The sequence below is a fragment of the Phodopus roborovskii genome, unplaced genomic scaffold (assembly GCF_943737965.1).
Source record: "Phodopus roborovskii unplaced genomic scaffold, PHOROB, whole genome shotgun sequence".
NCBI lineage: Eukaryota > Metazoa > Chordata > Mammalia > Rodentia > Cricetidae > Phodopus > Phodopus roborovskii.
The window spans coordinates 75,263,400-75,527,183 of record NW_026126418.1 but is presented as its reverse complement, the minus strand read 5'-3'; the positions used below and the strand labels follow the sequence as shown (position 1 = coordinate 75,527,183).

General features: G+C 43.1%; 1 protein-coding gene, 1 non-coding gene and 1 pseudogene across 7 annotated transcripts; 1 reads left to right on the top strand and 2 right to left on the bottom strand.

The window, feature by feature from the left end:
* Positions 1–32,157: 32,157 nt before the first annotated feature.
* Mapkap1 (MAPK associated protein 1) lies at positions 32,158–258,249 on the bottom strand. Of its 6 annotated transcripts, none has more exons than XM_051185255.1 (12): positions 257,896–258,248; positions 231,482–231,809; positions 229,058–229,147; positions 219,121–219,269; positions 164,537–164,709; positions 139,983–140,159; positions 128,849–128,958; positions 95,164–95,271; positions 74,838–74,978; positions 59,324–59,461; positions 37,278–37,375; positions 32,158–33,664 (listed from the first exon to the last, which is right to left on the bottom strand). In XM_051185255.1, the coding sequence occupies exons 2-12, from the start codon at positions 231,738–231,740 to the stop codon at positions 33,539–33,541; spliced, it is 1,569 nt and encodes a 522-aa protein (XP_051041212.1). In that variant the 5' UTR covers positions 231,741–231,809; positions 257,896–258,248; the 3' UTR covers positions 32,158–33,538. The 6 variants fall into 6 exon arrangements, with proteins under 6 accessions (XP_051041212.1, XP_051041213.1, XP_051041217.1 ...); XM_051185256.1 differs by having other exon boundaries at positions 258,062–258,248; XM_051185260.1 differs by lacking the exon at positions 37,278–37,375 and having other exon boundaries at positions 257,896–258,249.
* On the bottom strand, positions 68,523–68,648 carry LOC127222876 (U6atac minor spliceosomal RNA). The gene has a single exon (XR_007834569.1). It is a non-coding gene; the product is annotated as a U6atac minor spliceosomal RNA (small nuclear RNA).
* LOC127222804 (cyclin-dependent kinase 2-like) lies at positions 87,996–89,196 on the top strand (annotated as a pseudogene).
* Positions 258,250–263,784: the final 5,535 nt, after the last annotated feature.

Sequence of the window (263,784 nt, the reverse complement as noted above, 5' to 3'; positions counted from 1 at the left end):
GCTTATTTTATTATTTCTTTTGTTTATTTTGTTTTGAGACATGGTGTCCTGTAGCCTAGACTGCCCCAAACTCCATATGTACTACAAGGTGGCCTTGGTCTAGCATAGTCTTCTTTATTTTATTTCATGTGTATACATGCTTTGCCTGCATGTATATATGTTCACTACATGTGTGCCTGGTGCCCAAAGAAGCGAGAAGTCAATGAGGCTGTAGCGTGGCTGCTGGGGATGGAACCAGGGGCCTCTGTGAGGATAGCAGTGCTCTAACCACCGAGGTGTCTTTGTCATTTAACACTAGCTCCTTTCGGTTTGTCCTCCCTACTTCTTTATGTTGACGCAAAAACACAGATCCCAGTTCCAGGGGATCCAACAAGCACATGTCTGGTGCACATACATGCATGCAAGGAATAAAAGATAGTTTAGTCTGGAGCTAAACATGAATGACCATGGACCAGGAGCAGAGATTCAGGTTCCCCCAATATCACATTCCAACACAGTTTTTATAGTGACAGAACGAGAAGAGCTCAAATCAAGATGCTTTTCCAATACGTTGTCAGAAACATCACGTGAATGTGTCACTGTACGCGGGGACATTTCTGCTGCAGCTTTCAGATGCTATCTCATGACATCCTTGGCTTTTGGGTTGTAGGAAGCTATTAGTCTGTTAGTACATTCCAGGGAGGTTTACCTGACAGCCACGAGGATGTGAGTCACACACAGAGGTGGGGGACAGTGGCTAATCAGAGGTATCAAGACAGCTTAAGATAGCTGGGCTCTAGATCTGCCATTCCTAGTTCCACACTCACTCCACAGACACTGGATTCCCGTCAGTCAGTTGGAGCTGGGACTCGGGCATGACTTTTGGCATGGTTTCAGCTCGCACTCATGTATATACCTCTGGTTGAGAGCTGGGCAGGAACCTTCTTCCGCTAGCAGCAGACACAAGTAGACAGTGCTGGTGTCTGGAAACGTGCGAATTTCTGCCGCACTTTTCAGGGACTTGTGTTGGTTAGGTCTGGCATGGAAATGGGTCTGCTTTATGGTTGTCTTGGTTACCACCACCCCTTCACATTCCTCCCTTGCTTATGGACAGAACTGAGCAGCTTTTCATGTGTATATGTACAAATACTTAAATTCTCAGCATTGTTTGTTCTTGGAGATAGGCTCTCACCAAATTTACTGCTAATTTGAGACGAACCTCTGGTCTAGGCTGGTCTGAACTCCCCATGTACCTTCCTGCCTGCCTCCACATCCCAAATGCTGGGGAAGCAGGCAGGCAGATGCCCCAACACAGTTCTGGGCCTCAAACCCTGCAAGAATCCTACAAACAGCCAGAGACCTGAGTCTAGGTGTGGAGGCTGAGGCCTGCTGGGAAGGGACTGTGTCTGAAGTCAATTCAAGGAGGTCGATGAGCTGGGATTTGGGTCTTGATTTTGTGGCTAGTGTCTGGGAATGTTGCCTGGGGTGGCTCTTAAGGAGGAGGAGGATGGAGACTTCGGAGTCTGGAGCTGGGGCCTGGGCCAGGGTACTTGGGTGATAGCAAGGACCATACCTCGCCTGAGTGCAGAGCTTGGGGCTGCAACAGGGACTGATTACTGGGACTAGAGACTTGGGGTAGTGCTTGCAGTGGAACCTGCCATGGGATCCTGGGGCTAGAAGCCAGGGCTGAAGCCTGGGACAGGGATCTAGGCCATGAGTCTTTGGTTAGAGCATGTGGCTGGTACCTGTGGCTAGTGTGGAGTTGAAGTATATGCTTGGTGCCTGGGACTGGAGCTTGGAGCAGGAGTCTGGGTCAGTGCCTGAGCTGGTGTCTGAGAGCCCAATAGGTGATGTAAGCATATGAAGTGTGTGCCTGACGCCTGTGGAGGCCATAAGAGGATGCCAGGTGCCCTGGGAGTAGAGTTAAGGTAGCTGTGAGCTGCCATGTAGACCTGACTCCTCTGGGAGAGAAACCAGTGGTCTGAGCTGCTGCGTCATCTCTTTAGTCTCCATTTCACCTTAAAGAATAAGAGGGTGTGGGAGAGTGAGAGGCCGGAAGGAACCAGCGGTGACAGGAAGCTGCTCCTGGGGGACACTTGTTGCCCTTGGTCCTGAGTGCTGGCACAGAGCCCTGTCCACATCCACACTGTCTTCACCCTCATGAAAGTCCCAGCTGGCAGGAGTGATACAAAGTATTCTTCTAGAAACCTCTGTATCTTAGTGACCTTCTGTTGCTGTGAGGAAATACCACCACCAAGGCAACTCACGGAAGGAGGGGTTTATTTGGGCTCCAGGGGACCAAGAGTCTATTACTATTATGGGGAGTGGGGAAAGCCTGAACGGCAGCTGAGAGCTCACCAACTATAAGCAAGAAGCCGGGAGAGCAGAAACCGGGAGTGATGAGTCTGAACTCTGAAAGGCTAGCCCAGTGACATACTTTCTCCAGCAAGGATCATGCCCTAATCCTACCTGAGCAATGCCACCGACTGGGGACCAGCCAGTCAAATGCCTGAGAATGTGGGGAACGGGCATCGTATCAGGGATGCCCCTGCCTCAGATGGCACGGTTACCAGCAGTCATATGATGCCCACCACATCTGTGTGTAGGCATAACTTTCTGTTCCTCAAGCCAGCTCCCAAATAACCACATAGAGACTTATTATTAATTATAAATGCTTGGCCAATAGCTTAGGCTTGTTACTGACCAGCTCCTACAACTTAAACTAACCCATATACATTCTACCACGTGGCTCAGTAGCTTTCTTCAACAGGGTATGTTCATCTTCCTTCTCCCATGTTTCCTGGTGACTCTGCCCTCCTTCATCTCAGAGCCCTTTCTCTGTCTGCAAGTTCTGCCTAACCTCTTCCTGCCTAGCTATTGGCCATTTCCCTCTTAACAAAGGGAAATCAATGAGAGTAACACATCTTCACAGTGTACAAAAAGATTGTCTCACCATATCTGTGGGCTTTGCATTGGTGGAGTCTACTACCTTCATTTGAAGATACTTCAGAGAAATGTGATGTCAGTTGCAAGCCTGATAGTTTTTCTGACAGACTCTTCCCACCATCTCCTACATAACACAGGCTAGCAGCTGTTCATACCTGCAAGGAATACTGTAAGCCATCTGGAGACAGCTGTATGAACTCGGGCGCCAGGGTACACACCCCACTCTCATGTGTGAGGGACCTGAGAAGTTAGGGCAAGTCCCAGAGTCACTGAGAAAGGACTGTGTATCCTGGCTTTCCCTAGACAGGTAAGTGGCACAGGAGACCCACGATGGTAAAATAACAGCTTCAGCTTCCAGTGTGACACTAATGTTGTATTCCAGGCTCAGAACATTTCTCCTTGCAAGAATGGGAAACAAACATTTTACTTGTTGACTCCTGACCATGGGAGCACAGCCCTGCCTGATGGGCAAAGTCCCTCTCCTACAATGTTCTGAGCTCTGTGGCCAGTGACATAAGGGAGTCTTCTAAGGGACAGTTATATCCTTCTACAAAACATGCTGCTTCAGGGTGGTGGAGAGTCCTGGGGTGAACAGGGGCTTCCACAAGCCCGGTGACATGTAACTGGCTGCAACACGATTTCTCTGGGCCCGGGCAGGACTGCATGTCTCCATGGTGGCTGACAAGCTATTTGAACATGGATGGATGGGGCTTTGGCAGAGGCATTTTGGGAGAGAAAGTAAATCTGTATTAAAATACATGTTCTGGAGACTGGGATGGCTCAGTTGGTCTTCAGCAGGCACTCACACGGAAAAACAAACACAGTTGAGTCAGCATGTTTGTAGTCCCACTACAGGGGAAGTGGAAATTGGAGGATCCTGGGATTTACTTGCAGGCCCAGGTCCCAGTGAGAGACCCTGTCTCAAAAAAGCAGGGCGTATGATTCAGAAACAACACCTCTGCCTCCCACCCTTCCCAGGGATTAGTATAGTTCTTGCAGGGCCCTGGGTAGTTCCCATAAGAGGATTATAGAAAAAGAAAGCCCCCCCCCCATGCTCTTTGTCCCCTTCCCCAGACCTAGTTCCCCCAGGTCATGTCTGCCTGTCCCCACCCCCAATGGGCGTGGTCAGTGCCACAGGTGCAGACAGAGTGAATATCCCACTACATGTTCCATGACTCTGGCTTCCTTACGGTCTCTCTCACAAGCTTGCCCACATGGTGCCCTCCATGGTGTTGGATGTATTCAGAAGCTCAGCAGACGCCATCCTTGCGCTCTTGAACCTGTAGCAGCTGTCAGCTGGCCACACCCTTTTTTTATTATTATTAAGTGTCCAGCCTTGGGTGTTTTATTACAACAGTGAACTTAGACAGCATTACTCTCTTATAATTCTGAGCTGTGTCTGGGAGCCCACGGGTCCATGTAAATGGGGTCTAGGGATGCTGTTCTCACTGACCTAGGCCAAGCATTTGTTGACATTTCCTCCATTAGGAAATGGGGTCTCTGCCCCTTCTCTTGAGTCTGGTTGGTTTGTGGTTCTCTGGCCCACACACTAATGGAAGGGACTCTGACATCTGGTCTCAACATGTGTAATGGAATGCCGTGGGTTTACATCTCGGAGAGCACAAAGCCAAAATAAGTAGTCACGACATAAAAGAATAGAGAAAGATAAATGTATCATCGCTTCAAGGAGAGCAGAGGAATTTGTACCAAAGCTATGCTTTGCAGCAACAGAGGAAGGTGAGGAATTTATGAGGGCAGATGATGTATTCAATAGGAGAGACACTTTGGGGAGGGGACATTCTTGCACATGCCTAGTTTAAAGGTGCATAGAGCAGGACTCGACCACCGAGGTGCGTGCCTTGCTTACACACTAAACAATGCAGTCACCTTGTTGGCTGGTACTGCTCTGTCCCCAGACACTCAGGTCAATGGCCAAGATGGAAGGCATGTGAGAGAGGCTTCATGGACCTCCAAGAGCCACCACCCCACCCACTGAGTAGCAGGCAGGGTCAGGGGCAAGAGGAGCATCCCTGAGCTCTGTCTGCATGGACCCCAAATATGACTTGGGAAAAGTGTGGTGGCTTGTTCACTGCAGGATTCATCAAAGAGTCCCTGGACTGCAGCTATATCTCATGAGACTTCTAGAATTATCTTAACTCAGAGCCACCACCAATAATCCCTGGTGCTCTCTTTTTTACACAGGGGCTCGTTGCCAAGGGACATTGGATAGAGGATAGAAATGGTCTTCTAGTGACTTGAGAAAAGTGTGGTGGGGGCTTTCATCATGGGGGTCCAGAGCCCCCCCAAGGCCTCTGGGGCTGTGAGATGCTTAGCACAGGAACTGGGGCAGGGGTCACATGATCCCTGTGACATAGCCTCAGTTCTGGATTCCGATTTCCATGTCTAGCACTTTTCTATTTGTATGAATCAAGACTTTATTAGGTTGCCCATTTATCTGGGGTCACCATGATCGGATGTCCCCTTGTCCCTTCCCACCCCCTAAGAAGAGACTGAGGGTGTGGGTCAGTGGGGTCCAACCTCTCTAAACATGTCTATTGATTTGTGTGTGGTTTGTGGCACGGCGCTCAGAGGACGCTCTTCCCTTCCACTGTGTGGGTTCCAGGGACTGAACTCAGGTTGTTGGGCTTAATGGCCTTTACCCACTGAGTTATCTCACCAGCTATGACCCAGACTAGCCTGAAGCATGTGATCCTCCTGTCTGAGCTTCCAGGTGCTGAGATTACAGGCACACCCCCCTCCCCCACGTCTGGCCTTCTATAATCTTTTGATGTTTTCTATGCAGTACCAAGGAGTTCCCAGGATCTCAGCCTCACTCAGCAGAGAGCATCCCTGGGTCCAGGATTTGATAAACCAACCATGAGAACCCTCAGAGCAGTCTTGGCTACTTGAGCTCCCATGGGGAGCCCAGCATCCACTTAGTGCCCACATGTGTCTGTGAGTCACTCCAGATCCAATTCTCTATTCTTTCCCCTGGCTGTGACATAAAGGCTGGCTCACAAGTACCTTTGCTGCTGGTGAGACGTTTGTCAGCTTGACACAAGCTAGAATCATCTGCAAAGGCAGCGCCTCAATTGAGGAAAAAAAAAAATGTGTAACGAGTACGGTTTTTCCGCCCGCCACCACTGGTCTTGTCCCGCCGCCACGCCAGCCCCAAATAATACACAGAGACTCTGTATTAGATATAATTCTGTTGGCCCGGTTACTTGTTTCTTATTGGCTAGCTCTGTCTTAATTATTAACCTATGTATTTCCATGTGGTCTTACCGAGAGCGGAGGAATGGCGGTTCTGTTCTCTCCAGTCTCTCCATCCTGACTCCTCCTTACTACTTCCTTTTCCTCCTTGTCTCCTAGTCCCTCCTATCTTCCTTTCCTATTGGCCAACAGTGCTTTATTTATTAACCAGTATGAGAAACATATACAGAATGACATCTCCCATCAAAAATGCCCTCCTCAGATTGGCCTGCAGGCAAGTCTATCTGCCGTTGCCTTGATTAGAGATTGATGTGTAAGCTCCAGCCCACCTTGAGCGGCATAAGAATGTAGCAGTTTGAGCAAGAGCATGTCCATGAGCAGCATCCTCTGTGGCCTCTGCTTCAGCTCCTGCCTACAAGCTCCTGCCCTGGCTTCCCTCAGTGATGGACTGTGGTCAACATGTGAGCCAAATACACCCTTCCCTCCCCGTGTTGTGTAGGCTTGTCTTGTGATGATGAAGCCCCTTGTGGCCGCACTGTGTCTCTGAGCCCTGGAGCTTGCCAGGTCTGCTGTCCAACTGACGATCTAGAGGCATCAAGATGTAGGCACAGCTCTTGGGGAAGATCCCTGTTGCCATGCCAGGCTGCCACCTGGGAAAGAGGCTCTTCCAAGAAGCTGGACTGTGAGTATTATGGGATACTGAGCATGGCCAGACTGGGAGAGGTGGGGAGGCTGAGAAGATGCTGGGGCCAGCAAGGCAGCGGAGAAGCCAGAATCTGCAGTTAAACCCTGGAGATGGGCTGGTGGCATTTACAGGAGGGTGAAGGTTGCCCACATAGGAGCATTGAAGTGACTCCTGGCATTAATTCCATCATCCAGACAGGAGGTCAAAGGCACAGAGAGGTGTCAGCAGAGTTTTCCTGTCCCAGCCACTTGCTAGGAAATAACTGATACTGAGGCTTCATATTACTTTTAAATGCTCAGCCAGTAGCCTAGGCTTGTTACTCACTAGCTCAACCCATATTTTTTTTTAATCTAGCTTCACCACATGGTTCATGGCTTGTTACCCCATATTCTACACATCCTGCTTCCTCAGCATCTGGCTGGCATCTCCTCTGACTCTTCCCTTCCTCCTCCCAGCATTCCCAGTCTGGCTTCCCCACCTAACTGTATCCTGTTGAACTATTGGCCAGTCAGTTTTTTTTTTTTATTAAACCAATTATAACAACATATATTCACAGCGTACAGATGGATTATTTCACAGCAGAGAGGGCATTTGGCTGCTGCTTCAGGGGGCAGAATTCCCACCCACCTTGATTTGCTCTCCTGGGATCAAGAAACAGAAAGCTAGTGCCCTGTGGTAGAATGCAGAGGCACAAGAGAGTCTACTGTCTCCAGTGAGCTGGTGGCCCCTGCCGGGGGCCCTGCTCACCATTCACAACACAGCTCATTCCCATGTCTCTCTTTTGCCTGACCCCCAGCCAGAAGTAAATACCACACTTCAGCCTGAGGGTATCCTGAAGCAAGCCCCATGCTTCCAGGACAAAGGGCACAGTTCTCAGGAGGAGCCGTTGTGCCTGGGCCAAGTCCCTGCTCAGTCTCTTCCTGATGATGAGATTTTGGGGCCTTTCAGTGACAGCTCTCCTAGCTCTAGAGTGACAGCTCTCCTACCCTCAGAGTGACAGCTCTCCTAACTCTAGAGTGACAATTCTCCTAACTCTAGAGTGACAGCTCTCCTAACTCTAGAGTGACAGTTCTCCTAACTCTAGAGTGACAGTTCTCCTAGCTCTAGAGTGACAATTCTCCTAGCTCTAGAGTGAGGATAGTAATCATACATATTTCCCAGGTAGCTTTGCATATGAAATAAATATTTGTAAAAACTGTGGAATAATGCTGGGGAGATGTTTCAGCTGGTACCTGCCATCCAAGCATGGAGACCAGGGTTCGGAGCCCAGCATACACAGATACAGCATCAAAGTCTGTACTTCCTGTGCTGGGGGAGTGGACAGAGGTGGACCCCTGGAGCTCATTGGCCAGCCAGCCTAACCCAACCTTGTCTCAAGAAGTAAGGTGGGGTCCTGGGGAGATGACTCAATGGTTAAGAGCACTGGCTGCTCTTCCAGAGGACCTGAATTCAATTGCTAGCACCCACATGGCTACCTCGTAACCATCTGTAAACCCATTTCCTGGGGATCTGAACTCTCTTCTGGCCTCCTTGTGTGCCAGACATGTATGTGGTACATAGAAATATATGTAGGTAAAACATCCATACATAAAAAATGATCATCCTTTTAATTAGCAATGGTCAGAGTCATCTTTGCCTACATAGCTACATGCTCTCAGCCAGGTGCGGTGGTGCAGGCCTTATCCCACACTTGGAAGGCAGAGGCAGAGGCAGAGGCAGAGGCAGGTGGCTCTCTATGAGTCTGAGGCCGGCCTGGGCTACTTAGAGAGTTCAGACAGCCAGGGCTGTTTCCCATTCCTGCCACCATATCTGCCACCTGCTGCCACGCTGCCCCACCACGATGGTCTCCAACTTTCTGCAACCGTAAGCCAGAATAAACTCTTACATGTGTTGCCTTGGTCATGGTGTTTTTATAACAGTAACTGAAAAGTAACTGATGCACTTCCTTAAGTTACTTCTACTGGGCATTTTGGTCATATCCATGTAAAAGTATGAGCACGGGCCCTCCACGAGGCGACGAGGCAGGGATGCAGGCTGTGCTGGACTTTGTTTTCAGCAGATAGGTTCATGGGTCTCACTTGAATGCCAGGCTGTGCCTGGCACAGAAGTGGTGGTGACATGGCCACAGGGGTGGTGGCACAGGCACGGGGTGGGGGGCAGTGGGACTGATCGTGACCTTTGGGTTGCCAATCTCAGTGGCCACATTCTCTGGCCAGCAAACAGCTTCATGTGGGAAGCTGTCGCTGGCCCATGGTGACACCCAGTCCTGGTGCGATCACTTTGCCCGGCTCTCTTTGGCAGCATGACCTCTTAGTGTGTGCAGGAAGCTGGAGGCCCATTTGTCCAGTAAGGCCCTCCGCCAAACTGACTGCATGGCCTCCATAGCTGCAGGTGAGCCAGCCCTGAGGTCCCAAGCTCCACCTGTCCTGTCCCCAGGTGCCCGATGACTGTGGCAGACAGTCCCCTTGTCACAGTAGGCTACTGATTCCTTCCCTCTTGAACCTGGCTGACCTTTGTACCTCTGGAGGGACTGAGTCCATGACTTCTGAGGTCCTTGGAATGCAGTATGTCATCCAGTGCCTTCTCCCTTCCTCTCTCATCTTCTCTCTGCCTTTCTTCGTGCTTGTCTTTGGGCCTCAGCTTCAGTCTCAAAGAGCCCACGTCACAATATGTAGGGATTTCAGCTGACAGCTTTGGCCATGCCAGGGGACAGCCAGCGCTAACTGCTGGCTAATTGTGCATGGTCAGTCCCTAGATGCCTGCTGCCCACCTCTGACTTTCCAGCTGGGGCCCCGATGCTGTGATTCATCAGCCACACAAGCCATGAGATCTGACAAAGAATTTTTGTTTCAAGCTTTGGGGCTGTTTGTTAGACAACCATTAAATATGCAACAATCATGGGAACTCTGTGTGTGTGTGTGTGTGTGTGTGTGTGTGTGTGTGTGTATGCATGTGTGACAGGTGCATGTATGTTACATGTGAACATGGGAGGCCAGGCATATACTTGATGTCTGATGTTCTCAGGTGCCATCCAACATTTTAAAAAAGGTTTATTTAGTTTGTTTTATGTGTATGATTGTTTGCCCGTATGTATATCTCTGCACCGTGTGCTTGTCTGGTACCCGCAGAGGACAGAAGAGGACACTGGAATTCTTGTAATTGGAGTTACAGCCATTTGTGAGCTACCATGTGGGTGCTGGGAACTGAACGCACATCCTCTGCAAGAGCAGCTTGTACTCTTACCTGCTGAGCATCTCTCCAACCACCATCTGACTTCTAAACCATGATATATTACAGTATTTATTGTGTGGGTATATGAACACATGCACATGTCTGGATGTGTGGAGCTCAGAGGACAACTTTTGGAAGTTACTTCTAGCTTTTTACTGTGTGGGTCCCAAAGTTTGAATTCATGTCATCAGTCAGACTTGGTTGCAAGCACCTATATATGCTGAGCCATCTTGTTGGCCCCTACTTCTGTTTTGAGACAGGATCTATCGACGGCATCTGGAGCTCCCCATTTGGCTAAGCTGGCTGGCCAGTGAGCTCCAAGGGTCTTCCTGTCTTCCCAGCACTGAGATTACAGGTGTGTGTTAACATGCCTGGCTTTTTACATGGGTGTTGGGGATGGAGCTCAGATCCTCAAGCCTGAAAATCTGACACGACCCACTGAGTGTCTCCTAGCCCCACGGCCATGACTGCTTTATCCTGTTGCAACCCTTCTGTGTCATCTACTTCTGGTTCCCCGAAACCGCCTTCCGCATCGGCCATCTATACCTGCTTCCTGGGACCCAGCCAAGAAGACATACTATTTACAAAAGAGACACAGGAAATCATAAGGTAGAGAGGCCCTTTTGGAGAAGGCTCCCAAACCAGAAGCTCCTCCGTTTACAATTCTGTCTTCATAATAACACGCAAAGCCACAAAATGAAGCATCCGTAAGGCCTTGGTCAGGCCACAGAAGACCCAAGGTGGACCCAGGAAGCAGAATTGGGGAGAAGGTGAACTCCTCGCTTCCTCCATCCAGAGAGCAGCTGAACTGGAACAGGTAATTGTTGGTGTGAGTGCTATGTGGAGGTCAGAGAGCAATTTGCAGAGTTGTTTATTTCCTTCCACTATATCAGGTCACAGGTCTGCCTGCAAATACCTTTACCACGGAGCCCTCTTGCCTGCCCAGCAATGATATGTATTACTTTTTAATTTTTTATATTTTATTTCATGTGTATGGGTATTTTGCTGGTATGTCTGTGTGTACTATGTGAATGCTTGGTGTCTGTGGAAGTTAGAGGGTGTCAGATCCCTTGAGACTGGAACTACAGACAGTTGTGAGCTACCATTGTGGGGTGCTGTGAATTAGATCCAGGATGTCTGGAAGAGCAGCCAGGGCCCTTAGCTACTAAGCCATCTCTCCAGCCCCCAGCAACAGTATTTTTAATGTTTTAAATAAGCATTTAAACATTGTGGTATGTAAATATGGCTGTTTTGAGTGCACAGTTCAGCGGCTCTCATGTTATGACAGCCACCACATCTCCGGAACTGTAACTTCAGCTGAAATTCCTTCCCCACTAAACATTTATCCTGGGGCCTTTGACATGGCTCAGTGGGTAAAGTCACTTGTCACCAAGTTGGACCCCGGAATACACATGGTGGAGTTGATTCACTTAGTTGTCATTTGACGTCCATACAGGCCATGGCACCAGCACACGCCCAGTCCCCAACATAAATAAGTAAATGTATGTAATAAAAATTTAAATATTCATTTCTACGTCCCTTGTCTGCCAGTTCCTGGTGGTCACTTTCTACTGTCAGTCCACAATTTCACCCTAGAATCTCACACAAATGGACAAAAAGTGACAGTTTTATTCTTGTGTGTCAGGCTTGATTAATGTGGCTCTTTCCAAAATGGTTGAGGGCCACCCTGTGGTCACTGCTCCCACATGGCCCCATCCTTCTGTGTCCAGTAGATGTGGCTGGCCCAGACACTCTATCCCAGCCCAGCTCCAAGCCTCTCCCCTTCTCCAGGCCGAGCAGAATCACTGGGCGAGGTTAATCAACATTCAGTCATGTTTCCAAGTTTAAATGGCGCATTTGTTTAATTATGTGTAAGCAGCAATACATTGTGGCTATTATCTAAATCACTATTTTATTTCCTGGATGTGGTTTTTATAATGCGGGGGTTCTGCTCCAGCCTTGCATCATTAACAGAGAAGAGTTAATGAATATAAAAGTAGAAAGGCTAATTACACTTTAATTTACAATCATGGTCTCATTTTGGGACCACATGAAATCTGTTTTGAAAACAATTAAAAAAAAATCCTACTCTTGTCCTGGTAAAAGGAGGGACCCAGCCAGGAGCCGGGCTCTGCCTGCTGTGTTGTGGCTGAGTGGCCGTGGCTGGCACTGATCCTCTCCCTGGAGTCATGACTGGGTGGGACAGGAGGCTGAACCCAGCATCCCACACTCTGCCTTTGGTTCTTCTGTGTCTGTGCTGAGAGCTGGGGTGTCTCTCCCGGCTGCCCAGCGTCTGACTGTCCCTGCATGGCTCTGTGAGGGAAGCTGCTGGGGACCCCAGAACACTTCCGTCCAGGTGAGGAGTGGGCCTTTGCTGGGCCCCACGGTGGTCTGCGGTGGTCCATGAACTCTGATGGTTGCTTTTACTTTTACATACATTATTTATTTATTGGAGTGGCCTGTCGGGGATGACTAGTCTAGAAGCATGACTTAGTTCCTTGAAAATGCTTCATAGACTCACAGCATTAAGGTGAATTGGGAATGATGGTGACTATGAATGTCCAGATCCCTGTGGTCCTGCGGAGAAGAAGAAACTTGGGGTGAAATGTCCAGCTATTTGCCTCTAACTCACACTTGACTCTGGAAGAAAATTAAATAAAAATAAATATGTATACAGAGAAAGTGCATGGCGAAGAGGGCAGACAGGGAAAAGGGAGAGGAGGAGAGTGTGCACAGTGCGACTTATTTTTAGTGTGTTTTTGGGTGTGCATGAACGTGTGAGTGTGTATGTGTGTGTGTGTAGGTCAGAGGTTAGTCTTTGGATGTCACTCTTCAGAAGCCATCACCATCCATCTTTAAAAAATTATTTATTTAACTTTATGTGTATGTGTATGCCTGAGTGTGCATAAAGCACCATATGGGTGCCTGGTGACCTTGGGGACCAGAAAAGGGTGTCAGATCCCCTGGAATTGGAGTTATTAGCAGTTGTGAGCCTCCTGATGTGATGCTGGGAATCCAGGCCTGGTTCATCTGTAAGAGCAGTCAGTGCTGTTAATTGCTGAGCCATCTCCCTCCCCCACCTCTAACTCATTCTAACATTAAAACAATTACTTGCTGGGCGATGGTGGCATATGGCTTTAATCCCAGCATTCAAGAGGCAGAGGCAGGAGGATCTCTGTGAGTTCAAGACCAGCCTGGTCTACAAACCACCACACCAGCCTTTTAAACAATTGGTTCTGAGGATGTAAACTCGGGTCTGTGCTTGCTTAGCAGGCACTTTGCCCACCAAGCCCTCCCCCCACCCAGATAATACTTGATTCTAACACCCCCTCCCACTCCAGTGCTGGGGACTCACTACACAGTTCCAGGAAGGGACAGCAGAATTCATAGCACAGTTCCTTCAAATTTTCAGTGATTTAAAAAATCATACAATAAAAATTGGGAGGAAGTTGGGTGGTGGTGATGCACTCAGGAGGCAGAGGCAGAGGCAGGTGGATCTCTGCATGTTCAAGGCCAGGGCTACAGAGAGAAACCCTGTCTCAAACACACACACACACACACACACACACACACACACACACACACACACCAGGAAAACAGATGACCCATGAAAATCAAATGGAAAATTGCACCTATAGAATGATCTGGAAACTGGGAGAGACAGCCGCAGGTAGGCACATCTGAGAAGAAATGCCTAATGTTTTCTTATCATTCAAGCCTACACTATCCTCACACTTTCCATCCTTTCTGAAGTTCTGTGGAGCTATGGGCCCCACCCATGCGGAGCAGATGGTAGCATTATCAGGCACTGCCCTATCCAGGTGTTTGTGACAGAGCCAGGTGCTGAGGACCTACAGACACCAAGGTGTAGCATGTACCTCCATTAAGACCCTACAGCATTTTATTAAATGACCTTTTCATGGTAAGCCGGGCTGGAGTGAATTTCTGTCATCACAAACAGTTATTATTCCGTAATTGTTTTAATAGCACAAAGGAAGAGAACAGGAACTAACTCCATCTACCCTCTGGGCCGGGCACCAAGATTCTTGATGTTCTCTGGTAAGTTTGCTCTGAGGTTGTCTAGGACCCTCAAATGGCCACCAGGAGGCACTAGGGGACAGATAAGGACAGATGGGGAACAAACCTGTGTTTCTGTCCTTCTGACACAGGGTACATCTGGCAGCTGTGGCCCCACCTAGATGACCCTCCCAGATTCCAGCCTCCTCCAGGGGCCCCACCTGAGGAGGGAAAGTGGTTTTCTGCTAACAGGCTCGGTCTGTCCTGCCTGCTCTTCTGAAATCTCTCCGGTTCACACCTCTTCCAAGCTCAGCCAGTGTTCCCTCTGTCCACTCATAACTGGCTTGACCTAGCCACTTTGCAGTGTGTATGCATTTCAAGGTGCCATGCGATTGGGTTTGGATTTGTAAAAACTCAAATCCTAAGGCCGAGGGTGTAGCTTGGTCTAAAGCCCTAGGTTGGATCTTTGTACCATTTAAACCACTGTGGTTGTACACACTCCTAGAACTCAGGAGGTTGAGACAATAGGCCACAGAGCTCAGGGGCATCCTTGGGTGCACAGACAGTTCAAGGACAGCCTGGGCTATGTGAGATTCTTCCTCAGAAATCGTAATTAACTAACTCCACAGGCCTGGGGCTGTAGCAGAGGCCCCGGATCCATCTTCGATACTACAAAGTAAATACATAGATAATCCAATAAATACACTGAATAATAATCAAGAAGACATCATTTTCCTGGTTGATGATCGATAGCTGGAGATGAGCCTCTTGGGCTCTTCTGCATGCAGGGGCACTCAGAGGCTCTGCTGTCACAGGACTTTGTCACTTTCCTTGCTTCTGAGCCCTACTCCCCCCTCCCTCTGCAGCCAAACCCAGAGTCTCTGCAAGAGCAGGAAGTGCTCTCAACTGCTGAGCCATCGCTCCAGTTCCTACCTCGCTGCTGCCCACCCTCCCTCCCTCCTTGCTTCCCCCACCCCTCTTTCTCCTCCTCCTCTCTTTCTTTCTTTCTGTGGCTCATGTACATGAGTGTCCCCCTCCCTAGTTCTTGGTCACACAGCGGCAGCAATGGGCCTTGCACCTTCCCTTCAAGATCTGCGTTCTTGCTCATTTGCTCATGGCCTTTCCTGGCTTGAAGAAAACTTTCCTTCAGTCCCCCTCACCCCACTCCCATCTCTGAGTCTCTTTCTTAGTCTAGGCAAGCTTTGTATTTGTCACCTCTATGAGGATGACCTTGAACTCCTGACTCTCCTAGTTCTACCCCAATCACAGGCATGGCCCCCACATTGGTGGCTGGGTTTCAAGAATGTGGTTGACCCCATGTGTATAACTAAGAAAATCAAGTAGTCCTGTTCCCATGGGCATGTCCCTTCCTCCTCAGTGGTGGGAGGGAGCTGTGACTTCTGTCAGCTAGGCAGCACTGGGCAAGTGATTGATGGTCACCAGCCTTAGTTTACTTCCTGTGAAATGGGACCATTGTGTAGCTTAGGTTCTGCTAGAGGCTGAATGCTGAAGCTGCCTCAGCTGCTTGTGATAATTTTACTATCACTGGCAATGTTAGCAGCCACTGAGGAAGTGTGTCTGGTGGCTGAATGTCAGAGTTCTCAGCAGGATGCCAGCTGTCACTATCCCTGGGAGATGGGGTGTCTAGTCCTCTCTGCCTGAAGGTGGCGCTGCAGGCACTGGTCCCAGAGCCCAGAGCTTAGCATAGCCAAAGCTCAGTTCCACCTAGGCTACATCCTCTGAGGCTGCGTTTTTGTCACCTGAGGAAGCGAGGTGCAAGCCTTAGCCACGGTACAGAGTCATGTGAATCTGCGTGGGTTACAAACTCTGGACCTCAGTCGTGGCAGGGAGACAATGCCAAGGATGAGACTCCATGAGTGGGCTCAGCCTTGAGAAAGTCCCAGTCAGGAGAGGCAAAGGGAACCAGACAAGGGTGGATGCCTTAATCCGGCCATCAAAGGGGTGTTACCACTTCCCTGCTAATGGCCCCTGGGCCTGAGGGCCACCCAGGTGCAAAGCCCCTTAGGGTCCTGGGTCCTCGGGCACCTTAGCCTGGGTCTCCCTCTCCCTGCAGCCCTCTGCAATGCTGTGAGAGACACTGTAGGGGCTCAGTGTGTTGCCCTCTTCCCTAAGCCCTTTTGCAGGGGCGGGAGTGTGATCCATACTGAAGGAGTGTCCTCAGTGCTTTGGAAGTTCTGGCATTACAGTGTTTGGGTTGGTGCACAGCTGGCCCCGCCTCTCTTAGAGCTACTGCACAGCTAGGGGCACTGACCCGGTCGTAGGCATGGCAGTTTCTGACGTTAGAAGACTTTTCCCACAGAGAAGGCACAGGAGTCCCAGTCATTTTGCCTTTGGGAACTATGCTTGAAGAGGGCTCCCATTCTCCCTAGGAGGCCCTACCCTTGGAGGTGGAGCCATTGCCTACTCTCCCAGCCCAACCCAGGCCCTTTCCTCCCCTCATTTGGCTGAGAACTTGGGGTTGCACTAGGTTAAGAGCCCACCCACTCCAAGCCTTGGCTTTGTCACAGGAGAGGGGCCACATGCTATGTTGTTGCTGTTGGGACAGCAAGCCCAGGTCCTTCTGGGACCTGTGACTTGGATAGAAACACCAAAGCCCAGCAAGGCAAGGATTGTCCTGGTTCTGCCACAGAGGGGTGGCAACTGTTCCCCACTGCTTGGTGGGGTAGAGTCCAAGGGGCACAGGTGAGCTTGGCCTTTGGGACAAGGAGATGGAAACACCCAGGCCACTGCTCATGGGAGTCATCTTTATCCTGGTCTACTGGACATGTTTATCCTGTGTTAGGTAATGACTGCTCTGGCAGAAGCAGGGAAATGGTCCAGGCTGGATGCCTGCCATTGGGGTGCCCCTGCCATTGGGGTGCCCCTAGCTTCTTGCCTCATCCCATCCCTTCATCTGCCTAAGATGTATCCCTGAGCCATGGGGCCTGGAAGTAATTTGCTGACAAAGCTTGGTCCCGGCAGGTGCTTTAATTGGTTCTGTGGGAGCAGATCTGGGAATGTCTATTTAGAAGGAAATAGAAATTATGGTGGCGCTATGGTCCTTTCTCTGTGGTGGGGGCTGCAGTGTGTGGGGAGGATTGTGAGGTGTGCGGGAAGGCAGGAGGCTTCAGCCTGGTGTGGAACCAGGGCCTGTTTGGCGAGTCAAGCCTGAGATTTGGGGTGGGGTCCTGAACCTCTCAGAACTGGGCCGGAGAACACAAGGCCTAGAACCTCACCCCAGTAAGACCTGCTTACACAGCCAGGTCCAGTCCCTGCCATAGCTCCTCACTGTCCTCAGAGTGGCTTTCAAGGTGACCTCGCCACCTCGCCTTCTTTGCTCCTCCATTTTTCTGAAGAGCAGTCTTTTTGGAGGCTCCCTGTTGGCCCTACGCTTAGCTAGCCCACCCGAACAGCATCCCCTTCATTTGGTGAATTCCAAGAACTCTTTTAGCTTCGACCCCTTTCAAACTCCTACAAGTCCGGCTGAGCCCAGGTCTTAGCAGAGACTGGGTGTGTCAGTGTGCCCCTTACCATGTGGGGTGCCCCACGAGCTGATGCTCTCCTCTCATGGTGAAGTTAACGAGCCCAGAGTCTGGTGTGTTGAATTCTTGAAAGCTCTGAGCCACATGATTGGTGTGTGTGTGTGTGTGTGTGTGTGTGTGTGTGTGTGTGTGTGTGCGCGCGCGCGCGTGTGTGCTAGAGGCTATTCTCATGTCTGTCCCTTGGTCCCCACAGAAGCTCAGTGTAGTCTGGCCTTCAGTGGCTGGGAATGAGCATGGGCCATTGGCTGACTGTAGGACTCTAGCCCAGTTCAGGTGTTACTCAAACCAGAGCTGTCCAGTTCTGCCCTCCCATTGTGACCTAAGAGTGTTCACCATCCTGGGAGCTATGTTGCTTCTGGGTGCAGCAGTGGCTGGTACCAGGAAACAGAGCCCTGTCAGAACAGAGGGCCTGTGGCTGGTGTTTCTGGGGCCACAGACTGGCTTTTCCTGGTGTCATCATTTAGAAATACTGGGATGGGACAAAATGCGGGGTACAGATGCAGGCAGAGGAGGGTTTAGTAGGAGTTAGATGGAGGAAGACAGTGCCAGGGTGGTGGTACCAGGAGCCTACATGTCAGTTGCCCCAACCGACATCCCAAGTCAGGCCTCAGATTCCCCGGCAGGACCTCCTTGTCGTGGAGGGGAAGGTTCAGATAGAGTATGAACAGCTTGCCACTCAGCTTGTCCGCAGCTGATTCGAGGGGGAAGGCAGGATCTGGCCAGCTGTCTGTCCTGGCATCTCCAGACCAAGGCTGTGATCTGAAGGGAGGAAGAGACAAACTGCTAAATGAGGCGTTCTGCTCGCCCAGCAGAAAGCTTGCCCGCAAGACTGGGCCGTAGGTGGCGCCACAAGGCTGCAGTTGCGCCTCCCTCGCGGTTCAGTCACGACTAGGAGCCGGCGTGGTCATCTCCACGTCTGGGTCCTTGGACACCGTGTGTCAGTTTGGGGCACTAGGGGTAGCCCCAGGTTTGCCAGAATCAGCCACGCACAGGCATTGGACGTGGAGGAAAACCTGGAACCGCTTCGTTGGTCCCCGCAGCTGCCGCTCCAGGGCCTTGGTGTTAAAGGTGGGCCACACACTGCCGGAGTTGGGGTCCTCAGCAGAGTGGAGAGCCCGGGTACCCTGGGTTCGTGTGCGTGGCACGCGTGGGCGTGGGTGCCGGAGACGCGTATGGGACGCAAGGCCACCGCCCGGTGCTTCCTTTGTTCCGGCGCCGAGCTGCAGGCGGTGGCGTCGCTGCCCCGCCTCGGCGCCTCACTGCCCCGCCCTGTCGTCTGTAGTGGGTGAAGGTCTTAGTCCCTGCAAGCCAAGTGTCAGTGAGCTCTGCCTCGGTGGCTCACGCCTTTGACCCCCCGCAGTACACTGGAGAAAGTAGTGAGTGTATCTCCTTCCTAGCCTGGACACAGAGCCTGTTCAAGTCCCCCAGCAACAAAGCGGCATTCCAGCCTCCAGACCTGGGGAACCCAGGCTCCAGGACGGGGGGGGGGCGGGGGGGCGGGGGGGCGGGGATCGAGCTTAGAAGTGACCCAGGAGGACAGCCCAGCAGGTGTCGGGTGAGAGGGCCTCTGAGGTCATCCCAGTTCAAGAACCGAAGTCCACAGACTTCATCCACTAAAAGAGACAGTGGGACACAGGGGGGGTTGGCTAAGCCAAGCCAGACAAAAGGTGCAGTCCCTAAGAGCAGGTGCCACTCACTTAGGCGCTGGGGGGGGGGGGAGACGGGGACGGGGACAGGGATGAAAAGAGCTGGCAGAGGCTGATCTGAAGGGGCTGGAGGCTTGCAATGGCAGATCCTCAGGCCGCCAAAGCTGGACTCACTGGTGACCATGGTTTTCCTGTGTCCTTCCTCTCTTCCCTCCTGCCCCATTACTCTCCCTCTGCATTCCCTGGCCTGTCGTTGGACCTCCAGTCTCTTTCCCTTTTATCCACACCTAAACATCGCTCTTTTCCTCCCCCTCCCTCTGTGTGTGTGTGTGTGTGTGTGTGTGTGTGTGTGTGTGTGTGTTTATTTTGTTTTGTTTGAGACAGGGTTTCTTTGTGTAGCCCTGGCTAAACTCTCTCTGTAGACCAGGCCTGGAACTCACAGAAATCTGCCTGCCTCTGCCTCCTGAGTGCTGGGATTGAAGGTGTGCACCACCACCACCCAGCACACATAGGCAGCTTTTAAGTCCAGACAGATCTGCTCGGAACCAGCCAGTACTTGAGTGCTCCCAGCAGCTGCTTGCCCTACACTGGGTGAGCAAGGTCACTCTGGGACCCTGACCCCCGTCCAGGGTACAGTGGTTAGCGGCACAGACTATCAGGTTTTTTGCCTTGCGAGGAGGCTCCTATGCACCACACATTCTGAATCCTTTGTTGGTACCTAGATGTGTGAGCCATCACATGACTGTGTTCACCCATTTTCAGGGCCCATTCAGCCTTTAGTTCTGCCCCCAGGAATCCCAGTAACCAAGCAAAAACAGTGCCAAGTCCTGGGAGGACTGGACTCTGTGTGCAGCTGCTGTGTCAGCAGCGACACCCCGGGAATTCTGACACAGATAGGGGAAGATGAGGGGCTCATGGCCCTGCTCTATGGCTGAGAGGGGACCCAGGTGTAGCCCCGAGAAGGTGATGTGTGCAATTACGGGTGACCTGGCCACTCCTGTCCTGCCATAAATGACAGTGAAAGAGTAGGTCCAAGGGCAATGAGATGTAACCTTGGGCCGGGAGCAGGAACAGGACACTGGCAAAGTTGGATCAGGCCAGGACTGAAGAAGGGGTCCTTGCTAGCCAAGGTCATTCCAAGGCTCTGGCCTTTGCTGTCCAGTTGACAAAATTCCCATGAGTAGGGGAGGGGGCTGAATGGCAACTCCACTTGCTGGGAGCTGGTTTGGTCCTGCTGGCTGTATGCTGCTGACAGCATATACATTCTATTCCTGGGAGTTTTGGGGTGGGGTGGAAGAGGGGCCTGACTGTGCAAGCTCCAGTCTCTGGACCTTTTAACCCGAGCTCCTTGGAGGTTGAGCCCAAGCTGGGGTACCTGAGATAGTTTGAGGGGTGGCAGGGGTTGGGGACCCAGGTTTCCCTTTCTCTATCAACAGTCATCTATTGAGCACCCACTGTTTGCACCCGGCCCACACTGAGCAGTGCAAACTCTGTTCCTACAGGGCTGTCTCCTGGGGCTGGACACTGAGTATGTTTGTTCTATGATGACGACAATGACATTTGTATGTCGGTGGCATATATGCACATGTATACCAGAGGAGGACATCAGGTGTTCCCTTCTACTACCTTGTTGAGACAGGGTCTCCCTCTGAACTTGGGCTTAGACAAGCCATCAGCAAGCCCCAGTGACCTCCTGTCTGCAACCCCCACAGCTCTGCAGGTCAGGCGTGCGTGTGGCCATGGGCGCTGAGGGTTTAGCCTGCATTCTTGCACAGCAAGGGTACTTTTACCCACTGAGCCATCTCATCAGCTCCTAAGTCATACTCTTTGATTTCAAGGACAGGGTATGAGGCTTTTGGGTTGCAGTTAGGCAGGCTCTAGGGCCACAGCTTCAAGAGTGGAAAGGAAGCCATCAGGCAAAGGCTTTCAAGGAAGTAACAGAGCCCCAGACTAGGGAACTCTGGGTTTTCCCCCAGTCTGTGGGAGCCCTACAGCCCATGAAGTACAGCCACACCTGAGCCAGCCTAGGTAGGGAGGGTATTGGTGCTCTGGAAAGCCCAAAGGGGCCCATGGTCTCTGAGAAGAAGACAGACAGAGGCTGAAGTTGTGGAGAGGCAGCACTTGACCTCAGACATCCCGTATACACATGGCCAAGGAGGAAACAGAATATTGAGGTCATGGTCGGGGGTCAAGGCCCAGGATAGCAGTTCATCACCAGGATGGCTGCTCCCTCTGCAGTGGGCTTGAGCCATACAAGGCCTTGCATTCAGGCCCAGTGGGAACTGGCTGGCCTGGCCATGTGCTTCCAGGAGGGAATGGATGGTCTGAATGAGGGGAGGGGGCTTCTGGGCGTGGAGTGGGCGGTGGTTTTCCTGGAATCTCAGGTCAGGCCTTAATCGTTTGTTTCAGGATTAATGTGCGTTCATGCCATCTTTGCTGTTCCAGCTCACTGAGGATAAAATAAAAATGTGACTCCCTCCCACAAACAGAGGCAGACAGACCAAGCCTAATAGTGCCAGCTGGGCCTGAAGCCACCACTAGGAATAAATCTCTCAGGGAGGGCCACTTGGAGCAGCCCTCGTCACTTCTCCTTTTATTTAGCTGATAATCTTTTATTGTGTCTGGAAACTCGTGGAAGCTCTCTGTCTTCCCAGGGCTGAGGACTCACCAGATACCACCAGCTATACAGCAGGGGCATGGTCAGATTCACAGGGCAGATTCCTGGTGCCTGGGCCAGGGAAGGGACCAGCAGTGACTACCTCTGGGTACAGTGGACAGCACAGGCCTCTGTGTGTGTGTGTGTGTGGGGGGGGGTAATGGCTTTTTGTCTCATTCTTGGGGACCCAATCCAGGGGAGCCAACTGAAGCAATGAGCCATCTTCCACTCGCTCATTCTTTCGTTCACTCCCCATGTATGCCAGACTCTGAGGATAGCTGTGGCTGTCCTGGAACTCACTCTGCAGACCAGGCTGGCCTCAAACTCACAGAGATGTGCTGGGGTTGAAGGTGTGGGCCACCACTGCCTGGCAATTGACCCAGTGTCCTAAGAAGCAAAAATAACTAACTGTTCAGGTTCTGGCGCCATGTGACTACAGAAACCCCAGTCCGGGGCTGGGATGCAGGGTCCAGACCTCAGATGGGGCTTTGAAGTCTTCTCCTGTTCATGTGTGTTTCTGGGTCATGTGTCAGCTAGTCTTGTGGTTTTGTGTTTGTTTGTTTGTTTGAACAGGGTTTCTCTGTGTAACTTTGTAGACCAGGCTGGCCTGTCTTTGCCTCCCAAGTGTTGTGACTAAACGCTCCACCACCGCCCGGCCCTAGCCTCATGTTTTAATAAGTTGCCCACACACACCTTTGGGCTTATAAGTCAGATTCATCATTGTCCATAGTCTACCTCCAATGGGCTGGGTTACACTGTCCTTTGATATAATTGGCATATGCATTGCTGAGGGCTTCCTGAATGCTGGGAGACATCCTGAGCCCCAAATAAAATTAGAATCTAGGACAGTTAGCGTGCCAGACCAGTGCTCTACTATTGACCCATGTGGGCAGAGCAGTGTTCCCATACAGGTGTGGTGGCCTGATCCGGGTCTGCATTAAGGAAGCCCACGTTCTAGTGAGGAAACACAGAGTCTGTGAACTTGAAAATGAATCCTCACAGTGTGGAGCTAAGAGGGTGGAAACTTGATCTGTGGTAGCTGGAGGCAAGCCTGATGTTGACCTCCGACCTTCACACTCATGTTCATAAGCACAGCACACACACACTCACGCACACAAATATACCCCAGTCCATGACATAGAAAATAGACTGGTGGAATCTCTAAAATCTTTAAAGGACTCAAGAACTCAGTGACATAAAGTTACCAGACAATAGCTGGGCAAATGACCTATATGGCCACTTCTCTCGGCAGTGAACAAATGCCCCACTATTCCCACCAGGGAACAGTTAACAGGTGTAACATGAAAAATAAAAGACTCAGAGATTGATATTTGGGTTCAGAAAAGCAAAGCAGCCAGGCAATAGCTCTCACCTCTAGCTCAGGCTCAAAGGGCTGATCCTGTCTCTGTGAGCTCTCACTAAGCTTCAGAATGTAACCTTTCCTCTGCATGGCTGGAGAAAGAATGCCTCTACTGAATACTAAAGACCCTGCTTCTATCTTTTATACCCCTCTAGTGCTGGGATTAAAGGTGTGTGCCTGGCTTTTATGGCTTGTGGCTGACTTTGGTTTCTGAATCCTCAGGCAAGCTTTAATAAATCATAGATAATATAGTACCACAGACAGCAAGCCTCTGCTCTGGGCATCTGTCCCCACTGGCCACAGGTACAGACCTTCATTCCGACTCATGTTCCTTGAGGTCTCAGTGCTTCTTGGTGGCCTCTTGGACACAGGGTCATCACCAGGCCCCGGGCACCTGTAGAGAGTGCTGGGAGCTACCCTGATCCTAATTCACAGTTGAACCTGTTATCTGGGTTCTTGGCATTTCTGATTTCTTTTCTTTCTAGTCTAGGCCAGAGCACCATTTCTCAAAGACGCCCAGTGGCTCAGCACCCTTCATTCTGCAGCTCCCAGAACCTGGTTTGGCTTTTGTTGTAGGGCCTCAACCGATAGGGGTTTTGCTCTAGGGCCATTGGTTTAGGGTTGAGGTGGGCACAGCTGTGGATGCCCCAGGAGAAGGATCTGAGGGGATGGGGAACAGATGGCAAAGGTAGAATGCTCCACAGACCGGACAGGGATCTCACCCTAATTCCAGTAGCTCCCCCTAAACCATGTGCAACTTGCCACAGGATGGCAAGGAATGTCTGGTAGGCCCTCACATCTTGGTTCATTTTTAAAAATAATTATTTTGAATTCTTGATATGTGTATTCCTGTCTTTGCATTTGCACATTATGTGCAGGTACCCAAGGAAGCCAGAGGCATTAGATCTCCCAGGCATGTGTGAACCACTGATAGAACTAATTTTTCTTCCAGTGTCTCGCAGGTGAGGAAACTAAAGCCCAGAGTGCTGAGGAGAGGCACTGGGCAGAAATTTTAATTTGCTTCTGCTGGAGCCACCTACTGTGACAGATAGGCTCTTTGGGGGACACAAGCCAAGATCACTCTCTGCAGAAGGCTCCTTCCACAGCTGGTCCTGAGAGGAACCCAAATTGGCCCTCTGGACTTCCAGCTGGATCCCTACCGTGTGTTGGAGCTTCCTTCCAAGGAACTCAGAGAGACCCACCAAGTGTAATCAGGTTGATGGGAGTCTAAGAAACTTAAAGGCAGACACGGACTGTCCAGTGGGGACAGCTCTGGTTCTGCAGGCCAGGCTGGGTTGCAAACTTGGGTCTGCTTCCAACATGCCGTGTGCCCAGACCACCCCTGTGCCTCTCTGTGTCTAGTTCTTTTTCTGTGCACCTTGGGCAAGCATGCCTGCCCTTGGCATTGCTGAGGTCTGTGATTGCAGTAGGGTGTGGAGGCCGGAGGTGGTGAGTTTGATGCCGGCTTGGGCTCCAGGCCAATGAACTGTGAAGGGATGACTCCAGTGTCTCAGCAGTGACAACTGCACCACAAAACCAAGACAGACAACAGTAAAGAACAGCAGACAGTAGGAATCTGAGCACCTGATGTTTGTTTGCTAGTTCTGCCGCCTGCCTGAGGATACTGTGTCTCCCCATCCGCCGCAGGAACCACAGAGGTTCAAGGACACAAAAGCTCACCCGTCCTGGAGCACATGGGGTTGAGAGCTTGGGCTGCTGCCCAGGCTGAGCTCCTCTCCCCAATGGTTCCCATCTCCTGTACAAACATATTTATTGGGTTTGATGGCAAACACATTATGCTTGTCCCAGGAAGGGCACTTCCAAAGAGAAAACCTTGAAGTCCGGGAAATAATGATGGGGGAGTTAAATTAAAGTGCATAAAACCCTCCCGAGAGATAATGTCAGGGTGAGTTACAGGCCCGATAAGGGACTGGGGGTCCTCAGAGGGGGGCTCAGAAAGGTCACCCAGCAGTGTGCAGATGACCAGGAATCATAAATATAGGGGCAAGAGCCCAGCTGGGGTCACCAGGGTGAAAAAATTGGGGTCATTCCAAAAACAATTACCCTGCTTTACTTTTCACATCTTGTAAATCCTTTGCCTCTTGTAAGAGGTTTCTGGAGAGAGACACACTTTGGAAGCTTTAACCGATTTTGTGGCTGCTTCTTGGTGGTTGAGCTAAGAGCAAACAGAAAGACAAAGGGGGGAGAAGTAATTACCCAGCATCCCCAGGGGCATAGGGATAGTTGACAAGCTCCATCTAATTCTTAGGAGACTTGGGGCCCTCCTGGGGTTTGGCTTACCCCATTTGGAGCTGGGATGCAACTTAATAATTAGTTTTTGTTTTGGATGTGATTGTAGTGTGGCTCTTGCACTCCAGTTCCCCGTCCCATTTGGGGCGGACATGGCAGCTGAGAGGCAGCCCTCTTGGCCCGTGTGGTCCTGACTGGGAGTGAAGCCACCCAAGTGATGCTGCTTTCACCTTGGTGACGTGTATTAAGGCTCCTGTCCCCGCAAAGTGCCCGTGTAATGTGAGAACTGCCCAGGCTGTGGCCAGCCCTGTTCTCCTGGCTTTGGGTTCAGCTTTCTTTTTTTCCTCCATTGTGTTCCAGGTTGGGACAGCAGAGAGCCATGATTTACTCCATACATACTTCTGGCATCCGGTACTGGGTGACTACACTTCCGGAGGTTTATAACTACTTCAGGCTCCACTATGAGTGTCCCTTTCATCAGCCATTCATCAGGTTTCTCTGTCACCTTTCTTGAAGCACAGGGCTTGATGGCTTATGACAGTCTTTTAGAACCCTGCAGGAGGGAAACGGGTGGGCATAGTTACATACATCAGTGCTTGGCAATCTGTGGCCACAGCGTCTCCCTGGGGACCTTTAAAATCATGCTGTTGATCCCTAAGCCTTTGTTTGTCTCTGAATTCAGTGGACTCTCAGATTCTGTGTCTCACTGCCAGCAATGGCTCCAAGGACTTCTAGTGACTGGAGGGGGGGTGTCAGAGTCACCCGGCAGAAATACTGCATGGCTGTGGACATGTGTGGGGGTTGTGGTGGCTGGGTCAGCTCAGGAAGGCTTCCTGGAGGAGGAGGACATAGTGTTGGCTGGTAACCAACCAGAAAGGCTGATTCAAACCCTGAGTGTACTCTCCATCCCTGTACCTTGGGAAGACAGGAGGATTTTCCAGACCCAAGTTTCCCACCTCTGTGGAAGGCTAAGGCAGAGGACTGAGCATGGTCAGCTGCCCAAGGCTCCTTAACGTTCCTAAGAGACAGATGAAAACACTCCCTGACCTGAAAGAGCCCAGCTGGACGGTCTTATGGGCCTGGCAGACATGACTTCACAAATCAGATGTGACAGGACAATGTGTGCCAAAATGGTGGCCAGCTGCTTGGCTGAGAGGAGGGGCTACTCAGAAAGCAGGGCATTCCTCTGAGGACACATGGCCAGCCGTGGGCCCAGTGCAGGTGTGCAGGTGGTGCTTGGCTGGCTGGCCTGCCCAGTGTTTTGGGACAAACACATGCGTATATATACACACACACAGAGCTACAGACACACACACACACATGCACACACACACACAGAGCACATGCAAAGACATAAGGACACACGTGTTCATACAGGTATGAAGACACACATGTACTCACACCTACAAACTCATATCATAGACACACATAAATGCATACATACGACTCTTGGCTCAGGCACACACAATTACATACATATGCATGTGACTCAACCTTTCCTCATGGACAGGAGTCAAGCATCTACACATGCACACAGGTGCATGCTCACTCCTCTCCCATGACCCAGGCTTCCCTCAGGTTATCTGACTGGAGTGAGAACCAGGGGCAGATTCCCAAGTCTCCCCCCTTCTGGGCAAACTCCTTCCTCTTCAGGACTTGTCACCGTGGACCTATGTACCAGCTGCTGCTTTTGGAACTGAAAACAGTTTCAAACAATTTAGAGACTTCCAGGGAGGCTCATCCACTTCCTGTACTCTGGTGTCCGGCTCTTGTCCCAGAAGAGCTGCCAATCATAGCTGTGCATCCTCACCCCATGGATTGGCCAGGAATGGGTATGTGTCTTGCACTGGCCTGGGAGGGCACTGTCCCATGTGGAGGGCACCCTGCTCAGGGGGTGGGAATGAAGGGCGCACACACACAGTGGCACTGAGGTAAGCCACAGTAGATACATGTGGCTGACACAGCCTGACTGGGGTGTGACCAGCAGGTGACATCTGCCAGAAGCATCAGAGTTCTGTCATGGAGGTTCTTCACAGCTGCTCAGGGAAGCACATGAAAGACATGAAAGAAGCTGACAATTTTGGGGTAACAGAAAGGACCCCCTGAAAGCTGAAAGAAAGCCTTGGGCAGGAGTCTCCACATGCTGACCCCCACAGCAAGGGCTCAAAGCCCAGGGATATGGGGAGTCACCCTCTTCCGCTAGTCATCTACTTGGTGGATATCCTTGGGGTTCCTTTTCTGGGAATCTGTCCTTCCCAGGCATTTGCCCAAAGGGTCCCCAGCCCCTACTGTAGATGGGGACACGAGGAGCCAGAGGCTCAGGAGCTGCCTGTCACTGATACAGGTCATCTCACATGGAGAATGGGAGCCCCAGGGTCTTGGTTCCCAAGAGCAGGATCTGAGTGGATTACTCCTGTCTCAGGGCTCCCATGGCAGCGGGGCAGGCAGGCACCAGGAAACACTGGTAACGGAGGGGCTCCTCCTGGGTGGAGAGCACTCACACTTTCCCAGTGGCCCATTTTCCAGGCACAAGTCATGCACCAGGCTTGATCTGCAGCAGGCCTGAGACCTGGAGCCCAATCTGCCCAGCGCTTGGCAGTGACTGTGTCACACAGATGCTGGTTGGACCCCAAACTGAGTTATCTCTGCAGGTTCCATATCTGCCCAGGAGTGACAGGGACTCAAGCTGTCTTTGCCATCTCACTTCCTGTGTCCATATGGATCTTTCTGTCTTGAATTCTCTGTGTAGCTGAGACTGACCTTAAACTCTGCCTCTCCTTTCCTGAATGCTGGGATGCCACATGTGGGTACCACCAAAACAGGTTTTAGCTCTGGAACTGAACCCGGGCCTTCATGCATGGTAGGCAGGCACTCTACCCCATCCTAGCTTTATGCCCGACCTTTCATGTTTTGGTTAGTGATAAGTGGACAGATGGCCAAGCAAGCGTTTTGCAATGAGGCTTTGTTTATGACCAGCAGCCAATGCTCTGGGGCCTACTGGGCACCATCTCCTGAGCTCTAGGATTTCCAAGAAAGGGTCCATCTCTTCTGCCCTGTTTTACAGATGGAGCAACTCCATACCTGGGCCTTGTGAGTCCAGATGTCCATAGTCCCACTTACCTTTTTGCCATGGGTAGGGCCTTTCCTGGCTGCTGTTGGCCTCTAGCCAGAGCCAAAACTGTGGATAACCAGCGCTGGGTCCCTGATGGCAGACTGTGAAGGCCTGTTAGGATCTGGGGCCCCTGAGTTGTGAAGAGAACTAACTGCTGGCTTTGGCTGCCTGAGGCTTCTGCAGCTCTACACTGTGTGGCATGTGTGGTCCTTGAGGCTGATTCTGCCGCTCACATCCTTGTTCAGATGTTAGACTCCCAGGGATCTGGCTGGGCGCTTAGCTGTTTCCTGTTCCCAGGGGATGCCCTGCCAGCCGGGCATGAAGCTGCTCCTTAGTCACTTGCTGTCCAGGCAGGTTGTTATAGGGTCTGGAGTCGATGGAATCTAGACCTGGCTATGGCTCTTGTGGCCGAGGTCTCTTCTGTTCCTTAAATGAAAGTGGATGACACCTTTGTCCTTATCCCTATGCTATTGTACTCTGGACCCAGAACAAGGCAGATAGCCTGCTCTATGCAGCCCCCCAAACCTCTCCACCCCTGTGTATCCACCCCTGTGTATGAACCTCGGGCAAGGTGACAAGAGCCCCATGCAGGCAGATGGTACAACGAATGAGACTGGCAGCGTACTTGCCAAGCCATGTTGTTGGCCTCTTGTCCTTGAAGTGCCTCCCATGGGGTCCCCCACTCCCCAGGGACGCCACCAGTCACAGCTGATGTCCCCATGGAGACTGCAGTCTTCCAACACCTCCCCAGCTAGACAAAAGAGTAACACCCCACATGAGGTGAGGTGGGCATGAAGATGTGTGGCAACCTTGCTTCTGTGACTTTCTTAATTTACAGCTTTCTCCAGCTGCTTATTTTCTCCCCCAACACACATCAGTTAAGTTCCTAACACAGTGAAGGACTTACAGAATGCTAAAAATTTAATGTATGTTAAAAGGGTATTAAATTCTAAACTAAAATTTGCGTGGAAATATGGCATTAAAATACTTTTAGCTTTCAGGAAACTGTAACACAGACAGATTTTATCTGTTTAAAAAGAATTAGCTTTCCAGTATTAGCTTTCTCCCGGACCCCAGGAGTTGCCTGGGGCTGCTCAGCTGATGTGACAGGAGAGAGGAAAGCAGTGTCAGGTGCTGGGACTCTTGGAGGAAAAGTGGACCATGTCGGTCTGCACCCCTGAACTGCCCTGCACCCAGATGCCCTTCTGGTGTGCTTTCCAAGTGTGATTTCCAAGAGTGTGTGGCTGGGCCACAGGGCTGTTAATCTGCCGTAATATACATACCAGGCCTGTGCACATCACCATATTCATTTCATAGACTCTGGGAAGCTGTCATGATTGTGCAGACATGGGGTTCAAAGAGGCCGAGTCATGGGCCTGGGTTCACAGAGTATAGGGAGGTAGATGTTCATTTTCTCTGTGGGTCCTTGGCAGGATCCCTGGGGCTGAGCAAGGCCCCAAGCTTAGCCTTTTCTTCCCCTTGCAGAGTTGGCTTCTTTAGCCTGACTTCCACTCCCAAGACAAACTCCCACAGCTCCTATTTTACTGAGGCTGAGGCAGTGAACATCCATCTTGACCCTGGCCATAGAGTAGGACTGCCATGCTAGAGGCCATTGCCACTTTCACGAGGCTGGGTGGGCAGATGCTGTGGGGTGCAGGAGAGCGCGCAGCTGGTAGTTCCACGGCCCCAGTAGAGAGCCAGCTGGCAGGGGATGTTGGGCGGAAACGGCCACTCATGGCCACTGCACCTTAGGGAGGTTACTCATTGGCAGTTAAAAATCTATTGTGACTTGTCAGAAAAATGAATAAACGGGTGCATTAACTTTTCATTCCAGACCTCAGCATGTGTTTGTCTAATCAGGAGGTGAGAAGCAGACACTGCCATGGGACCTTTCCTATCGTCAGAGGAGTTTAACTGCACAATGAACAGGCTGTAGCCACTTGAAACATAATCCCATTGTGTTGAGAACTGGCCTGGGGACTCCAGGAGTAACAACATTCCCTGATGCTGTCTGCATCTAGTGGAGGAGTTCGGTGGAAACAAATACTCATGCTTTAGCCCTTGTCCCTCACTCACCGCCTTCTGGCCCTCATCAGTGGGTGAGGGTAGGTGTGTGTGGGAGAGTAGAGTCAGAGTCAGGAGGATACATGCTGGTTAGTTTTTGTCAACTTGCTGCAAACTAGAGTCGCTTGGGAAGAGAGAGCCTTCATTGAGGAACTACCCTCCTCTGACTGGACTATAGGCAAGCCTGCAAGGTGGTGTTTGATTGATGATGGATGTAGATGGGACCAGCCCACTGCAGGTGGTGCCATTCCTGGACAGGTGGTCCTGGATGCTATAAGAAAGCAGGCTGTTGCATAAACCAAACTAGACTCCTAAGATCTAACACTAGCACACAAACTGACTTAGTGGAGCCCATTCTATATGGAGAAATAGCTTGCCCAGTCTAGACACAGGGATGTGGGGAGTGAAGAGGTGTCTTGGTCCTGCCTCAATGAGATAATAGGGCAGCCTTAGTAGACTTCCCAGGGGAGGCCTTAACCTCTCTGAGGAGCAGATGGGAGGTGGGGGAGAAGCATGGGAAGCGGGGGTGTGGGTGGGGTGTGGGTTGGCAATTGGGAGGAGAGGAAGGAGTTGGAACTGGGATTGGAATGTTAAAAAAAAAAAAAAAAAAAAAAAAGCAAGCAGGCCAAACAAGCCAGTAAACAGTCCTCCTCCTTGCCCGTGCTTCAGTTCCTGCCAATGGGGCTCCTGCCTTGCTTCTCTCATGATGGACTGTGAATTGGGACTGCAAGCTGAATAAGCCCTTTCCTCAAGTTGCTTTTGGACATAGCGTTTACCATGGCAAAAGAAAGCAAAGTAGGAAAGGATCTTAAGTGGCCTCCCTTTCCCAATCTGTAAAATGTGGCAGAGTGTGGCCTGGGATGGCCAAAATTCATGAAAATAGGAATGAGAGCCTACAGCCTGTGAAATGCAGGCAGGGGTGGGCACTGGCAGAGATCAAGGCAGTGCTTGCAAGATGGCTCAACAGGTAAAGGCCCTTTTCTGCTAAGCCTGATGACCTGAGTTCGATCCCCAGGACTCGCATGGTGGAAGGAGAGAAACCACTCCTACAGTTGTCCTCTGGCCTCCACATGTGTGTGCCACCCACAAAATAAAAATAAAATGTAATAGAAATATGGGTAGTTAATGTCCCGTGTGGGATGTAGCTCTTGTATATGACATGATTTGGGGGGAATTTGGGTAGGTGGTATAAAAATGTTTCCCCTTTATTTTTATGTGTACGGTGTTTTGTCTGCAAGGATGTTTGTGCATCATATGTGTGTCTGATTCCCAGAAGAGGGCACAAGATTCCCTGGAATTGGAGTTATAGACAATTGTGAGTTACCATGTGGGGTGGCTTTTGCACAGTTTAACATGGTGGAACATATCAACTGGCAGCCTGTTACCCCAGAAGACAACACTGTGGGGTCATCACCTCAGCATTGTGGACTCAAGGCTTTAGGAATTCAAAGCAATATACAAGAGGGTACTTATGACTTTTATTTTAGTATTTTAATATTGAATACGTGACAAGATTTAATGACCAAATTAGTCATTTACATTTCAAAGATATCTAAATATAAAATTGCTAAAAATTCAAATACAGAGCAAGCTACAAATAATATATTTTTTGGGGGGAGATAGGAATGGAAGACATTAGAAAAGGGTGTTCCTGTTGTCTGAACAAACTAGAACGAGGCATTCATCCATGATGATCCTTTGCAAAGAAACACACCCGACTCTGAGATGCTTAGACACAACGATTTAAAAAATGTTCTAAACATAGGTCGATTGAGACATCGGCCCTGGTCCTGGCCCAGGACAGTATGAAAGGATGCTGCCACAGGAGGGACCACGTGAGGTCTGCAGAGGCATCTGGTGTAGCCAGAGGTGTGCTGTCAGGGTGCTGGGTACCTTGCCCTTTCTGCCCAAGGCTTGGGGTACAAGGGCATGGGCTTCCCTCTACTCCCCTTTTGCCGACATACTCTCTCTGTAGGCACCAGGAAGAGAGCAGGAGCCAGGGTTCAGTGCCAGTGAGGCAGACTCTTCCAGGTCCAGGTTGGCCATCTCGTACTTGTTATGAGGGAATGAGAGGCCACTCTGGCTGGGAACTCAGTACCACCTGGAGACACACTGTCACACTCTCCTACCAGCACCTGTCTCTCAGGTCACAGGCACTGGAATGTTGAAAAGCCTTTGAAGGGGAAAAATGATAGCCTGGCAAGCACGCACACATGGTCCTCGTTCCTAACTTCCGTAAGATGTTATTCTCAAAGCAAATGCACTCATTTAAACAAATGGCATAGTTAACTACTGGCCAAGCCCTAAACATTGCTTCTGAGAGCTCCAACCACAGTTTTTACAATCTGCCTGTTCAATACAGGAACAGATTTTAAAGAAGATAATATAATTAATCCTCCACCCCCAAAAATGGTCCATCATACCAACTATGATAAAGAGTACACCTGTTTATTAAAAGGAAAAAAAAAGAAAAAAGAAATTTACACTTTTGTTCTTTGTTTGCTTTAAGAAATTTGATCAAGTTGCAAGGAAATGTCTGGCATGGCTATATTTACACCCTTAGTGGGACTGCCAGGCAGTGAACATGGCTGGGCAGCATGTGGCTCCTCCAGGAGGCGGTCTGGCTCTTGGGCATTGCTACTTAAACCCACTGCCAGGTTTCAGTCCCACGGCAATGTCTCCAGACTCCAGAGTAGGGTACCCCCTACCTCTAGACCTTCCTCTAGAGCCCAGCAGCGCTACGCCGGTGAGCCCAGGCACTGCAGGGTGAAGGTGGACTCTGGGGCCACTTGGCCCTGCAGGCAAGCTGGGCTGCAGCAACAGATTGAAGGCCAGTATCACTGTTGTCCCGATTTCTTCTCCTTCTGGAAGCTGAAGCTTGTACGTCTGTTCAGTTTTCTTTGTTTTTGAGCAAAATAGTCAGCCCGGGCAGTGCTCGCTCGTGACTCCAGGATGTAGTTGACCTAGAGAGCAAGAAGACACGGCTGTTACTTGGCAGCACTGGCTGGTGGGAATTGACAACTGCTTTGGGCCCGTGACCTTGGGTGAGGGGCTGCTGACACTGCAGCCTAGCCGGTCAGAATGAAGCCCTCCTTGCTTTACAACAGACAAGAAGAAAGTGCAGGTTTTCAGTCCCTGAGTAGTGGGCCACTGCTCCTTAGGCTTATGCTCCTTGCCATGGGCGGCCTCCCAGAATGCTCCCTACTGCAACTCTGCTCAGCCAACTCTATAGCCCTGGGTTGTTGGTTGACCCCTCTGGCTCCAGAGCCCTGGTCATCAGATACCCCCGACCTTCCATCTGAAAGATGAAAATGTGGTAGATGAAAAGTCAGAACAAAGCTCTCCTTCAGCCTCCTGACAGCTTGGCATGGGATCCCCTCTAATGTCCGCTGCACCCCACCAGCCAGAGCCAGTGAGAAAAGAGAGGCTGAGGAGGCTGCGGAGGGTGGAGGTCACTGGGAGTCAGGTGGACTTCAGTTTGGAGCATGTGTCCTCTCAAGACCACCTGTGCGCCTTCAGACACGGTTTCCCTCAAGGCTCTGATTTCTACCGGGGCTTTCTGTGAAAACACAAATTGCTTTCCTCTCACGCTTCTCAAAGTCCTGGCTAGAAAGCTGAATCTTGGGCTGGAGAAGAGAGCTGCACAGACCAAGGCTCTAGCAATGCCCCTCCAAACTTTTCGTGTTGGTCATCAGCTGTGGGAAGCAGGGGTACAGAAGGCCTGCCTCATTCGGCCACAGCCTTGCCAAGTCAGCAGTGGAGAGCCATAACTCAGCATGCAGCCAGGGGAGGGTGACCTGGGATAGTGCAGACAAGGTGTAGGGATGGCGGGAGGCATTCTCATGCTCGGTAAATGCCACCTCTGGCTTATATCGCTTGCACTCAGCTGACCCGGTGTTTGCAGTGTATTTTTTTGGCACATTTAATTTGACAAAAGCATTTTAAAATGGTCCTTAACAAGCCAACTATTTCCTGAATTTATTATCATCAGTGCTTTGTGATAATCACACAGATAATTTTAATGCAAGATTAATGTAATAATCAAAAGATAAAAACGCCCTTTGGTCTGCCATTAGCTGGTTAATATGCTGTGGCTTAAAACGTGCCCGATTTTATGCACTATAGAGTGTTTTACTTTCGATGCACTTTATAGCTTAAGGCATAAAAATATAGGGAGTTTTCATGGTCAATAAAGCCACAGCCTCCATCACTCGATCACAGAAGAACCTGGTGTGAAGAGCCCAACAGTTCCTCAGAGATTCATCTTGAGGCAAGCAGAACGAGGGATTGAGGATTCTGTGCTGCCAGCATATTGGGGTGGGTAGAGGGCATCCCTGAGCAACACAGGCTTCCAGTGAGGCTCCGCCCATCCTCCAAGACTCTGGGCCTCTAGCGCCTCATCTATAACATATATACAACATTAATGGTGTCTACACTCTGCAGGGAAGTTGGGAGGGTTATATGAAATATGAGGCACCCTAGATGTAGCTGCTACTCAGCCTCTACTAAGGGCTTCCTTCATTGCCCTATAGAAAGCCTCTGCCTGAGATGGCTATGCCGGCACTAGCCTTTGGCTCTTAATTTTGGCCTAAACTCTCATTTTAAGTTCTTGACATGTTAATTGAGTCTGAGAAGGACCCTAAAGAGCCCCTTATTTAACATTCCTGTCAATTTTGGAGGCGGCCAGAGCCTCGGTAGCTGAGCTCTGACACGAGCTCATAGAGCCCTGGATATGACGTGAAGGGAAGGTGGGAAAGCCAGGGTTTAACTGTGTGCGAGCGCAGGGTACAAGTGAAGTTCAGCCTTTGGTAAGGACTGCGATTGCTAGCTGTGACCCAGTCTGGTTCTGGGATGAAGCCCTTCGAGGTGCACAACGGTGTGACATTTTTACAAACATCCTGAGACATATACAGACATTTCAAGGGAGGAGGCAGGCCTGGGGGGCTTTGCAGAGAGCTTTGGGGAGCATTCTGCCCTGTAAAATGATTTCTCTGCACTTGATCTTCCAGTCTCATACTGAAGTCATAAACCTGTGTTTCTGTCATCAATCTGCTGTTGTGAAAATTATTCTGATGTCAAACACAGGATTATAATTTTACTAGAACCCTTCTCAAGACTTGAGTATTTTAATGCTGGCTATAAAAATAAGCCCAGGCCCTGATGAAGTGGGGGACTGGGATATTTTTTACCCACTCTCCCAACACCTGGCACAAGCTCCTTGGATGGTCTTATGATGTCCTCCTGTCAAGTAACTCTTGGCTTGCTGGGAGTCAGCAGTCCAGAGTGGGCGCTATCTTCACTCTGGTCACTGTGTCCTGTGAACGTCCCCGTCTGCCCATGTCGCTGTCCTCACAGAGGCTCTGTCCTTTGGATTTCTTGGTTGGCCATGGGGTCTTTGAACTGGATGTGGTATTCCGGTAAAGCTAGGGCATCTTGGGGACTGGCAGCACACACTTCAGAATCGGCCACATGTACTGTCAATTGCAGATTCTGTCAGCTTACCAGAGTCACCATCCTAGCAAAGCTCCCTTTCCTTCAGGTATTTTGTCCACACAGGCAATGGGAACAGCTTTCTGTGCCCACATCGGACTTGCCAGGATTCAATGGGAGTGTTCAAGGGTAGCTCAGCTCCTGTCACTACCGCCTGACTGCTTCTCTCGTGAGAGAATGACCCAGAGGGGCCATGGGTCTCATCTGTTTACACCTGAGCAGCTCCTTGCAGGTCCCTTACAAGTAGGGACACTGAAGCCTAGAGGTGTAAGATGACTTGTTAGGGTCATCCAGCCCAAGGCAGGGGAGACATCTTTCTTCTGCTGGGCGGCTCTGTTTCTTCCTCTTGCTAGCCTGTGTAGGATTTGCCTTGGGAAAGGAGTGCTAGCTTGGAGGAGTTCTGGTCTGATTATGCCACAGAGACCAGTAGCCTGGGTGGCATTTGGTACTTCAAAAGAAGTAGGCCAACTCCAGGTCCTGCCCTAGAGCTCCTGAATCAACAAAAGCCATGAGGTGGGTATAGCTTCTCAGCAACCCAGCCTGCTGCCTGGCCCCTTTCAGACTGCTGGGAATCTGCCTGTTTACCCAGGGCAACCTCAGCAGTTTCGCCTGTACACACCCACAAAGCACGTCTGTGTCTATCAGTATAGCATTGCACTTTCTATTTTGATGTCTTCCCTGATGAGGTAGAGCTCTCTAGGGACAGAGTAGCCATCGCTGAGGCAGGTGGAACGCTAGCTTGGCACGGAAGGTACCTGGTGAGTGAGCTGAGCTTCATACAAGGCTAGCTCCAGTTGGCATGCTTTGAACAGGTTGGGAAAAGCACCTTCAGTGATTCAAAACTATTGTCTCCTCAGCTGGCTCCTGAGCCTCAAGGGACTCCTGACAGTGGTTGGGGACAATAAATGGTGCATGAAAGGTAAAAAGCACAGAGGAAGAACTAGGCCTTTGGGGGCTAGAAGGAAGCTCAAGAGTCTTGCGTTGGCTCAAGCAGGGGATGAGCCACTGCCCAAGGCCCTGGCCTGAGACTAGCCCAGTTAGAAGCCCACCCTCCCACCCCTGGGTCAAAGGCCACACTGGACTCACCTTGAGCACGATTTCACTGACTGTAGCTGCATCGGACTCGAAGTATAGGTGCTTATAGTCATGACCACTTAGATACGTGAGCTTAAATACCGCATGACCTGGAGAGAGGGGAGGGTCCTGGTGAGTCGCCATGGAGGGTAGGTGTCCTGTGTGTCCTCCCTGATCCAGATATGAGCAAGAGCATGTGGAGGTTGGATGGCAATATTCCCTAGGACACCTGGGTTTTTTCATCATAGGCTGCGTCTAGGCAGTCAATGAAGACTCACAGCCCAGGTCCCCTCTGCACAATGCCAAGGAGCGTGTCTCAGGAGGGCCTTTCTAACATAGTGCTTCTGCAGGATCAGTACCAAAGCAGAAGGCCGATTCAACCCAAGTGAATAACTAAAAGAAAAGCAACTTGCTTAAAGTGAAATGAGCTAAGAGGACAGGGCAGAAGCAGCAGCCTGCCTTTCTATGGCTCTGCTGGCCTGTGTGGACACTACTCCTAAAGGCCTCGAAGGACGGGGTGGCACTGTTCTGTGGACAACAGCAGAGCAGCACCTTACAGTGCTGCCAACCTGGGCTTAAATCCTTTCCATTCCTTTCCAAACCCTTTAGTAATGGCCTCCCTTTGGCTCATGCCACCCCATGCTCAGCCTATGCTGCCCTCTTGCCTGCTTCTCCAGATATGTATGGGCTCTTCCCCACCCCGAGACACCCTCAGCATGGCCTGCATAGGAGGGTTCTTCCTGTGCCTTCTGGATGCCTTTCTGTGCCCGGCCCCCTGTGTGTGGCTGTCAGATCCTTTTCTTGTTTTGCCTGCCTGCAGCAGTGTCTATAATCCTGTCTGAACTTGATGGCACACACGTGCCAGACAGATCCCCAATTCTAAATGGAGCCAGAGATGCCAGTAAGTGTGACCTTCAGAAGGGCAGGCTAAGAGAAGGCTCTTTGGGGTTCCCGGCCTCAGTCCTAGGGGAGACTCCCCAGTTGATCTACACACGGAAGGTCCAGGGCCCTTCCAGGAAGCTCTTCCTTCTTCAGTTGTCTTGAAGCTGTTCTCTAATAATGGCAACCAAAGGACATGCACGGTCCTGCTCATGGGACCCACTAGACCAAGAGCTCTGGGCACATGACACAGAGGCTTTCGTCCCCAAACCCCACAGCCCCAAGGTTCTTCTTCTCAGCTTTACCAGGCCACACACACCTACTAGGCCTCCTCATCCATCGTCCTTTTAATTGAAGCAGTGGCTGGTCATGTTATTAATTAATAATATGTCACCCGCATTACTGTAAGTTCCTCTCCTTCCCGGAGAAGTCTACTGGGGACCTTATTTACAGTAGCTAATTTTTCAGATCTCCAAAAATAAACTGATATATGTTGTACATTTGTGGCCAGAAAAGTTGAGCTGCTGGTATTTTATCCTGGAAACATCATTACAAGATACTAATTGAGACTATAAATCCTATATTGAAAAAAAAAAGCTAATAATTTCTAATAAAAAAAAAAGCCCTCACTTTCAGTTACTTGACAAATTAAGCTTGATTTGAAATTGTAGCTCTATAATGTTAGAATTCTTAACTGGAAACTAATCATTCCATTAACATATAAGCGACTTGTTTTTCTCAATTTTCTTTCCCTCTTTCAATGCTGAGGTCTTGGTGACATCATCTTGTGGAACAACAATGCAGAGACATTTGCTGGCCATGCTATGACCAAGCAGAGTTATCTATGAAGGACACAGGGCTATGAAGGACAAACAGAGACATTCCCTCAGGAGGCTTTACTGTGGACACCTGGCCATGACACAGACATCATGGCCTGGGGCTAAGGAGCAGAAGGTCTTAGGGAGGCCTGCAGACCTGGAGCTTCGGGGTTCACTAACCACTCTGATAAGTGATCTCATGCACCGTCTATACCACCTGCTTCCACCTGTCACTGACAAACCCTCAAGATGCAGGTGGTATGCTTGAGGACCTGAGGCATCATTAAAAACACCCGGTAGTCTCAGTAGAGCCAAATCTATATAGCACATGTGGTGTGCAGAGTATACAGCCCGAGAGTCTGGGAGAGAAGCCTTGACACCGGGGACTGCAGCACCACAGGGCTTGTCAACTGTGGGCTCACAGAGGGGCCCATCTGCACAGGAATTGGGTGTAAAAACAAGTCATTGTTAGCCAGGTCTCAACTGGCAGAGGAGCCAACCCCTGTACCCCAACACGGCCTTTTGATGTTCTTAAGAGTATGCTTCCTTTGCCTGTCCCCAGTTGTGGCTCCAGTGCCCAGCTAAGGGAGAAGGGCAGGTGGGAATGATGAAGGGCCCACTCTCCTGGGTGCTTGTCCCTGACAGTGAAAGCAGTCACCCTACTGAGGGGAACAGAGAGGGCCCTGGCACAGTGCTGTGTGCTCTTGAGCAACTCCAGACTCGAGCTAACTATCTGCATATGAGTTAGGGCTGGTGGGTAGCCACAGAAAGCAGACATGAGCCAGAGCGTTGGGTACAAGCACAGGCCAAGGACAGTAGTCATATTTTTGCCTGTGCTGGACTATAGGACAAGGGGTGACTTGCTCCCTAGAGGTTTGGCCCAGAGGTCCCTTATTCCAGTCTCCAGACTCTGCTGTCTCAGATTCTGCCAGAGGACTGGTAAGGGCAAGGGACAGGGAAATGAGCAGGGATCAAGTGTGACTGACATATGTTAGAGGGTCTTAACACAGAGCACTGCCATGGAGCCACAGAGGTGAGGGCCGTTTTTATGGAGGACAAAGGATGCTGGGGAGGAAGGTACACAGTGCTGGCAAACTGGCTCTGAAGGGAGCCAGAGCAGACCAAGTTTCTGGTGGGCAGACAAGAGGGACTGGCAAGATCTGGATGAAGCAGCTGATGGGGCCACTAATGGGTCTGAAACAGGGCAGTGGCACATATAGGTAAACAGTGTTTGGGGTTCCCTAGGGCCCCCAGTGTTCTGAAGTAGAGAGAGCAGATGCCATAGTGGCCAGGTGGCTGTACATGTGTCGCTGGGCTGGAGAGAGCAGAATGGATGCTGACTTAAGAGAAGGTAAAGGTGGGCAGGTCTGGACAGCAGAATAAACAGAATTCAAACTTGACAGTGTCATCATCTAGTTCCAAACCTGTATATCCTAAGTGTGACACATTAATTGACATGAATCTGTCAATAAAACACAAGTGGTTTTTGCTACCTGGGAAGGAATCACTGGTATCAGGGGCTGGGACTGAGAAGTCTGCACTTGCATCCTTTGTTGCCATAGCAACTCAAGGCCTACCTTGAGCAAGGGAGGAAATGGCACCAAATGAGAGTGGCAACCCATAAGGCATGAATGAGTCTTAGGGACTAGGGAGGCAGGTCACCCTTGAAAATTCAAAGAAAACCACCGGTTTTCATAGAAAGGTGTAAGTCACAGCTACACTCTGTCTCTGTAAAAAATGCCAGCTGAGGAAAAAGTTTTCACAGAAAGCTAGTGGTCAGGTTAGTTTGAGGCATTAAACTCCACTTGGAAATGAAACAGGACAGAGACCTGAGACGCCTCTGAATCAGACCCTGAGACCAAAGTTAGACGTGGGTTGCAGTCCCAGCCACCCGTGGTCTCAGCACATCATCAGAGACATGGTTCATGAGAGAGTGACTCTTCCGACTCAAAAAGCCATCTGATCTGGGGTTAACATGCACATTGTTTTGAAGGTTTTGTTTTTAATTGAGCTTTTTCTGAGCCCACTTACTTTTACAGACCATAGGAATAAAATGCAGCATAATGTGGCATCTAGGCAGTGGTCACATGCTCAGAGGAGCCACTGAGATTATACATTTGCTTCTGAATATTGAAATGAAAATCTGCATATGTAAATGTCTCTACATTCACATATTTTAAAAGTAAATCCGAGAAGATGGAATATAGCAGTAAGAGGGTAATTACAACACAGATATCAGAAGTAGAGATGCTGAGCCTTTCTGCTATAATCTGTCTTCTGTATTCTATTTTCACTAAAACAAGGCTACTATCTTGGGATGGGACAGCTACTTAGACCCTGCTGTGAAGGGAAGTGTTCCTGGAGTGGGAAGGGTCTTTGTCAACATACTTGTCAGACCAACAGGGTGATACCTGGTATCAACCTACAGCCACCCCTGTCTAAAACTCCTGGTGCCACACTTGCCAAGAACACCAAAATGAGCTGGAATCTCTTTCATTTCTTTTCAATTACAAAAATTATAAAAACACTAAAATTTATCAAAATTTAGAAGACACAAGAAAAAGCTTCACATTTTACCCCTTAACCTCAGCAATGCAGCACAGAAACACGCATGGGGCTTTTCTAGTCATCTTCATGTCTCACATGACTTACTGAACTTTGAGTTTTTGTTTTGTTTGAGATGGGGTTTCCCTATGTCCTGGACCTCACTGTGTAGACTAGGCTGGACTCAGACTCACAGAGATTCACCTGCCTCTGTCTCCTGAGTGCTGGGATCACAGATAGGTGTGTGCCACCACTGTCCAGCTATTTTTTTTTCTCTTTTCTTCTTAACACTTTGTTATAGCCCAGTCTCCATTACCTCTCTTTCAATGGCTGCATGTCACCCCAATGAGAGTTAAGAACTATGCCTCACTCTGGCTCCACTGTCATCTTGTCTACTCAGGAAAGAACAGAGCCATGAAGGCGGCTGTTGGATCCTGTCTCCTTATGGCAGGATAGACAGAAGCACTCGGCAGAGCTTCTCTAATCCTTCTTGTCTAGAAGGCATGGGAAACCTCACTGGACTTCTCAGGGGATTCTGCCACAGCACTGCCTCTATTTATTTTGGTTTTCGATTGGGTTTCATGCAGCCTAGGCTAGCCTTAAACTTGTTACGTAGTGGAAGCTAGCCATGAACTCCTTCCTGATCCTCCTGCCTCAATGTCGTGAGTGCTGAGATTAAAGTGTGTACCAAATACTTGGTTTCTGCTTTACCTTTCTGTAGCCCTGGTAGTTCTCTGGTCTCAGATTGAGCTGCCAGCTGAGCACACTACAACGAGAGGGGAGCCAGAGCATAATGATGCCTGCCCTTTGACACATGGGCTGCATCTGACCTACTTAGCTTTGGATGGATCCCGTAAGAACTCTTACTCACACTTTGATGATGGAGCAGGGGTGTCTGGCTTAGACCCTTCTCGAGGTATCTGTGGTGAATATATTATTTATAATTTAATAAAGCCACTGGAGATCAAAATGCAAAGCTAACGACAGCCGTAGAGGCAGGCAGTGGTGTTACCCACCTTTAATCCCAGGCAAACGAATCTCTGTTAGTTCAAGGCCACACTGAGCTACACAAAATTGATCCAGTCTAAAATAGAAACAGAGCTCACACAAAGGTGATCTCAGCACTTGGGATCACACGCCTTTAATCCCAGCAGTAGGGAGGTGGAGACAGGAGTGATATGGCTGGGTGGAAAGAGGAATATAGGGCAGGAGACAGGAGCTCAGAGATTGCAGTCTGATGATTTCTGGAGACAGGATTACCCATTTTTGATCTGAGGTAGAGGTAAGAGCTGGGTTGTTTTGCTTCTCTGATCTTCAGCTTGAAGCTTGAACCCCAATATTAGCCTCTGGGTTTTTATTATTTATGTGAGACGTATCAGGGGTTGAGCAGCTGTCTTCACACCACCTGCATCTCCTTTAAAGGCAGAGAGCCGAGTCACTGTAGTCTGCTGGACACATTCGGGAGGTCATTTCTAGCTGGGAAGAGGGGCAGCTATGCATATTGAAGAGCACTGGCCATGGAAGTTGTGATATTGGCAGACTCAACTTATGACCAGTCAGAAACTGCAGGTCCAGACATTGATGCCCATTTCCAGTTTCACCCATATTTAAAAAGAAATATTAACTTTTCCACTCTAACAGTAGAATTAACTGAGTACTGGCCACATTTGGAGGCATGGCTTTGATGGTCTTTATATTTCAGGTTAGGGTCCAAATACAAACAGCTGGGCAACACTCTGAGGTGTCTGAGCCCATCTGTTAAGTCCTCTTGCCTAGAGAAGTAAAAGTCAGCTCATCATGCAATATTTAATCTGGATAATAAATTATGACCTTAGGAAGAAAAGACAAAATAATACACAGATGTTCCATCCTTCCTTCAAGTGAAAGCCCTTCTGGTACAGCACGAGATGTCACTGTACACCAAACCTAGGACTCATCTCCAGTCAATGCTCACATGTCCAGCCCTCCTTGGCTTGTAGTCACATCCTCACCCAGGCCCCAACTATGTCCTCCCTGATCATGTCTTCTCCAGGGCCAACTATCTACCTGCAGCACTGTCCTTTTGACACACTTCAAGAGGCAAGGCAGGAGGACTGTGTGGAGTTCGAGGCCACCCTGGGCTACAGAGCAAGGCTATGGCTCAAATTCATCCATTCCAACAGCAGCAGCAGCAGCAGCACCAGCAGCAGGAGGAGGAGGTTTGGATCCGTGTCCCCTCCCTTGTTGCCTGTACTCTGTTCTATGGTTGCCATCCTCAGCTACAAGCATTTGAAGATGATGTGTTTAAAACTGGCTAAAAAGTGATAGATTTCATTGTGGGATTTGCATATACACTTTGCTTTTGTTGACTCTCCCATGCCCTCACTGCTCACCTGCTCCTACTAATCTTCGCTCCCCCATAATCCTCTTTCTGTCTGTATGTTGTATCAACACATTCTTATTTTTCATCTACTCCTCCTTTAAGAGGTTATCACCTCTCAAGGCTTCCTTTCTAGTTTCATGATCTACAGCCACATCCTTACACACACACACACACACACACACACACACACACACACACGTATATATATATATATATACATATACACATATAGAAAATAAACCTAGAATTTACATATGAGAGAAAACACATGGAATGTTTGTCTGTCTGAATTTGGCTTATTTTGCTTAACCTAATAATTACTATTTCCATCCCTTTTCCTATGAATGTCATAATTCCATTCTTTATAGCTATAGAGAATCACATTTCCATATGGGTTCCTCTGCAATGGGATTCCTGGCTGCTGTGTACAATGCATCAGAAAGAATGGGTGTTCACGTTCCCCTGGGGTATGATGACATAGAGTCCTCTGTGTGCACGTTCACTTGCCTGGGTTTGTAGCATCACACAGCAGTTTGGAAAATAGTTCCAATGCTGAAGCACATCCTTATGTAGTACTACACAAGTCATGTTTTAGCACTGACTGCATTAGAAAAATCTGGAAGCAACGAGAAGCCAAGTTCTCAGAGATAGATCCAAGTTTTCAAAGGCTATGCTTTGAAGATCTGAGTCAGTCTGGTTCTGATGACTAGGATATAGTGTGGCCAATTCTTCCTACCTGAACTAGCAGGTTCACTTGGCTTTTAAGAAAATGGCAGCCAAAAGCTCAAGTTTTGTGAATCACTTTGTAAGTTGTTTTCAAGCAGAAATGGTGTTTGAGTTGCTAGTTCAGCTAGCAACTCAAAACAGTTGGACTTTTTCTTTGGGGCAAGTGCTCCACTTCCAGGTGCAGGGGCTGTCTCCATGGACTTCAGGAAATGAACTAAGAGTCACGGATGGGGTATGTAGCTCATAGGTGGAGCACTTGCCTAGAGAGCACAAGGCTCTGGGTTTTAATCCATGGTAACACAAGAAGAAACAATATAAAAAATAAACAAAGTTTACTAGGTCTTTGTTCTCCTGGTATCTATACTCTTTCAGCAAATACTATAGGACACTTCAACAACCGAGCATTGCTTGATTTTTTTTTTTTTTTTTAAGCTTCTAGAGACATAGAAGCATGGAATACATTCAGTCTCTAGGAATTTCCTTCTTTGAGGGCAAGTCAGAGTTCATACAGGCTCTGTGGGAGGTTAAATGCCAACAACAAACCTCTCTGATATGGAATTTGGTAACTATTGTGCAAAATACTCCTTTCTATTTTAAGCATTAAAATCCCATATTATGTACCTTTCCTCTAGTAAGAGGAAAGGAAACTACCTAAAAGCGTGTCCGTGTGTACACACACACATGCACACCTGTCTATGCTTGATGTGTAGGCCAGAGGGTACCAGGTGTCCTCAACTGCTTTTGTTACATAGAATTTTACTATGTTAAAGTCAAAGTATTCCTTTTTAATTAGACAAAAGGGGGAAATTCTGAGGAACAATCTTTGTACACTGTAAATATGTTTGCTCTCATTGTTAATAAAAAGCTGATTGGCCAATGGCTACGAAGGATTTTTGGGGCAGAGAGAATGCTGGGAAGGAGGGTAGAGTCAGAGGAGTCTCTAGAGATACAGAGGAAGCAGGATGTTTACAAAATGAGGTAACAAGCCGTGAGCCACGTGGCAAAACTCAGGTATGAAATATGGATTAATATAAATTGTAAGAGTTAGTTAGTAACAAGCCTAAGCCTAAGCTATCAGCTAAGCATTTATACTTAGTATTAAGCCTCTCTCTGTGGTTATTTGGGAGCAGCTGCAGAAACACAGAAAAACCCACATTATGAATGGCTCCCAACTCCTGCTTGTTCATTTTCTGCCTATTCCCTTGAAACAGGGTCTCTCACTGAATCTGGAGCAAGGCTGGTTGCTAGCAAGCTCCACAGATCCTCCTGGCTCTGCCTCCTACAGTGCTGGTACAGGTGCACAGGGATTTGAACTTAAGGTTATTTTGGCTGCACAACAAATATTCTTACACACTGAGCCATTCCCCCAGCCCAGAAATGACTGTTTTCATCATGTTCATGTGTACAAGTACTGAATATCAAGATTTCCTCTACACTATACAAGGCTCTATGCTTTGGCACGCAACTGTTCCATATGTCTGTGCTTATCATCTCTCCTTAGACCCCACCCCTCCCTTGGATTTTTGAGACAGGGTCTCATGTAGTTCAGCCTAGCCTCCTATTCACTATGTGGTCAAAGGTGGCACTGAACTCCTATTCCCCTGTCTCTACCATCCCAGTACAGGCACTGGGACTTGAGCCACCACGTTGGGCTTCCCCAGCCTACACAAATGATTTTATTCTGTAATCTACTCTTGGCAGCTACCCCATCCCCACACCTTTACTATTTAACTGGTTACTTTCCTCCATTCTAACTTCCTGTACTTAAAAAGCTCCAGAGGAAAATCCAGAAAACCAAACATAATTGAAATTTGTTACAAAACAACTCTCTAGCCCAGTGGTTCTCAACCTTTCTAACGCTGGGACCCTTAATACAGTTCCTCATGTTGTCGTGACCCCCAACCATAAAGTTCTTTTTGCTACTACTTCATAACTGTAATTTTGCTACTGTTACAAATTGTGGTAGATATTTCTGGAGATTAGAAGATTGCCAAAGGGGTCGAGACCCACAAGTTGAGAACCACTGCTCTAGACTGGGCTGGGGCTAGACTTCCAGAGGAAGGCACAGACACCTCAGTGACAAAGGGAGGACATAACGTTTGCTGGCACTCCCTTCCAGAATGGTACATTTGTCTGCTAGTTTGTTATCACAAGTTGAACCTAGGGCTCTATCTATCATGAGTGCAGATGCGTCCCAGAGAGCTGCTGCAAGTCAGGTGACACACGAGAAGCTCGGAGCACTTCCTGATGGAGAAAAGGGTCCCTCTGTCTTTTTACTTCCATCTTTTGAGACAAGCTTTTCTATAAGGAGCCAGAAAGCAGACATTCCAAGCTTTGTGGCAAAATTAAAAATATAGATATACCAGAACACAAAATATGCTCCATCCTTTTTTGTACAAAATTCAACATATAATAATGGAATACGTTTGGCTGACTTTTGAGGGAATATAGCAAGAAAAGACGGAGAGATAATTTACTGAACTACCATTTAGTGTTCCCCATCATTAACTCAAACCATCACCCTAAGAACTGTGCTTATCTCAGGCTGCTGGAGTGAGGTGGTGGACAGGGCCTTGCTCTCTTCCCTCCATTGATTCATTCTATTCAGGTGCCAACCATGGTAGCAGCTTGGGGGCTTCTCTGTGGAGAGCTGGGTTCTACCTGGACTTTTCAACACTTCTCTGCTGTGGTTTGGTGGTGACAAACTCTTTCACTTTCTGACTGTCTGGAATGTCTTTATTTTACCACCATTGTCTAAGGACCACTTGGAAAATCTAGACTCTGGGTAGGTATTACTTGAGAGTGTTAGAGCTGCCCCTTGATTGTCTTCTGGCCAGCATTGCTTCTGACAGGAAGGCGGCCATCACTCCTATCATGGCTCTGCGATGTGCACAGCTGCTTTCTTCGGCTCCTGTTCAGGTTTTTCTCTTTATCACTGGGGCTCAGCAATTTGATTATGATGTGACTTGATGCTGTTTTCTTCATACTTACCTTGGTTAGCCACTGCTGGCTTCCCAGACTGGTGGGTTGAGATCTTAGACTCTGAGTAGCTTTGTGTTCCCTGAGACTGCAGCCACAGAGCTGTCAGAGAGTGTGATGGAGCAGCCAGCCTCTACTCTCACCACTGGTTTCAGTCTGAGTCATTACTATTGCTGTCTTATAGCTCACTCACTTTGGTAGGCAGACTCTGAGTAGGCCCGATGATGCCATCTCCTGATTCTCATGGCTTTATGTAACCCCTTGCTGTTTATGGGATGGCCTCATGGCTTGTTTCTAATAACCAATAATAGAGACATACTGTAGGGATGTCATTCTCAGTTAGGACATAAAAGACTAGGGCTCCTGGCTAACATTCTCTTTGATGGAGCCCACTGTCATCTAGTGAGGTTCTTTATTGCAATGGCCATGTGATACAGATCTGAAAGCATTTCCCAAGAACTGAATTCTGCCAGAGACCACTCAGTGAACTTGGAAGCAGATTCTATGACATTTTTTCCTGCCTTCTCCTTCTCCCCCTTCCCCTGTGTTTTGGACAGAATCTTACCATGTAGCCCAGGCTGGCTTCCAACTTGACTTCCTGAGTGCTGGGATTATAGGCACACAATACCACACTGGCTGACACCTTAAAGAGTCCCTAAGCTAGAGGACCAAGCCAAGCCATGCTGAATTCCTCTGCCTGCCAACCTATAAAGTTAATAAATATAAATGTTGCTTAAAGTCACTAAGATTTAATTTGTTATGTGGTAACAGATAACCCACATGTTAATTCATTTCTTCCATTAGTGAATGTTTTGATTGCAGAATTATTTCTCAGCTCTAGAATTTTCGATTGGTTCTTTTCCTTACATTTCTTCTCCTTTGAGATTATTTTTTCATTTTAAGTTTTTGAATGTCTGGAGAAATGGCTTAGCTGTTGAGAGCACTTGCTGCTCTTGTATCAGACCTGTATTCAATCCACAGCACCCACATTGTGATTCAAAGCCATCTGTAACTTCAGTTCCAGGAGATCTGATGTCTTCAAGGCCCAAACACACACATGATGCACATTAAATCTTTTTAAACAATTAAAAATATATTCACCTTATTCTTAATTATGGGTGTGTGGTGTGGGTATCTTTGTTTTGGGTATGCTGCACATGAGTGCAGGTGTCTGTGGAGGTCAGAGGCGTCATATCCCCTGGGATGGAGTTCCAAGAGGTTATTCACTTCCTGACATGGGTGCTAAGAAGTGAACTCAGATCCTTTGCAAGAGCAGTACAAGCTCTTAATTGCTGAGCATTCTCTCCAGCCTTTAACATATTTTTAATAGCTGTTTTGAAACATACCCATCTGTTAATTCACCAACACCTTCCATTTCCAGCTCATTCGTGTGTGTGTGTGTGTGTGTGTGTGTGTGTGTGTGTGTGTGTGTGTGTGTGTGTGTATTTGAGATAGGGATGTCCTGCAACTTGCTTTGTAGACCAGACTAACCTCAAATTCACAATGCTTGTCTTTTGAGACAGAACTGGCTCCAAACTTGGTAAACTTCTGCCTCAGCCTCCTGAGTGCTGGGGTTACATCACCATGCCCAGCTCTGTATGTCTGAACTTCTAAATGAATTCTGGATCCTGTGAATAAAATTCCACAGAGGGTATCCACACCATGCTGCCTTGGGAGATTGCTAGTCTTTGTGTAGGTGACTAGCTTACTTGTAAGTCAGTTTGGTCCCTTCAAGGCTCCTTTCCTTCGAACTTCCATTGAGGTGAGGCTCAAGCCCTAATGGGCTCTTCCTCACTATTATCAAAGGAAGCATCTGACTGTGGCTGGCTTACAGTTTCAGACCTTAGTTCACAATCATCATGGCAGGATGCATGGTGGTACACATACAGGCATGATGCTGAAAAAGTACCTGAGAGTTCTATATCCTGATCTGCAGGCAGCAGCAGGAGGGAGAACTGGGCGTGGCTTGAACATCTGATACACACTTCCTCCAACAGGGCAATACCTCTGAATCCTTCTCAAATAGTGCTACTCTCCTGTGGTGATATTTTATGATCTAACAAATAAAGTTTCCCTGAAGATCAGAGTGCAAAGCTAGCTAGCCACAGAGGCCAGGCAGTGGTGGTCACTTTAATCCCAGCAGCCACACTAGTTAGCCATAGAAGCCAGGCAGTGTACACCTTTAATCCCAGTACTGGGGGTGGGGGGTGGTGGTAGTGGTGGTGGTGAAAGAGGCAGACAGATCTTTGTGAGTTCAAGGCCACCATGAGGTACATGAGATTGAATCTGTCTAAAAAAGAAACAGAGCTCACACAAATGTGAGCCCAGTACTTGGAATAACATACCTTTAATCCCAACATTAAAGTGGTAGAGGCAGAAAGGCATATGGCTGGGCAGAGAGAGGAATATAAAGCAGGAGGAGACAGGAGCTCAGTGCAGTCTAAGCAGTCTGGAGATGTAGTGTAGGACAGGACCACTGTTTCAGTCTGAGCACTGGTAGAGGTGAGAACTCTCTAGTGGCTGGCTGCTTTGCTTTCCTGATCTTCAGCTTTAATTCCAATATCTAACTCTGAGTTTTTATTATTATTAGAATTGGTGCTGCACTCCCCGATGGCAATGGTATTCAAATATATGCACATAGGAGGGCCATTCTTGTGCAAACCAACACAGTAGGAAAGTGCTCTATCACTGAACTGTTCCCAAACTCAAGACTCCTTTTCAAGCTTTATTTGGGAGAGCAGAGTGGTCTCTCTAGAGCAAATGGAGTCTATTCCCAAGTCCTGGCCTTTCCAGAGTCATCACTGAATGCCCTGGACATGCCACCACATGTACTGGCAGTGACAGCCCAGACAGAAACAGCTCTGCCCCAAGGTGGCACCCTTCCACCTTTCTGCAAGTACTAGGCCCTGGAGCTCTTGGTCTCAGCCCATAGTGTGACACTCTTCCCTGGGAAGTCTCACTGCACTCACCCCTTCTTTCAGGGCTCATGGGCCTATGCTGGTATTTCCTAATGTCTGAGACAGGACTTTAAAATAGCCTGTCCAGTTTTCTAGTCATTTATGATAAAAGGGCTAATTTGCTAGCTCATCTTGGAAACTGTATATGGTAACCTCAGAAGCAACATAGCCTGCCTGCCTGCCTCTCTCCTTTCGTCCCCACCTCCCCACTCTCTTTCTATTTTGAGACAGGGCTTCTCTGTGTAGCCCTGGCTGTCCTGGAACTCACTCTGTAGACCAGGCTGGCCTTGAACTCACAGAGATATGTGTGCTTTTGCATCCGGAGTGCTGGTATTAAATCCATGTGCCACTACCACCTGACACCTTTTCTTCTTAATGCAAGTATAGTTGCTTTTTCCATTTCTATAAGGACAACTTAAAATCTAAACATCTCATATTATAGAATTAATGTATTTATGCAATTTTGTATTATGGAAATACAATATGGAAATTGGGCATGGTCCATGACTTGTAATCCCAGTACTCAGAAAGCCTAGGCAGGAAAACTGCCTGAGTTCAAGGCCAGTCTGAGCTACACAGTGAGTTCTAGGCCAGCCTGGATCCCAGAGCAAGTGAGATTAAAACACAACAAACAATATAGTGGGCTGTGGTGGCACATGCCTTTAATCCCAGTGCTCTGGAAGCAGAGGCAGAGGCAGGGGGATTTCTGTGAGTGTGAGGTCAGCACGGGTTACATGAGAAGTTGGACAAATTCCCTGGCAGGCAGGCAGATGGGGTGGTGGTGGCAGTACATGACAGGTAATAAAGATGCTGATTTTTAAGATGGCAGGCTTCTTCCTCACCCCTGACTGAGACAAAAGCCTAGTAGGCTTTTTCTCCTGCCAGCAGGGCTCAAAAGTACAAGGTTAGATATGATTAGGACATATTTGCACACAGTTGTGGGCCAATCAGCCATCCCGTCTTTCTTTAAACTGACCAACTCTAAATTAGGGGAGGAAGCTCCTCCAAAGACTTAAAACAATGTAACCCTCAAGGAGAGGCTCACTCTCAGCTTTGCAGAGTCTTGCTGTGTGCCTTGCTGGCCCTGTGTGCATGGTGTGTGTCTCCTCACTCCTAATAAAGGCCATTCATTATTGGCTGACTCTGCCTGCTGTGTCTGGGAGGTCCTTACTGCTTGCTACCTGTTGCACTGGAAATTCTTTCTGCTTTTTAATTCTTTAACAAGTAGAGAGAACAAATCTGATCAAGACATATAGAACTCTCCAGGCCAGCCAAGGCTGCACAGTGAGATCCTGTCATGTCAAAAAAAAAAAAAAAAAAAAAAAAAAAAAGGGAACAAACCACAACAAAATAAGACAAAGCACAAGAAGCACAAAAACACCACCCCCAACACCAAACCTAAAATAGGTAAAATCACCTAGGAGCTCGGCAGAAGCAGAAACGGATTCTGCCAGCCTCATCCGTTTTCACAGAACAGTCTACACTCTTCCCTGTCTCACTGTTCCTTCTTGTATTAATGATCAAGGAGGGATGAGTTTGAGAATGGTAATAAAGGTCTAGGAAATGCAAATGCATGCAAACTTTCTACTCTACCTTGATAATGGATTTGTTATGATGGGCCCATAAAACCCAAGCCAACTGTTTAATGAAAAATTAGACACAGGTCCAAGTGCCCACTCTTCTAAAACACCAGCATACCCAGCTAATGCTAGTGCATTCTTTTCTTCCTACTGCAATAGTGCACGTGAAGGCTGTAGGAGCCGAGTACCTCAGCAGCAGTCAGTCTTACACATTCACACTGCCCTGCAAACCCTCCCACTACAGCTGTTGGTGTCTTTCTCACCCATCAACTTGGTTCTTAGGACAACAGGGCTGATCCTCCACAGGCCAGGCAGTACAGAGACAAGCATGTGGCCCTCCTTAACTACACACCCAGGTTATGGTTGTTTTAAAATCCTTGTTACCACAACCTTCAAAGTTACCCATGTTTCCAAGTCCCTTTGTTAAAGACGCACAATTGCTCCTGGCTGATTCCAAAGCCAGGAGCTGTGACTACAGTGGGGCCAGGAGCTTTTGGACAATGGAGGTGGGAGCACAAGTGTACCAGTCAGGTATCAGCCCACAGCACAGGGCAGGGGATGGGAGACGCCTTGGGAAGCTGAGCTCTCAGGGGCTGGCCAATGCTCATTGGCCTCCAGAACGTGGCGATGGCTCTTTTAAGATCAGTTACAGCTTAAGATTAGAGGTTATTACAGCCATCAGAGAGTCTAAGGTCTGGAGATGGCCTCTGACCATATGAAATCCCATGTACCAGGTTTTTCCTCCACCTGTATCCTGAGCCACATTTGGTCTTCTCCTTTCATACTCCTGGAGAAATTGAGGCAGTCCCCTGGTCGCTTAAACCCACGTCCCCGGACTCCCTTGGTTTGGGAAGGAGATGATAGATAAATCTGAGCACACTCAGCAGCACTTTGTAGCCGCTTGCCTCCTTTACTGAACGTGCACCTCATCAATCACACTATTGTCTGCTTGAAAGGCGAGCCTTGTAAATGTCATATCCACTCAGGCCCAAGGAGAGGCGCATCCAAATGCAGCAAGGAGTTTTAATTGGATAGTGTAATTAAACTAAAAAACCCCAGCAGACTCCCTTTGACAGGCTAGATGAAGACCCCTCTTAATGGGGCTAGGGAGCATATCTGTTAAGAGGAGAGGCACTCTGTTTCTGACCACACTCCAGGGCAATCCAATAACTGGGGCATTTAATTCAGAGAGCCTGCTGCTCTGCCACCAGGCAGTGCTGACTGTATTTGATATGGAACTTGGGAAGTGAGTCCATGTCAGACACAAAGAAGCCTAACACTGCTGGACTCTCTAATGCATGAGGCCAGATCTGGGAGTCAGCAGAGCCTGAAGGTAGGTTGTAGGTCACAGGGCATAAACATGGCAGCATGGTCATCACCACCCACCTCACCTACATTCTGCCCTACACACCTCAGGGGCACATGGAGAATGACAAATACCTCACGTGTGTGCTTCTTTTCCAGCTGAACTAGGGTGCCTGGCATGTTGGAGAAGCATGGATATGTGTGGTCTCTGCTAGAGCTGCCCTGTCAAACAGGGAGGAAAGAGAGTGGGTGGTCAGAGGGCTTGCTGCCTGGCTGAGGTGTGCCAAGTGACTTTAGTAAAATAAATCTTGATCCTTCTGCCACCTTCCCTGCTTGCTTTTATTGGGAGAGGGGCAGAGGGCGCCACACAGTCAGACACATATGAGTCAGTGGGGACACATGAGGAGGAATGTCTTACAGGTAGCCCGTGACAATCCCTTTCAAATGGAATGCCAGTGTCTCAGAAGGTCAAGAGCTCAGTGCTGGGTCTATAGATGCCTCTGAGCTATGGCTCTGGTGGGTACAGAGGTGTAATTTCAGAGGACCTTCCAGAGCCAGCTGTCCTGCTACAAAGTCTGCGGCCCTAAATGCTCAGGTGGATTTTCTGTTTTAAGGATGGTGATGACTTTGCTCAATAACTGCTGTTGCTCCTCAGGAAGTCTGCTTTGGAGCTCTGTCTGCAAACCTCTGAACATTCCTAATACCGGTCTTTCTCTCTATTTACGTTGATAAACCCATTAAGAGCATGTAAGTGAACATATATAATCTGTGAGAACTGGATACTGAATAAACCATCAAATGCTTTCAGGTTTAAATGAAAACTACATAAAAGCATTTCAACCATCAATTTGGCTATCACCTCTAGCCAGTATGAATTCTGCTGGAAAAGCTATTTTCGTGCAGATGTGGAATTCAATGGGAAAGACTGACTCGTGTACCAACATCAATCAAAATGTCGACTTCTTTGGCAGCTCTCAACAGTGAGGCAGGTTCAAAGGTCACAGGATAAAGAAAAAGCCAAGCTCTGGTTCAGCTCTAATATCTCCTCGGTAGAAGTCGTGCAAAAGTACCCCCTTCTGCATTAGCCTGGCTTTCATTAATCTTCTTGCCATCTTCTTTAACTAGTCATGCAGAACCGTTCGATAGCAAGGCGTATAATGGGGAAGGCCCTGTGCCTATTACCGCGTTAACATTCTCTTAAGCCGAGTGCAACAATAGAATGGGAGGCAGAGGAGAGCTGGATGCAGGGTGAGGTTCAGGCAATTCAATCACAGCCTGACTTACCTATGTACTCTGACCCACAAGACACAAGGGGCCTTTGTGTCTAACTGGCTTGGCCATTAAGGCTGCTCAAGATCACAACAAAGCTAATCCTTTCCATTTAAGCTAAATCAATGTGGACAAATCATTATTCAGTAACTTTAATTTAATTAGTAAATTAAATACACTACTTTACAGATCTTGTCAAGTACTTATGAAAAGAAAGATTCATGTAAATGAGAGGTAACCAGTAAGCCCAGCTGGCTCAGCTCCTGGATATTAGCTGAATCTAGTCTCTAGTACCCAGGGTTCTACTTACTAGAGTCGTGGCCATAACTCTTAACCCCAGAGAGTTCCAATTTTGGTTCAAACAGTTTTGGACAAAAAAGCAAAGCAAAGCAAAGCAAAGCAAAGCAAAGCAAAGCAAAGCAAAGCAAAGCAAAGCAAAGCAAAACAGAACACCTCCCACCAATATAACCACAGCATCGGCAGAATCAGATCTTCTTTAAATTATACTATTGTAAGAAAAGTAATCAGGTTACCTCTATTCCGCTGTTTCCTTAAGATTGAGTATTATCGCTACTTAACTGAGATATAGAGCGATTTTCAGCTATAAAGATGACAGCTACTTTATTAAGGTTTAAATCTGATTTCCTAATGATGGGCAGCTTCCTAAAGACCCTGAACCTGCACAAGATTCTTTTGAGGAGATCAGACTCAGCGTGATGGAGTTTGGAACCTCCCATGTCATAGAAAGGTCCCTGGTTTTGTTCAGCATTAGCACGGAAGCTAGCACTTTTTAAGAAGTCAACCATCCACAGCCGACAACGTCTAGCCTGGATCTGCTAAAGACATTAAAATCACTTAAAAAAAAAAAAAAAAAAGACATTTGTTGGAACACTTCAAAATAGCACAATAACCCTAAGGAATGACAAGCCATACTGAGAAACCACTGATTTGAATAATAAAGGAAGGGCTTTTTCCTCCCCTAAATCAAGAGAGAGCTCATTCTTAATTTCTCAGGGCTCTCACACAGATATTCTGAACTCTTCTGAGTCTGTATTTATCCATGCAGGTGTTTTTAAGGCTTGTGACTATTTAGTCATTAAGTTCCAGGTCCTTAAATGCTCAAAGCGGGAGAGTGATGACTCTCTCTGAACACTGGCCTAAGAGGGAAAGCAAGGTGCAGGAGCCCACAGGGCTGCTGCTGGAGAGTCCGGCTGTTCTGTTTCCACAGTCTGCAATTCAGTTCCCTGTGCAAACGCTCAGCCCCTTTGCCAACTCAGCTATTCACACACTTTGGGGATGTGGCATCAATTAAACCTGAGCTGTGTTTCTTATGACGACCAGATGAATAATAGTGTGACAGCAGCTTTTGCCATAAACCCTGCAAAATGACCGTATTCCAAGGGTTTAAAACGCTTCTTTTCTGTTCAAAATTCTGACAAACATGTCTCAAGCAAGAACAGGGATAGCTTCATTATCTTCCCCACACTTAACGCCTTTTTGTGAAGCAGGCTGCTTAATAACACGTCTGCTCTATTTTCACAACTAAATTATTCCAGTTGGTCCCACGTTCCAGTCTCTGAGAAGACACTTGTGTTATGAGAGATAAAAACATGAAAAAGAGAATATATTGCAGAAATCAAAAACCTTATCTACTTTCAGACTCTTTCTCTTTGCCATAATTCATTCAAGAAGCCCCAAGAATAATTTTTGATGTAAACTCAGCTACAAACATACATCACTATGCTGATAAAAATCACAGGCTAAACTTATGAAATATAGTGACTTTCATTTCTTTAGTGCTGCTAAAATAACTTTTTTCTAAGGTTCAACAGACATAAAAGATAAAAAGGGTTACCATTAATCCTTTAGGGAAAAAAAGCAAGAAGGAAAGAGAGAAAAGCAACCCTACACAGATTAACCCGGAGGAGGGCTGAGTTAAGTTAGTGAAGACACTGGAAACCATAAGCACACAGTGTCAGTTTGCTTCATTCACTAATATCCTTGTTTGGGCACTTTACAAGAATTACAGGGAATAGCTTCTGATTCCTCAATCCTGGTTCATTAGTCCAGCTTGTAGCTGACCACCGTTCACCACAGACAGGATGGCTGGGTACTCAGGTTGCGACTGGGGGGTTGGGGAGAGGGGGGGACAGGAGACAAGGCAGCACACTGCGTTTGTCCAGAGGTCTATACAACTTCCTGAGGCAATGAATGGAAATGAGTGGAATGAATGAGGGAAGGTAGAAATGTCCCCAAGTTAGCAGTAGGGCCAGGGTGAAAGGTGTGTCCCAGATAGTCACAATAGTAGATGCACACAACATATTGTGTGACTGTACCTCCCAGCCTGAGTTTTAGATGGGAAATTCTGGCCTGAACAATCAGTGAATTTCAGCATCAGCAAAGGCTATGCCAAGGAGTCAGATCTTTATTTTGCAAGCCTATAATTTTAAAGTCTTTTTCTTAAAAAAAAAAAAAAAAAAAAAAAAATATATATATATATATATATATATGTATATATATATATATCTGTGTGTATCTGTGTGTCTGTGTACATGTGTGCATGGATGCCAGAGGAAAGTATCAAATCCAATATTACTCTGCCTATCACTTTAAAGCAGGCAAAGTCTCTGAACATGATCCTCACTTTTTTCTCTGTTGGGCTGGAAGCCACCAAGCCCCAGAAATCCTCTTTGGCTCTTTCTCTGACTGGAGCAGGGATTACAGGAATGCACAGAAGGAGATACTACCTCTTCTTTGTAGTTTTTAAAAGCACGATATATAAATAAATAAAGTTTCACCTGTGAATGTCCTGAAGTTGCAGTTCTCAAATACTACCCCCCCCCCCCCCCCACCCTCCCAGCCACAGTCCACTTATGCCCTTTAGGTCCCTGTGTAACCTTTGAGAGCAGAGAATATGGTTTGAAAAGCACTGCCACAGAGTACTGGCTGTTCTCTTCAGCCACAGCAAGGGCGGAGGAGACCCTGGAGAGACATCAGCAGTGAAAAGGCTGCCTACTTGCTCTGTACCCTAAAGCTAAGGGTGCGGAACATGAACACAGATGTGCAGTAATTACTTCATGACTGACTCATCTCTTGAGACCATGGAAGGTAAGCGACTATGAACCTTCCCTACCTTCCCTGCTAGCTGGGCATGTGACATCTACACCTTTTCAGTGCCTGGGTTATAGCTCTTCTAGGCACAGAAAGTGTCTGTGAACAAGAGGGAGCCCAAATCTGGTCCTCATTCCTCCCATAACTTCTCACTCCAGGTTAGGTCTGTATGAAACAAGTTATAGAATGTCTCTCTTCAAAGTGTCCTCACTACTTTTACTACTTAGGGAGGAAGATGTCAGGACAAACAGTTTTGGGGAAGCTACCAAGCTGGGGTGGAATTAGGGAGAGGCTTACTCATGGCAGAGGGGGTCTAGTAGCCTTCAGGTTCCAAAAGCAGCAAGCACTTTTCTCATGGGTTTCTTTTGGCAAGTACCCTGCAGTCAGAGCCTCACTGTGGTGACAGTGGACAGCAGTGTGAGGACAAGAATGACTTCATACCTCTCTACCCACTAAGCTTTCCTTTCCCTTTAAGCTGGAGGTTGAGCTAGCTTTTCATAGTTGGGTTTGACAATGAAATTAAACACTGATCATGAGGGTGGGGCATGTGGCATGTGCCCAGTCTGTGAGCCTTGCTGAGAGCCTTTTAGTCATGATGACTTTGGAAACATGCCACATTAGAAACATTTCCTGGCCTGTGCCTTCTCTAGTGTTCCTTCTAAGCATATAATTCCTTATAATATTTGTTCTAAAATTCACAGACACGGGAACACAGGATCTCAAATTAGATGCTCACTTAAGTTACCAGGCCAAGAGCAACTGGGGTAAGCTCTGGGTAACAGGAAATGTTGAGATGTAGCAGCCTGAGAATCTGTTTGCCAGTCTTCCCTAGGCAATCGGGAATACATATAAAGTTCTGGCTGTTTACTTTCACAGAGAGGTTCCACTCTCAACTATGTGTCCTTTTTATCCTGTACTAGTGCTGGAGTCCTAAACATGATTAAATGATTAATTTAAATACTACACTCAACTACTTAACTGCAAAAATACAATATGCCCAAACGGTATGTGCTTGGATGGTATAGTGGCCTCTTTTGTAGGATCAGGCAGAGGTTTAGTTATGAGGTAGAGGTCACGTAGCTGCCAGTATTCTGGGTGTGCTGACACTTCCAGCATGATGAGTGTTTAAGTCTAGTCTCTGGATGCAACAAGAAATCCTCCTTTCACTGGCATGGCACAGAAGAAAAGCAGGTCTAGGGCTGACTGGTCCAATTCCCCCAATGGGAGGGGCAGGAGTACAAAGTGAATCAAGGGCTTTTCTGAATGCAAATTCCCAGCAGGAACCTGCCGTGACCCCGCCCTCCACAGCAAGGGCCCAAGGGTCTCTGCTGACAGCAAGGTGGAGCAAGATGAGGGCTCACACCAGGCTCTAGGTACCGTAATATGATCCGGTTTGATTAAAAGAAATTTCTGGTAATGAATTAAACAGGCCCAAGGAAAAAAGGACATGGTGGCTATATATTCTCCCAGCACCCAGCACCCCGGGAGGAGGGGCGAGAAAAGGAGACATAAATAAAGAACTACTCACTGGGGCTCTTTTCCTCCGCAAGGTCACAGGCACAGAGCAGGTCAGAATCGATTGAGATGGGCTTCTGCTTAATCCAAAACTTAGTGCTGGCTTTCTGATTCGTAACAGGATCTATCTCTACTTTGTCTCCAGAGATACCTGTAAGGCCAAGGCGACACAAAAAGAAGCCATGAAATGAGGAAGGTGTCAGTGACTTCAGCGTAATAACCTGACCTGCTGGATAAATCATAAAGTGGTTGAGCATGAGCTCTTGAGGTCTGTGGGGAGTCTTCCAACAGGCAAGGCTCCTAAATAGCATCCGAGACTCTCAGAGTCTGGCTGCCTGAGCAAGCAAGTGGGGTAGTATGGGGTAACAAGCTACAGTTATAAGGAAAGATATTAGGGAGTATGCTTTCTCTGATAAGATAGGGACACAACACGGTTTCCCCACAGGCTGCAAACAACATTATGTCTACACTGTAATAACATAAACTACAATAGAGGACCATTTAAAGATAGTTCTGATCTTTATTAAACAAAGGCCCTAAATAACAGATTATGTTAGCAATATAGTTTCTGGTCTGGAAAAGTTCTACATTAAAAATAGAAGGGAGGAGACAGAACTTTCATCTGTGACACCCAATAATTTCCTGAATAATATTTAAGGGAAGTCACAGGAAAAGCAAAGTATCTTTACACAAAACCTTCCAAGTTCAAATGTTGAAGCCTGGCTTTCAGGTGGGGGAAGACCTAGTTCTCCTCTCTGCTGAGAAGAGCATATGCCGGACAATGGCCAGGAACAAATGAGTTGCAGGGGGTCCATCCTTCTGTGAGGTGAGGATGGACACGCTGAAGTTGCCCTCTAGGTATTTCTGAGACACCAAGTCTAGTCTAGAAACTGTCTTTTGCTGAAAAGAGAAAATTGTTCATGGAGTGAGATGTAAACCTTTACCACGTGTTCTGGAGTGAGCCCCACAGGGAGACTTAAAAATCATTAATTTTTAGGTCTTAGTTTAAGGTCAGGGTCAAAATGGAAAAAGCTAAAAAGGAAGTCAAGACAACCCCCCCCTGAAATAATCAGTTGTATATACTGTAATGGAAAGACAAGCAGGGCCTGGGAGAAAAGAGGACACAACCCCACTCAAACCCAGCTCAACTAATACCCCACCCCAACCAAAACATGAACACATAACACCACAGCCTGGCAGCAAATTGAAATGTAAAAGGAAAATAAAAACAAACACAATCTCTACGACTGCATTCATTTTTGTCCCCCTCAATCCACGGTAATATTCTGTGAGCAGATTCATTCCAAAACCAGCTAAAGGAAGAGGGCCATGTGCAGATGGTGAACACAAGGGGTGCCTGCGCAGGAATGGCTGCTAACTCTACCATCTTTGATAGAGCCCAGCAATTGCTTTTTTTTTTTTTTTATTTGTTTTACTTTATTAACCAGATGCTGGGGTTGCATTGGACATATTTCAGGAGCAACAGATTTCAATAATGTCCTGAATCCAGCTGACTCTGGGGTCTCAGGTACAGAGGGTTTCAGAAGGCTGAGAAGCCATCAGGAAACCAATCTGATTACATTTCACTTGAAATAGATTATGACTATCCCACTACACTCCTGCCTCCAATTTCGTCATTAATTGGTAAGGAGATGGATATCTCTATAGTTCCCTGAAAGAAGACAAGTACTTAAGCCATGGCAGTGGCAACAGGGTGAGCGTTCATGGAGCACACTCAGTGGCAATGGAGTGTGTGTTCATGTGAATAGGACTTCCCCTTCTTATCTGCCTCTTATTTTGACATTTATAACAGCCAAAACGACCAGAGCAAAATAAATGTGCATATCTCTGATGTGGAAATAAACCTTGCCCAACAGTCCTCTTACAGAAAAAAAAAAAAAAAAAAAAAAAAAAAAAAAATCATCACCAGACAGAGATGGTTAAAATTTTGTTCTAAGGCTGTGCAACTCCTGAAGCCACAGTCAGTCAATACTGTTAATGTACCTTGTTAATTTGATAGGATTTGTCAGGTAACTCCACTGGAAAATTATATAAAACTGTTCCAGATGAAAAGATGATGGTGACATGAATTAAAGTGATAGAACAATAGTGGAATATAAACCAGAAATGACACCCAAAGTGGCTGTTGATTTATTGCCATACTGAGTTTGGTTCTGGGCTCCCATGTATATTAGTGCTACAAATCTGGGTCCATTTAGCAGAGGGATGCTCATACATACATCACCAGCTCCTGCTCCAAGCCAAGGTCACTCCCCATTGCATCAATCTTTCCAACAGAGCCTACTTCACAAAGCAGGGCTCCTGTAACCATCTCAGATGTAACAGACTGCTTTTCCTCTTTCATCTTTCTTTTATCATGTAAAGAACACTTTTAACTTCCATTATTTTTATCTGCAAATTGTTAGCGCATAGTTCATCCATTACCTGCTGTATCTGTGCATCAGTTGCCTACGCTCTACTTGGCCACAGAACTCTTTCCCAATGCCACTCTTTCCTGGGGTTACTGCCACTGAACCTCAAGACTGAAGAAAGGGGATGGAGATGTGGAGATGAATGCTAAAGGCTCAAGATGGGCAGAGAGGTGGAATATCATTTAAACAATTGGTGTGCTCTATAAAAGCAGCATGCACAAGAGATTTTTTTTTTTTTTCCTGAATCGAATCACATTTTCCCACTGACTTGGTTCCAGTGATACTCTGTCTTCATTTTGGATTGATCTGTAATTGGCAGGGGCTCAGACACTTTAGTTTTAAGTTTTTGTGCCCTGCAGGCTTTCAGTCAGGTAGTTAATGATCTGTAAAACTCTCACTACTTAAAGGAACCTGTAGGGGAATCTTTCCTGATGGGAAAACCCTTTGTACATTAAATAACCTCACAATGGAGAAGTGTGAATCTCTATGCTTCTTAAAGCTGAGCGAGGCCCTGCAGATCTGGCTGTTCTTACTGGACAAGTGCAAGCAGGCTGGGAGGGAGGGCCTGAGGCAGTCTGTTGAGGGCCCTACCAAGTTGAGCACATCTAAGCCTGGAGGCAAATGGAGGCCTAATCTTTTTTTTTTTTTTTTTTTTTTTTTTTCCCCCTTCCCTTTCTGGCTACAGGTTGGAAGCTTGCTGGAGGGAGACTGGCTTGGAGGCTTATTCCTGGCTATGTACAAAGATGCTGGGGCTACAGGACCTAGGCTGCTGGGACTCTGATCAGAGCAACTGGACCCACTTGCCACTGCAGCCTTTGAAATGTGCAAAGGAGGCAGGGCCAGAACAGCTCTGCTTTCTGTGCAAAGCACAAACAAGGCTACTGCTGCAGCTGTGTTCTCTGTGGTTCACTATCCTTAAGGCCTTTGGCAAAGGTCTGACCCTGGCAGGCTCACTGCCTTCCAGCAGCTCCAGCTCCAGGAATCATGTGGGGAAGTGTCCTCAGGCCCAGCGGGCATGGTATTGCCACACACATCATTTATTAGGTATCCAGAGCTGACTAACTCACTGAGCACTAAAGTGTCCACTAGGTGCCTTCAAGGCTAGAGAGAGCCTATGTGTACTCCAGCAGCCTCATGGGGTGGCCTCTCTGCTCTCATTCTATTTTACAGATAAGGAAACTGAAACACAGGAAGGCTAAGGACCCCGTCCAAGATCTCACACACACAGCTCACAAGTGGCCTGGAGCCTGAAGCCAGGAGGTCTCAGCAGGAACTGTGTCAGCTTCTATATAACATGTCTTATGAGAGAAGGGGATCTTTGATGAAGTCACAGAACTTAGAAGTAAGAAAGCCATCCTTCAAATCCAGAACTGTCTGGTTCCCAGATGGCTCTCATGGCTGCTCAGACTTGAATCAAGAAGACACAGAGGAAACTCTGCCCAAGCAGCCTTGCAACTCTCCCTGCTACTTTAACCAGGGTAAAAGAAAAATGTTCAGGGTTAAACAAATGCCCATGCCCATATTTGGCAAGCCAGCATAACATCCAACATTCGCACTGTCTCCTTTTTTTTTTTTTTTTCTTCTTCTTCTTTTTTCTCCCTCCCTCTCTCTCCCTCCCTCTCTCTCTCTCCCTCTTTCTCCCCCCCCCCCCCCCCCCCCCCCCCCCCCCCCCCCCCCCTTTTTGGCTTTTCTATTCAGGGTTTCTTTGTGTAGCCCTAGCTGTCCTGGAACTCACTCTGTAGACCAGGATAGCCTCGAATTCACAGAGATCCACCTGCCTCTGACTCCTGAGTGCTGGGATTAAAGGTGTGCGCCACCACCACCCAGCTTGTGCATGCTTATCATGGGCAAAGTTTTCATGTGACATCTCTCTGACACGCAGGGGATTCCTTAACTTGTCATTTTAAACACAATTTCGAGCAACTCAAATTATAAACATATGAAGAAAGAAGGGAAGTGGACTTTCATTAAATATACATTTCTTCAAACTAAATGGTTACATTGCAGAATAACACACCCATGATGAAATATAGCACAACCCAGGAAAGTCAGGCCAGAAGAAAAGTTTGACTTAAACAATTCTCATGTCACAATACCAAATGAAATAGGGAATAAAAGATACTTATATAGGAGTTAGCAAAGACTCTCAGTAGTAGACCACTTGCCTGACATGTAGAAGGGCCTGGATTCCATCCCCAGAATGGGGTGGGATAGGGGTTTCCAGGAAAGATCTCAAAAGGCTCTATTCTAAATGCAGAGTTAATTCTGGTTAGCAGGAGATTCTGTCCTTTACTGGTGCTAAGGAAGCATGTAATTTTTAATTTTATTTTATGTGTATGGATATTTTGCTGGTGCCTGCAGAGGTCAGAAGTGGGACCTGGATCCCCTGGAACTGCAGTTACAGGCAGTTGTTGGCAGATGTGTGGATGCTGGGAATCAAATGTGGGTCCTCTGGAAAAGCAGCCAGTACTTTTAATTCTGAGCCATCCCTCTAGTCCCTAGTAGCATTTTTGTCCATCCGTCCTTCCATCCATCTGTCTGCCTGCCTGCCTGCCTACTTTGTGGTGCTGGGGACTGAACTCAGGTGTCAGGCATGCCAGCTGGGAAAGCACTTTTATTGCTGAGCTATGTCCCTCCCTGTTGTAACAAAATAATCATTGTTTTAAAAGCTTAGTTTCTTTTCACCAACCATTTCCATTTTGGAGTTTTTCTTCCCACTTTTAGTGTAGAAAAGGATGGCTATACTGATCTCTGCACTGGCAACTGTGAGGTGGCCCTAAGTGGAGGGCACTTGCGCCCAGAAGCTCTCAAGTACCCTCTGGACTGCCATGTGCAGCCTACCACCACAGTCATAAAGGTGCCAGATCTTTCCCAGTCTCAGCCACAGTAAGCAGGTGAAGAGGACCAGCACAGGGTTGGCCTGGAGTGACTGGGGTCATCCCTTCCCTCAGAAATATGGGAGGCCATTTGTCTTCTTTACCAGCTCTCTTCCCCTACCCACTTATCCGTTGCCATCCATCATGACCTTTTCATGCTCCCACACTGACAGCTTCCAGATACAGTGAGTCAAACTTCACTGGAAGCAAACTATCACGCCAACTGTCAAAGGCAGAAAACATTGCCTGATTGCTGTCCTACATCAACACCAGCATATAAATCCTTCCTTAACAAGACAGCTCAAAATAAACAAAGCACAACTCTAATGCAGCTACAATTCTCCAGGGAAACAATTTGTCCAAGGTTTAGAGTTATCACGAGGGGACCCTGGTCTGTTCCAACTAACTAAAATATTTCCATAAAAGGAAATTAGCATTGTATATTATCATCCAGAGGATGAGGCAGCAGAGGGCCCCCTTTGGGTAGCCCCTGCCCTAGGTCCTTCTGTATATGTCAGTTCATCAAGCACCTGTATCTCTGAAGGTAGCAAAAGCCTGTCTATACTTAAAGGCAGCAGTGCTAAGTGGTCAGAGCCAGGATCTCTGGATGAAGAAAGTCCTAAGTTCAAACTTCAGCATGACTTCCTCAAGCTTTGACTCTGGACAAACTGGGAAAGGATGTACAAGATGCTAACTCATATCTTTGGGGCTTGTGAGAACTGCATTAGTTACTTTTTATTGTTCTGATAAAGACCATGACTAACTAAAAGCAATTTAGGGAGGAAAGGGTTTACTTGGCTTGCAGTCCATCGTTGTAGGAAGCCAAATCAGGAACTCAAACAGGGGAGGAACCTGGAGGCAGGAACTGAAGCAGAGACCCAGGAGGGGTGCTGCTTACTAGCCTGCTCCTCCTGGCTTGCCCAGTTTGCTTTCTTATAGAATGCTGGACCAGCTGCTGAGGGATGGCATCTACCATGGTGGTCTGGACCCTCCCACACCGATTGTAATCAAGAAAATGCCCCATAGACTTGCCTACAGACCAATCTGATAGAGATATTTTCTCAATTGAGGTTCTTCTTCCCAAATGACTCTAACTAAGCAACCCAAGGCACCAAGGCTATAGGCTCCTGTTGTGTTTAATGACTAATAGTGTAGGGAGTGAGGCATGGGCTGTGATGGGGCCAGGACTAGGCAGTCAGGGAGCCAAGGAAGGATATGAACAAGTATGTGCTTGGCCCTAGGGCTGGATACCTTCAACCTGCTTTGTGTTAGTCTTCAAAGCACAAAAATGAAGCATACCTGTCCAGCTACGTGTTCCAGTATGTCTGTCACCATGGATCCTTTCAATAACCTCCATCACCAAGTTTCATGGCACAAACCTTCCTGTAACTTCTAAAACTTCCATTCTGAGTTGGAAGAGATTTCTTTGACCTGGATGGAGGGTTAGGGCACTCAAGCTAGGGAATGACCACCTACACAATATCCAGGTTATTCATTTAGAGCAAGATTTGGGGGGGGGGTACATTCCCATTGGTGTTCTCCTCCTGTAAAAAGGGGTAACAGAAATGTCAACCCCTGGGTGTTAAGGGGGATGGAACAATATGGCACATCAGATGCTCATCTTGCATTGCAGGAGGAAATTTAAGTCACTATTACAACTCTTAAAGATAAACCAAGACTCAGAGGGAGAACCAGTTTTCTTTAACTGGGTGGCACCTGCTATATCAATAATACTCTAGGGAAGGCTCCATGCCCAGGAGGAGTTGGCCAACACAAACTGGACTCAATGGGTTTGAGAGAGAGACAGAGAGCCAGAGACAGAAAACTCAAGAGAGCAAACATGAAGCTGGGTGGGAAGAGGGGTGAGGGAGGATGTGGAAGGATTTAGAGGGGGGAATGAATATGATCAAAATACATGGTGCATAATTCTTAAAGAATTAAGAAAACCATTATGTGTGTATGTAATATATATATATATATACATATCAAAATACGTATATATACAAACATTTATACACACACACACACACACATATCAATATAAAAAAAAAAAAAAGATGAACTCCAGAAAGGTCAAAAGTTAGTAAACTGTAAAACTGGGATTAAGATCATCCCAGGAAGCTGTTTGCCATTGTCTCTGAGGACACACACCAAAATAGGCACACCTAAATACCACCTCTGGGGAGAGCAGACATCACCTTGGCAACACTGTAGCATTTGCCACTCCATACTCAGTGGTTATTTCGAGTTGCTGGTTATTGGCTTGTACAGGAGTAGGATTTATGCATCAATTTTCTACAACTTTGAATCTGAGACTTCAAAACCCACTGTTGTCAAATCCTGGAGCAGTTGTGATACAGTTCCACAATCCTCTTGTCTTTAGGTTACACATAGCCAGGGAGCCCAAGCCCAGAAAAGCCCTCGGGGAGTGCCAATGAACAACTCTTGACCAGAGTGGATTTTGCTGAATATATAGCATCATGGAACAGTCAGAGAAGTCTTTGAGACTTGCCTGAATTTACACACAGGATCAGACATGTAGGCTGTTTGGGCTTAATGAGACCTCAGAGATCACCCAGTCTGCCAGTTTGGGGATTTTATTCTCCACAGGAGGACGCCAAGGCTCAGGGCTAGGGACATGACTTGTCTGATGTCACCCATTAATGACAGAGCTGTAATCATAATTCATCTCTCTGGACCAGCATCCTGCCACACACTGGTGGAATACAACACAGTATAAAAAGCAACAATATGCTAGGCACTCAAAACAGGAGAAGATCATTTGGAGCCAAGAGCTGATAGCTCCAGTGTGTGGTCAGTAACACATCTGGCGACAGGCTGAGTGGCCAAATAGACTGTTGTCCTGAGCATAAAAACTAACAGGTGGCTCCAGCCAGCACAACAACATTTAGCACAGGGCTGAGCACCAGAGAGGGGTCATTGCAGGGTACCTGAGGTTGTGTATGCTCTTCAGGGCTCAGGGGAGCCTTCGAAGTCAGCTGGGAAGGTAGGACTGACAATTTTCAGGACTGTTTTGCACACTGCTGGGGGATGGAGGGGATCTGATCCTCCTAGGGACAGGCCCCTTCCCTACTAGAATTTGAATGGTAAGGACAGGGAGCTATCAAGGGCAGTCTCAGAGTAAATTCTCAGGAATACTACTCAGGAATCCAGCTCCTTCTACTGAGATGATTCTGGTCAATCTCCCCCCCACCCCCCTACCCCCACTCAATTCCTTCTCAGACACCCAAGCAACCTGACACTGCTGTGAGTAACCCCGGTTCCTAAACAGAAATTCTCCAAAGGGAGAAGATAAGCAGCTAGCAAATCCTAACATCTGCTGTCACCAGAATCCTCCCTCAACAAGGCACTGTCTTAATAAGCTCTAGTGTACACTATTTCCCAGAGGCCATCATCATAGTTCTGTCCTGTTATCATCAGTTTTAAACTCAACACTGGATCTTGTCTGTCACAATCAAGAGGTTAATCACCGAGCAGCACAACTGTCACTGTTGAATTAAGTGACCCCAAGGATGTGAGTCAGGTAAGGTATATGTCCCCCTGTGGTCACTCTAGTGACCTCAAATAGTGAATAGTATCCCTTTACCATCAGCAAAGGGTCAGGAACGTGCAGGGTCAGTTACCTCTTGAGCACGTGAATTCTTCAGTCCACAGGGACCAGGCTAAAAACTGTAAGAAAGAAATATCTCCAGAATTACCACCACCACATGGGCTGAGGAGGAACAAAGCTCTGGCTGAAGCCATCCTCTCTCACTGGCTGGTCTTGCATTGTTAACATGTATCTTAAATGTGCCTACTGCATACTTAAAAACATTGGAGTAAAGTTTCCTTTGAGTTCTTGCTTGTGGTTTCTTTCTCTCTTTTGTAACTTAATTTCTTAATTGATAAACAGTGGTTAGATGCCATGAAGTAGGTGGCAATACCTTAACCACATGCATGTTGTTAGGCCCAAGGGCCTCTTCCATCCTTGTTTAGGGAAATGGTAACCTCCTCTCCTTTCATACAACATTTGCTTGTAGCTTCTAATTAGAAGATGAAATGACAGTTGAGTTGATTAACAGATCTTTTTGGTGATGTGGGAAGGGTCTACAATGACAGATGACAAAGGAGGCAAGTTAGCACAAGTGACATAGCTATCACATGATGTCCTGGTCTGAGACTGTTGAGAAAATCAAACTGAATTCTGTATTTTCTAAATACAGTAAATATGAGACTTTGAGGACAGCCTGGGCTACTCAGCAAGAGTCTGCCACACCCCCTGAGCTAGTAGGTATAGTGTGAGGCCAAGGACAGAGTTACAAGGTCAGGGTTATTAATTCCATGCTGCATAATGAGCTGTACTATCATGGCAGTATCTTGGTTCCCTGCCTTGTTTCTCATCTTAATTTCTGGTGCCTTTCTCCTGGTACCACAAAACATACTTACTGATAGCATACTATAAGCTTCCTAGATCACCACTGGCACTCAGCCCTTTTGCGACAGAGTTTCTCTTTGTAGACCTGGCTGTCCTGAAACTCACTTTGTAGACCAGGCTGGCTTCAAACTCACAGAGATCCACCTGCCTTTGCCTTCTAAGTGCTGGGATTAAGGCATGCACTACCATGCCTACCTAGCATCTGACCCTTTTAATTTCAGTATCTACAAGTCTACTTGCCCCTACCAGATCTGGTATACAGAACCCCACCCACAGGAGGTTAAGTTAATGGAAACAGTCTCCATTTGGTATACGTGCAGGCAAGGTCCATACTTAAGGGCTTCTGAACTTTCAGACTTGCTGGGAGGGGAAGCAGGCAATGAAACATTCTTAGAACACCTTACAAAACCAGTCACAGCTAGGATCAGGTCTGGACAGAGGAAGAGGTGCAGTAGCTGACACTGTCTAATAGGAAGTGGAGGATTAACCACCCACCCCAGAGCCAGGGAGGAGCAGAGGGAAGAGTGTTCACAGGTTGGAATGGTTGATGCATCTGTGATGCTACAGCTAGACTTCGGTGTTTGGCACTGGGCTTCTCTCCAAATCCCCAGAAACCCCACTGTATATCCTGATGACTGAATGGGAAGGAAAGCAAGTTAGAAGCTACATGCTTTCCACATGCTGTATTATCTCGTCACATCCTTCCAGCCTCAGTTTTCTCAGTTGGGAAATGGGGCTACAATGCTGATATACCAAGTAGATTAAATGAGGTAGCTGGAGCTGTCTGTATGCTGTGAACTGTTACTGAACTTGACTACTAGCATAGGGAGGGTTTGCATTCAGGATAAGTTCCCTACACCCAGTTTCCACAGGTAAAGTCTGAGTATGTCAGTTCTGAGTCCAGCTATTAACACACACAGGGTCTGGCTATCAAAAGTGCCAGGTACATACTAAACATAAGCTAAATGATTGGTGCCTCTAACTTATTGATAGTTCACTACAATTGGTCAACATTATTACAGTGCTAAGGCTAGAACTGAGGGGCTCATGCACAGACAAGTGTTCCTCCCTGAGCTGCATTCCCAGCTTACTGTTTTGACGTGTGTGTGTGACACACACACACACATTTGGGTACAGATGTGCATGTGTATGTTCACGTGGTAGCTGGAAGTCAATGCAAGATGCCTTCCTCAATCTCTTTCCCCCTTCGTTTTTGAGACAGGGTCATACTGAACCTGGAGCACACCAGTGCAGCTAGACTGACATAAAAAGTGCCAGGCATCCTCCTATTTCTGCCTCCCTAGCATTGTGATTATATACATACACCACTGTGACCTGGCTTTTACACGGGTGCTGGATATTGAACTTAGGCCCTCATGTTTTGTGTCCACACACTATACAAATAGAGCCATCCCCCATTCTCTCTTAAATTAGGTCTTTGTCATAGGTTTTATTAACAGAATCCACTAGTGTCTCACAGTCATAAATTGGTAGAAAATTGACTTACATTTTAATCTTACAGAGCAAAGCCTGAGTGTCTTTCATCCCTTAGAAGCAAATGGCAGATGGTAACTAGAGAGTGGGCTCCTTCTGTACCATCAGAACACAGGCAGCTGCAGCCTCAGGGCAGAGCCCCAGGTTTCCACCTTCTGCTGTGAGGGCCTTTGTACCATGGATTCCAAGTGGATGATGGCTCTCTGTGGGGTAAGCAAGGATGCTGGGCAAATGCTGCATTACAGGCACCCAGCACAGGGCCATAGGAAATCTCTAATCTGACTGACACAGGATGGGTGGGTGGGTGGGTGGGTGGGAAGACTCTCCATCAGTGTCAGGAGTGATCTGAAGTACCTGGCTAGTCGGGTGAAATAAAATAAATTATTTACTCATCTCAGAATGTAGCTGTTCATGTGAATACTTATAAAGAGAGTGCTGCCTGATGCCCTGAACTCTAGGAAAGAAATTCCTGAATTTCTGTATGCAAGTGTGCTGAGAGAGTTGAGAGGGTTGTCATGTACTTTGTAAGGAGGGAGAGTGTGATAGTGGATACCTGACCTACTTGGGAACAAACTTACTCATCACAAGACACAATACGCATGGCAGTTTATCCTACTGTCATAAAATTCCTTAGGAGTAACCAGAGACGTTTCCACTTTTGATGCTGAAGTTTGAGCTTAGTATCTAAGAGAAACAAACATTCTGACTCTGATGGACCTTTTTTTTTTTTTAAAGACATTCCCCAGAGCCTAGACTGCCCACCAGAGGGCACCCTGTGAGCCATTGCAAGTATCCTAGAGCTGGGATCTCCCCAGCCTCACTTCAGAGAACTACCATTCCGGGAGGGACACTGGCAACACCTGCTTTATCCTTTTCTATCCCACAGGTCTCCACTGTGGCTACAAGTGAGGCTCAGAGAGCCATCTCCAAGTCTGATCAACTCAGTTCAACACCTGCAAGGCCAGGACCAGGAGAGATGGCAAAAGGCATCACAGGCAACAGCAGCCACCACAGCTAGGCTAAGCTACTGTTTAGAATCAGCTTTTGTGGGCCAGATACTCCCATCTGACCCTAGAAGGAAAGCTTTACAACACCCATTTTATAAATGGTAACAACTATGGTGGAGAGGGAAGGTATCACAGCAGTACAAAGGGATGGAACAACTCTGCCCCAGTGCTGACTACAGAGCCCTGCTCCTGCCACCACTGACTCTGCGGCCTTTCTTTCTTGAGATCAATCTGCAGGTGAGAATCAGGTGGACACAGTTTGCCCTTTTGCCTTTGGAGAAGAATGGGAGACAGGCCTGGGCTCTGTGGTCATTTGAGGCACTGTTTCTCACACTGCAGGTGGGCCTGTGGGGCATCCTGTTTTGACCCCTGTTTTGATGGCAGTTAAGCTTTCTAGGATTTCCTAGAAAGAAGCCATTAGAAAAAGCAGACACAAAGGCTGAGGAGGAAGCTAAGCTCATCTGGTTAAGTGGCTTCTGTGCAAGCATGAGTTTGACTCTCTAGAACCCACGTGAAAAGTCCAGGTGTGGCAATGCATGGTTGTATTCCTAGTGTTAGGGAGGTTGAAACAAAAGGATTCCTGGACTGTTGGAGAGCACAGCCAAGTTAGCAAGCTCCAAGTTCAGCAAGAGATCCTGTCTCAAAAATATAAGGTAGAGGGACAGTTGAGGATGGGTTTGTCAGTTGTGGCTACTACAGCCAGCACATCGAATTCAATGATGGTACCAAGATGCCTATCCTGGGCACCTAGAAGTTCAGTGCTACCCAGACCCACTGAACATGTCTGTCTATTCTTCCAAAGGCATTGGAGGTGACTTCTTATAGTCTCCAACTCTTCCTACAGTGCCCAGTGCTGATTGACAAGTGTGTGACCCCAGCATGCATTGCTGAGAACTTTATCATGATATAGACATGGGAGGCAGACTGACCTTTCACGGCCTGCTGCCTCAAAATAATCTCAGGGCATTCTGATGATCAGCATGTGTGGAGGTCAAAAGATGATGTCAGATCCCTTGGAATTGAATTTACAGATGGCTGTGAGCTACCATATGGGTGCTGGGAACCGAACCCAGGTCCTCTAGAAAAGTGTAAGCGATCTTAACCATTGAGCCATTTTCTAGTCCAAAAAAAATTTATGTATAGTACAAGCTCAGTAATTCATAACATGTAATACTCTGCTCAGATCTGAGCTGAGGTGTTCCTGTCACACTGTTGTTATGAAGTGGTGCAGAGGACAGACGATGGGTATTCATAACCATGACATTAGGTGATCCAACATGGAAACCCTCAGATTCATTACATACTGGTTTTTGAATCATGTTTTAGTTGCATACTCAGAAACCTTTTACTATCATCAGATCTTAAATCATTCATTCAGGATGTAAACCCACATCGGCCAAGAACTGAGCTCTAGAAAAATATAGCTTTTCCAGAAACCAACAGGCCTGTCTGGAGCATTTGGGAGGAGTCTGTCTTAGTGATGAGCACAGCAACTATTATAAGGAAACATTTAACTGGGGCTGTCTTATGGTTCAGAAGTTTAGTTTGTTATCATCATGGTGGGAAGCATGGTAGCACATCAGCATACATGGTGCTGGAGAGACAGCTCGACCCGACTTGAGCATCTGAAACCTCAAAGCCAATCCAGCGACACTTCCTCCAGCAAGTTCACATCTCTTAATAATGCCACTCTCTATGGGCCTATGGGGCTACTTTCATTCAAACTACAGGCAGAAGTCAACCCCCATTTTTAGGAAGATAGGGAGAGCCTGAACTTGAGCATGCTGGGCAAATGCTCTACCTGAGTTCATGACAGTTCTAGACAGCTGCCTTCTTCCTGGGCAGTCTTTGCATTTTCTCTCTATGAGGAACATCAGAAACCAACACCCTTAGGGCATACAGAACTCAACAATTTTATGTTCTTAATTTTGTTTTTTGAGACATGGTCTGTCTGAGATCCTGGAACAGGGCAGAACTGAGGCTCAGAGAGACAGAGAGCCTTGCTTAAGGTTACATGGCAGTTACTGAGGGAGCCACAGTTTTAATCCAATTGAGGGTTAGCTGCCCATCTCTTAACTACAAAGCTGAACATTCGGTATATGGCGAGCTCCTGTTCATAAAACTAGGAAGGGACCTGGGGAGATGACTCAGTCTGTAAAGTACTTGTGATAACAGCCTTGAGTTTGGATTCCTAGAACTCAAGTAAAAAGCCAGTACTGGGGTATCAGGGACAGGAGGACCCTGGGCCTTGCTGGTTGAGCTAAGGGTTAGTCAGAGGCCCTCTCTGGAAAGATACACCTGAGGTTGACCTCTGACCTCTATAGGTGTACACATCTGCATACACACAGTTGGGCAGGAATACTAGAGGAACATTTGGAGGGTCATGACATATTAGCTAGATTTAGATTAATTCCAATATCAGAGATTTTATTATGAAAATATAAAGTTAGCAATGTTAGAATTAGATTCAATCTTTATCTCCTTATACAATAGGCAAACAGGGCCCTAGGGGGATGAGATATGGCAGGGCAGCAATGCAACTCCCTCACTGTGTGAGCTTGGTGTCCTCCTAGTTTCTTCTCCGCCCATGTGTGAACATCTTCATTAGGGGACAGAGTGTGGCCTGGTCAGACCCGGGTTCCACAGGATACTACACCAGTCTGTGTAAGTTGGGCATGAGGCTATCTCTGTCCCTCATTACTACCTCTGTCAAGTGGGGAGGCAAAAACTGCCACATTCTACGTAGCACAGAGTGCAAGGGAAGCAATCAGCAGTGACTCAGATACAGTGGATATCTAGACAAGGCAGCCATGATGATGTATTAATACCATGTTGACTATTATGGTGAATTATTTATCCCTGTTAGAAATAAGCAAAAGCAGAAATTTAGTGCTTAACCAGAACGAATCAAGCCCAGACACTTGTTGAAAGTGAGTAGTGGATTTTCTAGTGAGACCCAAAAGTAACCTCTGAGGTAGGTCACTGAGAAGCTTCCTGAACAAAGAAATGAAATTTTAAATGTATCCTTTCCCACCAGAGGGTTCTGTCTACCTTCTTTATGAGCCAGAAGGTTAAAAGGAGAACTTACTTGAGACTGTCCTCAAACTGATGGGCCTATGGGAAATTTTGTGACTCCTCTGTTCCTGGGGATATCCTCAGAGCTCCTGGGATGCTGCTGCGTACCTGTTTTTACTCCCCACGTTCATAGCTTCTTTGTCACCCAGGTCACATAAAAGCTGCATGCTGCTCCCCCCCCCCCCCTTGCATCTCTTCATGCACTCACCTAACTGCACATCAGTTGTGAACCGAAGTCTGTGGATCATGCTGACTTTGAATGACTTGTAATGGTGGCTGCTAAGCATATCCTGTACTGTAGCGATGTCAATTTGTGAGTCTTCCTCAAAAACTCCGTCTGCCCTTGAACCTGGGGAGGAAAAGAACAGTTTAACACATAAAGATACATGAGGCTTGGCAAATGGTGTCTGCTTAAAATGCTTTGGGATAAATTAAAATAATACGGGCTATTTAATTTGGAGGAGAAAAGGCTGAGCAATGACTTAATAATGCCATCCCAGTAAACAGAGGATGCTAACGTATTAATCATTCAACAGTTAATTCCACAAACACTGCCTATTCCAAGACAGGCCCTTGGTTGGGCAGCGAGGGAAAAAAGTGGAAACACCCTGCTTGTGCTCTCAGGCAGCTTGGTCTGTACAGAGCTGGTCAAAATCTGGGAATGCGGTGGTTATGGATGTTACCCATGCTCCTTGAAGAACCTTGCCCCTTCCAAATCCCCAACCTGCTTAGCAGACCCTGCCCTGCACTCCAGACATGACATGGGTGATGAACAGGAAGCTGGAGTTCTACAACTTTTTCTGAATCCCAGGCGTCTTGAATGAAAGAAACCCTTTCTACAGCCAGCAGCGGAGGCAGGGCATCTTATTAACTGGTTGAACATTTTTCCAATTTCTTATCAGTCCTTATAATGCCTCTCTTAGATCCTCCCAAACTCTACATACTGCTCCTAGGTCCAAGGTCATATCAGGCAACAGCAAACGATCATCAGTATCCAGAGTCTGGGACGTACACTTCTAAAGTTCAGTTGTTGGGTCTTGTTCATGGCCTATACTAATCTTTTAATGCTACCCCAGAACAACCAAAATCTTCCCCTTCCCAATGCTAACTCAGACTTTACCACTTCCTTGAAACCCACTTTAGTGGCTCTGACAAACATCTATAATAGCTGGTGTATACGGATCTGGAGCTGGGCAGACCTGGTTCAATTCCCACCTCTACCTCTGATTTACAGTGTGATCTTAGGTGAGTCACTACCTCTGTGAACTTGTCTTTGACATTCATAGAACATCAACATTCATGCAAAGAATCTAATACATGATTCTAACTAACAGTATCCAGAGGGGCTTGTACTCAGCCTTGTTCTAGAACTCCTTGGTGGTTGCTTTGTTCTAATGTGGAAGTTTCACAAAGGTCAGTGAAGTTTCTTATTCAACTTTATGTTTCTTCCTGAGAACAGCACAGGCAACTGGGGTGCTCACACTAAATTTCTAAATAAATAATGGACAGTCTGCTACCTGTGTCAGCCATGATGTCAAGTACTTTATTCATGTTAAGCCTCATGACAACATGGAGGGTTCTGGAATTTACTATCTTAAACCAGTGAGGAGCTAAGTCATATCTCAAGGCCACCCTACATAAAGGCAAACCACAGGCAAACTTCCAGAATTTCTTCAGATGAAGGCTGTGGGCCCAAAAGCACTAGCTTTGGGTATCTCCGCAGCCTGACAAATCCATGTTTTTCTTTGCCTACAGGCTGACTTTTCAAGTAAGTCAGTTCCTTTCCCTTTAAAACTGAAATCAGTTATTAGGCACTGTATGTTCTGTTTCCAAACACTATGGCCATTCATGTGGACAACACAGCATCTGTGATAGCCTGTCTCTTGGGAAGGATGTGATACACTTGGACACAGTCCCATCTTAGAGCATACTGCACATGTCATCCTCCCTGCTTAGAACACCCTGCTTCTTGTCCCTTTCACTCTTCTCCTATCCCTTCTCAAAAGCCTAGTCAAATGAGGCTCCAAGAAGGGAGATTCTTCTTGACTTCAAGCCCCCCCCCACCTAGTATGGCTCCTGACACTGTACCCTATCTTCTACAGGCCAGTGACTAGGAAGTCATTACTGTCTTTGCTTCTAGACAATAAGCCACAGGAGGGTAGTCACAATGATTGCTGTGCTCACCCCTGTAGCCAGTCCTTCTTGCTCCTGCTCAGAGAAGGCAGGAACCTAGTGCAAGTGCAGTGGTAGATGGTGACTTAACCAGTATCCCACTGCAGGACAGACTGAGTGACATGCCACCTATGCACGAGCTACCTACTGACTGGCTTTACTCTTTGATGCCCAGTGATCTGGGACACATCGTGGTCCTCACTATCTCCTGGGAAATGTGACATCAGAATAAAGGCTGGGAGGAAAGATCAATAGCCATTTATTTTATTCAAACTACATTTAAATAGAAACATAACTGCCAAAAAGCATTAATTTCTATCTTAGGATTTTTATATGTGAAATTTATAAAAACTTTCTTTATTCTTAAATACTAAAGTCCATCTCAGCCATCTTTGCTGAGAATAACAAGTTAGATACAGCTTAGCCCTGAGTTCCATAGCTTTTGGAACTGTAACTAATTGGTATTTACTAAACATTGCAGGTATTTGATTTGGAAAGAGTAATAGCTCATTATGCTAAAATTCCAATTACTAAAATAAAACAACAGCAAAATCCCATACTTAAGATTTTTACATTTTATGATGCTGGATTAAAACCAATTTAAAAATTACTACACGTGACATATATTTTTTTTTTCTGAGCAATTTCAATGCCAGCTGCTAATAAAGCATCTTAGTTGTAAATGATAATTCAGATGCTTTTAGATAAAGTGGTGCATAAATACAGCTGGAAATTGATTTAGTTTCTTACAGAAGCTGCTGAAGAATGACACATTCTGTTTAATACACCAGCTAATGTGTCCTAAAAGCTCAAACAAGTGCCAGTTTTCATGGCTAACTTTACTGTGGGAGATTAATGAAAACTTGATATTTTGCTGAAATGTTAATAACGGGCAGATGAGATGATAGGATTTTAGTCAAGGTCTTAAGCTATGGAATAAAAAGCAAGGCTTGTCAATTTCCTTCTATTAATTTTAGACTTTCATAGCTGGAGCTGGTTCAACACTAATGTTTCACACACTGACCTTCTCCTCTCTGCCAGGGGAAATTCACATCCCATTGAGGATTTAGGTTTCCTTATGCTTGAGTGAGTTCTGAGCCATGACCTGCTGACGGGGCTATGCCAGCTCTTAATATCAGGAAGGCACAGCATCAAGGGAGCAGGGAAGGTGCTGTCCTGCATTCCCTCCAGTTCCAGCTGCTCACTCCAAGCAGGGCAGTAGCTTCGAGCCCCACTGCCAGTCTTCAAGTGGACCCAGGAATGCCACTGAGTGTAGGGCTCATCTGTGTGTGTATGTGTCTCACCCATCCAGCAGTGCAGACTGTGAGAAGGGACCGGTAGCAAAGGGTCTTGATCCTCTGGAACTTATGACCCAGCTACAGAACACAAAGGAACAGGACAAGCAGACAAGCCCAGTGAATGGCATCTGCAATAGCACTTTACCTCCAGGCAGCTATCTGAAGTGAAGCACTGAATTAGCAGTGTTTGGGGGCCAGAAAAATGCAATGGGTTAGTATGCAAACCTTGCGTGTCTGTACCTTGGAGAAAGTGGAACCCAACCACACATGCAAGCACTTGTTATTATGCCTTTTGCATATGGAAATCATTATCGTAGTATCAACTTCGCATTATAACCCTACTTCTGCTCAAGTTCACATTTTATCTTCTCAAAGTGAAAAGCAGAGAGAACCAGAATGTCTTAAAAACAAACACACAAACCCTCCCCAAATCATTAATTTAATTGAAATATAACCCTTTGGTATTTTGTTAAATTAGCAATTAAAAAGGTCACAAGCAATTAAATAAGACAAAAGCCACACTGTGTTCATCTACATTAAAGCTGAACTGGATCTTCTCATGAGTGACAAGATGAATTGTAATGGTGCCTTCAAAGACTTCACAGTGTACTCTGTCAAAGTCGGGAGTGTTAATGTCTCTATGTGCTGTGCATTACCATAATGTATTGTGTCAAAACGCTCACATTGCAGTAACTCAAGGCTGAATGTGATAGATCACATTTTGGGGTGGGGCTTAGTAGTGACTTGAGCACAGAGCACAAATGAACTGATGAGAAGGCTCTGGCAGAGTATAACTTGCAAAGGTCTGGGGACAACAGAGAATCTTAGAGGAAGCAGTCTAATTCCCTGGAATAAAATCAGGAGGACTGTGGAATGGAGTCTGATCCTTGTCTCAGGGGAAGAAAGGTCAAACAGGCTGGGATGAGCAACACAAAGGGAAGAAGAGAGGCAATAAAGGAACCAAGTCCAAGGCAATACTAGCTTCTGCAGTGAGGAAGAAAGAGTGGGTATGTGGGACAGACCACAGGTGTAAAGTTACATGTACCTTAACACCCTAACTTCTGGCCCACTCACTATGGGTTCAGAACAAGTGGGGCAGGATCACCAGGCTCTGGAATCTGTGTGCTTCTTTGCTGTTTTCACCCTTTTCCTTCTCTTGGGCTCTGCTAAGCGCTGTTTCTACACCCTGTGTACACCCTTTTGGCCCTAGGACAAGAGAATATGGCTGGAACAGTGAATTCAAAATCAGAGATCTTCAAAGTGCAGGTCTGGGCTAATGGTGGGCACATCTACCTCCAAGGTCCCTTCAGGGCCCCATGGTCTTATACTGTTTTCATAGCGACAGTAAAACATCTTTTGCCTTTTACGTTCATTCCCTTACAAATGCACATTGCAATAAAGAGTTCTGATTCCACAATGCAATTAACCTTTAGGAAACGATCACTTGAATTTTGATATAAATGAAAATTAATACCAACAATTATCTGAAAAGGGTATGGAAGTTCTCTCCCCTGTTTCAGTAATGTATCTGTGTTAGGACAAATTTTCTTACTATATTACAACCCAAACAGTGTATTGTAACAAACTGAGTACAGAAGCAGATATGGAGACCTAGGATATTCTATTAGACAGAAAAGTGCAAAAAAAATAAAACAGGGCTGGGCTGCAGCTCAGATGGCAGAGTATTTACCCAGCGTGTTCAAGACCCTGGGCACATAGAAACCAGGACACCCCAGCACTGCACACACCAGGCATGGAAGTACACACCTATAATCCTAGTACTCTGAAGTCACACTCAGTATAAAGAGTTCAAGGTCAGCCTGGTTACAAGACATCCTGCCTTCGGACTGGGGGCTGGGGGTGGTATAGGAGTGGGGTGGGGAGGAAAGGAAGTAAATTCTCATTAAAATTTCAAAGAAAATCTAGTTATTTTTTTCACAAAATGTTTATGCTAACAGATCTATTCTTTTTAATGAGACTTAATAAACACAAATTTCTGATTATGTTTATATTTGTAGACATAGGCAATAAATAATTTTTTTTGTAGTTTTCAATACATTGTTATTAGTCAGATGGTGCACATACTTGTAATGCCAGTATTTAGGAGCTTGAAGCAGGAGGATTGAGAGTTCCAGGTCAGCCTAAGTCACATAGACACACCTTGTCACTGCCCCCACACAAACAAAACAGGAAACAAACATTGCCAAATCAAAATAACACACATTTGGTGCTGGGGATTGAACTTGAGGTCCTGAATGACCTCAAGTTCAACATCTAATTCCCAGCTTCACCCCCAGTCCCACTTTAGTAACTTTTAAGTGTAAAGGGGTTCCAACGCAAGAACCATGAGAACTGCTAACTTGGTGCCATGGACACCATGATGAATCACAGAAGTGACATCAGGCCTGTGTGAATGTGCTACACCCTGACAGCAAACCTGCTAGAAGTGTCCACACACATTCCAAGTAACAGTTTGCTCTCAGTGCTGAGAACCAAGGCTAACTACAACCCCCACTTCAAACAGTAGCTCATACATGTGATTCTATAGGCACCAACTGAAACATTTAGAGACACATGGCTTTCTTTCAAACGAGTAGGCACTAGTCATTAAGTCAGATGAACTCACTGTATGCTATTGGCATTTTTCCTATATCCACAGAGCAAGCTACACAGGACTTTCAAGTTCACCCTGTTCTTGCCCGGACTGTTTGACAGTATGCTGCCCAAACTGGACACGCAGGACCCACAGGAAGGTGACTGGTGAATCTGCCAAAACAAGATGGACATTGATACATGGTTCCTGCTGCAGGACGAGTCTGCCAGACATTCTGCAGGACACAGAGAAAAATGACTTGACAAACTGCCAATACAGGGGGACAGTTTAAAATTTCCTGCTTCACTGAGAAGTCTACGCAGACACACTGTGGCCTTTGGGCTGGAGATGGATGCTCCAACATTACAGAAGAACTTTGGGTGACTGTCCAGTCAGCGAGATGTCTCTGTCAATTCTAGAGTTTATATACTATCCTTCTGAGGTCTTTGATGGAGTTGAAGACAGATAGTTATGGTTATTGTTTTCCTTAGTTATGATAAAAGATAAGTTACATATAAAACTTTAGACTCATAAAGATAGGATAGATGACAGAATATTTTCTTTAAATTTTGTCATATGTTAATGGACTAAATATTGTTAATTATAGTTCTCATTTGATAACTGCTGTCATATATAATTTTATTACGTTAAAGTTAAAACTTTTCTTTTTATTTAGACAGAAAAGAGGAGATGATGGGGGGGGGTGTCCTTCTATTTGTTTCTCTTATTGGTTGATGAATAAAACACTGATTGGCCAGTAGAGTCAGGAAGATAGGTAGGGTTTAAATGAGTTCACCAGACCCAAGATAAAAGGTAAATAGGTGTTCGATTGGGGAACAACTCACACAGATAAGGGTAAATAACCACTTTGGCTTTCCTATTGCAGAAGATTCAGTCTCTGCCCTTCTGATGCTCTCCATAACTCAAGAGAGTGAGAGCTCACTGCTCCTCTACCTTAAAAGAGTCAGATTTGCACCTGAAACCACACTGAAAAGGGTGTATTCACTAATACAAATTCACTGACAAGGTGAGATGCCACTAGAGCTATACAAACAGCTGACTGGGAAAGGGAAAACAAACAATGGTCCCCACCATTCTATCTCAAAGTCTTGCAACCCTGTTCACTCCCCAACCACTGCTGCTTTAGCCAAATTGGTTTCTGCTCAGGCTGTACCATCTGGCCAGGGCATACTTTCTTCTTCCAAATGTCTATGCTTCAAAGTCTAGTTCAATAGAACCTTCCTTGGTTTCTCTCTTGAAACCTGCACATCTCTGGGGAAGGCTCTCACTGTGACTTTCATGTATCTGTGGTCTCCTTGTGGAGAGGCACTCCCCACAGGCAGGGAAATTTCACAGTTTGTCACTCAGTAAATGGTCAACAAAAGCTGCCAGCAGAATAGTACAACCATAGGCTTTGATCCAAGAAGTTTTGTGGTCAGCAGAACCTGAGTTCACCTGGGCCTACAGAACTCACTACGCCATCCAGACCTTTCGAAAGAGGGTGAACACTAAGGACAAGGATTCAGACTGGCATTTATTGAGTGTGTACTGTATGTTCTATACTAGATGCTGTATGTTCAGGATTATGGACATGTGGTCTTTTATTTCCCAATGTCTTTTTAGGTCAGGTGATACCCCCAAATGTGAGGGGGAGAGAGAGAGAGAGAGAGAGAAGGTGAGGCTCAATGTGTCATCTTGTTGCTAGAGTCATGTAACCACTGCATAACCTGTTTTGGGTAAAGGCATTCCTTCAATGGGCTGGAGCTATATAATGCCACAGGCCATAAATGCAGAGTAAACAGATCACAAACATGCCTGCCCTCTGGAACAAAGGAATCGGGGTCAAGACTGAAATGTCTCTCTTCCCAGTCAGACTCAATGCTGGATGCCTGAGCAAGTCATGGAGAAAATCTCTGCCTCAGAGCTCTGCATCCATCATTTTTTTTTTTTTTTTTCCAGAAGCAGTTTAAGTCCCCAAAGTCCCATAAGCCCAAAGCTTCCCCTCTATTAAACACTTCCCTTCAGCTGCTAGTCATTTTTGCTGGTCTCTAAAAACGATCAATATGTGATATACTATAGCACACACAGGCCCCTCTGCAGTATTCTCTTTAAAGCCACCAGAATCGCACAGTAGGATATTGGCTATGCTACAAACTGAGTAGGGATCCTTGCTGTCACAGTGCTTAATTGATTAAACTCTTGGAGCCAGAGTCAGTCTGCTGGAGGACTTCCCATGTAGAGATGTCAGCTCTCCTTCAATAAATAAAGGTAACCTTGCTTTATGAGGTGATCAGAAAGAAACAGCTTCAGGTCTGCAGAATTTCTGAAAGAACAGATCACAGTAGGGCCTTGCTTAGCCCTTAGCTTAACCTGTACCCATGCCCAGTTCAGGGTGGCCTTCTCAATGCCAAGTGTCTCTGACTTGGGGCTTCAGATGGGCAGCGTCTAGCTTAGAACACCCTCTTACCTACTGCTTTAACTCATCTTCCCCTTTCTTCAAAGAAGCTGTTCCCCTCAAAATGGTTACTTGAAAGCCACCTTTTGCTAAATAAAAGTACCGTCTCTTTCCCTGGGCCCACCAGGTAGCAAAAGCACATGCCAGCCTGGCATCTCTTTGCCTTTATTTTGTACAGACTTTTGATGGAAGGAACAGAAGTGAATTACTTTAATCACCTTGAGTTACAAGAAGAGCAAACCACGGAAGACAGATACCCCTTCCCATTCCCATGAGAGTAAGGCTTCAATCTAAGGGAATAACTGATGAACAATTTAACAATTTTATCAGAATACCTCACTGGAGGGGCCAGAGCTGAGCCATGATGGGCCAGGGATGGGAGGGGACACATCTTGACCAAGTCCAGATTCCTCTTGCCCTCTACTTAAATCTAAGCCTTCTCTCAGTTCTAAAAGGCAGACTTGGGGGCTGCTGAGCCCCTTTATTTGTTCCCCATCCTGTTGTGGGCATACTGGGTCAAACTCTTTCTCTGTTTTTCACCATCCCTTGCCTCTCCAGTTATACTGGACTAGTCTTTTGCTGGTTACTCTTCAACCATGTAGTTGTCACTGACCACAACTGAGATCCAATGTCAACATATAAAGGACAAGTAGACAAATACACAATCAAAGTGAACACAACTATCCTTGAGAGGTGGAGTATGACCATTTGTGGGGTGGGACACAGGGCTTATGATGGGTTTGCTTATAAGTTAGGCTGGCAAAATTGCCATCACTCCTTCCTCCAATGTGTCTTTGTTTTTGCTCAGTGCTCAGGGGAAGTAATGTTCCCTCCCAAACCCCTAGGGATCCTAAAATTAGACAGTTTACATGGCAGAATACCTAAGGACTGGAAAATCTGATCAACACTGAGGTCCAGAATCAAGAGACAGAGCACAATGCTGGAAGAAACCCAACTCCCGTCTAATCACTACAGGAATGTCACCTGATGCATTACCAAAACCATTACTGGGGACAGCAGGGCACATTCTGGGGCCAGGAGCTGAGCAGTGAAGCTCTGTGCCCTCACTTAGAGCCCAGACAGGGTTTGCAGCTTGTCAAACGTGTTTCTTTACTGCTCTAATGTACCAGTGTATCGCTTAATGAAAGTTCTTAATTGTAATTCAATTAATTACATACACAGAGTCCCCAATTACATTTTCCAATAAGACATTGGCTGTTGTACAGGTCTAAATGCACTTAACCAATTTTAATATATTAAGACCAATTTCCCTTGAATACTAATTACTACCTAATGATAAAATGAAAGGGGGGGGGAACTTTTCAGAAAGGAGAAGTGAGAAAAACTCAATTCATGTGGACAATGGGCACTTGCATTACTTAAAAAGTCCCCGTGGACAGGTTAGCTTCCTATCCGGGTCAGCACAGCTTTTAGTCCCAGAGGTCCACTCCTCCTTTGCCCAAATGGATTGTGGGAAGTGTAAGAGGTTACTAGGAGGAGTACAAAGGACAAGGCCACACAAGTTCAGAGCAGATTGTGACTGGGAGGATACTGAGGCACAGGCATTTTGTTAATGGCCAACCCTTATATGGTGCACTGTGGTTCATCATTAGATTTTAACATATAGCGTCATTTACTTGCTTCCATAGTAACATTTCACAACAGCCCCACAGGGCAGGATCACCATCATATTCATCACATGGAGAAGTGAGGCTCACAGAGAAGGACTTGCCCAAGTGACAAATACCTCACCTTTCCTCCTACACATATGGCCAATCTGCCCCTGTTAACAACAGCAAGAGGTGGACACAGGAACTCTGCAGGAACACTTCCGTTCCATTTAAATTCTGCTAGTATGCAAGGGGTCTGTTATGCAACATCAAGTAGAAAATTCCTTACAGAGAACACCTACCTCCAAGCTAGACAAGCAACTGCCGTTCAGCAATAACTCAACCTGAAATATGGACCATAAGCGTCACAAGTCACTGCTCCTTGTAAACAGAGTTTATTTCCATGATCACATTTTCCTTTGTACTTGAGGAATACTGCTGTGGTCTAATAACAGAGCTTTAAAGCCCTTCATTCAGTGAACACGATAGAGCCTGGTGGAATTAGTAATTTGTAACAGAAGAAAGCAAAGCTTCCATGAACAGAGAGAAACCACCAGGGAGTCTCCAGGCCTGGCTGAGAACAAACAGGAGGAGGAACTGGCCTGCTGTGAAGAAGCTTCACAGAGGGTTCTGGAAACACATCCAAGCCTGCATCACTCTCTTCCCTTCCATTTTCTTTAGTCTAGCTATGGAGACAAGACACAGCTTGGGGGCAGAGTGAGGACGTCAGGGCTGGGTGCAGGAGGCACAAGCCATCACAGGGAAGGAGTGGGGTCTAGCCAGACAATGAGAGGAGGTGCATTAAGATCTGGTCACTGTGCAGGGTCACAGGGGATGCACTCTAGCTTGTAGCAGACAAATCCACCAATTTTGGTTCAAGAGGAGGAAGGAGATGGACTATTTAAACCCTGGATGTGGCAGCCAGGGATGCCAGCAGGCTTTGAAGAGTTGTCTCCCACCCCCCCACCCCCCCTTTTGTGTGCATCTGTTTTGAGACAGGGTTTCTTTGTGTAGCCCCGACTGTCCTGGAACTCTCTTTGTAGACCAGACTGGCCTTGAACTCACAGAGATTCACATGCCTCTGAGTGTTGTGATTAGCTCAGTGCTTTACTGGGTCTTTAAGGGGCAACTAAATGAGGGCTCTCTGGCCCTGCAGATCATCTGTTGTGTGACCTTAGATAAAGGGAGTTTTAAGTTCAGGAAGGCACTGAAATGATGGAAGGTTGTGAGCATTCTGTGCATCTCCTCTGAAAGTTGCTGAGCTGCAGCACTGACACCTTTCCATAGCACCTTTATTAACAAAGCAAAGGAACTGGGTTCAGTTTTGCTGTACACTTGATGGAAGAAGACAGTTTTATTTTCCTGGCTCTTTGTTAGTATTCATAAAACATTAACAAATCACTTCCCCTCCAGAGCCTCAGTTTCCTCCTCTATAACAGAGACATGACCACACTTTCCTAACAGGTTGTTACCCAGTGATCTTATCTCACTCCATCTTCACAACATGCCCTAAGCAGATCCCACCTCCATAGGAAACTGGATCTTGGAGAGGTGCTACCCATGATGTGTTCAAGAGCAGAGGCTGCAAGTATGTCACCTAAGGTCTACCTGGTCCTAGTGACGATCCTTTAAGCACTATGCTGAACTATTATGATACAGTCTAGTGAGTGGTAAAGACAGACAGTGCCTGGCAGTTTCTAGGCAGTCCGTAAAGCCAGGTTACTCTTGGGCACATTTTGGCCCCAATGATGAGGAATTCCAGAGTTCCTATCTCAAAGCTATAAAAGAAGCTGCTTCTTTCTTTTAAAGCCCTGGAAGGGTGACCCACATTTGATTGTATGAAAGGTCATGCAGAGCATTTGGCAGAAGAGAAAACTGAGGCTCAGTGTGGTGTCAGGATTTAGATGGAAGCTTGAAACAGAACAGGAGTCAACTGCTACCTCCTTCTCAGAACATACTTGCTGCTTCAGTCTGGTCTGCTTCCAGCTTCAGCAGACGGTTGGCTGAAAGATACAGTAGCTTATGAGACAAGGATCCAAACTGGAAAGCTCAGGACTCTGGCTCGTCACCTTCTCATTTAGGCTGAGATCCAAGCACAAATGTGAGCTCTCAGTCCCTAGGCAGAAACTTGTCACATCAGTTCATTTGCAAGCTTTCCTCACAGAGTACAAAGACAATCAACACAACCATTCTCCAACCTGAAGTTCAGGTTGGCTTTGGATCAGAGGGTTGACTTCAGGTTTTGATGCTATCTGGGTAGCTTTGGGAAAGTCTCCTCACAATGAGAATAATGTCTGCAGGAGAAAACATGAGGAAGCACTTAGAAAACGTCCACTATAAGATCCTGCTACAGTAGGCCTCAATAAATGACTTGAAAACACCGCTGGGTGTGGCTGCTTTAAAAAATGTTACGCCCCCACCCCTCTGAAGAAAAACTGAGAGGCTGCTATCTCCATTACTGTTGTTTCAATCCAATGATGTTACTTATAAATTGAACCTCACTCTGGAACAGCAGAAAGAACCCTGCTTCTAATTTCTCTTGATCCTCAATCCCAGGTCACTCCCTTCTCTCTCTCTCTATCTTGGTCAAGGCTCTTATAGCCCCATGGTTCTAGACTACCACACCTGTACGCCAATCCTCTACCAGCCACAGAGTCTGAACTACCATTATTTCTTAGTTAAAGCCAACACTCTGATGGATAACTATGCACCAGGTACTATCCTGAACTAAGAACCTTAGATGAGAACACACTGACTCCTGCTGTGAGCACTACAGAGGTAGCTGAATGGCCCACAGTTTCAGTAAAATGCTGGTGCTCTTGAAGTAGTAAGCACTATGGACAGGAAGCCATGGGCTGGACCACACATTTTCCAATGGACTCTACTTGGCTCCCTTTGAACATGGCTCTTAAAGTGTAGTGAGGCTGGCCTGACCAAGCATAACAAAAACAGCGAGAAAAAAAATATTTTAAAAATATTGTGTTGAAGGTGGAGCCAGGGAAACGCGGGAAGGAGGGGCGGGGCCTCAGCTGGCCAGCTGGAGTGGTGCGGGAGGCGGCAACATTGTTTCAAGTTGGACAAATTGTCAAGGTCTGAGCTTTGCTTGCGTTCCATCCCGAGCTGGGGCTGCCGTGCTCACCTTGGCCCCTAGGTCCTGAGCCCCCGAGTGACAGGTCCATTTTCTTCAGGGTTCCTGGGCCCCATTCCCGGGGGGCCTGAGACGCTGCACTAGAGCTCTATGGGGAACTTCCAAAAGGTGGAGAAGATCGGAGAGGGCACGTACGGAGTAGTGTACGAAGCCAAAAACAAGATGACGAGAGAAGTGGCGCTTAAGAAAATCTAGCTCAACACTGAGACTGAAGGTGTGCCCAGTACTGCCATCCGAGAGATCTCTCTACTTAAGGAACTTAATCACCCTAATATTGTCAAGCTGTTGGATGTCATCCACACGGAAAATAAGCTTTACCTGGTTTTTGAATTTCTGCACCAGAACCTCAAGAAATTTATGGATGCCTCTGCTGTTACTGGTATTCCTCTTCCCCTCATCAACAGCTATCTGTTCCAGCTGCTCCAGGGCCTAGCATTCTGCCATTCTCACCGGGTCCTGCACCGAGACCTTAAGCCACAGAATCTCCTTATCAATGCAGAGGGGTCCATCGAGTTGGCAGACTTTGGACTAGCAAGAGCCTTTGGAGTCCCTGTTCGTACTTACACTCACGAGGTAGTGACCCTGTGGTACTGAGCACCTGAAATCCTTCTAAGCTGCAAGTACTACTCTACAGCTGTGGATATCTGGAGCCTGGGCTGCATCTTTGCTGAAATGCACCTAGTGTGTACCCAGCACTATGCTAAGTGCTGTGAGGGACACAGAAGAAATGGAAGACACAGTGGCTGCGTCACAAGGAGGGGGGATGACCGCAGTGTTTACCCCATACCTCGTGACCCTGCGTGCCCTGTTTCCTGGAGATTCTGAAATTGATCAACTCTTCCGTATCTTTCGGACTCTGGGGACTCCAGATGAGGTGGTTTGGCCAGGAGTTACCTCTAAGCCTAATTATAAGCTGAATTTCCCCAAGTGGGCTAGGCAAGACTTTAGCAAAGTTGTGCCTCCGTTGGATGAAGACGGACAGAGCCTGTTATCCCAAATGCTACATGCACTATGACCCCAACAAGTGGATTTCAGCCAAAGCAGCCCTGGCCCACCCTTTCTTCCAGGATGTGACTAAGCCAGTACCCCACCTGCGGTTGTGATACCCTTCCCAAAGCCCTCTTCACCCTTGGTCTGACTTGACTCTAGGCCTTTTGGACACAGGTCAGCCTCCTGCTCTTTTCTGGCTGTCTTAGCACTCACTTTTTCTCTTGGCCAGCCGGTTCCGGGGATTCAGAGGTGCAGGGAAAGATGAGGCAACAGGAAAAAGTTTTGGTATCAGATGCACTTAACCCAGTGCCCACTACCTTCTCTCCTCTTAGTTGTTACTGAGGATTGGTATTCAAAACAAAACAAGACAAAAGTGACCATTCCCCATCCACTCCCATGCCAAGTTTTGCTTTCCCAGTCTTAGACTGTCTCATAATTATTATGTCCCATGTTTAGGAAGACACACCCCAGACCTCCTGGTGCCACTGTTTTGTAAAGGCTAACTGATAAACTGGGACATTTCGGAACCAAGCAAGAGAGGTCTGCTTTAATGAATTAGATTAAAAAATAGATCCAAACAGTTTAAACCTTAGTTGTAGTGTGTGGCCTCACCTGACAATCAAGGAAGCCCAGAAGAATCAGGAGGGGGTGGGAATTGGTCTGTTCACCATGGTTCACAAGGCAAGGTGAAAGACACCAGAATCTTTCTTTTAGAAATTTTATTGTTTTCTGGTGCTAGAGACTAAACCCAGGACCTTACCCTCACTAAGCAAATGCACCACCCTCGAGCCAGATTTTCTAGCCTTCTTTTGGAGTTTCAGCTCTTCAGTTTGTCAGAGGTCCCTGTTGCCATATTCTTCTGAGAGTTAGTTACCCCTTATTCCATAGTGGAAGTGAGGCTTCAGATGTCACTTAGAAAGACTTGGACCTAGTCAGGTCATCAGGGGATATTTTCTATAAAAGAGTTAACAATTATATTTATATTTCAAGTTATAGTAGTTTGGATATTTTAGTGTTTTGATTTTTCTTTTTTTGAGGGGGGGCAAGGCAGTGTGGATGGATTTGTTACCATGTGCACTTTGGAATTTTGTAATGCAACTGTTGAAAGAAAATATTTCTTTTATGATCTTCTCCCTCTACCCCTTGTCTTCCAGTGTTCTGTTAATATTATTTGTAATTTAGTTTGTAATTCATTAAAAACTTATTCATTAAAAAATTCATTAAAAAATATTCTCAGTTGTATAGTGAAAAAAAAATATTGTGTTGACCGAACTTCTTAGTAGACAATAATATATGGTTTAGTTGGGATCTCTATAATCTTTTAAACAATTTTTGTGAAAATAATAATTGCTTTTCATAATCTGTATCTATTTTATACAACAGTCCATCGCATTCTGACTACTTCCCACCTTTATTATTTGTAAACACTCGGTGGGGGTTTCTTTCATTCCTAGAAGTTTTGGCTCACAGTTCCAGAGCTGGAACAAATGGCAAAGCCTTGGAGAAAGCTCTTCTGGGGCTCAAGAAGGTGGCACAGTTGAAGAAGAGACTGTGTTCCTGCTTAGCTGTGGAGTACGAGCTAGGGCCTAGGTGACAAAGCTTTGCTAATGAATCCTCACACCTTTTGTTTTCTCTGCTCAAAATCAAGAAACCTGGGCCTCACCTTAAAAACAAAAGCAATCTGAATCATATAAGCCAAGGAGTAACAGCAGTTTAGGAACACAAAATTTACATGCAGAGTATGTGAATCAGTGCAGAAACACCTACAGTGCATCACTGAGATAATAAAATAACTATGCATCAAAGTCATCATTTGTGTTTTTTGAAGGAGGGAATACAAACATGGATGTGGGCATGTATACATGGATGTGCACATAACTATTCACTTACATGTGAATGTGCACAGACCTGTCCTGGAGAGATACCTATTATTTCTAGGAGATGAAATAGAATGGAAGAAGCAAAGCTTAATTCCTACACTTTGGTTTGATGACGATGATGAAGAAGGAGGAAGAGGAGAAAGAAGGAAGGAGGAGGAAGAGGAAGAAGAAAGTACTTTTTACAAGTAAAAGTGTAAACATATCCCAAAAAGTCACCAAGATACTAAGTAAGCACACTCTCTTATTCATGACTTACTGGGAAGTCAACACTACAAAACAGAGTCTTCTATGAGGTTCCTACTGGGCAATCATGTTCAAGAGAATCTTTAAAGAATGACAGGAGAAACAAAGCAATTACCAGGTAGAAGGGGTAGCAAGGGACTGCTGTTTGCTCTTCCTTTGGCACACAGAGTTTCAGGAGTGCCACAGGAAGTGTTACACTAAGACATGTTTACCATGAGAATTCGCCTTTATGTCTTTTTGAAATTCTAGAATGTGTAAGTATGAAGCAAGAGAAAGGAAATTGAATGGCCTGGAATCTCATTTAGCAGAAACAGCCATTTTGAGCTCACGCCTCCACTGTTGCAATGCTAGCTTTGTTTTTCATGCAATGGGATGTATATGTAGGAGTCACAGTGCGTCCCTGCCATTTCGTCCCTTTGATGTCATCAACATGACTGCTTTCATCACCAAACTTGCTAAACACAATTCAGGGTTAGTATTTTATTTGTGTGTGTGCAGCTGCTCTAAGAGGCTAGAAGCTGGAGTTACAGGGTGTTGTGAGATGCCAGATGTAAACGTCAGGAACAAAATCTAGATGCTCTGTGTGAGCAGTAAGTACTCTTACCTGCTGAGCCATCTCTCCAGCCTGGAAATACAAGTTTTAATGACAGAAATAATAAACAGACAAATAAAATTCTGTACCCACATTTTTTTCTTTTACTATTACTGCTGCAAATCACCAATTCCCACATTCTAGAGTAAACCCACTTGGCAATGGAATGTGATTCTTCTAGTCAAATGTTGGATTTGGTTTGTTAGTGATTTCTTGGGATTTTTGGCTCTTTCTAAGACTCTTTCTGTCTTGTGTGGCCATTCCTAGGGTTGCACCAAGGTTACCCTCGCCTCATGTCTTCCATAAGCTCCAGGGTGATCTCTCTGGGACAGCAGGTGGGAGTGGGCTTCTTTATTCTCAAATGTCCTACCACAGTTTGCTTGGGAATTCTCTGTGGAAGGTTTTCAATCACTAATTCAACTTTTCAAAATTGGCCAGAACATTTCCATTTCTTTTTGTGGCAATTTTGATGTTGACTTTTCCAGGAATTCATTTTTTTTTTCATCTACATTTTTAAAGCTTTTAAAGTGAAGTTTTTCAAAATCATCTTGTATGGGCTGTGGAGATGGCTTAGAGGGTAAAGTGCCAGCTGTGCAAGCATGAGGACCAGAGACAGAAGAATCCCTGGGCCTTGATGGCCAAGCAGTCAAAGCAGTGAGCTCCAGGTTCAGTGAGACCCTGCTATAAAAGATAAAGGAGAGTAACTGCAGATGAAGGCTTCCCATGAATCTGTATGGGCAAGGGAACTCACACATTTATACACACATGCACACACATACACCCCTGGTACTAGATGTTTAGCAATGCGGGCTCTGCCATGTCTCCTTTTCACGCCTACCTCTGTTTCTCTGGTATTTTTCTTCCTTTACATCAATCCACTCAAAAGAGGCTCACTGATTTTATCAGTCCTTTTGGTGTTTTGAGTTTTTTAGCTCAGTAATTTCTGATCTTTGTTGCCTCCTTTCTTTTGGTCTCTTAGGCGTTCTTTCTTGCTTTTCTATTTTTCTTTTTTAACAGAATACTCAGTTCATTACTGTTCTTTTATAATATATAAATTGGAAGGCTGCAACACTTCCTTACATGCTGCTGTAGCCATATCCATAATTTATCATGCATACAGTGTTCTGCCTGCAGGTCAGAAGAGGGCACTGGATCACATTACAGATGGTTGTGAGCCACCATGTGGTTGCTGGGAATTGAGTCCAGGTCCTCTGGCAGTGTTCTTAACTACTGTGCCATTTCTCCAGCTTTTAACACATAGGATTTTCATTATTTCATCAAAATATTTTCTTGTTGTTTTGTACAACTAGGATGAACCCAAGTTCCAACACATGCCAGTCAAGCACTCTACCACTAAGCTATGCCACCTCAGCCCCCAACAAAATTTTCTAATTTCTATTACTATTTCTTTTTTCACTCACAGGCTCAGAAGCTCACTTCTCAACTTCCAAGTGCATGCAGATTTTCTCTCCCTTTTCCTGGTTTCCAGACTAGTTTTATTGTCACCAGCCAGTATATTAAGAAGCGGCACAAATCCCCAATTCAGAAACAACATTGTGAAAACCATAATGCATACAAATCTTTGTTGCATTTTAGGTCTTTTCTCAAGGTAGATTCCCCAAAGTAGAAATCTTGTGTAAAACATTCTTAGGCCTCTTATACATCCATCTATTATCATATATATTAGATTCTATTGTTGCCACCAGCAACCTAAGGATGACATCATCATCACAGATTCTCTCCACCCATGAGGATTCATTAATTTGTTTATTTAGTTGAGATATGGTCTTATGTATCTTAGCCTTAGACTCATGTAGTTAGCCTTGAACTCCTGCCCCCCCCCCCCCCCCCCCCCCCGTTGCCGTTACCCCCCCCCCCCCCCCCTTTCCCCCCCCGGGGGATTAGTTTTTTAGTTGACATATGGCATGTTTTTTCCCCTTGGCCTCTTGTTTTGCGTGACTTTGAACTCCTGACTCTCCTACCTCAGCCTCCCATGTGCTGATAACAGCTGCACACCACCATGTTCAGCTCAGGAGGAATGCTTCTGAAATAATCTGCTTTATTTGGTAAGGGGAATCAGATTTTGCATAAAAAATACTTGTGTATTAGATTCTTGAGAGAACACATATTTATGAATATTTACTACTTATCTAAAGTATCTTTAGACCATTTAGGTATCACTGATTTTTAAATTTGTATGTTCTTATATAGGATTCTTATAACCACCCACACACAGTGAGGCCATCAACCTTTATCTGAGAATTTTCTCTGAATGCCAAAAGTACATTTCCCCTTCTTGCTAAATGTGTGCACACTGTTCCAGAAGAGGCAGCCAAGGTCTCTGGTCAAGGAGTAGCAGTCTAGTAGTCTGGTATTTGTTAAGAGTCAGTGGCAGGACTACAGACCTCTTGTCTGTCTTTCTTTTTCTTCCTTCCTTCCTTCCTTCCTTCCTTCCTTCCTTCCTTCCTTCCTTCCTTCCTTCCTTCCTTCCTTCCTTCCTTTCTTTCTTTTTTCAAGACAGGGTTTCTCTGTATAGCTTTGGAGATTGTCCTGGAATTCGGTCTGTACACCAGGCTGGCCTCAAACTCACAGAGATCCACCTGCCTCTGCCTTCCAAGTGCTGGGATTAAAGGCATGCATCACTACCGCCAGGCAGGACTAAAGATCTTTTATTTACTCACTTATCCAGTTTATTTTCCCTGAGCTCCTATAGTATGTAGTCTTTGGCAGGCTGCTGAGTTATTGTGGAGCAACTAATATGGGTCAGGAATGCCCTTGCAGATCTATAATCCAGTGGGGGAAGGTAGACAGTAGCCAGTTATTAAGCAAAATGAATAACAGAAATACATGCCATGAAGAAAAGAACAGAATACTCTGGGACAGCATCCTGGGGGCCCAGATGAGAAATGACCCAGGTTTGAGTGACAGGACTATATCTGCAGATGTGACATTTAAACTGACACAAGGATGAGAATGAACTAGTAAGAAAGAAGAAAAGAACACCTCAGGCAGAACAAACAGCTGTGGGCAGGTTATCTCTTCCTGTTCGGGGAGCATCTAGCAGAGGGTTTTGTCAAACCTCACAACTCAGAAACTCTGGAGCCAGAAAGAAAAGAAATTCAGACCTCATTGTGGCACCTGGAGTCATTGTGGCGCCTTCTGCTGAGAATATTTAAGTGGTTAAAATTTTTCTAAAACATGCTATCAAGCAGTTGACACTGACAAGGCCAGTTGATGTATACACAGAAGAGCCTTTGGCTGAGAAAGTACCTCTTGTTTCTAAGATGTTTCCAGGGTTGTTCCAAAATTAGGAAGATATAGTTCAAGAGCAAAGTATTAATCACAAAGTACCAAACAGGATGCAGACTACGAAACAGCACAGAATCTATCATTCTGCTTTGGGACACACTTCTAGCCAGAGCTGTGGTCTGTCTTGGAAAACAGTCACTTTTCATCTGCTTAGGGAAGCCAGGCCAGCAAGTACTCTCAACCATGTCACTCCTAAGCATGTTTGCAACAGACAAAGCAGCACAGATTAAGGCAGCCAACGTACTGTTCTCTCGGACCAGGCAGAACTCCCAGGCGTTCTGGCTCTCCAGCGTGCTCTCCAGGTCCACTGCGATGTTAGGCTCACTCTGCTTCTCCAGGCGGTACTGAGGGCCTGGAAGATCAAAGGGGGGGGGGGGAGTCTGAAATGGTGAATGTAACACTGAGAAATGACCACACATCAGGGAAAGTGAAGGGAAAATGACAATGTCTGTTTCAAGCATGTAACTACCCAAGATGACAGAAACTGGCTTTTCTTGACCTCTTCTTTAGCTCTTCCCATACCAGGTAAGGTTTGAGTCAGAATGAAGTAGAGGTACATACAATTGCCCCTTTCTCTTTTACGGAACATATTCTCATCTTTGTTGTACCTGTTTCTGGACCTCAAACCTCAACACGTACAATGAAGACCAAGATGACATGGATAAAAAGCTGATTTAGAGCTGGCATGGTGGCACACACCTTTAATCCCAGTACTCACAAGGTAGAGGCAGCTGGATCTCTGGGAGTCTGAGGCTAGCCTGGTCTACAGAGCAAGCTACACAGACACCTAGGGCTGTGTAAGGAGACCCTGTCTCAAATAAACAAACAAAACCCCTACTGGCTTAGGAATCACTGACTCCACACAAGGCACTGCCTCCAAGGTACTTATTAATAATCATCACTGCACATTTATCAATTACAATCAGAAATAAAGTATGTGTAAAACTCGGATAGCTCAAAAATGTCAAAGAAATAAAAAACATGTAAGTTACAGAGTGAATCTCAGGGTCTGGATTTGGTAATGAAAAGGTAGCAGCTATCAGCTGTTCATGCTTTTACTGAGACATCTAGAGACATGGGTTCAGTATTCTGGTAACCAAGAATCTTACCCATCCCATTGCACCTAAGGGTTATAGCGGATATAAGAAGACAGCAGAACATTTTATACATTTATTCATTATTTTTGTCAATCTAAATAGCAATGATGTTCTCAGATAATGGGTTGAAAAGTCAGATTCAAAACTGTGTCTGTAATTTGCTCATGGTTATTGAAAAGGTGAGAAGCATAGGAAACTCTTCATTGCTCTGACAATAAAAGGTATGTTTGGCCAGACAGAAGGAGGTGAGAGAGAGATGAGGGTGGCAGCAGAGGCAATGCAGAGCTACAGGAAGAATCTAGGCCTACATCTCCAACACCCAGAAGCAATGTGTCAGAGCCACGCACCTACTTCTAGAAATTTACAGTGGGATCTAGGTACGAAGTTTAATAATAACCACCAGCCCCCTGTATCTATGTTGTGTGTATTCAACCACAGCAGACTGAAAACACTTGGGGGAAATTGTGCCTACAGTATACTGATTATTTCTCATCATTTCTCATCATTCCTCATCATCCATGCAGCAACCACCCACCCAGAGTCTGTGCACTGTGCCAGAGTCTGTGCACATGTACTCCAGAGATCAGTCTTTGGGAGAGTGTGCTATGCAAACACTATACCATTTATGGTATAGTGCTCAGGCCCCTGCAGATTCTGTTGCCCCTGGAGATCCTAGAAGCAATTCCACAACCCAAGATACTAATACCTGATAGTTTTATGATATTCAAAATTGGGAACAACTTAAGATTTGATAACAGAGAGCCTACTAAATAACATATTGTTGAATACTTCAGAGACATTAAAAGTAATTCTAAGGTACTTAATATTATAAGACATGTTTTTGTAAGCTATTTAAAAAAATCTAAGGCACAATTTTAATAGGATAATTATAGTTGTAAAATGTATATAAAAGTGCAGTGATAAGAAAGCTTTTTCTAAAATGTGAACTGTAATTACGTTGTAATAATGGGATTATGTATGCCTTTAGTTTTCCTTTGTATTTTCCAAATTTCTATATAATAAAGGCCATTTAATATTTTTTTCCTAATTTTATTTTATATGCATTAGTGGTTTTGGCATGGGTTTCAGTTTACAGACAGATGCAAGCTGGTAAAGGCTATTTTTTATAACTTAAAATGTTACACATACATAAAAAAAATTCAATTTCTCACTATCCATTTTTTTCTGAGACTATTACAATTACTACACATTGCAGAATTTGGAAGAGCATTTTCCAGGCAATAATTGTAACTGAGATATCCTAAGTCATCTGGCTGGCTTGTGTGCCTGTCCTCCTTTCCTGCCCACTGAGAACCAAGGCCTTGGGGATTTCAGGCCACTTTCCTTTGCACTTTTTTGTTTTAAATTTCCAGTCTCTGCAACTTCCAGGGAAGCTAGGGGAGCTAAGGACCTCTTGTCCTGAAACCAACTCCCTGCCACACTCTGCAATGCTTTTGTTCAGGTCTTCCTATTGAAATCAGCATGTATACTCACATTGCTTTTAGGACCTTCTCCTGTTTCTACTACCTGTCCATCATGTGCTCCTCACTGGACCCTGCATGGCAGGCTCAGCAGCCCATTTCACAGATGGGACTCATGAAGAAACCTGACCAACATCACAAGGTAAGAAGCAGGAAGAGGGGATAAGGCCAAAGATCTTTTTGGATTTATCACTCCTGAGCCTTGAGCCTTTCTTCCTCCTGCAAACTATAAATTACTGGCCTGTTACAGAGGCTATAGCTTACATCATAAATATAGATTTTTGTAGATTTGTAAATTCATCTGGTTCAGAATCACTTAATTTGTGGTTTATATTCAAAATGAAAATTATCTAAAATAATTTATTTTAATGAACTCACCAACACCCAGAGCTATGGCTATGCTGAGGTTCATGGCAATATAGGCCCCCATGAACTTCACTAACAGAGCTATGGCTGTGCTGTGGTCTGTAGTGCCATCTTGTTCCTTGAGAGAGCTGAGAAGGCAGTTAGAGAGGGATAGATTACTTGTCGGGAGTGGTGACATCGAGCTCTAAGTTCTGTGTACTCCAGTAGGTGCCAGTAGCTGCATAGGCCATGGGAAATGCCCCACATTGGGCGCCAAGTGATGATGGGTTAAAGTCCACAAATACTCAGATAAAGAATTAACAGGTATTTATTTGGGGAGCACTAACATAATGATGGTAAATAATCACTATGGTTTTTTGCTCCTGAAGATGCAGCCTCTGCCCTTCAGGATGCTCTGACCACAACCTAAGAGAGCGTGTGCCAGTGCCCCTCCTCTTCTTTATAAGGGGCCATGTCCAAACACACAGAAGCCAGACCCTAAGGTGTGGCTACCACACTACCAAGTCCACTAATGGAACAGAATGCCACTACATTGGTCCATGGAAACATAGCCCCTATGGACTTCACCAACACCCAGAACTATGGCTGTACTGTGGTCAGTGGCAATACAGGCTCCTATGAAAAGAATTCCTTATCTTTCTACCTAAGAAGACCTTTTCACCTTTCTTTCATGAAACACACACACACACACACACACACACACACACACACACACACACGTACCTACCTCCACAAGATTTTGTGTGTGTGTGTGTGTGAGAGAGAGATCACTGATACACCATGGGCCCAGTATGTCCAAGTCAGAGGACAACATGAAGGAGTCTGCTTTCTCCTGCCATCATGTGAGTCCTTTATCAGTGAGCCACACACATGTTTCTTTAAGAGGATCTCTGTGAGTTCGAGGCCAGGCTGGTCTACAGAGCTAGTTCCAGGACTGGTTCCAAAACAACAGAGAGAAACCCTATCTTGAAAAAACAAAAAACAAAAGAACAACAACAATAAAACAAACAAACAAACAAAAACCCCTTCCTATCACTTTGTGGGAAGTAAGCTCCACTGTGGGTTGTTGTCTGCTATGGGTGCACCTACTGTTCCTAGAGAGGAAAGAACAAGCTGCAAACCATTTTTGAACTTGGTGAGGGGCTGATGGGTCTTAGCTTTGGAGAAGTTAAGGGTATTTTGCTGAAGATGTGACTCAAGACTTAAGTCCTTGCCAGGAGCCTGCATAAGAGATCTTACAAAGCAAGACTTTCACACACCCTCCCAGAAAAAGGCCAGATCAATAACTTCCATGTAATGAGAGCATACTGGACCCAAGTGAGAAGCAAGGCAGCTTAGGTTGGGCTCAATTGCCTTGGTCCAGGTCCTGGCTGAGCCATTTAGTTTATGATGTTGCCAACTTATTTAACCTCCTGTCTGTTTCTTCATCTGCAATATGGGGATGATAATAGCATTAACCTCAGAGGGCTATCTGAGGAATCCAATGGGCCAAGATTTGTATGGTATCTGACATAATGACTGTGGTTAGTTCTGAATGATACATATCCCCTATAGGCTCATGACACATGGTCCCCAGTCAGTGGTTCTGTTTGGGAAAGCTATGTAACTTTTAGGAATATGGAGCCTTGCTACAGGAAATACATTCCTGGGGACAGACCTTGAGAATTTACAGCCTCATCACACACTTCCAGTTCTTTTTCTGTTTTTTTTTTTTTTTTTTTTTTTTTTTTTTTTTGTGTGTGCTACTGAGATTTGATCTCTCAGGTTCCTGGTCCTGCTGCCATGCCACTATCAACTCTGGCACTTAGGAACCATATACTTCCTTCCTTAAAACTGTTTTTTTGTCATGGTGTTCTATCACAGCAACAGAGACACAAACTAGAACACTGTGATTCTGTTTAAGGGTGTGCCGTCACCATCCCTAGCCTAAAACCGTAGAGGGGTGAAGGAAGGGTCATAACTGACCACCCACCATCACTCTGAGGTCGAATATGTATCAGGGACTGATTGAGGCCTTTCCTACAGATCATCTCATTTATTCTTAAGATACCCTGAGAAGTAAAGAGTGTGAATCCCATTTCACAGGGGTGAACTGAGACTCAGAGCTAAGAAGCAGTTCCATGTCCCTTGGGGAGTAGTAGGCCTGGGATGTATGCTGGTAAGGCCCAGGCCCACACATTATTTTTGCCATGATGATCTACCAAATTCTCAGTAAACAATAATTCAGATTAGCATAACCTTCATTCACTATAAACCAAACAACATCTCGTCACCTGTGTTTGACTTCCAGAGAGCTGTCATGGAAGAAAAGTACAGCAACCAGAAAGCCATTTAAGAAAGAAAGCTGTTGTGGTCAGCCTCTGTGAATGTGCTTTCGCCAAAGACATGACTATAAAAATAGCAAGGGCTCTTTTGCACTGAACAGCACACAGCTCTGAAGGCAGTGTCTGACCTTTGCAAAAAAGGTTTGAAAATGTCACAGCTGTGCTTGAAGTGCTACATGCCCTCTGGTGCATAGCACAGAGAACACAAAGGGAAGGTTCTGAGAAGCAGTCACTCTACAGCAACAAGAACCTGCTTGGGTATTCCTGTGATGTATTTATTGTGGCAGTTGCATGGCATGAACTTGTATAGAAACAACATACTGCTCTGGTACCTCAAGAAAGTTCCAAGATGTAACACACAGGTGGGGTTATAGATCCAAGGCAAACATCTCAGCACCTACAGCCTGATGGCTGGGGTGCATGCTCAGTGTGTTTTCCTGATCCCTCTGACTCTTGATTGAAACATGAAGGGTTTCAGCACATGGTTCCTTAAGAGCCCCAAAACAACTGGAGCTGAAACCTGATGGGAAGCAAGTGCCTACTGAAGTCTGAGGGTAGGCAAGGAGTCCTGTAGCCTATCACTATGCATCTTTTTTCTGAAGACCTTGGTACTATGGAAAGTGGGTCTTCATCAAAGTACCCGGTTACTTTTGTACTGTACAAAGCTTAGCACAAATCTGTCGTTAACTTCTACCACATTCCTTTTCCCCTTTGCCCATTAGAAAACGTGGCACCCTGCCTGTTGTGACTCAGGCACAAATTCCTGTGCCAGCTACTCTTGAGACACTTTGCCATTTAACCAGTATTTTCCTTTTCCTTTCATGTAGTTGACTGGTCAATGCATTTTTATCCTACTATAAGGTCTGTATAGAGGCAGGGTATACTGACCACTGATGCTAAGAATGGCCTAAGGAAGGGAAAGAATAAAGTTAAACCTCGTGGTTACATCTTCATGTCAACTACTTCCCATTCACCAACTTAAAGAGTGTATTATATTCAGAAAAATCTAAGAATGAGCAAGTAAGAGGCAAGGCTGGCTGAGGCAAAAAAGCCCTGGTAGTTGCACTGCAGGAGAGGAACACCGCCAGGTGTACATTCTGGTGCATTACTTAATCTATCTGTAAAATGGGTCCAATGAAACTTTGCTCAGAAGTTTGCTGTGAAGATGAAGTGAGACTTGGCAGAGTGCTTGGGCAATAAAGTTGTTATTCCTAAGGCTGAACCAGAAACACTGGACAAAGTAGTGGTAGATCCCTAGCCATGAGGCACAACAGGCTAATACATCAAGGGTGGACACACAGTGACTACAAATGCAGGCACCAGTGTAAGACGTCCATATTCTTTCTCACATGAGACCAATACCGTGGAGTGGAAAGAGTACACAGTATTTTTTAAAAACCTTGCTTTTGATATTTCAGGCAGCATTTAAGATTAGAGACTTGCTTAGTAGCCAGTACTCCTAGTTTCCTGGCCTCTCAGGTCCTACAAATATGGTGTGAAAATGAGTAAATGTCAGGACTCACAAAACAAGCCATAACAGCACAGATACCAAAGGATATGTGTTGTGATCATCCATAGCTTGGACTGAGCATCAATAATGTGCTAAGCTCAGAGATGAGATGAGTAATCAATAGCCTCCTCGGGGAGGCTGAGGAGGCAGAGAGACACTTCAGCAGGTGCACTAAAGAACAAGTATTGCTCTTACACAAGTGTTGCTCTTACCCAAGGTAGTGAGTGACATGGTGCTATGGGACTGGAAGGGGTCAACCCCGGTCACTCCTTGATGGGGGATGTCATTCTGTAAACATGTTTCTCATACTGGTTAATGAATAAAGCACTGTTGGCCAATAGGAAAGCAAGATGGGCGGAACTAGGAGACAAGGAGGATTTTAGGAAGTAGTAGGGAGGAGTCAAGATGGAGAGCCCGGGGAGAGCGCAATGACAGCTGATTCCCCCGTAAGATGAAATCATGTGGAAATACTTATGTTAACAGAAATGGGTTAATACTTAAGACAGAGCTAGCGGATAAGAAACAAGTAACTGGCCAACAGCATTATATCAAATACAGAGTCTTTGTGTGTTAATTGGGGCTGCCGCCGTGGTGGGTCCAGACTGGCGGGGAGAAAACTTACTCCTTACAATTCCTCTTCTTTGTGTGTGCGGGGGTTGGGGGGTGGTGGTGGTGGGAGGGTGGTGTGTATGACAGACACATGTGATCTGCACCTTGAAGAAGGACTAGAAGAAGGTCCAGGGAGAGCACTCCTCTGGAGTCCTGTAGAACCCATGTAGACTTTAGAAGAATCTGGGGCAGCTTGGGGACCCAGGGAGAACTGGGGCAGACCCCTGGTCAAGATCTGGAGCTTTTCTCACAGCAACAGACAATACCAGGACAGTGAGGGGTATTTGGAGAGATTCCTCTGCTGACACTATACATGGGCTAGAAAAGGCTGGTAGAGGGAGACCACCATACCAAACTTGTCTGCTCAGCTCAACCCTGAGAGACTCCCACAGCCAAAGCTGTGGCTGACAAACTGATGGTATCTACACTGGAGTGCAGACACAGATACAGCTACCCCAAAGAACTGTACTTGGTGTCCATTCCATCCTGACTCTTCCTCTGGGGGCAGCTTTCATCATTTACTTGACTTAATGTAAGCTCAGAACTACATTCAAGTGATGACCACTGCAGCTTATGCCACCTCCAAGGATTGGACTGGAAAACATGGAATTTAAGTGATAAGTAAGAACAAGCATACACAACAACAAGGTCACTCTTTAGCCCCTTCTGGGCCAATACACTTTGCTCTTGGTGGGAAAAAAAAAAAAAAAAAAAACCCAATATAATCAAATTAAACACAATTCCTATTACAAAAGAAGAGAGGCCAGAGCTGTTACAATCAGCCAATTCTCTTGTCTAGTTAAACTACAGAACCTTCAGGAAAGGTTTTGAAAGCATTACCCATCAGTTCTAATTTTTAAAACTTATCCCTTTCAGTCAAGACTAGAAAAAGGCCCATTCCAACTTTTATCTTTGCTACAAAGTGCTGTTATCTGGCCTGATGTCAGGAGCTCCAGCTCTCTTTCTGCTGACAAGCAGAGCCGAGAAAGATAAGATTGGAAACGAATCTCACTTCTCTGAGTAAATAAATAATCAATACTCATCTAAATGTAAATGAGAAGGTAGCCCCCTCTGATAACAGCACTCTTATCAGAGAGCCAATTTTCTTCAGACATTTGGCCTCAACCAAATCACCATCATTCAGCCCTAGCCTAATGGCAAAAAATCGTAACTAAATTGAACCGATCACCAGAAATCAACTAAGTTCTGCCCTGGCCACTTCAGGTTCAAATGTTTGGGAATGCAATTCTGCCCCCATTAACTTTCAATAGCAATGAAGAGCAGACTGGCCAATGGGCCAGTCTGTGTGATAAACAAACCCCAGCTGGGGGCCAGGCCAGGGTACAAGGGGAATGGGCATAGGTGTGCTGGATGGGCACACACACCCCAAATCCATGACAGGAAGACCAATCCTGCAGGTGGGCAGAACATTCTTTCCTCATCTAAGGTCTGCCTCAGACCAAGGAGACAATCTGCTAGTGATCACAATAGTTAAAGGTTATTAAAGATGGAAATAAAGAAAAGGAGAATTGAAAAGTGACTGTAGCTAAAAACGACACAAAGATTCAGATGATCAATTTCCTCCAACTAATTTGTCTTCAGCTTACATCTGGCCCAGTAGCACCACACTGACCTGCTTTTACTGAAAGAAGATGCCATCTACAAGACAAATCACTTCCAACCACTGTACTGGGGTTTCCATTTCTTTGCTGCAAGACTCAATTCACTGCTGATGAGAGTATTGGGGAAATTATGACCATTATTGATAGGACAGCAAAACCACTTTTACACAGTAGTCTTCAACTCCAAAGAAAGCCTGCACTGGACCATTAATGAAGGTGTCAGCTAGAATCAGAAATTAAAGACAAAAGCTGGCAAATGTCTGATTTTTAGAGCACATCCAGAACACAAATGTGAGCCTTTCATTCTTTGGAGTGGAACAGAGCCTAGCCAACAGCTGCCTAGCCAGGCAGCTGCTCTGTCCACAGGTGGGAGGGGAAACGTTGCTCTATGCCCCGGGAGTCCAGAAGCAAAGACTCTGGAAAGTCTTCATTTGCTACTTCTGTGTGCTGCTCTCCAGCCTCTGTGAGTAGCTACACCTTGAAGGTGGAAGTAGGCTGGCATTAAATGTGGGTTTCAAATCAGGAAGACAAGGGTGAAACCCTGGCTCCTATTTGACACTCAGGAAGCAGGTTGATCTAGAAAAGCATGCAATAACCAAAGATTATGTGTAGCACAAGCCCTACTAAAAGTAGGCATTGATAAATGTCAGCACATTGCTGGGCAAATCTGACAAATTATCACTCTACTCTTTCTGAGAACAAGTCAAATATGGCTTCCTTCCCAGGGCATAACAACTACTGTGACCAACACCAGAAACTTCTTTTCCTTAACAAAGTACTCTATACACACGGCTTTTTGAATCTTTAATGATATTACAAGGCAACACTTGTTATCCTCTGCTGCAGAGAGGGAATGTCAATCGTGAAGTGACCAGTCACCTGCCTGTGGTGAGGTCAGGCTGAGAAAGGTGTGTCTGAGCTGGGCCTGTGGTTTAACCATTCTCCTACAGTTCACATCAGTTTTGATATTTGTATTCAAACAAACAAACAAACACACACACACACAGGGTTGAGATGATTCACCAGCCCAGAAAGGGACAAAGCAACTGGGTGGGGCTGGGCATCCAGGAAGCCAAAGTGGGCAACTGTCCTAAGGCTGCTGGCCCTGCATTGCCCCCCCTCCCTTTTTAAGGAGAGCTCTTTTCCTACGTTAAATGATTTACAGAGTTACTGCCTCAATCCACAGCTCTGAAAGTGTGATCTCTTTAGGGTTTAACTATACCCATTTCTAGTCTTGTTACAACTTTTTTATTGCTATAGAAAACATTTACTGGAAATATGTTACTGCTATTACCAGGTCATAAAATAAAAAGAAAAATAGTTTATGTATTGCCATCATTTCCAATCATCAATCAGAGAGTGCCAAGGAGAGGAAAGGAAAGGGCGTGTAGCCAGGATTTCTTCCTTTGTGTAGGAGAAAATGTGGGAGCATCATAATTCTTCAGAACAAATTTCTTCTGGAACACCAGGCACAGGGCTGGGCTCGCAGAGAGCACACCTTGGCTACACTCCCTCTCAGCAGCCTCTCCTGAACTCTCCGAGCTCCTCCATGCCATCTTCCTGGGATCTCACTTCCTAAAGCACCCACAAAGCTGAGCAGGAACACTTCTGTCTACCTATGACCTCCCCCTGCTAAAAGGGTACTCCTTGAGGTGTGTGGGGTGGGGCTTTTAAAACATCAGTTCTGTACTCCCAGGGTTTTCTAAGTGTTGCATGATCTTGATCTTTGTTCACTAGAAAAGCTTCATTCAATAGGGTGGGACTTCAGATCCAAAAACCCAATGTCCATGACTATGGGCACCATGTTAAGAAATATTGGTTCAGCTATACAATGTCTTATGTTTATAGACATTTACCACAACACCATTTTAATACTGAAAACAACATATGGCTTAAATGTCACCAACAGGAAGCCAGTAAGTATCTGTGTATAGTGTACCTGTACAGTGGGATGTTATATAGCTATTATAAAAAGAAATTAAGGTGGGGCTGGAGAGATAGCTCAGGGTTAAGAGCACTGCCTGTTTTTCCAGAGGTCCTGAGTTCAATTCCCAGCAAACACATGGTGGCTCACAACCATCTGTAATGAAGTCTGGTGCCCTCTTCTGGCCTACAGGGATACATGCAGGTAGAACACTATACATAGTAAGTTTAAAAAAAATCTAAAAACAAGAAATTAAGGTAATAAGACATGGGGAGAGTCCTGTATTACATGAGCAAATTAAAAAAAAAAAATCCAGATGTAGTGGCGCATGTCTATAATCTCAGTACATGGTGAGCTGGAGGCAGGAGGATCGTGAGTTTGAGGCCAGCCTGGACTACATAATTTGTCCCGAATAAAATAAAAGATCGGGGGTGGGGGTGGTAATGGTTGTAGCCCACATTTTTAATCCCAGCATTCAGGAGGCAGGGGCAGGTGGATCTCTGTGAGTTCAAGGCTGGCCTGGTCTACATAGTGAGTTCCAGGCTGTTACACAGAGATACCATGTCTCAAAAAACCAAAAAAAAAAAAAAAAAAAAAAAAAAAAGAAGTTGGAAGTTGTAACAGGGGTGTGTGTACTTTATGGTAGAATGATGTCTAGTATGTATAAGGCCTTGGGTTTAATAAATAATGCCAAACAAACAATAGTAAGGCATACAGTATATGTAGAGTATACTACATGTCAATAAGGTCAAATCCCAACAATACATCCACTTGTATTTGTGTGTACATTTGTGGTGGAACATAAGATAACATGTATTGAGGATGTACAAGGGCATGAGCTCTACTGCCTACTGAGTTTCTTTGGGGTGCAGAATGAGATAATAGCAAAGAAGGTCGCTTTTGTTCTTCACTTTATACATTTTGATGTTTAGGTTTTGACAGTCAACATACATGGGTATTATGTCACTTAAAATTCAATTTATAAAGTGACATTTAGCAATGTCGCTTTAGAGCCTTCCAATCTGGGCCGGAGCTTCCCCTCAAATCACACAGGCTCAGGGATTGCTAGAGAAACACTGGCTGTTGGGGAGAAGGGCCTGCACAACTATTGAGAGGATGCAAAGGCTAGTCACAGGGGTCCTGCGAATCTTCTCACCACTTCATCTCTCGAAACATTCTCCTTCAGTCAAACTGTGCCTGGATGGCCTCTGGACTCCCTAGGGAAGCTCAAATAAAAGATCTCTTGTTCTGGGTGTTTGCTAGTTGGGGCGGAAAACACATGTCAGTAGCCCGTGTCCCTAGGGCAGTCTCAGCACGCAGGTGTGTTTAGGATGTGCTGCCCACTTGGTTAACCCTCCTAACCACCTCTTCCTCCAGAATGGGGGGGGGGCCTGTCTCCATCTGACTCCCAATGTTAGGGACTCTAAACAGAGCCCCAACTCTGACTGGTCTCCTGGGGTTGCAAGGAGACAGTGTGAGTCAGAATCAAGAGTTAGACAACCAGAAACTTCAAAACCTAGAAGCTGGAGGCCACTGAGCAGGAACCTCCTACCATCATCATAGGCAGAGTGGAGAAGGGCGAGGAGAGCTCACCACCTACATCTTGTCAAAGGTAGGTAAGACAGGTCTGAGAATACTTGGAAAAAAGAAATATCCTTTTCCTCTTTAGGACTCAGATACTGCTTGTCAGCCAATGGAAACCTTTAACACTGCCCCAACGCATCTAACTTTGCAACCCAGTATGTTTCTCTAAATTTGAGTTGCAGTGACATTACCAAATTTTACATACAGTTATCTGTTGCTTTGTAAAGAAATACAGATGGCTTTTATGGAAATAAACAATCATTTATTTTAAACAATCATAAAATAGTTTATAGAAACCAGTGGGGTAATGCATTCAAATAAATGCCAAAACTGGTTGATGAGGAACCAGGTGCTAAATCATAGTTGTGGGGAACAGCTAGTAAATCCAGAGTGACAGAATTTCCCATGATAGCAAAGGTTTCTGACATCCAGTCTGTACTCAAAAACCACAGCAGTACAAACCCATTTTCCTTAACATGGCACCGACAGCCAGTGAAATTAGTGAGTTTAGTCACAAGCACCTAATGACAAGAAGAAAAGAAACAAACAAAAAGGAGACCGTGTCTCTCTGCAGCCTCTCTGAAAGGTATGACAGCCAGGATTCCAACCAGTCAGTGAGAAGCGAGCACAGATCCAAGTCTTAGGAGTCACAGGAATCTGAAGGCTCCCTTCAAATCCACGGAGGCCAGAGACCGGCTAAGAGATTACATATTCTCTCAGCAGTTCATTCAGTCTCTCGCTCTGGAAAACGAGCACAATGGCAGGTATCAGAGACAGTGCTGTGCAAACAGTGCAGAGAATGGCTGTTGGCCATAGGTCTGTTAGTGTGTCTACCAGAAATCCTGGGAAGCACCACTGGCAGTGACTCATATGTATCTTTGCAGGAACAGAGAACTCCAAGTCCTTTAAGCTTCTTATTTCACAGGACAATGAGACTCCATTAACATTTGGGTTCTCACCTCTCAAATCCACCCTTTTACCCTGTGCTGGGATGGTCTGGTGGTTTGCAATGAATTTACTCAGCTGTTCTCCACAGTTGCTGTGCCCCAAACTGGTCACTGAAGGAGGAAGGTAAAGCTACATCTGGTTTCTAGGGGCTCCAGGGTGCGCAGGACACTCAGTCTTTCTCCAGTTGCTGCTGTTCTCACTGCCCAAGCTCTAATGGCTCCACCCACTTGCCAGGATTCCCTTGTAGGCCCACCATCCAGCATGTGATGATGTTGTCACCCCCTCCCCACCTCTGGTCATGCATTCTTCACCCACTCCAGAGGGTGCTCTCCAGGCATTCCATCCATTCTCATTTCCTGCCTTGTGTTCTCTAGGAATTATTGACCTGGTCCCGGCTCCTTTAGTGTTCATTTCATGGTTCCTTGTCTGTGTCCCTTCCTGCTTCTTCACCTATAGCACCTGTCTTCCACATCATCAGTCCTGTGTTGATGGGCCTCCCTTGGTTTCATCACTCAATCTGTACTTGCTTCTGTCTCTTGAGCCACAGGGATCAGATCTTCACAAGTTCCCAGACTGTCCTCTATGGATTCCCACAATAGGCAAGTTGTGGCATATTTTCTGTCACCATAGGCGCTGCTCCAAGCAGTATTTCTAAAGTCCCAGGGGACCAAAAGCAAGGCTTCATTTTTAACAACTTGACTTGGCCTTCATATGTCACTCAGCTAATGGCCCTTACCCTCAGGCCAGGTGCCCTGCTAGGTTCTCAGCATGCTCTTACTGTGCTTCTTTGAAATCCTGCCCTATCTTCTGATGGGGCATGCATGGACCTACTTGTGCAGAAATTGTACATTTATGTGAATTGGACTGTACTAGCTAGTTAAGAATGAAGGAAAAGAGAAGGAATGGTCTGACCAAGAAAACATTGTAAATAATGTGTGAAACTCCACTTGCCACACAATTCTCAACAGCCCAACAAATGACTTTTCTGCATCTTTGAAATGATGCAACTTGGTCAATGTCTGATGAATGATTATTGAGCTAATTGGACAGAAGGTGGTATCTCAGTTTTCCACATACTTTGAGCATCTTTCTGGCTAAGTTTAATTGAACCATTTGAAATTATTCATTACTAGCTTTTATCTGTACTACTGCTAAAGAATCAAAAGCTAACTATATGAATCTCATGAAAAAGTTATTACAGCCTGCAGGCCCATGAGCAACATTTCTAAACATAGTTTTTAGGAGGTGATTCTGAAGGCAAGGCTTTTGCCTACTGGCTGACTGTGTAGCCCAACCCCTGTTTTAGCATGTGGATCTCTGTGCAGCTATCCCTAGATGCTAAACATTATGTGCTTTCTTGGCTCTGGTGCCAGGTTATACTGTCTTTACCCTTTTTAAACATCAGCCATATCTGGCAGCAGGGCACCTTTCTGCCTGTTCCATCTCTTCCAAGAATAGTGAACCAAGTGGAACTTGTTTCAAGTCAGGCCATGGCCATCCTAAGTAGGTCTGAATGACTGAGACCCTATCCAGTTCTTCCCAGCCGCCACATGGGCCCTGGCTGCAGTACCTTCCTTCCTCTAAACAGGGTAACCTTTAATGCTTAGGTGCAAATTTCAGCTCCTTGGCTAAGCTGCAGATGATGTGTCTAACTCAAATGGTTAGTGCAATGAGGAAATGTGTCGTATGGACACTGGTAAAGTGCTCAGCCTGGCACAGTGTGACAAAACTTTCCTGTACCTAACGCTCAAACTATCAAACAAGTGAAAAGAGTAATTATATATCCTAGTTTAAGCTAATTGTGACACAGCTAAGAAGGTAGCTATTCTTTTTCCCTGTGTGACAAACAAAAGAAAAGGTTAGAGTGATAGAAAACTGGCAGTGAAGGGATCAGGGCTGCCAGCCATTTTCCTTTTTGGCTGCCCTGCTGGCTTTCCATTTGCCTTGCTAATAACAGTGAATCCAGCAGCTTTGACTGCAGTTCCTGTCTCATTCAGGTGACTCCTAGGCCAATCACCATCTCTTCTCACCTCATGTCAGATGTGCCCTGGGAAGTCCTGCTGAAAAGAAAATTTATGACGAAACTTTCTCCTGCCTTTAACTCTTCTGCTGATCAGGATGCTCCAGAGGAATGTCAGGCCTGGCTAACAATTGCATCCCTGTGTTCTCACCGCTGCTCTGGACAAGCTCAACTGAGAAGCTGGGCAGACAGAGGCCCATATTCTGGCTGTACCTCCTAGGGACTTAATTCAAACTGACATCCCTTACAGCTAGTCTCCCAGGTCCCAAGGTAGTCACAGGCATCAAACACAAACACCAACCCGAAACAGGACCCAAACTAATGCTATTGCACAGAACGTGAGTGGGACTCAATGGGATTGGGCTCAGTTAAAACTGAGAGGAGAGGATGGGATTACATGTCATACAGTATGGTGAGGACATGCACTGAGGAGTGCTGTTTGGACCTCATATCCTCACAGAGGTGCCATGAAAACAGTTAACTACTTTTCCCCAGGCCATGCAGGTTAAGACACCAAGGAACAGGTAGGAGGAAGGGCAAGAGTGGAATGAGGCAGTTAAGACCAAGCCAGAAGCATATCCTGCATCTGGAACCTTGTTTACTGAAGAGGATACACTGCTCAGAACAGAAAGGCCTGCCCAAGGCCACCCAGTAGGCATTGTAAGCTTTCTGCCAAAGAACAGCCTTTTCTTCTGAGCAGTCACCCTTAACTCCTATCAAAGCTGAAGAGAAGACAGCACCCCAGACTCTTAAGAGACAGAGTCACACTCATTCTGCAAAGTTTTCAACAATGGCTGCCTGCTGGGACTCAGGCTCCTTGGCAAGGGCAGCAGTGTAGCTCTTGGTACAAGAGGGTTTTCATTCTAAGATGTTCATCTTCAACAAAAGGTGCTGGCACAACTGGATGGTGGTGTGTAGAAGACTGCAGATAGACCCATGTCTATTGCCATACAAAAAAACTCAAGTCCAAATGGATCAAAGACCTCAACATAAATCCAGCCACATTGAAACTCTTAGGAAAAAGTGGGAGGTACCCTTGAACAAATTGATACAGGAGAGCACTTCCTGAACATAACTCCAGGGGCACAGACACTGAGATCAACAATTAATAAATGGGACCTCTTCAAATTTAGAAGCTTCTGTAAGGCAAAGAACACAGTGGACAAGACCAAACGGCAACCCACAGACTGAGAAAAGATTTTCACCAATCCCATATCTGACAAAGGGCTGATCTCCAAATATACAAAGAACTCAAGAAACTAGTCAACAAAACACCAAACAACCCTATTAAAAATGGGGTACAGAACTGAAGAAAGAATTCTCAATAGAGGAAATCAAAAAGGCAGAAAGACACTTAAGAAAGTGCTCAACATCCTTAGCTATCAGGGAAATGCAAATCAAAACAACTTTGAGATACCATCTTACTCCTGCCAGAATGGCTAAAATTGAAATACCAATGACAACTCATGCTGGAGAGGATGTGGAGAAAGGGGAACACTCCTCCACTGCTGGTGGGAGTGCAAACTTGTACAGCCATTTTGGAGATCAGTATGGCGGTTCCTCAGGAAAATGGGAATTAGTTTACCACAGGACCCGGCAATCCCCCTCTTAGGCATATACCCAAATGATCCACATCTATGCAACAAAGACATTTGTTCAACTATGTTCATAGCAGCACTATTTGTAATAGCAAGAACCTGGAAGCAACCTAGATGCCCCTCAATTGAAGAATGGATAATGAAGATGTGGCACATCTACACAATGGAATACTACTCTGCAGAAAAAAATAATGGTATCTTGAAATTCGCAGGCAAGTGGATGGCACTTGAAGAAACCATCCTGAAGGAGGTAGGTAACCCAGTCACAAAAAGAAGAACATGGTATGTACTCGCTCATATATGGATTTTAGACCTAGAGCAAAGGATCACCAGCCTATAAATTCACACTACCAGAGGAAAAAGGATACAAGGTATATTCTAAGAGATTCATATAAAGTCCCTCACAGAAGGGGGAAGGGACAAGTCCCCCAGAGCACAGGGGAAGTGGGGGGGCAGCGAAAGGAGAGAGAAGTAGGAGAAAGGGAGGGGGAGAGAGGAAAACACGTGCAACTAGGAAGATTGAGTCCAGGTAGGAATAGAAGACAGGAGAGAGACAGACAGAGACACACACAGAGAGAGAGAGAGAGAGAGACAGACACAGAGAGAGAGAGAGAGAGAGAACGAACATAAAAGAGGGAGCCATAATTGGTTTGAAGAGAAAACTGAACCCAAAGAAAGTTCTAGAGAGCTACAAGACTGCTGCCAACTAACAATTTGAGCATCCGTGGAAAGGCTACCATAAATGCCCTTCCCGGATAGTGAGATCAATAACTAACTTATCTATGGACCCCTCATCTAATACCTGTTGGAAACAGAAGCAAACACCCATACATAAACACTGAGTCGAACTAGAACCCAGATGCAGATGGAGAGGACAAGACCAGGCTGCAGAAACACATAGAGACAGCTGACCTGAACAAGGAGGAGCTAACGGCCACTAGACTGATAGCTGGGAATCCAGCATGGGACTGACTCAGGCCCCCCTGAATATGGGTCTCAGCCAGAAGGACTGAGCAGTCTAAGGGACCTCAGACAGTGGAGCCAGGATGTATCCCTGGTGCACAAAAGGACCTTGAGAACATATTCCCCATGGAGGGATAACTGCCTTAACCCAGAGACAGGAGAGAAGTCCTAGTCCCTACTTCACATGACCTGTCAGATCTACATGACCCCAACTGGATGGCATTGCCTTACATATGGAATTGGGGTATGGAGATAGGAGGGGAGGGTGGTGAGGGTGCATGTGAGAGGGCAGAGGGTAAAAGTGAGGGAGGCAGGGAGGGAGAGGGAACTGGGATCTACATGTAAAATAATAAATTAAATTAAAAAAAAAAGAAGTTATGAGGGAGCACTCATAGGTTTGCATTAAAAAAAAAAAAGATGTTCATGCATAGTGGGATAGCTATATTTTATCTCAACAGGACTTCTATGACCTCTTTTCTACCTCCCCACACAAGTTAAATGGTGTAATGAGTCAGACCAGTAGATCCAGTAAACTCATTTTTGTCCTAGTTTTAGAGGGAAGAAGGATGTTAAACTTTACATGTGACAGCTGTTTGGGACTCTAATACTATGGAAAAAGCAGCTGTTTTATTTTCTGTTAGAGGTATTAGGCATTCTTAGGATGGGAATGAGTATCCTGTTAATAGCTGTGTTGTAACCCAGGTCACAGATATATGCAATGTAGGCCAAGTCACAACGTGATGGCTATGCTCACATAACATTCTCTCATGGAGTCTGGAAAGGTTTATGACAGGAAGCAACTATTTAATGATGTTCTCAGAGAAAGCTGACATCTAACCAATAAAATGGATGGCAGCTTTTAGGGGAAACAAAGTTTCCAAATAGAAAAAGTCTACACAAGGGGGAAAAGGAGAAATCTTTTCAAATTTGAAAGGAAGGGGGGGGGGGAATCTATTTTTACTTTCATCAAAGATCAAGTACAATTTGGAAATAAACAATACCCAAGTCCTAGGATGAACCACAGTGAACCCCACTCTACCAAGGCCTATCTCAAAGGAAGCTAATTTAAGTGTTTAGGACATTTCTTCTGGTATCGCCTTCAGATTTTCCATTAGTGCTCTTACCAGATGATTTAAAGAGTAATCATCTGGATCAGACAGTGTCTTCAATGTCTATCACAGAAGAGGAGTGCACAGGCTGTGCCCTCTGCCTGTCTCTCACGCCTCCGGAAAGTAAGTCTGCTGTATGTTTCTTTTGTACATGCTATGCACAGTGCTTCCTTCTGATGCACCAAGTGTCTGGTTGTGGCATGCTCCTCTGGCTCCTGGTGACACCTAAGATACTATATGACTGACTGCTGGCTGACTGTCTGTCTGTCTGTCTGCCTGTCTATCATGTTACAGAAGCCTGGTGGCAACATTAAGAGATGCATACAGCCTTTTGATTAAAAAATATTCAGCTCTCTGAGAAAGCTTAGTTTCTCACAATGAAAATGCAATGAATTGCTCCTAAGTAAGATGGGGCTTTGGGCCAGCAGCCAGTGAAGAGTCTGCAGGTCATGAACTGGCTTTTTAGTTGATTTTACAAAATGCATCAGCCACCACCTCTGGGCTAGGAATGGTTCTGGCAAACCAAATGGAAAGCATTATTGTCCACAAAAAGCTTTCATTTCACATAATTAATTTAGTTAACTAAGTTCAACATCTCTTTTCCAAAGAAAAAGGAACCAATCGTACTTGTCTTTTACAAGGTAGTCACCACCATTTGGTAAGATCAGCACGGTGTCAGTCCCAGGTCCTGTGCTACAAGGCCAAGATGCTGAGTATGTGTTCTCAGCAGCTGCAAGGCTGGCCATTGCTGATCCAGGTGGAGTCACTCAGTGCCTAGGAGACTGCCCAGCTCCTGTTGCCATGCCCAGGATGGTGAACAACACAGGAGGCTCATGGAAGCAAGGAGAAAAACTAAGGGCATGTCTCATCCTGAAGACAAGTCTCCTCCAGCAGAGGAACTCAGAAAGCTGGGGATAAAAGACAGTCCCTTCTGCTGGAACACAGAAAGAAACATGGAGTTACAAGCAAACCCTGCTGTTCCCATATCTTGTTGCTTCACCCTTTACTCCCATCTTCCCATCAGAATGTGAGCTGAGGATAGGCACTGTCTTCTCCATGCACTTCCTGGCACAGCAGAAGCTACTGGAATATTTACTGAGTGCTAAGGATGCTTTTGACACCCACTGCTTGAGCAATCTGTATGACCCTTCAGCTTGTTTGTTTCACTTAAATTGTGCTTCATCTTAATTCACAATTCTCGCTACTAAACGTAGTTTGGGGAGAAACTCAGCAAACTAAGTTTTGCTATGATCTGGCATTGCTGTGGCTTAGTGGTGACAGTCTCTGGAAGAGTACCAAGGCCACTTCCCACAGCGCTCGAGCTTTAATAATATCTTACTGGCTTCCTCTGTGGAAGACTGGCTGGTTTGATGATACAGTAGCATCCATATACTTCACTGACTGCATCCTGTGATCTAGGGAGTCTTAAAGGTGGGTACTGTTATCTGCCTCCCTGCGCCAGCCTGATGCTGCTGGCCTACTTTAAGCTATCTTTGTCTTTAGACATTATCACAATAAAACAGAAAAAGAAATACTCTCACTGACTAGCTAATCCTCCTCCTCTTCTTTGGGTCTCTGAGTGTCTCAGAGAGCCCAGGCTGGCCCTCAATTCCTGATCCTCTTGCCTCTCAAGTGTTGAGTCCGAGGTTCTTCTTTTCACAATGTGCCCATAATGGTTACAGATACACAACAGAAAGCTCTTGTATCTGCAACTGACAGAGAAAGATGAGCTAACTGTATTGTTACAGTACAGCTGCTAATAGCTGCTTTCTAAACTACTTCTGGAGGAAAATGGCTCTCGTGTTAGGCCTCTGCAAACTGTGGGTTAGGACTGAGGATGTCTGGGAGAAGTCTGCTGGGGCAGGCTAACTCTGTGAATGAGTGGTTTTATACAAAGTAGCTAAACTTAATCCTGGTAGAGGAAGAATTCTTCCAGTTACCAACAGGACCAACAGAAGGCTGACATGCCTGAAGAATGGGTCTTCTACTTGTGCTGGGGAAGATCCACATACTCTGAGCCTCTCTGCATGTTCTCTCTGTGTCAGGACATGAGAAGCAGCAGCCACTCCAGAAGTGTGCAAAGGCCATTTGTAAACAAGTTCCCCTGCTGGCTTTACCTCTAGACTCTCTGGCAAAGGAAGTTGCTGACATAGTTGTATGGCAAAGGAGATTTGGGATTATTCTGCCTCCTCTATAGCAGCACCCTTTTCAGGGAAAGCCAGCTGTTCCAAGGAAAGGGGACTCTAGTAGCTTCAAGTTCAAGCATAATACAAAAGCTCCTTCTAAATACGTTTCCTATAGATTTAACATACTGGAAAACAAGTTATAGGCAAGGGTCAAGGAAGTAAAGCATCTCCCACCCTGAGAAATCCAGCTCTATGGGTGCATCTGACATGATGGTGACAGATGACAGACAGCATGTGACTTCTAGCAACTGAGTATTTTCTATGGATTAAGTATTTTACAAGCACCCAGCAAGCCCACAACCATCTTTTTAGAGAGTACAATGGAGGCTGAAAGGGACTGATGACTTCCTCATTTCATGGTCATGTGCTACTGAGGACTTAGGATGATTTAGCACCAAAGTCTAGGCTTTCCCCACAGAATCATGCTGCCATTCCAAAATATAGCAAATTGGTCTTTCTAGGGGAGAGGTGTGCACCTCTCTCCATTGAGCTGTGGGTCCCGAAACTAACCCAGCAGGAGGAAATAACAAGTAATAGTAAGCAGGACAACTTGTGGACACATGAGTGTAGGTCCCACGTTCTTCATTACCACTGTGTGACCACAGCAAGTTCTGTAGCCTCTTTGACCTTTAGTCATGTCATATATAAAGTGAAAATGACAGCCAATAAAAAGCTATTTTAGGAATTGAAATGTAGTAAGTTTAAAAAGTGCTGACATAAGTGGTAATAATTATTACTATACTGTAATGTTACATGTAAACAAAACCACAGACCAATGAAAGAAACTATGGCCTCAGATGATATTTAACAGATTATATAAACAAAAAATAAAATATCTCACACCACTGGGTATCTTCCTCTGTGGCTCTAACCTTACTGGCTTGGAAGAGTCTCTTACTAACCCAGATACTCACTGTTCTGTCTAGGGTGTCAAGCACCAAGCTCTGTGACCTGCCTGTCTCTACCTCCCAGTGCTGGGGTTATGCGTGGGCATGTGCAGCCATACCTAGCTTTTTACATGGGTGGTTGGGATTTCAATTCAGCTCTTTTTGCTTATAGGGTAAGCATTTTACCCAACAGCACCCCACCCTCCATTTTTTTCATTAATTTTATATAGCCCTGAAGAGCTGAGGCCTGTACACACACACAATCTGTGTACCTACTACTATATTCCATAACTAATACTTGGCTACATTTGCTCTAGCAAATATCTACCCCACACTCATCTTTTGAAATGCATTTTGAAGAGAGGGACACATACCAGTCAGTATATTGAGAACACCCTACAGTGAAATAGTTAACTAGAATTCCATGTTTACAATTTCCTTTAACTTTTAGGCAAAATTTGCCATTTGCTATCATATGCCTGTGCAGCCTCACTCCAGGCCTTACCTGGATTTTCTGTCCACATGCAATCTATTGCCCTACACCCAGAAAGCTTTCAATAGCCTTTCATTTTTAAGTGAGGAAATTGTGTGATTGAGAAAAATCATATAGAGCTTAAGAATATAATTTCAACTGTGTTACCCATTATCAATGCTCACAAATAGTACAAGCTTATGCATACACACACACACACACACACACACACACACACACACACACACACACACGCACAAATAACCCCCATCAGGGTTTTTACAGCCATAAAAACTAAAAGGATAAAGCCCAGGTCACAAGGTCTACTGTAAAGGTTAAATAGACATCAAAGAGGCATTTTGGTACTTCCTCTTTACTCACTTCTTTCCCCCTAATTTAAAGATGCTGCTTTGAAAAACAAAATGGTAATGAGGAAAAAAAAAATGTTAAATGAGAGATGTGGGAAAAGGCACCTCTCTGCATAGGCAGTCCTCTCCCAATTTATCCACTCTGACTTCAGCTAATTAAACATCTGTCCCAACGGCCTTCTCTGCAAATTAGTCATCCCCACTTTGTGACACTGATTGTTGGTTGCAGCCTCTCCCTACTTGCTACCATTCCCAGAAACTTCTAGGAGTTTTCTCACCAGGCACATGGCAAAGAATGATGCAGGGTCCCCATTAGCCCCCTACAGTTGCCCTTGGTGCCAGTGCTGTTTATAATGCTGCCAGCCGTGTCCTTAGACATGCCTTCCCAAAAGAAACCTGATCAGGGGTGACAACTTTGTCTACATATCTGAGCTTCAGTGTATGATGTACTTCCCAAGTGCTAGAACATATACCAGACTGAAATTAAATATTTAATAAACATTTCACTGAAAATCCGTTTTATGATAGTTTTGATGATAAAGGAAGGAAGTAATATGAGGTCACAAATGAGCTGAACTGAATTCTGGTAAATTACCAGACAGATCCTCTGAACATTCAAGCTTTGTGAATGGATCAAAGGGCCAGCAGGAAACAAGTTGCCTGGCCTGGATGTGTGCCCTCTCTGTATACCACTGTGTGTACACATGCCCTTTTCCACCTGTCTAGGTGGAGAAATAGAAGGCAGGTGGGAAATTGTATTTTGAAATATAGGATTCATTTTACAATCCCTTCCCTGAAAGAACCGATTGTCTGTCTTAAGTGGTAGCATCTCTTAGAAAGACAAATAGCTAAGAAGCACATTTGAAAATACTTAGTTACACTGAAGACTCAGGCATACAAAGTAAAATGAGATATTAACTGCTATCTATTGGTTTGGAAAAGACTGATAAAAATCAATGTTGATGGGGGGGGGGCGGGTACTTAATCTATATAACTCCAGAGTGACGGAACTATAAAATAGCTGCTTGAAAAACATCTCTCTCCTGCGCACGCGTGTGTGCACGTGTGTGTGTGTGTGTGTGTGTGTGAGAGAGAGAGAGAGAGAGAGAGAGTGAGAGAGAGAGAAAGGGAGAGCGGGAGAGAGAGAGGAAGGGAGGGAGGGAGGCCAGTTAGGTATTTTCCTTACTGCTCTCCCAACTTTTGAGGTCATCCCAACCATGTCCAACTTTCATGTGGGTGCTGGAGATCTAAAACCAGGTCCTCCTGAGTGTGTGGCAGGTAGTTTACCCATTGAGCCACCTCCTCACCAGCCCTCAGTATTTACAGTAAGGAAGCCACTGACAAGCAATCCCATATTTAAAGTGTAGTAAAATATGCAATAAACAGTCACAGAAGACCGCTCACTGAATGTTTTGTATACTGAAAAGCCAGAAATAATCTAAATAACTTAATTGTTAGGTTAAACACACTTAAGTAGGAAAACAAAACTGCATGGTCATTCTCAAACAAAATAATGCTTTATGTGTGTGAATGAAAAAGCGGACATAAGATCACAGACATGTCTGATGCCACATATATACCTTTCATGTACCATGAGCTGACTTGACAGAAAGAAGTGACTTAAAAAGCAAAAAGGGCCAGGCATTGTGTCATACGCCTTTAATCCCAGCAGGCAGAGGCAGGTAGAGCTCTTATGAGTCCCAGGCCAGGTTGGTCTACACCACGAGTTGAGGCTAGCTGGAGCTGCATAATGAGATCCTATTTCAAAGAACCAATACACAAATAATGAGTTAAACACAAAGATAAAAACCAAGGGCTAGCATGGGTAAAGGTACTTTCTGCCACCTGAGACCCACCAGAAGGTGGAAGGAGAGCTGGTTTCCAAACAGCTGTCCTCTGATCTCCTTATGTACACTGTAGCATGCACACATGTGTATACAGACACACACACACACACACACACACACACACACACACACACACACACGAAATAAATTTAAAGTTAAGACTTTTCAAAGTAACACAAACAAACCAATGAGAATATGTGGCCATGAAACAGTCTGTATGTGTATCTGTACATGAACTGAGTAAAAATCCAAAAGGAAATTCCAGTAAACGACACACTTTTTGCTGGACGTGCCTCCAAATGTACTTAACCAACATGGCTATCTTATACCTCGTCTTCTGAGTTCAGCTCCAGGGGTCCCATGTGCAGCTTCACACCACTCCACAGCTCCCACCTGTACCTCAGCTCCAGACAGGAGATGAGTTCTGACTGGTGTCCTCCTCCCCTCCCTGGGTACAGTGCTTTACCCGCCTGCACACAGAACTCTACCATGTTGTTGAGTCAGAGGCCTACTATTTGATGGGCCTTTTCTGCAGCCTGTCATGGCTGCCAAAGCAGAAGGCTGGGTGAGGGTCTGGCCCTTCACTACTTCCTCAGGAGCCTCTACACACCGGTCCCTTTCCCTCAAGTTCTGCAGTCTTAATCTTCCTGGCACGATGCACAGTGATTAAAGAGGAACCCTGGTTGGACTGTCTTTCAGTGGACCCCTCTTGCCACCCAAATAAAGATCAAGCTTAACATGCTTTACAAACAGAACCTAGCCAAGTGAGCACCTTACCCTCAGATGCCTGCTCAGCTCGTGTGAAGGAACACTAGCCTGATCACTCAATCCCATACCTCCTCAGTCCTCTAGCCACTGCCAGAAAGCACACTCAAACAATCTTTTCCAACACCGTAAGAGTCGACCAAGGTCTCCCCTCATACATCCTGATTCTGTACTTACCTTCTGCTTATCATCATTCATGGCAATATAGCTCCCAGTTTATCTGCCTGCCTCTCTAGCAGATTAGCAGGATTCTTGAGTGTTAGAAAATCCCTAGTACTTACATTTACCTGCTATATCATCAATCCTAATAAATGACCTCACTTCCTCCACCAGGGCATTTGCCACCAGGGCTAGCCTAGCCAGATCTGGCACCTACCTGGGTTCTATAGCCTCTTTCCTGTGAGGTGTCTATGTTCCTGTGAGGTATCTTTTCTGCATCTTCAAACAACAGATACCAAAGAAATCACTATAGAGCATTTCTGCTGGGGCTCCCTGCCCTACCCAGTAGTTTTTAGCACTGTAGTTCCTTATTTGCAAAGCTTCTACTAGGAGATTTACCACATTTCAGTATCTTCCTGTGATTTTCCAGTGTGGCACTGGTGCTGATGAAGCATTTGTAAATTAGAGTGAGTGGGATCTTAGAGCCACACTGTGTGTAACTACACACAGTGTGTGGCTGAGTCTTTACCCACCCTCTTCATGTCAGAGCTGAGGTGAGTGAGGCTGAGAGGGGAAGTTGGCATCTCACAAATGAGCCACGCTTCTTCCATGCTAGGCAGACACTTGAATCTTCTAAGTATCTCTAAATCCAGGCAGCAGCTTAGCATCAGCATGCACATTCAGTGTAGTAATACTTCTTGAGAGCTAAAGCTAAATTCCCAGTGGAGCCAGGGAAGTGTCTGTCCCTTGTCTTACAGCTGTGTGTGCCTCAGTACCACCACTGAGCCAGCCTGTGTCTTCTCTCTTCCTTTCATTTTGCCTTTTCATTAATCTAATCCATGCTGTGACTGCCCTGGATGAAGTGAATGAATAGATTTTGTAATGGAAAAGGAACTTCTGAAAGATTAGCGACTAGCAGGAAGAGTAAGTGCTGGTCAAATGCAGTTTTGGCGAATGATATATTTCAAGTTGCTCTGATGTGGCAGTTGCGAGAGCTCATAACACCCTTCTAAAATAATTGGGTCTCTAAAGTGGTTCCAAAAGATTTTTGCTTGACATAAATTCTCTAAATTTCCCGGCTTTCTGGATAAAATAGTTGACTGCAATGCCATCTTTAACGTGCTCTGCTCTATACTGGAGAAGATCCATCAGGAGCCTCAGAGCACTCCAGACAGAGGGAGGTTCAGGTGAGATGAAACAACAAGATAAAGAGGCAGAGAGAGGTGTTGAGGAGGAATATTTAACTAGGAGCTTTTTGCCTGGGGCACTTCTGAGTTACACATTTAAACAGCTAGCAACCCTGATTTACTCTAGTATTTCCCACTGGGTCACTGGACTGAGTGTTGGATCTTTATTTCTTATTCAGTTCCCATGTGTGAGTGGCACCGGCATTGCTTACTTTCTCATAAGGAGGAACAGTTGTCTGCAGAAATTACTGCCTTTTGCAAAAACAACCACCACCATTTAGATGTCCTACATGCCCTTTCCTGTTAGGAGCCTCCATGTTGGTCCCTGGCTTACAAGCTGCATTTCCACAGAAGGGCACCAGGTCACTGGTCTGCAGTTACATGTCAAGCAGGGCTCTGCTCAACCCTAATGCCAGAAGACACTTAGATGTGTGTTACAAGTTCATCACAGATCTTGAAATCAGGCTCAAGAGTTTAAAAACTTGAGTTCATTACACTCATGTGCCCTGCCTCTGTGATATTGGGGATGATATGCAGGGGCTCATGTATTCCTGGCAAGTATTCTACCAGTGAGCTACATCCCCAGACCTGGGTTTTCCCTTCCTAATAGGGCAGCTCAGGCCAGGTGCATGTTGCTTTAAGAAAGCCAGACATAAAACATTAGAACTGACACCAATACAGACAAACTGTGCAATTACAAAAAAGAATTCCTGGCTTTATGTTGAGATTCACCACAGGGTTCCTCTAAATGCTGTTCTTCCCTAGTGCATTTAGATCTCACAATCAACCAACATTTCTGTTTACAGAATTTTAAATTTGTTCTCCCATTAGGGTTCTAATAAACAACATGGTACAAATAAAAAGAGTATGGTCTTTGAGGTCAAAGAAGCCTGGGCTCTAATTTAGGTTCACCATTCACTTGCTGTGGAAATCTGGGTAACTACTAGTTTCTCCCAGAACCTCTACCCAGGGAGGCCTAGAAACTCCTGATGCCAGAGTGCCATGTTTCTCTTCTCTTTGTTTCGAAGGTATTTGCATGTATGTACAACACCACCTTCCTCTGTGCTAATCAGCTTTAAGTGAGGTATCCTAAGAGCACAAAGGCACACAGTGCAACAGTTCTCAGCTCCCTGTCTGTCACCAACAGATCCCGTTTCTGCAAAGACCAACTCCTTCCTGACACAAATGCCCCTCAGACACTCAGTAAGTGGCACACTCACTTACATTCAACTTTCTCTGCCTGTATGGAATGAAAGTGAGGCCTCCTGTAGCTGAAGACTTAGGCTCTGATACTGCCTTGTCCCTTGCTAAGGATGCTACCTGACCTGTGCCCATCAGAATGTCATCCACTCTGTGCTTCTTTCCCTACTAATCACGGTTCTTTCCTTTCTTTGGGCTTGCAGCCTCTGTGGTCCTTCTTCTCAAGCCCCAGTTTATTTTACAATGACTAGAAGTTTGGGTTTATTCTGAATGCAGGTGGTTGTCCTAGAAGGGTTTGGAACAGTTATGATCAGATTCAAGTTTTACAAGGTCTCTCTGGTGGCTGTGTAGACTAGACCACAGCTGGAAGGGCTAAGAGCAGTGGCAGGAAAGCCAAGGTGCTTGTGCCAGCGTTCCAGATGAAACCCACAGTAACTAGGACAGATTCAAGACAGGCTCTAGAAGCAAAGCTCTCCTGTCTTGAGTTCATGGCATGGGGAGTTGGCATGGAAAAATCCAAGACTGATGATGACAGGGGTGTGGCTCTGTGACTAGATGATGGTACTGTTGACTGTGAGCACCCATTGTATGTCTCTTCAGGATCACTTTTACTACAACTTCAGTTAAGTCAGTTAAATAGCAAAGTAAACTGGAATGTTCTTTTTACAGTGAAATATGTATCAAGTATCCACAGTGTACAAGTGAAGGTCTCTGTTCAAATGTCCATTTCTTAGGGAAGAGGGAGTTCTCTGAGCAACCTCCCTGTGTGGTGTAGTGAGTTCCTCTGCCTGTGTTCTCTTTACTCTTTACCTCTTATGTCTCCTTCCCCTCCAGAGTGTAAGGTTATCCTTGGCAAGCATCTTGTGCCACTGTCTCCTTGCACCCAGGCCATGTTTAACGAATCGAGAAGCGTGGTGAATAGATGCATATACAATACAGCTACCAGTGCACTCTGGGTCAACATTCAGGTTGTACATGAATTCTTAATGGAGAACAGAAGAACCCAATGAAGTATCATCTGTCTGTCACACAGAATTCCTTGCACCGTCTGTGGCTGCTTTTTACCTCTACCGCCACTGTCCCCTCCCTTCAGGGAATACTGCTTGAGAAGCAATAAGTGAGGCACAGTAAACTAGCAGGCAATTCTGTCTCTGTGACTCTCAACGAGGTCAAAGGAGCGCCTTGGCAAAGCTAACACTTCTCTAGGTAAAATTTTCTGAGACAAGCATTAATGCACATCAAAAGGCAATTAGTACAGTAAAACCTTAAAAAAAAAGAAAAAAGAACCTCAAACTAATAAAGTATGTGTACACTTCCAAAGGTAAGAACGGGGCATTAAGGAAAATGGTACCTTGCTAACATCAAGTGACTTTAGCTGCAAGAAATATGTGAGAAGTTCTGTATGTGAGGAGGAAAAAGAAAAGTAGATCTGAAAATATTAGCTTAGATTCTGTGTATGTGAATGTATGTGTGTGCTTGTACGCTTTAAATTATTTTTTATATGCTGAATGAGACTGGATCTTTTTATTGTGAGGACAAGACTTCTTTTGTAAAGCATTAAAAAATAATGGAGGTAATTTTCAGTGATGAAAATCAAGTTTTCCACACCCATGTATCCTAGACCATGGATGAAACAACATTTTTAAGTTAGGTGAATGTATACCAGGCTTTTTTGTTTTGTTTTGTTTTTTTTAAATGAAATTAAATTCCCAAGACATAAATTGTATAGTTTTTAAAAAAACGTCTTGTCACTGCTTTTATTTAGCAGAATATGGATGCTAATAAAAATATAAATTGTGAAATACAAAACTTAAAACAAAAAAAAAAAAAAAGGGGGGGGGGGAGTTAGCATGCCTTTCTATTCCTTTCAGCAGAGAATAGAGAAGTGGCTCCACTGCACAATGAGACTGCACTGAAGATCAGAGCTATGCGGACCTCTGTTCTGTGGGGCAAAGCCTACTTCAACATCTACCTCTTATAGATTGGGAGGCACCTGTATTACTGTGTCTGTGTGAGACAAACTGATATGCTTCCATTCCTCAGCAGCATCTGTCACACCAACAAGCTTCAGGAGATCGGTGACAACTGGTGGACAACAGTATTAAGGCAACAATAATATACAAAATACCAGGAAGTTCAAGGTCACAATCATAAGCGCAAAGGGGAAACTGACCATCTATGGTCTTCTTTCATTAAATGACAGTGTGTTTCACTATCTAATCCAGGGATCTGACAGTGATCTACCTTCTCTGTGTCAAAAATTTTGCCACCCAACTGTTAAAATCAGTAACCAGTTTTGTTTAAGTTTTCTAGAACTGGATTATCTACTTACTGTTTTTTTTAGCAGCACACGTCTGCTGCTGCAAGGAAATCCCAAATGTGAAGTAGGTCAGTACTAAAATGAGAAACTTTAAAAGAGACCCTGTGACAAGACTACTATAGTTAAGAACATGAATATTAACTGGAAATCCCCTTCAGTATTCATCAATAGTTATAACTATTTTAAAGTCCCAAAAGTTTCCATCAATAAAGCCCTACATATAATCTTGTGGGGTTGGTTCGTTTTTTGTTTGTTTGTTTTTTCTTCTCATATCTTTTTCTTCTTTAAAAAATGAAACTAAATAAGTCCCAAAGGCAAAGATGAGAGTATTAGGTACTGAGATTGTCATTAAGTCTACAACTTGATTTAATAATGAAATCATACGGTCAGTCTAGAAAGCTGAGAGGAGTTAGGTGTGTGGCGAAGGAGTAAAACATTCCTCAAGTCTTGTTCTCTGATGGGTCTCATCAGACTTCACACTGACTTTCACATGTTGTTCAATTTCTTCTAACTTGAACTAATAACAGTGGTAAAGAGACAAGTGTCTCAGGTGAAGGCTGTTGGGGGAGAGGGCTAAGCATAGGAGCCCTGTCCAGCCGTGGGGCATTCTGCATGTTCTTGACGTGCTTCCCTCTATGTTAAAGAGGCTTTCCTTCTTTTCCGTTGTCACCCTCAAAAAGAAGCTCACTCCCCAGTACAGAGTGACTGTGACATAACTGTTACCATGACATAAATGACACCCCTTCTGTGCTAACCCTAAATAAATCTTTGCCAAACTGGTGTAACCCTTCTATTTGTGAGAACAGACTCTAAGCAATTAAGAGGGATTATTTAAAAGTGCTTTTTGACTTAAGAAAATGGACAGGAATTTATGTACATGTATAAATCTCAATTGGTTTCAGTAGTATGAATAGGAATAAGTAATACAGATCACTGTGTTTTGAATAACAAATCCCAAGCTTCTGCCAAGGATATGGCCAAAACTGATGAAAATGGTAAGGGTGTGCATACAAAGGTAAGCACAAGGAAGCACAGGTGTGTGTGTGCTTGTGTGCATGTACAATAAATGTAGATGCTGGGCACAGACAGAGATAAGCAAGTATAAGACTGGACAGTGTTGGCTGGAGACAGAAGGAAGGACACTGGCTCAACTGTACCCCGTAAGTTTATTGGGGTTTCACAGTCTTTAAAAAAAAAATCACTGGTAGCACAATTTCTATTGTGAAGGCTAAAGAAAAAGTTCTACCCCCTTCCTAGACACCTCAAAGCAACACAGTCTAAGAATATAAATAATTATGTTACAAATTTTACTATTATGTAAAAAAATGTAGAGAGCAAAGACTCCTGAATTCTACAAAGAGAGTGTTCATTAAATACCCTTGAGTATCTGAAGCTATTTAAAAGCTATTAGATTGGCACCTGGAACCCCCAAAACATCTACTCTCCCCTGGGATGGAGAGGCTGTGCCTCTTTAATCATCCCCTAAATGCAAAGAGATTTGACCCCCATGCAATAGATAAAAGTCACCCAAAAAATGAACAAAAGAGGTGTTTGGAAAAAGCAGAACAACATTCATCCCAGCTAACGACTTGTTCATTATGAGTGATGATGGATAAAGACTTCTCACGCTGAGATGAAATCAAGATTTATATGCATTGTTTCCTCTCCCAACTTGTGGGAAGATCATCATCATTTAATTCTATCTCTGCGGCCAGTGATGGGCATCCAGAGAGCTGGTTATCAAACGGCGCAGTCAGCTGGCAAAAGCCGAAACGTGCAGTTGGCACATCTGGACGGAGCCGCCACAGCCGAGGGTGAACAATGACTTCTGGCAAGCATCCAAATTGCTTGCAGACGCTAGCAGGTCTCATCTACAACCACCCCTACCAGCATCTCTCTCTCTCTCTCTCTCTCTCTTTTTTATGAGAATCAGATTTTCATTGCTCCATTCAATTGCTCTCCTCTGCCATTTTTTATAGCTCTTATCGTTCCCCTGGAATATGGCCTTGAGACAGCTCATCCGTGTCCTTCACTGTGTTATCTCTTCTAACTTTTATTAAAACTTCAGCTTTCATCTGAAGATAGCTAATTAAATCTGGAACAGATTATATGCCTCCCCTTAAAAAGAGAACACAACTATTTTCTTCAAGCTGTGCAATGCTCTTTTCCTTTCCAAAAGGTGAGCTCGAAGGTGTTTAAGCCTCACTTAGAAAGCTAGGATACTTGACTTGCCATATACACACTGACTTCAGCATAGCAGTCTGTTATATATAAACCTTTCAATTATTCTTGAAAATAACTTTCTTTTTTCCACAATATTTTTATTGACTATTTGGGAATTTTACATTGTGAACCATGAGCACACTCACTTTCCAGTACTTTCAGGTCCATTCCCCAACTCATATGACCCCTTTGCCCCACTAAGAAGAAGGGGGGAACAAGTCCAATTTGTGCTACCCATATATTTATTGGTACACAGTCAAACTCCTGGTGGCTAGCCCCTTAAAAATAACTGAGTGCTTCTTCACCACCTCAGCCCCAGACCAAGACAGAAAGCCATCAGGTGTGGAAAGCTACACCTCAGCTTATTTATCACAATTTTTAAGAGTTCTTTTCAGTGTCTTTCCATCTAGGCTGTTATCATCTGTTTTTGAAGGGTAGGGTGGGTTGGGGAAACTGTTTCTTAATATTGGTAGTCTTTGAGCTCTATATCTTTTATATATCTAATAGCACAAGCCTATTTTCTACACAAGGGTCAGCCATGAGGAGTTAGAGATTAACAGCTACATGGGTCCCTCAAATGATTTATCTTTTTAAAACCATGTTTGTAAGTTTGCACTCATTTAGTAAAAATGAAGATAATGTTCTTTTATCACCCATATCCAGAATCTTAGTCATTGAAAATACTCTCAAGTAAGACTGTATAATAACATGAAGTCATAAACAGTGATTCAAGCTTAAGGTTTTGTTTTGATTCTGTGGTGCTGGAGACAGAAGCCAGGCCCACACACATGCTAGGCAAGCACTATGCCACTAAGCAGTCTCTAACTCCTTGGTTTGTATTTTAAGACAGGTTTACATTAACTAATGGTAAACACAAATAGCTCTGTCATAGTTTACCACAAATAATAATGGACAGCCCATAACTGATTTAAACATGTTCTTCTCCTGATTTAAACAGTTCCTCCTGAGGCCCAAAGGAAGCTTTAAAAAGTCATTTTTCCTCTAAACTGTAGGCTTGCTAATCAGCCTTCTAGAAAGGATATCCACAACAATGTAGTCAACAACAACAACAACAACAACAACAACAACACACACACACACACACACACTTTTAAGTATGGGTTAAGTTTCTATTTCCATGGTACAATTTACTAACCCACCTGAAATTTTCTGGGATCCTTTTCTTCGCTTCACTGCCTTTAGCAGAATCTCCTTCATGGTGACCTTCGTGTTGTCCACCTGGATAAGGGAGAATCCATGAGCAGCATTTCTACAGGAAAAGACAAGTGAGGGAGTTATCACTACAGCCTTCACCACTCCTGGTAAAGCTCCGAAGCAAAAACACAGAAAAAGAATGTTAGTAATTATTTTGGAGAAATTTGCCAGGCAGTAGTGGCACACATCTTTAATCCTAGGACTTGGGAGCCAGAGAAAGGAGGATCTCTGGGTTTAAGGCCAGCCTGGTCTACTGAGAAAGAACAGTCATGACTATACATAGAAGCTCTCTGGAAAACCAAACCAAACCAAACCAAACCAAACCAAACCAATCCCTACTTGTCAGGTGTCTGTGAAGGCATTCTAACTTAAACACCACCAACTAAAACACAATCAGAGATAGTGCAGGCTTTTCTAATTAATTGCAGACTGAATCTAACTGGTCTTCTGGGGTCAAAAGTAGTACACTTCCCAGTACTGGCTTGGGAGCCAAATCCTGCAGCAAGGACTGACAACAGACAGGACCTGACAAATGTCAGTAGATGTCACTACAGGCAGATACTATCATCACAATAAGCCCCTAGGTGTCCCAGAGAAAAAGAAAAGTCTAGTAGAACATCAGTCTGTCCATCCATATTTTGTTGTTGTTGTTTTGGTTTATAAGGAGATAGGTTTTCACTATATACAACCAGGTTGGCCCCAAAATAACAGTTCCACATGCCCCCCACCTCTTAAATGCTGGGATTAAAGGCATGCCCCACCATGTCTGGCCCATGCAGCTTTTAGTATACAATCTGTGTATACATTACTATAAATGGCGTATTTGTTCAGTCCTAGAAAAATCAAACTAAATATTAGTTTAAGCAAACATAAGTAAAAGACAAAATGCTAAAGCTACTTGCAAGCTTCTAGTCAAATAAGGTTGGAGATGGTTCATCTAGATTGAAAAAGAAAAAGAAAACAGCAAAGAAACAAAACAAGAAGGATGCTAAGTAAGCAAACAAACAAACAGTATTCTACCGCCTGTGTGAGATGTAACTTCACAAAGACTGTTAATTGCAGTGGCAAGTATCATAAATACTACCCCTTACGCTGGGACACTTGAGCAAAACAGACTAATTCTAAGCAGCTCATGTGAAAAAAAAAAAAAACAGGACCCAAGTTTCCAACTACATAATATGAGAATTGCTACAGAGTTTGGTCACATTCCCATTTCCCCAAAAGAATCTCAAAGAGGAACACGGCCAAAAAAAAAAAAACCCAAAAAACAAAAAAAACAAAAACAAAAAACAAACAAACAAACAAACAAAAACCATGGCAGAGCTTAATACTAACAAGAAATCTGAAAGAAAAGCCAAGCTCGGGAAAGTCCTCTAATGGTAGGTAGATCAGGCTGTGAAATGGCCTGAAGCCCAGGCTAGACCCATCCAGGTGACTGACTGGTTCTCTACCAGTCAGTAGAGGGACTACGGACTGATCTCAAAACCAAGAACCCAATTTGTTTCCCTAACCTAGAGAGACCTCTCCACAGAGCTTGCCTCTATACAGTGTGCTCTTTAATCTTTGACATTGCATTTGTTAAAAAGCACAAAGCTGATGCTTCTCCGGCCAGCAGAACCATCCATTTTAACATGCTTTTGAACAGCAGGCCTGAGAACTGTCAAGCTAATTTTACTCAACACTCAGTTACTGAATCATGCCTGTGCCCCAGCCATTCTTTACCTCAGAAACTGGACCCCATCCCAGAACAATCTTTAAAAGTTTATTTTACTGATCAAAGCAAAATAAGAAATAGCTGTTAAAAAAAAAAAAAAACTATTTTGGGAGAGATGCTGTAAGTGATATTTTGGCAAGAACACTGATATGTAAAGAGCCTTGTGCATTTAAAAACTTGCGGGTGTTTGCTCTGGCAGTAGGCCAGTGTGTATTTGGAACAAATGCCAATCAACCACACTCAGATCTGCCATCCCCAGCTTTCTCCTCAGAAGTCAGTATGTCCTCCATCTGTGACAATATGTTGGGTGATGGATGAGTAGCGCCAAAAGGAAACACAAGTTCTTGGTGATTTGCAAACTAGTACTGGCCCAGGCCTCACAAACTCTCATCCACCGGAGTGACCCAAACAATGGTAGAGTTTGCCTGTTCATAAACTGCTGCACTGGCTACTGTTCTGCGGCCAGAATATAGCACCATTCTAAGGCAGTACTCAACTTTTCGGCAAAGGGCAGAGTGAAAAGCTTTTCAGGCAGTTTTGTATCTGGACTTTCATAAATTCAAAATGTCCTTTTGAAAGGACTGAAACAGAGGAAAAACTCCAGTCTGTATTTTTCTGTCATTTTACCAAAACATACCTGGGTGCCAAGGTTAAAGCGAGCAGAGGAAATCCCTGGCACTTCCCATCCACAGGCCTTACTGATAAATTGTGTGGCGGAGGAATAAAGGATTACCTTCTGTATTTTTTCATTACACTTTTCTTTTGTTACAGAATACATAAATCCATTGTGGCACAATGTAATATGTATCACCATGCTACACCTGCGGACGCTTCCGCGCGGCTGCCATGTCTGTGCAGTCAGGAATGATAAGTGAACCACCCGTGAATGTTAACGATAGTGATCATTCTGAGGTAACTCGGCTCTCCATCTTCCTTTACAGCCTCCAAGCTGAAGCCAGGGTAGCAAGGTTCACAGGAGGAAAATGAAAACAACAGTGAAGAAAAGGGGTAAAGCAGCACTTGGAACGTGCACCCACGAGTGTGTGCTCTTTTACTCTGGGGCTCCATTTCTGTAAAAGCCTGCACATTAAAAGGAGAAGGTGGCTCTGCTCTGAGGATCACACTCAATCTCATCTAGTCAGTTTCATCCTAGTAGGTTCACACCCTGCCTCTTTACTTCCAGGTATGAGCTCTAGGGGGTTCTGAGCAACACACACACAAACACAACATTCTGAAGGTAGAGTGTAGGAGCAAGTGGTCTCAGCACCCAGCTGGGCATGACTGTTAAGCGGGGCTCCCATTTAATAATCAGAAATGGAGACCTGCTACCACAGTGCTCAGCAGTTCCAAAACAGTTCACAGTTCCAAACAGTTTGGGTTTTATGCCTCATTTCTTCACATTCAGAGAGAGAGAGAGAGAGAGAGAGAGAGAGAGAGAGAGAGAGAGAGAGAGAGAGAGAGAGAGAGAGAGAGAGAGTGTGTGTGTGTGTGTGTGTGTGTGTGTGTGTTTGGGGGGCTTTCTAAAACATCTCCTGCAATACATCTTTTAAAACTGCTTTTATTCCAGAGAGGGCATGGGGTTTGAGGCTGAGAAGACAATGGACACATGTGCAAAGCATGCTGTCAGCCCTGCATACCTTCCCCTGGACTGGGGCTTCTGGGGGTATCTAGCCAGGATGGACAAGTACGTCACACACAGACCCAGCATCTGGGCTCAGGACAGGACATCCCAGGATACCGAGCAGAGACAGCTGCCCTTCTGCACCTCTGTGGGCTGCCAGTGTAGGTACAAGATGAAACTCTACATCAGAGAGCTGACTAAATGCTGCCAGGAGTGTTTCAGTCAATTCAAAGCTGGGTCCTGTCAAGTCTGCAAAGCACTGAAGAACACATGGACATTTAAAAAGAGATTACTCACTCAAGGAGCTCAGTTCTATGTCTGTGAAAAGCCACAGTCACCAAAGAGGCTTCTGGTGGGAGGGGAGAGAGCATGAGACATAGTGTGGCAATGTAGCCCAGACTGGCACTGAACTTGAGACCTTTCTACTTCAACCTCTGATGTGCTGAGATTATAAACTTATGTGACTGCTTCAGATTTACCACAGTATTCTGATACTAGCATTAGCTCTGGACAATGAGTGCTTTTCTAAGTGGTAAACCAAAGGTAACAGAGACACACAAGAAACAGGACACAGGCCTCATACAAAAGTAAACTTTCTGTACAGGGACAGGGCAGAAAACCAATGGAGAAGGTAGTTCACTTGGAAGGAATGCACATAGGCCACAAGTGAAATGCCCTGTGAGCAAAAGGCTGTGATGCATGAGCACTTCAATTTCCCCTGAGATGAAATCCCGTCACTTCAGAATTGTCACAAGGGTAAAATATACAATACCTGCTAGGTACCTGGCACCGAGGGTGGTAAACAGGCAGAAATGTTTCCTAATTCTGGCTCTCTGTGTCTGCCTTGACCCAAGTCATCACCCCAAAAGAAGAGGCTTCATACAGCACCGCTCTGCTCTGGCTCCTACAAAGACTGTTTACTGGGAGGATGGATGGATACAATGGATTTCAACACCTACAGTAGCACAGGGGCATTAAGCTGTGTGCCAATAAGTAGCCTTTGATCCAGGCATCAAAACCTCCCTGAAGGACAGCATTCTGGGCTCAATGTTCAAAGCTTTCCTTTGTCAGAGCAAAACTCAGAAGCAGCTTATCTCAGTGATTTTGGGGGGGGGGTGATGACGTGAGGAAATAGAAAATCATAGTCACATTGTGGGGAAATTCAGTGAAAATTAAAAGAGTCCTTACACTTGTATAATATACACTGTTCATCACTTAACAACCCTCAAAATAACAGCAGCAACTACTGTTTACAGAACACTCATTACATGACTAGTATTAGACCTATATTATTGCATTCAATCCTAAAAAAAGCACACATACCATTTCCTAGAAACAAGGCTGGTGGCATCAGGAAAGTCTCCTGAGGCAGAACTCACACTCACCCTATTTCAGACCAAGAGGTCAATAAAATAGTCCCTAACATATGTATACAGTCTATGGGAGGGAAGGCCAAAGCAGGTAACAGATGGCTGCTCTCTATACAGACACAGGACACAGCACACCTAACGAGCCACACCCAGGAGTCAGAGGAGCTTCCTCAGAAGAGATGTCTCAGCGTCACACCATGCCAGGGAGAAGGAGCAAGGACACTAAGGCAGCAGCAGACCCAGCTGCAGAACACAATGGCTGGTTTGAAGTCAATATTTGCCTTTGTTGAGTAAACCATATAGCTACTCTAGCTCCATTTCCTCATAGGCAAAATGGGATGATGATAATTCTTGAACTTGAAAGTGTTTGTAATAGCATCGGTCAAATAATACTTAATAAGCAATAACTAACATATTAGCTATCAGCTGGGCTTTATTAAAAGTGATGTATAATGTTCAGGCATGGTAGCATACACCTGTCACTCATGTGTATGGGGGCTAAGGATCTTCAAGTTTCAGGCCAACCTGGGCTGTACAGTGAGAACTTGTCTCAAAAAAAAAAAAAAAAAAAAAAAAAAAGGAAAACCGACAGGTTAAGACACCTACCTGCCTGAAGATACACACTAAGTTAATAAGTTATATAGTTAGCAATAAGTCCTGCAGGAGCCACAATTTAACCCTAGATTGACTGTACACCTCCCAGACTCTGGAGCCTGTGTTGTTTCGTTTTTTTTACCCTATTACTGCTTTGTGGAGGCTGAGTGAGGGATTCAGGGCTGGAGACTTCCTGAGACGGATACATTTCCCAGATGGGAACCAATGACCAACCTGTGGGGAAGGTTTACAAATATGCTGGCTCTCAGATCCTTTCTAAAGAGACCCTAGGAAGTGTCACGGTTTCATGAACCATGATCTCAGTTTCCAGAGGTGGGGAAAGGTGCCAAGAACAGTGTTCTGTTCTTTGGTCCTGACCAATTCACAACAGCATTGGAGATGCATCCCTCTGGTTGCCACCTGCTCTGGCCCCTTTCCATGTGTTCATTCCTCAAGACTCCAAGGTAGAAAATGAAAACATATGAGCAAAAGAAAAGCCTTGCAATAATTGCAGCATGCCTGCTTTAAAGTCAGTCCCTGGGATATCACTTTATCCACATAGGGAGTTGACGCTAGTGTGAATGCCACAGTTTGTTTCCTCTTGCACTCACTACGTTTTTTGAAAGATTAAAGCACATTGTGCAAGCATGCAATGTTTGACATTGGACAAAGTACTTTTTTTTCAAGACAGACATTTTCCAAAAACATAACTCACTAGACTAATGGGCAGTGAGAAGCCAAAATGACTGCCCTCAGCCTTCTCCTTGTGTATCTTTGCCAGAGTCCTTGGGACTTGCCAAATCTGGTCATGCCTGCTTAGCTTGCTCAACTGATTGTGCCAGAAAAGAAAATAAGACACAGATGTATTTGAGCTCTTTGAGATGCCAGTAAGAGAGACAGCTAATGGCTTCATTTCGACCCTCCCCTTCCAGCTGGGCACAGGTGGGGATAATGAGGTCCCTCTCCCTAATCAAACTCAATTATTTACTACTCTATATAACCGCAAAGACATTCACATTCCGTTTAGAATATAAAACACACTGTGGGCTACTTCCAACCACTGCCACTGGGTATTTATAACAAACTCAAGTGGCTAACAGTTTGCCTTGGCAGGAGTTTAAGTGTGTAAAGTTTTGCAAACTGTTTCTGTTCGAATATGTCCTGCTGAAATGGGGTCCCAGGCGGGGTTCTATAACTGTCAGGTCAGTGAACTGCATAACATGTGAGAATGCATTCACCATGCAGTGCAGACAGGATCTGGAAATCAAATGCTTCATTCCACTGCAACCTTCTGAAGCATCACGGCTGTTTCAGCAGCAAGACTGACACTGTATTAATAAACATTACAAGTCACTAGCCTGACATGTACACAGCAGTAGCTGACAGACTCCAACGTAAGCTGAGGGAGAGCAGAGGAAATCAAAATGAGACACAGGAACTGAACGTAGCCAAGGGGCTGCAACATGAAACAAACTGCATTAACTCAGAAATGTGAGTCTCAAACTTTCAGGAGATACAGTAACTACATCAACAACCTGGTATAATGTTTGGATATTGAAGTAAATTGATAGCTATCTAAAAATGTGTGCTTTTATTGTACAAATAAAGCATGCCTGGCACACTTTCTGCAGACAGACATACCAGTTAGTGAAGCATACATACATGGTCTGTCTGACCTTCAAACTCCCAGAAGTATGTAATTAATTCTTTCTATCTTTATTACTTGCCCCACTATTTCTGTCACTTTAAACACAGACAGAAAAGTCTTTTCTTCCCTCAAGACAATAGCTTTTGCCAAAAAAAAAAAAAAAAAAAAAAAAAATCAAGTCAGACTTATAAACACAAAATTAAGCAGGCTGCATATGTTCCATTTCCATACATGAGGACAATCTGGACAATGAAAATGTTTGCTCAGACAACAGAATGGAAAGAAACATGCAGTTGGTCCAGGCAATTCATACCCAGATTACCAGGCCTGATTATAGAGAACACACATCTTGTTTTTATTTTGTATTCTATTTTAGCACTGTCCCTCCCCAAACTGTGTGACCCTCAGCTTAAAGGTTTTACAAAGGAGCTGCTTATGGGAATAAAGGCAGAGGTTAATTATAAAAAAAAGTTTGCCTTCTCCTTTCTTTTTCTTGCTCTTTCCATTTTACAGAACACACGGCAATGCCACTGAAGAGCAGGACAAACTAATGCTGCCCTTTCTGATAAAGGACCAGTCACTTGGTATATATTTTGCAGATACCAGAAAAAAGGTAAGTTAAAAAGTACAGGCTTTTAAAAGTCCTCACATAAGAAAGAGCAGTGAACCTGGGTATGCCTTTTAAAAAAGCTGCTCACCATTCTCTTTGAGTGGAGACAAGTGAAGCCTAGGCAGCTTTGGAGAGCCCTCTGGGCAATGTTGGCTGTTCAAGGCAGTCTGGTTTCCCACTTTCTACCTTGTGGCTTTCACCCACACAGCTGAACTGTATCTAGACTCTATTAGCTTGCAATCTTATGTCCATTTATTGTAAACATTGTAAGGAAAACATAAAAGAAGACAGTGTAAGTGTTCTGACACAGATCTGTACTGAGTTCTGTCTGCTTTATTAGCCTAGATGTTTGTTCATTTACAACCCTCCTTCCTCACCCCAGGAAAGGTCTGCTTTGTCACTGCCATTTGTGAACTCAATTCCATTTCTACGTGAACAAACACTGTGCTGGAAATGGGTAGAAGCACACAGACAAAGTAAGTCCCTTTCTTGTAGCACCATATCTCTAGAGGATCACTGGGTCCTGGTTTGGTCACTGTTAGCAAGGTGCACTTCTCCAGATGTTGGGAAATATCTGAGATCCAGCTTTTCATCTGGCTTCAGACATCAGTCACTAGGGCTGCAATTTTTGCCACCAGAGTGCTTGCCCAGCAGGCAGAAGGCTCTGGGTTTGATCCCTAGTACTATATAATCAGGCATGTAGTGGATCAGGAGTTCAAAGTCACCTTTGACTAGTCACCAAGTTCCAGGTCAGCCTTACATTAAAAGAGAATAAACAGGGTCTCCTGTTATTCCCATCCTCATTTTCCCTTCTTCCCATAGTTCTGATATGTCCACCCATCTTCACCACTTAGTTTCAATGTAGTTAGGCAACACACACTTTGTAAAGTCAGTTAGAATCAGCAGCTGGTTTAGAAACTGATTCACCAATGGACTTGGGAAGCAGGCTGTTTCTGTTAGGAGTTAATACTTTTCAAACTGGTATAGAAATCAAGTCTCCCTCAAAGAGCAGCTCTATGTTCTGGGGTTTCCTGAGGTCTATGGAATTTCAGGGGCTGGCTAGACCTTGGCTTCACTTACAAAGTATATTAGAAGGCATCCAAATCCAAATTCAGTTCCACAGAACATTTTTCCAGTAGAGATTTATTTAGATTTTTTTTTCTTCTAATAAATGAAGTCTATTTTACTATTGTCAATCTCTGACTCTCTGAAGCAGGGTTACTTTTTTTCACTTCTGTCGATGAGGGCAGAAAAAAAAATAGAATGTAAATAATTATAAAATCTAATAATTCATAATCTTTGCAGCATAGAATGAAAGGAAATTAAATTTAAATCTCCCTTCCCCCTGGTATTAATCTGCATAGTATCATTTTCTGAGGTTCATAGCTCCCCTCTTTCAGAAGTCAACTATTAAATTTATAGGCTGAGCTTCAGCACTTAAGTATTTTATTTTAGCTCAATGAAAATCATATATATACACATACAAAAATCATATGCTTTTATATGGAGACCTATAGATGATTGAACTAAAAGAAAACTTAATGTATAAATACATACATTCTATAAACATGTATGTATTATAAATATGCATATGCTTAGGTCACTACCAATTCTGGTTCCATGCCCCTCACTTCACCCAGCTGGCCCTCACTGGACAGAAGTAAAAGGAAATCAGCCTGTTTGAAAGAATCAGAAGCTGACAAACAAACCCAGCCATCCCTACTACCTCTGCATTGCCTATGACAACCTTCATACTATAATAGAGTGTTGCTACAGAAACTGTATGACACACAGGCCTAAAACATTTACTATATGGCCTTCACAGGAGGTCTGCTAATGTCTGGGATAAGGAGAAATGTGGGGGCTGCATGTGCCAGCAGTTAGAGCTATTTAACATCACTAATGGATTAGTAAAGGTCAAATTCATCACTGCAAGCAGATGCAAAGTTTGCTAAACTGAAAGATGGTGTGAGAACTCAGAGCACACATGGTGCTTTAATGGGGCAGGCTATCTCTGTAAAATGTATGCTCTTTGGTGTCAGAAGCATTGTGTGCTCAGGTACCAGGAGGGCCCACCTTTGTGTAATCAGTCAGCAAAAGCAGGAACCATATCTGCCCTGCCTTATGGGGGATGGGAAGAAGGTGACAGAGGAGAGAGCTCTGCTCTAGGTATAGGACTTTCAGTTTTGTAACTAGTAAAGTCCTAGGAAGAACAACAGGAATTAGTCATGCTAGTAATGAGTAATGGACAATTTCTTAATTATTTTAAAAACTGTGCAGTTTAAAATTATTCTAACTAACTATTCTATAAATAACTATAAATAACTATTCTGTTTTTGTACTTGAGAAATGAAAACGTTGGGGGGGGGTGCTGTTATATAATCAAACCTGACTTGAGAGTAGGTGTGAGGTGTCCATTGGAGAAACTAGAGAGGCTGCTTCCAGCTCATCCCAGATGCCCAGTGTTTGTTCTTGCTCAAGAGGAGAAAAACCCAGAATATTCATGTAGCTAATGCTACACAGTCCATTTTCCTAAGTCTCAAACAAAGGAATCTGTTTTGAAGGGAGAGGAGAATGTTCTTCAAGGCAATCCCTCATTAGGACCATGAATTTGCAAGTTCCAAACAGCAGGGGGTGCCAAAGGGATCACTATTAATCCCAGGAGAGGGACAGCACAGGCCTAGGTTAGAAACTCTAAGGTTAGAGTAACACCTGAGTGTGTGGGATCACCCTCAGCTACTGGTACTCAGCAGCTCTACAGACTCAAATGTACAAAAACGAATCTTCATCGCCACCTGCAGTGTTTAGCATTTCTTTGCATGGAAAGTGGAGGCAACAACTCACAGCAAGATAAACTATGCGGGTGTTGACCATGATCATCTTAGCTAACAGTACTGTTTGCAGAGTCCTTAAACAGAACTTACGACTGCTCTGAATCAAGAGCAATGGTTAGGTAATCTATTAGTAAAGGTGGATGTACCACTACATCACAGATCTGACTAACGATCTATTGACTTTCAATGTAGGAGATATATTCCAGTGAATTTTATGTATGTACATACAGTTTCCTCAGAGGGTGTTTTCTAGACTTCACCAGACTGACAAAGGTAAAGAAAAGGCTAAGCACAGTCAGGCAACTGAGGAAAAATCAAATTGAATTTGAACCAGTTGGAGAGAAAGGATTTTTTAAGTTACAACAGAAAAAGGAAAAGCATGCATTTTCATTTTCTTTACTAGAAAGAGGCAAATGCAAATGCTGTTTCCCAGGCTCCTTGTCACCACTGCTCCCAGAGACCACCTGTAGACATCTGTTCCCAGATCTACCTCACAGTCTGCTTCTGGCTATACATGCCATAGGTACAGAAGCACGAAATAGCAATGCACAAGTTCCCAAATCATTCCGCGAGTAGTCATGTGAGCAGGTGTTCTAGGTACCACACATAATTCACCTGATGAACAAAACCAGTATCAGATGCAAAATGCTAGAAGGTCAGGGTGAGGAAAATAACAGGTAGTACTCACATTCGAACAAAGAGTGATTCTTTGGATGTTAGTCCAGGAGATGAATACTTTTCAACCAGGGCCAAAGTACTGAAGCCAAACTTATGAATGGGCTCATTGGAATCCAGTGGCGGGAAATCTGTGTCTACCTCCCCATCATCCTCAGCAATATGCAGGCAGTAGGCACTGACGTTGTCACTGAAAGAAAAACCATAAAGGCAAATGAGTACTAAAGGAAAGGACATGCAGACCAGACAGTACCAAGCCCAAGCAGCCAGCACACTGACCCTGCTGCTCTCTATCCTCAGCCTGGGGCACACTGAGAATCCTGAACTCCCAATTCATTGATAAGGAGAAAACACTTGGCAACATAACAGGTATCTTCACATTGTGTCATTTTTCCAACACAAACATGACACCTGTTAGAGATAAGACCTAGAATTCAATCCTTGAGATGAAAAATGAGATTTAATGTTAGCCCAGTCTACTCTGGAGCACGTTGGTGGGCGGTAGTGGTGCACACCTGTAATCCAGCACTTGGGAGGCAGAGGCAGGTGGATCTCTGTGTCTGGTCTACAGAGTAAGTGCTAGGACAATACAGAGAAACCTTGTCTCAAAAAACAAAAACCAAACCAAACAAAACTAAAAACAAAAACAGAATCTCCTAACACAGGAAAGGGGAAGAAAGTGCTACAGTGCCTGTAAAAACAGTCACAAACAAAGGAAGAAGGACTGGGGGTGGGGGTGGGGGCTTAGATGCACAAGTAAGCCTGGTAACCAAGACTAGCCACAGAGCTCTCCTTCCCTAAAAAGTAACTGATCTGATTCCAAACACCACAGAGCCTTAGTTGAATAAAGCAAATGGCCTGATTTATCCTAACTCACACCCAGTCCTTCTGACCACTTCTGGACATGTTCTAATGCCAGGACTTTCAGATTCTAGTCTTGCCCTTAAAGAATCAATAAATACCTATACTCTTGAGGGACAACAAAAAGACAATTTGTTCATAATGAAAGGATACTACACTAATTTTCAGATTTAAAAGCTGAAACCAGGGCTGTGGTTTAGTTGGTGGTGCTTGTTGAACATGCATAAAGTTCTGGGTTCAATCCCTAGCACTGTATAGATCCCAGAACTCAGAAGATAGAGGCACGAGGATCACAAGTTCAAGGTTATCCTTGGCCATATAGCTAGCCTGGCACACATGAGACCTTGAGAGCATGTAAATTAGATAAGTAAATAAACAAATGCTGAAATCAGTGTAAATATTTTAAGACAACATGTTCCAGAGTGGATTGGGAAATCAGACACCTGCTAGCATTTAGGCAGGCTGGCTACAGAAGCAAAAATCTAATAGTTCAGACAGGAGGAGAATTCTAAATTCTGCAGCTAAAGTTTGGAATTTTAATTATGTGATTGATGCTTTAATTAATTAATTGGAAAGTGTATGCTAATTGTTTAATTGGTTTCTTGATCTATATAGATAATTTTTGAATTAAATCAGTTGATTTACAAAGTTTATTGATTGGATGTGACAAGGAATTATTGCACTGACTATCTGATTTGCAATTTTCCCAGTTAATTCACAATCTTTAGCTGTAATCCTACTTATTGAGAGAGTCTACTTCAGGTGATCTACACTCAGTATGTCTGTCAAGGCTGGGAAGTATTTATTATATAAAACAAGTAATAGGGACAGATGAAAATTAATGGAAACTATAAATCTGCTAAATGGATTGATAACAATAAAGTAATCTGGCCATGTTTATCACTTTACATTTCATGTGTTTGCAATGCTGGTAAGAAATATAAAATTATTGTCTGAGTGTGAGAACTTCTGGTTCTTTATAGTAGCCTGTCAACTTAACCACAAAGTAAGTGCAGAAACAGATGCTCTTTAGAAGAGGAAGACGCCATAGGAGAGAACCAACTTAGAGCTTTGCAGTCAGAGATCCGAGTTCCACCTTTAGCTCCATGGTTCTTGGGCTATGTGATTTCAGAATAAGCTTCACTTTGGCTTTCAATTTCTACATTCATAACGAGGCCATAATGTCCTAATTCAGGATCAGATTCAGTGATGTATGTAAAGCCTAGCATGCACAGAAGTAGAGTATAAAAGTGAGATAACTATAGTAAGATCAGATGGGGACCTGCTGGAAGAGTTCTGTCAGTCTTTCAGTTATGGATACACGGCAGAGCAACAGAGCAGCTGTGACCATGGCAGCTCATTCCATGCAAGCGGGTCTCTAAGTGTTATCAGGGCTGCTGTACCTCTAGGGTTGTACGAGCAGGGCAGATTTGGATGATCACATAATGGACAGCACTGATTATTTACCGCTATAGAAATCAATTTGAGAAATGTCTGTGATTCCCCAGCACCACAGAGGTTCAAGGGCAAATAGTAAGCCTACTGATCAAAGCAGAAAGCCCAATACTGCTTTGATTATCATGGAATGCTCCTGAGTACCCCCCCCCCAAAAAAAACAAATTCAACAAATACTACAAGCTCAAGTCTTAGAATAAACCAAAGGGTTTAACTCACCAATTCTGAAATACAAACTGTCAAGTAACTCATTCAAAGGCATTTGCCCAGTGTTTACTTTGTGCAGTGCTATGTCCTAAGAAGGACTTTTCCTGTATTGTACATGAGGAGTGAGACCATCAGCAAACAGGGCTCTAAGCCCTCAACTGAAAAATCCAAGGAGATGGTGACTAAACATTCCACTCTCTATGCACAGACTTGTTGGTACCCTTGTGCCTCTACAAAGCAACCATCCTCTAACAGAAGCTACTGCTGTGTTTTCACTTGTGAAACTGCTTAGGACTCCACATTAAGTGACGAGACAACGTCATTGGCTGTGTGCACTGGGTACTGTGTAGCTACCACACTAGGCAAACTGGCCTGAAGCCATCCACTGACTTTGCACATCAACTCAGTGAAGTCAGTCATTGTTTCTGTTTTATACATTAAGAAACAGGCTTGGCCATACCCTGCCGACTGTCCCACTGCTCTGGGACAGAGGGCATATCTAACAATCCTGCCATCTTCAGGGAACTTCCTGGAGCTGTTGTGAGCACACTAGACCTGCCTATCCAAGCGGGACCACCCGGAATCCCTGCCTGCCTGATCTCTGACCCCCACTGCCAGTCTTTAGCTGGAGTTCCAGGGAAACCTCCCAGAGATCTGCCTATCCCCTGGGGGTGGGCATACTGAGTCCCTGCCTGCAGGATCCTTGATCCCCATCACCAGGCCTCTGCTAGAGACCTCAGCTGGAGAGTGCCAGGTCCTGGCTAGATCTGCCTATCCACCCTGGAACATCTTGAGTCCCTGCCTGGTCCCCATAGCAAGGCCTCTGCTAGATGTGAGTCTGGGATTAATTTGGGTTGAATCACCCCCCCACACACACCCTTCCCTGGGAACTCCCTGGATTGGAACTGAATCTCACTCCCCACTGAGTCCTGTCCCCAGCCAGAGCACTCCTGGTGCTCTGATACACACCCACCCACACCTACCAAGAGCCTGCCCTCCCCCTACACTGAGCCCTACCATACCCACTGTACCAAATCTCTGGTTAAACACTGGGACAGAGGGCAGATCCAACAATCCTGCCACCTTCAAGGAACTTCCTGGAGCTGTTGTGAGCACACTAGACCAGCCTATGCATGTTGGACCACCTGGAATCCCAGCCTGCCTGATCTCTGACCCCCACCTACGGTCTTCTGCTGGAGTTCTGGCCCCTCCCAGAGATTCGCCTATCCCCTCAGGGCCATCCTGAGTCCCCCACCTGCTGGATCTTTGACACCCATTGGGCCTCTACTGGAGCCTGATCTTTGACCCCCATCTCTGGGCCCCTGCTTGAGGAGAGACCTAGAGAGCTTGGACCAACCAGAGCTACAGACATCGAACTTCTGACCCACTTAAGCCCACCGGGGGAGGATGAGAGAGAGAGAGAGAGAGAGAGAGAGACCCTACCTGCATCTACTGGGAGAAGTGATGGGAAGACTGTAATACAAGAAAACACCTAGCAATAGAAAGACAAGCATAACACCACCAGAATCTAGGGGCTCTACACCAACTAGACCTGAACACACCAAAGCAGGTGAAGCAGAAGAGAATTATTTAAAAAATAACTTCATAAAAATGACAGAAGCCCTCAAAGATGATGTGAGAAAATCCCTTAAAGAAATGGAAGAAAAAACAAACAAAAAAATTGGAAGAAATGAACAAATCTCTTAAAGAAAGTCTGGAAAGCCAACAAACAATTCAACAGATGAAGGAAACGGTTCAAGACTTGAAAACTGAAATAGAGACAATAAAGAAAACACAAACTGAAGGAATGCTGGAAATAGAAAAGCTGGGCAAACGATCAGGAACTACTGACACAATCATAACCAACAGAATACAAGAGATGGAAGAGAGAATCTCAGGCATGGAAGATAAACTAGAGGAAATAGATTAATCGACCAAAGAAAATCTTAAATCCAACAAATCCTTAACACAAAACATCCAGGAAATGTGGGATACCGTGAAAAGGCCAAACCTAAGAATAATAGGCATAGAGGAAGGTGAGAAAGCCCAGCTCAAAGGTGCAGAAAAGATATTCAACAAAATCATTGAAGAAAACCTTCCCAACCTGAAGAAGGACATGCCCATGAAAGTACAAGAAGCATACTGAACACCAAATAGACTGGATCAAAGAAAAAGACCCCTCGCCACATAATAATCAAAACACCAAACGTACAGAATAAAGAAAGAATATTAAGAGCAGTGAAGTAAAACAGCCAGGTAATAGGCAGACCTATCAAAATTACACCTAACTTCTCCATGGAAACTCTCAAGGCCAGAAGGGTCCTGGATGGATGCTCTACAAATACTAAGAGCCCATGAATGCCAGCACAGGCTACTATACCCAGCAAAACTCTCAATCACTATTGACAGAGATTTTCACAACACATAGTAACAAATCCAGCCCTACAGAAAGTTCTAGAAGGAAAACTCCAACCCAAGAATGTTAACTACACTCATAAAGACATAGGAAATAGATATACTCACAATACCACCGCCAACAACAAATCTAAAACAAACACGCATTAACAATCAATGGTCCTTACTTTACCTCAACATTAATGGTCATAACTCGCCTATAAAAAGACACAGGCTAACAGAATGGATACGAAGACAGAATCCATCCTTCTGCTGCATACAAGAAACACATCTAAGCTTCAAAGACAGACATTACCTCAGGGTAAAGAGCTGGGAAAAGATCTTCCAATCAAATGGACCCAAGAAGCAAGCAGGTGTGGCTATCCTATTAGACTTCAAACCAAAATTAATCAAAAGAGATGAAGTCGGTCATTTCGTATTCATCGCAGGAGAAATCCATCAGCACAACGTCTCAGTTCTGAACATCTATGCCCCAAATACAAAGGCACCCACATTAGTAAAAGAAACACTACTAAAACGCAAAGCTAACATAAAACCTCACACACTTATAGTGGGAGACTTCAACACACCACTCTCACGGCCAGACAGGACCACCAATCAGAAAATCAACAAAGAAACAAAAGAATTAACAGAAGTTATGTCTCAATTGGGTTTAGCAGACAGCTATAGAACATTCCATCCAAACACAAAAGAATATCTCTTCTCTGCTCCACATAGAACCTTCTCTAAAATCGACCACATACTAGGCGACATAACTAACCTCAACACATACAAAAAAATTGGAATAGTACCCTGTATCAGACCACCATGCTTTAAAATTGGAATTTAGCAACAACACAAACCGCAGAAACCCTACAAACTCATGGAAACTGAACAATGCACAATTGCACCATATGTGGGTCAAAGAAGAAATAAAGAAATTAAGGACTTCGTAAAATTCAATGAGAATGAGGACACAACATACCCGAACTTATGGGACACCTTGAAAGCAGTGCTACGAGGGAAGTTCATTGCACTAGGTGCTCATATGAAGAAAACGGAGGATTAACAGTACAACTGAAAGCCTTAGAACAAAAAGAAGCAAACTCACCCTGGAGGAGTAGACACCAAAAAATAATCAATCTGATGGCTGAAATTAATAAAGCAGAAACCAGGAAAACAATGCAAAAAAAAGTCAATGCAACAAAGAGTTGGTTTTTTGAGAAAATCAACAAGATAGAAAAAAACATTATCCAAACTAACCAAAAAGCAGAGAGAGAACATGCAAATTAACAAAATTAGAAATGAAAAGGGGAACATAACAATGGACACAGAGGAAATCCAGACAATTTTCAGTTCATACTTTGAAAACCTGTACTCCACAAAATTTGAAAATTCAAAAGAAATGAACAAATTTTTGGATACCTATCACTTACCAAAATTAAATCAAGAACAGACAAACAACTTAAATATACCTATAACCCCTAACGAAATGGAAGCAGTCATCAAAAGCCTTCCAACTAAAACAAAACCCAGGTCCAGATGACTTCAGTGCAGAATTCGACCAGAAATTCAAGAAAGAGCTAATACCAATACTCCTCAAATTGTTCCACACAATAGAAACAGAGGGTTCATTACCAAAGTCTTTTTATGAGGCCACAGTCACCTTGGTACCCAAGCCTCACAAAGACACAACTAAGAAAGAAAACTACAGACCAATATCCCTCATGAACACTGATGCAAAAACACTCAATAAAATACTGGCAAACCGAATCCAAGAATACATCAGAGAAATCATCCACCATGACCAAGTAGGCTTCATCCTGGTTTGCAGGGATGGTTTAACATATGAAAAATCCATCAACGTGATCCACCATATAAACAAACTGAAAAAGAAAAACCACATGATCATCTCCCTAGATGCTGAAAAGGCCTTCAACAAAATTCAACATCCTTTCATGATAAAGGTCTTTGAGAGATCAGGGATAACAGGAACATACCTAAACATAATAAAAGCAATATACAGTAAACCAACAACCAACATCAAACTGAATGGAGAGAAGCTTAAGGTGATTCCTCTAAAATCAGGAAGAAGACAAGGCTGCCCTCTCTCTCCATATCTCTTCAATATTGAACTTGAAGTTCTACCTAAAGCAATAAGACAACAAAAGGAGATCAAGGGGAAACAAATTGGAAAGGAAGAAGTCAAACTGTCTCTATTTGCAGACGATATGATAGTTTACATAAACGACCCAAAAAAACTCTACCAGGGAACTCCTACAGCTGATAAACACATTCAGCAAACTAGCGTGATACAAGATTATCTCAATGGGGCTGAGAAAGAAATCAGAGAAACATCACCCTTTACAATAGCTACAAACAACATAAAGTATCTTGGGGTAATGCTTACCAAACAAGTGAAAGAACTATATAGCAAGAACTTTGTGTCTTTAAAGAAGAAATTACAGAAGATACCAGAAAATGGAAAGATCTCCCATGCTCTTGGATAGGTAGGATAAACATAATAAAAATGGCAATCTTGCGAAAAGCAATCTACAGATTCAATGAAATCCCCATTAAAATCCCAGCACAATCCTTCTCTGACCTTGAAAGTATAATACTCAACTTTATATGGAAGCACAAAAGACACGGGATAGCCAAAACAACCCTGTACAATAAAGGAACTTCAGGAGGCATCACCATCCCCAATTTGAAGCTCTACTATAGAGCTATGGTCCTGAAAACTGATTGGAATTGGCATGAAAATAGACAGGTGGACCAATGAAATTGAATAAAAAGTCCTGACATTAACCCACACACCTATGGACACCTGATTTTTGACAAAACAGCTAAAAGTATACAATGGGAGGAGGAAAGCATCTTCAACAAATGATGCTGGCACAACTGGATGATGATATGTAGAAGACTGCAGATAGACCCATGTCTATCGCCATCACAAAACTCAAGTCTAAATGGATCAAAGACCTCAACATAAATCCAGCCACACTGAACCTCTTAGAAGAGAAAGTGGAAGGTACCCTTGAACAAATTGGTATAGGAGACCACTTCCTGAACATAACTCCAGGAGCACAGACACCGAGATCAACAATTAATAAATGGGACCTCCTCAAACTTAGAAGCAAAGGACACAGCAGACAAGACCAAACAGCAGCCCACAGACTGGGGGAAAAAAAACTTCATCTGACAGAGGACTGATCTCCAAAATATACAAAGAACCCAAGAAACTAGTCAACAAATCACCAAATAACCCTATTAAAAAATGGGGTACAGAACTGAATAGAGAACTCTCAATAGAGGAAATCAAAAAGGCCAAAAGGCATTTAAGATATTAAGCATTAAGTGCTCAATATCCTTAGCTATCAGGGAAATGCAAATCAAAACAACTTTGAGATACTATCTTACTCCTGCCAGAATGGCTAAAATTAGAAACACCAATGACAACTTATGCTGGAAAGGATGTAGAGAAAGGGGAACACTCCTCCACTGCTGGTGGGAAGGAAAACTTGTACAGCCATTTTGGACTTCAGGAAAATGAGAATCAGTCTACCACAGGACCCAGCAATCCTCCTCTTAGGCATATACCCTAATGATCCACATCCATGCAAGAAAGACGTGTGCTCAACTATGTTCATAGCAGCATTTTTTTTGTAATAGCAAAAACCTGGAAGCAACCTAGATGCCCCTCAATTGAAGAATGGATAAAGAAGATGTGGCACATTTACACAATGGAATACCGCTCTGAAAAAAAAAAAAAAAAAAAAAACAATGGAATCTTGAAATTCGCAGGCAAGTGGATGGAACATGCACAAACTATCCTGAATGAGGTAACCCAGTCACAAAAAAAGGAACATGGTATGTACTTGCTCATATATGGATTTTAGACATAGAACAAAGGATGGAAACAGAAGCAGACACCCACAACTAAACACTGAGCCAAAATAGGATCTAGATGCAAAGAGGGAGGATATCACCCTACATGTGGAGTCGGGGGGTGGGGGGAGTGGGAAGGGAGGGTGGTCTGGGGGCATGAGAGGGTGGGAGAGAGGCAAACAGAGAGGGAGGGAGGGTGAGAGGGAAGGAAGGAGGAAGTGAGGTAGAGGGCACTGGAATCGATAGGTAAAACAAACAAACAAACAAACAAACAAAAAAAGAAACAGGCTTACTGGGGCTTAAGTTGTTCAGCATTAGATGGGACACACAAATGACAGAGCTGACATCAAGAACTCCCTGATACCATTAATTCCCTGGCCAAAGCTATGCTATGTTAAGACTTCCCAAGGTGCTTTAGGACCCATGCTCACTTGGTGTCTCAAGAGAAGGAACCATGGCACATTAATATTTGGTCTTGCTTTTAGTTAGGAACTTAGAAAGATTTATGTGGTCCTTCTCATATCTACAGCAGGGGAATGGAGACAGAGAAGAGAAGAAACAAGGCTATGATGACCTAGTTCACAGGTCTAGTTCAGAAGTAGTCTAGAGAACGGAAGCCTCCTCAGACGCCTTTGTTCTTCAACTTACTAATCAAATCAGAAATTGGTGGTGTTTTGAAATGGGAGTGGGGAAAGCAGCTCTGGTCCCTGTCAACAATTCTACAAACCCCAGTGCTGGAGCTTTCTACATGGGAAAATAAGGGCCCCTTCCTACAGTTCCATTCTGCATGAATGACATCAGGCCTTAGTGTAACTTAAACCATTAAACAAATCCCTCTGAGCTCCACCTTGTGTAGAAAAGCTTTTCTTGATTTCTCTACAATCACCTGCATCTCTGGCTTTCTTGGTCACTATTTCTGCACATCCATGGTCACACAGCTCCTTTTCCTATTTATGCATCTACTCTCCCAATGAGCATGGGCTCTTCTAAGCCTCTTTATGCTTACTGAAGAATAAAATGGCCGGCACTTGCATAGTACTTAACAAATATTTGTTAAGTGGATGAGTTCATGAATATATAGATCACCCTGAACAAAAGTAAACGATAACAGAAATGAGGTATATATTAACAGAAGGGAGGCAAATGGAACACTCTGGGTATTACACATCAGACACTGCATCTTCAGACAAGGAAGGAAGCAGCAGGCAAGGTGGTCAAGGTGAAAGGAGGTTTGTTTTTCAGACAGTTATCATGCAGCCCAAGCAGGCCTTAAACTTTTTATGTAGCAAAGCAGGCCTTAAGCTCTCAATTCTCCTGCCTCAGCCACCAATGCTGACACTGAAAGCATGTGCAACTACACACTTGGCTATCAAATCGGGAGGGTGTGCCAGCACAAATGGCTTTGCAAAGGGTGAAGCTTGTGGAACCATGCATGGCTTTTCAAAGGCATGGTTCTTAGGGGGTGGAGGAGAAGGAGAGGATGTGTCCGCATGAATAGCTTGGGGAGGTACTTCTACAGTCCTTCAAGATATGAGTACTGGCATCCCATTTTTGATGAATTAAGGATGAGTAATGATTGCAGCTATGTAAAAATTTAATTGTGTTCACAAAGACTATAAATAAGTGTATAAAGGGTTTTCAAAGGCTATGGAAACATTTGTCACATGGGGATTTTCTCTCCACTTTCTGTACTTTCCAAATGTCCTGCTCTCATTTTCGTTTCCCAACCCTTGAACTCCCAGTCCTCCAAGCCTTATGGCCTCAGTGCTGAGGCCACAGCTGTGGTTCACTATTCTGGGGTAACTTATTTCTCAGCACAGCCACAGGTTAGAAGTGCCCACTGTACTATGAAACTGTAGAATTACAAAGGAAATAATCCTATCTGCTGCTGATAGGATTAAATGACTATATTCATTGCAAAATGTCTAGCATGAAAAAGGATTCTCATTTTGCCAAGATTTCTTTGACAAATCTGTCTTCTGATTACAATGAGGCACAAAGAGTATGAGTCAGGGAAGCACTACATTCCTGTCTGACTGGACCTGAGGACACAGTAATCTAGACTAACAAGCAGGAAGAGTGAAACAAGAGGCTCAGTTTTTAACAATAGGTAGGCTTGGAAGGACAAACAACCACACTGTAGGAAGATGGGGGTTTGAACCCTAAACAAGAATAAGATAGAGATCTTGTTCCTTTCCCCTTCTGTGAGGGACCTTGTATGAATCTCTTAGGTTCTGCCTTGTGTCCTAGTTTCTCTGGCGGTGTGAATTATAGGCTGGTGACCCTTTGCTCTATGTCTAAAATCCATGTGTGAGTACATACCATATCCAGAGACCTACAAGATGACCCCAACTAACAAGCTGAGCAACAGTGGAAAGGCTACCTTAAATGCTCTTCCTTAATAATGAGATTGGTAACTTATATGCCATCATAGATCCCTCATCTAGTAGGTAATGGAAACAGAAGCAGACACCCACAGCTAACACTGAGCTGAACTCCTGGAATCCAGTTGCAGAGAGGGAGAAGTGATAAGAAAAGGGGTCAAGACCAGGTAACAGAAACCCACAGAGACATCTGACCTGAACAATGGGGAGCTCATGGACCCCCCCCCCCACAGACTGATAGCTGGGAAACCAGTATTGGACCGACTCAGAACCCCTGAATGTGGGCCTCAGTTAGAAGGCCTGGGCAGTCTAAGGGAATCCTGACAGTGGAACCAGGATGTATCCCTGGTGCACGAAAGGACTTTGGGAACACATTCCCCATGGAGAGATACTCCCTTAGCCCAGAGGCAGGAGGGAGGGCCTAGACCCTACTCCAAATGACTTGACAGATTTTGATGATCCCTCCTGGAAGGCATCACTCTCCCTGTGGAGTGGTGGTGGGGGGGGTTGGGGGACATGGGAGGGAGAGAGAGTGGGAACTGGGATTGATATGTAAAGTAAGAAAAATTATTTATACACACACACACACACACACACACACACACACACACACACACAAAACAACAACAAAAAAAAGAGTAACCTTAATCCTGTGGGCAGAGAGAGCCCCTGAAACCAAACTTTCAGTGAACATAGCAATTTGGTTTCCCTTATTTATTCATTAACAACCGATATAAATGTTTTTTCATTGGGAAAATGTATTTCACTGAGTTGACCAATATGCATACTATTCATAGGCTGGTATGGCTTTTATTAAGTAATAGAAGTCCACAGCCTATATATAGACAGCATTTAATTCATACATAAAAACTTCAGGAGCATTCCAGGAAGCATCTCAGATTTTTACCTGATTTTATCTGGCATGTTCCATTTACATACTTATAAAAATGCACCCATCTTTTGGAAATGAATGAAAAAAAAAATCCTTTAAAGTATGATGACCACAGGTAAAACCTTACTGTTCTGTTTTGCTTTTAATGAAAAAGAAAAGAACACACTATTCTGAGATGTCCAGAACACTCCATGTTAGGGCCTTGGCATTTACTGTGGTGGCAGATCAAGATTAAGAGTCTGCTGGGCATTAGTAAGGGAAAGTGGAGGACACTGACAAGGTTGTAACTCGGAGGTTGATTTCTCAAGTCAGAAAAAAAAAAAAAAAAAAAAAAAAAAAAAAAAACAAAAAACAAAAAACTGAAGACTGTCAAGGTTTTTATTTCTCCACAATCTACATAAAAGGAATGGTCAAAACTGCTAACTATCTAAGGTTCAAAGCACAGCAGTGGCTCACACAGGAGTGGCTTTATTTCCCCAGAACTGAGGTTCTAGAGTTAAAACACCTGCTGGTTGCTAACTAGAAGCTAGGCCTTTGTAGCTGCTATATGCTGTCCTCTCAGGGGAGCTTCTATAGTAGTCTTCAAATCTAAGAATCTTCATGTTTTCATGCCTTACTCCATTTTCATCATGTTTGTGTACAGAGCTCTGTTGTCTTGAACAAGTTTATAATTGTATTAACATTCTTATTTGCTAATTCTATCATTTCTGGAAAGCTCTGTGTATTATTCTAAATTAGACAATCTTCCAAACAAATTTACAGAATTGGCAGGATTCTGACCTTCACAAACCCATAACCTTTTATAAACACTTCCTGTAGAAATTCTTTCAATCCCACTATCAGCAGAAACATAAATGCAGTACTGTCACCTACTTAATAACTTTCCCTACCTTTAGAATAAAAGCAAAAGAATCTGCCTTCTACAAAGCCTTTCACTGTGCTCTGCTGCCTTCCAAGCTCACCTCATTCCTGACTTCTATTCCAGAGCACATACCTGGGACTTAGCCACACCCTCGCCAGATGACATATCAGCCTGACCACTGTGTGGAATATCAGCCTGGAGGTGTATGCTTTTATATAGTAAGGTCACTAAGATTTAGCTCAAGCCTCACTTTTGCTATTAAGGCTTCCTCGACTTCCTCCCACTCCAGAGCAATGCAGAGCTCCAGACAACTCAAAAGGCTATGTCCCTAGAACTCTCTGGATGCTCATTGTTCTCAAAGTTTCAATGATACTGAAGGAAGCATGTGTGATCTAGTATCTGTCTAAACCATAATCCTGGACTTATGATCACAGATTATAATTACTTGTACTCAATGTCCAGCATAGGGTCTAGGATGGTGTTGACAGCATGCAGTGTTTGAGGGAAAGCAGAGAGGCAGGGAGGGATGGCAGAATCTCTGCTATGAGTCTGGCTACAGCTGCTGCTAAGAAGAGCTTCATAGCCAGGCAGTGGTGGCTGGTAATCCCAGCACTCGGGAAGCAGAGGCAGGTGGATCTCTGAGTTCAAGGCCAGAATGGTCTATAGAGTAAGTTCCAGGACAGCCAGGGCTTATTACACAGAGAAATCTTGTCTTGAAAAATATACAAACAAGGAGAAGGAAGAAAAACAAAGAAGAGGAGAAGGAAGAGGGGGAGCAGCGGCAGTTTCATTTCTATGTACAGAATATTTAAGAGCAAGGGAAACAGGCAGCTCAAGTTCAAATCTTAACTTAGGACCTGTATTCTCCTTCCCCACCTATGCCATTTAATAAGACAATGGGAACTTGGGAAATTACTTAACTTTTAATCCTCAGTTTCTCTCTAATGAAAACATTCTTTGTAACTCCCAAAATTGCCATAAGAAATAAGACAACAAACAATTCTTTAGCACACAGTGGGACACCCTGGAAGTTTGTAAACTATGAGCATGGGCTTGCTTTCTCTTCTACTCAGCAACTACAATGTCTGCAGTAATCTTATGTCTATCATTTAAATCAGGACATAGGAGATAGAAAGATGGCTCAGTGGTTAAAAGCACGGTTGCTCTTCCAGGGGACTTGGATCCCAGTTCTAGCAACCATACAACAGCTCACAACTCTATGAAACTCTAGTCCCAGGGGATCCTATACCCTATTCTGGCCTTTGTGGGCACCAAGTATATAAGTGATATACTAACATACATACAGTTAAAACACACATACACATACAATTAAAATTTTTAAAAATGGGGAAAATAGGGGGCTCTGATTAGGGAGAGGAAAAAGATAAATATAGAAGGAAGGAAGAGGGTAAAATAACAGTAAGAATGTCTGGAAAAGTCATAAGTCATCATACTACTATCTACCTAAAAATAATTATACTACACTTAAGTTACTAGATAAATATACATGTATAGTTTAAATGAAATTTTCTTGCCTGGGTTGACAATGCTCCCTCCCTCCTCTTTACAAAACCATCATAATTCCTAACTACATTGCAAATACTTGTCCAATTGCCACATATAAGTATAGTCCTGATCAAGGAAATTTCTCTTTTCAACAGTTAGAGAGCATTGCAGAAAACCAGAACCAATCAAAATGCAGACTTGTGGAACCCAGTCCCACGATATAGCCCTGCACCCAAGGCTTGGGGGTACAGCTAAACAGGGGAAGAAAGCTGTAAGAGCCAGAGGAACAAGGATTTTGCTGTGAGGTTATCAGCAGCTAGACTCATAAAGTCCCCATGACTGCCTGACATGAGCTGAACAAGAAAGATACCAACAGACACGGCAAACTAGGTGGGAGGAAGGAATGAGACAAATGCAGTGCAGTCTTGCTCAGGGAAGATCATACCAACTGGTTATCCAAAACCAAATAGTCATCCCTAAAAATTAATATACAAGTAACATTATATGCTCTGAGCAGGTTGAACTTATGTATTTAAGAACACATGCACACACAACAACAGTTTATAAATTTGAAAGAGAGCAATGTGGAGGGATTGTGGTGGTCTAAGGGAGGTTTTATAAGGAAAAAAGGGACTGGGTGGTGTTGGCTCATGCCTTTAATCCCAGCACTCAGGAGGCACAGACAAGTGAATCTCTCTGAGTTCAAGGCCAGACTGTTCTACAGAGTGAGTTCAAGAACATTCAAGGCTACACTAGAAGCCCTGTCTCAAAGGAAAAGGGGAGGAAAAAAACTAAAACAAAAACCCTCAACCAACCAACAAAACAAACAAACAAAAACAACAAAACAAACAAAACAAAAAAAGGAGAAAAGGGAAGGGGGAATGAAGCAGGACACCACCAGGTTGAGACCATTCAGCTTGGTAGTTTCTGATGAGTAAAGGTCTATGATAAGGCAGACACTTGCCCTATCAGACACCTAAAAAAGGCCTCTCTTGCATGGCAGAGTGGCACCATCTGTGCAGAAGTGAACAGTGCAGACTCCAGCTCATGCTCGTACTGCTGCTCTTGCTTCCCTCAGATGGTCCCTGGGTAAGCTTAGTCTTTACCTCCCTAGCTGAGCTCTCCATTTGCCCCACTTCTGAACCTCTTTGTTTTCAGAGACCCCTCTGTTTCAACGTAGCTCTTCATTGGCCACTTCCAAGGCCTTTTTTCTTTTCACTAACTCATGCTGGTGGTGTCAGTGAATATCTCAACACAGAGGTCTCCCAGATTCACACTGCCAGTTTGTCTCTCCCCTCTGAACTGCAGCAAACAAATACAAAGGACCATCAAAATACCAGGTAGAACACTAAACTCATACCATCCTGCCCTTGTGAAAGCCATACAAGATACTCTTCTAAGGCTTCATATCTCCGCACAGGGCAACACAGCACATAAGACAACCAAATCAGCTTGGGCACTTGCTCTTCCAGATGTACTTCACCTCCATATTCTGGGAGTTTTCTCCCAAACACTCTAGACTATCCACTTCTCTTAGTCTTATCCACTTTCTTCTTCAAATATTATTTTGTGCTCCAGGCAGACTAGCCCACGGCTTCCTCAAGCCTTAGGTCTGCTGCCACACTATTTCACCTCTAGGCCTCTCTCAGCCCAAGGACTTCTGCTGCCCATTCCCAGGGACTTTCTCCCTGACTTCAGACTAGGCAATCATGGATGGTATCCTTTTCTTCAAAGCACTCGGCTTCATTATCTGAAAAATTTTAATTTATTTGCCTATTTCCTTTATGAGACTGTTGAATTCATGAAAGAGAGACCATCTCTACTGCACTCAGCACTTGCACAGCAGCAGAATGCCTGGGCATAGCAAATACTCAATGAATGTTGTTAAAATGCATGGATGAATACAAATGATAAGTGAAATGAGCCAGATACAAAGTGTTATTACACTTGATAATTTCTTCTACCCAACACACTAAGTTTTTGAGTGAAGTGATGTGATTTCTCTTGTTCTCCATTTTATCCTTCCTTAATATCTAGGGCCTAGGACTCCAAAAATATTTGTTGAGGGAATGGAGTATAAAATCTTCAAATGTCAGTGGCTGCCAAAGGTGAGGAGTAGAGATGCATAGGTGATGCACAGGGCCCTGTAGATTAAGCAGGAAATCAAGAGAAGAAGACTGTATACTAATAAATAAATGACCCAGAGACAGATATTAGGGTTCAAGTTTCAAGCTGAATATCAGAAGAGCAAAGCACCTGGTCACTAGCTCTCACGTCTAGCTCAGGCTGAAAGGGCTGATCCATGCACAAGCTCTTCACCAAGTCTCAAATTGTTACCTCTCCTCAGTGTGGCTGGAGAATGAATGCCTCATACTGAGACCTTGCTTTTGTCTTATATACTTCCCTAATATTGGGATTAAAGGTGTGAGCTATAATTCTCTTTGAGACTGATTCAGTCTTGTGTAGATCTGGGTGGCTTTGAACTCACAGAGATCCCTCTATCTCTTAACCCCGAGTCCTAGGATTAAAGGTGTATTGCACCAACTCCTAGCTTCTGTGGCTTGTGGCTGACTTTGCTTTCTGAATCCCCATGCAAGCTTTAATAAATCATAAATAGTATATCACCACAGAAGGCAGAAAGGCATACCTGACTATAGAACAGTAGGAACACATAAGTTATTGTTGCCAGTTTAAAATGGGAAGCCTTAACATGCATAGGAATGCAGCTGGTAGTGCAAAAGGGGAAGGGCTAAATAGCTAATAATATATTTAAGCAAATGGTTCTTAAAGACGATTCTGAGGACATAAAAGTACAAGTGGTAACCTAGCAAGGGGAAAAGAGTAGAAAGGAGGTGTGCACTCAATGTGAGAAGACTCAGATAAAGAATGTACCAAAGGCACCAAACAGCAAAGCTAGCTGGGAACATCAAGAAAAGTCCAAACTGCCCAAATACTGCAACCCATTTATGAGATATCAGTATCACAGCAATAAGAGAACACTAAATTTGTAGGTGTAGGTGGCTATGGGAATGGTGTGTAGTAGTAACAGAAACACATTTACCATGGATTTTTCTCATCTTTTGTTTTATTTTGTTTTGCAATAATCTGTTACAGTGTATACCACATTTCACACACAAGAAAACTGCTTGGAATCTAAGTAACACATTCAAGAACACTCTGCTCCAGTAACACCAGATTAAAAACCAATGCTATGGCTTTGTACTCTGAACTTTTAACTACTATACTGCACTTTGACAAAGAACAAAGATGCTATGTTTCTGAGCATCTGTGAAAAATGATGGTGTTTGATGCTTCATGAGATAATATCATGACAATATAAAACCACCACTCTAATAAAGGGCTGTAGATAGCTGACATGGAGTAGAGTGAAGCAAATATTCCTTAGGGTGGTGGTCTGTGTCACTTAACTAGGCCACAGCTCAGTATATTCAGCACTGTCCAACTATAAGCTACAAGTGGCACTATTCATTTTTTCAAATGCATGTCTGAGTAAAGTCTACTTTAAACTGCAAATGAACACCAGATATTAAAGATTGATAACCACAAGAGTTGTAAGTGTGTATTTTGTACATAAAAGTTTTTATAATGTGACAGATCATTTATTTATTCATTCATTCATTCATTAATTCATTATTTATTTATTTATTTATTTATTTATTTATTTATTTATTTTAAGGACAGGGTCTCATGTAACTTATACTGATGTGCAATTCCCTATGACATCAAGAATGATTCTGAACTCCTGATCCTCCCATCTCTACCTCCCAAGGGCTGGGATCACATGGGATCACAGGCATTTGCCATCAGTCCTGATTTTATGGAGTGTTAGAGATGGAACTCAGGACTCCCTGCATGTTAGGCAAGCAAGCTCCCAACTGAGCTATACCTCTATATCCCCTGCATGCTGAAATGATATTAAATTATAACAAAATTTAAGTTCATCTTATGCTAATTTAAAAAAATGTGACTAAAACTTGAAATGACCAACATGCCTCACACTTTCAGCTTTTTTTTTAAAAAATTCTTTTGAACACTGTGGCTATAGCTTGACAATTCTACTACTGGGCATGGCAGTAATCTCCAAAGGCACACTACTACAGGAGTACAGCAAACTCTTGGGGCTTTTTAGCAGCTCACCTATCAGTAGTCTGATAAACATCAACAGTAGATAAGAGACTAGAGAAATGATGAGTGTCTAAGGGACCACAGAAAAAGGCAGGATGGGGGGGTGGTGTTCTTGTGTACACAAGAGTCATGATCCATGACTAAAGTCTGTGCATAAAAAACAGGAATAGTCAAAATTACCCGAGAAAAATGCCTCAATTATCTATAAAGTAGAGTAAATGTGGCCATGTGTGAAGAGCTGGTGCTCTATGTTTACATCAGGTTTCTGACAGAGTTTTCTTTTTCTTGTGCAAAGGATTGTTATTCAAAAGATATTGCTCCATTCTTGGTTCTAATGGAGAAAGTCAGCTGAACTTCAGCATAGTGGCAAAGTCAGTCTAACAAAGAACAGTCATTTCACAAATGGTACTGGAGCAACAGCTATCTACAAACTCAGACACCCTACCCCCACCCCCGCTCCGGGCTGAATCCAAGGCATATCCTTTTCTCTGCTGCCTTCTTGCAGCACTGAGGATTGAACCCAGGACCCCTACTCCTTGTGCATGTTATGGAAGTGCTCTACCAATGAGATATCCCAGTCCAGGATCACTGATGTAAACATAGAGCATGTAGTCATACAACTTCTAGAAGGAAATGCAGGAGAAAAATTTAGGTGACCCTGGATATATGAGGACCTTTTAGATTCAACTCTAGGACCAGCAAGACGGCATGACAGGTGATAGTGCTCACCAAGCCTGAGGACCTGAATTTGATCCCTGGAATCCACATGGTAGAGACAGAAAATTGATTTCCCCAAGTTGTCCTCTGACCTCTACATGAATGCTGTGACATATATATCACAACACAAGTACACATGCACATATATACACCCAAATATAGAAATTAAAACAAAATGGAAAGAACACCAAAAGCAGCATCTGTGAAAGAAAAGAACACGTAAGCTGATATCCACTAACATTTAGAACATCTGCTCTGTAAGAGATGCTATTAAAAGGAAGAAAAGACAAACACACATTGGGAGAAAAGTCATTGCAAAACATCTGACAAAGGAATTGTATCTAAAAATACAAACAATAAGAAAACAATTTCAAAATGAGCCAAAAAAATCTTAACAGTTCAACCAGGCAACCAAATAGCAACCAAGTATAAAATGCTCAGAGTCATCCCTTAGAGGATTGCAAATTAGCACACAGGATGACCACTGCATACCCTTAAAGAATAGTCCAAAAGTGAACTGTACGGAATGCTGGAAAGGTGTTGAATAACAGAACTCTCTCCAAACATTGGTGGGAATATCAAATGCCAAGAGTCTTCTGAAAGACAACTGAAAGCGTCTTACAACTCAGGCTTATCCTACCACTCAACCCAGGAATTGGGCTCCTGGTACTTAGCCAAATGAGGTGAAAACTCACATGCACACAAACTGGCAAGGGAACATGTACAACAGCTTTCTAAATAATGGCCAAAATATCAGAAGGAAGAGATACTCTTCAGTGGAAACATGAAAGGGGGGGGGCACTGAGGACAGACAGTGCAATGTTACTCTGTTATAACAAGAAGTGAAGCAGCTGGGCATGGTGGAGCACACAGCCTTCAGCACTCAGGAGGTGAGGGTCGACCACTGCTTGAGCCCAGGAGATTGTCAGCAGCCTAGACAGCATGAAGAGATACTTTGTATCTATTCATCCTTATACCAAGGCATCAATAAGTGATCAAATGAACTGCTGCAGTAAATATATACTGAGATCTACAGGCTCAAGACCCATCCCCCCCATACACACACACACACACACACACACACACACACAATTCACAGACTATGTACAAATTATAGTAAGCCACCCAAATATACACAAAACTTTATAATCCATATTTTCTAAACAAATTTCAATAAATGTGAATAATGACGTCTAAATGTTTAATTTGATCACGTAGAAAGACTTAAATTAGTCTCAGTTACTGTCTTCCCACTGGTTTCTCAGGATCAGTACATCAAAATAACCAGGAAATCAAGCTAAATTCTATAGTTCATCTTACACAAGAATTAACAAACACAAGAAAGAATCAAGGATGCCAAGAATCCCTGCCAAATCCTCCATTCCTTCCCTAGGGCCAGTCAGCTGCTGCAGTTTTCACAGCACTGGGGCAGTTTAATAATACACTTATATAAATGGTTTTCTTGACAATCAAACCAAAATTGGAGGAAAGCTCTTACATGCATCTAGCAATTTGGCCGTGGTGAATGAAGTGCTCTTCCACAGACCAGCCCACCGGGGAAAGACCAAATAAGGATCTATTCAAGCCCATCAACACTAACATGCTGAAAAGAAAATCCTTCCCACGCTGCCCAACAGGCAGGGATTTTGGAGATTTACTTTACAGACTAGCTTACACCAAACAGGACTAAGGAATCTAGTGTCACAAGTACAAAAACCCAAAGGCAGACTTAACTTGGCAATTCAAAATTTGATGATGGGATGATTAGAGAAATGTCAGCATGAAGGCCATGCTCAATTACAGAAGCCGACAAAGTAACATAAGAGATCACCCTAGTAGGGTCAACCTATGCTGATCACCTACTTGAACCTTCCTTTCAAGTTTCTTTTTAAAAAAAGTTTGTCATTTATTGCTTTGAAAAAAAAAAAAAAGCAAAAGCCTCTTCTCACCAACTATGAAAAGAAAGCTAAACTATACCAAATGAAATATATACATTCATAAATATGAAAAATGTTATTATGTGTATTTCACCATAATTTAAATTCTCTAAATATGTATGTCAGGAAAAGGTGTGCTAGCCCAGACTGTGGATTTTACAATTTTGAATTTAAAAGGTTTATCTTTTCTGTTCTTTTCATTTGTGGCAAGATAAATTAAGGATAAATTAAGACATTTTAAAGTTTTCCTATTTGAAAATGTTGCATTTATATGAATAACTCAGTGTGCAGTACTGTATTATTTAGCCAATGAAGTGAGGGACGATGAAGGAGAGATAAAGCTAAAAAATAATGATTTTTAGGTCTAGTATTCTATATACTTAATAGCTTTAATATACAAAGTATTGTGATCCCATGTGTTGCTCCAACACATTGTCTGTCTTCTTAAATAATGTCATATGACTTATTTATGTGCTTCAAACAATCTTCCCCAACTCCTAATAATTTTTCCTGGTTCATAACATCCCCCCCACCCCCCGCTTGGTGGTGGTGGTTTTGTTGTTGTTTTTTGTTTTGTTGTTGTTTTTTGAGATAGGGTTTGTCTGTGTAGCCCTGGCTGCCCTGGAACTAGCACTTTGCCTCCTGAGTACTGGGACTAAAGGTGTGCGGCACTAACTGCCCAGCTAGTATCCTTTCTTTTAATGCTGCATACCAGTTTTGATTTGCTTTTTAAAATCAGTAGATAAAGTAATGGTATTTGCTATGTGCCATTCATTGTACTTTGTTCTGCTGGTCGTCTTCTCTGGCCCCTCCTCTGACTGATAGGCTTTGGCAGGAGTGTACCAAAACGTCCTGTTTCGGAAGTGTGCCAGCAAAGCCTTGATGCCTTCCTTTGATGAATGTTGCTAGGTGAACACAGGATTATTATATTACCTAGGTGAGTCTTTTCTCACTTCACCATGAACTTTGCCAGAATGGATAAGTTTTGTCTTAAATTCTGCTGTCTGAAGCCAGGGGTGGCGGCACACACTTTAATCCCAGCACTGGTGCGGCAGAGGAGGGAGATCTCTGTGAGTTCGAGGCCAGCCTAATCTACAGAGTGAGCTCCACGACAGCCAGGGCTACACATGGAGTCCTATGCAGTCTTCCCTGATGGTGACAGCGCATGTAATTATAGTCCAGACCAAGGAGACTGACAATGGCACAACACTGTAACAAGACTAAATTTTACTTAGTTTCTGTCTGCGTGTGTGCATGTAACTTTCACTGGGAACAGAATGTAACAGTAAAGATCTTTTCATATCTCTTCCTCCCAAACAACTGTCTTTGTCCTCTGAAACTACTTATATGTTCTCTGCCTTTGTACTTGTGTTACTTTGAATATGTGACATAACAGAATCACATGAGATGCAACCTTTCCAACGTGACTTAGTTGTGTGTATCAACAGTTTGTTCCTTTCTTATCACTGAGCAGTGTTATGCTGAACAGATGTAGCATGGTGTTTTAATAGCTCACCTTTTGAAGAACATTCCAGTTTCCAGTATAATCATGTCATTAATTCACACAGAGAAAGTATAGTTATCAATTAGCAAAAAAGTAGTGTGATGGATTCATTTGTATTCCTGAGAAAATATGTGAAACTTCCAGTCTCTGGTATCTACTACAAATATGTCAATACCCTGCTCTGCACTGGAGTCAAGCAGAACCACAGCTCTGTGCTTTTCTTCTTAGCCTCTCAACATAACCGCTGACCCTTCAGGTTTCCCTTTGGCTATTCCAAGATCAAAGGAGCTGGACCCCATATTGACTCTGACACATCTGGCTCTTCTCAAACCATCTGCTCTTACATGCCACACTATGAACTGTGCAGTTTTACTCTGGACATTTACCCTGGGCACAGACCCTGATGGCAGAAGCTGGTCTCTCCTGTGCTTCCAGATTTAGGACACAGTTCCACTACAGTAAGTATGGTAGGGAAGAACTGGGCACTGGTAGAGACTACTGGGTTAAAACACCAATCCTGCCACTTGCTATGTGGTTTAAAAAAGCTATTTAGCCTGAGTTTAGTTTCTATAGCTGTAAAATGGAGTTGAAGTTCAGCTCCTATTTGTTACTCAGTAGCCATATATCCCTAGGCCAGCTGACTCATGTCTGTTAGCTTCAGTGGCCACACTAAACAGCATTTCCAGGGTTTTAGATCAGGTATTGCTCTCTTTCCTGTTCCTCACTTCTACTTCATACAGAGAAGTAGCACCTTTCTAAGAACAGCAGCTAACTCTGACCATTTGTTTGCACTAGTGAGTATCTCAGTTGGAAATGGCTCTCTATTGTCAATAGAGCAATGAAGATGATCTTTACAACCAAACTTAGCCGGGGAAATGAAGGGCAATGTCAGAAAGAACACAAAAACAATTAGGCATAGTGGTGCCATTCTATAATCCTGGCCCTCAGGAGGTTGCGGCAGGAAGGTCCTGAGTTTGAGGCTGGCCTACACTTCACAAAGGAAAAAAAAAAAAAAAGATGAAAGAAGAACTAGAAGAAAAATTTACATGTACAAATTTAATGTACTTGAAAGAAAATTTTACACTAAAGCTGACTGGATCACACTCAGCTAAACATGGGCAGGGAGTAGAAATTTCCCACCATATTTTGCTGTGTTCCATATCCTGCTGCTGGTGAGATGATAAACTAAAAGGCCATCAGTCAGGAAGGGATACAGGCAGGGCTAATGCAGCTAAGCAACACACAGCCATAGTGGCACCCCTTTACTATAACTGCTAAATGAAGAACACGGTTTAGTAATGGAGAAAAGTCATCACTGATGAAGAAAGCTGAGGTTCAGACCCAAGTTCTGCTTCTGCAGGCAGGCAGGATCACACAATACCCTGACTGTCATCTTCTTGGAGTGACCTTCAGCAAGTACCTCAGCCTAAGTCATTCCTTCACGTCTAGAAAGGATCAGGACACTCACCTTCATGTCTGGAAGAACAAGCAGGATACCAGGAATGAAGTGGCCTGTTAAGTGTCAGATCATGGCAAGTGCTCAGACACTGGTTTCCTCCCATTACCTTTCATGCTACTCTTACCCACATGAATTCATTCCCTCCATGTCCGTATCTGGAAACTTGTAAGTTTATTCTCAAGCAGACTCTGAGAATCACGGGGCCCAAGACCTGGGGAGCACTCTGAGCTAGATCATTATAAAAGTCTGGTTCTCTGGAGTTTCTCGAGAGACTGGCATGCTCAAGAGTACAGATCTGGTAGCTACCAGACCACTAGGAACTAGAGCAGGTGAGAAGAAGAGAAACAATTACTTGAGCTTTGGCTCCCGTCCTTCGCTAGTATACTGCCAACAGATGAGCCCGATGAGGTCTTGCACCCTGGCGCTGGCCATTGTCACCACGGTCATTGGCAGCAGTCTGTCCTGGCTTGAATGCAGGGGGAGGTAGACATCGATCTTCTTAGTTGCAGTTGTACCAACATGACCCTGTGGAGGGAGCACATACATGAGAGAGTAAAACACACAGCTGTGGTCTTACAGGCACTCTGGGTCCTAGCAAACTCTGCTGGTCCAGGTCAGCACAAACATTTCCTACCCTTTCTACACAGACACACTCTGAGGCCAGCCAGTCTCAAGGTGGACCAAGTCTGTGTTCAGCAAGGTAAATGTGCTCTCCTAAAAGAACAAGTATGAACATGAGCAGAGTTGGTGCTTGGATAGACTGGGTTTGTTGTCCACTCTCTGCCCTTGGAGAAGACACTAACAGACACTGGCACTGGCTGCCTTCTCTGCTAACAGCCATGTCTCTCCTGGAGAGGTTGAAGAGGAAGCACTTACACTGGGAACAAGAGCTTGTCTATGTGTCTGAGACTTAGGGGACTAACTCCATTGGGCAGTGCACCTGCTTACTTAAGTGCCACACAAGTTCAAGGGTTCCTGATCTTCTCTTACTGCTCAACCCACATGACACTGATTCTTCCCACATACTTGGCCCTCCTCTCTCTGCATCCTCCTTTTCACTATCTGGAGCGTTGGAACTAGTCAGCAACACAGCCAAGCTGCTTTTCAAACATTCTGCTTTCTATTTTTGTGCCTTAAGAAAATCTGTCTGGGGAGGGCATGCCTCCTGTGCCCTTCTCTTAAAACAGGGCTCCCTAGCTCTCTTCTTTTCCCCTCAGTACCTCCTAAGTTGCCCTGCTGCCCATGGTGGCTTCAAACTCATGATCCTAATGCCTTGGCTGCAGTTTTAAGCACATTCCACCATGTCCTGCTCTTCAGTCTTCTTTTTCATAATCCCCAAATCCTCAGGGTAAGGAGGTCATGTAGGTTGTTCTTTGCCAACTAATTTTCCAAACTATTATTTCCTCTTTTCTTGAAAAAAAAAATTAAATAAAAAAAAAAAATCCTGTTCCACTTAGTCCCAGACTATCTCTTACTCTGTTCTACATGGCCCTGGGCCGCCCCCCACCCCCCTTCCTCAACAGAGACTAGAGCTTGGCCTTCTTGACTCACAGTCTTAACTTACTCCCAAACATCATAAGAAAAGAGCACAGACAATTTAAGTTTATGTTGGTGTACTTTACTGTCCCCCATTCCCTCATACCCCACGTTACAACAGCAGCCTCCTCATTGCAGCAAGTTGTGCCACGACCACACCAGCTACTCATGTCTCAGATTATTTCTCCTTTTACTTTTTCTCTACTCCACTAGTAAGTCCTAGGACAACAATTGTAAATCTGTGCTTCCATGGAGAAAAATGGTCTTTTCAGCAAGCAGTGGGATGACCAAAGAGCAACATAAAAAAGGATGTATCTGCATTCCTACTTCAGCATATACAAAGATCCAAATGTAAGAGGTAAAAATGTGAATCTCACAGTAGGATAACTCTTCATGATTTTGAAGTAGGCACTAATCTCTTTAAATGATACAAAGTATAAGAACCCCCCCCCAAAAAATCAATTTATCAAAAATCTTAAAACGTGTTCCCCCAAAGAATACTGTCAAGAACATGGAAAGGTGACCCATAGATGGGCAAGAAAGAGTTGCAATCCATTTATCTGGTATGGGCCCACCATCTTGAACATGCTGAGAACTCTCACAATGCAATATAAAAGATAATCCAATTAAGATACTGGCAAAGGATTTGAGCACACATTTCTCTGGAGAAGAAATACAAGTGGTCAATTAATACATGAAAGGATATTCCATGCCATCCATCATAATGCAAGTCACAGCCACAGAGAAGCTGCTAAGTAGCTACAGTGAAAAGGTAGATACAAAACCATTAAACAAACACACACACACACACACACACACACACACACACACACACACACACTTCCCCAAATGCATGCATACCAGTAGAATATTCCTTACTGTAAATACATCTTGGTTTTGATTTGCAGTATGAGGGAGGGACTCAACACTACAAGCCAATCACATTAACAATCCTCTTCAATTTTTTCTAGTGAGTAAATGGCAATGAATAAAGCCCAAACTCTTACAGCTCTGTCTGACAGATCTGCTACCCACCCACCCCTGCCAATGCCAATTCCCTTGCCTGCTCATCAGGGTTTAGCCTCCTCGGCCTGGTTATGCTCCCAGGGTGTGTGTCTGAACACATATCTGTGTATACTTTGTCTACAACTCTTACTCTGAAGTCCTTACTGAGCACAACTGACTACATCTGGAAGGCTGTGCTCCATCCATCACTTGTCATCCTTTGATGTGTGCTCTTGGCCATGTAACTAAGTCTCTCTGGGATTCTGTTCTTCACATGTAAAACGATAATGATAAGACTCTCATGAGGACTGATGATGATGATGCTATAAAGAGAAGAACCTCTCAGTTACTCTCCCACAGGTACTCCTTTGCACTCCTTAATTCAAGATGATGCCTTTATTTATGTTCATCTTCAATATGTGCCTTTCCCATAAGAGCAGTGACATTTTGCTTCTTGCTCCATACACAATGCCTAGCACTGTGTCTGGCATCCTAAAGACCCTCTAAAAGAAACTGTTAGTTAAGATATGTTGGCAACTGCCTGTAGTCACAGGTAATTGGCAGGAGAATCCTCAAGCCTCGAAATTTGAGGTTTGCCTGGCCGGCATAGTAGAACTTTATTCCCACTAACATTAAATGTCAAATGAACAAACAAAACACTGTGGAATGGCCCAAATGCCTACTTGAGGCATTCAATAAATCTTCATTTCTTTTCTCCCTCTTGCCCCTTTTCATTGGCTGTTTCCTGATCATATAGGGAAACAGAATTAGCCAATCACATGGTTTCACTTTTTTTATTCTAACATACTAAAATAAAAAGAGTCAGAACCTGAATAAGTAGAGTAAGATAAAATTAGTTTAAAAAACACTTTACATAAATGTTACTTCTCCTACAACCCAACAATGAACATTAGATCAAGTGATTGTTCCCCGTCTAAACATGAGTAGTAACAAAGTCAATTCTCTACAGTGTTCCCTATCTCCTTCATGGTCATGGCCTGTATCCACATGCACACTCCTGCATGCTTTTTAGCTTAGAAATAATAACTGCAATGGCTAAGCAAGACTTCTCCAGCAAATATGCTGTTGAGACAAGCAGAGGGTGAACTAATAACAATGAACCTTTCTGGAGGGAGGTGATGGCCAGTCTTGTCAACTTGACTACTGCAGGAATCTGAAGCTAAAATACAAACTTCTGAGCACACTTTTGAAGGACTTTTCTTTTTCAGTCAGGCTTTTTCTGTGTAGCCCTAACTGTCCTAGAACTAGCCAGAGTGCTGGGATTAAAGGCATGTACTACCAAGGTCTAGCTAAGGTATTCTTCCTAAGTGGATTTTGAGATGGGGGAGACTCACCCTAATTCTGGACTCCTTCTTCTAGTGTAGCCCACATAAAAGGACATGGAGGATGAAAGCTTTGCTTGGGCTGGCTTGCCCTCATTCCTACTGGCATGTCTCTCCCCCTGTTGCTGAAGAGACTCCAAAGTTGACTGAAAACAAGCAGCTCTCCACAATTCCTCCAGACTCAAACAGCAGACTGGCACTGGTAAGACATCTAGTCTTGTGGACTGAATAACTTCTACTTCTTGGCTTTTCCACTGGGAAAAAAACCAGTGTTGAACTATCCTTACCACAGCCTGTAAACCACTCATATAACACCCCCCTTACACACTTACACACACACACACACACACACACACACACACACACACACACCACCTTCCTTATTAGACCAGTCTATTGCTTTTATTTCTCTTGCTTTTTACTCACTGAACAATCTTGCCAGCCTACTGCTTTCCCTTTTTATCCTCACGCATTCTTCCTTTTGAAGAACTACAGCTGAGGGGCCACAGCACTGACAGCTCAAGATGTGGATACCCACTGGGGAAGACAATGTGAATCTACTTCACAAACTGCAACATGTTTCCTAAGTGAAAAGCAACTTATTAGATGCTTTTGATTTCAGATCTATTTAAATTTCATGATCACATGGAGTCCAAAGAGATAGTCACAAACTCTAAAAAGAACACTGACTATTCTAGTAAGAACAGATCTGTTTATTGCTTTGGCTCTATCTCATCTAATTTGCAGCCTAACTCTAAGAGAGGTTTCCACCATTACCCTTATATTCCAGCAGAGAAAACTAAGGCTTCTGAGGATATAGTGTCCTGCTCAATGTACCATAGCCACATGGAAGAACCACTGTTCAACTTGAACTATCCTAACTGCAAAGCCACTGTTCTTAATATCAACCCCTTCACCACCTTAGTCAGTGCAAGCGCTACCAACTCCCATTTTCTGCAGCTTACCTATGGAAGGATCTAGATCTGAGGAGCAACTCTAGGACAGATAGGGTCTAAGAACCACCACCACCCCCAGGAGCCCCTCTGCAGGACAGTCACTGGGTTAGGAAACCCAGCAGCTGTTAACCCTGCTCATTTCATATGAAGTCAGAATAAATACAGAGATGCTTAGCAAATGAGTGAAGCGCTTTATCATGTTAATCTTCTAATTCCATCCTGGGGAAGTGCCTTGTACAAATCCCCAAATTATCTATTTTAATGAGGCGGTTCTTCTGAAAAAGCTCCAGGTGATGGCAGTGAGCTCATCTAAGAGACCCTATGTTGCAACATTTAGGGAAAATCATCTAAAACATAAAACAATCCATCAACATAATAGAAAGTAATTAACTTATAAAAAAATAAGATGACCAAAGGATTAAAAGTATTCATCATGCAACAAGAAAGCAATATTCCAGAGGCCTAACATCTAACTATTAAAACACAACTAGCAATAAACAAAGTTCATGTCGCACAGCAATTTAGGTGCTCCCCAATACAAGATTGGGGAAATGACGCCATAATTAGAGCACAAGAGAGGCCTTCATAGGGAAAGGGTTCAGCTGTACTTTTCTCCTCTCTCATGCATTCTACAAATACTCACTGTAACACATGCTGGGATCAAGTCTAATAAGCTCAGTGCTGAGCATCCCTTCAGCAGTCTCCCAGCTGCACTGTAGTGAGCACCCAAGAAGGAAAATATAAAGGCGGCCAAGAGAGCCCAGAGACAGTCACCCTGGGAGAGGTTAGTAGAGGCATCTTAGGAAACAGTCATACTCCATCATAGAGCCATGAGTCCAGGGAGAAGCCACTGTCACTGTCTTGTGTACAATCAGCACAACAGGGGTGGGGCAGAGGTTTAACTTTTTGCTTTGTATTTTCTATAATGAACACTATGTTTACAATTACAGACAAATACCATAATTATAAACAGAGAGAAAGAGAGAGAGAGAGAGAGAGAGAGAGAGAGAGAGAGAGAGAGAGAGAGCAAGAGTAACTACCACACAAGGCTTAAGTTAAGCATAAGGTAAGAGAACAAAGCTCCATGTTGGAAATGCAACCCTTGTTAAGGCATTAAGCCAATATTTACTAGGAAGATACAATATGGGTAAGGACTATAGATCTAAAGTTGTACTTCCCTAGCATAAGCAAGGTACAGGGTTAAATAATTTTATTAAGGAAAAGTAAAAAAGTAATGAACCCAGTTGGTGAGATGTCTCAGCAGGTAAAGGCACTTGCTGCCAAACCTGATACATACCTTGGGGGGGAAAAAAAACTGAATGGAGTCCCTGAAATTGTTCTTAGGACACACTGTGGCACAAGCAAATGGACACACATAAACAAGTTCTAAACATGTAACTTAATAATGACTTACAGTCATTCAGCAAATGTGAAGCTGATCCATGCTCTCCATACACAACAGCCCTAGCAAGGGAAAAGAAGCAAAGCTTTCTCTCTCTCTCTCTCTCTCTCACACACACACACACACACACACATACACACACACACACACACCCTCAGGCTGTAGTGAGATAGTACATCTCTGGCACTGACCACGCCCATTAGGGGGTGGAGCCATGGGCGGAAGTGACCTGTGGAAGGAGGTCAGAGGAAGAGCAGGGAAAAGCTCTTGCTGGTGGGACTCGGACAGGACAGGAGAGCATCCGGTGAAACTTGCTGGTGTTCATCTGTTTAGGTTGTAAGTTATTTCTCCCTAAATAAGCATTTATTCGGCCTATTTGTTTATCCTGATCCTTATTTAACCGCAATATGTGGTGTCAGAAGTGGGATTCGAACCTTAAGATAACAACGCCCCCTTTCCCTACCCTTGAAATTTTGGGATAATAGTCATCTTCTTTGGGTTGGTTTTAGTTATTTAGGGTTGGGTATGGAAGGTGAAGCTTACACTCAGGTTTATCTTTTAGACAGGAATAAGGAATGGTTGGAAAAGGTATGGTTTAGATGGGATATAGGTAGATTACCCTATTTTCTTGTGAATTTGAGTAAGAGTGAGATATTATTTTACAGCTTACATTGTTATATATTCTTATGTGGTAAGCTATGTAAAAATTAAGTTTATATTTTGTTATATTGTGTGAAATCTTTCCACTTATGATGTTTTATACACATTATTTTTACCATATTCTATGTATGTATACTTTTCTTGTATTCAAGACATTTTGTATATTGATACAATTTGGGATATTTATCATGCTGCCCTGTATAGTTCTACCTCTTGTCTTGACATTTCTACTCTACCTCTATTTTAGGGATTTATATGTATGTATATGTATATAGTTTTTGTTTAAGTATTTGTTTCTGCTTTACTCAGGGAAGTTTTAATCAGTTTTTTAACTAAGTTCCTGAGTATTACAGATTATCTTCACTCATGTTTCCTGTACCTATGAGATTAGTCAGATATAGATGCTTAATCTTCAATCACTTCATAGACATACAAAACATGGCATTTCAATGTTTTAATATTAGTACTCCATTGCCATGAGACACTATTGCTCCTGACAGCACCGTGCACTTTCCCAAAAATATGTTGGACACTGTTGTTGCTCCTGCTGGAGTTCATCCTCGCCTCAGCTAATGGCCTGTTGGGCAAAGAATTGCCCCCACCTTGACCACTGATTTGGACATGCAGTCCTATGTGCTTACAGGAGACAAATATAAAAGACTACTGGACCTTGCCAAGTCAGGGTAAGACAGCCATTCTACCTCCCTGCTGTTGTTGTGGTCTGTCAAGTTCTCTTGGCCTTAGCCAACACTGGGTATACCAATATTGCTGTAAGACCTTGGGTGACTGTCCAGGTGGCTTGCTGTTTCTGTCCTTGCTGCACCTTTTGGAAGTTGCCCATCCACACTTCCTGTCTACTCTAGTATTGTTATTTTCCTTCTCAGGTCTTGATGAGGTTGAAGATTAAACTATCACAACTATTATTCTCTCTTCCTAGTTAGATATATTATGTACTAGACTTACATTTTCCAGCGTAGAACTGGTTAACGAATAAATAACTGTTGGCCAATAGGAAAGGAAGATAGGAGGGACTAGGAGATGAGGAGGAAAGAGAAAGAAGTAAGGAAGAGACAAGATGGAGAATCTGGAGAGAATAGAACCGCCAGCCGCCTCTCGCTGGTAAGACCATGTGGAAATACATAGAAATGGGTTAATAATTAAGACAGAGCTAGCCGATAAGAAACTAGTAACTGGCCAACAGAACAGAGTCTCTGTGTGTTAATTGGGACAGGTGCGGCTGCAGGACCAGACTGGCAGTGGGCGGAAAAAACCATTACTTCTTACATCAGGCAACAGAAGAGTACTTCCTCAGCACAAGGGCAACCCACACTGGGCAGTCAGAATCCCAAACCTCAGGCCTCCCAACTGATGCTCGGAAATCCTGCCAGAACTTTTCATTTAGCCAGTGTCCTCTGCCATCAGCTCTCCTGTCACCTGAGCACACACAAGATATTTTGTACTGGGTGACTGGGTCACACAGACTAGGAGCTGCTACAACTCTTTCTTGCCCCATTGGCCCTGAAATCTCTCTCCAACCTTGCTCTTCCATCCTTGTGGCACTGACCCAGACAAAAGCTGCACCATCTCTAGGCCATAACAGAACAGCAGCATTCCAACTACCTTACCTCAGGAAACCCAACTCTTCACAGTCCTACCACCTTCCTGCCAACAATGAGAAATTTTCCCCAAACCATAGCTCATACCAGACAGAAATACACTGTAGCTCTCTACCAGTTTGCTGCTAGCACCTCTGCCTCAGCATGGCAGCTAACAGACTGGTCAACGAGGCCCAAAGCCTCACTGCTATAACACACAGCAACAATTCAGAATTAACTGGATCCAGGTTTGAATCCCAGCTCTACTGTTAGCTAAACTCAGATACTTCTCAAAATCTCCACTTCTTCACTGGAATCTATTTCATATACATCACATCACAATCACTGACCAAGGAATGGAGGTTTTCCTCTACCCCAGAACTCAAACATCTCCTCTTCCAAGAAAAGGAGGTCCAAAATAATGCTTTCCTCTGCTTCCTAAGCAATTCAATTGTCACAACCTTACACTTCACTGTTTTTTGTTTGTTTGTTTGTTTGTATCTACCTCTGCCTTCTTCTCCACTAGGTCAAGTGAGAATTATAGAGAGGGAACAACTTCTGTATGTTCCTTGGGCCTGAAGTACTGCAGAGGTTCAGGGTTAGCTTGCCGAGCTGCACACACTCCTTACATCTCCCTCTTCTTTCTTAGCACACATAGACAGACTGGCCTCTGTTACTACAGAGCACTGTCTTCTCTGAAATGCCTCCTGCATATAATACAGGGCCTGACATACAGCAGGTGAGGAATAATGACTTAAGATACTTCACTACACTGTATAGTGTAGTTTACACAGCTGAATATTTTAAACATCCCACTATTGTAAGCTGTATTCTCTCCAACATTCTTTGGTATAAATATGTACATATTCCAGGTGTAGATTACTGAGTCAAGGGATATGAGTCTTTGTACCTATGATACATTGGAAAAGCTCACTCTTTTGAAATCGTTTTCAAGCCTGTCAAGAGAATAACAACATTATGAACCAATGCCATCCAATTAATAACTAGCTTTTCTAATCTAAATATGTAAAGCTTAAAAATAGTTTATCACATGGACTGTAAGAAATACTAACTGAAATGTACAACATTGAACATGATAATGGATTAGTCCATTCATATCATATCTTTGCCCATATGTCTCATTAACTAAAATAACATATAATCTAAATATACAAATATATAACCTCTATAGCCATTGCCTATCACAAAATTTCAAGACTATATACTTCACAATTTCCAAAATAGAAAAATCAGAAAGCAGATGCTGTTCAGTTTCCAATAATCTTTTAAAAAGTAATTTTATGTTAAATTAGGTGTGCTGTACACCTTTAATTCCAGCACTCAGGAGGCAGAGGCAGGCAGACCTCTCCAAATACAAGGCAAGTCTGGTCTACATAGAGAAAACCTGTATCAAAAACAAAAACAAACAAACAAACAAAAACAAAAAAATCCCCCCAAAAAAGAAAACAACAAAATCCTGTATTTATTTTTATATGTATGGGTGTTTGTTTTGCCTGTATGCATGTATGTCTGTGTACCATATGTGCGCCTGGTGCCTGAGGTGACCAGAAGAGGGCTTTGGATCCCCTCGAACTGGAGTTACAGACAATGTGAGCCACCATGTGGGAACCAGGAATCAACCTAGGTCCTCTGAGAGAGTAGCCAGTGCACCTGTGGGCTCGTGCTCTCTCTCTCTCTCTCTCTCTCTCTCTCTCTCTCTCTCTCTCTCTCTCTCTCTTTGAGAGAGGGATTCACCACATAGCCCTGGCTGGCCTCAAACATGTGATCATCCTACCTTTGCTTCTTTCATGCTGGGATTACAACAAGCTTTGTGCTACATGGCATGCTTAAAATACTCTTCAATTAGGAACTACCCACATCAAGTGAGTCAAATGAACTAAGACTTAAGAACACAAGGCTCTGTTAGCAAGGCTATTTAATTTAACATCAATGTTTCCAATAACAAATTGACTAGCATCTCTAAACTGTTGCTAAGTGTTCAATTTCTCTGCCAAGGAAAGGAAACAGAAAGGACATACAGCTTGGCTTCTGCTAATAAAGAGACAAAAAGCAAGCAACATCATTCCATTAGTCACAATTGCATAAGCAGATCATTATATGTATTTTTAATAAAGAAATAAATGTATCAGTGTATCCAGACAACATAATAATATAAATTGATAATAGAGTTATTTGTAGCCTTTGAAAGGAAACATTACTGACACCTTTCCTTAACCTCCTCAACAGACACAGAAAGGTGCTATGTTCACAGGTGCGAGGTGAGATCTGGTACATTCAAATGCTCACTTCTCTGGGGACATTTAATGGCTTCCATTTGAAGAGAAGAAATATTTTCAAGCAAAACCCAGCATAAACCAAATTATCTAATTATGAGAAATAAAGAGGTTGTATATAATGGAGGGGAAATTTCTAAACATCACAATTTTATGGGCTCAGAAAATGAACCCACTTTTATTTTTTTTAACATTCAAAATAGCAGCAATGAATATGAATAGATTTTGTATAAAATTCTATGACAAATCCATTCAGAGCTATGGAGTTGGCTTTGTACTGCTATCTTAACCCTAAATAAATCTGGACTGCTTAAAGGCTATTAAATTAACATTTCCCTGATCTGGCACCTGTAGTCAAGTTAATTTGTCAAAAACATTTCTACAGTTTGTCACTGGACACTGTATTTTCTGACAAGCTTAAAATAAAATTGACAAAATCTCATTAAATCCCTCTGAATCACCAACATTGGTTCCATTAAGCTTTTATTATCAAGAACGTCAACTGTCACTCCTTCTTTAACAAGGTCAAGTTCTGATCTGGTGCCTCTCAGATCTTTACCATCATAACGGAAGCTGGGAGGGAGCACTGTGTGCAGTGTTGTGGGGAGTGAAGGGCATAGTCTGTAACTCACACCTGCATACATTGCCACTACAGTCTCGCCTTCAGCAACTTAAGCTTTTTGGGTCATGATTTCCTCATCCACAAAGCATGAGAACCTGAGTTTGGATCTTCAGAACCCATGTAAGATACTAGGCACTGGGGCAGGCATGGTGACACATGGCTTTAATCCTAGCACCTGGGAGACAGAAGCAGGCAGATCTCTGTGAGTTTGAGGCCAGTCTGGTCCATAAGCAAGCTCTAGGTTAGACAAAGCTAAATACTGAGACCTGTCTCAAATAAACAACAACAGAAAGTTGGACATAAAGGCATAGTGCAATATGGTTAACTAATCTAACCATCAAGGAGCTCCAGGTTCCGTGAGAGAGCCTGGCTCAAGAAAATAAAATAAGTAAAGTAAGTAAGTAAAACGAAAAGAGGAAGGAACCAGCATCAACCTCTCATCTCCATATACATACACAAGAAACCACAATACATACACTGTATACACACAGGATTTTAAAAGCATGGATAATAATAGCCCTAGTGGGATTGTTCAGAGAGCCTGATGAGATTACACACTGAAGCACTCACTTCTCTGTCTTATCTACAGTAAAGGTTCAAAATATGCTCACTGTCCACTATGTTTGCTATATGTTTTCCTACTTTATAATCATAGACCTGGATATCTGTAGACCTAGAACTCATGGACACCTTCTGGGCACCCCCTTTAAAAAAAAATCCTCAGAACCTGGTGTCCCACAGCTTCCCTGAAGACCTACCCTGACATGGCCCTGCTGCCTGCTAAAGCAAGCCTTCTGCCCAACTGCACGGAGGCCTTGGTGGTTAAAATGTTTCTTTCTACTGAATAAATCTTCCTTCAGTGTTTGCCCACTAATCTTAGTTCTAGCCTAATGACATCTGGGCAAACCTACTGCTTTACAGCCTCCCCATGACCCAAACTCAAAACACACAAAACCAAACCAAAAAAAAAAAAAAAAAAATGATGCCTCCCCAGCTAGTCAGTATCATGGAGTACACTAGACCGCAAACCTGTTCAAAAGGACAAAATAGCACAGAAAACCATAACATTAGAGCAAATATAAATCTATACTCCTAGATAGTAACTTAGGAAAGGAAGTTGGAGCTCTCAGGAAAAATACTCTCTATTTAAAATATTTTGATGCTCTGATCCTTCTGAAAAAAAAAAAAAAAAAAAGTCTAACGCCACTGTTTTAAAAACATTAGTTATCCTGTGTTGAGCAATAAACTTAAATAATTCTTTAAGTTAGCAAATGACTCAGTGGACGTACATGTTTGTTGCATAAGCCTGACCACATGTATTTGATCCTGGGAACCATGGTTGAAGGAACGAACTGATCCCTGGAAGTTGTCCCCTGACCTCTATACACATGCAAGCTCCCTAACAACACATAGTAATAATACCGATTTTTTTTCTTCTTCTTCTTCCAGACAAGGTCTTACTATGTAGGCCTAGCTAGCCTGGCTAGCTCTGTAAAGCAGCTGGCCTCAAACTCACAGAGACCCGTCTGCCTCTGCCTCCAAAGTAATGGGATTAAAGGCTTGCACCATCAAGCCCATCCAATAAAACAAAAATTGAAAAATATGTATCAACTGGAAAAATAGCATTCACTCATGTTCAAATATAGGTTAAACGCTTCACAAAGAATAGGGGCACATGAGGGAAAAACTGAAAGCGTTCTCAAACTGTTAACAGAACAGCAGTCATTCATCCCTTAATGAAGAACATCAATGTCTACCATGCTGGTGGAATCATGTCGTTGATGTTAGGCCCCTCAGTGCAGAGGCCAAAGGACTAGTCTGACTTGTTAACTTTGAGCTGTACAACTATGAGCAAGTTTGCAACCTCTCTGAATGTCAAACTTCTTCAGCTGTAGAATACAGGTGAGAATATCTATTTCAAGATAATGACAGTCTAAAGCACAACCGAAGCCTGTGCTAGGCATTTGTGAAGCTGGGTGCAGCTCTGCACAGAGGCCTTGGGTTGGTGCTTGGTGTCTCTCCTGCAAGAGTTCTACTCCAGAGACTGTTAGAGTCAGTGACCCACCTTACTATGGTCTAAGCTGCTGCTAAGGTCAAGTAGATTTCTGGACAAAATATCTCTCTGAGCAAAGAGAAGCACAGGCAACAAAGAAAAGCCAGTGTTCTCTTCTTCCCTGACCTAGAGATGCTTATAGTATGTCCTAGGATGTGTGCTCACAGATACAATCCAGCCACCTTAAAGCCAACTTTAGAGAATGGAAATTGTCCATTTTGAATTTTCATAGCCATTGTGAGATTCTTTTTTATCATAAAATGCGACACAGCACTTTGTACTTAATTATACAAACAATGGCTTCTATAGTGATGATAATCTCAGGGAAAGGTAATTTTCATGAACTAAGCTCCATCACCTAGCTTAAGTTTAGAGATCTCTTTATTATTAAATCATTTATATAATAAAATCAATATGTTTTAAAAGTAAAAATGGTTTTTTTAAGACCATAAAGAAGAGTTACATGTTTTTAAGCTCTATCAATTTTCATAGTATAATGAGTCTTTTCAAGATTTAATACCAACTTTCAACACTAAAACTGAACAGAGAATGAATGCTTGGCTCCATTACTAGACTGTGGAGCTCCTGCAAAGGTTACAATTGGCCATCACCACAATCCTCAACTACAAGGGAACTTTGCTACCCCATGAACAACTGAATTTCAGAGACAGTGAGGCATTTCAGAACAGAGCTAGAAAAACAGTGAAGGAAATAATCCAGACACATATTATGTAGAGTCTCAGTTGGTTAAACATTATAAAAAAATTTTAATCTTAAGTTCTATCACTTCATTGACTTAACTGGTTTTCAAGACCCACAAGTTTGTGCTATGTATTGCTAGACTCATGGCTGCTTTAACACTGTAAGACTTGATGTTCTTCATTGACAAAATTCAAACATTTCATTGAATCATTATTTAGTAATTCCTAAGAACCTTTCAAGCACATACAGCTTATCCAAAGTTGGGCTATAATAAGACATTCCTGGCATAAATGGGCTTACTACTTTATTTGCTCAATCAGTTTATGTCTCTTCAGTAATTATAATTAATTCAAGCCCCTGATGCACCTCCTAGCAAACAATGTAAAAACATCAGACAAAATGGAAATAAATAGCCTTACATTTCTCCAATTATGACATTCACTTTCATTTTCAAAATGCATATGTGTGATCTGGGATGGGTCTCCTCTGTGCAAGAAAAAGCCACACAAAGAACCTACAACTCAGCAACCAAAAAGAAAACACATTATGCTTTCCACAGGAAAATACAAAGTAAGTGGCCAAATGGAGATTTTTCAGTTAATAGTTTATAAATGCCCAGAAACAGAATCAGCAAGAAAAAGAGGAAGCAAATTATTAATACATATCTAGAATGCACTGACAATCACTTGGAGTTATACACAAAATTTACAAACACAAAGTAATATTCAAAAATCCAGCAAGACTTCAGCAGTCTCCAAGTGGAAGGGAACTGTTTAAAAGGGAGGGGAGAGTAGAGTCCATGAGTGCTGAGGACAGTTAATGCTGAACACTGAAAGACAACCAAGTGTGCTGGTGCATAATTGTAATCTCAGCAATTTTGAGGCTAGCTTGGCTTTCACAGTGAGTTCCAGGCCTGCTTAGACTACCCAGTGAGACCCTGCCTCTACAAAACAAAATAAAAAAAAAGAGTAATGAGAAGTGGTGTTTGCCTGCCACCCTGAGATATCAGGTAATGCACAAAGCTACACAAGGCAAGGTGAGACAATCACTAGGCTGCCAGGAAGAACACAGGCCTTACTGTATATAGATCTTTGTGTTCCCATTTAGCTCTCTGCCACTGATTGTCACCATTAGTTGGGCATCTAGCCAGAGTCCCAGTATTTGCTATACATGATTTCATTTAATTTGCTCCAAAGCTCAATGAAGATTGTCTTGGTGCTGAGGAATATTGTCACGTAGGCTCCTCCAAATTCCTTATGAAACAGAAAACATTAGTTAGGTTCTTCTCCCAGGGAAAACCCCTACCCCTGGGTGAAACCCACACCTGAAGTACAGAGTTTCTAGCAAAGGGTACATATGCTGCAGCCACAATCTCAAAACTAGGGATCACCATTGGCAAGAAAGGAAGAGGGACAGAGGAAGAGCAGCTCCAGCTATTCAGGGAGTGGAGAGGCTTCAAGTCTCCCTGTTGGGCACACAGTGGAGCTTGGTAATCCTTTGTTTCTGGGACTAAAATGCAAAAGAGCATTCAGCCCCTTACAAAGCTGGCAGCACATTCTCTTTAGTTTTCATATGTACTAGTCAACACTGACTCATGGGCTACAGGGACAGTTATTCTTAGATGGAGAGATAAATCTGTAATTGTGAGGCCTTTCTGTTATCAATAAGTCTGGGAACCCAAGTGGCAGTACCCCGTGTGCTCTCATCCAGGGAGGAAAATAACGATTTGGTCCCAGGAGGGAAGAGCCAGCAGAGTACAGCATCAACCTCCAGTTGGCTAGGGGCTTGAGGAGGCCATGGTGCTTCTCAGGTTGCAATCCTGGGCAGAAAGGGGCAGCCCAAACCTGCTGGCTTGCAGAAACTGAAAAGTCACTGGTGCATCTGGATCCCTAGAGTGTCTGTCTTAGTCCCCTGGCATTATTTCTTCATGCTCATCCTGAGGCTCAGTCAGTCTCATCTCCTTTGAGGTCCTAACTAAGCCAGATGCAGGCAGAGTAGGGATTTTTATCTTATTAAAATAGATATGGCTAATTTGTCTTTTCAAATTCATTTTAAATTAAATTGGATTTCCTCGGAAGGCTGCTGGGTCAGTTCCCCTGCTGGAAGGTAGGACAAAGGTTAATTGCACGTCCTTCACCAGCTCTTCTGCTCTCCTGGGCAGACTCTGATAACCTGCCCTAGAGGTGGGGAAGGCTTTGGTTTATTGGGCAATAATGCTGCCATTAGAACTATTTACTATTATGCCAGGAAACTTTTTTTTTTTTTAACAAAACAACAACAACAAAACCAATCCAAAGATATGATTGCAATAACAATGGTGCTACCAAACTTAAAGCTACTTCTTAGAACACAAAACCAGACACCTGAACTCTTTGGTTCCTTAAAAGGTCCCAAATGATGCAAAAGTGTACACTCTTCTGGAACAAACTGTTCACTGGCTTTAATAGAAAATTCTACTAATGCTTTCACTTAATTTATCTCATTTTAGACTGTCTACATTCATGAAAATTTAACCCAGTAACTCCTTGTTATACAAAGCATAACAAAGTATGAATACTTAAATACAATGTAAATAAAGCACTTTATCAATTATATTTCTGTATTCTAAATTAGTGACTTCACTTAGCATGTCTGCCTTGCATAGCACCACACTATTTTTCAATTAAAAGTCCAGATGTTTCAAAGGCTCCAGTAGGCAACAGCAGTTATGAGAAATGCTTTCTCTGCATTGTAATCATCACCACCACATCAGCTCTAGGCTGCATTAACATACTCATGTTTTATTCCAGCTCCCCTTCTCATAGAGCAGGGAATTATGCAACACAGCAGAGAAGCACAGGCCTAAGAGTTGGACAGTCAGTTTCCTCTATAAACATTCCTGAGCTGCCTATTCTCACACACAACTGTAGGATTTTATGGAGCACATTTCACTGTAGGTAAACTTGCTTCTTAGCAGGAACAATGATCACTTTGATTTTCCTTCCACTGATTGCTTCGATAATCTGAGTGTGTGTGAATGAAGAAGGAAACACTGTACAGACACAAACTTAGGTTCAAATACTATTTAATGTGTTATGTATGTGCTTCTGTCTAGCTAATACTAAAAATCAACTAGAACCCATCATTTGTTACAATTAAAGTCATTTGTTCTCATTTTTAATGTCAGTGTCATCTCTTGAACAATTCAATTTTTATCTTCCTATGCAAAAATGACAATTTACCTGAGCTGAGATCGAGCAAGTACAACAATTACCCTTGTCCCCATTCAACAGAAAACAATAACAGAGCTGAATAGAACGAAGTTCTGTCAGCTGCACAAAAATGATTTTACATTTAATATTTTGTTAAATGACTCTTCACCCACAAATAGAAATGAAAGACCTATATTATAAGAGATATTCCTATGCTTGGTAAACACAGAGTAATTTGTAGAAAATTGTAGGTCCTCATCATTAAGAGAAACATTAAAAAATTAACTTCGATTCTAATTTTTGAGTTATTTTACAAAGTCTTTTCATTTGGAATATTATAGGAGGAGCTGTTCTAATACAAATGCTATTCAAAAGATAAATGCCTTTACAAACATTTCCACCTCAGAAGGGTCAATCCTGGCAGGTTCCATCTCAGCATCTGCAAACAGACAGCTTCTGCTCCTTCCTGAAGGAATCTTAGGTAGAACATTTTTAATACATCACTATGTCATTTTTTAATGTGCCTCAATCTATTAACCACATGGCAAACTAACAGGGATTTTTAAAATATGGGTTTTATAGCTTTGTGCTCATGATTAATTAAATAAATAGCCACCATTTCACAAATCATCCCACTAATTAGTCTAAAACAGACACTTTGCATTCACGGGTACTCCTGCCATCTGAAGCTCACAGAAGGGCAGGAGCTGTGCGGCACGGCCATGTCTCCACACTTTGGCGCCCATTGTTGTGGCTCATGGCTGGCATCCACCCTGCCACCCAGAGGCAGAGGTGCCATCTTTGCAGGTGCTGTAGTCAGCTGGAATTTGGCTCCAGCTGTTCAGGAAAGATGTTCCTTGTAATTATTCTCTCACCCTAAAGGAAACGATGGAACAATAAAGGACTTAGTGCAGCTTCTAGCTGCAAATATAGAGCTTCACCACCAGGCTCAAGAGCAGGTGAGGGAGTGGGATGGGACAGACCTAGGGAGACTGCTAGGTCAAGGCAGCTTTTCTTAGATCTCAAAACATATTATGTCATTATCTTGAATTCAGATATTAAGCAATTACTTCCAAATTCCTATTGAAGACTGAGGTCACTTTCCTTTGAGACTGACTAGAATCAACCATGGTTGTTTAGCAGCATATTTGAAAAGACAGTAATTCTTCTGAAGGCACATTAAACTGAGAAATACTTTTTAGTGCCAGAAAAAAAGAAAAGAAGAATCAAATGGGAATGTATCAAGAATCTGATTTACTTCAGGAAATGTACTGAGTGGTTTCCAATCTTAAACTTCATTATAGAAAGAGGAAGACGCCTTCACTAGGAAAAGCACACCACCCTCCCAAAAGGGCTGCCCTCCTCCTCGGCTTTAGCAACATGTCTACAAATGAGAGAAGGAAGAAGTGGGATAGGGAAAAGACCTGGCCCTGAACCAAAGCAGACCCAGAAGAGCTGTGCACCTCTGTGTCGTGCACCCTATCTGGCCCCAGCGTTCTCCCCTATACAGGACTCTGCATCTATCCTCAGAGAATACCCAGAACTGGAATACAGTCCCAGCACATTTTTGTATAGCAGGTACTAGAACATGGCAGCCATGAGGAATCTCATGAGTCAGTGAAAACTGGGCAGAGGAAAGAACCAAACAGACTGAACCTAAGACAGCACATGCTGTGATTCAAACAGGAAGATACAAGGAAAACAAACACACACACACACACACACACACACACACACACACACACACACACACACACACACACGAACAGAAAAACCACCATCTGGACCAGAGGCAAAACCAACAATCTATACCTCTGCACCAAGCTGTGGGGAAGTGCTTCTGAGACTATCCGTGTGTCAGAGATTAAGAAGCTAACTGGGCTTGGGATTCAACAGACGTGCACCAAAATTCTGGCTTCACTACTAACTAGATAATCTACAGCAAGTCTGTCCACCTTTCTAATCCTCAGTTTCCCCATTAAAAAATGGGGTAATAGCACAGCCTGCACAGGGAAGCTAGAAAAAAAAAAAAAAAAAAGGAAAGTATAGATGCATTCTAGCAGACAGCAGATATGCAACAGTGTCTAGATTAAGTTGAATCACACAAAACTGCTGGCATTCAATCATTTATAACTTACACAGGCTATAATTCCATATGGCAATATTATAGTGACTGAGACAATAACTATTATGAATGAGCTGGAGAAATGAGTGAAAATTCTCAAAAGGTGAATGAATCTTATTCCTACCAAAGGAAAATAGTCATGTCACAAAGATGTTCTTAAAAGTCTGTCTCTGATTCCAACAGTCTAGCAGCTGGTGTTTATTAAACACTGTTATGGGTCCTACTATCCCATAAATAACATATACAGTGATTATGAAAAAGTCTCAAAATAGCTCAGTAAGGTAGAGTCACTCATTCTTCCTACTTTGCAAGGAAGCTTTTAGAAATGGTATATCCTGCCTGAGGTCACAGGTGGTAAATCAGATGGGGTGCAAGCCTGGAGCTAAGTCCAGAGCCTACATTCTCAGCCATTTACTTACCCAGCCACCATACAACACAACACCATTTACTATGTATTTAATAAAGCTGTGTGAAGACAAACAGCAAATGACTTGCAAATCAATCTTTGCCCCGTGCAAGTGACAAGGTAGCAGTGGGTCTCAGGGAGGGAAAGGGTTTCAGAAACACGTGCAGTGAGTAAGAATACATCAAAAGACAACAGTCCCACTGCAGCTGGGTCATTCTAGCATACTGCTCCTCTCTGGCTATAGTGCTAGTCAAAAAAAGGAAATTAAAAAAAAAGTTCCAAGAAAAACTATAAAGTTTTCATCAAATAGCTACTGTGCTCTCAAATGCTACAGGCAACCCTTTTGGCTGTGGCTAAGTTAGCAAAGCTTCTTGTCTATTTTTTCATTTGTCTGTGTTTTCCTCTCTTACTTTCTGAATCCTTTGACGGTCAATGGCTGGGGATTGGGGGAGGGGCAGCTAGGCTTGGTGGCACATTTAACCCAGCACTTGGGGGTTCAAGGCTACCCTGTTCTACATAGTGAGTGAGTTCCGACCCAGCCACAGCTACACAGTGAATGAAACCCAGTCCAAAACACACAGGCAGTGAGAAGTGAGAATTCAAGTCAGAGAAAACCCAATGCTTTCAAAGCCAATGTAAAAAGTTTCTTGGGCTGCCTTTGAGGTACCCAAAACCTCCAAAGATAAAGAAGATGCCTGCTGGCTGGAAAGCAGAGACCCTGAATACAAAGCATTCCTTCTGTTCTACATAGGCACCTGATAGAGCAACTGCAGTGCTGACACCTCAGCCCCTGCTCTTCCCAAGCCCAGCTCAGGGGTTTCCCTGGGGTTTCCTTTGCAACAATTGCAGCAGAGACTCTGGGAGGAGCACAAAGGAGCTGCTTTAACCTTCCCACACACTGATATTTCCATAGAGGATTAAGACAAGCGTTTAAATAAGCCAATTTCCTCTACTGAAAACCAAAGTGACAATAGTAGTGCCAAGAGAAACACACAAAGACAATGATTGAGATGCACCTCTCTTGTCTCTGGACATGTGAAAAACAGCAAAAGGTTAGACAGAGGCAGGCTATGTAAGCTCTCCTGTTCCTGAGGAGATACCCAACTAAGTAGTTACAGAGATCAGATTTTAACCAACTGAGGCAAAGCACAGGGAGAAAGCCTCACCTTTGCTCCCAACCAATACCTGCAGTTGTGTATCTTTGCATCCCTGTTGACTACATGTATCTACTAGGAAGACATCAATGCCTCTTTTTCAATAGAATACTTATAGATCTCTGGTTACTTTTTGAACCAGGGAGAATGCAAGTACCCATCTATTATTGGGTTCTTGTGGAAGAGTGTAAGCATCCTTGGACACAGAAAGAGGGAACCTTCTTTGACCCAAAGGAGCAGGGATACTATGCTCCTCAATTACATAGACGGCACTCCAAACCAGCAAAGTTGAAAATATCCCAAAAGAACAACACTCCCTAAGAGCTCAGAGGCAGACAGCACAAGGCTTTGTCTAGGCCACTTTGGGCACCCTGTACTCTGCCCACAGGGCTGTGCATTCTTTTGCTGTGTTGCAGCAGAGACTTGTGGGTGATTATTTGCTGGATCCTGTGAATCCTTCTAGCAACCAGTAAACTAAGAGTTAGTCTTGAGACTGAGAATAGATTTCACTTAACTTCAGCTGGACTCTGCACTGCTCCCCCTCCCCCAGGGCTGGCACATGGGCACATAAATATCATCCAAGGTAACAAGGAGAGACTATCTGTGGGCTGCTAACACATTCTCTCACCACTATACTGACAAGAGTAACTGACTCAGAAGGGAACACAGAACTCCTGGTAAACAATGGAGGTAAAAAGGAACAGACCTCATCTGTGAGGAGGAGGTATGTTTCATTACCTGTTTATCTAGTTATGAAGGTAAATGCGCAAGCGAAGCAGCCACAGCAGAACAAGGCAAAAAGGAGAAGGGGATAAGGTCATTTTGCCACAGGAGCCTCCAGGATCCTGCAAAAGTACTAGGTAAGGTTAGAAGGACCAGAAGAGACACTTGAAGAGAAATGAGTACCAACTGTGCCCTCATGGTCAGGTGCAAAAATGGAAACTGTAGTTCATTCTAACTAGACTTATTTCTGTTTCACAGTCCTCTTCCTCCACCCCAAATAAGGCCCAATTTATAGGCCTGAAAGTGTAGTCGAAGAATATATGAGAAAAGTAAACTCAAGCAGTGTTTAAAAGTGGATGGGCTTAGTGGCTGTTATTCCAGATGCATTCTCGGGAATGAAGGCACATCTCTTAACCACTAGAAATGATGCTGATGGTGGTAGGCTGCTAGTTCTTTCCCTAGAATTGAACTATCTAACAAGACCAACCTGACCAAAGTCTTTCCTCCTCAGTGTAGATAAACTCAGTCAGACATAATACAGAGGCCAGGCTTTCTCACCTGAGCTTCACACTGATCCCTGGAAATCTTCCAGTGACTGTAACATGATCCAATTCCTCCCCTACTCAATTCTGTTTTCTTTTCCCTTCCCTTTCCTCTCCCATCTCCTCCGCCCCCTCCCTTCTTCCTTTCCTCCTTTTCTTTGAGACAAGGCTGTGTTACCTCAGATTCAGTTCCTGAGTTTGAGAAGTCCTCCTACCTCAGCCTTCTATGTAGCTGTAACTGCAGTTGTATGCCGCCATACCTGCCCCAAACTAAGAGTAAAACAATTACAGGTCATACTTTCTTGAGAACAAAAAAAAAAAAAACACAAGTTCTAAAGGACACACCAACAATCCATTCCAGTATTTAGAAGGTTGAGTGAGGCAGGAGGATTATACACTTGATGAAGAGGAGGAAAAGTAAGTAATTGGCAAACCAAGACCACATTATATAAAATTGGGACACTTGATGAAGAAAGTTGAGTTTATCTCATCAATTACAGTGCTGTTTTAACACAAGAAAAATAAAATTATGTAATCAATCAAATTAAAGGATGAAAGAAGAAAAGTCTACATAATATAGCCTATATAAATATGGAAAAAGCACTTGCAAATTTAAAATTCATTCATGACTTCAAAAGTAATTACTATTTGGGTAAACTAGCAACTCAAAGGATCTTCTTTAACTCAACATGGACCATCTAGAAAAGTAGTAAAATACTGGAGTCAATAAATATTCAATGTGTTTTTCTGCTCAATGAAATATTGGAGGGCTCAGCCAGCTCTGCAAAGCAAAAAAAGATACAAAAGTACAAGACTGTTACTAGGGGGTATCATTACTTGAAAACACCTGATTCTACAAAACACCAAAAATGGAAAATTTAACAAAATTAAAGACTTTATTAAAGTCCCTAAAGTTAAATTAATGTGGAAAGTTTCAACTGCATTCCTATCCATTCACAACAAACAAGAAGCCACTGTTGAGTCTGTAGATACTAAGAAGACAATAAATACGAATAAGCTGAGCATGGTGTCCTTCACCCATAACCTCAGCACTCAGGAGGCTGAAGCTGGAGGATCACGCTACCTATCTCCAAAGAAATATTTATATGTGTCTATCTATGTGTGTTGGTGGTATATATAAATCAATTAAATAAAGTATATACTAAGATTTCCATGAAGAAAATCACTTAATATTATGAACGACTTCATGGATTCCTTAAATGGGGAAATATGGCATGTACAAACTGGTAATTAAAAAAACCAAAAACAACAACAAAACTAGTTTTTAAAAAAAAACCTATAAATTAAATTAACATTTTTAAATGTATTTTTATGTGTTCAGATGTTTTATTGACACATACACTTGTGCATAACATGCATGCAGTGTCTGAGGGTGCACATTCACCATGACATTTGTGTATAATATGCATGCAGTGTCTGAGGGTGCACAGGCACCATGACAATAAGCAGAGATCAGAGGATAGCACATGGAACTCATTTCTAATCTTCTCCTTCTACTACATGGGTTCCAGGATTCAAACTCAGGACACCAGACTTGAGAGCAAATGCTTTTCCTCACTGAGCTATCTTGCTCACTCCACCAACAACTTTTAAATAAAAGATTAGTAAATTCTAAAACTTAGTGTATATTCCTAATTAATAAAGGTAAATATTTTCCTTGAAATTTTTGTTTCCATTTATCTTGCACACATATACATATTATACACAATACTAAATTTGGATGTAGAATACATTTTTCTTTTCTTCTTTTTTTTTTTTGTTTTTGTTTTTGTTTTTCCAGACAGGGTTTCTCTGTAGCTTTGGAGCCTTTCCTGGAACTCAGTCTGTAGACCAGGCTGTCCTGGAACTCACAGAGATCCTGCCTGGGGTTAAATGCAAGCATCACCACCACCCAGTAGAATGCATTTTTCTTATGTGACTTGGGTTTCAGAAGTTTGTAAGCCCCCACTTTCACTAATTTGTACACATGTAACATGTCTATAAACTGCATTGTTCCCAGTAGCTATTTGCTGGAAACAGCCCAGATGCCCAACAATAAGATGCATATGTATCTGCAGTATGTTCGGACAACAGAACCTCCCTGCCAATGAGATGAATGAACTACTGCTACACAATGGATCTCTAGACTAACATACTGCCAGAGAAAGCTACATGAGCATACTCCTAGAGGAAGTCCTTTAGAAAATGTTGGGTAGATAACGTTCCAGAATACCAGTATCAAGTATGAAAGCAAAGGCAGCAAGGGGGTTAAAGGCACCCTGTGAGTAAGAAGCAAACCAGAGGGGCCTTCAAAGTGAGCAACAGTGGTATTACTGCAGATTATTTATACTGTGTGTATTTTTAAAAGAAAATTGTCAACAAAAATTTTGTGTGTGAACCATTTCCTGGCCTCAGCCTGGCAGGTTTATTCAAAAGGAAGCCCCTACCACTCCAGGCAGCCAACCCTGCTAAGGGCTTGAGGGAGAAGTGTATTAAGCCATCCTCTCTTTCAAATTCTACAACTCACGGCTAAGCTCACAAATCTAAACCACTGTCCAGGGCTGGAGGCACATCTCAACAGTGGGGTGCTTGATAGGCATTGGCTCCTCTATACCAAGACCCAGCATGAGGGAGAGAAGAGGATGAAGATAATAACAAAAGAACTTCTGGAAGCCCTTAAACTGATTTCAATTCATAATTAAAACGTTGATCTATAGTAAGTTAAAGACAACTTGTTTATGGAGGAGAAAAATAATTGTCTGTTTACTGTCAAGCATGAGCTGCTCCCACTGAGGAAAACAAAGAATACCAAATGATTTCAAAGGTAAAGAATCCAGTCCCTTGAAGTGCACATCCCATGTAATGTCTTTCAACAAAGCCTTTACAGCTGCAACAAACACATGACTATTTCATATGGCCTCCCATGAGCACTGCAGAGATTCACACAAAAGATTTCAGAGGACATTGCTGTCTAGCCCCTGTCTTAAGCTTTCATTAATTAAAACCTGTCACATTGCTCTTTGCTTGGCATAGTACTGGCTAGCTACATTGGAGAGATATTTACATGTTGCACCTTAGAAAGAGAATTAACAATGACTAAATGCCAGCTTGTAGCTCACAGCTGAGCATGACAGTAGTGGAAGTTTATCATCAGCAACCAGCAGGGTCAACACTAGCAAGAGAAGGTGCAGAGATACTGACAAAAGGAAAAGAGGCAAAAAGCTGCTGCTATTCTGTACATTGCTGCATGCTAGCAGTATTCTTATACATGGTATAGAAAACTCATACAAAAATGAATTTTTAAAAACACTACAGAAAACCTGGTAAGAAAAGCAGTATACACAAAAACTTTAACAGAAAATGAGTCTATTTTAACAGCAGAAACTATACAGGAATAAACGTAAATAAACAAGACATTTGAAAAAAACTTTTTATATTAACTAATACAAAACCCAGAAGCTATAAGAAAAATGATATATTTTACTACAATAATGTATAATGAGTATAATGAGTCAAAAAATAAATCCATGAGCAAAGACCCAATATATCCAACTAATCTGCCTCACATATAAAGAACATCTAGAGCTGGGCAGTAGTGGCACACACCTTTAATCCTAGCACTCAGGAGGCAAAGCAGGTGCATCTCAGTGAGTTTGAAGTCAGCCTGATCTACAAAGGAAGTTCCAGGACAGGCAGGGCTACACAGAGAAACGCTATCTCACAAAGCAAAACAAAACAAAACAAAATCTGGAGAAAAGAAACCTTCAGGAACTCAATACATCTAGGAGTTCACAAATTGGTAAATAAAAAAGAGGCCAACCTCACTCATATAGAAATGTACATTTAAATTATATAGATTCATTTTTCACCTGTTAGATTAACAAAAATAAGCCATTGGTAAATTTTGTGGCAAAGTTGTGAAGATCAGGCAGCCACCAACACTGCCGTAGGAGTGGAACTGACACAATCCCTAAAGAACAATTTGGGAATGCTTACAAAAATGGCAAATGCATATCCCCTCTGGCCCCACAATTCTGATTCTTGAACTTTACCCTACAGTTACAGTTGTCTAAGGGAGAAGAGGTTCTCTGGGTGCTGACTAGGACACATTCCCAAATTAGGACTGGGGTTGCAGCTTTGGTGACAGAGCATACGCTCACTATTATCACATACAAGGCCCTGAGATCCATGCCAGCATTATACAAGAGTGTACAGACATATAGACACAACATTTTGTATAAGAGGAGAGAAATATATATTCATATTATGTTAGAGTTAAGATTTTGCACTGCTTAATGTATTTTTCTATCCTTGAGCCATAAAAATATATTATTTGGCTGGTGAGATGTCTCAGCAGTTACAAGCACTTGCTTCTTTTCCAGAGGACCTGAGTTTAGTTCCCAATACCCATGTTTTGGGTGGCTCAGAACTACCAAAAACTCCAACTCTAAGGGGCCCCAGAGTTTCTGACCTCTGCATGTGTACACACACACACAAATAAAAGCAAATGTTTTAGAATCATTAAATAATTTTAAAAGACATTATATACTAAAAACATGAAATTAAAAATAGCAATAACAACATGATAATTTACTCATTTTAACATAGGTGTGATTCTTATTTAATCCATGTGAACATAGCCAAGCAAGTAATAGTAACCCCAACATCAAGAGAGAAACATGAGCTGTATCTCGCAAATGTGTGGGGATAAAAATGGAGATTATATATCTAAAATACGCAGTATTATGCCTTCTAAAATCAGGACTATTTTCAAGGACATTTCAATCAGTTGAACCAGATAAAGTTTAATTAAAGTCGATAAACTTTAGAAATCACGCTTTGGTATTTTTATATAGGCAGGCTAAACGAATCCTTCTTATTGGCCAAAGATCACGTTAACAGTGCTCTCTCCTCACTGTGTAAGTCACAGGGTCTCAATGTGGCTACTCAGACTCCATGACTGGAGAGGCTTTTAGGCAAGCTGATACTTGATGAGAAAGACAGCAACTGAAAAGTTGGGATGTGTAAATATCAATTATTCTTAAAGGAAAAGAAGCTGTAACTTATAAAATTCCAAAATGAAAGATGTCACTCCACTGCCATTTCAGACAACAAAATATCCCACTGTGAAATTAACAAGATCGCTCCATATTGCTCATTAATGTTGCTGTGATGCATGGTGCTATCTGGATAAAGTTTCAAAAGGAATACCAACTTAATTTTCTATGAACACAAGCTACCTAGAACTTGCCTAGTATTTAATCCTGCTCAAAGATGTGGAAGAGGAACATGCTGCAGGGAGACAGCTGGCTTCCATAAGTTTACCCCAGACCTCAAGCCTGAGCTGTCACCTCAAAACTGAGACAAGGAAGCAGAACAACAGTTCAGGGGATGTCCTTCCTTTGGCAGGCTGAATTCAAACTCCTCATCCTCTCCCACTTAGCATCCTGACTTCTGGGCTAAAATATTTCAGCATAGTTTAAATTGCCTTTGATGAATCTGAAAAACAGGGAATACGTAAGACATCCAATGATGGCAAAACACAAGTACCCAGTACTGAAAACTGGAATTTTATTTTTAGGCAAATGTACATTAATCACTATACAGGAAAGGGAACTAATGCTTCTAGTCCAGGGGTTCCAAATTTTAGCCATAAAATGAATAGAATGAGACTTGCTGTGCTTTTAGAAATGCTGGAAAGACCAGTACCAGGAAGAGCGAGTAAGCTGCACAGCTCACCTTCTCCAGCCCCCTCAGAAGTGCCTCCTCAGCAACTCCTTCTGTGTGCTCAGCACAGGAGTCAGGACCTCTACAGCCTTCAAGAAGCCGGACTGGGGGTTCGGCCCTCTCTGACCCCATTACTGGCATGGGAAGGGGAGGAGACAGCATTTTTAGTTAAACTTGCCTCCTCTGCAAAACCAATCTTCCTCTGGCTGAGTCATGCCTGTGCCTACACATTTACTATCCAAGACTGCTGTGCTAAGTCCTGTTAGCTACACACATCTAAAACATTTATATAAAATTTGAAATCCATTTCCATGGTCACACTAGTCACATTTCAATGGCTGAACAATCCCATCTGGCTACTGGCTCCTATGCCGACAACAGACTCAAAACATTTCCATCATCACAGAAAGTTCCAGTACACACAGCTGGTCTGGGCTCAGTAGACAAGTGAGGAGGTATTAAGGAAGTCAGATTAGGGCTATAGGATCTACCCCAATTCAGCAATAATGAAGTGGCTAACTAATTCCATCTTCCTGATTTCTCCAAGTAACTTTGAAAGTTCCTAAGTCAGATCATATGTTTATAGGGAATGTGGAATTCTTAATAGAAACTGGCACATAGGGAATGTGTATGGTGTGTCAGTCATTTCACAAGGGCTTTTTGATTATCAATTTACATTCTCAGGAAATTTTATAAGGAAGGTGCTATCGTGATATCCCCGTTACAATTTAACAAAAACAAAACAAATTAAGGCTGGTAAGATGGCTTAGTGGGATAAGGCACTGCTGCACGCCTGAAGGTCCCTGGAACCAATATAGTGGGAGGCAAGAACCAGCTCCAGAAGGCTAGCCTCTGTCTCTACATGTGTGCCAGAGTACATGCCCACCATTTATAAATAAATAAATGTAATTTAAACTATTTTAGAAAGAGCAACTAAAGCTTGGAGAAATGATTTGCCTGTACTACAGAGCAGGTGGAGTAGCTAAAGCAAACAAATCTGCAACACATTTCTAACTACAGAAGCTGGGCTCATCCAAAGCCTCCCAAGACAGTCACCACAGAGTTCCAGAAAGTTGCAGCAGTACCAGAAGCTACTGCAGAGCCTCAAGACCATCTTGACTACAATCCCTTCTAACTACTACTGAAGCTTCACATTTCGCCACAATGGTAGGCACTCTACCACCGGCATGACATGCCTTCTGCGTGTTCCTAAATACCAAGTTATTGAGGCTTCACTTACTATATGTTGTTGTGTAAAAATTACTCTTTCATTTCCTTAACACAACATGAGGATGTTTGGGTTTTTTTTTTTTTTTTTTTTTTTTTTTTTTTGCTTTTTGTTTTGTTTTGGTTTTTTCCCAACACTACAATTCCTTCCGAAAACACATACACTAGTCCATAAACAGATGACCTGTCTAATAATCTCCCCAGTTTTAGAGGTGGTAACAGTGACACTAGCAGAGAGTGGCATGGGAATGGCTGCCCTTCAATGACAGACAAGCTGCTAGAACTAGGACACACAGGATAGGCCTACCTGGTGTGCTTTGCTTTGCCTGACTGTTGTGGCAAAACTCATCATCACACAGCTGTGCATACACAGAGTGTAAGATCTAAGGAAGCCCTGGGAAGGCTTAGTCAATAATTCCCCCATGCGATTAGCATCCCTGCTAGTGGCCCAGGAGACCCTGAAGGATCATCCACTGCCTGATTTCAGTACTGAGGTACAGAAAATCAGCAAATTATTTGTGAAACTGAGACTTCTTGCCTTCCATCATTTCACAGACAACAGTGGCCTGCTCAGTCATTTAACTTCCCTAAGTGGCTACTAGGTAGCAGGATCTACAGTGACTGCTGGAGATATACAGACAAATTGGATCCCATTCAGTTTTTCACTCACCCAGCTTTCATGCTTAAAAATCTATGATATATAAATAGCAAGGTAAGATAAGATGACCAAATCTCTAATCCTAGCACTCAGGAGGCAGAGGCAGCCTGATCTTTATGAGTTCCAAGCCAGCCTGAGTTAAATGATGAGACCCTGTCTCTAAACAAACAAACAAACAAGTAAACAAACAAAAAGATCCATAAGTATATAATCACAATGGAGTGAACTTTCAGGCACCAGGAGGTCCTATGTAGATTGAATCATAAAGGATGAACACACCAGCAAAGGAAAGCATTTTGGGTAGAGAACAGTAAGTACAAAGCTATGACACAGACAAGGCAGGTGGTGTGATAATATAGGGAAAAGGTCATTCTAAATAAAAGCTTCAATATCACATTATTAGGCATGTAAGACATGAATGCAACCCATCAGCAAATCATTCTGGGAAACTAGATATTCACATGTAAAACCTGAGGGTGAACCCTTATTTGAGATGATACATAAAAAATTATCTCAAGATGTATTAAAGACCAACATGTAAAATTAAAACTTAAAATCCCTAGAGACAACATAATAGCTAAGCTTTACAACACTGGATAGATCATAAAAGCAGAGACAGTAAAAGTGGAAACAGATAATGGGCTACATCAAATCAAAATACAACAATACATACATACATACATATGAAAACTTCCTATAACAAAAGAACAATCAAGAGAGCAAGACACAGCCCCTGTAACAGAAGCTGCTTTCCAAACCATGTGGGGTTAATATCCAGAATATATAGAGAGCAGCTACAAACAAACAACACAGCAAACCCCCAGCTAATTTCTTTTCATAAAACAATTTGTTTATTTATTATACATTCTGCCTCCATGTATACCTACACACCAGAAGAGGACACCAGATGTCATTATAGATGGTCATGAGCCACCATGTGGGTGCTGGGAATTGAACTCAGGACCTCTGGAAGAGCAGCCAGTGTTGGTAACCTGTGAGCCATCTTTCCAGCCCCCTATCCAATTTCCTAAAGACAAAGATACCTCTCCAAAGATATACAGATGAGAAAGAAATGACATCAGAAGGCTGCAAATCAAAACCTCCTGTTAGCAAGGTCCACCTGAATGGGAGAAAGCAAGCAAAGGAAGGAGGGAAAAACAGTGTTGGTGAGGACCAGAGAAACTGGAATTCTGTATTACTGGTGGGAATGTACACCTTCACTTGTTATAGAAAACAATGCACAGGCCCTGGGGGGGAGGGGGGGAGACGGACATGGCGGGAAGAGTGCAGAAACACTACAGACTGAATTAATTACACATGATTCAGAAACATTACTTCTGAGTAATTTTTTAATGTTACTAAACACCCATGTTAATGTTAACACCACTCATAGTAGCCAAGAGGCAACTGCAATATCCTTCTATGAATGGATGGATAAGGAAACACACACATAAGAATATTATTTTCTTTTTAAAAAGAGAAAAATAATACAGATATGTGTTGGGATGACAAGGTGGGATGAGTGGGAGTTGCTGGACTAACAAAAAGTTTTAAGTATAAATGCGGCCAAAATACTACGTGAGTGTGTGTGTGTGTGCGTGCGTGCATGCATGCATTCATGTATGTATGTATGTATTATGAAAATATCGTAATGGAACCTATCATCATATATAATTAGTATATACTAATAAAAATGAATATGTAAATACAGACACTCCCAAATATCCACGCTAATAGAAATAGGAAGAGCCATCCATAATACAAAGACACTTCTAGATGTCTTTGGAGTACAATGAAAGTGACTTTTGCAACACACTTAGTTCCTAAACTTTTCAAATAACATGAATTATAAAAGTTAGACTGTAGGCTTGAGCTCACAAACTCTCTTTGCAGCAAAGTAGGACAGAAGAGTGTTGAGAACTAGGTGTTGGTGATGCACACCTTTAATCCCAGCACTCGGGAGGCAGAGGCAGGCAGATCTCTGTGAGTTTCAGCCTGGTCTACAGAGAGAGTTCCAAGACAGGCAAGGCTGCACAAAGAATCCCTGTCTTGAAAAATAAAGAAGACTGCTGAGAGGAGGCACTGAACCTGAGGTGAACAGACCCTAACAGAACACCAGGCAATGCCAGGCAGTAGTCAAGGGCCCAGGAACTCCAACTCTACAGTAATTGGAGAGATGCCCCAGGTCTGTGCCAGTGCTCGGCCTTCACAAAGTATGCAGTTTATTACTTTACAGATGATGAATTTGTTTGCCAAGGGAGTGTAACAGCTCTGGTACTGTGTTGCCAATCTAGGGAATTAGTGTTCTACTGGACTGCTCCCACAAGCAGCCAACATTGAACAACGGTAACTACTCTAAGGGTATGCCAGCCTTAGTAGAGCTACACAGAGCTCTTCTACCCAAGAACCTGTCTAGTGCTTGGATCTTGCAGGTCTTTGCTTCCCTAGGTGAACTTTGTCTACTCTATTCCCTGCCTGGTCCCACTCTCTACAGCCCCCAGTGGCCCTGCTGAACAGAATATCGGCAATTATAAACACCTACTTATATGTTCTTCACACTTTATCCCCTGCTTCCCCTAACTGGTGACTTAGTCAGACCTAGTATGTCAGTGTCCTACTTCATGTAACAGGAACAAGCGCAAGCCATTCTGTCAAGCTTTACTTCTTGCCTCTTCTACCTGTGCTCCAGGCACACTCAACTTTCACTTGTTCACATTAACAGAAATAGATCTCATTGCTCACAGCTTTTTAGTCAGAATTTCTACTGCCTAAGAGTTTCTAGCCAGCCTAGACCTCCTTCAAATACGTGTTGTCCCTCAGTCCAAATCAGTGATCCCTCAGTAACTCAGCTCATGAATGTCCCCTCTGCTAGCTTATCATATGGTATCATGACATAGTTCCTTTAAAGATTACAAATAATGCTAGATTCAGGACTGTCTATCTCATTCAGCATAGTATCTTTAACATTCACCATGTTTGGGACACATGAAGGAACTCAAGAAGTATCAAAGAAATGAATGGCTACTCTTCTTCTAACCATCTGGCTCTTCTAAATCAGACAAGCTTATGACCAACTGGTTATAACTTCAAACTTTATGTACTATTGGGTTAGGCTTCATCTTCCCTTCCCTTTCTCCATTGCAATTTTCTATCCAAATTATTTGATAATCTAACTGCAAGGATCATTTTGGCTTGCATGGCAACAGTCCCTGGCTTTACCAATGTACATACCTGCTATTTACCTAGATTTCTGCCTCACTGTGTATTCAGCAATGAACAAACACTGCCCTAGCTTACCACAACAAATGGCTCTCCAGTTTTCATAAATCCACTAATCACCACTCTGGTACTCACTAGCCTGGTGAAAGTCTACTGACTACAAATGTTACTTTTCAACATTCTCCAGCTTATCTATAAGAACACTGCTAGTTTCTGCTAAAATAGGTAGTTTATTGAAATTGAAAACATAATGACCAAAATGCCCTAGTAACCACCCTATCCAAGAAGGGAATGTAGTTATCGTGCACTTTCTATCTCTGAATCAATTCATAGTGGCTTCTAGTGGTCATTACTTCCCCTCTGCAAGATTACAAGCCTTGGGCAGAGATGGCTCAGCATTTGCTGTGTAAGGCTGAAGACTGAAGTTCAAATCTCCAGCACCCATATAAAAAAAGAGCTGAGCATGGCTTGTTGCATGCTTGTAACCCTATTGCTTGGGGGTGGGGGATGATGTGGATGAGGGTACCACAGAGGAGACTCACTGAGGCTTGCTGGCTGCCAATCTGGCTCCAGGTTCAGTGACAGACCCTATCTTAAAGCAACAAGGCAATATACCTGACCTCCCCCTCTGGCTTCCACGTATGCACACAGATATGCACACATACGCATACACAGCCCCTGCCCAAACACACACATACCAGAAGCCCTCTGGTTGCTAAGTAGACATTTGTAAAGGCAAGAACACATGTTCCCAGAGTTGAAAAGAGAGTCTATAAATATGGAGTGGTTGTTAAGGGGAGAGTTCAGAAAGAAAGTAAATTTTATGTTTTATAAAATAAGCCTCTATATGGATGAGAGGGACAGCAAGCCAGAAAGCTTGGTCGAGGGACAAGCAGGGACTAATAAAAAGGAAGTTCATTCTGGGAGGCTGTCTCCTTGATCAGAAAGGACAACCACAGCTGGGCCTCTGCCTGAATTCTCACTGTAAATGTGATAAAACACATACTAGATAAAGCAGAGTGGAAAGTAACCCTTATGTAAAAGACAGTTGTCAGAAAGCACTCTCTAATAACAAATCCACACTCGGATTATGTGCTATGGGTAATTTTGCAAAGAACTACAGTGCAACATTTTCCTATTTTTCTTCCAGAAAAATGCAAAGGTAATTATGGACTCATAGCCAGTGTAGCAAATCAGTTAAATTAAACCTGTATTTCATCTAACTCATATAGGATATGAATAACATAACTAACTTTTCTAATTTCATACTCTAATACTCTCAAGTAAATAAAAAGGGGGGAAAAGTAAAGTTTTCCCCTACAAATAGAACCTGTCACTTCCTGGGATGTGCACTTTTCAGCTCATGCATCCTAAATGCATGTGGAGATATTATATGCACTTTCTATTTAGCAATTTAATTATATCTTTGCATTCAAAGAGTGGCAATGGTTTGCAGTAATAATCAGGTGAAAGCATTCTAACATTAATATGCTGGAATCCGATGTGTTAATTTGATGCAACTTTGCCTTGACAATATGTGATTAATTTGTTCTTAGGCTAGCCCTGCTCCCAGCTCTGACAGTTTAAAATGCTGGGTTTCTTTATCCATATCGCTATTTGACACGCCTTAGCCCACTGCTTTGCTAAGACCACTGTTAATTTGTAATGAACTTGCTTTTCAGGGGGGGGGTACCTTCATTTTTAATTCTGTCAGTGTCACCTCCTTGAGGAAAATTACAAGTTTCCATAGGTGTGATTACTGCCAAGCTCTGTTGATAAGGGGTTTGAGAAAACAGGGCTTTATAAAGCAGTCTGTATTTAATCTGAAGCAGATTTATTGCCTCCAGACAGATAAATATAATACAAAGTTCTCTTATTTAAAAGTCATCCCCAAGTTCTCCCTCACCACCTCCTCCTAAACAAAAACACAGTTTCATTTCCAGGACTCAATAATGAGTCACTCAGGGAAAAGAGGTGAACCTGTAATAAATTTAGCAGTAACAGTGATTCTTGCCATCAAATTAGACTTGCGAGGGAGTCTTCGAAAACATGAATACACTTCTCACCAAAGTAGGAAGGAAAAAAAAGAAATCCTACAGAAACTGTTATATTTTCACCTCCTATCTAACAAGGCAAATCAACATTATACAGACACATACTCCCACTTTCTTTGGGCACAGTGAGTACTAAGTGGTGAAGTTTTTGTATGCTTCACATTTCTCCCTGCAATACAATCATGATACTGCCTGTCACAGGAAAGTAAGAAGTTAAAGCTTAAAAAGCCACAATGCTTAACAGTGTGGTAGTCTAGCCACTGGTGACTCCTAAGGGTTTTCACCAGTACTCTGTTCCGTTTTACCTGTGTGATGGCCTCAGCAGTAGGACTTACTCATCACACAGTTTCCAGATGAGGACAAAAGAATGGCCCAGTGAGTTTATTTACAGTTTTTCAGCACAAAATAGAACCTAGGGATGGAATCTATGTCTTTTGATGGATAGCCCTTTGCTGCTCACCATCACAACCTCTGGATGAACACTCATCCTTTCTCAGACCAAGCATCCAGGTGTCTGATCCATTCCCCTTGGCCCTAATTCTTACTCTTCTCCAGCAATACCACCTACTACTGACACCAAGTCAGGTAGACATGAGTCTGTTAATCCTACTCTCAGATGTTCTTAATTGTCTATTTATAGTAAAAGCCAGAAGCATAAGAGCACCCTAACTCACCTCAAGCATCACTAGTGAAATAAGTTCCTTGTCAGAAGGTGACAATCCAATACTTGGTAAGAGATAATAAAGCTGCTGGACATGATCGACCTGAGGTCCCCTTGTACCCCAACCACCTTTTTCACCATCTGCTCCCCAACTGCTGATCAGTGAAAAGTCAGACAGACTTCATGGGCTCATAAGCCTTCAATGCAGCTGACCAAGACCATGCTCTGTCACTTGCTCAGATACTCTTCATTTTACTTTCCCCACAGACTGTACACAAAGCAGCCCTGTCTGCAAAAGAAGTATCTAAACTGTGGAATATCTGCTCGAAAGAAAGTCATACTGTTATTTGTATTATGTATAAACTAGAAAAATTCCAAGGTGAAAAATCAATTCAAAATTCCCACTCTTCTCTATGTTCAATAGTACAAAGAGGACTTAGCATGTATTGAAAAGGGGGGGGGCATGTGAGATTCTGACTGCAAGATGAGTCTTTAATACAAAATGTTCTCAATTCTTTATTAGGGAATGCACACCTACTAGTTTACAAGTTCTTTCAGAACAGAAGCAAATACTCATCTCTGTACCCATGGGACCTGACAGGTTTTTCACTGAACAAAAATGTTTAGAAGGCATGTCTGCATTCATTCGCATATGCAACTCAATGAAAAGTCAGCCCAGACTCCAGTTTAGCTTGGCACATGTCTGACCTCCTGGCATCAACTGTGGCTGATGTGGCATGAACAGCTGCTACTCTGAGATGCCTTCCCCTGAAGAACAGGCCAGGGGACAGACCACATAGGAACTATTCCCAAGTCTCCCTTTTCTGCTGGTTTGTGTCAGAAGGAGCCCTTAGTGACCTGATGCTGAACAAAAGGAAATGAGACAAGCTCTAAGAACAACTCTGCTCTGGGCCAGACAAAGTCTGAAAACACCATTCCCACAACAGGTGCCAGACCCAGATAGACAAGAGGCTACCAAAAAAGGGATGTACAGAAGAGAACAAAAATTAAAAGAGACAGAAAATACACACGAACAAAACTGCTCATATTGAAAACAGTAGGGGCCCGGGAGGTGGTGGTGCATGCCTTTAATCCCAGCACCCTAGAGGCAGAAGCGGGTAGATCTCTGAGTTCGAGGCCAGTCTGATCTACAACGAGTTCTAGGACACCCAAGGCTAAACAGAGAAACCCTGTCTTGAAAAAAAAAAAAAAAACAACACAACAACAACAAAACAACAAACAAACCAAAATAACAACAACAACAATAATAATAAAAATAATAGGATGCCGTGGTATAATGGGAGCTAAGCATGGTGGTACAGACTTTTAACCCAGCACTCGGTAGGCAGAAGCTGGCAGGCAGATCTCTTTGAGATTGAGGCCAGCCTATTCTATATAGTGAGTTCTAGGTCAGCCAGGACTACATAGACCTGTCTGTCTCAAAACCCTGTCTTAAACATACAAACAAAATAACAATAAAAAGTATACTAGAGAAGATGAGAAAGAGAGAGGAGAGGAAGAGAGAGAGTGTATGTGTCTAGGGAAGCAGTGGGGGAATCTGGCCACTATAACATAGGATACAGTGAACAAGAGCAGAGGCAGGGAAGCCAACCTGGAAGTGGCTGTAACACACTAGTTGTGAAATGGGGAAATTAATAAAAGTCTAAAAACTTAGACTTCAAAGCCCATAATAGGAAAAAGAAAACTTTCAAGCTCCTCTGAGCTTCCAAAAGCCGGCCTGACAGATAAGGCTAAACAAAGAACTGGGTATGTGACTAGAGGCCTGAGACCAGATAACACATGCCAGCCCTGTCAACACTCCTCTGTCCTAAATAAAGCTAGATAGCTGTCAATTCGTGATTGTAAAAATCTCTGGCCCAGGAGATAATTAACAAACGTATTTCCCCTATAGCATCCTGCTTAACTGCATCCTGCCCAGACATACAGTTATTGTTTTGTCCTATGTAACCATGGAAGCTTTGTAATCTCAAGACTGAGTCTGGTGAACTTTCCCTTTAAAACCCCACCTTAGCTGTAAGCAGTATTCTGCTTGCTCTCAGCAGGCAGAAATCCCTGCTGCAGTGTGACCATAAAGAAACCTTTGTTCTTGCATTCAGTGAGTTGTCTCCTTGGTGGTGGACTTTTTTTTGGGGGGTCCCATGAACTGGGCATAACAGGTGTGGTAAGTCCTAACACAGGCATGAGTGACTGGTGAGTCTGGCAGATGCTGAGAGGGACAGAATGACATTCTAGAAACAACCCTTTATTGGATGTTGTTGTTCTTTTGTTCCAATGTTAGGATAAAGCAAGGGGGGGTTCCCTTGGGGGACCAGGGCCAGTTCCATGGCAGTGGAGGGTGACTGAGGTGGGGAACAAACACACCAGGCAGACAGAGCTTGAGTGATTAAGTTTTATTAGAAAGGGGAAGGAGGGGAAAGGGAAGAGAAAATAATTAAAGAGACACAGAGAGAGAAGAAAAGAGGGAGACAGGAGCAGAAAGAGAGGAGAACAGAGAGAGCAAAGAACAGAGAGAGAGAGAGAGAGAGAGAGAGAGAGAGAGAGAGAGAGAGAGAGAGAGAGCGCATATGTGGGTGGCTCTGTCTTTTAAAGGGGTCCTTTGCACCTGCAATGCAGACTAGTACTCATGGAACCCTGGGCTGACCAGAGTACTGCCTGAGTGCATTCTGCCAGGTGACAGGGGCAGGCCAGCATAATACCTGAATCTTTACAGATGTTATTTCATAGGAAGACCCTGTCTGACATATAAACTACCCTTGAATTCTCTACTTTTTCTACAAGATCCTCCTCATGTTTAAACAATCTGTAAAGCAGAAGTTATTGACTCCCACTCCTGTCTCTCAATCATAGGAAGCAGATCTGTGCCCGTTAATGCTATAGGACATCATGCATTGTGTCCTGAGGAGAATGGCAGCACTCTGTCCTTAAGCACCTCATTGTCTCCTAAATGACCCCAGCTACAAATACTCCACTAAAAAAAAAGAACTTTATGAAACCTTCAGGACAGAAGGAACCATTACCACCTTTGTGGCAAAGCCCCTTGAACAAAGTGGGAGGTACTTTTAAGTTGAGAATTAACCTCACAATAATAAGGGAAAGCCCTCTGGGAGCCTGTCACAGCATACAACAGAGGTCAGAGTGTAGCAATGCCTGGGTTCAAGTGCTGACTCCTCCTTCTGAGAGACCTCAGGCAAGCCTCAGTTTCCTGTACTGTCACCATAGTGCCACCTCACTGGGCAAAACACTCTGAACCATGCCAGGGCACATTAGGAAATCTTCAGTATGTATTCATTCACAGAATCAGGTACATTTCCTGCTGCCCTCCTGTCCCCTCCCAATTCCTACTACTAGCACTGTATTGAGTACCCTGTGATTAAGAAAAGTAGAGGGACACAGATCTGTGATCTGAAGAGGCACACATAGGGACAGACACTGTGGAGCAGGGGAGGAAACCACTGCTAGGTGAACAAAGGGAATGTTCCAGAAGAAGAAGAAGCATCTCAAGTTTATGTGGCATAAGTATGGCATAGGGGTTCTAACATAAAACCTCACTGGGAACTCGGAGGGTTCTAGGATCCACAAACAGCTGCCTCAAAGACTGACATGAGAGAGTCCTGAGAGGCTGGCAAATATCTATGCCTGAAGGTAGGGGCAGAATCCTCAAGGCAGCCACTAAAGGAATAAAGCAGCAGGGGTTGGGACCACATGTGGCAGATCCCAGTCCATGGTGGATGATAGGTGGATAGATGGGAAACAAAGACCTGTAGATGTGACTCTTCATGGAAATTTTACTGAGAGGGAGGTTAAAAAAAAAAAAAAATAAGGGAAGGAAAGAAAAAAAGTGGTAAAGAGACACGGAGATATGAGAGGCAGAGGACAGAGGGGGGGGGGCAGGCCTTTTCCTGTCTGCCCCTTCAGAATAAGGGTTCTTCCCAGAATCTCTTCATCCTCAAAGCTGGGCTTCTCAAACTAAGACCCTGTCTTAGATTCAGCTCATTTCTCTGAACTTAAAGATCCTTCTATCTTTGTTTATTCAGTCAGATTTTGGGGTGGACCCGTGAGAGCAGAATATACCCTCTTATCACTGCTCCCCTGGGACCTCTTAACTCTGCTAGAAGCCAGGTATTAAATAACAAACACCTGATGAACGAGCATCTGGCCTTGACTAGAGTAGTGCATTAAGAAAAATAATCTAAATGCTTAAGGGATTTCAAATAGTCCTACAATGCCTCATAAAATTATGTAATTTTGCCAGATAGTGGTGGCATACATCTTTTGTCCCAGCACTTGGGAGGCAGAGGTAGGCAGATCTCTGCGAGTTCAAGGCCAGCCTGATCTACAAAGCTACACAGAAAAACCCTGTCTCAATAAATAAATAAATAAATAAATAAATAAATAAATAAACAAACAAAATAAAATAAATTAATAATAGATCACACCTCATGTTACCATCTGGTTTTTAGCTTAGAAGGATACAAACAAAGTCTCACAGAAAGCTAGGCTGGGGTCAGTCTGACCTACACAGAAAGAAAAAGAAAGCTAGTGACATGAACTAACAAAACCCAAGGCTTATGAATTTTCTAGAAGTAACCTAGAAAAGGCCAAGTCCAGTAAGCTTGCCACTACCTAAACATGTAGCATATTTGACAAGGAAATAATATGCATTCAAAACAGTTTTCTTTCTCTCTTTCTTTGGATACGATCTCTCTATGTAGCTCTGGCTGGCCTGGAACTCTCTGTATAGACCAGGCAGACATCAAACTCAGAAAATATTTTTCTTAAGACTCATGGTTCTTCTTAAAATAGTATAAACTCCAAGCATCATATAAACTGGATTCAAAGCTGTACCATATAAGGTATGACTATAACAAGCCACTTAATTTCTCCCAGAGATGATCAGTATCAACATGGGGCAAGAACATCTGCATCATACAGAAACATGCTACCTGGCATGGACCGAGACCTCAGAGCACAGCAGACACTGCTACCTGTCTGTAATCCCTGGAGGCAGGGGTCTCCTGTCCCCTTTCCCAGTGACTAGTCCATTCTGCCCACAACAGATACTTTATTGGGAGGGGAAGTGTTCAAACAAGAACTCAATGGTTTTTCTTAACCTGTTTTTTTTTTTTTTTAATTAATCTAACAATTCAAGATGTTAGTGGTAAAGGCACACACGGAGGGAGGGTGTTTTTATTTTCATTGTGTGTGTTTGTGTTTGTGTATATGAATGCAGTACCCTTAGAGGCCAGAAGAGGGTGTAGGGTTAACTAGAGCTGGAAAGTTGTTGTGAGCTGTTCTGTGAGTGCTAGGAATGGAACCCAGGTCCTGAAGAGTCATCTCTCCAGCCCTACAACAGTTCTTATGGGTGTATTTTCGAAACTCAGGCTCTTCTCTGTTTAAATACAGACTACCAGGGTAATAAAACTAGGTGATTTTTTTTCCTTAAAAGTTAACATTGTAGCATCTGTTTCCTTGTCATCATCATATTAAGACAGCAATGCAATCACCTTGAAAAAGGAATTAGAATACAAGTTGCTGAATCAATAAAAATATTCTGTATTCTATGCATATCCCCACATGCTTTTTCCTATGTATATAGTCATGTAACAAAACTTGAGGACAATATACACTATTCTATCTCCTGCTTTTAATTATATTACAAAAGTCTGTCTGTGCCAAGAAGCAACATTGGTGCCACATTTAGACCACAGTCTAATAGCTGTTACATGAAAACTAATGCCCAAATTGTCTCAGTCCTCTAGCACTGGGCATTCAGGTTGTTTTCTGGCATTTCCATCACATAAATAATGACATCTCTTATGTTTGTACCATTTTTCCTTATTAATTCCTTAGAATACACTTTAGATGTGTATTTTCAGGAACAGGTATGTGTGTGTGTGTGTGTGTGTGTCTATATATTGTATGTTTGTGTATATGTGTGTGGTTTTGTGCATGAGTGTCTCTCTGTGTGCATGTATGTATGTGACTATGTGTGTGCGCGTATGCACGCATGCATGCACATGCACTCCTGATGCATACCATGATGTTAATCAAAACTTCACTAGTTTGGTCTTATGAACATGAGAAAGAAATGCTGTCACCATTATTTTTGGCTCATCTTGAAATTTCTGAACTGTTTAATATATGCAGAAAGACACTGTCTTTTAAGATAATAGTTGGACTCTCAAGAAATATCAATTCATAAACTTACAAATTTAAGACTGGATATGGTAATAGCCATTTTTACCCCAGCACTCACGAGGCAGAGGCAGAAAGACTGTGAGCCCCAGGCCAGCCTGGGTGATATATGGGGACTCTATCTCAAACACAAACAACAGAAACAAAAAGAACAGGCTTTAATTCAATCAACACGCCAATTAAAAACTCACATAACACGCCAATTAAAAACTCACATATTCAAGAAGCAGTCCACCTTCCCAAAAGAGGTGAAGAGGGGATGGGGAGACCACAGATCGGAAAGCAATAGATCTTCACAGGGTGTCCTCAGAAGAATGGATGCCAGGAGAAAAACAGACATCTTACTAATCACCTCAGAACCTCCTAAGGCAGTGCCTAATGTATAAACTACCAGGATGGCAAGACAACCTTTGTCAACCCATTTACCTTAATTATTTTCATCAAAGATGGGTGCAGAATAAGGGTATGAAATTAGAACTGTGAGCAACTTATCCATCCTAGTAGTAAGGTCCTTGAGAATATGAAACACAATATTCCATATTAACACAATTTTACCCCAAAATGGCAAAATTAATTTTGTAATACAATTGTCCCTTTGCAATCACTGTTAACATTAAGAGACTAGATGAAGAATTACTAACAGCATTAATGTGGTATTGAAGTCACACCTACACATCCTGTTCCATAGAAAATGGTTCTTAATTTTCAAGTTGTTCTGCTTTATTAAAGCTCATTACCATTTCTCTTTTAATAAGTGCTCTTTAAAGTCATTACCTGCAGTGAAGTTAAAGGCAGAGCTATTAAAAGGTTACTTTAATGTGAATAATGGCCTCCCGATATACTCAAGTTAATTACTATTGGAAACTGGTTTTATTTTAATTTAATGCTGAACGCTTAATGAAGGATCTGCCGGGGTAGCAAAACTGACAAAAATTATTCATGGTCAACAGACCTATCCTTGCTGTCTCATTTAAAGAGATAATATCCGTTTCTAGTTCTACACAAATGCATTTCAAGATCAAAATTACATCTTAACATTTTTCTCTGTATACCTAATTGAATATGAAAAATGTGTTTTTTGAAATATTCAACAGCATGTTAGACACAGCACAATCATCAGTCATAATGTAGCAGGTCTTCAAACACATAGAAAGTGGAGAGGGATCTCAAAATCACCACACGGAGAGAACAAGACAAACAGAAACTCATTCTCGGTCCTTTGTGCTCATATTCATAAAGAGGCTATTATAAAAAGAAAGAAGGAGGAGAAGGCTGAAAAGGAGCTAAGTAGAAAGAGGAGGCTGAACCAAAAGGAACACGGGACTACCTCTGATCAGATGGAGAAGGGAGACAAGCCACCAGCTTTGCAGGAAAAACTACAGAGGCAAAAACCCATGCTTACAGAAGAATGTGACAGCACTCTTGCCTTCTGTCAGCTTCAAATCAGTGCGTTCTCCCCAGCATCTGGGAGATGGAGCCCAGTGAAAGGGCAGAGCAGAGTATGCTTTCAAAGACAGGCTGGGAACAGTGGCCAACATGACCGATCCCCAATGCAATTTTACCTAAGAAGACATCTATATCATTGGAACATTAGAACAACTCGGTCATGTAAGACAATGTCATCAGCACCTGTCTGCCACTTATTTACAATGTAAGCAGGCTGAGCTTGGCATGTAAAGACCAGCAGGGAGTGTTCTCATTACTAAGTTATTCTAAAAGAACCCTGACAAAGTTGATTCTAAAGTCACTTTAGAAGCAACACCTTGTAAAATGCCTATTTGTGTCTATTTGCTTTAGGGATTGTATCTAGGGCCTTCTACATGGTAAACAATTGTTTTCTTTCTTCTTTTTAAGAAAGGTCTCATCTATGGCCATACCAGCCTAAATGCACTGGATCTCTCCTGAAACAAAGTCACACTAAGTTGTACAGACTGGCTTTGAACTCACTTTGTAGCCAAAGTGTACCTTGAGCTCCTCCTAGCTCAGCCTCCACCTTTAGGCTTGCAGAAGTGACATGCTAGCTATCTTAATGTCAACCAGGACTGGACTTTTAACATCTTCTATCATCACAGGAGTGCTCTATGTAAGAAATGCATACATTATTAATATTAAAGATCTGTCTGTCCCATGACAAAGCCTCTGAAAAGTAAAAAGACAAGCTGGGTATGGGGACACATGCCTTTATTTCTAGCAACTGGGAGGCAGAGACAGGTGGATCCCTGAATTCAAGACCAGACTGGTCTACACAGCAAGTTCCAGCACAGGTGGAGCTACACAGATAAACCTTGTCTTTAAAAAACAAACAATTCCAATGGACAGAATAATACTAAAATTTAGTCAGACATAGTTCCATAAGAATGCAATTTCAAAAAGGGTCCAGCCTATACTACACAGCAAGAGCCTGTCTCAGAAAAAGAAAGGTAAGAAGCCACAGTCTCATGCATTCCTACTGGCTGTCTAGTCTCCTGATCATCAGCAACATACCACATAGAAGCTGTAAGGAATAAGCAGACACCACAGGCCAATTTATAGGACTGAACAAAAAACAGAAAATCAGTAAATGCAGCTACAGTGGTGCTAATAAAGCTTTCTTTAATTGGGGTTTAAACCACTCCTCTTAATTGGGCTGCTTTATAGGAATGTACTTCTACACTAAAACAGTATTACATTGATTATATTAAATATATTTAAATGCTGGTTTTAACACTATGTATTTAATACAATAGAGGGGAGGGGAAAGAAAGGCTATTATGGCCAAAATAAGAGAGAAAAGAACAGAAAATGCCCTTGCAAGTTATTGTTTTGATGCTGTAATTAGGAAGAGAAAATGAAAGTCAGCGAAAGCAGTTTTAGGAAAGTGCTTATTAGATTTTCTTCTTTCCACTGTGGAAAGTCCTTCCTGTTGAAGAAGGCAGTGAAATTTTATCACAGCTATTGCTATTCATAAATCTTATATCTATTTTAATTCAATCTGGCCCTAGCCTCAGAGTCGCTGCACCACAATTTGATTACTATAACCATACTTTTTAACTGCTGTCAGGAAAGACAGCGCCTACACAAACATCTGCCGGAACACATGCCTGCACTCTCCAGCACGAGCCTTAAATCACGAGCTGGTGATGAATCTTTATCTGACACTAATACTTTTTAACTTCATATAGACAATTAAAATGAATTGTAGCTAAATGCACATATAACAAATCAATTTAATCTTTGTTGCATACTAGCATATTTTGCAAATTCCCTAAACTTATTTTCTTACATGTATCTATAACTAGGTGTTAAACTTCAACATAACAGAAAGGAACAAGACATGAATAGAACACAGCTCTCGAGTTGGGTCCTGCCTTGGTGATGCAGGCCACAAAAAGTACTGACACCTGAAATTTACCAGCACCATTCACAATTTTCTACATTTATGTGTAAAGAACGCAACTCTGACCTTCATTACAAGAATGAACAAAACTGAGCCTCTGTTCTCTAGAATTACACAACAGAAATTCAGTCAACTGAGAGCCACCTGTGCCTGCTGTTTACCACGGTTGTCCTCAAACCCCAGTCTCCTCCATAGGAGTCTCTACTATAGGTTTATCATGTTACTCTACAGTTTGCTGTTCATGAATCTATTCCTCTTACTCGGATACACACAAAGTCACAAATACCAGGGTTCCCAGCAATGAGTAGAGCCTTGAAGTAAAACTATTTCTAAGCTGGGGATGTAGCTCAGTGGTAACATATGCAATTAAGGCCCTGGATTCCATCCCCAGAAAGGGGGGGTGGAGGAGGCTCCTTCACTCACTGGCTACATTACCTTCAAGTTCCTCCAGGGTTAGGGTTGGCTTTATCTCACAAGCAAAGCTGGCATGCAATGTTTAACATGAACCAATGCAGAATAGTTGTTTAGTGAGCCACAGGTAGGTGGGTAGAAACTAAGGTAAGTCCACTCTGAACATCAGGAAGATCAATGGAAAGAGACAAAGCTTACAGGGCAAACACTGGAGTCTACACATGATCATTCCCACAAACCAGCCCCAACATTAATATTCCCTTCTTACCTGTGAGGGTACTCAGACTTACAAAGACAATAACTTAATCCAACCACACAACTGACAGTAACACATAAACTGGTCTGTCAGATTTCTAGTTCACTGGCAAAGAAAAAACTTGCTTAAAATTTCAAATATACACTAATTTTTTTTCTTTCCTAACAATGAATAAAAGCAAAGCACAGCTATGATACTGGACTAAAGAAAAGGGAATTCATTCAACTCTGCCATTAACTAGTGTGGTACCGTCTCTCAGCCTGTATCTTCATCTGTAAAATGAGGTAACGAACCCTGAGTCACAACATACAGCATATACACACACAAGAGTCCCAAGAGTTCAAGATTTTTCATTAACAATCTTCTACATGACACTATTGTCCATCATCACAGAAGAACCTTCCAGGCCAATCATTACAAATACCAAGAAAGCAAGGCTCACAAGTAAGAAATGGCATATAAAGACCCTAGAGAAAAGAATGGCACAGACACAGCTAATCCGCCTTTGACTCCATATCTGTGCTTATTAACACATGGTCTTTGGCCCTGGAATTCAACTTTTGTTAACATAAATATCAGTAAGAAAGAAAATCAGCTGGTGGTAGTGACTCACGCCTTTATCCACTGCACTTGGGAGGCAGAGGCAGGTGTGTTTGAGGCCAGCCTGGTTTATAGAACAACTCCCAAGACAACCAGGGCTACATAGAGAGACCTTGTCTCCAAAAACTTAAATAAATAAACAAAGAAAAGAGAAAGAAATGGAAAAATGATGTGATTATAATATAATCTAAAAATATAAAAGACAAAATTTTAAAGGATGGAAATTGATCAGAGTGCAGTAGTGTGTTCCTAATCAACACATAACGAATGTGTGTGCAGCAGGGAACTGAGGAAGAAGTGGCCCCTGAGCCAACAAGTTCAAGCTGGAACCCCGGACAGAAAGAACAATGACTGAGCTCTCTGCAGTCTGTTCTGGCTGGGGATCTGGAGCTGGCATCAGTATGGTCACATTAGTAAGTCATGGCCTAGCTCTTTGAGAAACAAGAAAATCTCCTACAATTCATGCCGACCAAGGTGGAATGAAAAATGCCACGATCAGTTGCCAGCACTCCAACAAGAAAGGGCTGTTTCCCAATCTTTCTCCAGGACCTCAAAGCTAAGAATACATTCCAGCCAGACTTCCTCTACTAACCTGATAATGAATTAAGGAGACAGTAGTGCTTCAACAGTAAACTTGTTAAGCCAGAAACATACCCATGATTGACTTCTTAGTTCACTACCATCCAAGAATTACTATCAACATATTTTCTTAAGTGATATAACTTCATCTTCCTATATACCAACCATCAAGTCTAATCACTTTTATATACTAGATATCACTTGAATGCATCTACTCCAATTCCATTGTCAATTAAGCGAATTACCTTCTGACCATTCATCTCTCACCATGGTGAATTTTTTCTTTGTTGGTCTCTCTATACATACAGACCCTGCTCAAATATACTCTATTCAGCAATTCCCAATGACCATTTGGATACACAAATCTGAAGGGCTGTGGTAAAAGGCATGGGGCAGAGCACTTGGTTGGCATTTGGGCTTAACAAAGCAACCCCACACACATACACATATCGGCTTACCTCATGGCTCCATATTAACCTGTTCAAGACTTCTCAGTGCTCCTATGTTAAAGAGAACACTTCTCTCAGCCATCTACTCCCTAACTCAGCAGCCTCACCTTATGCCACCTGCTGTCTCAACCTTGAGGTTCTAATCATATAGCTTTCTTCTCTTCCAGGTCCAAATACCATCTGTACAAACTTGTCATTGCCCTTTAAGACAACCCACCAGAAATACATCTCCTTGCCAGTGGCTGTACTATGATTCAAGTGTGATAGTCCCATCAGATCAGAAGTCAGGTCTATATGCTCGCCACTATCCAGACTGCTACATACTAGAACCTCTGCACAGAAAGTGAACAAGTGGCAATAGGAATAAGGAAAGAACAACTAAACATCTCTTAGTACCAGCCATGACCAGGCACTTTGCTAGGCACCCACTATCTCTACTGAATTCTCACAATACTTTAGTCTACCATTAGCTTTATTTTACAAACATAAACATAAGCATGGGGGCTCATGCCTATACAGCCAGTACTTGGGAGGCTGAGGCAGGAAGATGATGAAGGAAAAATATCTCATCAAAAGATGACTAATGAAGCTGATTATTCTACCAGTGCAACATTAAGTGGAAAAAGTAGTAAACAGCTGACACCTTATTTTAGGAAGGGACTAACAAATTCTGCCTATGAAGTGGAAGACTGACAAAATATAGTCATAGAAATAAGCCAAGTGAATAGCCACTGACATCATGCTAGTGCTTTATTCTTCATTATTTTTTAAAAACATAGTATGTACAGCCAGGTGTGATGGAGCAGTCTTTACACCTAGCACTCAGAAGGCTGAAACAGGTGGATCTCTGTTCAAGGCCAGCCTGGTCTACATATTAAGTTCCAGGACTGCCAGGAGAAGAGACCATGCCTCAAAAAATAGATAGATGATAGACAGATACTGCACAATAAAATGGATGAAAGAGAAAGACACCTCCCAAACAAACACCGGCTAAGTCACCCTATACTTATCTCTTCTTGGGAACTTCCTGTGACCCTCAGGATAACCCTTATGAAAGGAGGTGCAGGGTTGTGTGTGAGAAGAGGATAACCATGCAGCAACTTCACCCTCAGCCACTGTTTCTCTGGGGGTGGGTCAGGAAGGGTGGACACTCTACTGTGAACAGAGGAAAAGGAAGGACAGAAGGCTCTTAATTCAAGGCCACTATTAGAGAAAAGAACAGTCAACACTAAACAACTAAAATATCATGCTATTATCATGGGAATGCGCCCTTCTAATAGCAAGTGTTCTAAGTCCAAATAAGGAGCACTTTATTCTATGGCTGGCTTTTTTTTCTCTTAGTATTTATTTTTATTTTATGTATATGGGTGTTTTACATGCATAGCTGTGCAACCCTGAAGCTGGAGCTATAGACGGCTGTAAGATGCTCTATGGAAACTGGGTCCTCACATCCTGAATCCTCTGTAAGAGCAGCTAATGCTGTTTTGTTTTGTTTTGTTTTGTGGTAGGGTTTCTCTATATAACAGTCCTGGCTGCCCTGGAACTCGTTCTGTAGACCAGGCTGGCCTCAAACTCACAAATTCTACCTCCTCTGCCTCCCAAGTGCTAGGATTAAAAGCGTGCAACACCACCCCAGTCCCCAGCGCAGCCAGTGCTCTTAATCACTAACCACTAAGCCATTTGTCTACTCCAGCTGTGTTTTAAAAAACATGGCTTCAAATCATTGACCTTTTCTAAGTGTATAACATTTCTTTGTAGCATCATTCTTTTCTGTAAAAGTTTTAAGTGACTTTCTTTGAAGAGAGCTATGTAATACCAATGATTGTAGGAAACATTTGTTCATAATTACCCAGACATCCAACAAGAACAATGCTGAAACAAGAGCAGCATGCAAAAATGTATTTAAGGACTATCATCCCAAAATGCTGCTAAAAGCTATTAACCAGTATGTGTTAATTGCCACGGCATTCATATTAATTTTCACTTCAGGCTCGACATTGTGGAATATTTCCCCTGATACATTTTAAACAAAGTTTAATTTAAGGAACTGCTTCTATCAACACTTATGAAAATTAACAGCCAAGCAATTAGCACTGGTGAATTATCCCCTCCCCCAAGCTCTCTGCAGTTCCCATTAAAACAGTTTCTACTGGAGGAGTGGCTACTTTCTAACAAGTTAACACAATCAAAATCACAGCTGTTGGTGGGAACCAGACCTCTTTTGCTTTTTCAAGCCCATGTCAAGGCAAACAACCACCACACATTTGAGGAATAGTATTTAACTATGTCACAGAAGGTAGGATACCTAATGTTTTATTACTACTGCCAAGCAATTACTAATGCCCACTATCTTTCTGAATGATTTTTAGTAGCCATTACCTTCCAAATAAATAAGTAAATAAGTATGTAAATAAATAATCATTTTTGCTCATCCTGTATCTAAAACACCAGCTGAACCCCTGCTCAGGGTGAGTGTTCACTTGCCTCTGCCTCCTAAGTGCTGGGATTATAGGGATGGCCCACTACACCTGCCTTAGACCCATTTTTTAAACGTAAAGTTGGGGCTAAGGATGCAGTCCAGTGGTCGAACATTTGCTTAACATGCATATGTAAAAGACCACGGGTCAATCTCTTCACACCGTGATGGAATATGACACAGCATTTCCAGGAAACTTAACCCAGTGCCTACCTCCACCAGAGTCCACATCATCTTCAAGTATCTGGAAATACAGTCTACTTCTTCACAGAGTAAAATCAGAACTTCTGATCTCAACCTACAGCAGAGGTCATATCTTATGAAAAAGCTTTCTCAGAGGCTGTTTCTAACAGTGGCTGGGGCTGTAGCTCAATGGCAGAGTGCTTATCTGGCACACAGAAGGCCCAGAGTAAGTCCTCAAGAAACAACCCTCCTTGCACCCCCACATGCCCACCAACAAAAAAGACTTCATGTAGATACTGAGCTGGATTGGACCTCTTCAGACAAAACATCGCTTAAGAGTTCTTCAAAACCTGCCTTGAACTTCCCTCAAATGCTCGGGATCCAAAGAAAGTCAGACAGCATCATCTATTTGCCAAAGACATAAAATAAACACTATAAGCTGGACACATCCCTCCCTCCAATCTGTCAAAATCCTAACCAAGTATAGACCTCCCAATTCTATGCTCTAAAAATATACTGACCTCCAAAATATTTTTTTTTACAAATTATTAGCCAACTACAGGAACCAAAAATTATTTGAAAATCAATAATTTAGGAAACATTTGAAGAGATGCTCACTCTTAGAATCACTAAAACCATACAAGTTTGCAAAACTGTTAAAGACAGTAGATAAAATTGCATAACAACCATGAGACTATAGCTCCCTACATAACAAATTCTTTCTTTCAAGCCAACAGAATAACATCTTAAGGAGAACTGCACGGCGACAAGTCTCTTGAGGAAATACATAATTAAGTAGAGTTTTTTTTTAACATATTTAATTAGACCCCAAACTCTTCCTGCCCCCTTCTCTCCCCAATTATGTACCATTTGCCCCAGAGACCTAAGCAACTCAGTTAATTATGTAAATAAGGCAAGCACTATTCCCAAGGAGAGCATCAAGAATATTTGTAAATAGAAAAAAAAAGTCACGGTATATGTTTTAAAAATTCTTTTCAAATACATATATACTTATATACATGTAGGTACATTACATATAGTAGCAAATACATGGAAAACCCTTACATTTGAGGTAAAAACATATAGTCCCAATAACAAGATGAATCATTAAGACAGAATACTCATTTCATTTCTTAAATATTAGCTAAATAAAAATAAAATATTTTAAGTTACAACAGAAAAAAAAATTTAGTACTGAATGTCAGGTGATTTACGGAAAGAATCAATCTGGAAATGATTAAAGTCAACTGGCACAGAAAGGCTTTATTATCTGGGGGTTGACACAATCTCAACTCTAGAGGCAGCCATGGCACTGTTAACACTACTACAATCCCATTATTATGCAATCACAATATGCTAATTTGATCATTCGGAGGTGTTATTTGAATAGTCATTTTAATTTCTAGGTTACAAAAAGGCTTGACTCAAGTATAACTCTCTATTAATCACTGAGATGCCATTGACTATCATATTGATGCCTTTTACAAAGATAAAGACTGATTTAGTACTTACAGTATAATATCCTTCAAATACTAGCCATTTTCATTATGTATCTGCCAAATGTATCAATATTAAATAATAGATGAGAACAAGGATTTAATTGTATTTTAGCATTGTAATATATGGGGTAATAAGAAAATACCAGGCATTATAAGATAGACTTATCGATGTATAAACCTTACTTAGTCAATGCTCACTCTCTACAGATTACAAAAAAGGTTCATGGAGACAACACAGAGGGCAACTTAAATGTAAATACATATCTAATGAAAAATATCAGTGCGATTGAGGAAATGGGCTTTTTTGTTGTTTTTATTCATTGTCTCCCTGGATTTCAGAAGTTAGTTATGCGTGCCAAGCAACGTTCACAACTCTCAGACAAATGCAATCCCAAGCTAATGAATGGTAAAATGGAAATTCTAGAAAGTTTATTTTTACAGTCTGAGCTAGTTTGTTGGCATGGAATCACACACTGATTATTCTATCAATATCATCAAACAATAAGACTAAATCAGCCATAGAAGCAAGTAAATTCCAGCCCATTTAGATGGGCTCCTCACCCATCTAAATGAACCTTGTGCAATGCAGCTGGAGACACTCCAGAGTCCTGGGGAGCCTTCCTTCTTTTCCCTACATTCTACAGGGCTGACTAAAGAGATGTTCAGAGCAATGCAACCTGAAATGACAGTGCTTCTGGTTCTGTTCTGGAGGAGCTGTGTTTTGTTGCTAGTTCCTGTTCTCCACCCTCAATGACACCAACAGACTTCCTGCCAATGGCCACTTGCTAACTTCCACCTATGGAAACCAGAAGCACTGTCTGAGAAAGGATGCTTGCAGAAAGAAAGATATCCTTGCTCAAAGATGATAACTGACAGAACTAGCATGTGAGGATGTAAATGCAAACATGAGAAAAGCACTGGCATTTATTAATTGCAACAATGCTGAAATAAGATAAATTGCATATGACCCTTCGAGGCAACAAACTATCACTCAGCACCCCACACCACAGCCAGGCATAGACACAGAGGCAATAAATAAAAAATCAACTGTTTCCTAAAAAGACCCTGCTCAACTCAGAACTGAGGCTCATAACAGCATCAGGCTCCTCCTAAAACAGTGGCCATTTTTCTAGAAGGAAAATAAACATACTTTAATTTTATAAAAGCAAATTGTTAATACAAACAAGAAAAAGTAAAAATCATGCACCCTGTCAGTATCCAGTAAGATCTCCCAACAGTGAAAAGACCAAAATGCAATGGTCTAGAATTCTGAAGGGAAAACCTCACAACTTCTATGTGTGGACAGTAGAAAGGACAATACAAACCACCTCCCAGAGCCACTTCTTTACCAACAGAACTGCTACATCAGTCCACCCAGCCCAAACTCAAGTACAAGGAGATGAAACAGATAATTAGGTACAGCCCTCCCTTTGCTTCTACCTACATGTATTCATATATGTATACAATATGTGTGTGTATGTGCATGTGTATGTATATGTATATGCATATATACTAAAGAAAGAGATGCATTTTTTAATTGGGTTTGGGAGATAAGTTCTTGCTATGTAGCTCAGGACGGCTTCAAACTCACCAAACTTCTGCTCTGGTACGCTGAGTGTTAGGATTGTAGGTATGTACCATTACACTCTGTGTGTGTGTGTGTGTGTGTGTGTGCGCGCGCGCGTGTGCACGCGCGCATGCGTGCACACGCATGCGCATGTGTGCGCACACAAAGATATGTATCTAGGAGAATTAAAGCAGTCATGGGCTGTAAGTACAGAGAAGGAAAGAATGAGAGAACACTCAAGACTTTTGTGTTAGCCTTCCTAAATACTACTACGGAAACTGCCAGGAGCCATCCCCAATGGTGGACAGGTCCCAGCAGGTGATGTAAGGAGTAGGCTAGGGAAGGAAGTGAGCCAGGCCACGATGGTCAGGAGAATCTTGCAGCCTGACTAGCAGCCAGAGTACATCTTTATTTATACAGATTTTAGTAAGTAGGGATACATTCATGTTGTTCCAAAGCAGATCATATCACTTTTATTTTTGGACATGTGTTTCACTTTCTTTGCTCATCTTTTAGTCATCATTAATAAACTATGACAGAACAGAGTTGTCATTTTCTAATCACTTTCCCTCAAATTTTGACATCACTGATAAAGTTACCTTTCATAACCATTTTTACTCATAAACCCCATAACACAATTTTTAAGAATCTAGAGGCACATGACAGCCTGTTATAAGGCAGGTAGCTCTTGTGGCTACAGGGACACCAAAACAAAATCTCAGAACAAGTCTGGGCAGATTGTCATGCCCCAAGCAGTTAGAAGACCCAGGAAAAATCCTCAGGCCAAAGTTGCTGCAGTTATTATTCAAATTCTGGCATAATACAATATGTACACTTTATATATTTATAGAATTTGTCTATATGTCTATTGTTGCTCCTTGGTCAAATGACACCATAGTGGCTCTGCATGTGCTAACTTTTCTAAGAAGGAAGGCTTTAACATCTTATTCTTTTATCGTCTTATCCGTTCATCAATGTAAGTCAGTGTGCAGGGCAGAGAAAACTTTAGCAAATCTAACTTTGTACATGCCACATAATTGCCCAAGTGTATAGTGGGAAGACGCTTGCAATCTGAACTGTGGCCAACTCCTCTAGCCCACTAAATCTTGTTGACCTTTTTTGAGTTTATTTTGTTTTAAATATCTTGCTCCTGCATAAATACAGGGACAGATGTTTCAAGAGTTTCTCTGTCATAAACTCTTGTTTCAATAGGGTCTCTATCACTATTACAATTCTACAAAGAATAAAAGGACACCAAGAGAAACAATGAGCCCACATTCTTACCTTTTGTATCTATGATCTTAGAGAAAATGTGGTGTTCTACAATACTGAGGCACTTCTGAAACCTAAATCTAATAGTAATGATGATGATAATTATGATAATGATGATGGTGATGGTGATGATGATACATACCGGAAACAAGGCCCTGTGACTCAGTTAAAGAAACTCCTCTTTAGTTTAAACTTACCTTGCCATCAAACTTGGAATACTCATTAAACGGGTTATTCAGCTGCAGAGGGCACTGTTCCAGGCGTACAGACAATATGGACTGCTTGCCCGAACTTGGAGGCTTCTCTTTGAGGGATTTTTTTTCGAACAGTGACTTTAACTCCTGGGCTGAGATAGAAAAGGATAAAAAACATCTTTGTCACTATGTACAGAAGACAAGTTTATCCACTTTACCTCAAGTCTTCCTCTGTAACCTAAAAAGGGCATGTGGAGGAATAGGTTGGGGCTGACATACACAGAACCCCCTACACACACTTGCGGGCTTGTGCACAGCAGGGCAGAGTACACAGGCCTGGACTATGAAAGGAAGAGTCACTGCAGCAGAGCAGCCATCCTTAAGAAGAATATTCACACCTGGGGCACCCAGGCTTCAGCAGCAGTCACTGCTCTGTGACACTAGACACTGTACTCTACTTCTCTGGGTATGTCAACCTAGAAAATCTCAGGTAGCTCTCTCATGTCCTACCAATCAATGATTTTAGAATTCTAGATCTTTAAGGTCAAGCAAGGTCCTTTCCCCACTTCCCAATGGCACGGCATAAAATCTTGAGGGCAGAAACAGATAAGGAAAAGGAGGAACAATGAATTAGTATTTGTTGTGCATGCCAACATAGCTTATTAAATCTCTGTAAAAAGACTATGGAGAGAATTGTAGTACTCACAATTCTGTCCACATGAAAACCAGCTTGGAATACTCTGGTTAGGCCTAACTCATGCAACCACGTAAACCCCAGGGCTAGATCTACACCAATGGAGACACAAATGAATACATCACATACCCAATAAAACTTACTGCATAAATTAGTGAATAATGATTGAAGGGATTCAAATCAGATCACATCAAATCAGAATTTTCAGTTCTTATTCATCTGTGAATCAATACACTTCCACATCTTCACAAAGATCATTTAGCACTCTAAATTCACCTGAATATCTGTCAAGGTGGTGTACATGGCAAATATATGGAGACCATTATATGCTGAGAAATATTGTACACTGTGTGAAGGTGTATTGCTGTGATTGATGTAATAAAAAGCTGAATGGACAATAGCTAGGCAGGAGGTATAGGCAGGATTTCTAGGGAGAAAAAGGATGAGGAGGAGGAATCTAGGAGGGCAGTCACCAGTCAAACAGAAAGAAAACAGGAGGTACAAGATGAAAGAGAGGTGACAGAACATAGATTAATATAAATGGATTAATTAAGTTATAAGAGTTAGTTGATACAAGCCTAAGCCAAAAGCCAAGCTTCCATAAGTAATAAGAAGTCTCTGTGTTGTTATTTGTGAGCAGGCAGCCACATTTGGTGCCCAATTCAAGACATATACATCCACATAAAGCCTGAGAAAGCTGGGGGGGGGGGGAGGAAAAGTTCTGATCAGGTTCAGTGCTTACAGCATATACAGGCATGAGTCTTTTAAGAGGCTCTGCTACTGAGCACTTGAATGGGATTTATGAGCACCAAGCAACACACTACTCAGTGATGGGAGACTAGGTAGAAGCACCTACCACAGCAGAAACTTCCCCAAGCTGGGGCAGATAGACCAGCTCCAGCCTGACCCACAGGCATGAGGTTCCACTCTTACCAACAATAAGTGGCAGAACCAGCCACCAAGCCATGTGGTAAACAAAGCCATGCACATGGAGGGCCTAACAGCCAGTTAGCTGTTGTGGAATATGCCTTTACACGGTGTGAAGATGTCTCACAGTGAATGGTTTAATAAAGAGCTGAATGGTCAATAGCTAGGCAGGACTATATAGGAAGTTAGGAGGGACTGGGACAGAGAGATCTCAGGGGAAAATGGGGGATTGCCAGCCTTTACTCCATTGCTGACAGTTTTGCTGTCCAAACTGGACAAGCAGGACACAAAGTAGAGTGACTGCTGAACTTTGCCAAGACAAGGTAAAACAGCCCTTCAAAATATCTGCTTCACAGAAAAGTCTGTCAGATATGCTAGGCCTGTAGGCTGAGGATGGAGACCCTAATGTTACAGAGGGAACTTGGATGACTGTACAGGCAGCCAGATGTCTCTGTCATTTCTATAGTTTTAGAAATTGTTGCTTTGCACTCCCTATTTACTCAGGTAATATTATATCCTTCTTGGATCTCTGAGGGAGTGGAAGATAACAGTTTTCCTTGTTATCAAATTCAGAAAAGAAACTTATATAGAAATGTAAAGTTTATAAGGTTGAGAAACATAAAAACTAAAGGTGTTTATCTAAGGTGTTTTAAGATCTAAAAAGATATTTAGGATGGTAATACAAGTTATGACAGAAAATTGTTTAGGTATAAAACTTTTGACTCAACAAGATAGGATATTAATTCAGTACTTTCTCCAATTTTGCCACACACATATGGACTAATTTTGAATGAATTCTTTCATGATAATTGTTTTTACTATATGCAGTTTTACTATGTTAGAGATAAAACCTTTTTATTTAGACCAAAAAGAAGAAAATGTTGCATTTGAAAATATGTTGCTGTGAGTAGTGTAATAAAAAGCTGAATGGGTAGTGTTGTTCTTTTGCTGCAGCTAATGCCTAAGAAACACAAACCCGAGACTCAGCACCCACGTGGAGTTTATTGAGAGAGGGGAGAGAAAGAGGAGGTAGCTGGTGGCCAACCGAAAGCAGGAAGAGAGAGAGGGAACAGAGAGAGAGCAAAGAGAGAGCAAAGAAGCAGAGAGGCAGAGAGAGAGAAGCACTTGGAGCGCTTGCTTTAAAAGAGGCTTGCGCATGCGTAACTGAGTCCTCTGGCCACCAGGTAAAGCTGACATAGCAATGACATGGCCATGAGCATCCCGCCCATCGGTGGGGCGGGGGTCAGCTGGCTGCTAGTTCCTAACAGGTAGTAGCTAAGCAAGAAGTACATATAGGATTTCCAAGGAGAGAAAGACGAGGAAGAGGAATCTAGGAGGGCAGAGTTGCCAGACAGAGGAGGAAACAGGAGATGAAAGATGAAAGAGTGGTAATACCACATGACAGATTGAAGATTAATATAAACAGGTTAATTTAAGTTATAAGAGCTAGTTGAGACAAGTCTAATCTAAAGGCCAAACTTTTGTAATTAATAAGAAGTCTCTGTGTCACTATTTGTGAGCTGGTGGCCAAAGAAGTATCTACCTACAATCATACCTTTTCATTTCATGAATATTAGAAATTGTACAATCTCAGATTTTTAAATCTGCAACCAACAGATTCAATCCCATCCAACTGTTCAACAATATCAAATTAATTCAAGAGAAACCAACAGAATCACTTTACAACTTTTCAAAACTACACCAGCATATCAACAGGCTAGTAAAATAAATTTATCAAATGAATCTCTACAAAGTTAGTGCATGAGTCAGACAGCAAAGTAGCCCCTCCACAGGCGACAGCTTCCAAAGCTCCAGAAGAGTACCAACTCCTGCAAACACACTCATACTGCCAATTCCAGCCAAAGATGGGCTACATGTACAGCACTGTTTCCATAAAACTGCATGACCTAGTGGCATAACCATCCTAGCTTGTGTCAGCATTTCCTATGATTATACTTGCAACAACACAACTTCTAGACATAATTCTGTGAATATCTCAAATGTTTAAGTGTGTGCATAGCTATAATGTTTTTCCTATACATACAAACTGATAATAAACTTTAACTTATAAAACAGTAACAGTAAAAAATTATTAATAATTCTTAAAGATCATACTAATATCCTATAACAGGTTAAATTTAGAAATTGTTTATTTCTAAATCTTCCCACTTAAAATTGTCAGAGTCAGAAGATCAAACGTTTTAAACACATGATGCTTAAATCTAGAATCTGGGCATGCAACCATTTTTAACCTATCTGTGGTAGTTAAAAGGAAAAGGGCCCCATAAGCTTCTATGTTTGAATGCTTGGTCCCTAGTTAGTGAAACTGTTTGGGAAGGATTAGGAGGTGTAGCCTTGTGGAAGGAGATGTGTCACTGGGGTGAGCTTTGAGTTTCCAAAGCCTACACCATACCCAGTGTCTGTTGGTCTTTCTATTCATCCCTCCCTCCCTCCCTATCTTCCCCCATTCCCCTCTACCTGCTGCCTGGTTCAGCATATAAAGCTCTCAGCTACTGCTCCAACACCATGCCTGTCTGTTTGCTGCCACAATGATCATAGACTAAACCTCTGAAACTATGAGCAGATCCTCACATAAATACTTGTAAGAGTGTAAGAGTTGCCTTGGTCAAGGTATCTCTTCACAGCAACAGAACAGTGCCTAAGACACATACATCTGAAGAACTTATATTGCAAGGAGATTTAGGAGGTATTTTCAATGTTACAACTACCTTGATACATGTTCTTTATAAAAGTTTTATACTTGAGAAAGGAATGGTCCCTAACTAACAGTGCTGTATGCTCTACTGACTCCACAGAGAAACAGGCAGAGCAATCATGAGTAACTTACTGAATGTTGTCTCTAGCAGGGTTATACATGAGGTGATGATTTACTCTTTCTATTAAGACTAATTCTCACTTTTACCTGACAACACTTCCTCTCTAGCTTTCTATGTCATGGGGAAATGGAAACAACAAGAAGTTTGCTTGTTCTCACCTGCACAGCTTCCTGTCTTTGTTTCTTGAACCATCAAAGAACCTCTATCCTCAGCCTGGTTCCTCCCTTGTATACAAAACCCACACCCCTTTTGCCAAGCCAGAGACACTATTACTTCATAGTTTCTTCCATTTTTAGTTAATCCAGGCAATATACACAGTACTGCTCATTAAACAAAGGAAACCCAACCCCTTCTTCCTAGTTACTGGCCCATTTCTCTGCTCCTGAAAACCACTGCCTATATTCTTGCTGTCCTATCCTTCTCATCACATAGTCCCAGTCACTCAAACACACTCCAACCAAACATTCCAGCCACACCTCTCCACCAAATGAACACTCACGGAGATTACAAAACACCAAACCACGCAGGGCGTTGGTGCATGCCTTTAATCCCAGCACTTGGAAAACAGAGTCAGGAGGATCTCTGTGAGTTCAATGCCAGCCTGGTCTACAGAGCTAGTTCCAAGACAGGCTCCAAAGCAATATAGAGAAACCCTGTCTCAAATAAATAATAAACAAATAAATAACAAAAAAATTTAAGAAAATGAAACACCTCTCTCCTGACTCTAGCTCAATTTTAATCATCCCACAAATGCCCTGCAGCCTTTGAAATGATTGTCACTTCTTCCCTTTTAAACACTGTTCTCACTGGCTTCCTAGACTTCTACCTGATCTGGTTTTTATTCTCTCATAGACCACTACTCTTCAGCCACCTTGTGGGTTTCCCCCTGGCTCCCTGAAATTCTCCAGAGCTTGGCTTTGATCTTTTTCTCCATCTACATTTATATCTTGAGAGACTTCACCTAGCCCTACATTTTAGAATATCTTCTACAAGAGGTGAAACTAAACTGGGGCAATAGAAAAATGGTTGCCTCTGAAGAACATAAGGGCTAGAAAGGGGAACTCTAAGAAGCAACAAAATTCCTCTACATGTGACTGGGGTGTTAAGTCACAGGAATATGCATTTGTTAAAAGTCATCAAACTGTATATCCAATACCTGTAAACTTTTACTATATGCAAAATCTGCCCTGGGAAAAAAAAGTAAATAGGGATGGTGGGCAAGATGACTCAAAGGCACTTGCCATGTTGTAAGACCCTCAGAATGAGCAGTCTCCCAGTTTCGGTCGGTACCCCCAAGAACTCAATGTCCAGTCCAGTTGCTGCAACACACAAGAGGCTTTAATGAACAGGAAATGTTTGCGCAAATGGGCTCCCTCAGCGCGCAGGCCAGAGAGAAGCCCCCTTCCCCAATCACAGATGTCTTTAAAGGCAAGACCCAAAAGTTTAGGGAAGGGGTGTGACCCTCTGTCCATTGAGTACATGACCCTTTGAGGCCGGATGGTCTGCTATTAGGGTCAACAGACCTTAGGGCCTCAGGGTGTGCTAATTAATCTTGTCTGGGCAAACCGGAGGTACAGTTATCTCTTTGTTTCTTAAGGACTCTATTCACCACCTGCTGACTCACAAGAAAGGAGGGGCAGTATGAATTCTTGTTATCTTGCTATCTCAGGGCCTTGTGAGGGGAAGTTAGCAAATTCTAAGGAACTGATTTTGGTTTGGGTTAGCTTTCCAGGTCAGTCTGTCCTTCATTTCAAGTGGGTGGTTTCTTTAACTTTACTTTTGTGTCTTTCAATGTAAGCCTGAGGACCTGAGATTAGATATGCAGAGCTTACATAAAGGTGGAAGGAAAGAACTGACTGCATAAAAATTTCCTAACACATATGTACATACACACACACACACACACACAAAATTGAAGTCGTAAATAAATATCCAATATATATATATGTATGTATGTATGTATGTATGTATGAATGTATATGTATGTTGGTGACTCCTAAATGACTATTTCAGACCCTAACATTATAGTCACACACATTAACTTTACATTTGACATTCCCACTTGGTGTCAACCAGGTATTTTTATTTTACATGACCATAACCAAATTCTCAAGCCTATTCCAAGTTGATCTTTCTTCAACATTCCCCTTCTAAGTAGCAACTCAATTCCATGATGCCCCAAGCTTGGAAGCTGTCCTAACTCTCCTCTCAAACATCTTGTATTCTACCCATCAACAGATTAAAAAAAAAAAAAAAAATCCACAGTTTCTATAGCTAATGAATTAAAAGTGTAATCTCTAAAACCAAAAGAAAAGTAAAATGAAAGAGTCTACATGTGATGATGAGTTAGTAGTTTAAAGAAAGAAATTATTAAGATTAAACAAAGAAAGAAATTAAGATTAAACAAAGAAAGAAATTATTAAGATTAAACCCCATGATAATTTGGCTGTACATTTCATAAATGAATATTTTGTTCAACAGACAAAAGCCAAAAAACAGCTTTAAATCTTCTTAATAATCACATTGTTGGTAAGGGATGCTGGTATTTCTATCCAAGATCAAGGTTTTGAGAAGAAGCAGAAAAGACACATGAACATAAAATCAGAAGAACAAATATCTAGGCAGGCCAGGAAACACATGCCTGTGGTGGGAGGAGTAAATCAGGGGACAACAACCTGAGCTACAATCAAGATAGTGAGAGCTTGTGAAAACAGAACAGTAAATACTCTAAATCATAAACTTATATTTAAATTACAGCATTAAGCTACTTACCTAACAAAACTAGCTTACCTAACAAAACTAGGGGAAAAAATCCTAACCCTGTAAACCAAGCCAGAACTCAGTCTGTGGTAGATGAGTATCTGTTGCCACTAAAGAGAACCAAGATGCCTTGAAGAAACTTGTGAAGCTAGATTGGGGAAGAAATAGGATTAATGGTATTTGTAAAACATAACAGTAGCTATTGTGAAGGAATTCATGACAAAGGCTAGCTTGAGCTACATAGCAAGACCCAGTCTCAAAACAAAACAACCATGAGTTCACAATGATACAAAAGAAAAAACCTTCATTGACCACCTAGATAGGACCCTAGGAAAAACTCTCATAATTCTGAAATCTGTTAATAAAAAAAAAAAAGTACCCATCTTTTCTTTGTTGAAGAAATGTATCTAAAGATAACCAAATACTATATTATGGAAAATTCTTCATGTATAAAAATTAGTCAATAGATGAAAACTGGTGAATAAAGTCAGAATACACTACAGCCTTTGTTGAAATATTGCATCCAGTAACATCCAGCAACAGCCACTCAAACCATTTGTGAAAAGATGCTGAGAGCAACTTAATGATGGATGGACAAACACCTGGTCCATCATGATTCTTAAAATCACAAAAAAAAAAAAAAAAAAAAAAAAAAACCAACAGGCAGTTTCCTGATGTGATATAACATTAAAAATCATCACAAAGAAACCACTCTTACTAAAAGTTAAACCATAAACTGATCCAATTTTTGGCTGTAACTGACAGTTTATAGAAAACAACCAGAGACATTTATTGTTGTTTTGGGTATTTTGAGACAGGGTTTTTCTATGTAACCCTTGCTGTCCTGGAATTCAAGCTGTAGACCAGGCTGGCTTCAAACTCAGATATCTGCCTGACTCTGCCTCTAAAGTGCTGGGATTAAAGGCATGTGTCACCACTAAGACACACATTATGACAATTGGGATACAATTATTCTTCATCAAATAAATTATCAGTAAAAATTACAGAGAACCCATACATTAAAAAGGAAGTGAGGCATTTTAACTTAAAGTAGTATGTAAAGATTAATGAGAGAGGTCAATGGGAAAAGGCACTTGTGTTTAACCCCTGGAACCCAAACTCACATAAAGGTGGAAGGAGAGAGCTAACTCCATAAAGTTGTGCTGTGACTTTTGCATGCTCCATGGCACACACACATATACATACACACATGCACACACAAAACTAGTAAATCAAATGTTAATAAAAATAACCTTTGATTATTTTTAGATTTGAACCTTTGATTCAAATCTAAAGAAAGTAATATCAAACAAAAAAATCTGAGGTAATCAAAGAAATGTGACAATAGATTAGATATTTGATATTAAAGGAAGTTTATATGTAATATATTACTAAGAAAATTAAGTTTCTTCATTTATTAATTATATGTTTAAAAGCAAGTTATTTATAATGAAAATTAAAAGGCTCTTTTATATAATTTAAAATATTTATAAACAAGTATAAATAAAAAGTTATGAGGAACTTGCTATCCACAATGGAATACATACATCTAGAAATAACCTTAATAAGACATTACAAAATGATACGCTTATGAACTATTTATGCACACAAATGATCATGTGATCAACTTAAAATAAATTTACCCATGTCATAAATGAAATTTACAATAAATACATGAAAATATAAACAATTGTTTCCCCCATATGTGAGCATGTGTGCTGACTCAGCTTAAAATCTATTCTGTTGCTGGTATTGTTAGCTTTGAGGTTTTGTGTTCATATTCTGTATGCATTTATAAGCTGCTATGTTGCATATTTTCAACTCAAAGAAAGATTTTAAATTCTTGATTACAGTGGGGATGGCTCAGTCAAGGAAGTGAAGTGGCAGGCCTGAAATTACAGTGCTGAGGATGCAGTGGTAGGAGGATTCCTTGGGCTTTCTGCCCAGCCAGTCTAGCCATGCAGTGAATTCCACATCTAGTAAGTGATCCATTCTCAGCAAAATGAGATGGAAAAATGATAGAGGAAAACACTGGACACAATTGCTGACCTCTGCTTGAACATGCACACACAGTCTTGAAAGTAAAGTAGTTTTAAAACAGTTTATGATGATTAGATCATTTTCTATGACATTCTCTTTGTTTTTTGTTGTTGTTTTTGTTTTTTCCTCTAAAAGAAAGGTCCTCTTTGTTTTCCCAATACCTCCTTGGCAACTGATAGATGCCTTATAAATCTTTGTTGACTATCCATTGCTGTTCAATAACTCTAAGGCTTGCAGTATTAATGGTTGCTACGTGACTAGCTGGGCTTCCTGGTGCTATACCCTACACTTCATATTCTTCTCCATGGAGCATGCAAAAGTCACACAAACAATAAATAAAATAATGAATAAATAAAAGAAATACAACTGTATAAATGAATCTACAACTTAAACACATGTGAGTAAGTATATATTATCCTTGGCCCCAAGATGAAGGAACCAAAGTAGTGGTTTTAGAAAATGCCCTCTTCCGGAATTAATCCCTGTAAACCAGTGTGAATGAAAGGAGCCCAAACCAACAGGACCAATGCACACAAGTAACAGAGCTCAAAGTTCAAACACAAATGGTATCACCCAAAGAACTTAGAAGGACAGATTAAAAATAAAAGTCCATATATAATGATATAAACGTATCATTAAGTATATAATACCCAAATCATAAATGAAAGTTATTTCTGTTTACCTGATTGCTTAGAATTTCTTTCTTTCCACTGAATATTTTTGCATTTGATCTGGTTTTGTCTCTCTTTGCGGAGTCGTTCTAATCTTTGAGCTTGAAAAGAAATATTATAACTATAAGTTTGTCAATGAAGGTTTACTACAAAGACATAATTAACTACCTTTATATGAATAAAGATGTTTTATATTTCATATGGAGGGAAAGTCATAAAATTTTAAAGGTGGCACCCCTGAAAAGCAAATACCAACAAAAACATGAAAATATTCTTGATTTATAATTGAAATTAGAGGATATAAAACATTAATAGAGATCATAAAGATAGTATTAACATGGAAGAGAATAATAAAATGTGAAAACTTCTGTGATTAATATGACATTTCATTATATAAATCATTAATAACGGTCTTAAAGGAATTTTAATGCACAAATGAACTGAAGTGAATATTACATTACAGAATAAAATTACTGTTATGAATTACTCTACCCGTTTCAAAAATTAAAGATAAATGAACTCAGACTAGACTATTAAAGTTTTAAATATAAAATCCTTTATCTAAAAATCATGAAAATTATAAAATGTCAAAGCTATATAAATTAGCATAGCTTTTCTTCAGTGGGCTGAAACAGTTTATAGGTAGTAAAATAAATGATTTGTATCTTTGTAACATTAGTCAAATCTTAAAAAGAACAATTTTTCTTTATAAAACTTTAAGATGTACTTTAAAGATTAAAAACTAAATTCCTTGATCAACAATACAGTTTCAATTAAGTTAGCACCTAAAATTACACATTTGTGATTATATTGCCACTGGCTGACCAACTTCCAACCTTCAAAAGTCAGTGACCTGTTCCTTCAAAGAAAGATGACCAGTATCCATTAGCAACTGCTGCTCATGGCCAAAACTGAGAAAAGCCACAACTCAGGCCTCTCTCAAAGCTTGTTTTCTCTCGCTATTCTTCCACATCCTATTCAAGCATACACATTGGCAATAGGGAAATAACTAAAATAAAATTTGTTTACAAGCACTTTCAAGGTGGGAATTATACATTACTTCCTTAACATTATGAGAGAGGGACACTGGAAATAACCTTGCTAGAAATTTTAAAACTATGCTGGCAAATGCATTCTCTTTGTCTTTGTATTTCAAGACAAGTTTTGTCTGTGTAGCCCTGTCTGTCCTGGGACTAGCTCTGTAGACCAGGCTGGCCACAAGCTCAAAATCTACCTGCCTATGTCTCCCAAGTGCTAGGATTAAAGGCATGTGCCTCCCGTGCCCTGGCTTGCAAAAGAATTCTGACAATGTCACTATACCTAACCAAATGCACTGAGGAAAAGTAAATTCCATTGTAATTAGTAACAATGGAGGGAACAGTCACAGTAACAGCATCCTAACGTTCTCATTGGGCTGCATCTTCCTGGTAAAATTTGCCCAACCTGTCACAGAAGACACCATCACAGTAACTTTACAAGGATGTTCTAACTAGAGCACTGAGTGTCAATGGCTCTAAATTATATGCAAACTTCACTCAAACCCTATTTTTATAAAAGTCTCTCTACATACTGGGAAGTGCTATCAGTTATTTTCACCTTAAAGGCAAACTATTCTTTTTGATGCCACAGACACTGCATTTCACTGTGAGGTGTACCCAGCTCTGCCAGCAGACTCCCATGTTAACATTTTACATTTGGACCATGAAAATAAACATTTTTCAATGTTTCCTTGGGATTCATAGGTTACTACTATTGATTCTGATTATATTTTATGATGGTCTAAAAAATGATCCCTAAAATACTCTCATATGTATGCATGTATGTATATATATTTATGTATGTGTTCTCTCCCCCTCCCCTCTGTCAATAAAAGCCTTGACATACTGCATTCTCCTGGCAAGATTACAAAAGCACTATCAACTGAACAATGGACAACGATAACCCTCTATGAAAACTAAATATATATGCCAAATTTGAGCATTTATAAACCACTGAGATCAAAGGTTAGCAATCAACTTAATAAGGGGCATTTTGATGCCTCCCTCACTCCATGTATGAATCCTATGAAAACCCACTCTCTTGACCCACATCCCACTGTTCCTCCAGGAGCTGGCTTTGGTGCCTATACTCCTAGGCTATCCTGTTCCCCATAAAGAGTTCTTTGTCTCCCTTGAATCTCCTTCAAGGAAATTTACTGGGTGGCTCTAAGGTCTCAAAACAGGGCCTTTTCCAAAGGTAACATCTACCTACACAACATTCTGCTGTCTACTCCCTCCTAATAGCCCCACACCAGAAGCTCTTCCACTCATACAAAAGATACTCAGCCACAGTCTCTAACTAGGCAGAGACTCCCTAAGGGACCTGTTCCAACACTGCTCTTTATCCCTTGGCTGACTACTTATGTGAAGTAAAGAAGACAACTAAAGACAGTTTACCTGTGTTTGAGCGTCTTCTAATACCAAAGTCCCAGCTTGAGGTAATATCGACAGACTGGGCATACACGTAGCCCTGAGTCTCACGACTGCTTCCCTGAGCTTCTGACCCATTGTCTCCAGGCACAGAAGGAGGATCAGTCTTCTCTAGGTCAACATCATGATCAATGAGAACCATCTCACACATTCCTGTGTCATCACTGGTCACATGTGACTGTCGAATATGAGCTAGAATGATAGTTGGATTGTCCAAGAAGGCCATCCTTTCTGTGGGCCAGTCTCTTTAAAAGGCTATTTTCTTCTCTTCATACTGTTTCACGGGCTCACCTACCTAAAAATACGATGCACACAGCAATATTTAAGAAACATGCAAAAAATGGCTGAATCATTTTTCAAACAAACTCAATGTGGTAAAAGTCTACCCTGAAAACCAACATTATCCCTGGACCCAGGAGCTTAAATGGATTAAATCTAAACTGAAAGGAAGTCCTTATAAGCACCAGGACTTATGGCTCTCTTGCAAACAAATCATAGCAACACTTAGTGAGGCTACTCAAAGCAAGGAAGTATGTTAGAATACATATTTTCCTTCCTTCTTCCGCTACTCCATACACCTGATCATGATGCTGTGAGGTCTAGGGTGAGGGTACAGGACAAGGTGTTATCAGGTGATATGCTGTAATACTCACCTGCACTTACCAGTTTACAGTCTCATTCCTACAAATTTAAAGGGACAAGAAGCTTTTTGAACTGCCAGGGATTTTACGAAAGTTTATCACCAAATTATTTTTGCTCAATAAACATCTTTTCTCTTAAGATAATAAGTTTGAAAAATAAAATGTATTAATCAAAACTGTCTTGCCACAAGATTTATTTTAGATTTATTTATTATAAGAACTGCTTCCTTGATCCTGTTAAAACTACATGCAATGATGTTTGTTACATGGATTACATCAAACTTTCTCCGTTGGCTGGAAATATTCAACAGAGAATAATACATATTATGGCTAGGAAATAGACCCTACTATACTTTTGATGTTTTTTTTTTGTTTGTTTGTTTGTTTGTTTTGTTTTGTTTTTTCAAAACAGGATTTTTCTTAGCCCAAGCTGTCCTGAAACTTGGAGATCTACCTGCCTCTGCCTCCTAAATGATGGGATTAAAGCTGTGCTGCACCACCACCCCAGCAAGACCAAACTAGTTTTAAATCCCTAGAATTCACATAAAAAGGCAGGTGTGGGGGGTTGGAGAGATGGCTCAGCATTATGAGCACTGGCTGCTTTTCCAGAGGACCTGGGTTTGTTTCCCAGCACATACATGTTGGTTCACATCTGTAACTACAGTGCAAGGGGATCTGACACTTGACCTCTACTGATAACAACCACACACATGATGCATATATATACATACAGGCAAAACACTCATATAAACCTCAAAAATAAAAATATGAGCATAGAAGAAGCACTGGCCTGTAACCCCAAAACTAAGGAAAACAGAAACAAGAACATCACTGGAGCTTGCTGACTGCTAGCCTAGTTCCAGGTACAGAGTCCCTATTTCAAAGGAATAAGGCAAAGAGCTATTCAGCACAACATACACTGGCCTCACATACATGGGCATGTACATCTGAATACATATAAACCGCACCCAGACACATATATTCATACACACTCACACAAATACTTACCTTTGGGGCTAGAGATATAGAAGAGTACTTGCCTAGCATATACAAGGTCCTGGGTTTGGTCCCCAGTAGAAAGACAAAGAAAAAGAAAAGGGTGAAAGACTCTTGTCATTTTTCTTCTAGAAAGGGGACATAGGAGAAAATCTAATGATATAAATCATAACAATTGACTTTTAAAATTTATCAAAATTTTGCCTGCCACTATTTAGTGGATCTTAAAGCACATTGCTAATCAAGATATTTAACCAAAACACACTAATATTTACTCTCTTTCCTTTATATTTGGTTCATGGACAATGCCTCTTACTGAGCCTAAAGGGAAATGCAAAGCTAAGTACTTCATGCCTAAACAAAACTTTATGCTACACCCCCAATACCATAGGGTAGGTATTACACATTCCTGAAATATCAGATCTCTTTAATGTTAACATGTCAGTATACTGATGAAATAATCACAAAATTGGAAGTGAGCATTTAAATTACATTTGTAAAAATGAAGCCTTTTCGATAACCATGGAGGGAGTATGGAGCACAGAATGCCTTGTACGGAAGCTGATCTATCAGTTGCAGCTGGCCACCTGCAAGCCTCCTGAGACAATCAGCTATTTTCCCTCCATGAAAGGCAGGTAGCTAGCTGGTGGCAAAAGGGTTGTGCCTTTCACCTTCACATCGTCTAGCTCCAAATGTTCTGGCACCAAAAATCAAATAGCAAAAAACAGAAAAAAAGTACACTAAAGTACCCCTCCCCCAAAAAAACAAAACAAAAAACCCACAGAATTTTGCTAGTAAAGTGAATCTGTTCCAGCAGAGCTTACAAACAGAGGAATGGGTACCTCTGAGGAGGCACACCAGCTCAACTTCATCCTTTGTTAGAAAGGCCTCAACACATTCCAGCATCAGCAAGCAGTCTCTCTGGTAATAGTGTGACTCCATGCACTGATGAATCTGTATGATTTGTTTGTTCCACACCAGGTCTGAGTGGAAACTTCTACAAGACTTCCCTGGGAAACATACTATTGGGGTGTCATTTTTGCACTACTATGAGGTGTTCCTACAGTTCCACAGAGACAGGGGTCTTAGCACCGCATCTCTCTGGCAACAAGAATGCTACACCAAGCAGGATACTCAATACAAGGAGCTGCTCAACTTCCAATACCGCTGTCAAGATAAGTCCTTCAAGCATGTCAGATGTGTGATTAAAAAGAAGGATAACATTCCATTAACACAGACATGAGAGCTTCCCACCAATGTGCCTTTCAAAACTGTCACCTTGGGACATTATCTACTTATGCCAACACTACTTTTCAGAACCATGACAGTATTTTTAAAATCTCTTAAGAGCAGCTAAGCATCACTTGAAGGTATATTTGATTTCTAATAGACACTGAGACACTGAGTATTAGTTATTTTTTCTGTTCAATTGTACAAAGAACAAAAAGATTTTTAAGAACTCATATTGACATGTGTCCTGAGATATTATACTTTCATTAATAATAGGAGGGAGTGAAAATAGGTACTTGCTAAAGAAACCTGGTAATGCTCATCAAACTGTAAAACATAAACACTCTATGAAACCCACTATAGACTTTGCCCCAGGAAGGAACTGAGTATAAATGTTCATTTCAGAATATGTACGTATGCATACACACACACACACACACACACACACACACTTGGAATATATACTGAAAATCTAAATGTAATCTAAACAATCATGCATATTCTGACATGCATGCAATGGAATATTATGTAGTAATAAAAAAATATATGGAAAGGGCTGGGAACCATGAAGACTTGAGTGCAAATCCTGGGCACTCACATATATGTGAGAGGGAGTAAGCGATCAAGAGACTAGAGATAGAACCCAGGACCCAGGATTTCACAAATGATGAATAGTACTAATCCCCCTTTCCCACATTTACTTACAGGTTCTTCAAAGCATATTTGTTTACTAAAAAATTAAAATAATAGGGACATCTAGGCAAAAGTGAGGACAATTCCAAAATGACAGATTTTTTTTCTTTTCTTTTCTTCTTTTTTGAGACAGGGTTCCTCTGTGTAACCCTGGTTGTCCTGGAATTCACCCTATGGACCAGGCTAGCCTCAAACTCACAGAGATCTGCTTGCCTCTGCCTTCCAAATGCCACCACTTCCCTGCTTTTTCCTTCATTTTGAGACAGGGTCTTACATAGCACAGGCTGGCCTCAAACTTGCTATGAGACTAGCCTTGAATTCCTGACCTTCCTACCCCACCTCCCACATGCTAAGATAACATATGTGTGCTACCACTCTCAGTTTTAAAATGACAAGTATTTTTTAATGTACTCCCATTTTTTAATGGGCTCCCTATAAAAGGATTCAGCACATATTTGCTTAGTTCCTACTACTCTATTAAAAGATGGTCCTGATGTAACTTGGATACTACATACAACTCCTCCTGCTTACATTCATTAATAATCACAGAAGCTATGAGTGATAACTTGGGACACAGTCTAAATCATTTTTAGAAGATTCTGATAAATATCAGGTCTCAACAATCTTTAAGATTACTATTACATTCTGTAGCCCAAGCTGACCTTAAACTCATAGCAATCCTCCTGTCTTAACCTCCTGAGGACTAGGATAATAGGCATAAGCAACCATGTCCAATTCTGAATACTCAAGAACTGTATACACACAAGCTCCCAAACTATACTGGCAATGGTTAATAGAAAAGCATGAGAGGCAGCATATCAAAATAAATAAATAAATAAATGAATGAATGAATGAATGAATGAATGAATGAATATATACATATACATATACATATACATATATACATATATATATATATATATATTTGATATGTAGAGTTGGGGAAAGTAGCCATGGGGCAGTGATTCAGGAAAAAACAGTATTTATCCATAGGACTTTATATATATATATCTGCTATAGCCAGACCACAGATCCCAGAAGCCAAAAGGAACTACACATCAGCTAACCTGAAGTTACTGCAAAAGCTAAAATTATTTTAGAATTAATTTATATAACCACTTTTTTTTTTTTGGTAGTGCTGGTTTTTTTCAAGATAGGGTTGCTTTGGAGCCTGTCCTAAAACTAACTCTGTAGACCAGGTTGGCCTCAAATTCAGAGATCCTCCTGCCTCTGCCTCCCAAGTACTAGGACTATAGGTGTGCGCCACCAACACCCAGCTTCAAAATAACCTTTTTAAGAAAGTTGCTATCATAAGGCATAGCAACACATGCCTTTAATTATACTTTGGAAGCAGAGGCAGAAAGATCTCTATGAATTCAAGACCAGTCTTGTCAATATAGAGAGTTCCAGGTCAGTTATAGAGTGTCAAAAAAAAAAAAAAAAAAAAAAAAAAAAGGGAGGGGCTGCTATTTCTTTATTCTTTTTAATGACTTAAAAAAAAAAAAAAACAACAACAAAGAACCCAAGGCACAGGGAATAAGTTAAAAAACATAGTCAGAGCATAGGTTATTAACCATCATGCCACAGCCTCACAACAGAGTCACAATGGTCACAACAAGACAGTTTGTAAACATCTCATTATTGAGTTTATAAACATCCCATTGTTGTGGGCTCCAAGGGTGGAAACTTTTTTCCTGGGTTTTTATAAAAGCTTTTTTATAAAAGCTTTAAAACATATATATGTTCAGCTGTACACATTTAGCTACTCTGTTAACGCTACAGAATCTTTGTACAACAGCAAAACAATAAGCAGGACCTGTAACAATTATTGAAAAAGATAAACACTTTTCACAAAACTTCCCACATGAAAGGAAAAGATACCTACTTTTGACCTAAAACCACAGTGGTCTTACTTTATCTGAAGTTAGGTCTAAATACATCGTTTGGCTGATTTGTTGCAATGCTGGGGATCAAACCCTTCTGTGTGTTTGTCAAACACTCAGCCATTAAGCTACAACACTGACTGCGCCCCAAAAATATGTTCAAAAATACTAGTTTATGCAATCTCATCTATAAGTCCAGAGCTGAAGTATTTCATTTTTCTTCAAATCATTGATCATAAGCATTGAGCCCTCCTAGTACTCCTTCACTCCCTACAGACCTGCAAGCAACAGTGTGTCTAAATACATTTGTCCAAGCCAATGCTTAGAAAGAACCTCCATCTCCTTCCCTTTCAAAATATCACAATCACTGCTCTCCACCAGCAGACTAGTAGCCCTCACCTGCAATCTATGAACACCAGACTGAATAAGCAACAGCCTGAGGCTTCTCAAAGGTCTGCAAATTCCCAGTCAAAAATTACTGCTGCCCCATCAATGTGTCGTATAAATGCTGGCATGTTAATTGTGTATTTATAAGATTGTTAATGGTTAGTTAATTTACCTCCCACACTATTATTGTACTTGAAATGATTTAACGTCTGCAAAGGGAGTTAACAACATGTAACAGCAGCTGTGAGTTGTGTTTTTTGTTATTGTTGCTTTTACCCCAACTTGACACTGTTAGTATTAGGCATAATAACCTGATTCCCATACAGGAGTCCTTAACACAAACTAACAAAAGCAGCCCCATTTATCTACCATGACACAGGGTGGTCACAAGTTAGGATAACAAAATCCTTTCATGATATATGAAGCGTTCATTTATAGAAACCAGCAGACTATCTTTTGACTATGACCAACATTCTCTGATTTAGTTACAGTTCAGAATTTATACCTCCTAGAATTTGAAAATAATTGAAATGACTATCAAAATTAAATGCAGTTTACTGCTTCTGAATTTCCTCTCCAACTCTCTCCAATGTGACTTTAAATTAAGCCTTCATCTATTTTGCAGACTAGCAAAAATGGCCTTTTAAAATTGTTCTGGGATTTCAAAGCTTCTCCATATGACTATGCCTAGCTTCAGTGTATAGTAACAGTGAGAACATATATTTGGAGCTTATTTTATCTTCCTCCATTTCTATTTCCACACTCTTGAGTAAAAGTACTTTAAGATTAAAAAACAAAAATCAAAGAAATGTTTGTGGGTTCTTCTGAATGAGATTCATTCACTAACCACCATCTTAGAGTAAGACTGGAAATCTGTAAGAGTGTACTGCCCCTGCACAGGCTGGTATCAACATTGACACTCTTCCACACAAACCGAATAGGAGCACAATGCAATGCACACAAACTCCCAAAGGACTACGCTTTCCAAGAAAAAGCAAAGTCCTGGAAATGAAGTGGTGGCATTTTAAGGATGGCTGGGCTTTGCTTAGGCAGAACTACAAGGAGGTTAGTGACAGATGACCCATGATGGGCTCTTCCAGTAAGCAGTACTGATCAACTATCATGTAAAAGCCAGACTAGGATGCACTAACCACCTTTGTTTGTTAGGGGTTTTTATTTTATTTTATTTTATTTTATTTATTTATTTTGCCCCATCCTTAAATCTGGGTTTGCATTATAATTTGCACTGATCAAATGTATTAAAAACCAATTTATGAAATTTCAAAACCTTGGTCTCTAGATGCCTGGCTTTGGAATACTTCCAAATCATTATCAAAAGAAAAATTGTATGTTACACATACATGTTCATGTAGGTATGCATACTTGGATACTTGGATGTGCAGGCACCTGAAAGTGTCTCTGTGGCAGTTAGAGCTGGATACTAAGTGTTTTCCTCAATCATTCTCCACCTTATTTTTTGAGACAGGGTCCCTCTCTGAACATGAAGTACAATTCAGCTAGATTATCTAGCTAATGAGCTTTAGGGATCCACCTTTCCCTGGGACCCTAATGCTGGAATTACAGGGACACCTCATTAATCCAGCCTTTACACAGGTTCTGGAGATCTGAATTCAGGTCCTGACGCTTACATGGCAAGCATGGGACTTTACCAATTGAGCCACATCCCCAACTCCCCAAATTAGTGTGTGTGTGTGTGTGTGTGTGTGTGTGTGTGTGTGTGTGCACACCTGTGCACATATGCCCACATGCTAAGCAGATATTTATACAGAGCTACATTCACAGCCCCAAGAAATGTGTCAGATTTGTTGTTGTTGTCATTGTTTGTTTTTACAAGACAGGGTTTCACTGTGTAGTCCTGGCTGTCCTGGAACTCACTCTGTAGGCCTGACTGGCTTCAAACTCAGAGATCCTCCTGCCTCTGCCTCCTGAGTGCTGGGATTAAAAGCTGGGCCACCACCATAGCTAAGAAATTTGGTTTTAAAACTCATTAATTACAGTCTATCCTATGATAAACTATAACTCTTTGTTTTAAAAGAAACGTGTGTGGGGTGGGAGTATGTGCATAGGAGAGCTGGCACCAGAGAAGACCAGAATTGGCTGGATAATCCCTATGATATGGAGCAATAGTAGCTCTATCTACCTGTGTGCTGGGAATGGAACTCAGATTGTCTGAGACAGCAGTTTGTGCTCTTAACTACTGAGAGCCACTGTAAGATGAATTAATAAAAGATCCAGTGACTAATAACTGGGATTCAACCTTCAAGCTGAATATCAGAAAAGCAAAGCAGCTGGCCACTACCTTCTTACCTCTACCTCAGGCTGAATGAACTGATCCTGTCTCCATAAGCTCTCATCAAGCTTTCTTCTGCATGGCTGGAGAAAAAATGCCTCTACTGAATACTGAAGATCCTGCTTCTATCTTTTATACCCCTCTAGTGCTGGAATTAAAGGTGTGTGATCAGTAACTCTTTTAGACTGATTCAATCTCATGTATTCAATCTCATGGATGGCCTTGAACTCAGAAAGATCCAGTTGTCTCTTAATTCTGAGTTTTAGGAATAAAGGTGTGTACCAACACCTCCTAGCTTCTGACTGTTGGGATTAAAGGTGTGTGCCTGGCTTCTATGGATTAAAGATGTATACCAACCCATACACACAAACATTTCATAATTAAAGTAATAAATCTTCAGAGCAAGAAAACACTACTAAAATTGACAGTCCAGGAAAATGTGCAATGCTTGTTTTTGTGGAGCTCAGTTCCCTAGAATATACAGGGACTTTCCTAAACACCAGAATCAATAGTACAGTCTGCGGGGGGAATCGGCTTTGGTGTTATTCTTTCTCAATGGACAACTTAAAGTCAAAATTCTGTCTACAGATAGTCCTAATGACAAACACAAAGAATGTAAGCATTAATCACTGAGTGATAATTAATATATCAACCATATATATATATATGAAGTTCCAAGCCCAAATTAGACTCCTCGCCATTATAGAATAGCACTTCCAGGATCCTGAAATAATGTTAAATAACTAGCAATAGCAGTCAAACTTCAGACAACCTAACCACCCACAATGCTCAAAGCTTCAAACCTGATAACAATTTCAGCGGTTACAAGAAATTTACCAGTTTGCTGCCTTGTAGCCCTAAGATTGTTTTTTCTAATGGGTGTTGTCTCTCTGACACAATAGACTTGATTGACACTTGTAGAAATAAATAATTTCAGGTTTTACTTTAAGATCTCAGGTAAAAATGTTTATAGTGTTATCTAGAGTTAAGATACAAAACAATGTCAAAGCAGCTAGACAAAATGTTAAATCAGTGGTTAAGGACATAAGCTGTAAGCAATGCTCATCTGCCTACCAAGTACTGCCTCACATATTTTACTTATCTGATGAAGGTTACAAAGCACTTACTATATGTCACACACACACACACACACACACACACACACACACACACACACACACACCACAACAATATCAGAAAGTCTGGCCTCTTGGCATTATTCACCCACTTTGTTGTATGGCTACCCAATTTTTTTGAGTATTATATGTGAGACATTACAGGCCACAGTCAACAGAACATGACGAAGGTATGAAAGGCACAATCCCTTGGTGACATTCTTTCACATGAGACTTCTCAGCCAAGTGAAGAGAAAAAACAGTCAAAGACATTCCCAAAAGCCTGGAAGAAGCAGGAGGTGATATTTAGAACCATTAGCTAGAACGAACCATGAGAAACACATCCTACCACCAACCTAAGAAACTCAGAAGCTCATCTCCAGTTAGCACCTTCAACTCCAAGATCATGAGCAGGAACCCAAATGGAGCCTGACTCCTACCTCCGAGAGTCCTAAGCCTGCGCTGCTTTAAGCCATGGCTCTGAGATGATCTGTCATGCAGTGAACCCAAAAGCCTCCACATACAGCACTAAGGGCTCTTTACAACCTGGTTTTATCATCAGCCCTTCTGCTCTCCACCTCCTGCAACTCTCAGGAACTAACTCAGTGTATCCTCTCCTCTTTGGTAATGATAGTTCCTTGGAATGAGAGGCAATCTTCTCCAACACAGCCAATCCCTTTCTTCAGTCCAACACAAGCTTCTCACCTGCAAATTCTTCTCTGAATCCCAGGGCCCACATGGCTTTATAGGCACTTTATTTCTGCCTTCATTAGTTATTTATAAGGAACTATCTGCTCCAAACTATTTGACCCAATTCTTGATTCAGTAAGGTAGTTATTTTATAAAGGTATGAATCTTCCCCTTCTTAAATCACTTGCTGAAGACTCAACAGTCTATGGGGATGGGTGGTGCTACTAACATGTAGATGAACACTAGGAATATTGCAAATCATGTCACAGTGCATGTAAACTACCAACAACAAAGAACTGCACCATCAAAACATCAGTATCAACATTGTTAAAGCTAAGAATACTTAATAAGGGACCTGAAAAAGACATCTGTGATCACTTCTAATTCCCTCAGAATCGTTTCTGACCAAACCAAAGAACTTTGCTACTAAAATTTATACTCAAAACTTCTGCAATCAAAACAATGTTTTGTTTCTTAAAGCATGCCAGCCTTTCTTTACTTGGGTACCTCCTACTCATTATTTAAAAACCCAGCTCCATGGTCATATTCCTTCAGAAACTTCTGAATGAATCCCAGGTTAGCTGTTCCTTTATATTTCCATTGCACTGCATGGCCTGTCTACCTCTAAGTAATGAATGCACGCATAATAGACATTAAGTACTAAACATTTGGCAAACAAGCACTATATGCCAACATCTGCCAGGCACTCCTATAGACACACAACAAACACACAGTGTGCACATATACCCACAGTCCTACCTTCATGGAACTCATATTCTAAGGGGCTCAGCCAAACAAAGCATGAGCACTATGAAAGCCAGAAGCACTAGCAGAGCAAAGCACTGGGGGAACAAGCCACTTTAGATGGAGTACTGGGTTGCTTGCACATGAAAGGATCATTGCAGTGCTTCTGACTTACCTCTTAAAGCAAGACAGGGAAAGCCATGTGCATGTGAACATATGAGAAAACGAAGCTGCCAAGCAAGGGGGGGACAAGTAGCATGGGGTAAGAGCTGTAAAGGTAGGGCAAATCTTTACAGATACTCCTAGAGAAATGAGGAGTCAATGGAGGATTGTTGTAGATGAGAGTTTCTGTCCTGCCCTACCCTGCTGCCCTTCAGTCCCAAATAAACACACTGAGATTTATATTAATTATAAAATGTTTGGATGATGGTTCAGGCTTCTTATTGGTTAGCTCTCTCTTAATTATTAACCCATTTCTATTAAACTATGTATTGCCACAAAGCTGAGGCTTACCCGTAATGTTCTGGAATGTTACTCTTTCAGTGGCTACATGGTGTTTCTCTGGTGGCTCCTCTATACATTCCTCTTCCCAGACTTCTAGTCTGGTAGCCCTGCCTATACTTCCTGCCTGGCTACATCCTGCCTGTCCATTGGTTGAAACAGCTTTATTTATCAACCAATCAAAGAAATATATATTCACAGCATTCAAAGGGGCATCTACTATCAGATTGTGAAAAGAGCAGCATGACAGGATAGTTGCACATTAAAAGGATCTCTCTGGGGCCAGCAACACAGTTTAGCAAGCAAAAACACTTCCCATCAAGACTGACCTGACAACCTGAGTTCAATCCAAAGACTGACCGCCATATAAGCACTATAGCATGTATGAACCACAGAGGAAACCTGAATTGCAGCTCCCCAACTATCAGAGGCCTAACTATATGGTTTGGACAAGCCACTTCTCTTGTTCACAAAACTATGACATAGATTCTACTAATACCCATGTTTCACAGAAACGAAGGCACACTCTTGCTAAAAGCTACACAAATAAGAGGTAGGACCATGGTAAAGAGCAGGCAGGCTGACTACAGCACTCTACCCTGAACCCACTGTGCACAGTCATCTACGTAAGAATACATCTGTGCTTCCCAAAACATGCTGGAAATCAGGGTAACAAATGCTCAGCTGCAGTCCCTATCTATAAGGGAAGATTCAGACATCAGAGAAAACAAGACTATAAATGCTCACCATAAAGTAAGAGAGCCACACTGGAAGATTCCAATGGTATACTACAAAATCACTATGAACAGATAGCTAAATGAAATTGGCTGCTCAGACAAGGCTTCCCAAGACATAAGTGTGACCAAAACAATGAAAGTTGTCACTTCATACCTGAAGAGCAGTTGCAAACGAGTTAACACTGCTCTGTAATGCTGGCCCCTTGATCAGAAGTTTACAATAAAATCTCCTTTGCTTCTTCAAATTAACATCAGGCCATCCACAAATTGAGTTGGCATGGAATCAAAGACAGCATCCTTGCAGTAAGACATGTCAAGGGAATGGGGGAAGGAGTAACAGGACTGAGAAAGCAGGAGGCATATCTGAGGGGCTGAGATAAATCAAACATAAGGCTATCTGGATCCAAATCTGGACTTGGCACTCACTAGAGGGCCTGTGAACAGTAACAACATCTATGTCTATTTACTCTTCTGATTAGCCATTTTGATGGCTACTGAATGAATATTATGTACTTGTGATACTGCCTGATCCATGGCAGGCACTACCAAGATGCCTACCACTACTTACTGTTGCTATTATTCCCTGGTCTATTATGAATCTGCAAAGATGAAAAGAAGTTGGATGTTTAGAAGACAGGGCAATGAGCAAACTTCAATACAGCCTGGTAATGAAGCAAGAAACAGTAGAATACCTATTTATTAACTAAAACTATAGAGTTCAAAGTTGCTGATTAGATTAGCATTTCAAAGACTGCTAGGGAGTAACATCACTTTGAAGATTCAGCTAATGGACAAAGACAGAAGTTGGCTGTGAAACTGTGACAACAGTCCAAGGTGGAGAGGATGAAGTCTCAAGTGAAGCCATAAGATGCTTTCATAAACTCAAGAACTATTCCAGAGATAAACACCCAGATAACTTAGTGATTGAGTGAATATAGAAGAGAACACTTACACTGCCAACAATGAAACACAGGCTACTGAAATAGCTTAGCAGGTAAAGATGCTTGCTATCAAGACTACCTAAGTCTGATCTCTATAACCCATACATTGTAAGGAGAACAGATTCTTGTAAGTGGTTTTCTGGCCTCTATGAATGTGACACACAAAAAAAAACATTTAAGAGTTTTAACAGGAACAGGTTAGCAGGTAGAGGTGTTGGTATAGATAATGAGTTAATTTCAGATACAATGAACTTGAGTATGGATTACCCAAAGAGACCAGCAAGACCCAAAATTATACCAGTTCTTTGGAGGTAGCGGTAGAAAGGTCACATGTTTGAGGCCAATTTGAGCTATATAACTAAACCACTGGGAGTAGGGGGTGACATACCTGTAGCTCTGGAGAAAACTCTGAGTAAATCTGGAAGACATCAATATATGTGCAGATGAAGCCATTGGTGAAAGCACCTGCCCAGGGAATGTGTATGGCAAGAAAGGCCAAGAAAGACAGTTTAAAGATAGGCTCACAAGCATGAAGCTGATGAGGGATGTCCAGTATGCTGTGAATATATGTTTCTCTTATTGGTTGATGAATAAATGCTGACTGGCCAGTAGCCAGTATAAGGCAGGAAGTATAAGCAGGGCTACCAGACTAGAAGGCTGGGAAGAAAAGAAGCAAGGAGCAGCCTCAAGAGGGAGATGCCATATAGCCACTGAAGGAGAAACATGCCAGAACATTACAGGTAAGCCACAACCTTGGGGCAATATATAGTTTAATAGAAATGGGTTAATAATTAACAGAGAGCTAGCCAATAAGAAACCTGAACCATTGGCCAAACAGTTTATAATTAATATAAGCCTCTGTGTGTTTATTTGGGACAAAATGGCCACAGGACCAGGTGGGACAGAAACACTACCTAAAAAAAAAGAAAACCCACAAGCTGGATTAGAGAGAGAGACAGAGACAGAGACAAAGAAGAAGACTAAGACAGAGTTAAGAGACAGGCAGACTGACACAGATTCACATGTACACACACACACACACACACACACACACACACCCTCCACCTGTATTCAAGCATGCTACGTAAGTTCCCAAATTCTAAGCAGTTCCTCTCTTCACTGGCTCAGAAGCTGCCACTGTTTCTAATAATAAAGAAGCTCCCACTGGATCATCCTTGTGAGAAAATCACAAGGAACCTTCTTTGGCTTGCACTACTGTCCAGCAGGGCCTGGTAAAGATGTGCTGGGAGTGTAAGCCACTTTGGGAGACATATGGGCAGAGCATCACAATGCTTATAGAGTTACCATTTGAGCAGCAGGTTCAGCATGTACCCTAGAGAGCTGAATATACATGTTCACATACAGGTTTGTACACACATATGCAAAGCAGCATAATAGCCAAAGGCAGAAGCAACCAAAAAGTCCAACTGGTGAGCACATAAACAAGGATGGTACGCACACAAGATGGACTATTACCTGATGAGAAAGCGGGATAAGGTATGATCTTAGCTGTTTCAATATTTTGCTAGGCAAAAGAACCCAGATATGAAAGGCCACAGACTACAATTCTATTCCTACAAAAGGCTGAACATAAGCAAAACCATAGACATGCAAAGTAGAACAGTAAATGTCAGGAGTAGGTGGACAGGGGACACTGACAGGACACAGGACAGGGGACAATGACTATTCTAAACAGATAATGATGATGGTCAGAAAGCTTTGCAAATATATAAACTGTACCTTGAAAAAGGGTGAATGTTATGATACATGCATGACTCATATGTATGTTAATGACAGAGAAAAGGAATACAAACCAGTAAGACTAGAATTCACACTATATCTGTGGTGGTTTGATGAAAATGGCTCCCACTGGTAAGGATAGCTACTATTAGGAGGAATGGACTTGTTGGAGGAAGTGTGTCACTGGAGGTGGACTTTCAGGTTTCAAAAGCTCAAGCCAGACCCATTCTGTTTGTCTCTCTCTCCTCCTGAGGCCTACCAATCCAGATGTACAACTCTGGGCTCCTTTCTAGCACCACATCTTCCTGTAGGCGGCCATACTTCCTACCTTCACAATAATGGGCTAAACCTCTGAACTGTAAGCCAGCCCTAATTAAAGGTTTTCTTATAAGAGTTGCTGTGGTCATAATGTCTCTTCAGACCAATAGAAACCATAACTAAGACAACATCCAAGATTTCTTTTAGCTCCAGTGACTCCCACTTAAAAGTATCAATAATGTCCTTCCCTGCATGGAACTAACAAGACTAACCAAAAACAAACAAACAAACAAACAAACTTAACCTGTACAACAAGTTGGTGCCAGCAAACAGGTAAGAAATCACTTGGGCAGAAACACAAGGCTCTAAGTCTTCTTTCCCTGGAAGAAGGGAACTGTGAAATATAACAGTGTGGAGGGAGCACACTCAAAGTTCTAGACTAGGGAGACTAATCCCAATGCCCAAATCACAACAGCACATCTGCCTTTCAAGGAGAACGAATGCCCATGTGCAGGAGCATCAGCACTCTGGCCTAAGAAGTCACAGAGAGGTGAAGAACCTCCTCTGTCAGCAGCCCTTAGGAGAAATTCGGTTTGGAATAAGCAAAATAACAAGAAGAAACAAGAAAGCCAAAGTGTCACCAGGAAAACACAAAGGCTGTGCACAGGATCCCACCAAACTGAGAAAAAGAAGTTTCTCTGGGCCTCAGCAACGCCCAGTCTCACAAAGCTGCTGATCCACTATAGAGACCAAAACCATATGAACATTCAAATGTTCATATCCTTCTGTGTTCACTTCAAAGAAAATTAGCTGCTAGTGTGTTTTCTTGGGGTTAAAATGGAAATAAGAGTTGGCCCTTATATCTATGACACACTTAGATATATATTCTCAAATATGCATAAAATTACAAAGAATGGGCTGTCAAATCAGGAGCCTTCACTCCTTTTCCATGTATTCCAAAGACATTTTCTTTAAGATTCTGCCTCCATGTATACCTGCAGGACAGAAAAGGGTACCAGATCTCATTATAAATGGTTGTGAGTCACCATGGGAATTGAACTCAGGACTTGTAGAAGAGCAGTCCGTTCTCTTAACCTCTGAGCCATCTCTCTAGCCCATCCTAAAGGCATTTAATCAAAATTCTGTGCATTCTAGTTCTTATCTCTCAAGAACTCATCCATTTCTCATTATTTTAATAACCTAAACAAGCCACCAGCTCTCACCCAAGCTATCACAATTGCTTCCTATCTTGTTCTAAAATCTTTCACTGACTTCCCAAAGTCCTTCATAACTGTGAACCTTGCGTACCAAGCAGCCTCATTTCCCACTCATCCCTTAATGCTCTCTAATCTATCCATACAGAACCTTGTTCTCACACAAACCTCTCTGGAAAATTTTTGCCGTCACCTGGCTTCTTTATCCTTTTGGAACACACCTTTAATCTCAGCACCTGGAAGAGGCAGGTGGATCTCTGTGAGTTCAAGACCAGCCTAGTCTCCACAGTGAGTTCCAGTTCTAGCCAGGGCTACACAGAAAGACTCTATGAATGCCTTTGTCAAAAAGAAGGAAAAGGCAGCAACTAAACTACTGCTTAGAGCAATGGTTCTCAACCCTTTGGAGGTTGAACAACCCTGTCACAGGGGTCTCCTACAACCACCAGACAACACAGCTATTTACATTACAACTCATAACAGTAGCAAAATTACAGTTATTAAGTAGCAATGAAAATAATTTTATGATTGGGGGCCACCAAAACATGATGAACAATATTAAAGGTTTGCAGCATTAGGAAGGTTGAGAACCACTGGCTTAGAGGAAGGGGCTCTGAACTAGAAAGTTAGGGAAAGCACCTATGAAGGCACTACACTGAGAAAGGAAGTAATGAACCCTGGCTCCTGAAAAGAATATTAGACATACTGCATAGTTCAAATGTCAAGACGAGGTTACTATAAAATACTTCAAATTCCAGAAGGACTCAGGCCAAAGAGTGCTTAAGAAAAGAGCTGGACAGTGGTAGCGCACACTTGAGGGGTAGGGGCAGGTGGATCTTTGTGAGTTCGAGGCCAGCCTAGTCTACAGAGTGATTGCCAAGATAGGCTCCAAAGCTACACAGAGAAATCCTGTCTCAAAAAAAGAACAAAAAAAAAAGGGAGTGAGGGAGAGAGGGAGGGAGGGAAGAAGAGAGGGAGGGAGGGAAGGAAAGGAAGGAAGAAGGAAAGAAAATGTCCCCAGCAAAGACCAAGGGACAGAAGGTACAGGTGAAACAAAGCCTGGCTCATGACTAAGAAAGTGGACATACTTATTCTCAAGTCACTGAGCAAGCTTCAGTTTCTCAACTACAAATGAAAGTAGTGCATTATTTCAATATAACTAAAGTAATGCCCTTTGACTAGTTTAGGGCACACACATCTGTCACACCTCACACTTAGTTTTGCATTTTAGACTTTAGACCAACAATCTGAATTTTTATCATGTGTTTGCTGCCTATGGTAATAGAAGGTCTATCAATTCAAAATTTTCACAATCTCTTTGGGGCTGTGGCCATTCTGTTCTGTTCATCCCTTAGATCAGCAACTTCAGTGAGTTATCAAAGCTTCATTAGCTTGTAAACAAACTGTTTCTCAGATAAACCCAACTGCTCCACCCAAGGATCTTAAGCAAATAAACAAGTACAAAACAGGCAGAGACTATAAATTAGGGCAGACAAATCTGTATCTAGCCCCACACCGGTAAAGAGCATTCTATCAATATAGTGAAATGCTAATCTCCTAATTAACAACCTAATTAGGTAATTATGGCTTTGCAGAGGGATGCCGAAATGAAATATGACAACATGGTCACCTCTTTATATGGCACCTGTGGGCTTTTTCAGCTGTCATCCTGAAGAGAGCAGTATCAATTTGAGCAGATGACAAAGTGCTGTCATTTTTCATTCTGATAATATACAGAATGCTTTGGACAGAGCAGTTTACAAAGGAAACAACTTGCCTGGTATTTTCCTAATTTAAATATGCTCACACACTTGTTAAATTGTGTGTATGTTTTGATATCATGTACAGGAAAATTACCATGCCCAGTTAAAAAAAAAATCCACTTAACTGGCCATAACACTTAATGTGCATGCTGAAATACATAATTCAAAGAGTCTAAGGTGACAATTCATCACGTCATTTTAATATTCATACTTTACTGACACTAGAAAAAATAATATCTAAACAAAGTTTTGCCTTTAATATTTTTCTGACCAAATAAAATGGAATTTGCTCTTGTGAAAGTAAATTAAAATAGAAACCACCCTGAGTAGACAAGTCAATTACACCACATGGGTAACTTTACCCTTGCCTGATTTTTAACCCAAGCAAAACTGACTTGATCTATTTATTGTAAATGCTTGCTTACATTACAGCAAAATGGAATCTAAGATCAGCCAGTCAACTACAGCTATATCTAACCTGTAATTCTGTAGCTAGGGAATCCTCAACTGAAGAGATCAGACATGGCAACTGTATAACCACAACCAATATATTCTTTGTTTTTCTTCACTCTTACTATAAAAATGCCACTCTTGCCTTTCTTAGTAGAGCAACTGAACCACTTCTGAATTACAGCCCCTCAACCCATAAGCCATTAGAAAGATGATGGCTCAATGTGTAAGGAGCTTGCTGCCAGGCATAATAACTGGAATTCAATCCCTGGAAGGCCAAAACTGACCCTAGAGCTGCCCTCTGACCTACACTCAGGTACTATGGCACATGCACCCACACATACACATCACACACAAGAAAATAAACAAAATTATGTTGTATCCTAGTTGACCTTTTTTTACATTTGTGTGTCCCCACATTCCCCTTCCTCTACTGCCCCCCACCTTCTATTATATGGGTTCTGTAATTCAAACTCAGTTCATTAGATTTGGTGGCAAGTGTCCTCACTCACTCAACCATCTTGCCAGACCCTGTTTGGCCTGTGTTTTTATTTTTATCTTTAACACAACTTATTTTCTCTATCAAAGAAGCATTTCATAATATGTAAGCTTTAAACTCACAAACAACCTTTCTACCAACTGGTCAACTAGAAGCTTTAATTTCATAGAGGCATATACTCCATCTGCAAGTAAGACTAAGCTGTCACAGGCCTAGTCACTATCCCACTGGGCACTGAACAAGTGATGACAACATGGGCTCACCAGTACTACTATAAATGCAATTCTTCCATAATTATTTGAGTCTCACTATGTAGCCCAAGTGGCTTCTTGGCTACTCATTCTCTTCTTGGCTACTGGCCTCTTGGGCAAAAAACTGCCTCTACCTTGACCGTCCTAACTGGATTGGCAGGAGGTAAACTTAAAAGAGATTGCTGAACCTTGCTAAGTCAGGGTAAGACAGTTTTTCAATTTCCCTGCTTCTGAGATGGTCTGTCTGATACTATGGGCCTTAGCCAAAGTTGGTTGCCCTGACATTACTGTGAGACCTTGGGTGACTATTCAGGTAGTTTGCTGTTTCTGTCTTTGCTTGCACCTTTAGGAAGACTCCCTGCCTACCCTAGTAGTGTTATTTTTCTTCTCAGGTCTTTGATGACCTGAGAAGGTTGAAGAGACAGTCACAGCTAATAACCTCTCTTATCTTAGACAGAAAATAATAGGTCCTAGACTTAGACTTTCCAGATTAGGACAGCTATTGGAGTAATCTCTGTTATATGCCATTACCCTGAAACTGGACATGTATAATGTATCTATTGCTCAATGTTGCTCTTGGTGGTTGTAGGTCTTAATTTGTGTATGTTATTACCTTTCCTTCTCCTGGAATATACTTGGCATTTGTTATCCTTGTATATAGTTCTTGTATCAGGTTTAAAACCTTCTTCCTTAAACGGAAAGGGGGATTGTAGTGGCATCTTGCCTTGCCAGTGAACTTGTAGTAGTGGCCACACCCTTTGGCGTGGTTTCAGGTGCAGATGTAACCCTTTTAAGGTAGAAGAGCTGCAGGCAGATGCTCTGTTGGGTTGCAGAGCGCATTGGGAGAGCAGAGACTACATCTTCTGGAGCAGGAAGGTTATTTACTCAGTGGTTATTTACTCTTATCTGTGTAAGTCCTTCCCTAATAAAACACCTATTTATCATTTATCTTGGGTCTGGTGAACTCATTTAAACCCTACCTTCAAACATGTACTCCAAGCAGCTCTCAAATTCATGATCCTCCTGACTCAGCTTGCCAACAAATCAAATTATACAGGTTTAGGCCACCAGGCCAAGCTATAGGAAACATTCTTGAACATGAACATTTTTCTACATCTGTAATCTGTTAACAGAGATTTCTAAAACTGAAACTACAAGCTTAAATGCATGTATAACTCCATCATAAAGTCTGAAATAAATACTTCTCAAGGACTTTTCATAAGTTTTTCTGGATGCCCTCTTGCCACCAACTTTTGCCAACAATAAACAGTTTCATCAAATCTTTAAACTTCGTATCACAAAGTTATACCTACAATCACTTAATCACAAACAATAAAAAAACGACTTTCTGTAAACATTAAATGTAAATGATTAAGGAGAATGGACAAATCAAGGCAAAAGCTGCTACTGATAGCTCTAGACACTGAAGCCCTGCCCCTCTCTAGCTTTGATTTCTGTAACTGACAAACATCCCTTGTTCTTGTCACTTCTAAGGGTCACCACACAAAACAAGACCACATAAAACTGTGTACATTTCTTTTTTTATCTTTCTTGTTTTTTGAGATAGGGTTTCTCTGTGTAGATTTGGAACCTATCTTGGAACTAGCTCTGTAGACCAGGCTGGCCTCAAACTCACAGAGATCCACCTGCCTCTGCCTCCTGAGTGCTGGGATTAAAGGCATTTGCCACCACTCCCAGCTTCAGTGTAAGTTCCTAATGTTACTCAGCAGATCAACTTATTTAACCACCCCAAAGGCAACATACTGAAACTTGTCTCAATAGCATACATCAGCCATGTATACTACATAATTCAAAAAGTACAACCAAAATTATGGTGATTAAGCTCAGGATTCAGATATGAAAAATTTATTCATTCATAACTACCACCTAGTGTCCGTCCTTAATGTCCTGTATCCCTGCATGCCAGACCGTACATCACTCTAGAAGCGGTGCAGTTCATTCAAGGTTCTAACAGTCTCTTTTAGTTCTCACAAGGACTGCAGGCTGGCATCCCTAACCTCACTCTGCAGACTGTCTAGGTCATATAGCCAGTGATGGACAGCCAGTATAAAACCCAAGTAGGTGTGCTTTCAAGGCTTTTCTCCACACTGTTTCCATATTCAAGCTATACCGTTAAGTATTCTGAAAGTCAGCAACTGAAGTTTAAAGGGCTGGAGAGACAATTCAGCAGTTTCCAACACGCACATGGCAGCTGAAAACTGCACTTAACCCCAGTTCCAGGAGATTTAATGCCCTCTCCCCGCCCCCCAAGGGAACTAAATCTATGTACCTTCATACTACGTAACTGTACCAAAACAGAAGCATATTCATAAAAACATGCTGGAGTGTGGGGTATTATGAACCTAACATCACACACATTTAGGGAGGAACCTGACATAACACTCAATTTATTTTGCAAGCAATCACAATAATGCTAATAGTTACTTTAACACTTGTTAGCAAATTTTCAGGTTTGTCTCATTTCTAGTTTGCTAAAACTATATTCTACTTTCAGTACAAATTTTGTGTTTCCTATCTTAAATCTACTTCCCTGATACACTTAGACTGCTGCTAAGTAGAGTTAATAAATTCTGAATGACTGCTCAGGATTTATTTTCTTCATTTTTATATTCCAACAATAGAGAATGAATGAAAACAAGAATCCAACAGACCAATATTTCTTCAGTTTTTACCTGGTGGAAGAGGGGGGTCAAAAAATAAACTCTTGGGTTGGGAACCCCATGACCGTATTTCTCTTACTCTGCTGGTGACTCCCTGTCCCCTTTCAATCTTGTATATGACAGTAAACAAAGCACTGAACACCTGAGGGGATCACCAGCCACCAAGGTCCCTTGGTGGAAAAACAGAGAATACAAGGCAGGGCCTGGACTGCCATGCAGAGAACAGACAGCACCAGGTCTGCCAGGTCCTTGCTGTTTAACTTTAAGCACAGCAATTCCTGAAAACTTTAACAAGACTTGAATTTCACTATTTACCATCCAGAGAGGGAAAAGCTCCAAGGAGCTGAAAATGACTTGCCCAAACTTCAAAGGCAGTGTCCAGTGAAGCCTATGCTGAAGTTAAGTCCCTCTCAGACTGGGGCACTTTCTATAAAATGTGCTTTTCTGGCTGCCAATATTTTCATATCAAGAAGTTCTTCTGAGTAATCCCCATCTGCTTACTATAAAGGGTTATGAGGACAACAGAAACATGGCATGCAAAAAATTATCGAAGGAAAAATACCACTTCAAGGTACTATGAAGGCGGCCAAAGAAAGGATCAATCTGATGGCATTTACAATGTGAAAAGCACCAAATCCAAGTATTACAAGGTCCCCTCATCCCTTTGAAATTTAGCCTGATGACATGAGAAAATCATCCACTGGCCACTCTGCAAAACAGACTGGCAAGAACTAAAATACTCCTTTCTGGCAATTTCCCAGACTTCTGCGCTTCCTGATACACCAGCTTCTAACACAAGGTCAGAGCACATCCAGTGGAAATGTAACAGACTTTTCTATCATGTGGCAACCTGACATCTGGCTGCATCCTTAACAGTTAGGACTAAATATCGGAATAATCTATTTCTAAAAGATTCTTGTAAACCCACTGAACTGAACAGTTTCCAAAGTCTTCAACTGAGTCAACAAGCAAAATACACCCACTCTTAAAAAAACAAACAAACAAACAGACAAACACTCCTGAAACAGTAGATTAGCTTCAGCCCTGAGTGAAGAGACAGCCTCCACTCCTCACTGTGCCTAGCCAGTCACATCACATTGAAGCCCTGCACATTCACACAGCAAGAACAAGTAACAACATGAAGAGGATGGCAGACATACTTTAGCTCAAAATATCAACTGTATAAACTCAGGGAAGTTCTTTTTCTTTCCTGTTTACTTTTTGGTTCCTGGCAGTGAGGCATGGGCCCTCACTCATGCTAAGTACTCACTCTACCACTGAGCTGCATCCCCCACTCCCAAACCCACCCCTTACCCCCCACTCCCACAAGGAGTTATCTCTTCCATGCCCTACTTCCCTCATCTGTAAAACCAGGATGATGCTCACACCTTCCCACACAGGGATGTGAAACAGTTTTAGGGGCAATGTCATGCATAGTAAGCACTCACTGGCTACCATTATCAGTATTCCTTCCTGTGGGCTCCATGGCACCCTGTGGCAGCATATACAGAACATGCCTACTTCATCTGCACCCACTAATCCCCAACTGGAATGTCAATGACCTCAAAGTGGGGACCTAGCTTTATTCCCAGTGGCATCCCAGGGCCTAACATTTTGTCTGGAACTGCTAAATGAATCACTCATCCTCCAACTCTGTATTAACTGACTAGAAACTGAAATGGTCTGACATGTGTGCTCTCACAGACTCTAGCCTTTCCACTTTACCTCTCAGATGCCTGCTAAAAGCAGCAATGGCATATCCTAGTGATATGCCTGGAATTTTTTGTAATTTGATTTGAGTAAGATTTCATGGGACACGGACTTCCAATAAATTCTCTAACAGTTGAGAAACATTTGCAATTGACTTGGCTTTATTTGGACTAGAAACCCACTCACCCTCTAAGACAATGTCCCAGAGATCTTGTGGCTATCATTAGAAGGACCTGACTAATTGCAGATTGAGAATTCCTTATTCAAAATGCTTGAGGCCAGAGTGTTTTCAGATTTCTAAGTTTGAGAGCAGTTTCACAGACTTCACTAGATGAGTATCACTAACTTTAAAGCACCAAATGTGAAATTCTGCTTAGAAAGCTCAGGTTAGAGTGTTGGGGTTCTATTGAGGTTTTTTTTTTTTTTTTTTTTTTTCTTTATCATGTTTGGGTTTTTGTTGTTGTTGTTTGAGAGAGGGTCTCTCTGTGTAGGCATAGCTGTCCTAGAAATCAGGCTGTAGACCTGAGTTCAGGCAGACTTCAAACTCACCAAGATTCACCTGCCTCCTGAGCACTAGAATTAAAGGCATGCGCTACTGAAGCCTGCTGGCAAACATATATGCATGTATGCATGTATGTATGTATGTGTGCACTGCCTGCATGTACGCCTGCACATCAGAAGAAAGCATCAGATCCCATTATATATGGTTGTGAGCCACTATGTGGTTGCTGGGAATTAAACTCAGGACTTCTGGAAGAGCAGCCAATGCTTTTAACTATAAAGCCATTTTTTAAATTTATTTTTTAAACTATGTATATGGGTGTTTTGTGTGCATATATGTCTTTACATCACATGCCTACCTGGTGTCCACAGAGGCCAAAACATGGCATTAGATCCCCTGGAACTGGAATTACAGATGATTGTGAGCCACCATGCAGGTGCTGGGAACTGAACCTAGGCACTCTGGAAAAGCTGCCCATGTTCTTAACCACTGAAATATCTATCCAGCCCAACATGTCTTTTTTAAAAACAGGGTTTCACTGATGCTCAGGATGGCCTCAAATCATCTGTGCAAGTTCTCTGCTGCCTCAGAGTACCAGCTGCCAAGCAGTTAGCCTGCACCACAATGCCAGGTGTTGGGGTTATATAAAGAAAGGAGTCTGTATTGTCATCTCAGCATTCTTGTTTTTCCTCTCATTCAGTTGTTTCAATACATACTTGCATAGAGTGTCACGGTGAGAAAAAAAGTCAGACCTGGCTCTCTCATGTCAACTGTGTAACTATCCTGTATCTCCCATATATTTTAGTTTAATAAATTATATGAGAAAAACTAAAGTTCAATTTACCTTGCATTATGTTCATTCACTTGACCAAACGTCATCTCTCAAAAGCTAGCACTATGTACTACTTTACTTCCATTCCAGAGAAAACCTCTTACACCCGTACCTGTCACTGCACTAGAGTGACTAATTTCCCTCACAGTGAAAACTCCCTGTACACATGATTAAGTCTTATTAAACTGCACTACAATGCCTGACCTATATCCACACACAATAAATGCTTGCTACATCAAATGACTGTAAATAACAAGTGTTTATAGGATTCTGGTAAAAAATTGTTCCCAGGGCTAGAGAAACAGTTCAGCAGTTAGGAGCCAGAACTGCTCTTGTGGAGAACCCAAGTTGGGTTTCCAGCACCTGCAACATGCAGCCCACAAGTAACAGTGGCTCCAGCTCTAGGACATGTGACAACCTCTTCCACTGTTCTGATCGCTGAGGGCAATTGCCTTCACACATGCTTAAGAAAAAGTAACTCTTAAGGGAAAAAAAAGGAAAGAAAGAAATGATTAGAAGCTCGATTGTCCCTAATCGGTTAAGTGAGACCACCTTCAGTTGAACCATATCAGTGTGTTAGAAACCAAAAGCCAGGAAGCTTCTAGGTGGAGCAGGGTCATATTTTTTAAAAAAATACTTGGGAACAAATTAAAAATAATTTGACAGAGGCAGGAGGATCTCTGTGAGTTCAAGGCCAGCCTGGTCTACAGAGCTAGTTCCAGGACAGGCTCCAAAGCAATACAGAGAAACCCTGTCTCGAAAAACCAAATAAATAAATAATAAAATTATTTGAGATCTTACTTATCCAGAGGGAAGGCCTAAAATGGAGACTTTTATAAGCTTAACTGTAAAAACCTAGCCAGGAGCCACAGGCACACAGAGGCTATTCAGGCACTATGCACATTTAGTAGATGTGAGCACCCAGCTGGATAGGCAAGGGGCACCTGGTATGATATGACCCCCGCCTCAGATTCCAGTAGGTTTGAGGGGGTCTACGCTGAAAAAGATAGGAACAATTATCACTGAGCAAGTACTTTCACTGCAGCTTGGGTGGCCCGAAACAGGGGAATAATGCACTTTATTTCTGCTCTAGTGGGTGTTCACAAGAGGGCCCTATCAAGTCTGTTGGTCAAATGAATGCCGACCTTTTAACTTATGTGCCTGTCCACGTCACTGTTCAAGCCTGGGAAGGTTTTGAACTTAGTTGTTTGGGGGTTTATAACAAACATGGTGCTTTGCACAGAGTGGGGTACAAATATTTGCAATCACTCAAAGGAAGTGTAACAAATTTCGAGGTCCCTGGTTCGTCTTATAGTTTCTGATTCGAGTTATAGACTTCCTTCTACTCTTTTCTTCTTCCCACCCACCCTCCAGCTTTACCACTCCTTGCCACTCCCATAAACAGAAAACCCGGAATCCAGGTTCCCAGGAGAACTCCAGAGAGGAAAACAATCTGCAGGACTGTTTCAGGACTGTCCAGGCAATGCTTTGAAAACTGATTTCTCAGAATGGAGCTGGGGCACCGGACCTTGCCGAGTTCGGGGCCTGAAACCGCTGGAGCCAAGGGCGCCCCCGCTCCCGCCCCCACACCACCAGGTCCACAGCCTCTCCTCACCTAAGTCACACACCCAGCTGTCAGGCTCGGGAAGGGCCAGGAAACGGATGCTCCCAGGCCACCGAGCACGGCCTGGACGGGCGGTCGCTGGCCAACGCGGGCAGCGGGGTGCTGAGGGGCCGCAGGGTCCCGCGGGCGAGGGGGCGGCGGCCGGGGCAACCTTTACCTGAAGCTGCTTCCACACTACGGGCCGCCTCTCCCAGAACACGTCCCTGAGGGAGACCCGGCTTTCCCACGCCTCCCGGCCCCTGCACCGAACCCTGCGCCCACGAAGTCCTCGGGACGGGCGTTTCTACCGGCCGGCTCGGCTGCCGCACCCCAAACTCGCCCTCATGACCCCGCTGTTCCCCGCAGCCGCCGGCCGGCAACACCAACCCTGCTTCCCTGGTCCGCGCCACGACCCGGAACCGCACCCGGCGTACCGGAAGTCCCCGGTCGGGAAGGGGCCTCTGGCTGGGGACGCAGTGCGCAAGCCCCAGAGCCAAAAGCGAGAGCCTCCCAGGGGGCGGGGCGCGGGCGGGGCCTGGCGGAAGGTTTGCGCACGCGCGCTGCGCTCAGGCCGGTTTGGAAGGGCTCTCTGTAAATTATTCTCAGTTTTATAGGCAACAGTCCTCATCTTAACCTCCGCAAAGGATAATAGTCCTCGGCTTAACCCTCATGTCAGAAAGAAGAGTTCACTGCAATTATTATTTGCAAGATGGACCTGGTGTCAAACTGCTTTTAAAATTCCCATCTCAACACCCGGATTACCGTAGCTCACAGTCCTCATAAGAGAAGTTTCTTATTGCAGTGGACAGTGGTTAATACAGTAACTCACAACTGGCCAAAGCGCAGAGGTGGCCTCTGCTCAGTCACAAGCGGGACCTCCATTCTGGAAGGCTCAGAAACGGACCATCATGAAATTGAAAACATAAAGACCACAAGAGCCTGAGGTCTGGAACAATCAATATTTTCTCGGACAGGCTCTCTGTATTCATGAATTCACAGCAGCTCAAGTTACCTGTACAAGACCAACAGAAGACCAAGCCAATCAACGTTGCAGTTAGTTGCTACTGGGGTGGGGGGAGGGACTGTGGGTTTACCGAAAGGGTATTGCCCCCTGGTAGGTCAACCATCTCCAATGGATGGCCTCACACTCAGAAATATATAGGCAAAACAAATTGAAAATAAAAAAAAAAAAATGTAAAGGGGGAACTAGTAAAGAATTAGGGGGAGAGGAGAAGTGGATCTGGGATAAGTTAGGGGACGGTGTGAATATGATCAAGATACATTGTATGAATGGATGAAATTCTAAAAAACAAAAATTAATTTTAAATCTTTCTTTTCACAGAGTCAAGTGCCAATTCTTTAGTTCTGTCAATCTTTGGACACTACACCTGTCGGCTTTTCCACCAATAATGATAGTTCTAACTTCTGAGTATTGCTATGAGAATAAAATAGGTTGATGAATAATAAATACCAGCAAAGTGGCCAGCACATCATAACAAATATCAAGACTCTCATAACACACACACACACCAAAAGAGGGAGTCCGTACTAGTGTTCTCCTATTTGAGAAATATTCTGGGATGCTTCTCAAAAAATTCATTCCAGCAAGCCAGATGCGACACCAATGTCGGTAACTCCAGCACTAGGGAAGTTGAGATAGGGGATCAGGAGCTTCAAGCCAACCTGAGCTGTTTAACAAGACCCTGTACTTTAAAAAGAACAAAAATGTACTTAGCAAAAGAACCAAAGAGACGAGGCTGAATCTTGGTGGATCCATACCCAATATTAAAGTCACTAACCAACCGATAACCCTATTGTATTTGGAGTTTTCTGTCCCACCAGCCAGCTCCCAAATAGCTACACCAAGACTTATTATTAATTATAAATGCTCGACCAATAGCACAGGTTGTTACTAGCCAACTCCTGCATTTTAAATTAACCAATACTTCTTATCTTCCTTCTGTCATGTGGCTCAATACCTTTTCACAGTACAGCAAGTTCATCTCCTACTCCCTCTCCATCTCCTTGAGACTCCTGAGACTCCACCCCTCTTCTTCCCAGCATTTTCTCTGTCCCAAAAATGAGCTTTCCATTGACAATGAGAGCAACACATCTTCACTCCACAGTATAGAATATTTCACAGCACCCCATAGATTCATTCAAGTGGTATATGATTGGTTTCATACTTCAAACATGGTGGCAGAGAGGCACACAATCACCAGCTGATTCCTTCAGAGACTTGCTGCAGTCACTCTATAAAACAATAAATGTGAACAGGGTGAGTGTTCAATTTTCTTTATCTGTTCTTTAAGGTTTAGGGGTTTCTGTCCTTTCAGTCTGCTTGGAATGGAACCTAGTACGTGCTAAGCCAGGGCTTGGGCCTCTAGTTCTTATTCTCTATTTTTTACCTTTCTTGAGCCCACTCTGAAGCCCAACTGTCTAATTGTCTCTCAGACACATAAAACCCAGCTAAAACACAAACCCGCTGGACTAACAATCTTGTACAGGATATAAAGACCAAATCCCCACTCTGCTACTCAGTATCATTGTGGTTCACCACGGTAAGCTGCCTGCCTTTTACATAGCTTCTTACATGTAAAAATGGAATGACAGGAGCTGGAGAGATGACTCCATAGTTAAGAGCACTTGCAGAGAACCTGAGTTTGGTTCCAAACATCTGCATCAGGCAGCCCACACCCACCTGAAATTCTAGGTCCAGAGGATCTGATGTCTACTCAGGCCTCTGGGCACTAGGCATATACATAAAGAATATATATACAATCAAGCACTCACATATACCCATAAATTTTTTGTGTACACATTGATTTTTTGACACAGGGTTTCTTTGTATTGCTTTGAGCCTGTCCTGGAACTAGCTCTGTAGACCAGCCTGGCCTCAAACTCACAAGAGATCTGCCTGCTCCTGTCTCCCAAGTGCTGGGGTTAAAGGCTTTTACCACCAATACCCAGCAAAACAATTCTTTTAAGGGAATGACAAAAGTCAGAAAAACTCTTTGAACAGTGAGGATTAAATGATCTAATAACTATCACTCATATGGACAGAGTTGGCCTGTTGATTACTAACAAAGAAGAATAGTCACCCCAATTATGACAATTTATTCAGTCAGCAAGCATGTACTGCTGGTAATTAAGTTTGTCCTAGGCACTAGAGCATAAATTCTTGTACCAAAAAAGCAACATAAAGAGAGGAAACAGGAGGGAAAAGAGGAGGGGAAGAAGGAAGAGGAGCAGGAAAGGAGGCATTTTCCATGCTTTTCTGAGCCTGAGGATCAGCACTTCGAAGGTAGACAAGGAAGCAAAAAAGAGAAGCAGCTGGATTACTCAAGCCCCCCCAGAAGCAGGATTTGCATGAGAAGGCAAAGGGAGAATTAAAAGGCAAAACACATTGACCTGCCTCCTGATCTGAGTGCATATAGTCAGACATCAAGAGCAAACACATAGAAAACACACAGATGGTGCTGGGCCCAGAGCTGGACAGGACAGGAACACAGAGGCGGCCCATACTTTATCATGGCCATGACCATCAGACAGTACTGCCTTCACCTCCAGGTTAGAAAAGAAGCCGCTAGCCAGCAGATGTTGCTTTTGCTTCTGGAACTCAGGATGAGGTCCACAAACAAGAGCTCAAAGAGGCCATTAACAAGCTATTTTCCTTTCTGAGTCTATTTCCTCATCTAGACTTTTGGGAGGATTCCAGAAGTATTACATGGAAACCTTGGAACAGTGACTGGTATATGGAAATGTTCCATACTTTCATGGCCTTACACACCAAGATGGCAAGGACTGTATTATTATTACTATTATTATTATTATTATTATTATTATCATTACATACTTGTTTTCTTCCCAATGGCAGGCCACGTGCAGAGCCTTATTCTCCATGTCACCATTTGGCAGGCTTTTTCTCTCCATGATTTTCTTCTGAGCTGCTATAACCATAACACCTGGCAGAGACAACTTACAGTAGAAAAGATTTCTTGTGGCTTACGATGGCAGGAGGATTCTGTCTGTGGTGGGGAAGCCACAGCATGGTATCTCAGTTTATGGAGGCAGGAAAGTGTGGCAGAGGCTGTTCATATTGCAGCAAACTATAAAGCAAAGAGTTAGAGAAAGATCAGGGATCAGTATAATTTTCAAAGGCCTGCCCTTGTTACCTACTTGCCCAAATAGACACATTTCCAGTTGGGCCACCAGCTGAGGAGCAAGAATTCAAAACATGCACTCGGGAGGCAGAGGCAAGAGGAACTCTGTGATTTCGAGGCCAGCCTGGTCTACAGAGCTAATTCTAGGACAGACTCCAAAGCAATACAGAGAAACCCTGTCTCAAAAAACAAAGCAAACAAACAAAAGAATTCAAAACATTAGTCTGACAGGAACCTTTCAGACTCAAACAGGAACACTTATTCTTTTGATACATGTCTGACAGGCCATGAGGAAGAGGGTGTTTCTTGTTTCTTTTTATTTCCAGAAGCTTCTACTGGAGGTGTAGCTTAGGGCCTAGCATGAAAACACCACACATCCGGGACCCTGCCAGAGCTGGAAACAGGGACACTTACCTGAGACACTATAAACCTGTCTATTGTTATATTTAAACCTGACAATTTATTTCCTTCTTATCATCCCAATTTTGCCGTCTTCTGCCCTTGAAATGTGTTCCCCTCCCTCCTTTAGGAGAAACAAGGGCATTTATTTATACTGCTATAGTACAAATAAATTCCAGAAAAAGTAGATGCCAAAATTTCATTCAGACTATTCTAAAGAAGCCCCGAGAAATACAGAAGAGCAATACCGTGTGTTTTTCTCAACTATAAATAAGGCTTCATTCAATATAAAGAAAATTTTTAAGAGACAAATAGTTGCTTCTAAGTTAAGTTTGATTATTGGAAAAGGACTGCAAAATTTACCAACCAAAATCACCTTAAACCTAAAACTTTGGGACTAGTATTTAAATACACATGGGCTGATGAGATGGCACAATGGGTAATGGGGACTGCTACCAAATATGATGACCTGGGTTCAATTTCTGAAACCTGCATGGTAAAAAGAGAGCCAGTTCTGACAAGATGTCTTCTGACCCTCTGACCTCCACATAGATTGTTCAGCTTATACACAGGGACACACACACATACACATACACACACACACACAGACACAGACACATGAATGATGCCCAAATTCTGAAATATTGTCTATAAATGTTTGTTTTCATTTAAATGAGATTGATTAAAAATGGTTAATGATCATAACCAATCTCTTTTTTAAAGGTAAAAAGGGAATATGGCATAGAAATGAGTACTTGTATTGGAATGGATTTTCATTTACTAATACAAATAAGTTTAAGGTCAATTTTATGATAAGTATATTTCTCCTCCTGTTTAAGTATTGTGTTTATATAGCTCATTCAAAAATCTAATGTATAATTAAGTACAGATTGTAGATAGTTACATGTGATAGTCAAAGCTTATAGTTAGATTGGTTATATTTTTCTAGATATACAGAGATATATTTCAATTGGATAGGCATTCTTCAAACCTTTCAAAGACCTACAGAACATGGCATTTAACAGGGTTTAGGGTTTTTCTTAACAGTGAGGCACAGTGCTACTGGCAACACCAACTGTGTCAGAAAGGAAATTGAACATCGAAGAAACTCGTTATGGAGTTTGCTTCCAATATGGCAAGTCTAGCCATTTGGGCAAGATAACTGCTCTTGTCTGGACTGTTTGACTTTATGCTGTGTAAACTGGACATGCAGGACCCAACAGAAAAGTGACTGCTGAAAAAAGATGGACAGCACTACAGGATTCCTGCTTCATGGAAGAGTCTGCCAGACAGTCTGCAGGACACAGAAAAAAAACAAAAAACAAAAATGACTGACAAA

Coding starts and splice junctions, on each gene's coding strand:
- Mapkap1 (XM_051185255.1), bottom strand. CDS start 231,740: ATGGCCTTCTTGGACAATCCAACTATCATTCTAGCTCATATTCGACAG. Junction 95,272..128,848: donor AGGATCCCAGAAAATTTCAG/GTGGGTTAGTAA, acceptor TTGATCTTCCAG/GCCCTCAGTACCGCCTGGAG. Junction 37,376..59,323: donor TGCGGAGGAAAAGAGCCCCA/GTGAGTAGTTCT, acceptor CCCTCTCTCCAG/GTCATGCGGTATTTAAGCTC.